The sequence below is a fragment of the Hyperolius riggenbachi genome, chromosome 3, assembly GCF_040937935.1.
Source record: "Hyperolius riggenbachi isolate aHypRig1 chromosome 3, aHypRig1.pri, whole genome shotgun sequence".
Classification (NCBI taxonomy): Eukaryota; Metazoa; Chordata; class Amphibia; order Anura; family Hyperoliidae; genus Hyperolius; species Hyperolius riggenbachi.
In genome coordinates this window covers 122,332,697-122,621,054 of record NC_090648.1, presented here as the reverse complement: position 1 = coordinate 122,621,054, position 288,358 = coordinate 122,332,697, and the positions used below count along the sequence as shown (strand labels likewise).

At 44.6% G+C, this 288,358-nt stretch overlaps 5 protein-coding genes across 7 annotated transcripts in view; 4 read left to right on the top strand and 1 right to left on the bottom strand.

Moving 5' to 3' along the window:
- The window catches only part of LOC137561123 (uncharacterized), a 24,223-nt gene extending 11,742 nt beyond the window's left edge, over positions 1–12,481 (top strand). For all 3 annotated transcript variants that reach the window (XM_068272379.1, XM_068272381.1, XM_068272380.1), the window contains exons 4-5: positions 7,796–7,920; positions 9,351–12,481. In XM_068272379.1, coding sequence (XP_068128480.1) covers positions 7,796–7,920; positions 9,351–9,635 — 410 coding nt within the window. In that variant the 3' untranslated portion in view covers positions 9,636–12,481. The remainder of the gene's footprint in view (positions 1–7,795; positions 7,921–9,350) is intronic.
- A 34,193-nt stretch (positions 12,482–46,674) lies between these two features.
- Positions 46,675–59,702, top strand: LOC137561122 (interleukin-1 beta-like). Its single transcript, XM_068272377.1, has 7 exons — positions 46,675–46,810; positions 46,942–46,996; positions 47,699–47,744; positions 49,267–49,486; positions 50,590–50,769; positions 52,613–52,755; positions 59,005–59,702. The coding sequence occupies exons 2-7, from the start codon at positions 46,950–46,952 to the stop codon at positions 59,215–59,217; spliced, it is 849 nt and encodes a 282-aa protein (XP_068128478.1). The 5' UTR covers positions 46,675–46,810; positions 46,942–46,949; the 3' UTR covers positions 59,218–59,702.
- Positions 59,703–67,063: 7,361 nt separating this feature from the next.
- LOC137562213 (interleukin-1 beta-like) lies at positions 67,064–95,295 on the top strand. Its single transcript, XM_068273546.1, has 9 exons — positions 67,064–67,069; positions 72,111–72,243; positions 79,906–79,960; positions 80,169–80,214; positions 80,277–80,348; positions 81,899–82,118; positions 84,865–85,044; positions 91,887–92,029; positions 95,083–95,295. Exons 1-9 carry the CDS (start codon positions 67,064–67,066, stop codon positions 95,293–95,295), a joined length of 1,068 nt encoding a protein of 355 aa, XP_068129647.1.
- Positions 95,296–122,000: 26,705 nt separating this feature from the next.
- CKAP2L (cytoskeleton associated protein 2 like) lies at positions 122,001–151,749 on the top strand. The gene is made up of 9 exons (XM_068274857.1): positions 122,001–122,088; positions 124,730–124,799; positions 127,049–127,106; positions 127,283–128,379; positions 134,029–134,236; positions 136,860–137,015; positions 140,532–140,595; positions 140,688–140,922; positions 146,831–151,749. The coding sequence occupies exons 1-9, from the start codon at positions 122,058–122,060 to the stop codon at positions 147,102–147,104; spliced, it is 2,193 nt and encodes a 730-aa protein (XP_068130958.1). The 5' UTR covers positions 122,001–122,057; the 3' UTR covers positions 147,105–151,749.
- A 1,423-nt stretch (positions 151,750–153,172) lies between these two features.
- Positions 153,173–280,666, bottom strand: LOC137562980 (cytosolic purine 5'-nucleotidase-like). The gene is made up of 18 exons (XM_068274859.1): positions 280,433–280,666; positions 260,149–260,222; positions 259,064–259,181; positions 238,981–239,076; positions 220,950–221,041; positions 218,125–218,182; positions 216,578–216,671; positions 204,685–204,738; positions 200,520–200,603; positions 200,389–200,430; positions 194,344–194,448; positions 181,691–181,757; positions 178,324–178,494; positions 176,438–176,489; positions 168,567–168,627; positions 163,172–163,348; positions 159,211–159,306; positions 153,173–154,908 (listed from the first exon to the last, which is right to left on the bottom strand). Exons 1-18 carry the CDS (start codon positions 280,558–280,560, stop codon positions 154,798–154,800), a joined length of 1,680 nt encoding a protein of 559 aa, XP_068130960.1. The 5' UTR covers positions 280,561–280,666; the 3' UTR covers positions 153,173–154,797.
- Between the last annotated feature and the right edge of the window lie 7,692 nt (positions 280,667–288,358).

Sequence of the window (288,358 nt, the reverse complement as noted above, 5' to 3'; positions counted from 1 at the left end):
GTACATAATCGTAATGAAGAAGGATTTCGCGAAATTTCACGTAACCGTAATTTTCGCGTAATTTTCGCATTACAGTGGGTATTACGAACTTAATGCGTATGGCCATGCTCCCAAGCGGAAAAGTTGACGCATGGATCAATGTTAGGTAGCCGCCGACTTTAAGGGTTAATAGCAAAGCCCCCTTAAATGCTAAGAGCCTCAAATTTGGAGAATATATTAAGGAGATCAGGAGGAATAAGAGGAAAATTTTTTTTTTTCAAAAAGACCTTATAGTTTTTAAGAAAATCGATGTTAAAGTTTCAAAGTAAAAATGTATACATTTAAAAACCCGCCGACTTTAACGGTTAATAGCAAAGCCTGCTTAAAGTTTAGGAACACCAAATTCCTAGGGTATATTAAGGGGATCAGTGGGAATAAGAGGAACATTTTTTTTTCAAAAAGACCTTATAGTTTTTGAGAAAATCGATTTTTAAGTTTCAAGGGCAAAAATGTCTTTTAAATGCGGAAAATGTCAGTTTTTTTTGCACAGGTAACAATAGTGTATTATTTTCATAGATTCCCCCAAGTGGGAAGAGTTTTACTTACTTCGTTCTGAGTGTGGGAAATATAAAAAAAAAACGACGTGGGGTCCCCCTCCCAGACCTCTTTAACCCCTTGTCCCCCATGCAGGCTGGGATAGCCAGAATGCGGAGCACCGGCCGCGTGGGGCTCCGCACCCTGACTATACCAGCCCGCATGGTCCATGGATTGGGGGGTCTCGGAAGGGGAGGGGCAGCCAAGCTTTCCCCTCCCCCTCCGAGCCCTTGTCCAATCCAAGGACAAGGGGCTCTTCTCCACCTCCGATGGCGGTGGAGGTGGAGGCCGCGATTTCCTGGGGGGGGGGGGGAGGAGGGGGGTTCATGGAGGAATCTGGGAGTCCCCTTTAAAAAGGGGTCCCCCAGATGCCCACCCCCCCCCCTCCCAGGAGAAATGAGTATAGAGGTACTTGTACCCCTTACCCATTTCCTTTAAGAGTTAAAAGTAAATAAACACACAAACACTTAGAAAAAGTATTTTAATTGAACAAAAAACATTACCACGAAAAAAGTCCTTTAATATTCTTAATTAACCAATAATACTTACCTGTCCCTTTAAATAAATGATCCCACGCAATATCCTCGGAAATGTTCTATCAGTTACAATGTAACAAAGTTATTACAATGTAACAACTTTGTTACATTGTAACTACGCCGCACCCGACGTCACTCGCCGCTCAACCGCCGCATACGCGTCCGTGCAGGACGCTAAGTCCCCGCAGCTCCCGCTGTCCACCCCGCCCACATCTGTCACCCACATGTGGGTGACATGTGGGTGACATGTGGGAGAGGCGGGGAGGGCAGCGGGAGCCGGCGGGGACTTAGCGCCCTGCACGGACCCGACAGAGCTCTGAGCTATATAGCTCAGAGCTCTCTAAGCATCTTTGTATTTGGGCTCCAAGGAGCCCCATTGGTCCTTAGCAGACCAATGGGGTTCCTTCAAATCAGAAGGAACCCCATTGGTCTTCTAAGGACCAATGGGGCTCCTTGGAGCCCAAATACAAAGATGCTTAGAGAGCTCTGAGCTATATAGCTCAGAGCTCTGTCGGGTCCGTGCGGCGGCTGAGCGGCGAGTGACGTCGGGTGCGGCGTAGTTACAATGTAACAAAGTTGTTACATTGTAATAACTTTGTTACATTGTAACTGATAGAACATTTCCGAGGATATTGCGTGGGATCATTTATTTAAAGGGACAGGTAAGTACTAACATTTTTCGCATTTAAAAGACATTTTTGCCCTTGAAACTTAAAAATCGATTTTCTCAAAAACTATAAGGTCTTTTTGAAAAAAAATTTGTTCCTCTTATTCCTACTGATCCCCTTAATATACCCTAGGAATTTGGTGTTCCTAAACTTTAAGCAGGCTTTGCTATTAACCGTTAAAGTCGGCGGGTTTTTAAATGTATACATTTTTACTTTGAAACTTTAACATCGATTTTATGTTGGATAGTAAGGAGAGTAACTAGTAGTCTAGTACATTTGTTATTACTATAGCTATATCTCTGCTTGTATGTTTATTTCATATTGTACATATTATGTGCATTTCCCTAAGGGGAACTTACTGTCTAATGTTGTATGCAATCACTTGTGAACCTGTTTTGATTCAATAAACACCCTTGAAATGAAAAACTATAAGGTCTTTTTGAAAAAAAAAAATTTCCTCTTATTCCTCCTGATCTCCTTAATATATTCTCCAAATTTGAGGCTCTTAGCATTTAAGGGGGCTTTGCTATTAACCCTTAAAGTCGGTGCCTTTTTTATTTTATACGGAGCGTTACGGTTTAACGCAAAATTACGGTAGCGTTTAACGCGAAATTACGGCATGAACGAAACGCGAAATTACGCGTTGAAAATTACGCTTATGGTATTTTCAATTACGATTTTAATGGCAACTACGCTACCGTAATTTCGCATCGTAATCGCAAATTTCGCATGCGTAATTATAGTAATGCGAAATTACGAAAATTTCGGCTCAACTCTACTCCTCTCCATTAATACAAAAAAACAAAACTAAAATGCAGCATATCACATAAATAGGCAGTGCCACTTAAGCCTAACTAGGTGGAGTCACTTGGCTTAACTGCTGGGTGGGCTGGCCTGCTGCCAGGTTAGGGACCCCCTCTCACCCTCGCATGGACCTCCTATTCAGGCACCACAACCAGGGCCGGATTACCGACCAGGCAACAAAAGCAGTCGCTTGGGGCCCCATTCAGAGTCAAAGGGGCCCTATTAGCACATAAACCAGCCCTCGCCATCCTGTCAGTGGTGGCTGGATGGTATAATGGTTAAAGGGACTCTGAGCAGTGCAGTAACTATAGAAAGATGCATATCATTTTAAAGCTCTCTTTCTCCTCTTTCCAATGATATATAAACGGCCACCCTATGCCTTTTAGTTTTCGCTATTTTTGCGATCAAAATCGCGGCCACAGGACGACTTTTCTCCAAAGTCGGCAGCTCGATTCAGCACAATGCAATGAAATATAAGGAACCCAGGGGGATATAATTACAAACATCATGCTGGTAGGTGTGAGTATGTAATTAATTAGTTGTGGGTATGCTTAAAGGCATACACACAGGCACTGCTCGGAGTCCCTTTAAGGGCTCTGCCTCTGACACAGGAGACCAGGGTTAGAATCTCGGCTCTGCCTGTTCAGTAAGCCAGCACCTATTCAGTAGGAGACCTTTGGCAAGTCTCTCTAACACTGCTACTGCCTATACGGCGCATCCTAGTGGCTGCAGCTCTGGCGCTTTGAGCCCGCCAGGAGAAAAGCGCAATATAAATGTTGTCTTGTCTTGTCAAATGATGCCGTGCGCTGCTGATTGTCTTCAGAGCCAGGCTCTCCTTCTAGGTCCCCCTCCTGCTACTGTGTGCTCTGCCGCTGCCCACTCCTCCCTCCCTTCCCACAGAGAACCACAGCTGCAGCAAGAATGATAGCAGCAGATGGCAAACGCTCACTCACCTATCCTTGATCCAAGCGATAGAGATCCCGTCATCTGAAACCCATCTGTCTCTTCTACAGTGCAGCCGCTCACTCTGAACTTCCTGATTCTCAGATCAGACAGGAAGTAGGAAGTAGTAATAGTAGTAGTAACAGAGCGGCAGCACTCTAGAGGAAACAGATGGGCTCCGGATGACGGAACCTCTATTGCTTGGATCGCAATAGGTGAATGTGAGTCATCTGGTGCTGTTATTCTCCTCCGCTGCGGCTGCCTTCTCTGCTGGACTATCGTATTCACTGGGATGGAGGCTGCATGGTGGCTGTCTAGTTTGGGAGGAAATCGGTTGTTCGGTGGTGGGGGTGGTTATGTAATTCTGTCTGGGGGACGGCTTCCGGTTTGGCAGTGTCCAGAGCTTTCTGCTATAGCCAGGCTGGAGATGCAGGGGGAAAGTGCTGCTGCTGTGATATCTGGCGCCCTCTTCACAAAGGTGCCCCAGCACCTGAGTGCAAATGTCCCAGCCATTCATCTCTCACTCTCCATTTTGCCGCTGCTATTCCCTGCATTGGAAAGAGGAAAGCCGGCTGTTGCCCATAGCAACTAGGAGCTCGGCTGCCCCGGTGTGTGCGGCGTGTTGCTGTGCAGCTGCATCTTCTGATTCTATTACGACATGATGGGGGGGGGGGGGGGCAAATTAGTTACTTTGCTTAGGGCCCCATTTAGCCTTAATCCGGCTCTGACCACAACTACCAGCATGCCCCCATAGAAGAACCACAGCTCCCTGCATTCCCTCATAAAGGCATCACAGCACCCAGTATGCCTACATAGAGGCACCACAGCACCCAGCATACCCCCGATTGATGCACCACCATGCCCACCCTTGAGGCACCACCGCTGACTCTGCCTGAGGGACATATCTCTTGTCTGTTGACTGCCCATAAACTGGGGGCCGATTCCTGATCAATTTCAGCATGAAATCTTTTAGGAATTGGCCTTGTGATGTGGCTGCCCCTGGCCACATCCCTCCAAATGTTATACTGTATGTGCCCCCCAGTTCTCGTGCATTAAAATACTATACCTGTCCACTGTTGCGGAGTGTCTGCTGTACTTCCTCATGTGTGCCCCACCTGGCTGCCAGCGTTATAGCGCGCAGGGTCCCACACACTCGCCCCACGCGTTGTATGGCAGTAGTTTACTCCATCAGATTAGCACCATCTAAAATCGGTTTTATTAAGCAATCTTCAATTAAAACGTTACATCAATTCAAATCCACATGTGGGTATGCCTCAGATGACGCACAGGCGTTTCGGGCCGTTCTCAGTCCTTTCTCAAATCATGGCAGGCCCACACTAACAGAGGAAAATTATATAACTTGGATCACCGTGTCCCTGTATAGATATTAAGTGTAGGCACTGATAACCAATCAAAGAACAGCCTACAACGTGGTTATCAGTGCCTACACTTAATATCTATACAGGGACACGGTGATCCAAGTTATATACTTTTCCTCTGTGTTTTTCACAGGAGGGAACATTGGGTGAGTGTCCCTTGGATCCACTATATACATGTATTGTATTGTGAGATGAAGACTACATTTTTAAGTATTTGTAACCATGCTTTTTGAAACTTGTTATGTGATTGGTGCTTTAGCTATTCATGAATATGCATATATGCTAATCAGTAGTTCTCTATGTGGTCCTCTTGTGGGCCTTATAAATTTGTGGTGAGCAGTGTTCTGTTAGTGTGGGCCTGCCATGATTTGAGAAAGGACTGACAACGGCCCGAAACGCCTGTGCGTCATCTGAGGCATACCAATATGTGGATTTTAATTGATGTAACGTTTTAATTGAAGATTGCTTAATAAAACCGATTTTAGATGGTGCTAATCTGATGGAGTAAATGGACAGTGACTTGTGACTCCAAAGGCGGTTAGAGCACATCGACCAACCATTGGTGCTGTTGCAATTACTACATATATCTGTTGTATGGCAGTGGTGACATTACTCACGTAGGACCCGAATGCATAAATACAGCAGACACTTGGCGACACTAGCTGGCGGTATGACAGTATTTTCATGCATAGGCATATAACATTTGGGAGAGACAGCGGATGGAGGTTCTGTTGCATTCGCTGCTTGCGATATCGCCCCCTGTTACCGACGCGTAACCAATCGACTACAATGGCCTGAGATTCCCCAGCATGTCTGATCAATACATTCAAACAATTTCAGTCTGAAAGTGGTTGAATCGTCAATATTGCATGCTTGTTGTGGCACTGAATCTCATCCGAAAATAAGTTGACAAGTAAGGTGATATAATTCAACTGTAAGGCTTTGTAAATCAACCCTCTGGACGGGCTCTGTGCCACACAGTGGAGACAGGACATAAGCAGTGTGCTGTGCATACCATTGTGAAAATGGGCATAGTTAAAACAGATATTGAGCAGAGACAAATAATGGGCATATTTTAAAAGTATGTGATTCAAGGGTATGTGCTGTGTCTGTGGTATTATATACAGTGGCAGACACAGCAAACAGTGAGCCACTGTGCAAAATGAAGAATGGAGGCCCCATGAAGAGCGACATGACAAAAAGTTGGTGTGGTATATAGTCCAGTCACTACCTCACAGTCTAATCCCTACCATAACTTGAGAGATAAGACACAGAGGGCCATATTTATCAAAGCATTACCTAGTTTTTCTTCTTAAACAGTTCTAACCAGCAGGGAGAACTGTTCTGCATGATAATAAGAAAATTCTTAAATCCTACTTAATAGCAGCAGTTTAGTGTGAATTTCTAGAACTGCACTACAGTTAAGAAAAGTGCAAATCCATTCCTAAACTGGAGCAGATTCAGAAGTGCTTAACCACTTGAGGATCATAGGCTTACACCACCCTAGTGACCAGGCTATTTTTTACAATTTAGGCCACTGCGGCTTTAAGGCCTCGCTGCAGGGTCGTACAACTCAGCACATAAGTGATTCCCCCGCCTCCCCCTTTTCTGCCCACCAACAGAGCTTAATGTTGGTGGGGTCTGATCCTTGCCAGCATGTTTTTTTGTGTATTTATTTGTTTTTTTTAATAAACGTCACTGTTTTTTTTTTTTTTTTTTTATGGCCAGCCCGCCCTTTCTCCCCCCTCCATCCAATCACTGCGATTGACTGTCATAGGCATCAAACTATGACAGCCGATCACTCTTTTGTCTCCCAGGGGGAGAGCCGTGTCATACAGCTGTCCCCAGTACAGCGCTGCCATAGATCGCAGTGCTGTACAGTGTAAATAGACGGCGGTTTCGCTGTCTAACAGTCTCCTAGCAGCGATCGCCACTGGGAGACTGATGACGGAGCGGAGCTCGGCACATGCTATCTCCTGCTAAACCCCGCCCCAGGACTTCACGCCAATTGGGGGGCTGCCGCCGCGTCCACGCCAATTGGCGTGCAACGGTCGTTTTCTAGTTAATAGCACTTCTACAGAATGTGCTGAGTAGACTAGAAGTGATTTGCGATTCCTCACTCAGAGCCTGCTGGCACCAGTACAGCAGATGTATAGGTTACCTCAGCAACAGGAATTTCCCTCACACGCTGCACTGTCTGCGAGACCTTTCTATCTCCTCCTATTTAGAACAGTTTAAGATGGAAACTGCACTATTTAGTGATTTCTTAATATGTCTGAGACAGTTCTGCTTAAGTTTCTAAAAACCTACCAATATTTTGTCTCAGACATTCTTGATAAATGTCCCCCACAGACAGCTGGTGCCAAAATAGGGCAGTATTTACTCTAGAAGTGGAGGAATTGTTTTGTGATGTTATGTATTCATATAAAGGCGGTTTGCTACATAAGTAACCACTGGAATAAAGTGTGAAAAAACATCCCCACTCAGATATCCTGAATAGCTCTCTTGGAACCAGGGAAAAAAGGGTCACCTGCTGACAAGGGTAGTGATGACCACCCACTCAGGCTCAAGGAAGAGGCACCCAAGTGTGATGAAATATGAATAGAAACCATAAAAATGAAATCTTGAAGGTGGCTTACCTCAATAGATGACTCCAATAATGGGTAGCAATAGGAAGCTTGTTTGCACAATAGCAACGCATTTTGTGGGAAATTATACCAACTTCTTCAGGCCAATATACAGTGCCAGCTATAGGTTTTTTGCCAAGCTTCAACACATTATTCGTGTCATCTATTGAGGAAAGCCACCCCTAACTCTTCAATATGTGATTGCATTTGTATTTATCCTTATCCCCTTCTTTTCTTTCTTTTTCTTTTTTCTTTTTTTTTTTTAGCAAATTTTGAATACATAAATTATAATGACACATCTTTTGGAGGGGGTAAACAACCAATAAGCCTAAAATTTGGAGACTCTTACCTCTGCTGCAATGAAAATGCTGAACTGACTCTTGAGGTACCGGTAAGTCCTACTTGCTTGCTCTACATGTAAATACAGAGGGTTATTAGTATCTAAGGCTGGCCAAACACAAGTAGATTTTTTTTTAAATAATATTTTTATTGTCTTTTTCACAAAAGAAAACAAATCAGAACAACGTTAACAATACAAAATTTAGCTGCAAGTCCTAGTGCGAGTCCCCTAGTCCTGGTATGGATGTTCTCACCTTAGATGCCACCTGTTACAAAGGAATGTTTATCAAACGATTACTAGTCATTCAGTTTTAGCTTGTAGAATGAGATCCAGCATCTTCATACCTTTTTGAATTTCTGATGGCCTGTTCTCTTCATATGTACTTTCTTTAATTGAGTCGGCTCACTCTTCAGTGGGGGTGCGCTCTGATTCCACTTTAGGATACACAGGTACATTTTAATCTAGTATTACACTATTAAAGTGTACCAGAGGCGAAACTCAGGTCAAAATTCATATGCTTACCTAAGAAGAGGAAAGCCTCTGGATCCCACAGAGGCTTCTCACGCTGTTCTTAAGTCCCCCTTCGCCAAGTGCAGACCCCCAAAAAATCCGACAAAAGCTTGTCAGATTATAAGTTTGGGACTGCGCTCCACTTAAAGTACAAGCGCGGCCACACTGCGCCTGTGTGAGCATGGCAGAGCCTGTACAGTAAGCCAGAGCTGCTCATGCACGAGAGGCTCCGTGCTACTTGTGCAAAAAGAGGTTAATGGTCGCATTGTGCAGGAGGGTCCCGGGCAGTGGTGGAGGGCCATAGGATGTCGTTGGAAGCTTCTATGGGATCTAGAGGCTTCCATTTCCTCAGGTAAGTATTTGCATAAAAGCCCTAGTTCACCAGCTCAAATTTTTCCTTGTTAGAAAAGATGAATACAGAGCCATACAATTACACAGTTTTCATATTTGAAGCAGCAATTTTAGAGAAATTCACTGCCTGCCTGGTCTCCCCAAAGTTTAACAAAGTTGCCTCGGTGCCCGTGTTCCCTAAAAGCTCACCTGTCCCCAGGAGCAATTCCTGGCCGTCACTGCGATAGCCTGTACCATGTGGCCTCAGATGCATGTATGACGTCACACACGCCCATGGTACTGTGGTTATGGGCAGGAATCACACCATGGACAGGTGAGATTTTACAACACTGCACACGGGCATATTTTAGACTTGGTGGACACTAGCCAGGGGACCATCAGGTACGTTGTTACTGCCACTCACCCGAACAAGATTTTCCAAAATGTCCAATCGATACGATTAATTGATTTTGACCCGAAATCAAGCGAAACATCAGTCAGACATGATGCAGTACCAATTTTCCTGATTCAGAAGGTCGATTGGACCACAAAGTTACTTGGCACCTTACATAACTCACTCATTACTATTAACTATGAAAGTATTCTTCCAATTTATCTGAACTTTTTTCTTTTCTATTTAGCAAAATGGAGGCGAAGACCTTTGCGACATAAAGGGAAGCGCGATCAAGTATGTGTTCTTACAAAGCAAAAGCTCACCCTATACAAACTTTGAATCAGCGAAATTCCGAGGTAAATACATCTGCACCACTGGAGATGATTCTCCACGTGTGGCTTTGGCGCTACTCAATGACAATGAAAAGATATTTGACTTTGAAGTACATCAACAACAACAACAACGTTTTATCACTACCGATTACACACGACCACCAAAACTTATTATTTACTATGAATTTTTCTATGACTAACAACAATGACCATAAAGTAATCCTAGTTACTATGACAAACAACAACAAGGACCACAATGTCAAATTATTAACTCTGGATAACAAATTTCTCTGCAAAAACGAGGGCCATTGACAATCTTACCTGAACATAAAGGCAGCTATGATGAAAGGACGTTTGTCTGGAACCAGGGGGGATAACTACAGGGGACTAGGGGAGTAGCCCCTGCGACTGCAGGGGGCCCAGAGGTGTGGAGGTACTCTAACTACTAACCTTCCCACCATCTGATACGCCAGATCAGGAGTCTCGTGGCTATAAATGTTATGGGTTTGAAGATCATGATGGCCACACTTGTTTATGATCCTTATAAAATGGGCCACCAGGCTATGAGGGACACCAAGAGGAGGCAAGGAACGTTACTGGGGCTCCATGAAAGTTTTTCTGGGGGCCTCTATGATTTATAGTTACGTCATGGTCTGGAACAGCTTTTATTCACTACAGGCAAAAATTTCATTTGGGTATGTTTTTAGCCACATACTGCCTGTTGGGAAAGGAAAGGGTAACAGTCAATTGTGTTGGAAAAATGCGTCTGATCACAATTGTTTTCCCATGGAGGAACCAGTGCTGAGGGTGTACCACATCCTCCCTTTTCAACTCCAGTGCAGCAACAGGAACACATAGCTTTGAATTTCTGTCGTCCAATGGGAACCCTTGAGGAAAACTGGATACTGCTGGCTCTTCATCATCCCTTTGCTGTGTGAGAATTGTATTTTTTGCATGATAAAAAAAGAAAATACCTGTTGCACCAATTCATAGATTAACCACAGCGACTTATTGCTGCCTGTAAACTTGCATGCAGTCTGAATTACTCCGCTTTAAGGTTGAACGGGCATGCAGAGGTGAGAATGTTTTGCCTTCCTGCTATCTATCATGGGTGTGAATCTCCGGTGGGGATGTGCGGCTTTATTCTGATTGGAGGAAGGGTATTGAGCCGATAACTAGAAGCATGGCTACCATGAAAATCGATACGTTTAGCTTGTTGGCCACATTCAAGGTAAGCTTCCCTGGGGTCCCCATGCAAGGTAAAATCTGGATTTTACTATCTTGAGTTCTATACTGCTGTACTACCTAAATCCCCTATATGTACTACCAATATGTAAAACCTGGCCTTTACTATCTTGAATCCTATCCTGGCATACGAAGCTATACCAGTGGTTCTCAAACTTTTTGGGATGAGGGCGCCTTGATGGTTTTGAAATGTTCTCATGGCGCCCCCGGGCAAAAACAACTACTGAAATGCTGTTATGACCTTTTTTAAGCAGCGCACCACCCACACACCTCCAAGCAGCCAGTGATGCTTATTAGGCACCTTCTCCCCCCCCCCCCCCCCCCCCAAAAAAGCAAAAATTAGCTAAGCTAGTGTTGTTCATTTGGCAGCATTTCCCTCCTTTCAAATAGCAAGTGATGCTTATTAGGCAACATTCCCCCTCCAAGTGGTCGCCGACCCGCCCACTGTATATCAATGTTCAGTTTCATTGCCTTATGGCAATTTAAAGAGGATGAGCATGAATGTCGATGCACCCAGTTTGAGAACCCCTGATCTATATCATCCTCATGGCAACGCATGCTGGAAGGCTACTGAGGAGCACATGAGGATCTATGAAACGGTACAATAGGTCTTCTCTTTTTTACTTTACAAACAGTGCAATGCATTTTACGATATACAATGTTCTCTTTAATTTATTAAAAAACTAACCAAAAAAATAAACAAACAACCAGTGCATCAAAGGATTTACTATGGAATTTATGGAGACTTGCTATGCTGGATATAAGGAGATGCTTGTAAGGATCATTCTAGCAATACTGTATTCTATGTCCATGGGGCAGTAACTAAAAGTATTTCCCCATAGGTTCTTTGCAAATTTTAAATTTTTACTTTTTAATTATTTAAAGTGTGCCGAGGCGACATGTGACATGATGAGATAAACATGTGTATGTACAGTGCCAAACATATTATTATAACCAGGCTGTGTTACTTTTTTTTTTATTTTACTGCCTTAAAGAGTTAACCTTCGGGAATGGAAGTGACAGCTTCTCTCTTGTTGGACCATTGTCAGATTATAGCGTAACCCTCACTGAACCTTTTCCTGGCAGAGTATAATTTCTGTGAGCAGGGGGATAGATAAAAAAAAAGGTCATGTATTATAGCTCTGGGACACTTAAAGAGACTCTGTAACAATAATTTCATCCTGTTTTCTACCATCCTACAAATTCCTAAACCTATTCTAATGTGCTCTGGCTTACTGCAGCACTTTCTACTATCACCGTCTCTGCAATAAATCAGCTTATCTTCCCCCTGTCGGACTTGTCGCCCTGTGTCTGGGAGGCTGCCAACTCTTCAGTTTTGGTCTGCTATGCACGCCCCCCTCCAGGCCCCCTCTATGCACACTCCCGTGTGTGTGTGTGTGTGTGTGTGTGTGTGTGTGTGTGTGTGTGTGTGTTATTTACATTAGCCAGCTTTTCTCTGGTCTGTTATCTTTTACAAGCTGGATAAATACTCTGTTGTGAAAGGACTAGGAGTCACATACTGAGGAATTACAGACTGAGCTGTCTGCAGGAAGAAACAATCAGCCTGTAACTCTTCAGTGGGTGAGAGCTGCAGGGGGAAAGAAACACACAAATGATCTCTTAAGATTCAAAAGGAAAGCTGTATACAGCCTGCTTGAGTATGGATGTATTTTCTATGTGTGGACATACTGTACATCAACCTACTTCCTGTTTTGGTGGCCATTTTGTTTGTTTATAAACAAACTTTTAAAAACTGTTTTTGACTACTTTTAATGCGGCGGGGAGCGGCAAAATTGTGACAGAGGGGAAAAAGAGATGTCCCCTAACGCACTGGTATGTTTACTTTTGTGTGATTTTAACAATACACTTCTCTTTAATAAATTGCCATTAAGCAGACACAATAGAACATTAAATCTACTTTGTGAATACAAAATAAAAGCATGGTATAGCTATAGAAGTTGTTTTTAGGAATAGGAGGATAGATACAAGGAGGATAGATACAATTGTTTATCTCATCAGTTTATTTTCACCTCTGGTTCACTTTAAATGTAACCAGAGATAATAAAATCTAAAGATTTGATACTTACCCAGGGCTTCCTCCGGCCCCATAAACATGTGTGAGTCCCACGCCATCCTCCCGCAGTCTGCCGTTCAGCCGCAGTCAGCCCTGGTAACTGGCTTAGTCGCGTCAGTCTGGGTCTACTGTGCATGCGAGGGAGGTCCGGGTATGCGCAGAAGACCCAGACTGGACCCGACCGAGCTTGTTACCGGGCTGATCGCGGCTGAACGGCAGACCACGGGAGGACAGTGAGGGACTCACACGTGTTTATGGGGCTGGAGGAAGCCCCGGGTAAGTATCAAATCTTTAGATTTTATGATCTCTGGTAGACTCTAACTAAGATTTGTGCCAAAAAGTGCAATTATCAAAGTGGTGAACCTTTGTCTAACTTTATGCTGTTGTTTTTGCTTCAGAAGTAGACAGGGACAACAGATTATGCATTTGTGAACAGAGACAGATTTGTAATGAAAAAATAGGCAAGGTAACAGCACTGACTCACCTTCCCCCCCCCCCCCCCCCTTTCACCAAAGTACTTCCACATGCTACCAGTCACATGTAGATGAATAAGGGCATACACACAGGCATTTGAACTCAGTAGTTGTTCAGGAACAGAAAACTGTGCAGTTATTGCACAGCTGTAGCCCCTCATTTGCAATATCTCACGGGCGGTCAGTTGCCTGAAGAAACTGTAATCACTTAGGTACTGTGTGAGTGTTGTATAAACCCATACGGCCAACTACACAGAAAAATGTGAGTAGTTAGCGGAGGTAAAGATGTAGTAATAAAATGTCCTGCCACACAGCATATCTGAATGAGCTCTTAAAGGGAACCTGAGGTAAGAGGGACATGGAGGCTGACATAATCATTTATTTTTAAACAATGCACATTGCCTAACTATCCTCCTGATCCCATGTCTCTAATACTTTTAGTCATAGACCCCGAACAAGCATGCAAATTAGGGGCTCTGACTCAAATCCGACTGGATTAGCTACCTGCTTGTTCAGCTCAGTTCAGACACCAATGAAATCAGAAAGATCAGCAGGACTGCTGGGCAACTGGTATTGTTTAAAAGGAAATAAATATTGCACCCTCCATATCATTCTCAACCTCAAGTTCTCTTTAATAACATATATGAGAAGCAGCGAGGGGAGGAGTGTCACAACAGGTTGTGCACAACAGACAGAGCTCTTCTTTTAACCAATCCAAATGCACAAAAATGCCAACAGAGTGGCAGTGAAAGCTAAAGTACCCATTTAATTTAGGTTTATATGAGTAGTGATCCTCATAATAGCTTGCAGAGTTTTACTTTATCAGGAAATAAGAACGTAAAATGGTCTTATCTAAACAGGTGCCTAGCAGGGTAATAACGTTTGTAGCCAATATGCATTTCCACAGGGTCTGTGGCTCCAAATAACACAGAACATGAGTGAGAAACATGGCTGGAAGGGGTTTTGTTTCATATTTCTCTCGCAATTCTCAGAATTGTCTATTTTTGGCTCGGCCTAAGCCATGCAGGAACTTTTAGTGACTAAAATCTGGGGCCTTCCTGTTTCTTTAGCATCTTAACCACTTCCCGACCGCCGTATGTACAATTGGCGGCCGGGAAGTGGACCCCGCAAGGACCGCCGCATGTACAAATGGCGGTGGTCCTTGTACGGGCATAGGCGGAGCGATCGCGTCATTCGTGATGCGATTCTCTGCCGGGGACTGGCTCCGCCCCCCTCGCGCTGTAACCTGCCGGCCGTTCGGAAGCGCTGGCGGGTTACTAGCACCCGGATCGCCGCATACAGAGTGTATAATACACTTTGTAATGTATACAAAGTGTATTATACAAGCTGCCTCCTGCCCTGGTGGTCCCAGTGTCCGAGGGACCACCAGGGCAGGCTGCAGCCACCCTAGTCTGCACCCAAGCACACTGATTTCCCCCCCCCCGCCCCCTGATCGCCCACAGCACCCCTCAGACCCCCCCTGCCCACCCCCCAGACCACTGTTTGCACCCAATCACCCCCCTAATCACCCATTAATCACTCCCTGTCACTATCTGTCAGCGCTATTTTTTTATGCCCTAAACTGCCCCCTGCTCCCTCCTGATCACTCCCACCCCTCAGATTCTCCCCAGACCCCCCCCCCAACCCCCACCCCCTGTGTACTGTATGCATCTATCCCCCTTATCACCCGTCAATCACCTGTCAATCACCCATCAATCACCCCCTGTCACTGCCACCCATCAATCAGCCCCTAACCTGCCCCTTGCGGGCAATCTGATCACCCACCCACACCAATAGATCGCCCGCAGATCCGACGTCAGATCACCTCCCAAGTGCAGTGTTTACATCTGTTCTCTACCCTAAACACCCACTAATTACCCATCAATTACCCATCAATCACCCCCTATCACCACCTGTCACTGTTACCCATCAGATCAGACCCTAATCTGCCCCTTGCGGGCACCCAATCACCCGCCTACACGCTCAGATTGCCCTCAGACCTCCTCTTATCAATTCGCCAGTGCAATATTTACATCTGTTCTTCCCTGTAATAACCCACTGATCACCTGTCAATCACCCATCAATCACCCCCTGTCACTGCCACCCATCAATCACCCCCTGTCACTGCCACCCATCAATCAGCCCCTAACCTGCACCTTGCGGGCAATCTGATCACCCACCCACACCAATAGATCGCCCGCAGATCCGACGTCAGATCACCTCCCAAGTGCAGTGTTTACATTTGTTCTCTACCCTAAACACCCACTAATTACCCATAAATCACCCATCAATCACCCCCTATCACCACCTGTCACTGTTACCCATCCGATCAGACCCTAATCTGCCCCTTGCGGGCACCCAATCACCTGCCTACACGCTCAGATTGCCCTCAGACCCCCCCCCCCCCCTTATCAATTCGCCAGTGCAATATTTACATCTGTTCTTCCCTGTAATAACCCACTGATCACCTGTCAATCACCCATCAATCAGCCCCTGTCACTGCCACCCATCAATCACCCCCTGTCACTGTCACCCATCAATCAGCCCCTAACCTGCCCCTTGCGGGCAATCTGATCACCCACCCACACCAATAGATCGCCCGCAGATCCGACGTCAGATCACCTCCCAAGTGCATTGTTTACATCTGTTCTCTACCCTAAACACCCACTAATTACCCATCAATCACCCCCTGTCACTGCTACCCATCAGATTAGACCCCTATCTGCCCCTAGGGCACTCAATCACCCGCCCACACCCTCAGAACGCCCTCAGACCCCAGCCCTGATCACCTCGTCAGTGCATTGCTTGCATCTATTCCCCCCTCTAATCACATCTTGAGACACCCATCAATCACCTCCTGTCACCCCCTAGCACACCTACCCATCAGATCAGGCCCTTTTTTGCCCCGTGTGGGCTCCAGATCACTCGGCCAAACTCTCAGATCCCCCTCAGACCCCCTTCCGATCACCTCCCCAGTGCATTGATTGCATCTATTTTCCCCTCTAACCACCCCCTGAGACACCCATCAATCACCTCCTGTCACCCCCCTAGCACTCCTATCCATCAGATCAGGCCCAATACAACCTGTCATCTAAAAGGCCACCCTGCTTATGACCGGTTCCACAAAATTCGCCCCCTCATAGACCACCTGTCATCAAAATTTGCAGATGCTTATACCCCTGAACAGTCACTTTAACCACTTCCCGACCACCTAACGCACAGAGGCGGCCGGGAAGTGGACCCCGCAAGGACCAGCTCATGCCTAAAGGCGGCGGTTCTTGTAGGGGCATGGGCGGAGCGATTGCGTCATCCGTGATGCGATCCTCCGCCGACGCCTGTCACCGCTCGCCCGCCGCAACATCCTGCCAGCTATACGGAAGCGCCGGCGGGATGTTATCCCCGCGATCGCCGCATACAAAGTGTATAATACACTTTGTAATGTTTACAAAGTGTATTATACAGGCTGCCTCCTGCCCTGGTGGTCCCAGTGTCCGAGGGACCACCAGGGCAGGCTGCAGCCACCCTAGTCTGCACCCAAGCACACTGATTTCTCCCCCCCCCCTGCCCCAGATCGCCCACAGCACCCCTCAGACCCCCCCCTGCCCACCCCCCAGACCCCTGTTTGCACCCAATCACCCCCCTAATCACCCATCAATCACTCCCTGTCACTATCTGTCAACGCTATTTTTTTTTATCTCCCCCCCTGCCCACTGCCCCCTCCTGATCACCCCCCACCCCCTGTGTACTGTATGCATCTATCCCCCATGATCACCTGTCAATCACCCGTCAATCACCTGTCAATCACCCATCAATCACCCCCTGTCACTGCCACCCATCAATCAGCCTCTAACCTGCCCCTTGCGGGCAATCTGATCACCCACCCACACCGATAGATCGCCCGCAGATCCGACATCAGATCACCACCCAAGCGCAGTGTTTACATCTATTCTCTCCTCTAAACACCCACTAATTACCCATCAATCACCCATCAATCACCCCCTATCACCACCTGTCACTGTTACCCATCAGATCAGACCCTAATCTGCCCCTTGCGGGCACCCAATCACCCGCCTACACGCTCAGATTGCCCTCAGACCCCCCCTTATCAATTCGCCAGGGCATTATTTACATCTGTCCTTCCCTGTAATAACCCACTGATCACCTGTCAATCACCTGTCAATCACCCATCAATCACCCCCTGTCACTGCCACCCATCAAGCACCCCCTGTCACTGCCACCCATCAATCAGCCCCTAACCTGCCCCTTCCGGGCAATCTGATCACCCACCCACACCAATAGATCGCCCGCAGATCCGACATCAGATCACCACCCAAGCGCAGCGTTTACATCTATTGTCTCCTCTAAACACCCACTAATTACCCATCAATCACCCCCTATCACCACCTGTCACTGCTACCCATCAGATCAGACCCTAATCTGCCCCTTGCGGGCACCCAATCACCCGCCTACACGCTCAGATTGCCCTCAGACCCCCCCCTTATCAATTCGCCCGGGCATTATTTACATCTGTCCTTCCCTGTAATAACCCACTGATCACCTGTCAATCACCCATCAATCACCCCCTGTCACTGCCACCCAGCAATCACCCCCTGTTACTGCCACCCATCAATCAGCCGCTAACCTGCCCCTTGCGGGCAATCTGATCACCCACCCACACCAATAGATCGCCCGCAGATCCGACATCAGATCACCTCCCAAGCGCAGCGTTTACATCTATTGTCTCCTCTAAACACCCACTAATTACCCATCAATCACCCCCTATCACCACCTGTCACTGTTACCCATCAGATCAGACCCTAATCTGCCCCTTGCCGGCACCCAATCACCCGCCTACACGCTCAGATTGCCCTCAGACCTCCCCTTATCAATTCGCCCGGGCATTATTTACATCTGTCCTTCCCTGTAATAAACCACTGATCACCCATCAATCACCCCCTGTCACTGCCACCCATCAATCACCCATTGTCACTGCCACTCATCAATCAGCCCCTAACCTGCCCCTTGTGGCCAATCTGATCACGCACCCACACCAATAGTTCACCCGCAGATCCGACGTCAGATTACCTCCCAAGTGCAGTGTTTATATCTGTTCTCTACCCTAAACACCCACTAATTACCCATCAATCACCCCCTGTCACTGCTACCTATCAGATTAGACCCCTATCTTCCCCTAGGGCACTCAATCACTCGCCCACACCCTCAGAATGCCCTCATGCCCCAGCCCTGATCACCTCGTCAGTGCATTGCTTGCATCTATTCCCCCCTCTAATCTCACCTTGAGACACCCATCAATCACCTCCTGTCACCCCCTAGCACACCTACCCATCAGATCAGGCCCTAATTTGCCCCGTGTGGGCTCCTGATCACTTGGCCAAACCCTCAGATCCCCCTCAGACCCCCTTCCGATCACCTCCCCAGTGCATTGATTGCATCTATTTTCCCCTCTAACCACCCCCTGAGACACCCATCAATCACCTCCTGTCACCCCCTAGCACTCCTATCCATCAGATCAGGCCCAATACAACCTGTCATCTAAAAGGCCACCCTGCTTATGTCCGGTTCCACAAAATTCGCCCCCTCATAGACCACCTGTCATCAAAATTTTCAGATGCTTATACCCCTGAACAGTCATTTTGAGAAGATTGGTTTCCAGACTACTCACGGTTTTGGGCCCGTAAAATGCCAGGGCGGTATAGGAACCCCACAAACTGACCCCATTTTAGAAAAAAAGACACCCCAATGTATTCTGTTAGGTGTATGACGAGTTCATAGAAGATTTTATTTTTTGTCAAAAGTTAGCGGAAATTGATTTTTGTTTTTTTTCACAAAGTGTCATTTTTCACTAACTTGTGACAAAAAATAAAATCTTCTATGAACTCGCCATACACCTAACGGAATACCTTGGGGTGTCTTCTTTCTAAAATGGGGTCACTTGTGGGGTTCCTATACTGCCCTGGCATTTTAGGGGCCCTAAACCGTGAGGAGTAGTCTAGAAAACAAATGCCTCAAAATGACCTGTGATTAGGACGTTGGGCCCCTTAGCGCACCTAGGCTGCAAAAAAGTGTCACACATGTGGTATCGCCGTACTCAGGAGAAGTAGTATAATGTGTTTTGGGGTGTATTTTTACACATACCCATGCTGGGTGGGAGAAATCTCTCTGTAAATGGACAATTGTGTGTAAAAAAATCAAACAATTGTCATTTACAGAGATATTTCTCCCACCCAGCATGGGTATGTGTAAAAATACACCCCAAAACACAACATACTACTTCTCCTGAGTACGGCAATACCACATGTGTGGCACTTTTTTGCAGCCTAACTGCGCTAAGGGGCCCAATGTACAATGAGCACCTTTAGGCTTTACAGGGGTGCTTACAAATTAGCACCCCCCAAAATGCGAGGACAGTAAACACACCCCACAAATTACCCCATTTTGGAAAGTAGACACTTCAAGGTATTCAGAGAGGGGCATGGTGAGTCCGTGGCAGATTTCATTTTTTTTTTTTGTCGCAAGTTAGAAGAAATGGAAACTTTTTTTTTTTTTTTAACAAAGTGTCATTTTCCGCTTACTTGTGAAAAAAATTAATAGCATCTATAAACTCACTATGCCTCTCAGTGAATACTTTGGGATGTCTTCTTTCCAAAATGGGGTCATTTGGGGGGTATTTATACTATCCTGGAATTCTAGCCCCTCATGAAACATGTCAGGTGGTCAGAAAAGTCATAGATGCTTGAAAATGGGAAAATTCACTTTTTGCACCATAGTTTGTAAACGCTATAACTTTTACCCAAACCAATAAATATACACTGAATGGGTTTTTTTTTTATCAAAAACATGTTTGTCCACATTTTTCGCGCTGCATGTATACAGAAATTTTACTTTATTTGAAAAATGTCAGCACAGAAAGTTAAAAAAAATCATTTTTTGCCAAAATTCATGTCTTTTTTGATGAATATAATAAAAAGTAAAAATCGCAGGAGCAATCAAATTTTTTGTGGGGTTCCTATACTGCCCTGGCATTTTAGGGGCCCTAAACCGTGAGGAGTAGTCTTGAAACAAAAATGACCTGTGAAATCCTAAAGGTACTCATTGGACTTTGGGCCCCTTAGCGCAGTTAGGGTGCAAAAAAGTGCCACACATGTGGTATCGCCGTACTCAGGAGAAGTAGTATAATGTGTTTTGGGGTGTATTTTTACACATACCCATGCTGAGTGGGAGAAATATCTCTGTAAATGGACAATTGTGTGTAAAAAAAATAATCAAACAATTGTCATTTACAGAGATATTTCTCCCACCCAGCATGGGTATGTGTAAAAATACACCCCAAAACACATTATACTCCTTCTCCTGAGTACGGCAATACCACATGTGTGGCACTTTTTTGCAGCCTAACTGCGCTAAGGGGCCCAAAGTCCAATGAGCACCTTTAGGCTTTACAGGGGTGCCTACAATTAGGCACCCCCCAAAATGACAGGACAGTAAACACACCCCACAAATTACCCCATTTTGGAAAGTAGACACTTCAAGGTATTCAGAGAGGAGCATGGTGAGTCCGTGGCAGATTTCATTTTTTTTTTGTCGCAAGTTAGCAGAAATGGAAACTTTTTTTTTTTGTCACAAAGTGTCATTTTCCGCTAACTTGTGACAAAAAATAAAATCCTCTATGAACTCACCATGCCTCTCAGTGAATACTTTGGGATGTCTTCTTTCCAAAATGGGGTCATTTGGGGGGTATTTATACTATCCTGGAATTCTAGCCCCTCATGAAACATGTCAGGTGGTCAGAAAAGTCATAGATGCTTGAAAATGGGAAAATTCACTTTTTGCACTATAGTTTGTAAACGCTATAACTTTTACCCAAACCAATAAATATAGGCTGAATGGGTTTTTTTTTATCAAAAACATGTTTGTCCACATTTTTCGTGCTGCATGTATACAGAAATTTTACTTTATTTGAAAAATGTCAGCACAGAAAGTTAAAAAAATCATTTTTTTTGCCAAAATTCATGTCTTTTTTGATGAATATAATAAAAAGTAAAAATCGCAGCAGCAATCAAATAGCACCAAAAGAAAGCTTTATTAGTGACAAGAAAAGGAGCCAAAATTCATTTAGGTGGTAGGTTGTATGAGCGAGCAATAAACCGTGAAAGCTGCAGTGGTCTGAATGGAAAAAAAGGGTCTGGTCCTTAAGGGGGGTAAAGCCCACGGTCCTCAAGTGGTTAAAATCAGGTTTTCAAGACCAAAAAATCTGCTCCTGAACTGTTATGTTGTACAGATAAGCTACCTAATGTGGGATTACCTCAAACAGAAGTCAATAGTCCCTAACTAGAAATAGATTTAGATCAGGGTTGTCCAACTCCAGTCCTCAAGGACCGAGGGCCTCACACATTTTTGGCACAGCTTAAAGCAATCCAGAGCCTAAGCTCGGGATCAAAAACAGATACTCACCTTAAGAGAGGGATGCATCAGGATTCTATTGAGGCTTCCCTCCGTGGTCTGAAGCTCCCTGTTGCTGAGTACGGCTCCCCTCCTCCACATTGGGGCTGCGCAGCTCGTCTTCCTGGATAGTGGGCAAGCAGTAGCCACGCGAGACCGTCCGTGCATGCGCAGTAGCATGGAGCCCGCGGTTCTGGATTACTGTGCATGTGCAGGTGGGCTCGCGCAGCTACTGCAAAACCATGATCAAGGAAGAGGAGCTGAGTGGCCCCGATGCAGCTTATCTCGTGGGGGCCGCACTCAGCAATGGGGGACTTCAGAGCAGGGAAGGAAGGCTCAATACGATCCTGAGGCTCCCCTCTCTTTAGGTAAGTATCTCAATTTGTACCTGAGTTTCGGCTTGGGTACACTTTAAGTTAATTGATGGAACTAAATCAGGAAAGGTGGTTCAACAAGTGGAACACATTTCTCCATTAATCAGACCATCCGATATGGTCCTTGAGGACTGCAGCTGGACATCGATGGTTTAGATGCAGAGCAGCAAGCATCAGACAACAATATAGAAACCAAAAGTATTCTTCTTGCAATTCTGTTTATTTCATACTGTGGTTTGTTGTTATGTGTTAGAATTGTCTTTTTAACTTATTTTTTTTCTGTAAATATTGATGCAATATTCTTTTCTTTTACCTTTAATAAAAGCTTACAAATCATTTGAGCATTTCTCCGTGGTCTGGGTGTGGGTATGAAACTGAACTCGGCCTTTGTATTGCTACTGCAGGAATACTGTGTATTTGCAACTCTGAGTCATTCTGTCAGGAGAATGGCAGTAAGTGTCAAAGACCTTGCTTAGCAAAAGTGGTAAAAGCACAACTGCGTTGGTAGACTGTGTGAGGGTTGAATTTCCATAATAGGAGTGGCAGATACTTGTAGGTGTGTGGGTGGAAGCAGGAGATTTGGGCGCATGAGACAAGTGGACAAAAAGGGCGCCCCATTCACTCCCATTATAAATATCGTTTAATGGGTGCCGAACAGGGAAAAAAGGGCGGCGGGGATTATTAACGTTTTACAAACGGTGCCCGGAGATTTTTAATGATTTATAACTGTGCTTGTGATGATTTACATTTAGAAAATGAGCCCGTGACGAATAACGTTTATAAAAATACTAAACATATTTATCCTATTTAATTAAAACATTATTTAACATTTTAACCCTTAGTGTTTGTAAAACATTATTATTCACAAAATAAAGCGATCAGTACGTAACGTAAATTGCAATATATTTTTTACAATCACTATTTGTAAAACAATTCTAAAACATTATTATCCACCCAAAAAAAATATTTAAATTTTTTTATTTACATTTTTATTTATTAATGTTTGTAAAACATTATTATCCATAGGGGGTCTTAGGTTTAGGCACCACCAGGGGGGTTTTAGGTTTAGGCACCACCAGGGGGTCTTAGGTTTAGGCACCACCAGGGGGTCTTAGGTTTAGCCACCCCCAGGGGGGTCTTAGGTTTAGGCACCACCAGCGGGGTCTTAGGTTTAGGCACCACCAGGGGGTCTAGGGGTTAGGGATAGGTACAGGGAGGGCTTTGGGGTGGTTAGTTTTAGGCACCACTAGGGGGGTCTTAGGTTTAGGCACCACCAGGGGGGTCTTAGGTTTAGGCACCACCAGGGGGGTCTTAGGTTTAGGCACCATCAGGGGGGTCTTAGGTTTAGGCACCACCAGGGGGGTCTTAGGTTTAGGCACCATCAGGGGGGTCTTAGGTTTAGGCACCAACAGGGGGGTCTTAGGTTTAGGCACCACCAGGGAGGTCTTAGGTTTAGGCACCACCAGGGGTCTAGGGGTTAGGGATAGGTACAGGGAGGGTTCTGTGTGAGAGTAGGGTTAGGTATAGTTTTAGTACGATTTTAATAATACTAATCAACAGTTATTATGAATGTACTTATAATAATATCATTGTTATAAACAATATTTTCACATTTTATTATAATAATAAACGATAAATCAAGATTATTCATAACAATATATAATTATAATGTTTAAACAAATATTACTGTTTTTTTTAACAAACGTAATTATAAGTTTCAGTTTAGAAACAGGGAAGATTAACGTTTTAAGAATTGCCGATTTCATACACATTATTAAATGATTTATAAATTCTTAAAACACTATTTGTAAACGAAATTCTACACAATATTTTTATAAACGATAATACTGCTTATCGTTTACACCACGCGCCCTTTTTTCCCGACGCCCTTTTTTGATGTACGTGTGTGGGTGATGTTTATAGAGAGCATTACTTTTGTCACCCGTCTCACAATTCGCTTGTACTTAGTTTGATGTCCTGATTGCTGGAAAATCTATATGCAGGATGGGGCTGAGAGAGAGACTTGTCACAAGGGAAGTTATTAGTATTTATTAGCAGTAACAGTATTAGTATTTATTTATATAGCACCAGCATCTTCCGTGGCGCTGTACAACAGCATACAGGGTATAACAATACAAAAAAAAACAATACAACTTAATATAAGACAATGGTGGATTACCGCTGATATAGTGAACATGACTAGGGATGGGAATACCTAGTACACCCATTACACTGCATTGTGAGACTAGAAGGGAAGATAGCTCTGGCCAAAAGGCCTTCAGTCTAAAGGTTTAATAAATAGGGCAGTAGGTAAAGGGAAGCTGTGTATGAGATATGAGTTGAAATGGTGGTCAGTGGCTGACGTGTCCTTGGTAAAGGAGTATGCTTGCCATCCCCTCGTCCCCCAGCTTCTACAACACTTTCCTGACCCCCCTTTCCTGCACCCCCTCCCCCCCCCCCCCCCCCCCCCAACAACCAGGGCACCGTGGGTGGAGATTTGGGATCTGATAATGGATCTGTTCACATTCGTCCGTCGAACAGATCCATTCTGCACACGCTACTAAACAGACCGCAAGTTTCCTGCTGCAGCAATTTTTCCGGACCCAGTGGAACGGAAACGGATTCTGAAGCACTGCACAGGGGGCAACGAGAAACAGATCCTTAACAACACACTGTTCTGAAAAACGGACTGTTCTAGCCAGCAAATCCACTTTGGTGATTGGGGTGGGGGAATGTGGGGAAATAGAGCAGAATCAACTAAACGGGAACAGAACAGAAACGGATCTGTTGGAACGGAAATCAGACCCGTTTTCACAGATCCATTTACCACTTAACCACTTGAGGACCCACCCTTTACCCCCCCTTAAGGACCAGCGCTGTTTGAAGGGATCTGTGCTGGGTGGGCTCTGCAGCCCCCAGCACAGATCAAGGTGCACGCAGAGCGATCAGATCGCCCCCCTTTTTTCCCCCCTATGGGGATGATGTGCAGGGGGGGTCTGATCGCTCCTGTGCAGGCTAGTTGCGGGGGGGGGGGGCACCTCAAAGCCCCCCTCCGCGGCGACATTCTCCCCCTCCCTCTCCTACCTGCTCATCCCCGGTGATCCGGGCTGCACAGGACGCTATCCGTCCTCTGCAGCCAGTGACAGGACGTCCCCTGTCACATGGAGGCGATCCCCGGCCGCTGATTGGCCGGGGATCGCCGATCTGCCTTACGGCGCTGCTGCGCAGCAGCGCCGTACAATGTAAACAAAGCGGATTATTTCCGCTTGTGTTTACATTTAGCCTGCGAGCCGCCATCGGCGGCCCGCAGGCTATTCACGGAGCCCCCCGCCGTGATTTGACAGGAAGCAGCCGCTCGCGCGAGCGGCTGCTTCCTAATTAATCAGCCTGCAGCTGGCGACGCAGTACTGCGTCGCTGGTCCTGCAGCTGCCACTTTGCCGACGCGTGGTATGAGTGCGCGGTCGGCAAGTGGTTAAAGAGACACTGGAGTGAAAAAAAAAATTATGATATGATTTGTATGTGTGGTACAGCTAAGAAATAAAACATTAGGTGCAGAGACATAAGTCTAATATTGTTTCCAGTACAGGAAGAGTTAAGAAACTCCATTTGTTATCTATGCAAAAGAGCCATTGAGCTCCACGACTTTCAAAGTCGCAGAGTGCTCTGTCTTCTGAAGCTTGTTATCTCAGGTGTTAGTCATTGTATTTTCTTTTTCTCTGCAGCGGACAGGTCAAAAGTTCACTGGACTGCTCTGTAAAATCATTTAGAATGTTGAGTAGTGTTTAAACTGCAAATATTAGAGAATGAGGTTATAAAAAACACTATATAGCTGAAAATAAAAATACAAGAATTGCAACTAATGTTCTAGTAATTATCCGTACTACACAACCAATTCACTACATCATAATTTTTTTTCCGCTTCAGAGTCTCTTTAAGTGCCAGTGTGAACTGGCCCTTACTTGTTAAGCTACTGATCCATGGCAAACTAGCAATGGTAGCTCATGGTGTTATCTAAATTTAAATTGGAAAGCCCTATTTGACAAACTTTAAAATAGCATTCAGTCTGGCTATTTTATAATTAGGCAACCACAGCTACAGCATAATGGTGGATTTTTCATTATTTTGGAAATCAAGCAAAATTGGCAATCCTGTACAAAAAAAGTGATCATTTAAGCTGATCTTTTAAAAATATGCCAGCAGTGGCGTAGCAATAGGGGTTGCAGAGTTTGCAACTGCATCGGGGCCCTTGGGACCCTCCCTCAACCACAGTATTGGCTCTCTATTGGTCCTATGCTTGTAATAATCACTTCTATAGATGCTTTGAATGGTAGTAATCATTAACAAACTGTTCCCCATACCCTTCTAGCACCTATAATGCTGTGACTGTCCTTGGCAGGATTTGGTGGGCTGTATCAATTGTTGTGTATAGAGTGCTGGGGGGGGGGGGGCAATGTAAAACTTGCACTGGGGCCCATGGCTCTTTAGCTACGCCACTGTATGCCAGTAATGGTTTTTTTTGGCAGAAGCAGTAATATTTTTTTGGATAATGGGCAGTTTACCATTTTATAATTATTTATAATTATTAAGCTTTGCATTTATCAGATAACGTCTGTATAAGGTTCTTTAAAATATATGTTTTCATTTACAGTTATTGAATAAATATTGTGTAGTACACATAACCCATTTGCAGCTAACAGGAGAGAGTTCCAATCAAAAGCCAAAGAATTCTGCACTGCAGACTAAAGCCTAGTACACACTAGCAATTTTGATTGGCCAATGATTGGTCAATTTTACCACATCCATGTAGTATGAGGGCCAAACAGATATTCAATTCTTTGCAGATTATATAGGTAAATGGTCATTGTCATGGAACATCCGTGAGAAACGCAGGCGAATCGTCGATTTTCTGATCGCCCCCGGTTAGATTTGCTCAGTCTTTGCAACGATCAGAAAATGACATTTTCTTTCTTTTAACTTGATCAAAGAGTCCCCTTCCTGGCCAGTGACTTGTTAATTAGCATGTGACTGGAATCTGGGCCTTAGCAGAGGTGTCAGAGCTTGTCCCAGCTGATCTCACTCAGATGTTAATTACCACACCAAAAGTCCTTCCATTCAGAGGAAGCTGCCCCATCCAGGGCTCAGACTTGCCGAAGCCAGGGAGCCAGTTTAGAAGTACATGGAGTTTATGATTTTTAGCATGTTTAACCTATTTTGGTTCCTGGACGTAGTTTCTACGTCCAGGAACCATCCCCGCAGCCGATCGTGCGCGTGCACGCGCACTCCCGGCCGCGGATTCGGTAGCCAAGGATTCAATGTATCGGGCTACGGAGCCCAATCATTGATTCCTCTCCCCCGCTGAAAAAGCGACAGCTTCTCTCGGAAGCTGAGCTTTTTCTGGCCGTCTTCTTCCTGATGCGTCACTCTAAGCGCGTGCTACGCTTAGAGTGACGTCATGTAAACAAACTCATGGCCGCCATCTTGTGGCCAAAAAGTAGTACTACACCTGAAAAAAAACAAACAAACAGAATTAACACACATTTACATTATAAATCTATTGTTTACCTCCCACCCTCCCAAAAGTACCCAAATAAAATGTTTAGTATAAAAAAAAAACCATTACAATAAAAAAAAAAAAAAAACGTAAATATTTACCTAAGGGTCTAAACTTTTTAAATATCAATGTAAAGATGAAATATTTCTATATTTTTTTTATTTTAAACTTGTAAATAGTGATAGATGCAAAATGGAAAAAATGCACCTTTATTTCCAAATAAAATATTGTCGCCATACATTGTGATAGGGACATAATTTTAACGGTGTAATAACCGGGACATATGGACAAATACAATACGCGAGTTTTAATTATGGAGGTGTAACGATCGGTGAAGCACAGAGAGGTCTGATTACCGGTGATCTGCAGTATCACAGGAAATACAGACGTATACCAGATTATATGTGATCTGCAGTATCACCGATAATCCAATATACTTGCTAACCTCTGTTCACCTGAGTAGAGTGTTGTGATTGGTGCAACAGTAATACAGAGGACAAGCCTCAGTGCAGCAAGGAGGACTGCACAGATTCCTTCCGCAGATCTGAGCTCTCCAAGACGGGAGGAGTCAGACTGACAGTGGGAAGGGAAGTCCGAAAGTGACACTCAGGAGGAAGTGTCACCAACAGGACGGGGGAACCGCCTCCAATCGTGAGGTCGGTTCTCGAGGTCGGACAAGCCAGATCGTATACAGACGGACAGATAAGTACAATATCAGTAGGCAAAGACAGAGTCGGAATACAGGCGGGGTTCAGCAACGGAGTATCAGATATATCGGGGTACAAAATCAGGAGGCAGAGGCGGAGTCAAAGTACAGGCAGGGTTCAGCAACGGAGTATCAGATATATCGGGGTACAAAATCAGGAGGCAGAGGCGGAGTCAAAGTACAGGCAGGGTTCAGCAACGGAGTATCAGATATAACGAGGTACAAGGTCAGAGTTCAGGAGGATAGTCGAGGCAGGCAAAGGTCATAACAGATAATCACAATCAAACTAGTACTTTAAGCTATCAACAGAATCTAGCTTAGTGTAGGATTACAGCTCCAGCTGGTCCCGGCACACTAACGGATCTGACTACGGATCTGGGTGCTCCCACGTATGTGATCGCAACGCCAGACACCCGAGAAATGACCAGCCAGTTGTATATATATACCCCTTTCACTCCCCAGCACCTCCCACCGTGCTGGACCAATGGGGAGTGAAGCCAGAGTCAGCTGACCAGCCTGGTCAGCTGACTACTACTGACTGCCATAAAGGCCCTGCCTGAGTGCGTGCGCGCGCGTCACTCTAAATTTTGAGGGACCACATGTCCCAGCCACAGCAGCCCCGCTCCGAGTCTCTGCCGCCGGAGCATGTGCGCGAACCGCCGCGTCCAACGCGGCGGTTTCGCCGCGTTCCGCAACATGCTGCACGGAGGCAGCCGCCTCATGATGCGAGGAGGCGGCTGCCTCTCCGTGCGATGCGGAAAGAGCCGCCCGCCGCTGGCTCATGGCGACGGCTCTTCCGCGATTCCTCACAGGAGGCATGTATTATTTTAAAACTATAATGGCTGAAAACTGAGAAATAATGAATTTTTCCATTTGTTTCTTATTCTTCCTGTTAAAATGCATTTACAGTAAAGTGGCTCTTAGCAAAATGTACCCCCCAAAGAAAGCCTAATTGGTGGCGGAAAAAACAAGATATAGATCAGTGCATTGTGATAAGTAGTGATAAAGTTATAGGCTAATGAATGGGAGGTGAACATTTCTCACGTGAAAACGACGGAACCTGAATGGGTTAAGGAATACCATTCATAGGAGAGATGTGAAAGTTATCTCATTCTACTGGTCCGGGTCTGGTGAATATTTTAATATTAAATTGAGGCCACTGGCATACCCAGAACCCGAGGTATTCCGCTACTTCGTAATCGGCCATGCAAAAGCACCCAAGTTTGATGTGATATGAACTGTCATATTCTGAGGAACATGAATCCGTGACCGTTAAGTTTGTGCGGGTAGCGTAAGCCGAGATATGGAAAATGTCATATTTGGTGCTCACCAGGCACCCCACCAGGGAGTTAACCGCACCCTGTCCAGCCACTGGGCTGGACCTGAGACTCCACCCAGAGATGGGGATCAGTCAAATGTGTTTGCGAGGGACTCCTCCCTCATTCCTCCAAATTCCACCTTCATGGGAGCATGCTGCCACTCTGAGGAACAGTGGTGGCCATCTTGTCTGAACTTTGCTCCTGAACGGAACTGAACTGAACTGAAACCAAGAACTTTATGAGTTTTCCCAGAAGGACATATTTCCATGAACCTAAGTATTTTCTCCCTTTTATTTTTTATACTGTGTTATCATTTGTCTCTACAGTGGGTTGCAAAAGTATTCGGGTCCCTTGAAGTTTTCCACATTTTGTCATTTTACTGCCACAAACATGAATCAATTTTATTGGAATTCCACATGAAAGACCAACACACACTGGTGTACACATGAGAAGTGGAACGAAAATCATACCTGATTCCAAACATTTTTTACAAATAAATAACTGCAAAGTGGTGTGTGCATAATTATTCGGCCCCCTTTGATCTGAGTGCAGTCAGTTGCCCATAGACATTGCCTGATGAGTGCTAATGACTAAATAGAGTGCACCTGTGTGTAATCTAATGTCAGTACAAATACAGCTGCTCTGTGAGGGCCTCAGAGGTTGTCTAAGAGAATATTGGGAGCAACAACACCGTGAAGTCCAAAGAACACACAAGACAGGTCAGCGATCAAGTTATTGAGAAATTTAAAGCAGGCTTAGGCTACAAAAAGATTTCCAAAGCCTTGAACATCCCACGGAGCACTGTTCAAGCAATCATTCAGAAATGGGAGGAGTATGGCACAACTGTAAACCTACCAAGACAAGGCCATCCACCTAAACTCACAGGCCAAACAAGGAGAGTGCTGATCAGAAATGCAGTCAAGAGGCCCATGGTGACTCTGGACGAGCTGCAGAGATCTACTGCTCAGGTGGGAGACTCTGTCCATAGGACAACTATTAGTCATGCACTGTACAAAGTTTGCCTTTATGGAAGAGTGGCAAGAAGAAAGGCATTGTTAACAGAAAGCATAAGACGTCCCGTTTGCAGTTTGCTACAAGCCATGTGGGGGACACAGCAACCATGTGGAAGAAGGTGCTCTGGTCAGATGAGACCAAAATGGAACTTTTTGGCCAACATGCAAAACACTATGTGAGGCGGAAAACTAACACTGCACATCACTCTGAACACACCATCCCCACTGTCAAATATTGTGGTGGTGGCAGCATCATGCTCGGGGGGTGCTTCTCTTCAACAGGGACAGGGAAGCTGGTCAGAGTTGATGGGAAGATAGATGGAGCCAAACACAGGGCAAACTTGGAAGAAAACCTCTTGGAGACTGCAAAAGACTTGAGACTGGGGGTGGAGGTTCACCTTCTAGCAGGACAATGACTGGTAGAGACATACCCTAAAAGACTGGCAGCAGTAATTGCAGCAAAAGGTGGTTCTACAAAGTATTGACTCAGGGGGCCGAATAATCACGCACACCCCACTTTGCAGTTATTTATTTGTAAAAAAATGTTTGGAATGATGTATGATTTTCGATCCACTTCTCACATGTACACCACTTTGTATTGGTCTTTCACGTGGAATTCCAATAAAATTGATGCATGTTTGTTGCAGTAATGTGACAAAATGTGGAAAACTTCAAGGGGGCCGAATACTTTTGCAACCCACTGTATAATTGTTGATTTTAACGATTTTCTGTATATATTAATTATTAATATTGCATATTTAATAAACAACGCTAACGTCATTAGTTTATTCAGCTACCCTGCTATTCAGCCGCACAAACTGAACCCTGACTTCTGAAGAGTCGCTACTATTGTTGCTAGCTAGACAGAATAGAGTGTGTTTACCGTATATACTCGCATATAAGCCGACCCGCATATAAGCCGACCCCCCAACTTTTCCCTGAAAAACCAGGGGAAAATGATTGACCCCCATATAAGCCGGGGGTAGGAAATGCTGGCCGCCTTATTCCCCGAGTGTGTCTTAGTATAGCTAGTAAAGTGTCCAGTATGGGTAGGTAGTGCCCCAGTATAGCTAGTATAGTGCCCAGTATAGCTAGAATAGTGCTCAGTATAGCTAGTATAGTGCTCAGTATAGCTAGTAAAGTGCCCCAGTTTAGCTAGTATACTGCCCAGTACAGCTAGTATAGTGCTTAGTATAGCTAGTAAAGTGCCCCAGTTTAGCTAGTATAGTGCTCAGTATAGCTAGTATAGTGCTCAGTATAGCTAGTATAGTGCCCCAGTTTAGCTAGTATAGTGCTCAGTATAGCTAGTATAGTGCTCAGTATAGTGCCCCAGTTTAGCTAGTATAGTGCTCAGTATAGCTAGTATAGTGCTCAGTATAGCTAGTAAAGTGCCCCAGTATAGCTAGTATAGTGCTCAGTATAGCTAGTATAGTGCCCCAGTATAGCTAGTATAGTGCTCAGTATAGCTAGTATAGTGCCCCAGTTTAGCTAGTATAGTGCCCCAGTTTAGCTAGTATAGTGCCCCAGTTTAGCTAGTATAGTGCTCAGTATAGCTAGTATAGTGCCCCAGTTTAGCTAGTATAGTGCCTCAGTTTAGCTAGTATAGTGCCCCAGTTTAGCTAGTATAGCGCTCAGTATAGCTAGTATAGCGCCCCAGTTTAGCTAGTATAGCGCTCAGTAAAGCTAGTTACGTGCCCCAGTTTAGCCAGTCCCCGCTCCCCATGGCCGCCGCCGCTATTACCTGGCTGCATCTTCTATTTCAATCTCCGTTCTTGTAAACATTCAGAGCAGCGCGCCCGGCGCTGCTACTGTGACGAGCGGCGAGCCAGGAAAGAGCGGTTCCCATAGTAACAGGACGCTCTTTCCTGCCTCGTCACAGTAGCAGCGCCGGGCGCGCTGCTCTGAATGTTTACAATAACGGAGATTGAAATAGAAGATGCAGCCAGGTAATAGCGGCGGCGGCGGCCATGGGGGGAGCGGGGGACCCGCGGACCAGCAGAGGGGGGGACCCGCGGACCAGCAGAGGGGGGGACCCGCGGACCACCATGACTCGCATACAAGCCGAACCCCCAACTTTTGGCCCCCTTTTTGGGGGTCAAAAATTCGGCTTGTATGCGAGTATATACGGTAACCATTTTATTTGCAGGTCTAGAATCAGCCAGTCAGTGGGCTCCCCTGTCGCATGGTAACAGAGGTGGCGGCAGTTATACCCTGAAATAGTGTGTAAATTGTATTACCGTAACTCACAGGCTCCCTTCTAGTCGGTCTGCTGCCAAAATTCCAGTGGTTTCTGCGCACCGATTGCGACCACAGCTTGCGTGGTCTGTGTGCTGAAACCGATTGGAAGGCATTTTGATTTTTTGCAGGAACTGATCTTTTGCATGTGTACAGCATCTTGCAAAGATTTTTATCTGATGAGGAGTTCAGCTCAATAGAATAGACTGTGTAGGTATGGCTCTCATACTAAATGGAAGTGGGTAAAATTGGTCTGTGATTTTCCAAAGAGTTTTATCTGATGTGTGTACCCACCTTTACTCACGTGGAAGGACTACCCACCATCCACACTCTCAATTTAAATTAAACAGGACCTAATTAATTACTCAGCTACACAGAGGACCCCTCTGGGCATGCAGATAGTGCTGGAATTGTTTATTAGAAAGTCCAGAATGTTTTGCAAGCTATCATGACCTTAAACACTAATAAATGATTAAAAAAAATAATATGACAATTCAATGTAAAAACTTTCACAAACATGAGTAAAAATGATGCAAAGGATTATACTGTCCCTAAAATTCTTCAATAATGACATGTTTATATGGGACGTGCCTGCAGTCCACTGCTGACGGACAGATTCTGGAAAGCCTTCACTTCCTCTATCCCTATCACTGTTCTGTACGTGTTTGCAGAATGCTTTCTGTCGCAATCGTATGCAAATTATTCTGGAAATTTAACTTTTCATCCCGTAAACTTTTACCTAAAAGAAACTCCATTGTTTACCATTCTTCAGCAATCTAACTTTGGCTGATTTAAAGCCCAACTTCACAGTGCCACCCAACTATGAACAGCTGAACCTCTAAGCCCTCCGTCAAAACCATAAAAAAATGGACAACAGAGGCAAAATTGGAACTCCAAGCTTGCTTTGATACCACTAACTGGTCAACCCTGGAGGCACCCTCCCTCGATGAATGGGCCGAGAATGTCACCTCCTACATCAGCTTCTGCGAAGAAGCGTGTATTCCATCCAAGACCTTCAGGGTCTTCCCCAACAATATAAAAGGTAGAAGACCGAGAGCCCAATATAGTGTAGTATGTATTAGAAGGGGGGTATGTAATGTGAAGCGTAAGTATTATACTTACAAACCAGGGTTACTTCCAAGGCAACCAGAGGCGTATCTAGGGATGACGGCGCCCATGGCAAGCAATTAAATTGCGCCCCTTTTGGGAATGGGGGGGGGGGGGCGGCAGGGGTTTGATGCAATTTTTCCTGGACAAAAGGTTAAAAAACGTAGACAATTTTTTTACAGACGGGTGGAGTCATTAACTCGGTAGGTATTTTTCATTGGGGGGAGGGGTTGTGGGAGTGGGCAGGGTGTGCATGGCCTGACTGAGGCCCTCAAGTGATAAATGCAGCTAATGTGAGGCCTCCCAAGCTATAAATGCAGCTTCCCCAAGTGACAATTGCAGGTAGTGTGAGGCTTTCCCCCCCCCCCCCCCCCAAGTGACAAATGAAAACCACACACAGCACTTCAGATCCCAAACACAGCACTTCAGATCCCAGACACACCACACACGCAGCACTACAAGTCCCAGCCACACCACACACACAGCACTACAAGTCCCAGCCACACCACACACACAGCACTACAAGTCCCAGCCCCCCACACACACAGCACTACAAGTCCCAGCCACACCACACACGGCACTACAAGTCCCAGCCACACCACACACACAGCACTACAAGACACAACCCCCCCCCCCTATCCTATCCTATTTACATACACCTAGTAACTTACGAGTACAGGATGTTTCCTTTTGTGGTGTGCAGTGGGCGGGCTCAAGGAGGAGGCTGCGGCTGTGGGCAGAGACTGAGTGCCATGCTGTGCACATCTGATCTCACTCACACAGCAGACTGGAGAAGGTGGAGAATTCTGGGCGGGGCTTCTGCAGGAAATACAAGGAGGCTATTTCTAGCGTGGCTGTATACAACTGATGTGATAGAGGAAATCAGGTGCCGATCACTTGCTAATGACGGCGCATGTGATAACTATGAATGATATAGTCAGTCTGCGCCCCTAGTTGTCTGGAGAAGCGGGCGCCCTGGGCAAATGACATATGTGCATGCTGGTAGATACGCGTCTGAAGGCAACCACTGAAAAGGCAGGTGGGGAGAAGTTAGAACAAGCCTGTCCCCACTCAGGAATAAGACGTCGCTCTCTGTGGATAGGAGGAAAACAAAGGGTGTGTCACCCTTCCACCAAGGGTGGACTTCTGCCAAGCGATTACTTGACTCTGTGCTGTGTATCACTCCTGTTATTTATTGCCTGAGGAAGCGGGACCTTGCCTGCGAAACGCGTTGCAACTGTTCTTGGGAGTATATTAATAAATTGTGTAATACTTTTATCCGACAGTACATGTGTCTATTTGGGGTTGGCTGGTCCACCACCGCAGCCCGAACATTTTTAAACTTTTTAGTGACTTTTATCCTACCGGCACTTCCCCAACAATAAGCCTTGGTTCAACGACAAGCTCCGCCGACTTCGGAAACGCAAGGAGGAAGCGCACAGGTCTGGCTCCCCTGAGAAATACAGTGAGGCCAGGTATGCCCTGAAAATAGAACTGCGATCAGCAAAGAGGGTCTACTCCGATAAACTGGGGCTCTACCTCCAAACAAACAACACACGGGAGGTATGGAAGGGCATGAGAGCAGCCACGAACTTCAAACCCGTACCTCAGCCTGCGACCCCGAGCCTTCGGCTGGCAGAGGAGCTCAATGAGTTCTACTGCAGGTTCGAGCAACAACCAAACCAGCACGTGGACCATACAGCAACGGCTAAGGTGACCCCCTGCTCGGGTGAACTCGGCTCCCTGGCTCCTGTCCCTGTCCAAGAATTAAAGGTACTCCGACACCTCCGTAAGCTGAATCCCAGGAAGTCTTCTGGCCCAGATGGAGTGTCGTCGATCTGCCTGAGAACCTGTTCTGATCAGTAGCCCCTGTGCTCACCTCCTTATTCGAGCGGTCATTTTCGGACGGTACTGTCCCCTCCTGTTTTAAGCGGTCCGCAATTGTACCAGTCCCCAAAAAACCCGGCAGCACTGAGCACAACAACTTCTGACCAGTGGCCCTAACCTCCAAAATTATGAAGCTCCTTGAGCGGCTGGTCCTTGCCCACCTGAAGAAGTATACGGACGCCCTCCTCGACCAGCTCCAATTTGCTTATAGGGCAAACAGATCCGTGGAGGACGGCATCAATGCCATTCTGGCATATATCACTGAGCACCTAGACAACCCTTCCTCCTACGCCAGGATCCTGTTCCTAGATTTCGGCTCAGCGTTCAACACGATCTGCCCGGACATCCTGGCTCCCGGCTCGGAGTAGATCCCACCCTTCAAGCATGGATCAAGGACTTCCTGACAAACAGAACGCAACAGGTGAAGCTCGGCAACTGCTATTCCAGCGTTAGAACCACCAATACAGGTGCTCCACAAGGCTGTGTATTGTCACCACTATTGTTCTCCCTCTATACCAACAATTGCATATCATCCGCGGACTCTGTGAAAGTCATCAAATTTGCAGATGATACCACTTTCATCGGCCTAATTGGCAGCAACGGAGAGCATGAGTACCGCAGCGAAGTCAAAAGAATCTGCAACTGGTGCAGAGACAATAACCTAGTACTCAACGCAGCAAAGACCGTTGAACTACAAAGAAGGAAAAAGTTCCACACAAACTCCTGTGTTCAATCGAGTCCCAATTTATTCATGCAGGTAAAAAGCCAAACAGTCAAGGAGCTGACATGTTTTGGACTCGCAGCTCCTTGACTGTTTGGCTTTTTACCTGCATGAATAAATTGAGACTCGATTGAACACAGGAGTTTGTGCGGAACTTTTTCCTTCCTTGTTGTATATTTGGGTCAAGTTGCCTGGTTCCAGCACTACCCTGGTGTCCGAGGTGCAGCGGAATTCACCTACCAAAGACTGTTGAACTAGTTGTAGACTTCAGGAGGAATCCTCTCCCCCCTGTCCTCATTGGGGGTACCGAAGTCTCTAGAGTGACATCTGTGCGGTTCCTCGGCACGGCTCTCACCAACAACCTGAAGTGGGGGCAGAACACCACCAAAATTCAGAAGAAATCTCAATAGAAGTTGTTCTTTTTGCGCCAACTGAAGAGATTCGGCATGCCCAGGGAGCTGCTGACCAGCTTCTATACTGCCACTATAGAATCCATCCTCTTCTCCTCAATCATTGTCTGGTACGCAGGCGCAACAGCCAGCAGCAATATACACAAACTGCAGAGAGTGATAACTGACGCAGAGAGAATCATCGGGTCTCCTCTTCCACCTCTTGATCTCCTCCACTTTGCTAGGATGATGAAGAGGGCCACTGTGATCTCCCGTGACCCCTCCCACCCAGGCAGTCGCTACTTCAAGCTCCTCCCATTGAGCCGCCACTACAGGACTATACCAAGCAAAACCACCAGATGGAAGAACACCTTCTTCCCCTAAGCGGTTCGCCTGCTGAACTCCAACCTCCCTCTGTCAGACCCGCCTTCGGGCATGCCCTAGCGGGGCCTTTTCAGCCAGTTCTCGCCACTGCCCGCCCTGGTTCTCACTGCCCAGGGCAGTATGGGGGCCATCATCATCATCATTATTACTACTATTATTATTATTATTGGACTGATACTGCACGGCAGGAAGAACACTAACTGATGACCGGGGTTTGTTACTAATGAGGGCCAGACATATACCATTACTGTAATTCTAAATTGTTTGTGTTGTGCGTCTTGTCTTCCTACTATGCCTATGCCATGTGTACCACAAATAATTCCGAGTATAGCTCTGCTGTATTTAGCGAAAATAAATGATTCTGATTCTGAAATCCTATATCAGGTAGGAATGGAACAACAATGTCTATGAGTCCCCCTGAAAACTGATACAACAGGGGCATGTGCACAATACTTCTGTAAAGTTACCATGTGCAGAGAGTGCACTTCAATTTTACTGTTAATAATGATGACAAGGTAGCACTCCTTGCACAATTACCTACAATAGCACCGTTTATTTTAAAATTATAATGTATGAACATTGAGAAATTAGTTTTTTTTCACCTTTTTCTGTATTTTTCTCTTAAAAAACATAAAAAAGCAATGTCTAAAAAAAAACAACCCTATCTGTCCCCCCCCCAAAAAATACATAAATTATTTAGGTATATAAGAAGTGATTAACTACCGTAATTACCGAATGAAAGAGAGAAGTGCTGCAATGTGAAAATTGCTCTGGTCGATTAGGTGAAAACAATCTTGTGGTAGAGGTTAAACAGGAGCACATTTCTGCCTCCAACTTTATTCTATGTCCAGAGAGAGGACAGCATCCTTCCTGTGGTGTATAAAAAGATTTCCTCTTCAAAGTTCACATACAGTACATTTTTATGCACTCCTATATCTTTGTATGATGTAGTCCCTCCAATAATTGTCTTCACATTCAAACTGCAATAAATACAACAGCCACATTCCATAAAGCAAGGAGGTTAGTCCCCGGGGTGCTGGTTTCCTACGGTTTCAGAAATAAAAATCATATAAAACGCAGGACATGGATTTCAGTCTCTAGTGAGCCCTACTTACTTGCTTTATGTCATTTCTCCCAACATTCTATGCCTGCTCCTGGAGGAGTTATTCCCAAGCATTTTAGTTCACATCTAAGAAGAGCAAAATGCTAGCGCTTATCGATAGCTATTTGCGTGAGCGATTTTACCTAGATTAGCGTGGCAAAATCACTGGAATTTTCCGCAATTCACGACGATTCAGCGCTTTATTAAGCACTGTACTGCGTTTGCTCCAGAATCACGGCAAAATGCAGCAGGAAACACGTTTTGCGACTGGCGCTAATCGCAAAACGCCCGTGATCGGCACCAATCACAGCAGTGAGAACACTGCCACAGGGTAATATAGCACTAGCACTTTAAAAAGCGCTAGCGCATTAGCGATTAGCAGAAATTGCCCGCGAATTGCTCAGGTGTGATTGGGCGTACATCAAAAAAGGGCGTCGGGAAAAAAGGGCGTGTGGTGTAAACGATAAGCAGTTTTATCGTTTATAAAAATATTGTTTAGAATTTCGTTTACAAATAGTGTTTTAAGAATTTATAAATCATTAAATAATGTGTATGAAATCGGCAATTCTTAAAACGTTAATCTTCCCTGTTTCTATACTGAAACCTATAATTACGTTTGTTAAAAACCCTCCCTGTACCTATCCCTAACCCCTAGACCCCCTGGTGGTGCCTAAACCTAAGACCCCCCTGGTGGTGCCTAAACCTAAGACCCCCCTGGTGGTGCCTAAACCTAAGACCCCCCTGGTGGTGCCTAAACCTAAGACCCCCTATGGATAAAAATGTTTTACAAACATTAATAAATAAAACATTTTAAATAAAAAAATGTAAATTAATAAATAAAAAATTTAAATAAAAAAATGTAAATAATTTTTTTGGGTGGATAATGTTTTATTAATGTTTTACAAATTGTGATTTAGTATCTTTATAAACGTTATTCGTCAGGGGCTCATTTTGTAAAGTTAAATCATCATTAGCACAGTTATAAAACCTTAAAAATCTCCGGGCGCCGTTTGTAAAACGTTAATAATCTCCGGCGCCTTTTTTTCCCTGTTCAGCGCCCATTAAACGATATTTATAATGGGAGTGAATGGGGCGCCCTTTTTGTCCACTTGTCTCATGCGCCCAAATCTCCTGCTTCCGTGATTGGGCCCTTATTTCTCCTCCAGGATTTCACAAGAATTCAGTTTCAGACAGCTGGCCCTGGATATATGCTGTAATGAAGAACCTCACTGGGAACCATAGTCTTTCAACTTATTCCATCAAAATACAGTAAGTACTGTATGTACTAAAGAGAACGTAAGCACCAAAATGTGTGAAAACATTTTACCTTTATTTAAAAAAAAAAAAAAAAAGGTTAATGGTAAACATTAAACATTTACAAATGTGGTTATATAATCACAAATAGCTGATTATCAGGACTTTTTTTTTTAAAGTGTTGTAGTACCGTACAGAGTGTATAAGTTTAAACTTTAAAAACACAACTTTTCCTTAACTCCATAGATTCTGCATACAATCAGTTCAACACATCATAGTACATAGCAAAACAAAAAAATATATCACAGGATCAAAATAAGTCCCACCCTTACTATCTCTACAACTTTAAAGAGAAACTTTACTGAAAAGGGGGGAAAAATAAATCAATACATTGCAAAGTGAGTAGTTTAGTTTGATACTTGCCATGTAATTTGTTCATGTTGTTTGATCCACAATGAGCCTGCAAATCATCATCTTTATTATTGGCAGAGATAGGATAAAGGGTTGGGTTTTATTATAGATATACATATGCACAGAGGGAGATCCCACGATGCAACATGGTTCACAGACAGGAAACTGTCAGGACCTAAGTCCTGACATCACACTGTAGAGGTTTCACTACAATATCAGCCATACAGATGTCCCTGATGATCTATTCGATAAAAGGTAAAGCTTTCTCATGGGAAAGGGGGTATCAGCTACTGATTGGGATGAAGTTAAATACTTGGTTACAGTTCCTCTCCAAATCATTACAGAAATATCACCTAGGCAGATCTAATTACAGCCTATCTTTACCTGTAACCTAAACTTAATATCCATATAGTATATCTTTCAAATATTTCAAACTCCTCAATGAGTCCACCAGGTTGTAAGTTATTAAAACAGGATGAAACAGGCCCGGATGTACATCACAGTAGCCCATAGGCAGAGATGTCCTGGCACCCTAGACTTTACCCTCCATGAACCTACAAATCACTGCCGAACTGCACTACAGGTGTGTTGGCTATTCCAGCTTTCACTCCTCCCTTACTTCCCTTGCCCATCACAGCTACAGATGCCCCTTAGTATCAGGTAGCCAGAGGTACCCTCAGTATTAAGTAGCTAGAGGTGCCCCTGACTGAAGGGAGATCTTGTCAGTGGAATACCGAGAGCTGAATTAGTAACCTCTCATTAACCTCTACATATGGAAGAAGGGAGGGAGGCACTAGGGAGGGCAGTGAGCCGCCTTTCCATCATCAGGCGCCTGTAGGCATGTGCCTACAGTGCCTTAAAGTAAATCTGGCCCTGGGATGAAACACTGATTTTAAAATCAATTCTACATTGATTAAAATGTATATAGATTATTTCCCGTCCAATAAAAAATAATTGCACATTCAGGAGTATGTTCCTGCTTGAACTTGCACTCCCATAGTGACCTATGCCGAGGAGGAGGAAGTAGATTTTTCTGTGATTGCGATTTTTCGGCGTTTTTCCTGTGTTTGCAATTTTGGTGTGATTTTGGAGCTCATCCAGGATAAATATATAGAAAAGAAAAGTATTTACCATGGTGCCAGGCTTCAGACAAAGGAAAAGGTGTTACAAGTACAGTACATTTATTGTGAGGGTGCCAAATCATGTACTTTTAAATTAATCATCTATAAAGTTTAATTCCGCTATAGGCGTGAAGTTTCTATGCGTGATGTCACCGTAACTATAGCGTTAATTCACAAAGCACCATTATGCTGCAATACTTAGATCTACACACATTATTTTATGTTGGTAAAAGTTTAAATGCCTTGAGTTTTACTGCTCAGACGTTAGTGGCCATTAAGTATATAAGGCATGAAATAACAGGTGAGCAGGCAGACACACATGAGCAGGCAAGAACGTTGCACCTGTCATCTTCCCTCTCCATTTCTTATGCATTATGTAGTTAATGAGCGTTAAGGGCCGGGTTCCGCTACAAACGCTTTCCCAGCATTTGCTGATTGCCAGCAATAAAAACCTCATTCTAACGCAGAGGAAAGTATTAGTTCTGGCTTTTGGGTTCCTTCCAGTACTTTTCTTTCTCACGTCCACCTTCTCCTGCTTGTAAGGCAGGGGTGTCCAAACTTTTTAGGCCAAAGGCCAAATCGCCGTTCTTAAAAAGTGCTAGGGGGCTGAACTAGCGAAATTAAGCACAATTTTTGCTGATTGCTGTTAGGTACACTATGCCTGTCACGTTTTGTCAAATAAAATATTTTCACAGGAGCTAATCCATATACCAAGTGCAGTTAGCACAGTGGCACCTGCTTATCAGTGGCTGTTACTGCTGCTGGTGCTGGCATAGTCGCAGCTGCTAATCCGTGGCTCTTTCTACTGCTGCTGGCATAGTGACAGCTGCTAATCAGTGGCTGTTACTGCTGCTGGCATAGTGACAGCTGCTAATCAGTGGCTGTTACTGCTGCTGGCATAGTGACAGCTGCTAATCAGTGGCTGTTACTGCTGCTGGCATAGTGACAGCTGCTAATCAGTGGCTGTTACTGCTGCTGGCATAGTGACAGCTGCTAATACGTGGCTCTTACTACTGCTGGCATAGTGACAGCTGCTAATTAGTGGCTGTTACTGCTGCTGGCTCGGTGGCAGCTGCTAATCAGTGGATGTTACTGCTGCTGGCTCAGTGGCAGCTGCTAATCAGTGGCTGTTAGCCTGTTTCCGACCGCTCCACGCCAGTTGGCGTGAAGTCCTGGCGGCATGTTTTTCAGGAGATCGCTCACACTGATGCGCGTGCATCTCCACTTGAATGATGGAGCACTGCTCCATCAGCAGTCTCCCAGCGGCGATTGCCACTAGACTGTTAGACGGCGAAACCGTCTATTTACATTGTACAGCACTGCAATCTATGGCAGCGCTATACTGGAGAGCCGATCGTTGTCATTGGCTGACGGGGGAGGGAGGGAAAAAATAAAGAAATAAAAGGTAATTTTTTTTTTAAAAGACAAGCAAATAAAAAAATAAATAAATAAACAACGTGGGAGCGATCAGAGCCCACCGACAGAAAGCTCTGTTGCTGGGCAGAAAAGGGGAGGAGAATCACTTGTGTGCTGAGTTGCATGGCCCTGAGCTGCAGTGGCCTGAATTGTAAAAAATAGCCTGGTCACTAGGGGGGTGTAAGCCTATGTTCCTGAAGTGGCTAATGCTGCTGGCACAGTGGCAGCTGCTAATTAGTGGCTCTTACTACTGCTAAAAGCAAAGCACCCTATCAGGGTGCTATGGGTGCTCCAGGGTGCCAATGTACGTGAGAGCGATACGTGCAGTGTGCGCGGAGGAGAACAGAAAGCCGCAGAGGAAGACGGAGGGAGACGCAGCTCTAGCTACACTTAGTATAGCAGAGCTCAAAGCATCTTTAAATTTGGCCCCAAGGCTCCCGATTGGTCTGTTAACAGACCAGTGGGGAGCCTTGGAGCCAAAATTTAAAGATGCTTTAGCTCTAGCTATACTTAGTATAGCTAGAGCTGTGCTGTGTGGCGGGGAGCAGCGGTGTGTCGCGTTGGGTGCGCTGAGATCTTCAATCAATATAACAAGAAGGTCGCAAGATAGAGGATATTGGTGTGGGACCTTTTCCGAGGATATTGGCATGGGAACATTTTCTTAAAGGTACAGGTAAGTACTGTATTTTTGGTTAAGTAAGAAAATCACTGTTGTGTTTCTATTTCACTTAACCCTTTGGGCCTGATTCACAAAGCGGTGCTAACAGTTAGCACCGTGGTGAAAAGCCCTTTATCACGCCTAAACTCTGTTTAGGCATGATAAGTTTAGGTGTGATAAGTTTAGGTGTGATAAGTTTTTAGGTGTGATAAGTTTAAGCACCAACTGGGCTAGCACCGCAGTGCACAGCTGATCAAAAGTTTTGCGCTAGCAAAGTCTGGTGCACGTTGCATAGAGTTTAATGGCGCTGCTTTGCGTGCGGGACTTTGCGCGCAATCTAAACTTATCTAAACTTATCATGCCTAAACTTATCATGCCTAAACTTATCATGCCTAAACTGAGTTTAGGCATGATAAAAATGGTTATCACGCCTAAAGTCTCTAACTGGGTTAGCACCGCTTTGTGAATCGAGCCCTTTGTGTAAATGGTATGGGGTACTATATACCCCTATACCCATTTCTTCTGGGAGGGGGATTGGCATCTGGGAGTCCCCTTCTTAAAGGGGACTGCCAGATGCCACCTTGAACCCCCCCAAGGCATCATCGCCCCCACCACCTGCTGAGGCACCAGAGGTGGGGAAGAGCCCCTTGTCCATGGATTGAACAAGGGATCTGGGGGGGAAGCTTGGCCACCCCTCCCCCACAGAGCCCCACATACCACAAAACATGCGGGCTGGTACAGCCTGCATGGGGGCCAATGGGTTAAACAGGCTCGGGAAGGGGGACCCTACGTCATTTTTTTTTAAAATTCCAACACAGAAGATTAAAAAAACATTTATATACATGTTAATACTTTATCTGTCATTTTAGTGCAGTGACTTTGCTATAGGCTGCTATTTTTTCCCTCTAACTTTAAGATCAATTTTCTTAAAAACTAAACTTTTTTTGAATTTTTTTTCGTTTGAATGACAAGTTGGATGTGTGTACGCACAGTCGAGCAACTGATAACAGCCGGTTTGCCCGATCTGCATGGTGGATCAGTTGGACCAACTGTTGTTCAAACAACTGTCAGGTCCGTACGTGTTTACAAATAACCAGCGGTCGTTTGACCAACTAATAAGTCAAAGAGAGTTGGACGAGAGTTGGACAAAGAGAGTTGGGCGACGTCCAGTCTGTCAGACGAATGTAAATTAGTTTGTTAGCCGCTTTGTTTGGACTTGTGTACGTGATGTTTAAACAACTTGTTGTTTGCCTGACAAGCCGTTCAAATGACTGACCCAAATGACAATCAGGCGTAAAGTTGGACGTGTGTACGCGCTTTAAGTAGTATAACATTAGTAGCACAGATATGAGTCTCATATTGTTTCCAGTACATGAAGAGTTAAGACTCATACACACGCTCAACAAAAGTCTTTTAAATGCACCATTATCAAACAACTTGAAGAAGTTGGACAACTTTTGTCAAGTAAAGTTGGACAACTTTTGTCAAGACATCAAGGACTGTTGGATTGACTTGAGCTGCGTCTTATCAGTCATTGGTTGCCTCTTATCAGTGATAAAGCCTTGTCGACTTGACAAAAGTTGTCCAACTTCACTTGACAAAAGTTGTCCATCTTCTTTAAGTTGTTTGATAATCGTGCATTTAAAAGACTTTTGTTGAGCGTGTGTATGTGTCCTAAAGGGAACCTTAACTCTAAAAAAAAAAATTAGTTTCACTTACCTGGGGCCTCTACCAACCCCCTGCAGCCATCCTGTACCCTCACAGTCACACACGGCTCCTCCAGTCCCCCGCCATCAGCTAGTTTCATTTTTGCTGACTCGGAGTTAGTGAGCCGCCACGTGTTCCTTTGCACGCATTAACGATGGTGCAGGAAGCTATCGCGGACATTAACACATACATTTTTACGCGTGCCAGGTGCAACGCTTACATTTTTATGTGTTGCACCTACAACGCGTAAAATGTATGTGTTAATGTCCACAATAGATTCCTGCACCAGCGGGAATGCGTACAAAGGTACGCGTGGAGGGCTGCCGTCCCGCTGACTCCGAGTTGCTGGCGGCGGGGGACCGGAGGAGCTGTGAGTGACTGCGAGGGCACGGGATGGCTGCAGGAAGCTGGTAGATGCCCCAGGTAAGTGAAACTCATTTTTTTTTAGAGTTAAGTTTCCCTTTAAGGAAACTTCAGTTGTTATCTATGTAAAAGATCGTCTCTTAGCTTTCTGACCCAACTTGGGTCGCTGTTTTCTGGAGCACTTATACATCAAGGAAACAGTCAGAGACAGACTTAGATAAGATTTTAACTGCAGGGAAGTTAAAAGGGCAATTAGCTCTGCTTGTTTTATAGTTTAAAATACAGACTGTGGCTTGTAATTGCAAACATAACAGAATTATGCAACATTATAAAAAAAAGCTATATATCTAAAAATAAAAAATATGAGACCATTTTCTTTGCTGCTAATGTTCTATTAATTATCAGTACTACACATACAGTACAATTCATTACATCATAAGTTTTTTTTACACTTCAGTGACACTTTTTACTATTTTATGTAATTTTCGCATCAGTTTTGCGTAATTTCATGCCGACTTAGCGGTTCACTAAAATTGCTACAAGGAAAGAAAAATAATAATTTTTCAAAAAGACCTTTGAGTTTTTGAAAAGATTGATTTCAAAAATGCAAAGGAAATTTTTTTTTTAATTGTCTAAAAAACATTTTTACTTTGCATTTTTTTTGATAGAGCACTTTATTGTCAGTACAGAATTAAAATGCAAGGTGCACCAAGGCTCAGTTAGGGCTGGTTCAGACGGACGTTTGGAGGCATCGAGTTCGTTGGCGTTGCGTTCGTGATGCGTTCAGGCTTTCAGCAGCGTTCGCATTGCGTTTGGATGCGGTCGCGTTTTTTATTCCCCTAGGGGGACATTACCCATCGCGGTTAACCGCCCCTGGAAGCAACATGTAGCTTCCAGGGGCTCCTTGAACGCCAGTGAAAATCGGGACCCAAACGCCGCGTTTGTGCAAACGCGCGTAAAAGCTTAGTACAAACGCTCCCATTCACTTGAATGGGAGCGTTTAACGCCAAGCTCCGAACGCTGGCAGTAAACGCTCTGCAAACGTCCGTCTGAACCAGCCCTTATACTCCAAGCCAGCCCTGTTTATTGTCCTGTCAATCAGTTATACTGAGAATGAGGAAAGTCCGCTGATTGCAGTAAAGTATTTCATGCACTAAAAGCCACACCCTGGAAAATAATTTCCAACCCAGAGCATAGCAGTTCGTGTAGTAGCAAGAGTGTACAGCTGTGAGGAAGGAAGATGTGAAATCCCTGCATTGCTCAAACATCCGGATGTCATGACTCAACTCATCTATAAAATCAGCTGAACGGAGACAGCAAGCCAGAGTCATCAGCACAAGTCCTCAGATAACGTTCCTGCAACACAGGACAACTAATCTCCCCGTTCATTAGTTTCATTGAAAGGTATGTGCTTAATGATTTTCTATTGTTGAATTATTTGCTATAAAAAAAAGAGAAAGCAAACATTTTTGTATCAGTTATAATCATGATTGCATTTAATAATTGTAAACATTTCTCCTACTTTCTCTCTACAGAAATAACAATGGCAGAGGTTCCTGAATTCAATGACATCTCAATGGACATTTACAGGTAAGGACAATGACATTTCTGGAAACAAATACAAAAATAAAGGATGCTAAGACATCTGCAGATAAGCAACAAAAATCAGTGGCTGAAACTAATAATTAGAAATTATATAGTTGCTGAATATCCATAGCAACATCAGATTATGATTCTCGTGGCTGCAGGCAGCGGAGGACGGCGGCGTAGGAGCGATCGGAGCATATGGGGCTGGAGGAAGCCCCAGGTATGTATAAAATCTTTATTTTTTTCATCTATGGTTCCCTTTAAGTTCCATACCCATGGACAGATAACGTCTCTGTCATTTTGATAGACGTCCGTCATTTTGACAGATGATCGTTCGTTTTCCGCAATATTGTGTAACTGTCATTTAATGAAAATTTGTTAAACGTTGGTTTAAGACAGCCAAAGAATCGTGATGATCATTGGTTTTGAAAACAGTCATGATCAATTACATCGCTAACGATAGTTAAAATTTTCGCTAACTTCAATGGACTTTAGCAAAAACGTTGTGATTGTTCACCTGTTACGATTTTGAAAGATAGATCGGGGACTGATCATTTGTCAGTGGAGTTCTCTGATCTGATCTTTCTGTGGGTACTTAGCTTCAACCTCACCACCACAAACAAACACAGATTAGCGAAATTTATTTTACAATATGATTGTCTTCATCTTCAAAAAAAAAATATATTTTTGTCTTTTTTTGTTTAGTGAAATGGAAGAAGAATTTTATGCAGACTACTCTTGTAAAATTAAGGTAAGCTACAACTGAAAAACAATTTATTTTTCATTTTTCTCAACAGTATTATTGCTATAATAATGAGGCAAAGCAGATGCTGTGATCAGTGTGCACTTGCCTCTTCCACATTATATGCAGTGATTGGTGTGATTTGCCTTCTTAAGACAAAAGGTACCTTCGATAATTCCGTTTTAAGAAGGTAAATTACACCAAGTATTGCTTTTTAGTAGAAGGGCTTTTCAGTCTCTTTTAGTCCCCTATATTTTCCTAGTGGCTTGGGTCAACGAGCTGCTTGATTACTACAGTATATGCAGTAGATTATGGAGCAAAATGTGCTCTGACTAGTTGAGAAAAGTTATAATTCCTCTATTAGTCAATAAACTGTTCTCCTAAGTTTTCTCACAGTGGCCCATATGCAATTAACTATTTCTTCTAGAATAACGTTTTAGCACTTTGCAACTGAATTAGTGCCAATAAACAGATAAAAAAGTTATTTTATACAGAAGATGAAAAATGATCTCCTAATAGAAAACTTGGGAGAAAAGAGTAATTGGATAAGGGCCTTTTTCTCATGTTTTTTTCCTAGCAAGTGAAAAAATACTGAAAAAAAGGAAAGAAAAGGAACATAAAACTTACATTAATTAGGGACCATATTTTTTGAAGTACCACTTGCTTAGTAAAATTTATTTATTAATAAGTTGCAGAAAAAAGAAATATCTTGGCCCATATGCAATTTACTTTTTCTCCTTAGTTTTCTCTGAAGTGATATTTTAAAAATTGCCAATAAAAGGCCCTTTCCGCCAACAGCAAGCAAGAAAACACTCAGAATAATTTTGACAGCGCTTTTCAGCTCTCAATTAAAAGATTGCCAAAAAGTAGATTAAAAAGGTCTGTCAAAATTATTCTTATTTTCTTGCTTGCTGGCGCTTAAATGGCATTTTATTGATAAGGTTTAAAAACATCACCTAGGAGAAAACTTGTCCCTTATTATCTCCTCAAGGGAAAACTTTGTTGAATAAGGGCTAAAATTTATTTTTATGAACTTGTGATAAAAAAAAAAATCCTAATTCAGTGTGTTAATACTTGTGAAACTCAAAAAATTAGAATACCGTGCAAAAGTCCAGTTATTTCAGTAATTCAACGTAAAAGGTGAAACTAATATATGAAATAGACTCATTTCATGCAAAGCGAGATGTTTCAAGCCTTTATTTGTTATAATGTTGATGATTATTGCTTACGAAAGCCCCAAAATCAAAATCTATTGTGAAAATGTTCAATATTCTAGGCTCAAAGTGTCAAAATATTCCTTCCAAATATACCTTCCAAAATATATCATTATTACTGTAGGAAGAGCTACAGTATTTTATCTTTAGTCTTTCTGGAAGGTCATTGATATGGGTGTATGATTAACTATAACTAAAGTGAATTTGTTGAAAGCATTTTATTCTGTATCGCTATTTTTAATTTAAAAAGTTTTTTTTAAAACACAACAAAATCTTATCAGATATCAAAAGTATGCTAAAAATTGCATTTTTTACAGAGTAATGTGAGCCATTTGGAGTGGAAATCTTGCAATACTGATTTTTCAGCCTGCAAATCTGACACACTACGGGGCATAAAGAAGCCAAGCAAATCTGCACAAGCCTTTAAAAAGGCAATCATGCTTGTCGTAGTTGTGGAAAAGCTGAAGGCAAGAAACTATTTTGAGAGCCAATGCATTTTTGATGATCATGATCTGCTGGACCACATCCTAGTAGAGGGTAAGATTTCATTGTCAATATTTTTTTTAAAAAAAAACCTTTTTAAACTTTTATATCCGCTGTTGACAAACAGGCATCTCAGCTTTTATCACCATTATAACTACAAATCGTATCACTTAAACTCATACCTGCATCTTTTTGCAAAACCACTTTTATTGCTACTTACACTTATTAAAGTGGGCCTTAACTCTCTGCTCTAAAAGATATGCAATGGCGTAATAACCTTTAAAGAAAAAAACATTTATTTGTATTAACTTATAGATCTCCTACAATATACCTGCAGCATTTACTTCCTGGAATTCCTGGGAGCACAGAAAGGGTTAACCTCCAGTGTTTACATATTAGCACAAAACAAGGGCACATCACGGTACAGCACAAACACAGCTCACAGCACTGATTTACACTAGCTGAATACTTGCTGATATCAGCTAATTACACAGGCTGATATCTCTAAACACACAAAGTCAATTCCTCAGCAAGTAAATGTGTTTTCCTTGCCTGCTGTGCAAGAGTTCAGATCTGCTTTAAAATGTCTTTATTTAAACATATATTTTAAAGGGAAGGTTCAGGGATGCTGTGAAAAAAATAAAAATCCAAATCCACTTACCTGGGGCTTCCTCCAGCCCGTGGCAGGCAGGAGGTGCCCTCGTAGTTCTGAGCCTGCGCAGTACAGCCCGGAGGACGTCCGATGACGTCAGCGCGCACCAGTGAGCCGCACATTGGAGCGCAGAAGAGCCCGACCTGGCAGCCGGCCTGGCCAGGTCGGGCGCGCCACCGGAGGAGACCGGGAGCCTGCGGAGCCGCGATGAGGGCACCTCCTGCCTGCCACGGGCTGGAGGAAGCCCCAGGTAAGTGGATTTGGATTTTTGTTTTTTTCACAGCGTCCCTGAACCTTCCCTTTAAATAAATTATTTTAAAAGCACTTACAGCAAATGCAATATGTCTGTGTGCAACATAAATGCAAGTACATGTTTTAGAATATAACACATTAGAATGTCAGATAATATGTAATACATTTAGAAATATACTCAGGAGATTATAGTAACTTAGTGTGTAAATCAGTAAACCTGGCTAACATGCTTATTCTTTTTTTCTTATATTAGAAGACATTTCCTTCAATAGAGTGGAAGCAGCAGATTTGGCCCCAACCAAATTCCGCTACCATAGCACCACTGTACACATTGTTCGGGACCGCAGACAGAAATGCCTGACTCTGCAAGAATACCAAGGCAATGCCCACCTGGTGGCTTTGTTCCTGCAGGGACAGAATCTTGAAAAAGAAGGTATGTTGTCATTAGTAATCCACATGCAAAGTTATCTTTGTGATTGTTTTTATTTATCTTGCACACTGTTACAATATCTGATAAGGAACATGAGATAGCTTGATAAAAGTGACTATAAAGGGGCCCATACACTCAGCCGATTTTTGGCCTGATCAATCGATCAAAATCGATCGATTGCAAATCGATTGACCAATCGATCGATTTGCGGCCAATTTTGATCGATTTCAATCGATCTGGCAGGCTAGAAAATCTAGGTCGATCCGTTGAGATTGCTTATCATTTTGCATTGGCTCTAATGGAAATCTGATGGCAAAAAAATGTCATCAGATCGATTTTTAATAGATTTCAAACTGAAATCTACTGGAAATCTGTTCCTAGTAAAAAATGATCCTAAACACATCAGATAGCTCAGAAATCTATCTGATGATCTATCTGCTGCTAATCTAACGAGTGTATGGCCACCTTAAGGCTGCCATTTCAGATGCAGCTCCTTTAGGGACATACAGCCTAAGGGTACTTTTCCACTATGAGTGTTTGCGATGCTGAATCGCAAAATCGCAAATAGCTAGTGATTTTTAAATCGCTAGGGTTTGCAAAATAACATAGGAATCGCGGTAGGTACCGTATTTTTTTTTTCAAAAGCTCGATCGTGCCTCGGATCGATTTTTACCACGATTTTGCAATGTAATGCATTGCATATGCAAAATTGCAACTGCATAAAAAATGAGTGACTTGCGCAATCATTAACGTTTAGCAACTGCGATTGCGATACCTAGTGGAAAAGGGCCCTCATAGTCACTTTCATCCGCATCTGTATAGCTTTGCTGTGCCATGCCTGGCTATAAGGATCCGGATGCATGTTGTGGAAAACTACAGCACACATAAATTATCCCTGCACATGATTCGGATGCAGCCTATTGATTTCAAAAGGCTGCAATTCCACATCCGCAATCACTTGTGGAAAATGGCCGGCATTCGCTCTTAGTGGAAATCGGCCATAAAACTTTTTTTCAAAGTGAAAACTGAGTTCTATGTACAATCATTGCAGAAGTCTACCCCTGCCCCACAGTAGTGTTTTGAATAACACGCAGGCTGCTTTCAAACAGTCATTTTTTCAGTCCATAAGATTCTTTTTTGAATTCTCCTGAGTAGAAAAAAAAAGATCTAATACAGAGTATAATTTACTTAAACAAAACTGTAACAAAAACAAAAAACAGCCCGGGGGGGGGGGGGGGGGGGTATTTACCTCGGAAGGGGGAAGTCTCTGGAAGCTGATGAAGCTTCCCCCATCCTCCTCTGTCACTTGGGTTCCAGCGCTGGCAGCCCCTGAACACCAGGGAGGTAAACATTTACCTACTGCGATCCTGCGCAGGCAGAGTAGTGGCTTTTCAATCGGGCTCAGGCGGATATCGCTCATGCCTGCACAGTAGAGTGGACCCAATTGGGCTCTGTTGTTTCCGCCTGAGCCTGATTGGAAAGCCACTACTGCACCTGTGCAGGATTTGCAGAAGGTAAATATTACAGCTGCTATTGCGCTGGATCCCTCGGAGGATGGGAGTTAAGTATCCCTCGGGGGAGTGGGGGGTTGTTACAGATTCTCTTAAGGCTAAATTAACCCTTCTAAAAGAAATCCTGTCTAGTTGTCCTGGATCACTTGTGCTTTCCAGTGTTCTTTAATTTTCCCCATCCTTACTAGATTACACTCATAGCAGTATTTATATTATTGATGTCATGGAGATAATTAAGCTAAAGTGATAGACTAAAATCTTCCTTACCTATGAGCTGTAAACCTTCTTTTAAAATAAGAATGGATGTTTAATTTGCCTCTCTTTTTACCTTTCAGCAAAGATAAATATGGGTGCCTACATTGCCTCAAATGTTGATGGACAGAGACGCCCAGTCACACTGGGTATTGCAGGCCGCAGCCTCTACTTGTCTTGTGCAGCTGAGGAAGGAAACCAAAGCATGCCAGTCTTATCTGTCATGGTAAGTGCTTGCTGCTGGCTTTGATTGTTATCAGGGACATGGATGAATCACTATTCAGAAAGCTGTGAAGGAAACAGTAATCGCTTTGAAATACAACAGATTATTATGGCAATGCATTTATCATGTAACTTTAATGAGATGTAACATATTGGAATTGTCTGTGAGAAGCCCAACATTGACTTCAAATTACACTGGAGATACAATCTTAGTTGGAAGGCTATATAATCTAGCTTCTTAGTGCGCAGCAATGTAGAATGCAGAAGAAACAGATATTAATCAGGCCGCATGGCTAATTGCTCTTGGCTCCAACACCAAGAACAACAAACAAGTTTTATTAACAGCTTTTCAGAATTAGAAGTAGACTTTGCTGCTTTAACACTGCAACCCTGTGGTTATATCTGGTAATGCAGAGATATGGACATAATAGACTGTTGTTGCTAAATACACATTCAAATATCAGCATGGATATGCAAAAGATTCTCTACTTTGGGATCTTCTGAAAACTACAACAGAGGACACTTTGCATATGTCTGCAAGATTACTCCTAGATTATCCTTGCAGAGATAATTAAAGAGAGGTAAAGAAAATGTTTTAAATAAAACTTTAAAGTCACCTTTAAAGTACACCTGAACTGAGAAGGATATGGAGGCCGTCAAATAAATTTCCTTTTAAACAATACCAATTGTTTAAAATGGTTTAGCTGCAGCAGTGTCTGAATCACACAACTCAGATAAGCATGCAACTAATCTAAGCTGGCGTCAGTCAGAAACACATGTTCTGCATGCTTATTCTGGGTCTATGGCTAAAAATATTAAAGCTAGAGGATCATCAGGACAGTCAGGCAATGTGCAATGTTTAAAAGGAAATGAATATGGCAGCCTCCATATGTCTCTCACCTCAGGTGTCCTTTAAGGAGTACCGGAACTGGCATATGTGACATGATGAGATCACCATGTGTATACAGTCCCAAGCCTACATAAAACTAGGCTGTGTCCCTTATTGTAGCTTATCTCATTGTAACGTTTAGGCTGGATTCAGTGGCCATTTGCATTACACACGCGCTAAAATGGGTGTGAACTGCAGTGGAGACTGGACATAGACTTTAATACAAAGCCTGCATGCAGGTAGAATAACATGATCAGTTACAATGCAGTACTGTGAACAGCCCCATAGAATTGCATGGGCAGTGAGCTGGCATGCAGAATTTTTCTGTTTCAGGGTTCTGTCCTATCTAACTTCCATCAGACTAAAGCGGTGTAAAAATACAAACGCAAATTGTATTTCCTGGCAGGATCAAACCAGTGCTGGTCGTAATGGAGAAAGCTACGCTTACGGATCATTACGCGTAATTTTACGCTATTACGCATTACGAAATTACGCTTACGGCATAGACAGTAAATTTCGGTACATGTCCGTAATTACGCATAGCACTTACGCAATTACGCGTAAGTATACCGTAGTGCAGGTTATTACGTTGTAGGCTTACGCGTAAAATCCTGCTAGCAATTAACCATTTACCGCCATCCTAACGTATTAAAACGTCATGCTTACCGCTATTAACAGCAACATGACGTTTTAATACGTCGCGCATTCCCGCCGCTGCTACCGCCGTGTGTCCGCCGCTACCGCCGCCATTACCGTCGGGATCCCGTGCTGGGCGATTGGGGAAGAGGACTGAACAGTCCTCTACCCAATCGCAGTGCCTGGAGTGAATGGACGTGACCGCGAACAGCGGCTACGTCCATTCACATAAACAGGAAATGTAACAGTTTAATAAAGTGTGTAAAAAAAAAAAAAAAAAAAAGTGAACACGTCCTATGAGTGTTCACCAGCGCCATCTTGTGGCCAAAAAGTATATTACACTTACAAAATACATACATTTTCAAGTATATACACATCATTAATAAAATTACACTTCCAACCCTCCCCCCCAAAAAAAACACTTGTAAAAAAAAAAAATCAGCTTAAAAAAAAAAAAAAAATAGTTGCCTTAGGGACTCAGCTTTTTTTATTCTATATTTTATGGGGGAAAATTAATTTTAATTTATTACATAGGGGCTTGTAATTATGGCCAGAACAAACAGAAAAATAACCACTTATATTTCAAAATAATATACTGTCGCCATACATTGTGGTAGGGACATAATCTAAATGGTTTAATTATCGGGACCACTGGGCAAATAAAACATGTTTGTTTTATCCACAGGAGAATGTTTAATTTTAAAACTATAAAGGCTGAACACTGAGAAATAATGATTTTTTTTCTTTTTTTTTCTGTTTTTCTCATTAAAATGCATTTAGAATAAAAAAATTCTTAGCAAAATGTACTATCCACAGAAAGCCTAATTGGTGGCGAAAAAAACGAGGTATAGATCATTTTCTTGTGATAAGTAGTAATAAAGTTATTAGGGAATAAAAGGGAGGAGCGCTGACAACTGAAAATTGCTCTGGTCCGTTAGGATAAAAACCCTTGGGGGTGAACTGGTTAATGCGTAAGGTCATGCTGCCAAGCGGAAAAGTTGACGCATGGATCAATGTTAGGTAGCCGCCGACTTTAAGGGTTAATAGCAAAGCCCCCTTAAGTGCTAAGAGCCTCAAATTTGGAGAATATATTAAGGAGATCAGAAGGAATAAGAGGAAAAATTTTTTTTTCAAAAAGACCTTATAGTTTTTGAGAAAATCGATGTTAAAGTTTCAAAGGAAAAATATATACATTTAAAAACCCGCCGACTTTAACGGTTAATAGCAAAGCCTGCTTAAAATTTAGGAACACCAAATTCACAGGGGATATTAAGGGGATCAGTGGGAATAAGAGGAAAAAATTTTTTTTCAAAAAGACCTTATAGTTTTTGAGAAAATCGATTTTTAAGTTTCAAGGGCGAAAATGTCTTTTAAATGCGGAAAATGTCAGTTTTTTTTGCACAGGTAACAATAGTGTTTTATTTTCATAGATTCCCCCAAGTGGGAAGAGTTTTACTTACTTCGTTCTGAGTGTGGGAAATATTAAAAAAAAACGACGTGGGGTCCCCCCTCCCAGACCTCTTTAACCCCTTGTCCCCCATGCAGACTGGGATAGCCAGAATGCGGAGCACCGGCCGCGTGGGGCTCCGCACCCTGACTATACCAGCCCGCATGGTCCATGGATTGGGGGGTCTCGGAAGGGGAGGGGCAGCCAAGCTTTCCCCTCCCCCTCCGAGCCCTTGTCCAATCCAAGGACAAGGGGCTCTTCTCCACCTCCGATGGGCGGTGGAGGTGGAGGCCGCGATTTCCTGGGGAGGGGTTCATGGTGGCATCTGGGAGTCCCCTTTAAAAAGGGGTCCCCCAGATGCCCACCCCCCTCCCAGGAGAAATGAGTATAGAGGTACTTGTAGTACCCCTTACCCATTTCCTTTAAGAGTTAAAAGTAAATAAACACACAAACACATAGAAAAAGTATTTTAATTGAACAAAAAACATAACCACGAAAAAAGTCCTTTAATATTCTTAATTAACCATTAATACTTACCTGTCCCTTTAAAAGCCAGTTCCCACGCAATATCCTCGGAAATATACTAATCAGTTACAATGTAACAAAGTTATTCAATGTAACAACTTTGTTACATTGTAACACCACCGCACCCGACGTCACTCACCGCCGCCGCCGCCGCCACGTCTGCGCTGCAGGACCCGACAGATTATAGCTCAGAGCTCTCTAAGCATCTTTGTATTTGGGCTCCAAGGAGCCCCATTGGTCCTTAGCAGACCAATGGGGTTCCTTCTGATTTGAAGGAACCCCATTGGTCTGCTAAGGACCAATGGGGCTCCTTGGAGCCCAAATACAAAGATGCTTTGGAGAGCTCTGAGCTAATATAGCTCAGAGCTCTTTCGGGTGAAGGGACGCTAAGTCCCCGCCGGCTCCGCTGCCCTCCCCGCCTCTCCCACATGTCACCTATATACATGCTGGCACCCATGGGTGCCAGCATGTATATGGGTGACAGGTGTGGGCGGAGTGGACGGCGGGAGCCGGCGGGGACTTAGTGTGTATGCGGCGGCCGGCGGGTGAGAGGCGAGTGACGTCGGGTGCGGTGGTGTTACAAAGTAACAAAGTTGTTACATTGAATAACTTTGTTACATTGTAACTGATTAGTATATTTCCGAGGATATTGCGTGGGAACTGGCTTTTAAAGGGACAGGTAAGTATTAATGGTTAATTAAGAATATTAAAGGACTTTTTTCGTGGTTATGTTTTTTGTTCAATTAAAATACTTTTTCTATGTGTTTGTGTGTTTATTTACTTTTAACTCTTAAAGGAAATGGGTAAGGGGTACTACAAGTACCTCTATACTCATTTCTCCTGGGAGGGGGGTGGGCATCTGGGGGACCCCTTTTTAAAGGGGACTCCCAGATGCCACCATGAACCCCTCCCCAGGAAATCGCGGCCTCCACCTCCACCGCCCATCGGAGGTGGAGAAGAGCCCCTTGTCCTTGGATTGGACAAAGGCTCGGAGGGGGAGGGGAAAGCTTGGCTGCCCCTCCCCTTCCGAGACCCCCCAATCCATGGACCATGCGGGCTGGTATAGTCAGGGTGCGGAGCCCCACGCGGCCGGTGCTCCGCATTCTGGCTATCCCAGTCTGCATGGGGGACAAGGGGTTAAAGAGGTCTGGGAGGGGGGACCCCACGTCGTTTTTTTTTAATATTTCCCACACTCAGAACGAAGTAAGTAAAACTCTTCCCACTTGGGGGAATCTATGAAAATAAAACACTATTGTTACCTGTGCAAAAAAAACTGACATTTTCCGCATTTAAAAGACATTTTCGCCCTTGAAACTTAAAAATCGATTTTCTCAAAAACTATAAGGTCTTTTTGAAAAAAAATTTTTTCCTCTTATTCCCACTGATCCCCTTAATATCCCCTGTGAATTTGGTGTTCCTAAATTTTAAGCAGGCTTTGCTATTAACCGTTAAAGTCGGCGGGTTTTTAAATGTATATATTTTTCCTTTGAAACTTTAACATCGATTTTCTCAAAAACTATAAGGTCTTTTTGAAAAAAAAATTTTTCCTCTTATTCCTTCTGATCTCCTTAATATATTCTCCAAATTTGAGGCTCTTAGCACTTAAGGGGGCTTTGCTATTAACCCTTAAAGTCGGCGGCTTTTTTATATTATACGGGAGCGTAATATTACGCGATTACGGCAGACTGTGTAATTTCAATGGGAGTTTACTGTCTTACGCGTAATTTGTTACGCGTAAAACGTAACCCTGCGATCTACGCGTAATTAATTACGCGTAATACCGTAACCTTACACGTAACGCTTACGGTGCATTTGTAGTGAATTACGATGCGTAATTACGCTAATGCGTAATTTCGGCCCAGCACTGGATCAAACACAATCTTGTTAGTAAAATGGCAGGACCCAAATGTTGTACTAACATATTGCTAGGCAATAGCCCAGTGAGACGTCCTGTATGGAGGGGGAGGGCAGTGTAGTGGGCACGATGAAGCAGTTTCCACTTTCCAAAGGCGAGGTAAGGAGGGAACAAAGGACTCGGTTGCTGATTGATGCTTAAAGGGAAGGTCCGAGTTGATTAAAAAACAAAAATCTACTTACCTGGGGCTTCCTCCAGCCTCCTGTGCCCTCGCCACAGCTCTGCACCCCGCCGGTGGCCTGGGGTCCTCTCCGGTGCAAAATGCCTACTGCGCTTCAGCGTGCGGCTCATGGAGTCACGCTGACGTCATCTGGACTGTACTGCGCAGGTGCAGTAGTTCTGTGCCACACACTGGAGCATAAGTAGATGCCGACCTAACGAGGTCGGCATCTACACCTGAGGACACCGGGAGCCACCGGAGCTGCGGCGAGGGTACAGGGCGGCTGCCAGGGGCTGGAGGAAGCCCCAGGTAAGTACATTTTTGTTTTTTAATCACCTCGGACCTTCCCTTTAGAGATCCGGCATGCCAGATCATTAAGCATCCTCAGCAGATCTCTGGGAACACCTGTACTCATGCTGAATTTGTTGGGGTCATCTTGGCCTTAACTCCCAATGGTAACTAATTACAGGCTATAAAACTCTTGCATGGTTATCAAACTCTTGCATCACAGCCCCACCACCTAGTCCCATAATAAAACTTCAGAAGATTGCACACTAGTATGTTATCCCACCCATGTCAAAAGAAGGTGTCAATATTTGACTAATTTGCTTTTAAATGTTCAATCTTTATGGCTGTCTGAGACTCTCATGCTGACTCGTCTCTTTGGTGTCTCTCTAATAGGAGGTCGCAAACATCCGAGAAAAGAAAAATGAGGACTTGTTGCCCTTCATGTTCTACAGAGTAAGAAATGCAGACAGCACCAACACCTTTGAATCAGTGGCTTTCCCCGGCTGGTATATTAGCACATCTCCGGTGGAAAATGAGCAGGTGCGGATGAAGCCACAAGAGGACCAAACGTGTATAAGAGATTTCATGGTGTATGCAAGCTCCTAATCTCCCATGACAACTCCTGCATGTATGTACTGTGTACATTGCCCAACCACGTTTATTCTGTTCCCATGTCTGACACACTTAGAGAAGTGATGATCATGTCTAAAACTCATGCAGAAGCATGTGATTTGTTTGATCAGCTGATAGATTTGCAAAGCTCTGATTTGCTGTGATCACATCCTGCTTTAGCATATGATCATGACTAGCAAATCAGAGACTTACATATCTATCACCTGACCACACTGATCACATGCTTCTCCATGAGTTCTCCTAGACATAACCATCACTATTAGCAGGTGACCTAAAGTGCTACTCTGATGTGACGGAATGACTTTTACTGTTATTACTTTCATAAAGTTCAAATTCTCAGTCAGAGAGAAAGTAAATCTGTTTGGAGTTTTTAAACTCTATTGCATTATTTTACTAACATCTGTATTATTATTTTTTTTATTGCTTTTTTTACACTTTTACTTTTTTTGATTTGTCTTCCATTGGAAATAATATTATATTAATGCTAATATTTATAAAAATGTTATATTTATTTATGTATTTATTTATTGATTGATCATTTTCATTGGCTTGAAAATAATATATTGTTGATTGGAAATTCACAATGAACTGATTATTTTCATGGATATTATGTTTTTTATTTAGTGAAGAAATGTAACAAAAGCAGACTTTTATTGAGACTTTTATTGAGAGATGTGATGTTTACCGTATATCTCAAGAAGATTTAGGCTTTCTTTGGATGGTACTTTTTGCTAAGAATTATTTTATTTTGTATGCACTTTAAAAGGAAAAAAAAAGAAAAAAGTCATTATTTCTCTGTTTTCACCAATTAGAGTTTGAAAATAAACAGTGCCATTGTAGAAAAACACTTCTTATTTATATTTTAATAATCTATTTATCCTCTTTATTTGAATACTGCCACAACTCTCACCATTTTTTAAAGTTAACATGTTGGTAATATACAGGCTTGTGACGTTTGGCTGAAATTTTTCCAACGATTTTGAAAATTAAAATTTTTTACAGTTCTATATTCAGTTTGTCGCTAATTTTGTGTTTAATTGGCAGCAGCCTTAACTTAAAAACACCCCAAAATCTATTCTATCACTTGTCACATTGAAAAATGGTACCCCACATGCTTGACTTTATAGTTCCGAGTACGTATAGCATACTGTTAAACCACTTCACATCTAGACCTTATTACCTCCTTATGGACAGAGCATTTTTGACATTTTAGCTACTGTATGCCCCCGTTTAATCAGCAATGATTTTATCCCTACATATGACACCTAAATGAGATATATATATATAGTTACATAGTTATTGGGTTGAAAAAAGACATACGTCCATCGAGTTCAACTAGAGAACAAAGTGAAACACCATCCTGCTCCCTCACATATCCCTGTTGATATATATATATACAGTGGGTTGCAAAAGTATTTGGCCCCCTTGAAGTTTTCCACATTTTGTCACATTACTGCCACAAACATGCATCAGTTTTATTGGAATTCCACGTGAAAGACCAATACAAAGTGGTGTACATGTGATAAGTGGATCATCGAAAATCATACATCATTCCAACATTTTTTACAAATAAATAACTGCAAAGTGGGATGTGGATAATTATTCGGCCCCCTGAGTCAATACTTTGTAGAACCACCTTTTGTTGCAATTACAGCTGCCAGTCTTTTAGGGTATGTCTCTACCAGCTTTGCACATCTAGAGACTGAAATCCTTGCCCATTCTTCTTTGCAAAACAGCTCCAGCTCAGTCAGATTAGATGGACAGCGTTTGCGAACAGCAGTTTTCAGATCTTGCCACGGCTTCTCGATTGGATTTAGATCTGGACTTTGACTGGGCCATTCTTACACATGGATATGTTTTGTTTTAAACCATTCCATTGTTGCCCTGGCTTTATGTTTAGGGTCATTGTTCTTCTGGAATGTGAACCTCCGCCCCAGTCTCAAGTCTTTTGCAGTCTCCAAGAGGTTTTCTTCCAAGTTTGCCCTGTATTTGGCTCCATCCATCTTCCCATCAACACTGACCATCTTCCCTGTCCCTGCTGAAGAGATGCAGCCCCCGAGCATGATGCTGCCACCACCATATTTGACAGTGGGGATGGTGTGTTCAGAGTGATGTGCAGTGTTAGTTTTTCGCCACACATAGCGTTTTGCATTTTGGCCAAAAAGTTCCATTTTGGTCTCATCTGACCAGAGCACCCTCTTCCACATGGTTGCTGTGTCCCCCACATGGCTTGTGGCAAACTGCAAACGGGACTTTTTATGCTTTCTGTTAACAATGCCTTTCTTCTTGCCACTCTTCCATAAAGGCCAACTTTGTACAGTGCATGACTAATAGTTGTCCTATGGACAGAGTCTCCCACCTGAGCTGTAGATCTCTGCAGCTCGTCCAGAGTCACCATGGGCCTCTTGACTGCATTTCTGATCAGCGCTCTCCTTGTTCGGCCTGTGAGTTTAGGTGGACAGCCTTGTCTTGGTAGGTTTACAGTTGTGCCATACTCCTTCCATTTCTGAATGATCGCTTGAACAGTGCTCCGTGGGATGTTCAAGGCTTTGGAAATCTTTTTGTAGCCTAAGCCTGCATTAAATTTCTCAATAACTTGATCCCTGACCTGTCTTGGACCTGTCTTGTGTGTTCTTTGGACTTCACGGTGTTGTTGCTCCCAATATTCTCTTAGACAACCTCTGAGGCCCTCACAGAGCAGCTGTATTTGTACTGACATTAGATTACACACAGGTGCACTCTATTTAGTCATTAGCACTAATCAGGCAATGTCTATAGGCAACTGACTGCACTCAGATCAAAGGGGGCCGAATAATTATGCACACACCACTTTGCAGTTATTGATTTGTAAAACATGTTTGGAATCATGTATGATTTTAGTTCCACTTCTCATGTGTACACCACTTTGTGTTGGTCTTTCATGTGGAATTCCAATAAAATTGATTCATGTTTGTGGCAGTAATGTGACAAAATGTGGAAAACTTCAAGGGGGCCGAATACTTTTGCAACCCACTGTATATAAATTTTCAAGACAAGGCAGTTTTTTTTCCCAAAAAATGTAAAAACATACGACTTCTCAGTTTTTACCCATTACATCTAAAAATTAGAAGTGCTACTGTAGATAAGAAAACAAAAAAAATTTTTGGGAGGGGGCTATTTCTCCTGTTTATCATGAAACTTAAATTATGTTCCTGTCGCAATTTACGGTGATGATTTTTGATTCTCAAAATAGAGGTGGATCTTTGCTACAGTGTATACTTTACATGCAGTATTATCCCTCCACCCCATATTGAAAGCCAGATGTGCTCCAGTATTACCATGCCCCAGTACAGCTAGCCAAATGGGCTACTTTATTAGCCCCCCAACCCCCCATCATTGATACCTATATGTGCCCCTTTATACCACCCTACACCCTTCAGATAGCCAGATATGCCCCTTTATAAGCCCCCATAGAGAGCCAGATGTGCCCCTTTACCAGTCACCCTTGTAAATAGTCAGGTGTGTGCCTTTATTAGCACCCCAACCCCCTATAGATATACAGATGTGTCCCTTTATCACCCTCCCTCCAGTATAGCCAGATGTATCCCTTTGCCCCCTCATATAGATAGCCAGTTGTGCCCTTTTATAAGCCCCCCCCCCCCCCCCACATAGATTGCTGCATGTGGCACTTTATTAGCCACCCCCCTCATAGATAGCCAGATGTACCCCTTTATTTGCCACCGCCCATTATACATAGATAGGTGAGCCCTTTTATCACCCCCTCAAAGGTAGCCAGGTGTGTGTTCGTGTACATTCCCCCCTCCCCAGGCAGAGATCGGGCAGCAGGAAAGCGTTAGGCAATCAGGATCTCTCAGTGGGTCCTTGTTTCCAGTGACCATTGGGTTACCCTCTGTGCACTACCGATGTCAGCCTCTATGTGCTAAATGAGCTGGGTCATGCCTTGATGATGTTATCAAGCTGGGACCTGATCAGTTCGGCATAGTGAGGCTGACAGCGGTATTGTACAGGGGGCCCTTATTGCCGCTGGAGATGAGGACAGGTAAGAGATCCTTATTAATTGATGTTACATGCTGCCTGATCCCAGCAAAGGAGTAGGTGCCCAGGAGTAGGTGGGGGCCTAGGCCCTGGGGGGTTCATGGTGGCATCTGGAGGTTCCCTTTATGATTTTTATATGAGATATCTGAATGAAAACATCTACACTTAGATCCCTTTATCTCCTCGTTTATTACTTACTGTACACCCATGGATTTCGTTTACTGGCTGTGTAAGAGTCGGCTGGAGATCTGCCGGAGATGTCAACATAAACGCTCGATATACAAACTTATAATATGGGTTGTCACCAGCTGGTAAGCCTTTGCGTTTAATTATGTGTTCTTAATTACTGTTTTGGAACTGGGGATTGGATTAGGCCAGCGCCGAGAATTTGAAATATCTGAATTTGTGGACACTTAGGACTTGTCTTTCTCTTGCCTGCAGCTGCTTAAAGTACTGTATGCTTCTTAGATACGGATGATCCTTGGACTGTGGCACTGATTTTTTAATATTCAAGTAAAAGCACCACCGGAGATTTCAGCTCAGCTGGCACCGCCATAAGTGGTGCTCAGACAGTAATTTTGTCGCCATCAAACGGCAGAGCCCAAATTACTATAAAAAACAGAGTAATTTGGCCACCAGCTATAGCTGGCAGCCAAAATACGTCTTTCCCCCGGGTCCCTGGCAGCCTGGAGGGAAAATAGTAATTAACCACTTGAGAAATGCAGGGCTAAACCCCCCTAGTGACCAGGCCATTTTTAGCAAAATTGGCCACTGCAGCTTTAAGGCCAAGCTGCAGGGCCGCACAACTCAGCACACAAGTGATTCCCCCCTCCTTTTCTCCCCACCAACAGAGCTCTCTGTTGGTGGGGTCTGATCGCTCCCCCCATGTTTATTTTTTTTTAAATAAATATTATTGTTTGTCGTTTTTGTTTAAAAACCCCTGTTTCTTTAACACCCTTCCCTCCCTCCCTCCCTCCCTCCCCACAGCCAGCCAATTATGGCGATCGGCTGTCATAGGCTTCTGCCTATGACAGCCGATCGCTCTCTTGTCCCCCAGGGGGACAGCCGTATCACACGGCTGTCCCCAGTGCAGCGCTGCTGCTCATCGCAGCGCTGCACCTAGTAAATAGACGGCGTGATCGCCGTCTAACAGTCTCCCGAGCGGCAATAGCCGCTCGGAGACTGAAGGCGGGGCGGAGCTCTGCCCTCCGAGCATGAGATGCGCGCGCACCATGCACACGATCTCATGCAAAACAGAGCCCCAGGACTTTACGACAATTGGCGTTAGGCGGTCCTGGGGCTGCCGCCGCGGCCACGCCTACTGGCGTGACGCGGCGGCAGAAGGTTAATGCAGCCGATACTTGTGCAGGAGGGGGTGAGCCGCTTTTCAGCTTCACCCTATGCCAAAATTTCCCAGCGGCTTAATTATATGTACATGATATGTTACATCTTATCAATAAAATGCCTTTTAAGCTACCAGCAGAAACATACATAGAAAGGCAATACTATTACACCAAACAGCACCCACTGTTAATTACAGCACCAGTCAGCCAATTAAAAGACACAGTATATGTCCAACTCTGCAGTAGTGATATATGCAGTGGCTGAACTGAATTCACTGTCTCCCCTATGCTAGAAGGAGACCTTCAGTTCCACATTGTAACGTGGTAGTCGGGGCAGCGCGAGAGTTGCATTATCCATAAAATGCTAAAAGCTTCAAGTGAGCAATATACATCATCGGGACATAACTACAAATCATGGGATCCCCCAGCAAAACTCTGATGGGGTCCCCCAATGATTACCCCCTTGCCTACCCCTGGTGACCCTCACAGCCTGAGGGCCCATCTTGCAAGAATAATAACACAGTGTGGACATCGTATTCTTCACACCCATAACAAGTGTTGCCACTAAAAAACACCTGATCTAAAAGACTGACTTCTGCATCAGAGGGAGTGAAGTAGTAGTTGGGGCCTCCTTACAGCTCTGGCCCCCCTGCAGTTGCAGTGCTGCTCCCCTGTAGCTGCTCCCCTGTAGTTACGCCCCGGTACTGCTGATCTGGACGCATACTGTGTCTTTTAATTGGCTGACTGGCTGTGCTCTGCAGACCAGATTCATTGAAAGTGCTGTTTGGTGCATTAGCATTGACTTTCCATGTGTGTTTTTGAATTTAAATCGGGTAGTAGTGGTTGGTGGTTTCTCTGGTGGTGAGGGCGCTGTGAAGAGCCACCCATTCTACCCCCTGAGGTGTAATGTGTGGTTGGGGGCAGTGTTGGACTGGGAGCTGGAAAAGCTGAGAAAATCCACTTGCTGGCCAAGCAGCAGTAATCAGGTGTTGCTGCTCACAGTGTAGACTTGCTGCAGGTTTCTACTGGGAATGATAACACAGGGTTTCTGCTGCTTGGCCAGCAGGTGGATTTCCTCAGTTTTTCCACCTTCCAGTCCGACATTCGTTGAGGGTCGCAAGTGTAGCGTGCGATTGTGGGTTCTTCCCCCCTCATATTGCTCACCTGTATTTAAAGGTGAGCAATATGATGAATAGAAAACACCCAGAATAACTTTGTACTTGTTCACCTACTTTTTGGTACTGTTTCAATTGTAGAGTGCTGAAAAGGTGTTTTAAACAGAAGATGAAAATTATCTCCTAGGATAAAACTTAGGAAAAAAAGTGAATTGGATTGGGCCCATAACGTCTTTTAAGCCACCAGGAAGCAAAAACATTTATTTTGTGTCAGCTTTCCCTCCCTATCTTTACTTTAGATAAATTGCTGACTAAATTTGTTGCGAGAATATGATTGCCATAATCAGTGACTCATTTGAAGCCAAAAGATACTACTGTATGAGCATTGGGCAGCACGGTGGCGTAGTGGTTAGCTCTCTCGCCTTGCAGCGCTGGGTCTCCGGTTCGAATCCCAGCCAGGGCACTATCTGCAAAGAGTTTGTATGTTCTCTCCGTGTCTGTGTGGGTTCCCTCCGGGCACTCCGGTTTCCTCCCACATTCCAAAAACATACGGATAAGTTAATTGGCTCTCCCTAAAATTGGCCCTAGACTACAGTACTTACACTACATAATATAGACATATGGCAATGGTAGGGATTAGATTGTGAGCTCCTTTGAGGGACAGTTAGTGACAATATATATATATATATACACTGTACAGCGCTGCGTAATATGTCGGCGCTATATAAATACTAAATAATAATAATAATAATACAGTGAACATGCTGGACTGGATTTACTCCACTCAGTGGCGTAGCTAAGGAGCTGTGGGCCCCGATGCAAGTTTTACATTGGGGCCCCCACAAGCACTCTATACATAACAATTGATACGGCGCACCAAAACCTGCCAATGGCAACTACAGTGTCAGAGGTGCAAGAATGGGATGGGGAATAGTTTGTTAATGATTACCACTATTCAAAGTATATATAGAAGTGATTATTATGAGCACAGGACCAATAGAGAGCTAATACTGAAGTTGAGGGAGGGCCCTTGGAGTCCTTCTGGCCCAAGGGCCCCGATGCAGTCGCAACCTCTGCACCCCCTGTTGCTACGTGCCTCACTCCACTGTTTGATGTCTGAATTTGGAGATAAAAATTATCATGTTGACAGGTTGGGATGAAAGTATAGATATGAATCTGATTATTGACATTCTCAAGGAAATCCAGACATCATTGATTTAACAGACTAGAGCTGGATGTAAGCCTAGTAGAAGAGTGGATCTCATGTCCTCCCAATATACTATGTAATCACTTCTCTATTGTCTCTCACTCTTATTTTGAAGTGCAATGAAGGTAAAAGAAGAGCCCTGGTGGTTGATAAGAGTTTAAAACCAGTTTAAATACGAAAAGAAATTGAGGTGGCTTACCTCAGTGATGAAAAATCCTTGTAGTAACAAAATATTTTATTAGTAATAGCACAGGCAATGCGTTTCATGGGTCTGAGCCCGCTTCCTCAGGCCAATAACAGTGCCTACAGCAGCAAGAAGAAACTCCTCAATATACTGATATCTCAGAATAATATGACATTCATTCATGACAGAAACATATTAACATTATTATTATTACATTACTAAGTTTGCTTATGAACTTCAAATCTTGTTTATATAATAGTGATTTAACAATATAATCTCAATCAGGTCAATTAGTATATATAGAGACACTGAATATGTATATCATATTAGAATAAATATTAGAATAAATATACGGTTCTTGTCCCAATTTTATTAAAAAAAGGATACACAGCCAATATACTCTAGGTGTATGGGTACATGAGGTATTGGTTGTTAATTATCAAATATATGCTAAAAAAAATTCCTTTCATAACAATTATATAAAAATACATTCATGACAGAAACATATTAACATTATTATTATTACATTACTAAGTTTGCTTATGAACTTCAAATCTTGTTTATATAATAGTGATTTAACAATATAATCTCAATCAGGTCAATTAGTATATATAGAGACACTGAATATGTATATCATATTAGAATAAATATTAGAATAAATATAAATATACGGTTCTTGTCCCAATTTTATTAAAAAAGGGATACACAGCCAATATACTCTAGGTGTATGGGTACATGAGGTATTGGTTGTTAATTATCAAATATATACAAAAAAAAATTCCTTTCATAACAATTATATAAAAATACTATAAAAAATTAATTAATTAAGCGATTCAACGTTAATAAGGCTGCTAAATTTTTTTTAAAAACGCCATGAGTCAATAAATAAAAGCTAGTGCTTCAAGCTCATAATTAAGAATGAATAATTTAGGAAAATTGCATCTTGCGCGTTTTCGCGCTTTATTTTGGTGCTTACCGTTTTTGCACGTTTGTCCACGTTCATGGTCGTTAATACGCATAGACATACGCTTGTACGCGTTTTTCAATTTTTTTTCAATCAGTTATGCGTACTTTCAAGTGCACTTGTGTAAAATCAACAGCTTATTTTTATACATGCGGAAATGCGTATGGGCATAATCCCTTATGCGTAAAATTCACTAGACAATCAACATGTAAGTTATAAACACAGATTGGATTTGATTTAGCTCACAAGAATACAAATTTATATATAAAAATGATTAAGCAATATATAGACTTTATGCAACCATTCTAAAGATTAAAATTCTCAGGGATTATCTAGAACAGAGTTTGACAGTCTTTTAAATAAACTATATTACCTCAGATATATGTAGAATTACTGTATATCTACTCTAAGAATGTATAAATATGTTTAAGGTACATCTCTACAAATAAGTTATAAAGTTTGTACTTAAGATTAAGGTTACTTACAACAAGTTACTATGTATAAAGTATTCATTTGTCAAGTGTAATAATATGTCTTTGACATATATGTTTAAAAATGTAATTAATAATCAATAAAAACCGATAGTGTAATATAAAAAAGCACATAAATAAATTCACATAAATAGAAAAACAGTTCTAATGAGACTATTTTCGCTATGCTCTCCGTATTATCATGCTGATAAGTGCTCCCCCTGCTGCTAAGCTTCAATATTATGCATCATGTTTCTCTTACTTGTTAGTGACTAGCTATTTTTTAACATACAGGCTAGCGCAGCTCAAATGAGTCTAGCTCTCCCTGCAGCATGTCACCTTATTTTATTTAGCTGGCCAAGTCTCATTAGAACTGTTTTTCTATTTATGTAAAACAAGAGTTTGCTTTCTTAAAACAGAAAGAATTTGTGATAATTCAGGTTGGAGTGAGCTTGAGATGTCTCCCAGGCACCACTGCTGAATATATGCAAATTAACCATTGTACCCTGAGGCCTGGAACCCACTGAAATCCGCAAACGCAAAACGCAACCGCTAGCGTTTTGTCTGAGCGGTTTGCAAGTGGATTCATGCGCGTTTTCGGTCGCGTTTTGCAACAGTGTATTTTTTTCCTCAGCGGTTGTGTAGCGTTTTGCGTTTTTATCCTGATTGGTCCTGTGAATTATTTTTACATTTGTTACAGTGTGCTGAACCGCAAAACGCTAGCAAAACCTCTCAGTTTAGGTTTTGCTGAGCGTTTCTGCTAGCGTTTTAATACTTTACATTGAAGCGCTAACGCTGCCAAAATGCTGCAGGTCCTGCGTTTGTGTTTCTGGGAAACGCAAACGCTCCCGTGGAAGTTGCCCCAACCATTAACATCAGCTGAGCGTTTTGGCAACACGCTAGCGTATCGCAGCGCTGCCAAAATGCTCAAAAAACCGCTCTTGTGGGTTCCAGCCCTCAGAGGCTAAACACACCTCCAGAACCGCTGGAATGCAATGATGTGTCAGCTTGTTAATTTGTACAGAGCCATAATAATCCAACATGCATACAGACTGTTTCGGATTGTTTGATCCTCATCAGTGCATGGCATGGATTAATTTGGCTCTATGCTGTAGGGCTTGAAACACCGAGAGGTACAGACTAACCAGCAAGCTCATGGTGAACCAGAACTCATTGGAGTGTGTGAGGGGCTACAATGGTCCTAAAAGCCCCCTTACTAAAATACTAAGGAAAACAAGAGTTTCTATTTATTTGAATTTATTTATGTGCTTTTTTATATTACACTATCGGGTTTTATTGATTCTTAATATATAATTATGCACTGGCTTTTATTTATCCACTCATGGCTTTTTAAAAAACTCATAGCAGCCTCATTAACATTGACTCGCTTAATTAATTATTTTTTTATAGAATTTTATATAATTTGTTATGAACGATTTTTTTTGTATATACCGTATTTTTCGGACTATAAGACGCACTTTTTCTCCCCCAAATATGGGGAGAAAGAGTGGGTGCGTCTTATAGTCCGAATGTGCCCCATAGGTCCTTTATCACATGTATGATCGAGCAGCTCCGGCAACCCCCAGGCCATTACAGCACAGGGCTCCACTCACCAGTCTTTGAAAACACATCAGGCCATCCGCTATTACGCTACCACATGCAGGAATCCGCATTGCGGGACATCGGGAAGCACATGGCATCAGCTTGTCCTGCCATCCCCGCACCAGTACTTGCAGAGCTGAGGCCGTCGCAGCACAGGGCTTCACTCTCCAGGACGTCTCCAAACTCTTTTTAGACCGCTGCTATTCCGTGGCTAGATGCCGCTGCCCGCATTGCTGAGAGATCGGGGACATTGGGGAAACGTGCTATCAGATTTCGCTGCCATCCCGTGCACCAATACTCACGAGGACGCTGTACTTCCTGCTTACTGATGTCCTCTAGTGGACCACGTGTGCTGTTGGGTCACGCAGGGGACATCAATTAGCAGGAAGTACATCGTCCAGGAAACTGCTTTACAATTTACCATACCTTGGCTTTCTCTTCTGCTACCAGCCAATAGAAGATGCCAAACTGTCCAATTGCAGTGTCACATTAAACGTTATAATGTGCTCTTTAAAATAAGATATACCATGTTACTTTGTTATGTTCCATGTTAAAATGGGAGAGAGAGTAAGAGGGAGAGTGCATTCCTGTAAAAAAAAAAAACTCAGAGCAGAAACGACTCCCTTTAGGAAAGAACTCAGAATGGAAAGGGTTAAAAGACTTTTGTTGAGCATGTTTATTAGGCTATAGGGACTTCACAAGAAACTGATAAGGAAGTCAGGGGAACCAGATACCATTAGGGAAACCAGATACCTTTGGTAAACCACTAACTGTCAAAGCAACATTCCCCCATGTCCTGTGCAGAGGGAGATGGAATCAAATGTCCTTTAATTATAATATTCATTTCTACTATATTTCCATCCTTGCTATAAATGCCAGTCATATCAAAATTAGCTGGATGGTCGCTGGACACAACCTGAAGGTGTCCAGATAGAGATACGATAATTGCAGATATTTCATATCTCTTTCTGCTCTAACAGGGGCGTAACTAGAAATCACTCCTTTGGATGGTGCCCCCTCTCTCTCCCCCCCCCCCCCACACACACACACTTTTCTGCACAGGTAAACTGAGAACCAATGTTATTCAATTGCCTTGATTGTGTTTTCTCCATGCAGATAAAAACAGACAGCAGTGAAGCACACATTTTCTTTATCAATTACATTAGCTACTGTGATAAAATGCGTATGTTTTCCCAAATACAGACACACATGGTGTGCAGAAAACACATACAGAAATCCAACAGATGAGTGTGCTCCCAGACTCAGCTTATTACACTCACTCTGTCCATCTCTGATGGAGCAGATCTGTATCTGCAGACTTCTCAAGCATTACTACAGTACACAGCACTTGGGGAGAAGTAGAGAGGTTGGGGGATGGGCGCTGTACACAAGTGCCTGCTGCACAATGAGGGACTGTCTACAAATCTTTGTCTACAAAACTTTGTACAATTCGTTATCAGTGGCTGAGCAGATTCAGTCATTAGAACAATTGTGCAGAGAATAGAAAGATGTTTCTCTTCGTGCCCAGCCTCCTCAAGCATCATTTCAGTACACAGCACTTGGGGAAGGGTAGAAAGGCTGAGCAGATTCAGTCATTAGAACAATTGTGCAGAGAGCAGAAAGTTTTTTTCTCTCTCCTTAGTTGTCAGTCTCTCAGGACAGGGAAAATAAACGTTTCCCCCCACGGGGCCCCCTGCAGCTTCTGTGCCCCCCTGCAGCTGCATTCCTTGCAGGGTCTATTGTTACGCCCCTGGATATTTAACTAACAATGTTACTGTGTGCCCTTATTTCCCCGCGCCTTTATTTAATGTATGCACCATCAACACTCAAATATGAGCTCTGCTAATGTCAAACACATGGCTTGGGAGGAAAAAGTCCAGCAAAACTTTCTGATTGTGATAGGTTGACCATAATATCCTGTATATCAAGTTCTTTATGTTTCTCAGGAACCCCAGGCTCCCACCAAATCACTGAACTACACCATCTCCCAGACACATGTGAAGAATATAGCTCAGTATGGAGACCATATTGAAGCCTTGTGCAAGGGTGTACCCACTTTCTTTTCCCTGGAGGTGCAAGGTAAATCATTTTTAACCACTTCCGGGTTTCGGGTGGTTTTGCTGATCTGTACTGCAGGGGCTCTTCAACCCGCAGCACAGATCAGATAGCAGCCAGGGCGATCAGACTTCCCCCCTTTTTGTCCTGCTGGGGGCGTCTGATCGTCGCTGGCTGTTTGCGCTTGCGGGGGGGGGGGCTCTTCAAAGCCCCCCTCCGCAGCGCTTTCTGGCCTCCTTCCCCTTCCCTCCCTCTCCCTCCCCCTGTGAGCGGCGCAGGGTGGAATCCGTCCTGCACCGCCTCAGATAGGCTTCAGCCTATCAGATGCCGGCGATCCCCGGCCAATCAGAGGCCGGGGATTGCCGATCTCCTCTACGCAGCAGCGCCGTATGTATGTAAACAGCGGGGAAGATCTTCCCCGCGTGTTTACATTTACCCTGCAAACCGCGATCGGAGGCTCGCAGGGTGCTCACGGAGACACCCTCCGTGCACTGACATGGAACGGCCGCTTATACGAGTGGCCGTTTCCATGGAAACCATTCAGGATCCTGAAGTGGTTCATATTTTTTGTTTTGTTTACATAGTTTCATGAGCTTAAAAAAATCTAATAGTTATCTTTGTTTGTCTTACATGTCTTTGAGTCTACCATTAAATGACTGTACAGCTTTTGATTAATTTATGTTACTATCCAAAACATTCTAGAACTGCAAGCTTTCAAAACCCATGTTTCTTCTTCAAGCTTGATACAGAGCTGGACAGAACTGTAATCAAAGTGTCATGCCTGAAGTTAAATAAAACTTTTCTTTTTTTCTCTTTCTTTCTTCTTTCTTTTTGTTTGGGGGGGGGGGGGGGGGAGGGGAAGGAGGGGTTGTACACAATTACTATCAGACCACACCATGTTAATTTGCTATATTACTGGGGAAAATAAAATTCATCATTTAGGTCTCCTTTAAATAAAAAGGGAGGCACTTAAAGTGGTCTGGAAGCCAGCTTTTTTACTTTGCTTTGAAAGATTCCTCACAGCTTGAAAGCTACTATCCCAGAATTTTTTTAGCAGAACATCGCTGAAATGGTTAAACAAAAGCACTTTGTCCTGCTATTCAGCTTCAATCCGCATCCAAACTGTAGATAACAGTATCTTTGTTTACATTCCAATGTTGTTACAATGTGTGTAAACACAGTGTAACAGGTGAAAAGGAACTCTCTATGAAGCTCTCTGTGCTTCAGACACACACACAGTTCAGAAAAGCTCATTAGAAGATGTTAATATATAATAAAAAGCAGTTTGAATAAAATGCAATGCCAGCTTTCAGGGTACGATAAACTACACTTTGGAAACTCGTAATTTGTAAACAGACAATATTACTTTTGCACAAAAGCAAATATGATAACTGTATGAGTAATAAAAAGTAGGAAAACACATTTTTATTGAATGTTATGTCGGAGTTTCAGACCATTTTAAAGCCCTTTCCATTTGCATTAAAATATCTTCTCTGACTTTGCTCCCTCCATCATACTATGTTGGCACAAGGAAAAATGAAGACCCACTTGATGTATTTGAGATTCAGAGAATACCTACTGATAAATTATGAAGTGCTCCTTTAACATTTACAATGTCAACCTCCGCTTCAGCACATTGCTCCATGGAGGTCAGAGACACAGAACCAGCAGCTAAGCGCAGTCAGAGGACTGACATGTGTACTTAATTATAGGCACATTGGGGTCCTACCGGTATTGATTTTTTTTTCAATGTTGAATGAATACAAACAAGAGAAGGAAGGTTTGGATACTGTAGTCTTTAATGTTTTTGGGTTTTGAAGTAGAAAAAAAAAGGCCTTAAAGAGAAACTCCAGTGAAAATAATGTAATAAAAAAAGTGCTTCATTTTTACAATAATTATGATTTAGTCAGTGTTTGCCCATTGTAAACTCTTTTAAATCCCTGATTTACATTCTGACATTTATTATATGGTGAAATTTTTACTGTTGGCAGCTGATGTAGCTGCTGCATGCTTTTTTGGCAGTTGGAAACAGCTGTAAACAGCTATTTCCCACAATGCAGCAAGGTTCCCGGATAGGAAACTGCCAGAAGTATGTACTCAAGAGTTTCTTGTGGGAGTGGTTTCACCACAATATCAGCCATACAGAGCCCCCTGATGGTCTGTTTGTGAAAAGGAATAGATTTCTCATGTAAAAGGGGGTAACAGCTACTGATTGGGATAAAGTTCAATTCTTGGTCGGAGTTTCTCTTTAAATCATATTAAAATACATGTACTGTATGATTTGCTGCAAAAAAAGTAAGGCTGTTAGAAGGAGGTGCCACAAAGCGTATCCATGTATCATTTTATGGTTGAACTTGATGGACGTTTACAGTCACCACTATGGAGAGTCTCTGCAGTGCTGCAAGTGACCCTTTCCTAATTGTAACACTGCTCCTGCATAGTGCCTGCTCTCCACTCTAACTGGTGCTTCAGACCCAACACTTATCATTGTTGGTCCAGCAGTTATCAAAGTATACCAGAGCAGGATCATCCACCAGGTAACCTAAAGCAGGTGCCCGAGGCCTAGTGTATGTCAAGGGGCCCACGGCCCACCAACCAACATCTCTGACCTCTCTCTACTTCAACTTACCAAATAGACCAGTGTGTACGCACCAGTGTGTATGGCCCCTAAATGGTGAGTTTAAGCCCACTTTACTGATAACTACTTCACTTTCTAAAATGCCCAAATAAAAAAAAATCAGGGCCATCAGGGGGTCACAATTAGTAATCCAGCATCTTACTCAGGGAAAGAGCACAGATAGCCCTACAGTTTTACAATGTTGTCGGCAGCAAGAAGAGGGCTCACAATATTTTGGGGGAAATTACGTGTCAGAATGTGTGCGTCTAGCAACATAAATCTCAGTTTTGCTCTTCATTTGATCCATTTTGCCACTTTTCTAAGCAGTGCCAATCTGCCCTGGTATAGCACCACCAAGGTTATGTTTTAAGTCATTATTATCCTATATGCTGTTAACAGCTTACCTTCCTTATCCTTTAGCAATGTAGTTAGTCACACTGGAGCCATTTTCCAACCAAATGCTCTAGCAGTGCACTTTGACTTTTTTTTTCTGAAGTACGGGGTCCCCAGTATATACTATAAAGAGAGAGGAAGAGTTTGTGTTGCTAACTGCAACTGGGAATAATCTACCCGTATAGTCCGGCGTATAAGATGATTGGGCATATAAGACGACCCCCCAACTTTTCCAGTTAAAATATAGAGTTTGGGATAAACTCTCCGTATAAGACTACTCTACCAACGCGCACCAAATAAAAATTAAAAAAAACATCATATACTGATGCTATGTATGAACAGATACCGGTGCTGTACTGTATGTAGTACCCAGTATATAACAGTATATAGGCGATTGACTGGTTGGATTGGTCAGCTCTCCCTCTCCCTAAGTGGATTGGTCAGCTTTCCTTATCTACCTGTTCAGAGCGGTATGGAAGAATAGATTGCGCTGTGCCCATAAAACATCCATCACCCTTTTGGCCCGCCCTTGTATCCTATTTAACTCCTTCTCTGCCTCTCAGATCTCGCACATGCGCCTGTCAGTAACAGGATAGGGCGTATCACCCGGCATCAATGGTACCCGGCGTAAAAGACGACCCCTGACTTTTCAGATGATTTTCAAGGGTTAAAAAGTAGTCTTATACGCCAGAATATACTGTACCTCTATTTTATAGGTGAAGCTAAGAAATGAGTTACTATGGGTGATAGACACTCTCTTCAGTTTTAATTGTTTGCACCTTTATTTTCTACAGTATTTGTATAACCAGTCAACTTGCTGTATGTCCGAGTTACATTTCCTCTTGGTTTTTTCTTAGGTGGTGCTGGTGGCATGTTTTTCTCTCTGCAAGGCTGCACTAACCTCGGTATTCTGCGGTTCTTGGGCATCTCTCTGTGTGGCAATGTTGGATGTTAAAGCCTCCACTCTCTCTGCTCCTAATGTAAATGATTGGCGTCCATCTGAAAATGGCGCCTGTGAATAATGGCGCACGGTGTTGCCGCTAATCCGTTTGCCGCTTATCGCTATTTAACGTTAAAGCCTTATTGTTATTTAGCGTTAAAGCCTCACTGTTATTTAGCGTTAACACACAGAACCCTCTCTGCACCTATCCCTAACCCATAACCCCCCCCCCCCCCCGGTGGTGCCTAACCCTAACCACCCCCCTAGTGGTGCCTAACCCTAACTACCCCCTTGGTGGTGCCTAACCCTAACCACCCCCCTGGTGGTGTATATTGTACTGTAACTATACCTAACCCTACTCTCACACAGAACCCTCCCTGTACCTATCCCTAACCCCTAGACCCCCCTGGTGGTGCGTAACTCTAACCACCCCCCTGGTCGTGCCTAACCCTAACCACCCCCTGGTGATGCCTAACCCTAAGACCCCCCTGGTGGTGCCTAACCCTAACCACAGCCCGGGTGGTGCCTAACCCTAACCACCCCCCTGGTGGTGCCTAACCAACCCCCTGGTGGTGCCTAACCCTAACCACCCCCCTGGTGGTGTATATTGTACTGTAACTATACCTAACCCTACTCTCACACAGAACCCTCCCTGTACCTAACCCTAACCACCACCTTGGTGGTGCCTAACCCTAAGACCCCCTGGTGGTGCCTAACCCTAAGACCCCCCCCCCCCCCCCAGTGGTGCCTAACCCTAACCTTGACAGTGTTACATTAAATCCATTCACCGTTTTGCAGTTAAATAACGTCTGCAGTTTGGCTTATGTAGGGCGCTATTGATAAATAACCTTAGTGTGTGCCACTATTGATAAATAACGTTAGTGTGTGCCGTTTTTCTTCTTTTTTCCCTGTGCGCCATTATTAAGCACTACTAACGATAAATAACGATAAGTGTATGTTTTTAATGCGGCGCCATTTTTATGCATAGGCGCTGTGCGCCATTATTCACTGATCCCAAATGATTGTGCCTGGCTGCTGTGATTGTGCCCCTCCACCCTCCATCTCATCGCTGCTCAAACCACATCTCTTTGTCCACTGGTCAGATTGTGATTTCAATTTGTTTTTGTTTTTTGTTTTTACATATAAAGGTGTATGGTGTGTTTCCTAAACAATGGCCACCATGAGCAAAAAGATGTCTCCCTGCTCTTAATCTAGTGATTTCAGAATATAATTATCACACATTTTGATATGCAAATATTATTATTATTGATTTATAGAGCTCCAACATATTCCATGGTGCTGTACAAAGCAAGAAACAAACATGGGGTACATAATACAGACAAATGGAATACAACAATATACAAAATAGATATTTAGTGACAAAATACAGAATTGGCAATGACAGTGACAAAAGTAACACGATGAATGAAATGTATAATGAATTCCAAGACACAAAAGGCAGAGAGAGCTCTGCCTTGCGAGCTTACAATCTAAAGATTTACTATGGTATCAGAATTCCACATTAGATCATTTTGCATAGACTGGTTTCACAAAAGATATTTAGAAGCAAGCATGGGTAAATGTAACAGTTTAAAGGATACATCCCAGGAATCTAAGAATAAAAAAAACACTTACCTGGGGCTTCCTCGAGCCCCTGGCAGCTGTTCTGTGCCCTCACCGCAGCTCTGCTCCGCTACCAGAGGTCTACTTGAGTTCCTGTGCGTGTCTCACGTAGTCGCACTGACATCATCCGGACTGTACTGCGCAGGTGCAGTAGCTCTGTGCCTGCGCATTACAGTTCGGATGACAACAGTGTGACTCTGTGAGCCGCATCCTGGAGCGCATGAGAAGCGAGGTCGGCTTCTCCACTGGAGGGGGCCGGAGCTGCGACGAGGGCACAGGACGGCTGCCAGGGGCTGGAGGAAGCCCCAGGTAAGTTAATTTTTTTGTTTTTGTACTCCTCGGACCTTCCCTTTAAGGAACTTATGAGAATAGTAGAGAAATAAATTTAAAGAACCCATGAACTGAGAGGGTGTTTGATTGCTCTCAATTGACATGTGTCACAGCACCATCCTCTTGTTCCAGTGCTTCCAGGGGTCTCCGCTGTAGTCAGCCAAAATCTTCGACTGACTAGAACGTCGAACATGGGCGGGAGGAAGTGGCAGTTATCCTCCCTAGGAACGCCCCTGACCACACCCCCTTGTACTGCCATAATTAAGTAACCTGTTAAAAAAAAGACACCGGATAACTCACCTAACTTACTGAACAGGAAGTGCACTGGATAATTATGCTCCACACTATGCCAACTTGGCTTTAAAGTACTCCTGAACCGTATATTTACTAACCTGTTTAAAAAAAAAAAAGGCACGCATATCTCACCTACTCCGAGGTCCCTTCGCTGTCTTGTCCGCCCTGTCAGTTCTCCCATTCCGCTGCCGTGTCCTCTTGTATCTACCGGCATTTTCACCGCTTTCAGTGTTTGGTTATTAGACATCTGTTAACAGCACAACAATGAGACATTAGACTATATTTGTATAGCCCAAGGACTCCTTACCGAATAGGTAACTTTACATAATTGGGGGACGTCTGGGCAAAAGAATATCGCATAGAGGTCAGGATTTATTGTAGCTGTGATCTCCTAAAAGCAGTTATTTTTTAGCTCCCAATGAGCGGTACTGGTGTATTTGTAAAAAAGGGCGTTACCTTTTACATTGTGCTAATAGATACGCAACAGCATATTAACCTTTAAAGAAAAACATTTTCATTGTTACAGCTAATAGAAATCCTAAGATAAATCTGGACTGTTTCTACTTCCTGGTTTCATGGAAGCAGACACATTGTTAATATCCCATGCTTTCAAATGAGCTTATCTGCCGTGGCAGTCAGGTGACACAGGGGAGAGATCAAATTACAACTTGTGATTAGACACAAATAATGGAGAATTAAAAAGGCTAGACTCTCAGTACATACAGGATGCATTTCTCTATGTTTTCCTTCTGTCCTGTGCAAGAGTTCTGGTCCACTTTAAGTTTTGCCCAGGGCCTCACTGTACCTAAAACCAACCCTGTTTATTGTCATGTCAATCAGTCCCACAGGAAATGAGGAAACCCCACTGATTGTAGTGGAATATTTCAGACATGTGAAAGCCACATCCTGGAAAACCAGTTTTAAAATACAAAAAAAAAGCAGCTCATGTAGTAGAGTGTAAGCAGTGAGGAATGAAGATGTGAAATCCCTGCATTGCTCAAACATCCGGATGTCATGTATGAACTGGTCTATAAAATCAGCTGGAGGGAAGACTCAAGCCAGAGTCACCAGCACAACTTTCCTGCAACACATAGGAAATTAATCTCTCCACTGATTACTGAAAGGTATGACTTGAATTATTTTCTGTTGTTGAATTATTTGCTACAGACTACCCAGCAATTCTAAGGGTGAACCATAACTCCTAGGAGGGTGTAAGGGGGCTACAAAGGACCAAAACGCGTTCTTACTAAAATGTTATGCAAAACAAATGTTTACCATGATCTTAAAACAGAAGGTATTTGCGATAATTCAAGTTGGAGTGTGCATATGATGTCTTCCACAATGCATCACTGCTGAGTATGCAAATCATCCTTTGTGGCCCCTGTAAGCTAACCACACCTCCAGGACCTATTTACCCTCTCTCTGAATACGTTATAATCATGCTTGTATGTTATCATTGTGTTAACTTGTCGTTTTTTTCCCTTTACAGAAATAACAATGGCAGAGGTTCCTGAATTCAGTGACATCCCAATGGACATTTACAGGTACGGATGCTGACATTTCTGGATACAATAGGAAAAGTAGAATGCTGAGGCATTTGCACATTCTGGCATGAGCACATTCTGCTTACAGCTTAACCCACTGCCACAGTCACACAAACACACATTAGTGCCATTTACATTGAATGTCTTCATATTTATTTCAGAAAAAAATAACAGACAATTTGTTTTTTTTGGTTTTTTTTATGCTTAGTGAAATGGAAGAAGAATTTTATTCAGATTACTCTTGTGAAATTAAGGTAAGCTTCCATTGAAAAACATATTTTTTTTCCCACATCAGTATTATTGTTTTAATAATTAGGCCAGTGACCTCGCCTCTTCCACATTGTACGACAACGATGACAACAAAACATTTGTAAAGCGCTTCTCTCCCGTAGGACCGCGCACAAGCGTGTCTCAGATCAGTACATAGTGATGTGTACGGGTGAAATGTAATGTGATCATAAACGCCAGACTAAACAGGTGTCTTTTCAGTTTTGATTTAAATGTGGCCGGGGTAGGAGCTGTCTTGATCAAGTTTGGCAAGGTATTCCACAGGGTAGGGGCAGCATGACAGAAAGCTCTGGCTTCAAATGGTTTTAGTTGAACTCTGGGGGTGGTCGAGTTATTGGATCCTTTTGATCTGAGATTGTGGGAGGTGTGACGCAGTTGCAACAAATCCTGGTTCTAGTCTCTAGACTAGAGAAAATGTATAATTCCTCTATGTGGCCCTGATTCAATAAACTGTTCTAATTTTTCTCACAGGATTTGTTTTCACACTTTATCAACAAAATTTCCTTTTTAGCCCTCAGCAAGCAAATAGTACTTAACTATGTAGTCTCAAATGAAAGGGAACCTGAAGTGAGAGGCATATGGAGGCTGACATATTTATTTAGAACAATACCAGTTGTCTGGCTGTCCTGCTGATCCTCTGCCTCTAATACTTTTAGTCATAGACCCAGAACAAGCATAAAAATCAGATATTTCTGATTAAAATCTGACAAGATTAGCTGCATGCTTGTTTCAGGTGTGTGATTCAGACAGTTCTGGGGCCAGAATAATCAGCAGGACTGCCAGACAAACGGTGTTGTTTAAAGAAAACTTGTAACAAAAAAAGGGTACTAAACTCGGGAGGGGGAAGCCTCTGGATCCTGTTGAGGCTTCCTTGTCCTCCGTCCTACGGTGGTCTCACTGGGCCCCTCTGAACAGCGAGCATGTAAATATTTACCTTCCCGGCTCCTGGCGCAGACGCAGTAGCTCGGCTCGGGATCAACTGTAAATTCGAGTCGGGGCAACGCAGTAGAACGGACCCAACTGGGATCGGCTATTTCTGCCTGATCCTGAGCCGAGAGTCACTATTGTGCCTGTGCTGGAGCCGGGGAAGGTAAATATTGCAGGCGCTACTGCAAATTGTCGGCTGTGGCTTCGGAAGGGCCCAGCGAGACCACCGTGGGACGGAGGAGGACGGGGGAAGCCTCGATAGGATCCAGAGACTTCCCCCTCCCGAGGTAAGTAACCCCCCAGGGGCACTTTTTTGTGACAGGGTCTCTTTAAAAGGATGTTAATATGGCAGCCTTCATATACCTCTCACTTTAATGTAGGTTTGATACTACTTTTTCTACCCATTCTTTATGTTGATGAAAAAATGTCTCCTGCAAGAGAACTTGGCGAAAGGTTTGAAGTTTCTGTTTATGAACATCTTAAATAAAAAAATCTTCATTCAATAAGACAATATTGCACTGTATAAAATATACAGATAAATGGCATACAAAATATCCCTCTCCACCTCTAAAACATAAGTATTTTTGGAGGAAAGTTTCCTCTTTTACCTTTGTGGGCGGTCATAGATCTCAACAAACTATGAATTATTAACCATAATTAAAATGCATTACATAAAAAACCAACATCTGACAATAAAAAAACATGTTGTTTTTTCATTTACAGGGCAGTGAGAGCCACTGGGGAAGGAAATCTTGCAGCTCTGACTGGTCAGCTTGCAGATCTGACACTCTGCGGGGCATTCAGAAGCCAAGTAAATCTGCGCAAGCCTTCAGAAAGGCAATCATGCTTGTCGTAGTTGTGGAAAAGCTGAAGGGGAGAAAAAGTTCTAAGAGCCAATGCATTTTTGATGACCATGATCTGTTGGATCACATCCTAGTGGAAGGTAATATTTCATTACCTATATTTAAAAATAAAAACAAAGTTTAATATACAATAATAAATAAATATACATGCACTGAAGTTACAGGCATATGGAGGCTGCCATATGCATTTCCTTTTACACAATACCGGTTGCTTGGCTGTCCTGTTGATCTCTTTGGCTGCAGTAGTGTCTGAATCACACACCTGACACAAGCAGCTAATCCAGTCAGACTTCAGTCGGGAACACCTGATCTGTATACTTGATCAGGGTCTGTAGCTAAAAGTATAAGAGGCAGAGGATCAGCAGGACAGCCAGGCAACTGGTATTGCTTAAAGTGAATAAAGCACCATTTTTAGCACCCAAGGCATCTCAATTGCACTTTTAATATGCATGCCAGAAATGCAGCTCATTAATAAAAAAAAATACATTTTACCTCTTCTTTTTACAAAGAATATACATTTAAAAGTTCAGCAGAGGGTTTTATTAGCTTGCTCCTCCTACTCCCAAGGTGTGTGTGTGTGTTTGGGGGGGGAGATGAGTGTAGATTGGTCACTGTGCTTCAAAGAGTGTAGAGACTGTGCAAACATTCTAACTTTAGTCCTTCCCGTGGATAATCAATGGGCAGCTAGATGGCAGCTCCTATAGCTATTGAAAACCAGGAAGTGAAAGTGGTGCTTGATTCCCTTTAAAAAGAAAAAAAATATGACAGACTTCGTAGTCCCCTCACTTCAGTTTAGAAATCAGTTAAAATTACTTTCATTGTTTTGAAAAGAAAAAAAGCTACCTACTTTTACTAAGCAATGTAATTTTAAAATGATAAGAAAATCAATATACCTGTGCGCAACATAAAAGCAAGCATACATTTTACAAAATAGCATATTATAATTCCAAAGTATATCTAGAAATCTAGTTAGCAAATTGTAGAAATGTAATTTTTAAGGTGGATGCGAAGATAGAGCTTTGTCAGCATTACAGAAGCAGAATTTCCCTGGCAGTGAAAGTCGCACACAAAAACCGCAGTCAGTGTGCTCTGAATATTGAATGAGGAAGTAGCAACTGATAAACATAGGAGATATCCAGCCCTGCTGTGTATACAGTGTCTATATATCAGTTATACAAGAGTCACTGCAAGCTAATGGTGAACTAGACTTGTGTAAGAGACTGGAAGGGACAGTAGTCTGGCAAGTAGCCTCTGTATGATGCAGGACTGCGATACAGATACGTTCTCTGCTCCTACTCAGTCTATTCTCAGAGTTACAGATTACCCAGCAAGCTCATGGTGAACTAGACTTGTGTAAGAGACTGGAAGGGACAGTAGTCTGGCAAGTAGCCTCTGTGTGATGCAGGACTGCGATACAGATAAGTTCTCTGCTCCTACTCAGTCTATTCTCAGAGTTACAGATTACCCAGCAAGCTCATGGTGAACTAGACTTGTGTAAGAGACTGGAAGGGACAGTAGTCTGGCAAGTAGCCTCTGTATGATGCAGGACTGCGATACAGATACGTTCTCTGCTCCTACTCAGTCTATTCTCAGAGTTACAGTTTACCCAGCAAGCTCATGGTGAACTAGACTTGTGTAAGAGACTGGAAGGGACAGTAGTCTGGCAAGTAGCCTCTGTGTGATGCAGGACTGCGATACAGATACGTTCTCTGCTCCTACTCAGTCTATTCTCAGAGTTACAGATTACCCAGCAAGCTCATGGCGAACTAGACTTGTGTAAGAGACTGGAAGGGACAGTAGTCTGGCAAGTAGCCTCTGTGTGATGCAGGACTGCGATACAGATAAGTTCTCTGCTCCTACTCAGTCTATTCTCAGAGTTACAGATTACCCAGCAAGCTCATGGCGAACTAGACTTGTGTAAGAGACTGGAAGGGACATTAGTCTGGCAAGTAGCCTCTGTGTGATGCAGGACTGCGATACAGATAAGTTCTCTGCTCCTACTCAGTCTATTCTCAGAATTACAGTTTACCCAGCAAGCTCATGGTGAACTAGACTTGTGTAAGAGACTGGAAGGGACAGTAGTCTGGCAAGTAGCCTCTGTGTGATGCAGGACTGTGATACAGATACGTTCTCTGCTCCTACTCAGTCTATTCTCAGAGTTACAGATTACCCAGCAAGCTCATGGTGAACCAGAACTACTAGGCTTGTGTATGCTCACAAAGCCCTCTTACTAAAATGTTAAGCAAAACAAAAGTTTGCCTTCTTAGAACAGAATGTATTTGCGGAAATTCAGGTTGGAGTGAGTGTATGATGTCTCTAAAGATGCTTGGGAGCGATGCTGAATATGCAAATTGTCCTTTGTTGTCCCTGTAAGCTAACCACACCTCCATAACCGATGGGATGCATTGATGTGTCAGCTTGTAACATCATTGCATTCCAGCGGTTCTGGGGGCGTGGTTGGCTTACAGGAGCAACAAAGGACGATTTGCATATTCAGCAGTGATGCATCATGGATGATGCTCACTCCAACCTAAATTATTGCAAATACCTTCTGTTTTAAGAAGGCAACATTTTGTTTCAGTTATACAAACAAAAGGCAACAAGCAGTTAACGTATCCATATTCTAATGTGGGTGAAAAGCCTGCACAGCATCCAGCACCCGCCACCTGTTCACCTACACTAGTATGATAATACATTTACTGCTTGTTGCTTTATACTAGTATAACTGCCAAATAAACAATGCCAATACAGCCATGCAGTAATTTAATGTGTGGGCAACGGAACAAACAAGACATGCCTAAATCTTTCTTTATTTCTTTTTATTAGAAGACATTCCCTTCAAAAGAGCAGAAGCAGCAGATTTGGCCCCAACCAAATTCCGCTACCATAGCACCACTGTACACATAATTCGGGACCGCAGACAGAAATGCCTGACTCTGCAAGAATACCAAGGGAATACCCACCTGGTGGCTTTGTTTCTGCAGGGACAGAATCTTGAGAAAGAAGGTATGTTGTCATTAGAAGAGTTATCATTGTGTTCTTATTCGAATCAAAATGCCTAGCATATTTCCCTTATCAGATTATTGCAGAAAAACTGAGGTCCACGCACAATTACTTTGACTAAGGTTTACCCCCGCTACACAGTTTCCAGGCTGTCACTCCAAATATGCAAGACAGACTCCGCCCTACAGAGGCTGGTCGCACTCAGGGAAAACATGAAATAAACTAGATTTCCTGATCATATCATATACGTTTAGCAGAGAATGGTTGCATGGATGTATGCTGAGATAAGGATTGCAATCCACAATCGTCTCCGCACCAATGGACTTTGCAAGATGTGCTGAAATCGTCTTTGGAGTAACAAGACACTGTTGAATAGATTCTTCAGATTCGCACCATCTAAAATTCTTTATTAAGTAATGCTTATTTAAAAGGTAACATCATAAAACATGTGGGTATCTGTAAGGATGATGACGCACAGGCGTTTCGGGCTGCCTCAGTCCTTTCTCAAATCATGACAGACCCACAATATAAATCAAAACCACACAAGCTACTTATAAAGGTCCAAGGAGGACCACATAGAGAACTGATCCTTTGCATGTATGCAAATACATAACATAACATGTTATCAATCACAATACATTTCTTGATCCCAATCTTATATAAGATAACAATCCACTCCTGCAGAAGTGACACTAATCTATAAAAGAGTAAAATATATAAGGGCACTCACTCGTAGAGCCATCCCGGTAAAGACCAGGAGAAAGACTCAAAAATCCTGGATCATTGTGTCCAGTGGCAATCCAGCCTGCAGCGTCCGCCGCAGGACTGCATACATATTACCCAATCAGGAGGCACACAACCCTTCTCCGCTATTCCCATGGCCAATTGCGTGTGATCTAATGTCAGCTATGCGGAAACAGCCAATCCCATAATCGCCGACAACGTCCGCATAAAGGCAGGCACGTGACCGGAGCTTTCCGTATCACGTGACCTCATCAACACAGCGTGAACACGGACTCCGCCGTCATACGGAAGTCCTTAAGCTCAAAATCGGCAAACTCCGTAAAGAGGCGGTGGGGCACGTAGCAGGGCTCCTCCCCCACATGTGCCTCCACTCACCAATCAAAGCCTACATCGTCCGCAGAGACTGACGTTGCTAGGAGACCAGTGATGCAGGAACTGCACTGCCCGGAACGTTCCCAGCCATGCAATCCCTCCACCACAAGTCACACCCCATATGTAAATTAGCCATGTGTCCATACGGACAAAAGGCTGCGCCTCCAGTCTAAATCCCTAGGGGCACCAGGATGGACGAACGTCCACATTAGTGAATAAATAACGACAAATTATACCATCCAAGTGTCCCCAGTAGTATCACCCCTGCAGGAATAAGACACCTAAAACACTGTCACAATTTAAATCAAGTTAGTAAGATCATAGTCTCTATTAAGACCTTTAGGAACTAAAGTATCTAGTTTATTAATCCAGTAATTCTCTCTCAATGCCAACATTTTCTCCCTACTACCCCCTCTCCGTGGATATGGAATCCCCTCAATAACCTGAACCCTTAGTTGTGTCACAGTATGACCATACGTGGCAAAATGCGCCGAGACTGATAAGTCCATATTCCTATTACGGATATTGGACTTATGTGACGCAATGCGATCTTTGATCGCCTGCGTTGTTTTACCCACATATCCCAGCCTGCAGGGACACTTAAGCAAGTAAATAACAAACTTGGAGTCACAATCAAAGCGACCTCCAATCTTAAATTTGGTCCCCCGGCTGGGATGGGTAAAGGTGTCTCCTTTCACTAAATAACTGCATAAATGACATTTCAAGCACGGGAAAGTCCCCTTGTTCTTACACTCAATTTCTCTCTCTGAACCCAAATCATTTTTAACCAATCTATCCCGTAAGGAAGGGGCTCTTTTGAAGGACAACAACGGCCAATCGTGAAACTCCTTGACTGTAGGAAGACCCTGTTTTAAAATGGGCCAATGTTTATTGATAATACGTCCCACATGTTCCGATAATACATTATATGTGGTCACACACGGAATTCTTTCCGCGTTATCTAACCTAATCCCTCTCCTCCTTGTAGCAACCTGATTCATGGGTTTAAATCTGAAATCATCTTGTAGGCATACCTGGGGATAATCTCTTGCCAAAAACTTGTACCTCATTTCTTCCAACCTTAGTTCTCTTGTGGAGGGGTCATCCACAATTCTCTGAATTCTTTTAAATTGCCCCTTAGGAATGTTGTATTTCACATGGGGGGGATGGAAACTTGAAAAGTGTAGAACAGAATTTTTATCTGTCTCCTTCACATATAAATCAGTAGTCAAGGACCCCCCTCTCTTAGTGACCCATGTATCTAAAAAATTGACCCTCTGCTGGTCAGCATGGACAGTGAGTTTAATAGTAGAACAATTACCATGCAGTTCAGATACAAACGCATCCAGGCTCGAACGTGGCCCCTCCCAAATCAAAAAAATATTGTCAATATAACGTTTCCAAATAATCGCATGTTTACCAAATAAACAATTGGAATAAACAAAAGCCTCCTCATATAAACCCATAAAGAGGTTGGCATATGAGGGGGCCACGTTCGAGCCCATAGCGGTGCCCCTGCGCTGCACGTAAAAAGTTGACTCAAACAAAAAATAGTTATTTCTCAATATGAGTTCTAACAATTTGAGTAAAAAACGTTTCTGCTTGGTACTATAATCCGTACAAAGCATCAAGAAAAAATCTACCGCCTCTAAGCCCCCATCATGGGGTATGGCTGTATATAAGCTACTCACGTCCATGGTGACCAGCAGAGAGTCGTCCCCAACGTTCGTAATCCCCGAAATGGCCTCCAAGAAGTCCTGTGTGTCCTTCAGGTATGAATCCAAGTTGACCACCATGGGCCTTAAGACCCTATCGAGAAAAATTGAAATATTAGAAAAGATGGAATCAATCCCTGATACTATAGGGCGCCCTGGAGGTTCTTCTAAACATTTGTGTATTTTGGGGAGTGTGTATAGGATTGGAATCCTAGGGAACTCCCTATACAATAATTTTTTAAGATCCCTATCAATAACATTGTTTGCCTCAGCCTCATCCAATATTGTATTAATCTGTTGTTTAATAAGGGGAGTGGGGTCATAGGGGACTTTCTCATACACCTCCACATCATCAAGTTGTTTCAAAATCTCATTCCTATATTGCGTCCTATCCATAATGACCACTGCTCCACCCTTATCTGCTGCTCTTATAATAATCGATTTATTGTGAGACAAAGATTGTATGGCTTTACGTTCCTGTAAGGGAAGATTGTTAGTTATATTCTTGATTTTTTTACTTTCAAAATTAGATCTCAGTGTTTTGATATCTGAGGACACTTTCTCTATATATGTATTAATAACCCCATGTGTGGTCGGGGTGAAATTACTCCTATTCCTTAGACCACAATCTTTCAATCGCATCTGGTCAGAGTCAGTGTCCTGTCTGTATTTCCAGTTATCAAAAACACCATGACTGAAAAATTGTTTTAATTTCAAAGATCTAAAAAATCGGGTCAGTTCCAGGTCCAGTGAGAAAAAATCGGGAAAATATGTGGGACAGAAAGACAATCCTCGATTCAAGACTCGATGTTCAGCCTCTGATAATGTATAAGCTGAAATGTTCACAACCAGGTTCACCGGGACTATCTTCCCCTTCTCAACTGCATTTTGTGCTCCTCTTTCTGTTTCCCTTTGCCTTTGCCTTTTGTATCTCTTTCCTCCCCTCCGCTTGTGCTGTCTGACAGACCGGACTGGTCGTCCGTTGTCGGTAAAAAATCAGAAGACGGTTGATCCCCACCCTCTTTTGGTATCTGGGGTTTCGGATGCTTCTTTGGATTTTTCGGTTTGCCAAACCTAGGCTGTCTTGGTGGACCCTCACCTGGTCCCCTCTGCCATCTATACACGTAACCCACAGTGTAATCTTGTGAGTCTCTTTATATGAGGAGGCTTTTGTTTATTCCAATTGTTTATTTGGTAAACATGCGATTATTTGGAAACGTTATATTGACGATATTTTTTTGATTTGGGAGGGGCCACGTTCGAGCCTGGATGCGTTTGTATCTGAACTGCATGGTAATTGTTCTACTATTAAACTCACTGTCCATGCTGACCAGCAGAGGGTCAATTTTTTAGATACATGGGTCACTAAGAGAGGGGGGTCCTTGACTACTGATTTATATGTGAAGGAGACAGATAAAAATTCTGTTCTACACTTTTCAAGTTTCCATCCCCCCCATGTGAAATACAACATTCCTAAGGGGCAATTTAAAAGAATTCAGAGAATTGTGGATGACCCCTCCACAAGAGAACTAAGGTTGGAAGAAATGAGGTACAAGTTTTTGGCAAGAGATTATCCCCAGGTATGCCTACAAGATGATTTCAGATTTAAACCCATGAATCAGGTTGCTACAAGGAGGAGAGGGATTAGGTTAGATAACGCGGAAAGAATTCCGTGTGTGACCACATATAATGTATTATCGGAACATGTGGGACGTATTATCAATAAACATTGGCCCATTTTAAAACAGGGTCTTCCTACAGTCAAGGAGTTTCACGATTGGCCGTTGTTGTCCTTCAAAAGAGCCCCTTCCTTACGGGATAGATTGGTTAAAAATGATTTGGGTTCAGAGAGAGAAATTGAGTGTAAGAACAAGGGGACTTTCCCGTGCTTGAAATGTCATTTATGCAGTTATTTAGTGAAAGGAGACACCTTTACCCATCCCAGCCGGGGGACCAAATTTAAGATTGGAGGTCGCTTTGATTGTGACTCCAAGTTTGTTATTTACTTGCTTAAGTGTCCCTGCGGGCTGGGATATGTGGGTAAAACAACGCAGGCGATCAAAGATCGCATTGCGTCACATAAGTCCAATATCCGTAATAGGAATATGGACTTATCAGTCTCGGCGCATTTTGCCACGTATGGTCATACTGTGACACAACTAAGGGTTCAGGTTATTGAGGGGATTCCATATCCACGGAGAGGGGGTAGTAGGGAGAAAATGTTGGCATTGAGAGAGAATTACTGGATTAATAAACTAGATACTTTAGTTCCTAAAGGTCTTAATAGAGACTATGATCTTACTAACTTGATTTAAATTGTGACAGTGTTTTAGGTGTCTTATTCCTGCAGGGGTGATACTACTGGGGACACTTGGATGGTATAATTTGTCGTTATTTATTCACTAATGTGGACGTTCGTCCATCCTGGTGCCCCTAGGGATTTAGACTGGAGGCGCAGCCTTTTGTCCGTATGGACACATGGCTAATTTACATATGGGGTGTGACTTGTGGTGGAGGGATTGCATGGCTGGGAACGTTCCAGGCAGTGCAGTTCCTGCATCACTGGTCTCCTAGCAACGTCAGTCTCTGCGGACGATGTAGGCTTTGATTGGTGAGTGGAGGCACATGTGGGGGAGGAGCCCTGCTACGTGCCCCACCGCCTCTTTACGGAGTTTGCCGATTTTGAGCTTAAGGACTTCCGTATGACGGCGGAGTCCGTGTTCACGCTGTGTTGATGAGGTCACGTGATACGGAAAGCTCCGGTCACGTGCCTGCCTTTATGCGGACGTTGTCGGCGATTATGGGATTGGCTGTTTCCGCATAGCTGACATTAGATCACACGCAATTGGCCATGGGAATAGCGGAGAAGGGTTGTGTGCCTCCTGATTGGGTAATATGTATGCAGTCCTGCGGCGGACGCTGCAGGCTGGATTGCCATTGGACACAATGATCCAGGATTTTTGAGTCTTTCTCCTGGTCTTTACCGGGATGGCTCTACGAGTGAGTGCCCTTATATATTTTACTCTTTTATAGATTAGTGTCACTTCTGCAGGAGTGGATTGTTATCTTATATAAGATTGGGATCAAGAAATGTATTGTGATTGATAACATGTTATGTTATGTATTTGCATACATGCAAAGGATCAGTTCTCTATGTGGTCCTCCTTGGACCTTTATAAGTAGCTTGTGTGGTTTTGAATTATATTGTGGGTCTGTCATGATTTGAGAAAGGACTGAGGCAGCCCGAAACGCCTGTGCGTCATCATCCTTACAGATACCCACATGTTTTATGATGTTACCTTTTAAATAAGCATTACTTAATAAAGAATTTTAGATGGTGAGATAAGGATTGCAAACATTTGCCACTTAATAGTATTTTTTTTTTTTTTTATCTAGTCTCACTTATGTTTTCTAATTTTCTCCAGCCTTACTAAGTCAGCCTCACAGCAGTCTTAAAGTGTACCCCAGGGGAGGTGGTGGATGGGACAAGAGAGGTGTTCCCTGGTCCATGACATAGATCTGTGTCCCCTCAACGCTGCTATCTGCACCCCCGCCCCCCGCGCACGCTGCCGAATTTGCCTACATGCAGCATTTCAGCATCTCTAGGGGAAAGGGGCATCCCTAGCAGCAGAGGCACTCCTGAACAACACCCACTGGGGGTGTTCCTAACACCCCTTCCCCACCTCTAATAGGCCAGCTCTGCCTCTGCCCCGCCTCCCTGCACTACACAGAGCAGAGCTTGCAGCTTAATGACCCCAGTGTGGTCACTAAAAGTGAAAGTGGCTGATCTCTAGCCACAAGAGCGGCAGAGAGCGGCGAGGATTGTGTTTACCCGACCCGGCCAGCCCAATAGATCAGGTAGTGTGGTTTTTTTAGTGAAAACTTGCTGCCTCGGGTTCTGTTTAATGTCATGGAGTTAATGTCAACACAAGTATAATGTCAACACAGTATAATGTAAACTTTATTATATTTTAAGAATGTATGTTTCATTTGCCTTTCTTTTTAAACTTTCAGCAAAGATAAATATGGGTGCCTACATTGCCTCAAATGTTGATGGACAGAGACGCCCAGTCACACTGGGTATTGCAGGCCACAGCCTCTACTTGTCTTGTGCAGCTGAGGAAGGAAACCAAAGCATGCCAGTCGTATCTGTCATGGTAAGTGCTTGCTGCTGGCTTTGATTGTTACCGTCTTTCCCCGAAAATAAGACACTGTCTTATATTCTTTTTTCCTTCAAAATTTGTCCTAGGTCTTATTTTCGGGAAGGTCTTAAATATATTTCCCTCTTGTGCTTCCTGATTCCCCCACCTCCACTTTACCTTCTGCCGACCCCCTCCTCCACAAAGTCGTATTGCCCACCGACATACTTCTACTGCAGATCAGCGTAGGTAAACGGCTGATTCCCGCACTGCCGCTCGTGGCCCCGTTCTGCCGGCATTACTTTCAAACCGCAGATCAGCGGTAAGGTGTGGTGAAGAAAGCTAGTTACACTGTAACAGGCACTTCCGTGTACAGGAAGTAAACAGAGATGTCACTTCCTGTACACGGAAGCGCTGTTACAGTGTAACTAGCTTTCGTCACCACACTTTACCGCTGATCTGCGGTTTGAAAGTTATCCTGGCAGAAAGGGTAGAACGGGGCCACAAGCGGCGGTGCGGGAATCAGCCATTTACCCACGCTGATCTGCAGTAGAGATAGCGGTATGTCGGCGGGCAGTGTGACTTTCTGGAGGAGTCGGGAGGGGTCGGCAGGAGGTACAGTGGGAGCGGGGTAAGGGTGGGGGGGTGCAGACGGATAGACGTCCTCAGTCACTAAGGCTTATTTTAAGGGTAGGCCTTATATTTTGAGCAAGCTCGAAATATTTACTAGGTCTTACTTTAGGAGGATGTCCTACTTTCGGGGAAACATGGTATTTGGGACATGGATGATCACTATTCAGAAAGTTACAAATTATGAAGGATACAACAGCATAAATCCCTTTGAAATCCAACAGATCGTTATGGCAGTGCAATTTTCATGCAACTTTTAGGGCCCTTTTACACTTAATGTGTTGCGTTGAGTCCCATTTGCCAAAACTGAGCAAAACGCTACACAACTAATTACAAAGCATTGTGTTAAAGGGCCCGAAGGGGATGTAAGTCTTCACAGAATATTGGAATTTTCTGTGAGAAAGACCAACAAAGACTTTAAGGTGCTCATACATCAGAAGATGTATGGGCAGATTGACCAAGAGACAGATCTCTCTCTGACCGAATCTGATCAGAGATCTGTTGCCGGCCCATACACCACAGGCTGATTCACGATCGATTTCAGTATAAAATCTCTCAGGAATCGGCCTTGTGACGCAGCATCCTTCGACATGCCGTCCCCCACGCTGTCACCGCTGCACACCCGATCGAGCAAGTCGGCCCTACTTTTTGCAGAATGTCCGACCGATACATGTGACCAATTTTGGCCTGAAATAGTTTGCATCGTTGGAGCATTCAGTCCGTTCACATGCTTTTGGCAGCACCGATTTTCATCCAATTCGATAATGATTGTTGAATCGGATGGTTGATCGGGCCGGCAAGTCACCTGATGTGTGGCCACCTTTACACTAGAGCTATAATCAGCATCAATATGCAAACTTACCCTACTTTAAGGTATTTTCTTTGCAAAACTTCCGCCAGATCAAAACACAGTCAGGAGATTTTGCTGCAGAGTTAAATACAAGGTGTAAAAATAATTCCTAGCCGCTAGATGGTTAATAGTATTTTTCTGCACTTACATTCCTGTAATAAATCTTTCTCCTGGATCCCAGATTGAGATAAGACTGCAGTTACATACTTCATCCACAGATGTAAACTGAAAGGATGAGCAGTAAGGGTGCCTTCACCCTGTGAGTGTAGCTGCTGCATGTGAACAGACTGGCCATAGAATTGTATGTGTTGTATCGGACCATGTTATGCAAACACAATTCCTACAGTGTCTGTCTGTATATAAGATTAGTCTTGCAGATCGAATCAGGGTTTCCTATTTTGGAAACCCAGATTATGCAGCGCAACACACTTCATTACCTCAGGTAGTGCAGAGGGGCAGGGGGAGGTTACATGGTTGGGGTCCATGCCACACATCACGAGATTACATTGCTTTCTCCTTCCTTAGAAGGAGGAAGCATCGGAGTCTCATGAAGTGTGGCATGGATTGTGGCTGGATAGATGAATAGTTGCTGGCTGAATAAATGGTTGCTGGCTGGATAGTTGGATAGTTGCTGGTTGGATAAATGGTTAGATGGCTAGACGGTTAGATGGCTAGACAGTTAGATGGTTAGACGGTTAGATGGTTAGATTAGATGGCTAGACGGTTAGATGGCTAGACGGTTAGATTAGATGGCTAGACGGTTAGATGGCTAGATGGACAGTGGCTGGGTAGTATAATGGTTAAGGGCTCTGCCTTTGACATAAGTGACCTGGGTTCAAATCTAAGCTCTACCTGTTTAGTAAGGCAGCACCTGTCCAGTAAGGAGTTCTTGGGCAAGACTCCCTAACACTGCTACATCCTACTGAGGGTGCTCTAGTGGCTGCCTCGCAAGCGCTGTGAGTCTGATAGGAGAAAAGTGCTATACAGATACTGGAATTATTAACCGCCCCCTGCTCCTACGTAATGAAGTGTGTTGCTGCACGGTGTAGTCTGGGTTTAAAAAAGTAATAAACTTTGATTCAAATAGCAACACTATATATGATTACAAATTCCACATAAATACAAGGTTTTTAGAATGTTCACGTGGTCCTGAAAGGTTACGATCCTAAACTGGCTACTGCACTCAGAATTACATTCGGCCTTGAATAAAAAGGACCCTACTTAGCAGAGAGAGCCTCATTATTAACCCCCTTGGCGGTACATAGTTTCTGGGCGGCTGCCCCGGCGCGGGAACGCTGGGGGTTCCGTATAGCAGAAGTTATTGCGGGCGATCGCGGGGGACAGGAGCAACTTTGTGCATACGCTTAGCTAGCGAACCGCTAGCTAAAGCGTATGCCACCATTTAAAAAAAAAAAAGTCTTGGGCCATGTGATCCTCGTGTGTAGCACGGGGTTACCGCTAAGGAGGTTAAAGAAAAAAAAAGTTAAAACTGTTAATATTTTACTACTTTGCTTTCTTATCTTTAAACATTATGGTGTTTACGTTCATCACTGAATCTCATCCTGACTTGTCTCTTTGGTGTCTCTCTTAGGAGATCAAAAATATCCAGGAAAAGAAAAATGAGGACTTGTTGCCCTTCATGTTCTACAGAGTAAGACATGCAGACAGCACCAACACCTTTGAATCAGTGGCATTCCCCGGCTGGTATATCAGCACATCTCAGGTGGAAAATGAGCAGGTGCGGTTGAAGCCACAAGAGGACCAAACATGTATAACAGATTTCATGGTGTATGCAAGCTCCTAATCTCGCATGACAACTCCTGCATGTATGTACTGTGTACATTGCCCAACCACGTTTATTCCGTTCCCATGTCTGACACACTTACAGAAGTGATGATCATGTCTAGAACTCATGCAGAAGCATGTGATTTGTTTGATCACATGATAGATTTGTTCCCTGATCAAATCCTGCTTTTGCACATGATCTTGACTAGCAAATCAGAGACTTACATATCTATCACCTGACCAAACTGATCACATGCTTTTCCATGCGTTCTCCTAGACATGACCATCACTATCAGTAGGTGCTGCTCAGATGTGACGGAATGACTTTTACTGTTATTACTTTCATAAAGTTCACATTCTCAGAGAGAAACTAACTGTGTTAGGAGTTTTTATCTATTGTATTATTTTACTAATATTTATATTAATTTTATATTTATTTATTGGCATTTCTAGTGATATACTGTTTATATGGTATGTGTGAAGTTCATAATGATATTTCTAAACTATTTTTGTAACAGCTTTCTAATAAAAAAAAATCATAAAAGGAGACCCTTTTGTCAGTTGTGGTGTCTGTATTTTCGAGAATATATTAGAAACGGAAATCACTTTTGATTTTGATTATGATTCTAAATATAGTAGAGTTTTGTTATAGTAAACTCTGATATACAGGGGTTGGACAAAATAATGGAAACACCTTGAAAATTACAGCATCAATTCTCCGAAGTATTGATTCATACAAATTGTGAATTGTTTCCAAAGGAATTTTAGCCCATTCTTCAGTTAAAACACCCTCCAGTTCTTTTAGAGACGATGGCGGTGGAAATCGACTTCTTACTTGAATCTCTAATAATGACCATAAATGCTCAATAATGTTGAGGTCTGGGGATTGTGGTGACTAGTGATGCTCAAATACCCCTTTTCAAAATTCGAGTTAGGTCGAATTCGAATAGTAAATTATTCGAGATCAGTCGAATATTCGAGTCGAATAATTTTTACTATTCGATTCGACCTCGGAATTCGAGCTCACTATTCGAGTCGGTATTCGAGCTCATTATTCGAGCTGACTATTCGAAATGGCCTTAAATAGCTTCCAACACTTGTTTTGAGGGTGAATGATGCAAGAAACCTCTTTTTTTCCAAGTAACAACAGCAAGTGATTATGTGGGGATGTTCCTTTAAAAAAAAAAAGTTGAAAAGAGAAGTTGTGTCCAGAAATTTGTTCAGTACTGTATATACTTCTTCTTCTTCTTCTTTATCTTCTATATCTTCTTCTTCTTCTTCTTCTATATCTTCTTCTTCTATATCTTCTTCTTCTATATCTTCTTCTATATCTTCTTCTTCTTCTTTTATATTGTCTTCTTCTTCTTCTTCTTCTTCTTCATCTTCTTCTTCATCATCTTCTTCTTCTTCATCTTCTTTTTCTTCATCTTCTTCATCTTCTTCTTCATCTTCTTCATCTTCTTCTTCATCTTCTTCATCTTCTTCATCTTCTTCTTCTTCATCTTCTTCATCTTCAACTTCTTCATCTTCTTCTTCTTCTTCATCTTCTTCATCTTCTTCTTCTTCTTCTTCTTCATCATCTTCTTCATCTTCAACTTCTTCATCTTCTTCTTCTTCTTCATCTTCTTCATCTTCTTCATCTTCTTCTTCTTCTTCATCATCTTCTTCTTCTTCATATTCTTCATCTTCTTCTTCTTCATCATCTTCATCTTCTTCTTCATCTTCTTCTTCTTCATCATCTTCATCTTCTTCTTCTTCATCTTCTTCATCATCTTCATCTTCTTCATCTTCTTCTTCTTCTTCTTCATCTTCTTCATCTTCTTCTTCATCTTCTTCTTCTTCATCATCTTCTTCTTCTTCATCTTCTTCTTCTTCATCATCTTCATCTTCTTCTTCATCTTCTTCTTCTTCATCATCTTCATCTTCTTCTTCTTCATCTTCTTCTTCTTCATCTTCTTCTTCTTCATCTTCTTCATCTTCATCTTCTTCATCTTCTTCTTCTTCATCTTCTTCATCTTCATCTTCTTCTCCTTCTTCTTCTTCTTCTTCATCTTCTTCTTCTTCTTCTTCATCTTCTTCTTCTTCATCTTCTTCATCTTCTTCTATATCGTCTTCTTCTTCACTTATTTCTCTTTTCAAATTTTTTTTTTTAAAGAAATGCAGCTATTTTTGAGCGTAACAAATAGCTGGTGGCGCACGCATGTTGGAAGCGCCATTGTATGTGCTCCCTGGCAGTGGAAACACACAGACAGCAGGAGGTAAATTCAGCAGCAGGAGGAGGAGGATGAGTGTGTGGCAGCAGGCAGTCAATGAGGCAGGCAGCGTGACATAATAGCCCTGGTACCTAGCGGTGATACCAGGGCTGTAAATAAACACAGCAGGCAGGAGGTCCCAGACAGCGGTCGTGCAGCCCACATTGTGTCCAATACACAACTGGGACAACACAGTTTTCAACCCGGGCACCTCAGAAAAATTAAACCTTGTTTTTTTTTTTATGGTTTTGTAGTTTTGTTTTTACAACAAATTACACAGACAGATATAGCTATTTTTTGACGTAATAGCTGGTGGCAGAGTGGCAGCAGAAGGTAAATCTGTGTACCCTGGCGTTGGGAAACACAGACAGACAGACAGCAGCAGCAGCAGCAGGAGGAATGGAGGAGTAATGTGAGCAGCTATTGTTTGACGTAATAGCTGGTGGCAGAGTGGCAGCAGAAGGTAAATCTGTGTACCCTGGCGTTGGGAAACACAGACAGACAGCAGCATCAGCAGGAGGAATGGAGGAGTAGTGTGAGTGTGGCAGCAGGCAGGCAGCGTGACATAATAGCCCTGGTACCTAGCGGTGATACCAGGCCGTAAATGAACACAACAGGAGGTCCCAGACAGCGGTCGTGCAGCCCACATCGTGTCCAATACACAACTGGGACAACACAGTTTTCAACCCGGGCACCTCAGAAAAATTAAACCTTTTTTTTTTTTTTTTTATGGTTTTGTAGTTTTGGTTTTACAACCAATTACACAGATATAGCTATTTTTTGACGTAATAGCTGGTGGCAGAGTGGCAGCAGAAGGTAAATCTGTGTATCCTGGCGTTGGGAAACACAGACAGACAGCAGCATCAGCAGGAGGAATGGAGGAGTAGTGTGAGTGTGGCAGCAGGCAGGCAGCGTGACATAATAGCCCTGGTACCTAGCGGTGATACCAGGGCTGTAAATAAACACAGCAGGCAGGAGGTCCCAGACAGCGGTCGTGTAGCCCACATCGTGTCCAATACACAACTGGGACAACACAGTTTTCAACCCGGGCACCTCAGAAAAATTAAACCTTTTTTTTTTTTTTTATGGTTTTGTAGTTTTGGTTTTACAACCAATTACACAGATATAGCTATTTTTTGACGTAATAGCTGGTGGCAGAGTGGCAGCAGAAGGTAAATCTGTGTATCCTGGCGTTGGGAAACACAGACAGACAGCAGCATCAGCAGGAGGAATGGAGGAGTAGTGTGAGTGTGGCAGCAGGCAGGCAGCGTGACATAATAGCCCTGGTACCTAGCGGTGATACCAGGGCTGTAAATAAACACAGCAGGCAGGAGGTCCCAGACAGCGGTCGTGTAGCCCACATTGTGTCCAATACACAACTGGGACAACACAGTTTTCAACCCGGGCACCTCAGAAAAATTAAACCTTTTTTTTTTTTTTATGGTTTTGTAGTTTTGGTTTTACAACCAATTACACAGATATAGCTATTTTTTGACGTAATAGCTGGTGGCAGAGTGGCAGCAGAAGGTAAATCTGTGTACCCTGGCAGTGGGAAACACAGACAGACAGCAGAAGGGCAGTACGCAGCCCACTGTAGGTGTAAAATGTGTGGCTGCAGGCGACTTAACCCTCCTGGCGGTTTGACAAAATCCGCCAGAGGGCAGCAAATACGTTTTTTTTAAAAATTTTTTTTTTTTTTCATGTAGCGAGACGAGGTCTCGCTACATGATAGCCGCTGCTCAGCGGCATCCCCCCAGCCCCTCCGATCGCCGCCGGCGATCGGAGATCAAGAGATCCCGTTCAAAGAACGGGATCTCTTGGAGGGCTTCCCCCGTCGCCATGGCGACGGGCGGGATGACGTCATCGACGTCGTGACGTCAAAGGGGACTCCGATCCACCCCACGGCGCTGCCTGGCACTGATTGGCCAGGCAGCGCACGGGGTCTGGGGGGGGGGCGGCTGCGGCGCGACGGGTAGCGGCGGATCGGCGGGTAGCGGCGGCGATCGGACACTGCACGCAGCTAGCAAAGTGCTAGCTGCGTGCAGGAAAAAAAAAATTATGCAAATCGGCCCAGCGGGGCCTGAGCGGTGCCTCCCGGCGGCTTACCCCGAGCTCAGCTCGGGCTTACCGCCAGGAGGGTTAATAGTCAAAGTGAACCAGGCTGGCTTAGTGAGCAGGAGCCAGGAGGTGGTAAAGGGTGGTAAGGCACATTAACGATGGTTCTTAGCCAGTTCATGTCCCCCTCTCGCCGACAACAGGGGCCAGGAACTCGCCTTCCACCCACGCCTGGTTCATCTTGAGAAACGTCAGTCTGTCCACAGACTTGTGAGACAGACGTGAGCGTTTCTCGGTGACCACACCACCAGCTGCACTGAAGCAGCGCTCGGACAGCACGCTGGAAGGGGGGCAGGACAGCACTTCCAGGGCGTACTGCGCCAGCTCGCTCCAGATCTCCAGGCGCTTGACCCAATACTCCATGGGATCAACAGGGGCATCGCTGTCAAGCCCGCTGTAGGACCCCATGTAGTCAGCCACCATGCGGGTCAGGCGCTGGCTGTGACCGGTGGAGGATGCTGCTGCATGCACCTCCTCTCTAGTCACTGCTGCCGGAGCCTCTACAGTCCTGTAGAGCTCGTGGCTGAGAGACAGCAGGTCTGTGGGGCGCTTGCTGCTGGATGCAGGCACCTGCTGCTGCCTCTGTGCTGGCTGCTGGACAGTGGGGGTGGAAGGCTGGGGGAAGGCTTCCTCCAAGCGCTCAACAAGGGCCTGCTGCAAGCTCCTTATTTGTTGCGCTGGGTCTCCTCCTGCAGGCGGCAGGAACTGGCTCAACTTCCCCTTGAGGCGTGGGTCCAACATCATGCTGATCCAGATGTCCTCCCTCTGCTTCATCTGGATCACCCTGGGGTCTCTGCGCAGGCACGTCAGCATGTGCGCTGCCATTGGGAAGAGGCGGGCCACGTCTGCTGGCACATCGACGGCAGTGCTGCTGTCCTCATCCTCCTCCTCTGCCTCGTCAGCCTCATCCTCTCTCCACCCCCGCACCAACTCAGCTGCACTGTGCTGCTCCCCCTCATCAGCAGCAAGGTCAGGGACCTCCACCAAGTCCTCCTCCTCCTCCCCCTCAGAGGTGGACTGTGCAGCTGCTTGCCGCTCCTGCTGGTCCAAGGCTGCCGCTCCCTGTTCCAGCAAAGCATCGAGGGCCCTGTTCAGCAGACAAACCAGGGGCACCCACTCGCAGACCATAGCATGGTCCCTGCTCACCATGTTAGTGGCCTGCAGAAAGGGAGCCAGCACTAAGCACACCTGCTGCATGTGCCTCCAGTCATCATCGGGGACGATGGACGGGATGTTGCTGGTCTTGTCCCTTCTCTGAGCGGCGGAAACAGTGGCCAGGGCAAGGTACTGTTTGACAGCGCGCTTCTGTTCAACCAGACGCTCCAACATCGCCAGGGTGGAGTTCCAGCGAGTCGGAACGTCAAGGATCAGCCGATGGCGTGGCAGATCCAGCTCCTTTTGCACGTCTTCCAGGCTCGCACAGGCTGCAGCCGAGCGCCGGAAGTGACGCACAACGTTCCTTGCCGTTTCCAGCAGTTCGCCCATCCCCTGGTAGGTGCGCAAAAACTTCTGCACTACCAGGTTCAGCACGTGGGCAAGACAAGGGATGTGGGTCAGGTTTCCCCTGTCTATTGCGGCAACCAGATTGGCCCCATTGTCGGCCACCACCTCTCCGACTCTGAGGCCTCTGGGGGTCAGCCAAATCCTCTCCTGCTCCTGGAGTTTGGCCAACACATGGGTTGCCGTCAGCTTGGTCTTCCCAAGGCTGACCAAGTGCAGCAGCGCTTGGCAGTGGCGGGCCTTCACGCTGCTGCTGAGGCAGGGGGTTTGGCCAGGTGTGCCGGAGGATGGCAGAGGATCGGAGGAACCTGCTGCAGTTCCCCTGACCCTGCGGGGTGGCACCACCCACTGTGTTGCTGCTGCTGCTGTGCCCGCTGCTGCTCTCCCATCCTCACCCCCTTCCACCAAGCTGACCCAGTGGACAGTGAAGGACAGGTAGCGGCCTGTCCCGAAGCGGCTGCTCCAGGAGTCCATGGTGACGTGGACCCTTTCACCAACCGCGTGCTCCAGCCCTCGCTCCACATTGGCCATCACAAAGCGGTGCAGTGCAGGAATGGCCTTGCGGGAGAAAAAGTGTCTGCTTGGGAGCTGCCAGTCTGGGGCTGCGCAAGCAAGCAGCGCACGAATGTCGCTCCCCTCCTGCACGAGCGTGTACGGCAGGAGTTGGGAGCACATGGCCCGTGCCAGCAAGCCGTTCAGCTGCCGCACGCGACGGCTGCTGGGAGGCAGAGCCCTAACCACCCCCTGGAAGGACTCGCTCAAAAGGCTCTGGCGTGGCCTTTTGCTGGCACGGGAATCAGCAGACACAGCGGAGGAGGCCACTGAGGACTGGCTGCCAGAACAGGCCTCAGTGTCGGCGGCAGGAGTTGCAGAGGGGGGAGGAGCAGTGCGTTTCTGCACTCCTGCTGCTGCTGTTGGAGGAGCAGGAGGGCGGGTGGCTGCTGTTGCTGCTGCTGCTGAAGGCTGTGCAGTGATGGGTGTGGTGCCACTGCCAGCACCAGATGCCTTCAGCCTCTGGAACTCCTGATGCTGGTGGAAATGTTTCGCAGCAAGGTGGTTGATGAGCGAGCTTGTGCAGAACTTTAAGGGGTCTGCACCTCTGCTCAACTTCCGCTGACAGTGGTTGCAAGTGGCGTACTTGCTGTACACTGTGGGCATGGTGAAAAAGCACCAGATTGGTGACAGAAACATCCCCCTACGGCATGGAAGCGCTGCTGCCTGTCTCCCTGTGGTGGTTGGGGGTGGGGCTTGGGGGGCTTGGGTGCGGCTGGTGGTGGTACTGGCAGATGCTGCTGCTGCTGCTGCTGAGCCTGAGACACCAGCAGGCTGTGGGACCTGCCTACTGCTGCTGCCAATGCTTGCAATGATGCGCCTCCTTGCAAGGCCCACAAGAGCATCCTCCTCCTCCTCCTCAGAGCTGCTGAGGACGACATCCCCTGGAGGTGGTGGCACCCAGTCTCTGTCTGTCACCGGGTCATCAACATCCTCCCCCTCCTGAAACATGTCCTGCTGGGATGAGGACCCCCCAAACTCCTCTCCTGATGCATGGATGGGCTGCTTGACTGTCGCCACAGTCTTGCTGTCCAATCCCTCATCCCCCAAAGTGCCCATCAGCATCTCCTCCTCAAGATCGCCAACAACAGCAGACAATTTACTCATGATGCCTGGGGTCAAAAGACTGCTGAATGACAGGTCGGCGAGTGACGGTGAACTGGCCTCCTCCCCAGACCCTGCTGGGCGGCTGCTGCGAACAGGGGTGGTGGTGGTGGTGGTGAGGGTGGAGGCCTCAGATGCAGAGCTGATGGCGGGCTGCTCATCCTCCGTCATGAGTTGCACCACAGTGTCTGCATGCTTTTCCTCAATGGGACGTTTCCGACCCGGCTGGAGGAAAATCGGAGCAGGTGCTACACGCTGCTGCTGCTGTGTCTCTGCAGCGTGAGTTGCAGATGCTCCTGCTGGGCGGCGCCCAAGGCGTCCACGGCCAGTGGCTATGGGAGGAATGTTAGCCACTGACGCTGCTGCTGCGGAACTGTGCATGGTGGCGCGCCCGCGCCCGCGGCTTGCCACAATGCTGCTCCCTCTCCTCCTGATTCCCTTGCTGCCCTTCCCCTTGCCCAAACCGCGCTGGCTGCCACTTCCAGACATCTTCGATGTTTTGGGCGTATAGACAAAAGTTTTTTAAAAGGGTGGGTGAAAAGTGGGGTACTTTAATGGAGTGGGTTGGTGGGTGAGGTGACTGAGTGAGTGTCCCTAGTACAGTAAGTAAGTAGTAACAGTCAGGAAGTACAACTAGCAGTTACAATAATCAGTAGTAATCACAAGTAAATTTAGTGTGTGTACACTACAGACAGTGAGTGCACGCACGCGCAAACACGCGCAGGAGCTAGCCTATGAACAGTGACTGAGTGAGTGTCCCTAGTACAGTAAGTAAGTAAGTAGTAACAGTCAGTAAGTACAACTAACTAATTACAATAATCAATCAGTTATCAGAAGGAAATAGAGTGTGTGTAGTGTGTACACAGACAGTGAGTGCACACACGCAGGAGCTAGTAGCCTATGAACAGTGACTGAGTGTCCTAGACTCCTAGTACAGTAAGTAGTAACAGTAAGTACAACTAACTAATTACAATAATCAATCAGTTATCAGAAGGAAATAGAGTGTGTGTAGTGTGTACACAGACAGTGAGTGCACACACGCAGGAGCTAGTAGCCTATGAACAGTGACTGAGTGTCCTAGACTCCTAGTACAGTAAGTAGTAACAGTCAGTAAGTACAACTAACTAATTACAGTAATCAATCAGTTATCAGAAGGAAATAGAGTGTGTGTAGTGTGTACACAGACAGTGAGTGCACACACGCAGGAGCTAGTAGCCTATGAACAGTGACTGAGTGTCCTAGACTCCTAGTACAGTAAGTAGTAACAGTAAGTACAACTAACTAATTACAATAATCAATCAGTTATCAGAAGGAAATAGAGTGTGTGTAGTGTGTACACAGACAGTGAGTGCACACACGCAGGAGCTAGTAGCCTATGAACAGTGACTGAGTGTCCTAGACTCCTAGTACAGTAAGTAGTAACAGTAAGTACAACTAACTAATTACAATAATCAATCAGTTATCAGAAGGAAATAGAGTGTGTGTAGTGTGTACACAGACAGTGAGTGCACACACGCAGGAGCTAGTAGCCTATGAACAGTGACTGAGTGTCCTAGACTCCTAGTACAGTAAGTAGTAACAGTCAGTAAGTACAACTAACTAATTACAGTAATCAATCAGTTATCAGAAGGAAATAGAGTGTGTGTAGTGTGTACACAGACAGTGAGTGCACACACGCAGGAGCTAGTAGCCTATGAACAGTGACTGAGTGTCCTAGACTCCTAGTACAGTAAGTAGTAACAGTAAGTACAACTAACTAATTACAATAATCAATCAGTTATCAGAAGGAAATAGAGTGTGTGTAGTGTGTACACAGACAGTGAGTGCACACACGCAGGAGCTAGTAGCCTATGAACAGTGACTGAGTGTCCTAGACTCCTAGTACAGTAAGTAGTAACAGTAAGTACAACTAACTAATTACAATAATCAATCAGTTATCAGAAGGAAATAGAGTGTGTGTAGTGTGTACACAGACAGTGAGTGCACACACGCAGGAGCTAGTAGCCTATGAACAGTGACTGAGTGTCCTAGACTCCTAGTACAGTAAGTAGTAACAGTCAGTAAGTACAACTAACTAATTACAGTAATCAATCAGTTATCAGAAGGAAATAGAGTGTGTGTAGTGTGTACACAGACAGTGAGTGCACACACGCAGGAGCTAGTAGCCTATGAACAGTGACTGAGTGTCCTAGACTCCTAGTACAGTAAGTAGTAACAGTAAGTACAACTAACTAATTACAATAATCAATCAGTTATCAGAAGGAAATAGAGTGTGTGTAGTGTGTACACAGACAGTGAGTGCACACACGCAGGAGCTAGTAGCCTATGAACAGTGACTGAGTGTCCTAGACTCCTAGTACAGTAAGTAGTAACAGTAAGTACAACTAACTAATTACAATAATCAATCAGTTATCAGAAGGAAATAGAGTGTGTGTAGTGTGTACACAGACAGTGAGTGCACACACGCAGGAGCTAGTAGCCTATGAACAGTGACTGAGTGTCCTAGACTCCTAGTACAGTAAGTAGTAACAGTGAGTACAACTAACTAATTACAATATTCAATTACAATAATTAATCAGTTATCAGAACTTGGAAATAGAGTGTGTGTAGTGTGTACACAGACAGTGAGTGCACACACGCAGGAGCAGCTAGTAGCCTGTGAACAGTGACAGTGAGTGTCCTAGTACAGTTACAGTATATAACTACAATACTAATACAATCAGTAGTAAAGGACAGCAGAAATACTGGTATAGAATAGAGAGAAATAAACAGAGGACAGGAGGACAGCTGCCCACACAGGCAGGCCCTGAGGCCTAAAGCTGTAAGCCTGCAGCAGCTGGCCTGTCTCTATGTAACACAAAAGCTACTAACTAAAATACAATGTCTAACTAACTAACAACAATATAGGTGTGTATAGGAGGTGTATGTGAGCAAAAACGCTAGGTAAATGACCACAATAAAGCTCTTGCTAAGCCAAAGCACAAAGGAGCAACTCTCTCTCTATGCAAGTCTCAGGCAAGGACGGAGAAACGTAACATGGCGGCCGCTATTTATAGGGTAGGGGCTGGCCAGGGTCCCCCTCTGTGATTGGCTGCCGTCAGAGGGCCTGGGAGCCCTCTGATTGGCTCTAAGGACATCAATCTGGGCTATGACGCTATTCGAGCTCGGTACCGAGCTCGAATAGCGCCGTTTGCTCGAATAGCTCGAATAGTGAATGGGCTATTCGAGTGTACGCGAGTAGCCCATTCGAATAGCTACAGCTATTCGGAGCTCGAATACCGAGCTCGAATAGCTGGAAAAGAGCTCGAATATTCGAGCTACTCGAATATTCGAGCTCTGCTGAGCACCACTGGTGGTGGCCAGGTGAGATGCTCAACGTCATTAGAATGTTCCTCATGCCATTCTTTAACAATTTTAGCTATATGAATTGGGGCATTATCATCTTGAAAGATGGCATTTCCCTCTGGAAACAGTTCTTGAACCATAGGATGAACTTGGTCGCTCAAAATTCCTAAATAGTCTCGGCTGTTAATTCTTCCATGAAGGAAAATCATTGGCCCGGCGGAGTTCCAAGAAATAGCACCCCAGATCGTCACAGAACCCCCGCCATGTTTTACGGTTGGGAGAAGGCAGTCTGGATGAAATGCTTCCTTCGGCTGTCTCCAAACGTACACTCGGCCGGAGGTCGGAAATAAGGTAAACGATGATTCGTCAGAGAAAATCACATTTTTCCACTGCTCGAGGGACCAATTCTGGTGGTTTCTACACCACTCTAAACACTTTGAAACATTTGTCTTTGAGAGAGAGCAGAGGTTTTCTAATTGCAGTTCTTTCGTGGATCCAGATTTGTGCAGCTCCTAACTAACAGTTTTTGTGGAAACTGGGTTCTGTAGGTGTTCATTCAGCTCTGCAGTGATTTTAGGAGCCGTGGTCTTGTAAGCTTTTTCTAACAATCTGATTTAGAGTCCGACGGTCTCTCCCAAACAACTTCGACTTTCGGCCACAACTATGCTTTGCTGAGGACGTTTTTTCTTCTCTTTCAAAGGCGGTCATTACTTTTGAGACAGTACCTCTTGAAATGCCAAGAGTTCGGGCAGTTTCTGTTACAGTAGCGTCTGCCATACGAGCACCAATAATTTGGCCTCTTTGAAAGTCTGAGAGATCTGCCATTTTTATAAATGATAACCAACTTTGGTTTAAATATCTGTAAAAAAAACAATTATTTAATTAAACATATCAAATAACAAAAATAATAAACAAAAAAAAGTTAACATATGTCACGTTTTGATTCCTTAAAACATGTTAAAAGATTATGATGCCAAAATGTTAGTTGTTTCCATTATTTTGTCCAACCCCTGTAGTAAACCAGGGCTGTGGAGTCGGTACAAAAATCTTCCGACTCCAACTCCGACTCCTCAGTTTATGAAACCACGACTCCACCTCCAACTCCGGGTACCCGGGTACTCCTCGACTCCGACTCCTTAGTCTAATACTTAACAGGGCTGTGGATTTTGTAAAAAAAATCATGCGACTCCGACTCTCGACTCCTGTTTATGAAATAAATGACTCGGACTCCAACTCCGGGTGCCTAAAATTGCCCCGACTCTGACTCCTCGACTCCGACTCCAACTCCGACTCCACAGCCCTGTAGTAAACTCAGTCTTGTTCCCAGCAAATGCATCTGTATAAATATGCAATGCATGACTAATTCTGATATACTGTAGTAAACTACTTTTCCTGGTCCCTTGCAGTTTAATATAAAGGGATTCTACTGTAGTACTGAACAACAGACAGAATACAGTTGCATGATCTCTTATTTCATATGACATAATGTTTTATAATACTACTATGGAAGTACTTCATGATGGATAGGTCAGATGACTGGCCACTATGTGTGGGAGGTGAGGTTGATCTATTGGGGGTCAATGAAAATTTTGCAGTAGCCTACAAAGTTATGGGATGTTTGAGTCACTGTTCCCAATAAATGGGTCTGGAGCACTGGCAAGCCACTAATTACCAGTAAACCAAAGGTTAAAAAGTTAATCGATATTTCAAGACAATTGCATTCTATAAGTTGTACTTTAATCCCTTATCCCCATGCATGCAGGTATAGCCATAAATTGAATGTACACACCTTAAAGTGGATCCGAGATAAACTTTTACTCATTGCATAATTGTGTTCCTTTCATATAGTTTATAGGGCATTCCTCAAGCCAAATACTTTTTTGGTTTGTTTTAATACTCAAATTCCCTATAAACTAAAAAAGCCTCGCCTGCAGCTTTTTCACAGTGCCTTGGCACTGTAGCAAGGGCTTATGGGAGCTCAGTCTGTGCAGGAGGCGGAAGAGGTTTATTAGCCAGAGATTTTAGAGGCAGAGGGGAGGAGGGAGGAGGAGAGGGCCTGAATTTACACACAGGCAAGCTGATAGCATCTCCAGCCCTCAGCCAGTGACAATGTGACAGAACATGGCTGCCCTCAGTGTATCACAGGAATACATAATCATAAAGTGTTGAAGCTGTTGGCAGCTAGATATGCTGTGTAAAGTAAACTATCTAAACTTCAGATAAGATATATGGACAAGTTATTTGTTATAGTTAGTTTTTCATCTCGGATCCGCTTAAAAGAACTCCAGTAAAAATCCTACTAATATTATAAATGGGAAAGTTCGGATGTTTGTTACTCTATCGCGCAAAAATGGCTGAATGGATTTGAATGAAATTTGGCACACACATAGTACATTACCTGGAATGACATATAGGATACTTTTTATTCCCATAACCCAAAAGAGGGTGGAGACAAATATATATTTCACTGGGAAAATTCACCTATTGATTTTTAAGGGAAATATTTCATTGCTGCCATTCTTGCACTGTTAATGGCAAAAGCCTCAGACCTGGTTCAGTTGGTCATTGGCATCGGGTGACTGGGGTTCAAATTGAGAAAAGGGGGTGGAGCCACAAACAGCCAATCAGATTTGTTTCATTTCAATGCAAATTATTCATGCCAAAGACCACAAATCTCACAAACTTGGTCATTGAGTAATTGTGTGTTAGGGTTAGAAAAAGTGGCAACAGCCAACACCAGCCAAATACATACCCGGGAAACGTCAGGACATCAGTGGGCGGAGAAAAATGCAAATTTCACTGGCAGAATGTAAACTGCAGCCATTCTTAAGGTGCATACACACATCAGACTATAGTCTTTGGAAACTGAAAGATCACAGACCAATCTTACCACCCTTCATGTAGTATGAGAGCCATCCTCTACACAGTCTTTTCTATGGAGCTGAACTCCACATCAGAAAAAAATCTTTGCAAGATGCTGCACACACAGATGCTGTACAGACACAAAAGATCAGTATCTGCAAAAGATCTGTTCCTGCCAAAAATCCATTCCTGCAAATTGCAATGATAGTCTATGAGATCTGCAGATCATCATACACACGTGATTTAACTGACATTCATCTGTAGATCAGATCCACCAGCATGGATTTTCAGATCTGCGGATGATTGCTTGATCTGCAGATGAATGTCAGTTAAATCATGTGTGTATGATGATCTGCAGATCTCATAGACTATCATTGCAATTTGCACTAATGTATTTTTGGCAGGAACAGATCTTTTGCAGATACTGATCTTTTGTGTCTGTACAGCATCTGTGTGTGCAGCATCTTGCAAAGATTTTTTTCTGATGTGGAGTTTAGCTCCATAGAAAAGACTGTGTAGAGGATGGCTCTCATACTACATGAAGGGTGGTAAGATTGGTCTGTGATCTTTCAGTTTCCAAAGACTATAGTCTGATGTGTGTATGAGCCTTTACACTGTCAATGGTAGAGTGCTCAATCTTTGCACAGTTGGTCACTGGTTGACTGGGATTAATATTCAGAAAAGTGTGTGGAGCCTACAAAAGCCAATCAAAATTCACTTATTGATTTTCAAGGGGAAATATTTCATTGGTGCCATTCTTGCACTGTTAATGGAACAAGCCTCAAACCTGGTACAGTTGGCCTTTTGGTGACTGGGGTTCAAATTCAGAAAAGGAGGTGGAGCCACAGCCAAATAGATTTGTTTCATTTCAATGCAAATCATTTATGCCAACGACCGCAAAGCTCACAAAATAGGTCATTGAGTAAATGAGTAATTGTGTGTTAGGATTAGAAAAAGTGGGCAGAGCCAACACTAGCTAAATACATACCCACGTAACACCGGGCGTCCAACCAGTAATGTAATAAAAAAGTGCTTAATTTTTACAATAATTATGTATAAATGACTTAGTCAGTGTTTGTTCATTGTTTCCTCTCCCTGATTTACATTCTGACATTTGTCACATGGTGACATTTTTACTGATGGCAGGTGATGTCACTGAAAGGAGATGCTGCCTGCTTTTTTGGCAGTTGGAAACAGCTGTTATTTACCACAGTGCAACAAGGCTCCCAGAGCGTGATGTCAGCAGTACCTCAGTGCTGTGAGGAGCTAACATAAAACTGTGGGAGGGGTTTCACCACAATATCAGCCATGCAGAGCCCCCTGATGATCTGTTTGAGAAAAGGTAAAGATTTTTCATGGGGAATGGGGTATCAGCTACGGATTGGGATGAAGTTTAATTCTTGGTTACGGTTTCTCTTTAACCTGCTGGGCGGTCTGGACGAGCACAGCTCGTCCAGTACCGCCGGAGGCTGCCGCTCAGGCCCTGCTGGGCCGATTTGGCTGAAATAAAAAGCAGCACACGCAGCCGGCACTTTGCCAGCCGCGTGTGCTGCCTGATCGCCGCCGCTCTGCGGCGATTCGCCGCGAGCAGCGGCGAAAGAGGGCCCCCCTAGCCGCCTGAGCCCTGCGCAGCCGGAACAAAAAGTTCCGGCCAGCGCTAAGGGCTGGATCGGAGGCGGCTGACGTCACGACGTCGGCTGACGTCGATGACGTCACTCCGCTCGTCGCTATGGCGACGATATAAGCAAAACAAGGAAGGCCGCTCATTGCGGCCTTCCTTGTTTATTCTGGGCGCCGGAGGCGATCGGAAGATCGCCTCCGGAGCGCCCTCTAGTGGGCTTTCATGCAGCCAACTTTCAGTTGGCTGCATGAAATAGTTTTTTTTTTATTAAAAAAAAACCCTCCCGCAGCCTGCCTGGCGATCTTAATAGAACGCCAGGCAGGTTAAAGTGGGTCTGAAGTGTAAAAAAAAAGATATACACCTAAGGAGAGGGAAGGCTCTTGGTCCTATAGAGCCTTCCCATTCCATCTACAGTCCCCATGTTCCAGCGCTGGATCACCCGTTAGCAGACTCTGACCGATGGGTTGAAGACTGCTCACTTCTGCTGCTGTGGGAGGCTTCAGCAATCTTCAGGAGCCCGAGTGTTACCGAAGACGCAACGCTCCGTACTGCGTGAGCACACAATCTCGCGTACTCAGGCATGTGCAGTGTGGAGTGGCCCATCTTCTGGAGCACTTGGGCTCCTGAAGATTGCTGAAGCCTGCCGCAGCGGCGGAAGTGAGCAGTGTCCGACCCATAGTCTAGACTAGGCATGGGCAAACTTGGCCCTCCAGCTGTTAAAGGGAACCTAAACTGAGAAGGATATGGATTTTTCCTTTAAAAATAATACCAGTTGCCTGAATCGCCTGCTGATCCTGTGTCTCTAATACTTTTAGCCACAGCCCCTGAACAAGCATGCAGATCAGGTGCTCTGACTGAAGTCAGACTGGATTAGCTGCATGCTTGTTTCAGGGTGTGATTCAGCCACTATTGCAGCCACAGAGATCAGCTGGACTGCCAGGCAACTGTTAAGGTTCCCTTTAAGGAACTACAAATCCCACAATGCATTTGCCTTTAAGTCATTAAAGTGAACCTTAAAGGGAACCTTAACCGGCGGGGAAAAATAAATTCACTTACCTGGGGGCTTTCCCAAGCCTCCTGCAGCCGTCCTGTGCCCACGCCGGTCCTTCGGTGCCCTCCGGTCTCCCTCCGCCGCTAAGTTTCGTTTTAGGCCGACCACCAGTCGTCCTCCGGCAAAGCGTCCTCTTCTTCCGTATTCCTTGTCGTAAAGAGCCGTAAAGCGCGTCCGCATGACGCGTTTGGCGTCATGCGGACACGCTTTACGGCTCTTTACGACGGGGAATGCGGAAGAAGAGGACGCTTTGCCGGAGGATGACTGGCGGTCGGCCGAAAACGAAACTTAGCGGCGGAGGGAGACCGGAGGGCACCGAAGGACCGGCGCGGGCACAGGACGGCTGCAGGAGGCTTGGGAAAGCCCCCAGGTAAGTGAATTTATTTTTCCCCGCCGGTTAAGGTTCCCTTTAAGTCTAAAAAAAAAAAAAAGAGTTTTACTCACCTGGGGCTTCCCTCAGCCCCCTGCAGCTGATTGGTATCCTCACCGTGTCTCTCCGATCCGCCTGTCCCCGCCGGCGGCTACTTCCGGTTTCGCCGTCAGGAGCCGACAGGCTAGGAACGAGAGTGATTCTTCGCATTCCCAGCCACAATATCTCCCCCTATGCTGCTATTGCGGCCTTCCTTTCCGCAATAGCAGTATAGGGGGGCGATATTGTGGCTGGGAACGCGAAGAATTATTCGCGTTCCCAGCCTGTCGGCTCCTGACGGCGAAACCGGAAGTAGCCGCCGGCGGGGACAGGAGGATCGGAGAGACACGTCGAGGGCACCGATCAGCTGCAGGGGGCTGAGGGAAGCCCCAGGTGAGTAAAACTCATTTTTTTGGGGACTTAAGTGTCTCTTTAAGGAACTACAAATCCCACAATGCATTTGCCTTTATGAGTCATGACTGTGGCTGTCAGACTCCTGCAATGCATTGTGGGACTTGTAGTTCCTCAACAGCTGGAGGGCCAAGTTTGCCCATGCCTGGTCTAGACTCTAGAGCCAATTGTTTAGGTGAAAGCCAATTAACTTACGTGTATGTTTTTGGGATGTGGCAGGAAACCAGAGTGCCAAGATGAAACCCACTCAGACATGGGAAGAACATACAAATTACAGATGGATGGCCTGACTGACTGGGCTTCAAACCAGGGACCCAGGGCTGCAAGGAAAGAGTACTAACCATTTCACCACTGAGCTGCTGATAATTATTTGATACAGGGATTGAGTCTACCACATTCTTCACTGAAGATTTCAGTAGAAATGTAAATGACAATCAAACCACTTGCACGGTACCAGATGTAGTCATCGATCTTCTGCATCTACTCTATGTGGGATTTTACAACATTCCCAATTATTCTGAGATCAGGAAACTGTCCGAAAATAATTGTATGGTGACCTTTTGGGCATCTTGGGGGAAACAGATGCCCATTAGATTCAAAGAAAACTGTCCACGAAAACCAATACATGCAAAATCAGCCCTACATACTGTATACAGGTGCTTACTTCACCCACACTCCCAAATTATGAAGTTCTCATTTATGTTTGTTCAGTTTTGCATATAATATCATTGAGGAAGAGAAATGTGTGTCCTAGAAATTTACATCATTGTCATGCAGACTTCAGGAAAAAGGTTTGATATTAACCTCAGTAGAGGGAAGCTTCTGGGTCCTCCAGAGGCGTCTAGTTAAAAATGGCGCCGGCCAAAAAATGGCGCCCCCTTCTGCCCGATATATGTTTAAAACGATATTTATCGTTTTAAAGGTTAAAATAGTGCAGAACGAAATTTATCGTTTTAAAACTGTTTTTTTTTTTTTTTTTGGTCCTGCCTGAACGATATTTATCGTTTTAACCCCTGCTTTGCTGCCGTGTGGAAAATATCTGCCCGCCGGCTTTAATGTTTAGTAGCAAAGCCCCCTTAAAAGCTAAAAACACCAAATTTGCAGGGAATGTTAAGAAGAATATTGTGAACAAGAGGAAAAAAAATCTTTCAAAAAGACCTTATAGTTTTTGAGAAAATCGATTTTGAATATTCTTCTTCTGACCGTGGGAAAATTAAACGCCCGCCGACTTTAGCGGTTAATAGCAAAGCCCCTTTAAATGTCAGAAACACCAAATGTGTAGGGAATGTTAAGAAAAATAGTGGGAACACGAAGAAAAAAAAATTGTTCAAAAAGACCTTATAGTTTTTGAGAAAATCGATCTTAAATCTTCAAAGGAAATGTAACTATTTAAATCGCGTACTGACATTCCCGTGGAAACTTTTCCCGCCGACTTTAGCAGTTAATAGCAAAGTCCCCTTAAATCCTAGCAACACCAAATTTGCAGGATATGTTAAAAAGATACTGGGAAACAATATTTTAAAAAAAAATTGAAATTTTTTTTTTTTTTTTTTTTAAATTAAAATTTTTGGGTTATGTTCAGAGTGTGGGAAAAGTTTTGAAAAAAATGACGTGGGGTCCCCCCTCCCGAGCCTCTGTAACCCCTTGTCTCCCATGCAGGCTGGGATAGCCAGAATGCGGAGCCCCGGCCGACTGGGGCTTCGCACCCTGAGCTATACCAGCCCGCATGGTCCATGGTATGGGGGGGCTTCGGGGGGGAGGGGCGGCCAAGCCTTCCCCTCCCCCCCGGAGCCCTTGTCCAATCCATGGACAAGGGGCTCTTCCCCACCTCCGGTGCCCCAGGAGGAGGTGGGGGCGACGACTCCCTGGGGGGGGGGTTGATGGTGGCATCTGGGAGTCCCCTTTAAGAAGGGGAACCCAGATGCCTGCCCCCCTCCCAGGAGAAATGAGTATAGGGGTGCAGGAGTACCCCTTACCCATTTCCATAAAGGGTTAAATGAAATAAAAACACAACAACGAGAAAAGTCCTTTAATGTTCTAAATTCACCAGAAATACTTACCTGTACCTTTAAGAAAAAAATCCCACGTCAATTAGGTCCCACGACAGTATCCTCCATCTTGCGACCTTCAGTTACATGTTGATTGAAGATCTCCGCCGCCCCGACGCCACACACGCCGCCTCCGCCGCACTCACTGCTCTTAGCTATACTTAGTATAGCTAAGAGCAAAAAGCATCTTTAAATTTTAGCTCCAATGGTCCCCATTGGTTCCTTAACAGACCAATGGGGATCAGGAGGATCCCCATTGGTCGATAAGGAACCAATGGGGAGCCTTGGAGCCAAAATTTAAAGATGCTTTTTGTTCTCAGCTATACTAAGTATAGCTGAGAGTTGCGTCTATGCGTCTATATAGACGCATTAGCGCTAGCTGCCGCTGCCCTCCCCGCCTCTCCCCACCTGTCACCCTCACCCATGCTGGCACCCATGGGTGCATTGGGTGTCAGCATGGGTGAGGGTGACAGGTGGGTGGAGGCAGGGAGGGCAGCGGCAGCTAGCGCTAATGCGTCTATATAGACGCATAGACGCAACTCTCAGCTATACTTAGTATAGCTGAGAGCAGTGCGGCGGAGGCGGCGTGTGTGGCGTCGGGGCGGCGGAGATCTTCAATCAACATGTATCAGAAGATCGCAAGATAGAGGATACTGTCGTGGGACCTGATTGGCGTGGGATTTTTTTCTTAAAGGTACAGGTAAGTATTTGTGGTTAATTTAGAACATTAAAGGACTTTTTTCGTTGTTGCGTTTTTATTTCATTTAACCCTTTGTGGAAATGGGTAAGGGGTACTCCTGCACCCCTATACTCATTTCTCCTGGGAGGGGGGTGGGCATCTGGGGGTCCCCTTCTTAAAGGGGACTCCCAGATGCCACCATGAACCCCCCCCCCAGGGAGTCGTCGCCCCCGCCTCCCTTGCCCCAGGTGGAAAAAAACGACGTGGGGTCCCCCCCTCCCGAGCCTCTGTAACCCCTTGTCTCCCATGCAGGCTGGGATAGCCAGAATGCGGAGCCCCGGCCGACTGGGGCTTCGCACCCTGAGCTATACCAGCCCGCATGGTCCATGGTATGGGGGGGCTCTGGGGGGGAGGGGCGGCCAAGCCTCCCCCTCCCCCCCGGAGCCCTTGTCCAATTCATGGACAAGGGGCTCTTCCCCGCCTCCGGTGCCCCAGGTGGAGGCGGGGGCGACGACTCCCTGGGGGGGGGGGGGTTCATGGTGGCATCTGGGAGTCACCTTTAAGAAGGGGACCCCCAGATGCCCACCCCTCTCCCAGGAGAAATGAGTATAGGGGTGCAGGAGTACCCCTTACCCATTTCCACAAAGGGTTAAATGAAATAAAAACGCAACAACGAAAAAAGTCCTTTAATGTTCTAAATTAACCACAAATACTTACCTGTACCTTTAAGAAAAAAATCCCACGCCAATCAGGTCCCACGACAGTATCCTCTATCTTGCGATCTTCTGATACATGTTGATTGAAGATCTCCGCCGCCCCGACGCCACACACGCCGCCTCCGCCGCACTGCTCTCAGCTATACTAAGTATAGCTGAGAGTTGCGTCTATGCGTCTATATAGACGCATTAGCGCTAGCTGCCGCTGCCCTCCCTGCCTCCACCCACCTGTCACCCTCACCCATGCTGACACCCAATGCACCCATGGGTGCCAGCATGGGTGAGGGTGACAGGTGGGAAGAGGCGGGGAGGGCAGCGGCAGCTAGCGCTAATGCGTCTATATAGACGCATAGACGCAACTCTCAGCTATACTTAGTATAGCTGAGAACAAAAAGCATCTTTAAATTTTGGCTCCAAGGCTCCCCATTGGTTCCTTATCGACCAATGGGGATCCTCCTGATCCCCATTGGTCTGTTAAGGAACCAATGGGGACCATTGGAGCTAAAATTTAAAGATGCTTTTTGCTCTTAGCTATACTAAGTATAGCTAAGAGCAGTGAGTGCGGCGGAGGCGGCGTGTGTGGCGTCGGGGCGGCGGAGATCTTCAATCAACATGTAACTGAAGGTCGCAAGATGGAGGATACTGTCGTGGGACCTAATTGACATGGGATTTTTTTCTTAAAGGTACAGGTAAGTATTTCTGGTGAATTTAGAACATTAAAGGACTTTTCTCATTGTTGTGTTTTTATTTCATTTAACCCTTTATGGAAATGGGTAAGGGGTACTCCTGCACCCCTATACTCATTTCTCCTGGGAGGGGGGCAGGCATCTGGGTTCCCCTTCTTAAAGGGGACTCCCAGATGCCACCATGAACCCCCCCCCCCCAGGGAGTCGTCGCCCCCACCTCCTCCTGGGGCACCGGAGGTGGGGAAGAGCCCCGTGTCCATGGATTGGACAAGGGCTCCGGGGGGGAGGGGAAGGCTTGGCCGCCCCTCCCCCCCAAAGCCCCCCCATACCATGGACCATGCGGGCTGGTATAGCTCAGGGTGCGAAGCCCCAGTCGGCCGGGGCTCCGCATTCTGGCTATCCCAGCCTGCATGGGAGACAAGGGGTTACAGAGGCTCGGGAGGGGGGACAGTACGTCATTTTTTTCAAAACTTTTCTCACACTCTGAACATAACCCAAAAATTTTAATTTAAAAAAAAAATAAATAAAATGTTTCAATTTTTTTTTTAAAATATTGTTTCCCAGTATCTTTTTAACATATCCTGCAAATTTGGTGTTGCTAGGATTTAAGGGGACTTTGCTATTAACTGCTAAAGTCGGCGGGAAAAGTTTCCACGGGAATGTCAGTACGCGATTTAAATAGTTACATTTCCTTTGAAGATTTAAGATCGATTTTCTCAAAAACTATAAGGTCTTTTTGAACAATTTTTTTTCTTCGTGTTCCCACTATTTTTCTTAACATTCCCTACACATTTGGTGTTTCTGACATTTAAAGGGGCTTTGCAATTAACCGCTAAAGTCGGCGGGCGTTTAATTTTCCCACGGTCAGAAGAAGAATATTCAAAATCGATTTTCTCAAAAACTATAAGGTCTTTTTGAAAGATTTTTTTTTCCTCTTGTTCACAATATTCTTCTTAACATTCCCTGCAAATTTGGTGTTTTTAGCTTTTAAGGGGGCTTTGCTATTAAACATTAAAGCCGGCGGGCAGATATTTTCCAAACGGCAGCAAAGCAGGGGTTAAAACGATAAATATCGTTTGGGAGCAATACAAATATAAATATAAACGATAAATATCGTTTTTAAAGCCGGCGCCATTTTTTAGCTGTCAAAAACGAAAAATAACTAGTGATAATGGTTCTCTATGGGGGCGCCGTTTTTTAACTACGATAAATGGCGCCATTTTTAACGGACCCCCTCCAGAGTCCTTCCTGATCATCCTGCAGGCCACCTCTGGTTGTTGGGACTCTCTTCTTTGTGGCAATGCTCCCATCCATGAACAAATGCCTGGTGGAGGCGCATGGTTGGACTGTGTCTGTACAGTAGCATCTCAGCGGGCAGCGGGGTCCTGGAAGAAGCAGAGCAGAGATGGATCGCTCTGTTGGAGGGGACTCAGGGGAGCCAGCCTTGCAGGGACAGAGAGGGGACATGGGTGCCACTGCCAGATATGTGTAGAGCACACATACTGGCTGAAATGTGCTGCTCATTATAGGCTGGCTGTTCCGTAGTTGTGCACAGTGATCACATTGGAAGCTTTTGGCTCAGCTCAGCATAGCTCAGTAACTTTGCAGGCACTGTGATTGCAGGGCAATATGATCCTCCTGCACTGGGCACTAAACAGCTGCACTTATCTTCTGGGAATGCTTTCTTTCACTGTGCAACGTTTCCATTCAAGGTATACAGATGAACATGTAGGTGAAATATATGTAAAGCATATGATTGCAGCATGTGGGTATTGTGTGCAAACAAACATTTCTGCTCTCTGCGCATCCCTCTTCCCTTCTCTGTCCATTCCCTGCCCTCTGTCCTTCTTCTCCCCTTCTCTGTGTGTCCACCCCCCTCTCCTTCTCCTGCCGATAGTCATTTCACCACCCGAATGCTTCCCTTGTAAAATGATCCGAGATTCGGATCAAAGATCCGGATCTTTTCAATGATCCGATTCGAATCATCCGGATCATTGAAAAGATCCGAACTTCCCATCTCTACTGCCTCGGCCTCCAGCTGTTTGCCTCTGAGTCTCACTGTCAGAGTGTCAGTTAGTGTTGTCCGGATCATGAACGATTCGGATCTTTGATCCGAATCTATTATATGAGTCGATCATCCGAATCATCAAAATGAGTGATTGGGATCGCAAAAGGGGCGGGGCCAGGAGCGACACGCCCCCTCTCAGCGGGCAGCGGGGTCCTGGAAGCAGAGCTGAGATGGATCGCTCTGTTGGAAGGGAGGCAGCCTTGCAGGGAGACAGGTAGATGAGAGAGAGGGGACATGGGTGCCACTGCCAGATATGTGTAGAGCACACATACTGGCTGCAATCAGGGCCGGATTTGTGGAAAGGCCTGGAAGGCACGTGCCTAGGGCGGAGCCAAGGAAAGGGGCGGGTTGACAAACGAGCAGTCAATCTGCCAACCAGGCTCGCCACAGCCACTGACACTATTCCCACAGTAAGTGCCATGTTTGTTAGCAGCCGCCCCCTGCTTTGCTCTGCACACAAATGCATGTTTATGTGTGCAGCAGCGGCTAATGACAGGAAAAGAGCGGGCAGCTTTACTAACTTGAGTGTGACAGGAGCAGGGGCTATATCGCTGCAGCCCTGCTCGCTGTCATTCTCCTAGACATCAGATGGTAAGGCTGCCCCGCCCCCGCTTCCTCCGGGAGTTCTGCTCTGTGTTCAGCAGACAGGAAAGTGAAAGGAAGCTCATCTCCTCCCCCTGTTTTCCACATGGCTACTGTGCGTAGGAATTGTACAGCTGCCCGGTCCTGGTGTGACATCCTGTGAGGGAAAGAGACAGCATGGGGTGATTGAGTGGAGGAAGGGACCCAGGACACTAAGTTGATTAAGGTACTGCTTAAAGTGGATGTACACATTTCTGGAGTTTTTTCCAGCCCGCAGCCCCCCCAAAGTGTTCTTGCCCCTCATTTCCTTAGAAGACCTCTTTGTCATAGCTGTCACCCCTCTTAAAAAGCTACAAATGGGCACAGTTATAGCTATGGCACATGAAAAGTCCTGTGTGCACAGCGCCTCCTCGATTATGCTTCCCAGTGGCTGTGCACAGCAGCGATGGCCAGTAAGGTTCTGTGCATGTGCGATCTGGATTATTTTCAAACTACGCATGTGCAGAATGATCTGGGCCACGGCCGCCTTGCTGCTTCAAAGCATCATGCACCATAGCTGAGGTCAGTTGCAGCTTTTTAAAGAGAACCCAAGGTGGGTTCTAAGAATCCTAACAGCACACAGAGGCTGGGTCTGCATATAATGCCCAGCCTCCGTTGCTATACAGCATCCCCCACAGCCCCCCCCCCCCCCCCTGCGCTCTGCTGTCCCCATAAATCAAACTCTGTGCTAGAGAATTCGCTAGCTGGCTGTTAACCTCTTGATGTGTCAGTCTCGCTGCTTCCCCGCCTCCTCTATGTCGCCACTCTGTGCCTGCGTCCCTTCCCTCCCCGCTGATTGGAGGGAAGGGATGCAGGCGGGGAGCGGAGATATAGAGGAGGCGGGGGAGCAGCGAGACTGACACATCCAGAGGTAAACAGCCGGCTATCGACATGCTGTGTGTCGCTAGCACGGCTTTGATTTATGGGGACAGCAGAGAGCAGGGGGGGCCTGTGGGGGACGCTGTATAGCAACAAAGGCTGGGCATTATATGAAGACCTAGCCTCTGTGTGCTATTAGGATTCTTAGAACCCACCTTAGGTTCTCGTTTAAGTGTGGCTATTGCAGATGGAGAGGAGTCTAAAGTAACTGAGGGGCCAGGAGCAGTATCCCACCCCTGCCGCGGGAAGAAGCCCAAGTATGTGTAAATCCTGTTTTGTTTTTGTTTCGTTCACATTTTCTGGAGTTGTGTGGTGATGTTTTTTTTTTATTCTTTAAAGCACACCTGAGCTTTGTTTAAAACTTTGCATTTTTACTTACCTGGGGCTTCTTCCAGCCCCCTGTAGTCCGTGAGGTTCCACAGCATTCTCTGAGCCCCTCCATTCTCCCACTGGCGGCTTTGTAAGTTTGGCACTCTGAGTGCGCATGCACAGTTCCATTCACACAACCTTCTCAAGTATGCCCCCCCCCATTCCATCCTGGTCCTTTAACTCATACTGTGGCCCCAGTTCTGGTCCTCACGTCTCCCTAATGCATGGGTGGGAGGAGGGTCATCTGATTACCTATACTGAGAGTGTAAAAGCACTACCGTACTGTGTATATGCAAGTATATGCCTAGTAGCACAAAGTGGCTTTGTGCTACTGGGCATGTACTGACCATACTCGAGCATGATCAGTACAATAGGGCTTGTACACAGAGGGAAGCGCAGCCTTGAGGAAGAAGAAGGCCCCAAGCAGTGGTGGGGTCTGAATATGATCAGAGGGTCCCAACACTGGAACAATGGGCCCCAGGAGGATCTACTATGGTAAGTATCTAATTTTTTATTTTGCTTCAAGTTCACTCTAAGGCCATAGTCTTGAGGGAAAAGTGTGTGTAAGTTGGGGGGTGGGGTTTGTTGAGATGCTGTTGATCAGGGGGCGGCTGGTGAAAGTGGGCCTTGGGTGGTAAAAAGTAGAAATCCGGCCCTGGCTGCAATGTGCTGCCCATTATAGGCTGGCTGTTCCGTAGTGCTGCACAGTGAACACATTGGAAGCTTTTTGCTCAGCACAGCTCAGTAACTTTGCAGACAGTGTGATTGAAAGGCAATATAATCCTCCTGCACTCGGCACTAAACAGCTGCACTTATCTTCTGGGAATGCTTTCTTTCACTGTGCGACCTTTTCTTTCAAAGTGTACAGATGAACATATAGGTGAAATATATGTAAAGCATATGACTTCAGCATGTGGGTATTACCTGCAAACATTTCTGCTCTCTGCTCGTCCCTCCTCCCTTCCCTGTCCACTCCCTGCCCTCTGTCCATCTTCTCCCCTTCTCTGTGTGTCCACTCCCTCCCCTTCTCCTGTCCACAGACCTGTCCTGCTGTTCATTTCACCCCCGAATGCTTCCGGTAGTAAAATGATCCGAGATTCGGATCAAAGATCCGGATCTCTTCAATAATCCGATTCGAATCATCCGGATCATTGAAAAGATCCGAACTTCCCATCTCTAGTGTCAGTCTGTCACAGCTGTGTCACGGATGGTTACCGCCCTCCTCAACCATCTCCTGCAGCAGCACTACATTCATTGGTGGTAGCTTCTCAACCTATTTGATGTTGATCCATACTAAATAAGAGCAAAACACGCCCAACACATTGATCATCCAATCAGGTTATCCTCCCTGCCCAGAGCGATAGTGCTCTTTTCAATAAAGTTTTTTTCAGGGAAAAAAAGAGATGCTGCTGCAGCGCTATTGGTTGATGGATTTGAATTGAGGCGGTTGTGTGCCCAGTGCAGAGAGAGCTACACACACTTGAATTGAGAAAATGGAAGCGCCAATTCATGTAAATGCAGAAGGTGAGATGCCTGTGTGCAATTACCGGGGAGGAGGGGGTGCATGGCGGGTGTATTCAGGAGCGGACTGCTCAGTGGGAAGGAGGTATCTGCAAGCTAGTAAATGTACACAGTGACAGCGTGAGGCAGAACAGAGAGAGGCTTGCCTGCAGGGTCTGTGGGGATAGAATCTGTCTGGTCTCTCACCGTTGTCCTAATGATGGCATGTGCACCTCTAGACATTGTATTGTCTAGGATGGTTGTAAAGTTTTTGACAGTCCCTAAACTCCAGGAGGGCTGCTGCTTACAGGTTGTATGTGAGATTGGCAGGGACAGGAGTCTTTGACAAGTAGCCTCTGTGTGACGCAGGACTGATTCAGAGAAGAGTTTTCTGCTCCATCTCAGGCTATTCTCAGAGTGAACCAGAGCTCATAGGAGTGTATAACAGGCTACAATGGACCAAAAAGCGTTCTTACTAAAATGCTATAGAAATCAAAAGTTTATATTCTTACAGTGTACCTGAGATGGGGCTTTAAAAAGAAAATATACTCCAGTTCCCTCTGGCATGACCGCTCCCTTGTCGTCCTTAGTCGCTGCCTGCTTTGTCCGCAACTGGCCCCGTTAAGTTGGCGCAGTCTGGCCACATGCGCTCCCCTGTCGCGTTCTGTGCCTGGGCTGTAGTGCTGCGCAGGTGCAGAGCGCTCCACGCAATGGAAGCACAGCTGCAGCACACATGCACAGTTGGACCCGGAGGACTAACCAGGGCCAATTGCTGAAAAAATCGGGAGGAGGACGACGACGAGGGTATGTACCGATTCCGGATTGATATCGGCATGAAATTTATTGGGAATCGGCCTGGGGGGTATGGCCAGCCAACACCTCTCTCTCTAATCAGATTTGATTAGAGAGACATGTCGCTTGGTTGAATCTGCCCATCATCGCAAGATGTATGGCCACCTTTAGCAACAAGACTATATATACTCTATAAAGCACTGCAGAAGATGTTGGCGCTATATCCATACTAAATAATCATCATATATGCTTCCATATAAACTGTATCACTATGTACACAGTATATTCTGTGCACCTATCTTCCCAGTGTATGCTTCAATACGCACTATACTTTCAGTACACTGTATAAACCTGGCTGTCCCATGTATGTGTGTAGTGCTGCTCCCCTCTTCTGTACACATAATGTTTACACCTCACATGTGTTTGTGGCTCACGTGTCATGTACGCATATCATGTACACACCTCACATGTGGCTGAGCAGACACGACATGTTAGAAGTGTATATGCACACTGCAGATGTAACATGCAAAAGGCTTGCACATATGCTCTGCAGTTGTTTCCGCGGAGCACATATGTCGGCGCTAGCGTGGTTGAGGTGAACCAGTGTGAAAGTCCATAAGGGAAATTTCGCTTATTGTGTGGACTGCACCTTAAAGGGAACCTTAACTGAACGGGGGGTAAAGAGTTTCACTTACCTGGGGCTATTACCAGCCCCCTGCAGCAGTCCTGTGCCCTCGGCGCCACTCTGGAATCCTCTGGTCCCCCGCTGTCACTTAGTTTCGTTTTTGACGACTCACCAGTCGCCGGCCGCCATGCGCATTATTGGATGCATTCACCAATGCAATTAGCGCTATTGCGGACCGCAGCGCGTACAAAAATACGCGTTGCCGCATTCTGCACGCGTAGATATGCTTCAACGCGTATTTTTGTACGCTTTGCGGTCCGCAATAGCGCTAATTGCATTGGTGAATGCGTCCAATAATACGCATGGCGGCCGGCGACTGGTGAGTCGTCAAAAACGAAACTAAGTGACAGCGGGGGACCAGAGGATTCCAGGGCGGCGCCGAGGGCACAGGACTGCTGCAGGGGGCTGGTAATAGCCCCAGGTAAGTGAAACTCTTTACCCCCCGTTCAGTTAAGGTTCCCTTTAAAGGACAACTGAGTTGAAAATAATATGGAGGCTGCCATATTTATTTCCTTTTAAACTATACTGCTTGCCTGCCAGCTCTGCTGGTCTATTTGGATGCAGTGGTGTCTGAATCGCACCAGAAACGAGCATGTGGCTAATCTTGTCAGAAACCTCTGATCTGCTGCATGCTTGTTCAGGGTCTATGGATAAAAGTATTTGAGGCAGATCATCAGCAGGATAGCCATGCAACTGGTATTGTTTAAAAGTAAATAAATATGGCAGCCTCCATATCCCTCTCCAGTGTTCTCCCCGGAATTTTTTTTCCCAGCCGGGTGGCATGAAAAAGAAGCCGGGTGGGGCGAGATGACATAATGCAGGGCCGGTGCTTCTGTGTGCAACTCTGCTTAAAGCACAGGAGATAAGCCGATGACAGCTGGGTGCTAACCAAAACTAGCCGTGTGGAGCACCCGGCTAAAAGAACCTGGGGAGAACACTGCCACTTGCTTCAGTTGTTCTTTGAACTGCTAGGTTTCAGATAGGTTGTAGTAGTAATATACTCAGACCATTTGGCCAGTTAGAATGCTTCAAGGTGTACATGTTGCTGTGATTGGATAACTGTTCCTTATCGCATTTCACCCTGGCTGAAGTTGATCTCTTTAATTTGTGTATATTGATGAGAAAATGTCTTATATCCAGTATATTTTACTTTAAATTCTGGTTGTATTTTTTTGATATTCTCCACAGAGGAGCTTCGAAGGAAGTTGTTGAAATATTTGGCAGCGAAGGGAAAGTTGAAGCCTCAAAATAACCAGAAGTAAGTGTGAGGATATTTTTCAGTGCTGAATGGTAGTGAGATTTGCTCACAAAAAATCAAGCTACACTATGGATTTACAGAAACATGAAACCTCTGATGCAGTGATTTATTACCCTGAAACTTGGGGCTTGCTAAGGGGGGAATCCTGACGTGTTGGGAAAGCTGACTTAAGCAGCCCATACACTCAGCCGATTTTCTGGCCGACCGATCGATCCTGATCAATCGATTCCGATCAATCGATTGCAAATCGGTTGGCCAATCGACCGATCGACGGCCGATTTCGATGGATTTCCATCGAACTTGCAGGGTGGAAAATTTAGGTCGATCTGATGAGATTGCTTATCAGTTTGCATTGGCCTTAATGGAAATCTGATGGCAAAAAAATGCCATCAGATCGAATTTCAATAGATTTCAAACTGAAATCTATTGGAATTCTATCCTGGTAAAAAATGTTCTAAAAACGCATCAGATAGATCATCAGATGCATTTCTTATCTATCTGTTGCCAATCTGACGAGTGTATGGGCCCACTTTAGACTCTGTCTGAAAAGTGTCAATGTTGGCCTATCACTTTCGAGGACAATGTCACTAACCAGGCAGATGTAAGGCTTTGTTCATGCTGTCAGTTTGTTCACCCAGTGCAGAAATGCCATGAACTGACAGCACATGTAAGTTAGTGGGCTTCTTCACATTTTCACGTGTTTTCCCTTCACCCAAAAGAGCTTAGAATTGTTCACTACTTTCTGCATATCATAGTTTTATTTATTTATTTATTTTAAATTAAAATTACTTAAAGAGACTCCGTAACAAAAATTGCATCCTGTTTTTTATCATCCTACAAGTTCCAAAAGCTATTCTAATGTGTTCTGGCTTACTGCAGCACGTTCTACTATCACCATCTCTGTAATAAATCAACTTATCTCTCTCTTGTCAGACTTGTCAGGCCTGCGTCTGGAAGGCTGCCAAGTTCTTCAGTGTTGTGGTTCTGCTATGAACTCCCCCATCCAGGCCCCTCTCTGCACACTGACTGTGTGATATTTAGATTAGTGCAGCTTCTCTCTGTTCTATTATCTTTTACAAGCTGGATAAATCCTCCTCTGAGCTGGCTGGGCTTTCACATACCGAGGAATTACATACAGGCACAGCTGTCTGCACTCTGCAGGAAGAAATAGCCTGACACTTCAGTGGAAGATAGCTGCAGGGGGAAAGAAACACACAAATGATTTCTTGAGATTCAAAAGGAAGGGTGTATACAGCCTGCTTGTGTATGGATGTATTTTCTATGTGTGGACATACTGTACATCAACCTACTTCCTGTTTTGGTGGCCATTTTGTTTGTTTATAAACAAGCTTTTTAAAACTGTTTTTAACCACTTTTAATGCGGCGAGGAGCGGCGAAATTGTGACAGAGGGTAATAGGAGATGTCCCCTAACGCACTGGTATGTTTACTTTTGTGCGATTTTAACAATACAGATTCTCTTTAAAAAACAGACTTTTTGCCCTTTAAAAACCAGAGCAATTTTCACATCATGCTCCTCCCATTCATTAGCCAGTAACTTTGTTAGTTATCACACCAAAATTATCTATTTTTTTTTTTTCACCACAAATTAGGCTTTCTTTGGGTAGTACTTTTTGCTAAGAATTATTTTTATTTTATATACATTCTAAAGGGAATAATGAAGAAAAAAAATTATTTCTCAGTTTTCAGCTATTATAGCTTTATTATAAAATGTGCTGGTCAAATAAGTATTGGATTAGAGTTCCATGCCAGTATATACAAAGGTTGCGATTGGTGAATGGTAGTTGAGAGATCAGCCTATTGGATTGGGGCGGACATGATTTGGGGAAGCGAAGGTGGATCTAGTGTGAAGTCTCCACTGCCCATTGAAATGGGTATACCTTGGTATTCTGGCGAAAGATGCAGTGTGCCATGTCGCGTTTATAATTGAAGACTTAGCACAGTTTTGAAATGAAATAAAATAAAATTGTATCCTAACTGGCCCCACATGGGGCTGTTATAATAGATGATCGATTTTATGTTTGCTGCCATTCAAAAAAGGATCATTTGCACAGTCTTTTAATACAGTATATTTGGACCTTTAGTCCAGCCACATCTCTGAATAAAATAATCAGTACAGATGCTGTCCTCCTGCCTCTTTGTAGCTGTAGGTTTTGGAATTGTTCATCATGTTGCTGTGGATTTAGAGATCTGTCAGAAATGTTGTATTATGATTTTGTTTCTTATACAGGCCTTACCTAAAGGATACCACCAATGTCCAAAATAGATGTCTGCCGCCACCTAAAAAGGTAAATAAACACAGAAAAACTATGAATGATTAAACCGTGACTCCATTTACACTGACATAACCGTTCATGAAAGCGGAATTACCCTTTAAAATGTTTGTACTTCTTTCTGACTCATCTACTGGTATTTAAAGTGAGTTTATCAGCCACATTGTATTTATATCTGCTTTATGTTTTAGGTGTATGAAAATAAGGATGTTTACAATAAAGGTGCCAAATGTGATGTTAAGAATACCAGGTTACCTCAGAGATCAGTGGCAGGAAAAATACCTGCCCACCCAAATGTTCCATACAACAAAGCGGACACTAAAGCGTTCTCTAAAATCCATGCGTCGTACAGTCTGCCCAGTGCAAGGCCTGAACAAACCGTACAGGACAAAGATGTGGGTTCCATGAAGCAGCTAGCTGGAAGGAAGTCTTCTTCCACCATGCCTCAGATTACAGGAAGCGAGGCTGAAAGTGGAAATGTTGGCCTAACCATCCTTTTAACCAAGAGTCAAGAAGTAAATAAAACCAGAGTTTCTGGAGTTCATGTGTTGGACAATTCCTTCCTTTCTAGCGAAGGACAGTCTGAAGCCAAGGATGTCAAAAGCCATGACGGAAAGAGCCTTGCTAATGAAGGACAGAAATTACTTCAGCCCTCTTCCAAAATGCCTGTGAGAAAAAGCCAAGCACACACCCCTATACCAAAATCTATGTGTCACAAGTCTGACTGTCCTCCACCATCTTGTATACCAGTACCCACAAAAAGTGCTGGACATATCCGCATAGTCTCAAGAGTGACTCAGCCTGGGCTTAAGGTGGGGTCTGCAACTGAGAGGAGCTTCTTGATTAAATCTGCTAGGACTAATACCTCACAGCCAAAGCCACAGCCCACTGTACAGAAGAAGATTGAAAATTCCACAACCCAAAAGCTGGACTGTACTGCTAAACTAAACTCTGATGTACGCTCTGCATCTTCATCAGCCGTGGCACAGAAGAAAGTTGACTCTTCGGGGAGATGTAGTACAACACAGAAGGACAATAAACCACTTGGTGTTCAGAACCGTCGCTCTGTTACTAAACCAGCCGTTTGGCAGACAAACACAGGGCCTGTCTTATGCAATAAGGGACCTGGCAAACGGCAAATTGGCAGCAGTAATCAGAGAAAAAGTAAAGGAGGCGGGCAAGAAGGGGTCACGGACACTAATGAAAGCCAACCTGCTACATTTTCCTCAGTCGCCAGTGAAATCGCCAGCAAACCCCAAACACCCAAGATGACTGGAGAGGACCGCAGGTAAATGGACGAATAATCGTAAGGATTACTGTAGTAGTTTAAAGTGTACCTGTGATTAATTTAGAAGTAAAAATTTATACTTACCAGGGGCTTCCTCCAGCCACCTTTGGCCTGATCGCTCCCTCGGCGTCTTCCTGGATCATTCTCAATCCTCCTGGTATTCAAAGCTATTGGGAGCCATAGCAGAGGATCCAGGAGACTGAGGACGGTGGTGAGGGAGCGATCAGGCTGAAGGGGGTTGAAGGAAGCCCCATGTATGTATGTATACATTTTTACTTTTAATCTCAATCTTACTTTAAAGTGTACCTGAGATGATATGGTACATGTACAGTGCTAAACACTTTCTTTCGTTTTCTGCCTAAAATAGTTAATCTTCAGGCATGCAAGTGAGTTTCTCTCTCTTCAGACCCTTGTTAGAATATAGTGTACCCCTCACTGATCAGGAACTACAGCAATGAGACTCTCTTCCTGGCAAAGAGCTTTTGACTGCAGGGGGGGGGGGGGGGGGGGGGGGGGGGGTGATAAAGGTCAATAGTTAATGTTTTTTTTTTTTTTTTTTTTTTTTTAGCTCTGAGACACTTAATAGATTGCCATTGAGCAGTGACAATAAAACATTAATTTTTATATTGTGAATTTTTTTTTTTTTTTTGGTAGGAAAGATGCATTTGTTTCTCATTTTCATTTTATCATACTGTATTTTTTAAATACTTAGTGTTGCAGTATGTCAATGTGCAGAGACTATGGCTGCAACAGGGGATAGAGGACCAAGTAAATGTTAAAGGAAACATGAAGCGGGAGGTATATGGAGGCTGCCATGTTTCCTAAGATCAGTTGCTGGGCTGTCCTTTAAAGAGACTCCGTAACAAAAATTGCATCCTGTTTTTAATCATCCTACATGTTCCAAAAGCTATTCTAATGTGTTCTGGCTAACTGCAGCACTTTCTACTATGACAGTCTCTGTAATAAATCAATGTATCTTTCCCCTGTCAGACTTGTCGGCCTGTGTCTGGAAGGCTGCCAAGTTCTTTAGTGTTGTGGTTCTGCTATGAACTCACCTTCCTGGCCCCTCTATGCACACTGCCTGTGTGTTATTTAGATAAGAGAGAAGAGAGAAGCTGCTCTAATCAGCTGGATAAATCGTCCTCTGAGCTGGCTGGGCTTTCACATACTGAGGAATTACAAACAAGGGCAAAGCTGTTTGCAAGAAGAAAAGAGCAGCCTGAAACTTCAGTGCATGGGGGAAAGAAAAACAAAAATGATCTCTTGAGATTCAAAAGGAATGCTGTATACAGCCTGCTTATGTATGGATGTATTTTCTATGTGTGGACATACTGTACATCAACCTACTTCCTGTTTTGGTGGCCATTTTGTTTGTTTACAAACAAACTTTTTAAAACTGTTTTTAACCACTTTTAATGTGGCGAGGAGCGGCGAAATTGTGACAGAGGGTAATAGATGTCCCCTAACGCACTGGTATGTTTACTTTTGAGCGATTTTAACAATACAGATTCTCTTTAAGTAACCCTGTATTGAGAGGGATATGGAAGCTGCATATTTATTGAACTTTATACAATGCCTAATGCCTAGCTGTGCTGCTGGCCCTGTGCCTCTAGTACTTCCAGCCACTGACCCAGATCAAGTATGCACATCAGGTGCTGTGACTGTACTTGCTACATGCTGCTTCTAGATTTTCAGGAGTGTGATTCAGATACTACAGTATGCTGTTGTGTAGGGCTGAAAGATTTATCGATTTTAAATCGAAATCACGGAAATGACGATTCCGTGATCGCCAGAGCGGCGTTTTTTCACGATTTCCTGTGGAGCTGCACCCTCCCGCTGTGCTGTAGTAAATGGCCAGCAGTGCCCTTCTCCCGCTGTGCACAGCTCTGTGTTATAATAGCAGCAGCTCTTAATGCACGCAGCGACTCTTATCTCTCCTTCCGCCTTATGCCTTCTCCTCCTCCTACGTCATCAGCCAAGCGGCAAGCATGACCCAGCGGCAGACACATTAATTTGCTCCACGGATTGTTAATTCTGCGTCTCTGCAGACCACAGGGAGAGACAACAGCTATTTAGCTAAACCAGGCTAGTGTCTGGTTTGACTTTCCTCCCCCTTATTCAGCAGTTCCCCCGTCTAGCAAGGATCAGAGAAGGAATTCCCTCCCTCCTTCCCCCTTCCAGAAGTCGTCACTGCCCAAAGTGCAGGAGGAGAGAGCACATGGATCAGCAAGAGGTGGTCAGGGGATTCAATTAACAAGACTGAAGTGTGTGCTGGATAAGTGTGTGTGTGTGTGTGTGTGTGTGTGTGTGTGTGAGTTGCAGGATGTGTATCAGTGAGAGCTGGAGAAGTGTATGTATCAGCGAGTGTATCTGTGTAACCCCTCCCCCCACGGCTTACCTTTACCCTACCAGTACCTACCCCACGCCTAACATTAACTGTCTCCACTGCCAATGTGGCATGATTTGTATCTCCTCCCCCCCCCCCCCCCCCCCCCCCCCCCTCCCTAATATGTGCCGCATGGAAAAACAAGGGGCAGGTGCCATGATATCCCCCCCCCCCTTCCTTCTCTGCCAGTCCTCATTGACCCTCAACATGGTTTAATTTTGGCCCCCTGTTTATTTGATTTTGACACCCTGGTCTAGTGCATCTTCAGCTGGGCGAGCGGCAGGCCTATAAGTAGTATACGGCAGACCTATATTAGTAGTATAGGTACTACTAATAGCATAGGTACTACTCTTCAATACCTTATGCATTACTTCTGGCTTATTATGAGAGTAGAGACTGTTTTTAGCACTATCATATACAGTGATTGTGTGAATGTATATGAGGCTTAAACTATAATTACTCATTGATCATAGCGCCAGGTTTACTCTGTTTGCTGTCACTCCTCCTCCTGACACCCCTCCCCCCCCCCCCCCCCCCGCCTTTTTTGTACAGAGGTAGTCGGGATGAGGCACATGCTGAAGCTTGATTTGAAGAAAATCGTGAATCGAATCAATCGCAATTTCTGACAGAAATCGTGCAATTCAATCCTTTTCCTAAAATCGTTCAGGCCTACTGTTGTGTATCTTTTAGAGCAAAGAGGACGTTCTGAGTTCACTTCCACTTTAAACCTTTTCGGAGAAAGCTGATGCTAGATTCAGAGAGCAAAGTTGTTTCTGTTATAGACTGTCTGATGCATTGCACATGGTCTGTCTGTTATGCATGTTATTTGAATGTGTAAAAACAGTAATGTGGGTTAATGTGTGAATGTTGACTTAATCATTTCAGCCCTCAGTCATTTTTCACCTTATGCATCAGAGCAATTTACACCTCCCATTCATTCGCCAATAACTTTATCACTAATTATCACAATGAATTGATCTATATCTTTCTTTTTTTCTTTTTTTTTTTTTTCCCCTCCACTAATTAGGCTTTTTTTGGATGGTACATTTTTGCTAAGAATTTTTTTTTTTTTTTTTTTTTTTAAATGCATTTTAACAGGAATATTTAAAAAAAAAATGGAAAAAATGCATTATTTCTCAGTTTTCGGCTATTGTAGCATTAAAATACAGGGCTGTGGAGTTGGTACAAAAATCTTCTGACTCAGTTTATGAAACCACCGACTCAAACTTCTATTCCGGGTAGCCAAAATGGCTCCAACCCCTCTGCTCCGACTCCACAGCCCTGAAATAATACATGCTACCATAAATAAAAGCTATATATTTTATTTGCCCATTTGTTCCGGTTATTACACCATTTAAATGATGTCCCTATCACAATGTATGGCGCCAATATTTTATTTGGCCACAAGAAGGCCACAGTCACAATTTTTGTCCTGGAAGCGAACGCTCTCGCTTCCAGGAAGCATGAGTGAGGGAAGCGATCACGTCCAGGCGGCTAAAATGGTTAAAGGACCACTACTGCAAAAAATTTAAAATCTTAAATATGAAAAAAACAGTACATTTCTCCCAGAGTAAAATGTTCATCTTGTATAGATCCTTTCCAGGAAGTGCTTTTGTAAAGAATAAATTGGATGGAAAATCTCAGATGAAGAGATGGACTAGTCAAAAACCTGTCAGATTACTATACTACTGTAAGTGACAGCAACATAGGAGAAAATGTATAGCTCAGTTTACGCTGGAAGGAACATGCTTCTTATTTGTATGTTTTACATACATTTTAAAAAAAATTCTTTTCTTTTTTTATTTATTTATTTTATTTTTGCGATAGTGGTCCTTTAACTCATGTCGAGCAGCACAGTGGCGTAGTGGCCTTGCAGTGCTGGGTCCCCAGGTTGAATCCCAGCCAGGGCACTATCTGCATGTAGTTTGTTCTCTCTGTGTCTGGGGTTTCCTCCAGGCATTCTGATTTCTTCCCACATCCCAAAAACATACACATAAGTTAATTGTCTTCCCATGGCTGAGGAGTCAGAGCAATTTTGGGTACCTGGAGTTGAGGGACAGTTAAGTGACAAGACAATGAACTATGTACAGTGCTGCAGATGTTATCTCTATATAAATACTAAGTAATGATGTCTTAAAGAGACTCCGTAACAAAAATTGCATCCTGTTTTTTATCATCCTACAAGTTCCAAAAGCTATTCTAATGTGTTCTGGCTTACTGCAGCACTTTCTACTTTGACAGTCTCTGTAATAAATCAATGTATCTTTCCCCTGTCAGACTTGTCGGCCTGTGTCTGGAAGGCTGCCAAGTTAAGTGTTGTGGTTCTGCTATGAACTCACCCTTCCTGGCCCCTCTATGCACACTGCCTGTGTGTTATTTAGATAAGAGAGAAGAGAGAAGCTGCTCTAATCAGCTGGATAAATCGTCCTCTGAGCTGGCTGGGCTTTCACATACTGAGGAATTACAAAGAAGGGCAAAGCTGTTTGCAGGAAGAAAAGAGCAGCCCGAAACTTCAGTGCATGGGGGAAAGAAACACACAAATGATCTCTTGAGATTCAAAAGGAAGGCTGTATACAGCCTGCTTGTGTATGGATGTATTTTCTATGTGTGGACATACTGTACATCAACCTACTTCCTGTTTTGGTGGCCATTTTGTTTGTTTACAAACAAACTTTTTAAAACTGTTTTTAACCACTTTTAATGCGGCGAGGAGCGGCGAAATTGTGACAGAGGGTAATAGGAGATGTCCCCTAACGCACTGGTATGTTTACTTTTGAGCGATTTTAACAATACAGATTCTCTTTAAGGCCCATACACACGTCGGATTTTTCTGAACGACCCGTCGTTTGAACGTTCCGTCGTTCAGTCGTTCGCACGTCAAATCCGACGTGTGTACAGACTATCGTTCGGGTGATAAGACTGGTTTCCAGCGATCCGCCGAGCGGATCACTTGAAACCAGTCTTATCACGTGAACGATAGTCCGTACACACGTCTGATTCCGTGTGCGAACGACTGAACGACGGGACGTTCAAACGACCCGTCGTTCAGAAAAATCCGACGTGTGTGTATGGGCCTTTAGTTGTTTGTGTTGTTTAGCACTATTTACATATGCATTACATACAATAATGAGATGGGTCAGGGCAGGGAATTCATTTACCAGCTTCTCCCTGCTGGTTACACTTGGCATGTTCCCCTTCCTGTCTGGAGCAGGCACATTTCACTGAAGCTACAGAACCTTAGACATGTTCTTTTCACCCTTAAGAAAGCAACTTGCGGAATGGCAGCTCTCAAAGGGAAAGACCTACAAACGTCCACCTATGGTGCTTCCACCGAAGCGGCCCCCTACAGCAAAGAAAAAGCAGAATCTAAATGCTTCAGTGTGGGAAGGAATAGAGGCAGAGGAAGAGCTACTGTTTCTGTCCATGAAGATCAACCAGACGCTTAGTGAATGCCTGGCACTGGTGGATAAGGTAAGTGCTGTATAATGGTCTTTAGATTTCTGTTTTTCCACATCTCCATAATGCCTGTTACACACCATGCAATTTCCCATCAGACAGATGGGACGATAGATAATTTTCAACAGATCTTATCGGATTTCCGATCGTTTTTCCAATCAACCAATCTATCTGATGGGAAATTGCATGGTGTATACCAGGCTTTACAAAGATTTCTCCTTGCTTTATATTCTAGAGATGCCAAAGTTCTACTGTGAGCATTGGGCCTCACTAGGGAAATCATGGACCGCAATAAAAACTTCATAGCTTTTGCATTTTTGCCTCATTCTACAGTCTTATTCCTGTCTTTGTACTGTTGAGAAAACGCTACTTGCTCTTTCTGTGATGTCTGCTATAAAGACAAGAAGCAACAAACCACAATAAAAAAAAAAAACGAAAGGTAGTTGGCTTATCCCTACATATTTAAAAAGTAAAAATTGACTGGGCTTGGTTTTTAACCACTAGTTGTTCCGATTACAGTATATCTACGCCCCTTGAGACTTCATCTTACCCTCGGCGTTGATATGCGTACTCTGCCATGATTGCCATCCGTGTGCACCCGTTCTCGTTGCTACACTGATCATGAATGGGAACAGGTGTTCCCAAAACCGATCAAAGTGCCTGTAATCAATCAATGATCACCGGCATCAGACATAATGCAGACATTTTATGCAGTGCTTTATAGAATATACAGAATAACCCTGAGAGGGGACTATCAGCAATTTACAAACCAATTTTCCTTCCAAAGTCCTAGTCTAAGGCCCCATACACACATCAGACCATAGTCTTTTGAAATTGAAAGATCACAGACCAATCTTACCACCCTTCATGTAGTATGAGAGCCATACTCTACACAGTCTTTTCTATGGAGCTGAACTCCACATCAGAAAAAAATCTTTGCAAGATGCTGCACACACAGATGCTGTACAGACACAAAAGATCAGTATCTGCAAAAGATCTGTTCCTGCCAAAAATCCATTCCTGCAAATTGCAATGATAGTCTATGAGATCTGCAGATCATCATACACACATGATTTAACTGACATTCATCTGCAGATCAAGCAATCATCTGCAGATCTGAAAATCCATCCTGGTGGATCTAATCTGCAGATGAATGTCAGTTAAATCATGTGTGTATGATGATCTGCAGATCTCATAGACTATCATTGCAATTTGCAGGAATGGATTTTTGGCAGGAACAGATCTTTTGCAGATACTGATCTTTTGTGTCTGTACAGCATCTGTGTGTGCAGCATCTTGCAAAGATTTTTTTCTGATGTGGAGTTCAGCTCCATAGAAAAGACTGTGTAGAGTATGGCTCTCATACTACATGAAGGGTGGTAAGATTGGTCTGTGATCTTTCAATTTCAAAAGACTATGGTCTGATGTGTGTATGGGGCCTTAAGCTCGGGCCACACTTAAGTCGGATTCCCAACGGCCAGCTGGATTGCACAGTGCAGTACCCACTCTGGTGGTCTGTTTTTGAGTTCCGAGCGGATGCATCTCCATCATAGGCTTCTATAGGAAACTCTTCTGTTTGTCCAGAAAAGTCTTACACGTCGGGAATTTTGCGTTGTGCTGACTGCAACAGATCCAACAATTCTGTTGCAAACTTGACATTTATAAACACATCTAATTAATAAAACAGGATATATCAAAATATACATTTTGTAATCCGTAAACTGGAAAAAGTTTTTCTTCTGCGCTCAAGTGTGAATCAAGCTTTAAAGTGTACCCAAGGCAGCTTAAAATCTAAAAAATAAAAAAAGGGACATAGGCATGTTCCCATCTGAAGGTCATGCCTCAGTGTGCCCTGCTCGCTTGCCTTCTAATAGACTCTCCCCTGCTTGCTCCCACCTGTCCCCCACCCCCTCTACTCTCAAAGGAGAGCACAGATGCTGCGTCTCCAGTATTGTGACCCTAAAGGTCACCAAAGTGAAAGTGATGGATTGGTGTAGCCAGGAGTGGCGTGGAGAGAAGGTAATGGACGCTACCTGATCCGGCAACGAGAGGAATATTTACACTCTATGCAGATAGTTGAAACTGGGATCCTAGAGCTGCAGAGGCAGAGGGCTAGCCACTGCAGTGCCTAGTGGTAACAATTTACAGTGTTGCTGGTTGGTGGCTCTGCTGGCCATTGCGTGACCATTGAAGGAATAAACTCACGGTCATATCTCGTATTGTCATGCCAAGACGGGATTTGCACACATGCTAACTTTTCATCAACCCTTTTGGGAAATACAAGCGTTGACAGATGAGAGAATATGCTGCACAATTTTCAGTCACACTTTTATGGGGGTGCGAGTTTGGAAACTGTTTGTATTTTCCATTTTATTAAGCTACTTTTTTTTAAGAAATTCCAGTTATGACATCCTCTATCTTGCTGGCCTGAGATGGCTTGTTGTTCTAATGCCTTTTCAGCATTGTTGGGTGCAATTGCTTACAGATGCACTGTTAAACAAAAAAACATAGCGGAAACCAGACTGGTTAAAACCGGGGCAGCCAGGGAATGATTTTGTTTTTCCCTTTATAAACCATGTTAGGCCTTTGCTTACCATGATGACTTGCTTTTTACCTCCTTTTTTTTTTTTTTTTGAAGTGTGTTTCGGCAGAGGATATCCATTCTGCCCTGGACAAAATTCCTGAGGGGAAGAAGTTTGCAAAATACTGGGTGTGCAAGGCCAAGCTCCTAGAGCGAGAAGGCATCTTTGATGTAGTCGAGATCTACAAGCAGGGTGTCCAGTGTGGAGCGACTGTAAGTATCAGTGAACTAACATCTCTGTATTGTACAGAGTGCGCACTGACACAGCACCCCTTACTTTCTCCAAGGTTCCATTCATTTCTCTGTTACAGAAGGTGCTCCTGAACATGTAGTACTGGACTTTATTACAAACATCCACTTTTGCTACACCCTCTATACAACATGAGTGAATGTGTGAGTGAGGGCTCCCCTCCCTTTTATACAATAGAAAGCTGCAAATGTACACAAGGTGCCAACCAATACTGCAGGTTTTTTGTTTTTTTTTTAAATCTATAATCTAAGGCTACGTTTATAATGGCTATTGCATTCCCTGTACAAGCAGGAACACAACATAATGGAAAAGTCATATGTTGTACGCTAGCATGCAATCTTAACTGGTTTGTGGTATTTACCTCTTAACGGGAACCTTAACTGAACTGGGGGTAAAGAGTTTCACTTACCTGGGGCTATTAACAGTCCCCTGCAGCAGTCCTGTGCCCTCGGAGCCGCTCTGGAATCCTCCGGTCCCCCGCTGTCACTTAGTTTCGTTTTTGACGGCTCACCAGTCGGCCGGCCGCCATGCGTATTATTGGACGCATTCCCTACTGCAATTAGCGCTGTTGCGGACCGTAACGTGTACAAAAATACGCGTTGCCACATATCTACGCGTGCGGAATGCGGCAACCCGTATTTTTGTACACGTTGCGGTCCGCAACAGCGCTAATAGCAGTAGGGAATGCGTCCAATAATACGCATGGCGGCCGGCCGACTGGTGAGTCGTCAAAAACGAAACTTAAGTGACAGTGGGGGACCCGAGGATTCCAGAGCGGCTCCGAGGGCACAGGACTGTTGCAGGGTGCTGTTAACCTCCTGAGCGGTATGGACGAGCTCAGCTCGTCCATCACCGCCGGAGGCTGCCGCTCAGGCCCTGCTGGGCCGATTTTCTTCAAATAAAAAGCAGCACACGCAGCCGGCACTTTGCCAGCCGCGTGTGCTGCCTGATCGCCGCCACTCGGCGAAAGAGGGTCCCCCCAGCCGCCCGAGCCCTGCGCAGCCGGACCAATCAGTTCCGGCCAGCGCTAAGGGCTGGATCGGAGGCGGCTGACGTCCATGACGTCACTCCGCTCGTCGCCATGGCGACGAGGAAAGCCAAACAAGGAAGGCTGCTCATTGCGGCCTTCCTTGTTTATTCTGGGCGCCGGAGGCGATCGGAAGAACGCCTCCGGAGCGCCCTCTAGTGGGCTTTCATGCAGCCAACTTTCAGTTGGCTGCATGAAATAGTTTTTTTTTTTTATTAAAAAAAAAAACCCTCCCGCAGCCTCCCTGGCGATCTCAATAGAACGCCGGGGAGGTTAATAGCCCCAGGTAAGTGGAACTCTTTACTCCCCGTTCAGTTAAAGAGAGTCTGAAGCGAGAATAGATCTCGCTTCAGACCTCATATATAGCAGGGGCACGTGTGCCCCTGCTAAAACGCCGCTATCCCGCGGCTTAACGGGGGTCCCTGTCCCCCCAAACCCCCTCCGTAATGCGGGGGAGCGCTTCCTGGTTGGGGCAGGGCTAACCGCCGCAGCCCTGCCCCATGCGCGTCTGTCAGCGCGTATCTCCGCCTCTCCCCGCCCCTCTCAGTCTTCCTTCACTGAGAGGGGCGGGGGAGAGGCGGTGATGCGCGTCTGATAGACGCGCTGGGAGGCAGGGCTGCAGCCGTTAGCCCTTGCCTCCAGGAAGAGACAACCAGCGACCATTTTCCGACCAAGGTTTGCGGGGGGTGGGTTGGGGGTGAAGGGACCCCCAATTAGCCGCGGGATAGCGGCGGTTTAGCAGGGGCACACGTGCCCCTGCTATATATGAGAGCTGAAGCAAGATTTAGTCTCGCTTCAGTGTCTCTTTAAGGTTCCTGACATTTTTGACACTTTATTTTTTTTTTAATTTTAAATAGCACTAACTTTTTAATTACCGTACTTATGCATCTTAGTGATCTATATATTGTTTCAGTACAATCTAGGCTTACTTTGGGTAATATTTTCCCTCCACTTTATTTTATTATAGTCCTTTTATGAAAAATTAGGCATAAATGCAGGAAATGCCCTAAATTTTTTTCCGTTTTTTCACCATTTCTAATTTTCAAATGACACGTCCCACAGTTATAAACACAGCAAAGTTTAATTCTTTGGCCCTTCCTGGTTTAAAACTATTTCCCATATGCCATATTTTGTTACTAGCTGAGGGTTTGGCAGACCTTTCTCACCAGTCTGTGCGTCTGGCGATCAGATGCGTTCGCTAAGGCATCACTACGCAATGGCAGAGCAATACATCTGTAGAGCATGCCCTAGCTATCGCATCCAATCACTACAGGCGGCAGTCATTAAAAGTTTTTATAAATAGATATTGCAGGTGGTAATAATGGGTTATTAGGCTAGATTGGGGATTTAAAAAATAAATAATAATTATTGGGACCATGTGTCTTTAAATGTTTAAAACCTTATTTTTGCACTTTATTAAATGATTGTGATTAGCTAGCAACAATTATTCATAAGAAACGTGCACGATGACGTGCACGCGCAGCAGGTGGCAGTTTTTAATGCCGGACATAGATTCTATGTCATAAAACCTACAGCAGCACTAGTTAGAACATAGAATCTACATCCTGGAACTACAAGCAGTTAACCTACATATGCAGTCTAAATGACACTATGCCAAGTAAGCCACTCAGGACCATTTTGGCTTAGAATCTACCATGTATACAAGTATCCCCCAAGGTTGCATAAAGATCCAGTATGCCTGATCTTAAGAGACACCAATTCTGTGCAACTGTCTTCCCCTCCCTCTTCCGTCTGCATTTCCCCCCCCCCCCCCCCCCCCCCCCCCCCCCCCAGCTGCCAGAAGGTGCGTTGCCATCTATGCACTGTTGTCCCTTCTCCACTGAAACAGATGTGTCCCTCAGCTGTAAGCACACTTGACCCACCTTAGCCTGGTGGGTCAGGTGTGTGTGCCCAGCTCCACCCTAAGTTGGCTTACTTGGACTAACATCTGTATAATGCTGGGCATACACGGCTCGTTTTATATTATCGAGCCGCTGACGGCTCGATTGATAATATCCGCCGTGTCCGATCACTGTGCCGGATCAATATTACGCTCTATTTGCGCGCCGCTGGCTCGATACCGGCGCGTCCCCGCAGGTGTGCAGATCGATTCCCACTCGTCCCCGCAGGCACTTTGGGGATCGAGCGCGATATCGATCTGGCGCGGTGATCAGACACGGCAGATATTATCAATCGAGCCATCAGCGGCTCGATAATATAAAACGAGCCGTGTATGCCCAGCATAAGGCTTCAGCTGCCAGAAGTGCAAAACTGCAGTTGGGTAAATAAAGCATACATAACTCTTTTTCTGTTATTTTTATAGTGTATTTATTCCACACATTATTTGCGCATCATTTGGAATTTCATACATTACATATGATCCCTGGAATTGTTGTTGTTGTCCCAAACCAGCAAGTCTTAATATCATTTCAAATTGCTTTTCCCTCCACAGCCTATTGATGAATTGAGAGAAGTTGTCTTTGACATTATGAAGAATACAAACAAGAAAACCAAAGGTACTGTAATTGTCTTCTGTGTTAAGGGTTTGCAGACACAGTAATGACTACTTCATGAAGTTCTCATGTTTCCTTTACTTGGTGTTTTGTAGTTGTTACCTTTGGCCCATTACCCAGTGAGGACACTGCAGTGGACCGTGAGGAAGAATTAGCAGAGAATAAGGCTGAGAACTCTGCAGTAGAGAATGAGGAGGCAGAGGATAAAGCTGTTCAGTGCCATGTCACTCCAGTCACGAAGCCTGCCGACGATGCAGAGACGGCATGTTCTGTAACGGGACATTATGACCAGGGCTCTGCTGTGAAATTCCAGGTTGCTTGTCCTTCAAGGTAACAGTTCGCTTTGTGTACTGATGTTATTGGAAGCCAACAAAGCCATGTGGATCTAGTTGTCCTATAGTGGTAATCATACAGATCATATAGAGCAGGACGAGTACCTAGCTCTTCTGAATAAAAATTTAAATGAAATTGGACTGGTTGGGGGAGGGGGGGGGGGGGGGCTGAGGCAGTGTAACTTGCCCAGTGCGTCTGCCTTAGACTATGCGCTCCATTTGCTGTCCACGTCCCTCCCATGCTTTCTTTTTCTGGGTTGAAGGAAGCATGGGAGTGACGTGGAATGCAAAAGGAGCGCATCAACTAAGGCAGATGCATTGGGTAAGGAACTGCTGGGGTTTACTATAAAGAGATTTTACTGTAAAAATTATAATCAAGGTTCCATGTGGACTAAAATGGCATCTTTACTATCTCTTGTAGAAAACGCTGTGCATGCTGGGTTATTTTCCCTCTAGTCTTGGAATCTCCATGCAGTGTATGGGCAGCCGACAGATCTCTCTGATCTGATTCGGTTAGAGAGAAATCTCTCTTGGTTGAATCTTCCCATCATTGCTATATGTATTGGTACCTTAACAGTTTTTTGAAATAACTCCCATATATAATCCAGTGTGAGTCAAATATTTTTAGATAAATAAAAGTATTAGTGGATGTTGGGAAAGTATTTAACCACTTGCCGACCGCCCCCAGCCGATGGGCGGCGGCAAAGACTGGGCCCAAACGACCGCAATACGCCCATCGGCGGAGGCGGCGGCAGGCGTGGTTATGCGGCGATCGCGTCATTAGTGACGCGATCAGCCGCCGGCGACTGGCTCCGCCCCCCTCACGCTGTAACCTGCCGGCCGTTCGGAAGCGCCGGCGGGTTACTAGCACCCGGATCTCCGCATGTAAATATTATAATAGGCTTTGTAATGTATACAAAGCCTATTATACTTGCTGCCTCCTGCCCTGGTGGTCCCAGTGTCCGAGGGACCACCAGGGCAGGCTGCAGCCACCCTAGTCTGCACCAAGCACACTGATTTCTTCCCCCCCCCCCCCCTGCCCCCTGATCTCCCATAGCACCCCTCAGACCCCCCCCCCTGCCCACCCCCCAGACCCCTGTTTGCACCCAATCACCCCCCTAATAACCCATCAATCACTCCCTGTCACTATCTAAAAAAGCTATTTTTTTAGACTAAACTGCCCCCTGCTCCCTCCTGATCACCCCCCCCCACCCCTCAGATTCTCCCCAGACCCCCCCCCCCCCGTGTACTGTATGCATCTATCCCCCCTGATCACCTGTCAATCACCCATCAATCACCCCCTGTCACTGCCACCCATCAATCAGCCCCTTGCGGGCAATCTGATCACCCACCCACACCAATAGATCGCCCGCAGATCCGACGTCAGATCACCTCCCAAGTGCAGTGTTTACATCTATTCTCTCCTCCAAACACCCACTAATTACCCATCAATCACCCCCTATCACCACCTGTCACTGTTACCCATCAGATCAGACCCTAATCTGCCCCTTGTGGGCACCCAATCACCTGCCTACACGCTCAGATTGCCCTCAGACCCCCCCTAATCAATTTGCAAGTGCAATATTTACATCTCTTCTTCCCTGTAATAACCCACTGATCACCTATCAATCACCCCCTGTCACTGCCACCCATCAATCACCCCCTGTCACTGCCACCCATCAATCAGCCCCTAACGGGCAATCTGATTACCCACCCACACCAATAGATCGCCCGCAGATCCGATGTCAGATCACCTCCCAAGTGCAGTGTTTACATCTGTTCTCTCCTCTAAACACCCACTAATTACCCATCAATCACTCCCTGTCACTGATACACTGATACAGTGCATTGCTTGCATCTATTTCCCCCCCTCTAATCACACCTTGAGACACCCATCAATCACCACCTGTCACCCCCTAGCACACCTACCCATCAGATCAGGCCCTAATTTGCCCCGTGTGGGCTCTTGATCACTCGGCCAAACCCTCAGACCCCCTTCCGATCACCTCCCCAGTGCATTGATTGTATCTATTTTCCCCTCTAACCACCCCCTGAGACACCCATCAATCGCCTCCTGTCACCCCCCTAGCACTCCTATCCATCAGATCAGGCCCAATACAACCTGTCATCTAAGAGGCCACCCTGCTTATGACCGGTTCCACAAAATTTGCCCCCTCATAGACCACCTGTCAACAAAATTTGCAGATGCTTATACCCCTGAACAGTCATTTTAAGAAATTTGGTTTCCCGACTACTCGCGGTTTTGGGCCCGTAAAATGCCAGGGCAGTATAGGAACCCCACAAGTGACCCCATTTTAGAAAAGACACCCCAAGGTATTCTGTTAGGTGTATGACGAGTTCATAGAAGATTTTATTTTTTTAACAGTTAGCGGAAATCAATTTTTATTGTTTTTTTCACAAAGTGTCATTTTTCACTAACATGTGACAAAAAATAAAATCTTCTATGAACTCACCATACACCTAACGGATTACCTTGGGGTGTCTTCTTTCTAAAATGGGGTCACTTGTGGGGTTCCTATACTGCCCTGGCATTTTAGGGGCCCTAAACCGTGAGGAGTAGTCTAGAAAACAAATGCCTCAAAATGACCTGTGAATAGGACGTTGGGCCCCTTAGCGCACCTAGGCTGCAAAAAAGTGTCACACGTGGTATCGCCGTACTCAGGAGAAGTAGTATAATGTGTTTTGTGGTGTATTTTTACACATACCCATGCTGGGTGGGAGAAATCTCTCTGTAAATGGACAATTGTGTTTAAAAAAAATCAAAAATGTGTCATTTACAGAGATATTTCTCCCACCCAGCATAGTTATATGTAAAAATACACCCCAAAACACATTATACTACTTCTCCTGAGTACGGCGATACCACATGTGACACTTTTTTGCACCCTAACTGCGCTAAGGGGCCCAAAGTCCAATGAGTACCTTTAGGATTTCAAGGGTCATTTTGCGGCATTTGGTTTCCAGACTACTCCTCACGGTTTAGGGCCCCTAAAATGCCAGGGCAGTATAGGAACCCCACAAGTGACCCCATTTTAGAAAGAAGACACCCCAAGGTATTCTGTTAGGTATATGATGAGTTCATAGAAGATTTTATTTTTTGTCACAAGTTAGCGGAAATTGATTTGTAATTTTTTTTTTCACAAAGTGTCATTTTCTGCTAACTTGTAACAAAAAAAAATCTTCTATGAACTCACCATACTCCTAACAGAATACCTTGGGGTGTCTTCTTTCTAAAATGGGGTCACTTGTAGGGTTCCTATACTGCCCTGGCCTTTTAGGGGCCCTAAACCGTGAGGAGTAGTCTAGAATCCAAATGCCTCAAAATGACCTGTGAATAGGACGTTAGGCCTAAGGTTGCAAAAAAGTGTCACACATGTGGTATCGCCGTACTCAGAAGAAGTAGTATAATGTGTTTTGGGGTGTATTTTTATACATACCCATGCTGGGTGGGAGAAATTTCTCTGTAAATGGACAATTGTGTGTTTAAAAAAAATAATAAAAAAAAAAAAATCAAACAATTGTCATTTACGGAGATAATTCTCCCACCCAGCATGGGTATGTGTAAAAATACACCACAGAACACATTATACTACTTCTCCTGAGTACGGCGGTACCACATGTGTGGCATTTTTTTGCACTCTGAGTGCGCTAAGGGGCCCAAAGTCCAATGAGTACCTTTAGGATTTTACAGGTCATTTTGCGACATTTGGTTTCAAGACTACTCCTCACGGTTTAGGGCCCCTAAAATGCCAGGGCAGTATAGGAACCCCACAAATGACCGCATTTTAGAAAGAAGACACCCCAAGGTATTCCATTAGGAGTATGGTGAGTTCATAGAAGATTTTATTTTGTGTCACAAGTTAGCGGAAAATGACACTTTGTGAAAAAACACAATTATAATCAATTTCCGCTAACTTTTGACAAAAAAAAAAATCTTCTATGAACTCACCATACTCCTAACGGAATACCTTGGGGTGTCTTCTTTCTAAAATGGGGTCATTTGTGGGGTTCCTATACTGCCCTGGCATTTTAGGGGCCCTAAACCGTGAGGAGTAGTCTTGAAACCAAATGTCGCAAAATGACCTGTGAAATCCTAAAGGTACTCATTGGACTTTGGGCCCCTTAGCGCAGTTAGGGTGCAAAAAAGTGCCACACATGTGGTATCGCCGTACTCAGGAGAAGTAGTATAATGTGTTTTGTGGTGTATTTTTACACATACCCATGCTGAGTGGGAGAAATTTCTCTGTAAATGGACAATTGTGTGTAAAAAAAAAAAAATCAAACAATTGTCATTTACGGAGATATTTCTCCCACCCAGCATGGGTATGTGTAAAAATACACCCCAAAACACATTACACTACTTCTCCTGAGTACGGCAATACCACATGTGTGGCACTTTTTTGCAGCCTAACTGCGCTAAGGGGCCCAAAGTCCAATGAGCATCTTTAGGCTTTACAGGGGTGCTTACAATTAGGCACCCCCCAAAATGCCAGGACAGTGAACACACCCTACAAATGACCCCATTTTGGAAAGAAGACACTTCAAGGTATTCAGAGAGGAGCATAGTGAGTCCGTGGCAGATTTCATTTTTTTTGTCGCAAGTTAGAAGAAATGGAAACTTTTTTTTTTTTTTTTTTTTTTTGTCAGTGTCATTTTCTGCTAACTTGTGACAAAAAATAAAATCTTCTATGAACTCACCATGCCTCTCAGTGAATACTTTGGGATGCCTTCTTTCCAAAATGGGGTCATTTAGGGGGTATTTATACTATCCTGGAATTTTAGCAACTCATGAAACATGACAGGGGGTCAGAATAGTCAGAGATGCTTGAAAATAGGAAAATTCACTTTTGGCACCGTAGTTTGTAAACGCTATAACTTTTACCCAATCCAATAAATATACACTGAATGGTTTTTTTTTAATCAAAGACGTGTAGCAGAATAACTTTCGCGCTCAAATGTATAGGAAATTTTACTTTATTTGAAAAGTGTCAGCACAGAAAGTTAGTCATTTTTTTTGACAAAATTCATGTCTTTTTTTGATGAAAATAATAAAAACTAAAACTCGCAGCAGCAATCAAATAGCACCAAAAGAAAGCTGTATTAGTGACAAGAAAAGGAGGTAAAATTCATTTAGGTGGTAGGTTGTATGACCGAGCAATAAACCGTGAAAGCTGCAGTGGTCTGAATGGAGAAAAAGGCTCTGGTCCTTAAGGGGCGAAAAGACTGTTGTCCTCAAGTGGTTAAGCTTTTATAATGGTGTAAGCTTTACCTACACCAGTGGGCAATTCTCTGGTTTATTACATTGCTATACCAGCAGCATGAGGATGGGGGGTGCTGACTCCATAAGAATATGTCACTGCAGTGTTCTCTACTCCATGCGGAGCACAATTAGGCCAGAAACCCACTAGGAGCGCTTTTCTGAGCGCTTCGCGATTTGAAAACTCTTGCTAATGTAATGCAATGGGTGTGATCACATTTGAGCGATGTGATTTTATAAAAATCCCCCATAGCATTGCATTACCAAGAGCTTTTTCAAATCACTAGCGATTAGAAATTGCTTCTAGTGGGTTTCTGGCCTTATTAATGAAAATGCATGGTAGTAGTGACCAGGCCCGATTTTTGCAAAAATGTATTTCAAAGTAAAATTATGCTTGAAGTTGAAATAAGGCTATTTTCCCAGTATGAACGGAATAAAAAAATGGTATAAGATTGCTATTAAGTATAGTTTAGTGAAGCTACAAGCAATGTAAATGTGCTTAACACCAGCTTTCTCTAATGTTGAAATTAGTGTAAAAGGTCTCTGATGTTGGCAGGTCACGCTGCATGCCTTAATTGAGTGTCCCCTTAGTCAGCATGTCATTGACTCCTATATTTTACCCATTCAGCAAGAAGAAGAGAGATGGCAGCAGCCAAGAGTGGAAGTGTCTGACCCCGGTGCGCAGGTCACTGCGGATCCATCAGTCAGCATCCCTGTATCCAGAGACTGTACAAGAACATGACACTGTAGTGGCCTCTCTGGATGAACTCCTGGACATGGCAGACACTGAGACTTATCTGTATGTGAGAAATGAAGCTTTGCCGGAGGAGGCTGACCACACTATCCTTAGCATGGTTAAGGAGGACGGTGGCTCTGAGGGTCAGAAAGAAGAGCCTGTGTGATGTAACTATTGTAACGTGTTGTCATGTTGACCAAACTCCTCGCATAGGCCTATGCCTGCACTACTGTGTGGGCTGATGCTCTGGCTGCTCCCTCTGGTGAAAAGCTTGGTATATTTAACTTGCAGATATACCTTTTCATGAATCTTGTCACCTGTAGAACCCTATGCCCTGCTTATAAGTTGTGTGATATGGAATAGGATATGACCATTCAGGGGCAATCAGGGGAAGAGTGATATGCACTAGGAAAATACCACCATTCTCAGTTTTCTCATAAAGTGCAGTAAGCATGCAGGGGCTGGGCCGTCCACGTGTTCTATGAATATTTACTGGTATGTAAGCCCCAGACTTAGAGCTACCTTTTTTTTTTTATGGGTAAAGTCACCTGTAAAAGTGTGCCTCCATTACTGTCAGAAATGTTACCTTTCTATTCATTAACTTTGGATGAAGACCTTCTCAAATGAAACAGAATATGATCGTTCAGAGATGTGCAGTGTTCATTAGAAAGCTGCAGATGTATTTGCTGTTTTTCCCATGAAACATGCCCCCAGAATGGGCTTCCAGCACACACTAACTCAATATGTATCTATGCCCGGAGTTGGATTAAGATGAAATTGGGCCCTAGGTAAGCTTTGGCTCCTACTTATGGGACCTTTAGGTAATCTAAGATGAGAGAACGGTCCATACAAAGTGGTAGTTGGGGCTCCCTGTCACCTACTGGGCCCCAGGTATGTACATATTAGTACGCCACGGGTACGCGTGGGGAGAGAAATGGCAGCTCACCCTACTGCTGCTAAACTCACCGGTGGAGTTAAATGCTATTCCCCCTTCTGAGTCGTCACAACTCTGAGGGAGGTGTAGTTTGGGGTCCGGTGATCGGCCGAGCCCCAAAATACTCTTGCGCGCCCCGCGCAGCATAGCATTGCTGCTATTAGATGCCTGGTTTAGGTGCCCGGCGATGCCTATGTTGCCTTCTGGATGATTCTGTTCTGAGACATAGGGATTACCTTATTTTGTTTCACCTGTAGGAGTCTGCCTCATACCCACTGTATGGTGTGTTTATCTTCTGTACATTGATGTGAGGCATAAGAAACAAAGAATTTGTTCACTCACAGATATGAAGTGTGCACTAGGAATGCGCTGCTCTCAGCTTATTCTTTGTATATTTACCTATGCAGAGACATGGGTATATTTTAAGAACCATATCACCTGTATATCTCTGCCAAGGCCTTATGATATGCAATAGAATATGTCTAATCAGGCATGCATAGCATGCACTGTATAAAGGATGCTGTGTTCACAGGTTTTCACGTACAGCACAGGAAGCTGTGTGCCCAGACACAAGTATACTGAAATCTGCAGCTGATTAACCTAATATATACGTTTCTATTCTACCATAGGACAAAATGGGTTTTCTTACTGCACCTTATTATTTGGCAGTTACAGAAGCATCTCTTATCAGTAATGACCTGAACATTCAGATAAGACAGCCTCTCCATCCAGGAAATAAAAAGGACAGGTAGCTCTGGTAAAGAGGAGTATTCTCCTTGAGTATGTGTGTTGCCCATCTGGATTGAGCTCAATTCTGCTAGCGCATACAGATGTGTCCTGTCCCTTGGCTAGTGCTAAGTGATATTTTCTGATGCTGTGGGGAGGAGGGGCTACGGCACAGCACTCAATAGAAGAGCAGGGTAAGAAGGGAAGAATGTGCCCAGAAGTCACTGCCATTTTTAATGATCTGATATGCTAGATTTATAAACTATCTTGGAGTCCTAAAGTGAACACAAAGTGACATGATCAGATAGTCATGTTTTTGTACAGTGCCAAGCTTAAAAATAACTAGGCTGTGTTTCTTTCTTCTTTTTCTGCCTGAAAGAGTTAAATATTCAGCTATGCAAGTGACTGGTTTTCTCCAGTTTGGACCTAGTCTAGATACAGCGTAATCCTTACTGATCTATAGCTTTACTACCATAAGACTTGCCTGGAAGAGAACAGCTTCTAAATGCAGTGGCTCCCTCACCGTCCTCCCGGGTTGCTCCCATTGTCTCTCAGTTTCAGTGAATTCCTTAAAGCGGAATATAACCCAGCATTTTATCTTTGCTCTAAAACATTATTTACAGCATATTGTATGCAACCAGCATTTTTTTTTTTTTTTTACTAGACCAGCATTCGAAGGGTTACACACAAAGCTCGAAAGTTCAGTGCAGTGAAATCTGGATGCATCCAAACTTTAGATAATGTTATCTTGTGTTTACTTAAATGTATCAAGTGAGGAATGTGACACATTCTGACTGTGGAGAAGGTGCTGGAGACAAAGACTCTGAAAGCTTGTCTGCCTGCAATACAGCAATGAATAAAACCAGTTATTAATAAAATTCAAAGTCTGCTCACAAAGCAAAAAACTGTACTTTTGGGAACCTATAATTTTTAAATGAATAATACTTATGCACAAATGCAAATATGATAACCATATGGCATATAAAAAGTAAGAAAACATGTTTTTATTGAATATTATGTCAGGGTTTTAAACCGCTTTAATTGACTAATTCCAGGACCGTCTGAGCCCAACATAAGTACCCCCTGGGGTATGCATACCACATGAAGATATAGGGTCTAGGAGTCAAGCTCTTTGTTAGTTTACAGGATATTTTAGCCTAAAACTGGTGAAGATGATTTGAGGTCAGATATGCTTTGTATTGGAAATCTGATCTAACTACAAAATGATTTAAATCTCTTCATTAGATATATGCAAGTGCTATCACTTGCCAGGAAAATTTGCCTGCCAGCATGGGCATGTTGGTATGCTGGCCAATATTTAAATTAATGCTTAGACGCGAGCACCTATATTATATTTATTGTATTTATAAAACGCCATATTACGCAGTGCTGGACAGTATATAGGGATACTTACAATGTAAACAAGGGGTGACAGAAAAAATAATTATACAGAAAAAATAATATATATATATATATATATATATATATATATATATATATATATTTGTGGGCCATTGATGTGGGTGACCAGCATTATTTAGAGCTCCCTAGCACCACCCCTAATTCATCCATCCCCCGTTCCCCTCCCTAATCTGTCCATATGGGATCCACCATCTTCTCCAGGGAGAGCCGAAGGTGATGCAAATTCAAGCTCCCAGCAGTGTCGTGCACCCTCAACTACTGCATTGCATGTCTGGGAGATGTAGTCTTTAAATGTGGGTAAATTTCCCAGCGTGCATTGCGGCAGTCGGGGGCTTGCGACACGACCGGGTGCTTTAAAATGCTGAAGCTGTGGTTCTTTCTGGGGAAGGTGGTGGATACCCATACAGGAATGTGGACTTAGGGAGCAGCTCCCTGTAGGTAGGTAACACTCGTCACCAATGGCCCATTCAAACAAACCTTGCTTATGGGGAGGTTCATTTTTATATATTCTACGGAGATGCTGAGTTGTCCTTAACCCTTTTTGGAAGTGGTTGATCAGATAATGGTGACAGAATTTGGTAGAGCCCTCGTTTCCGAACGTTGCATGCGCCATCTCAGAGCTGTTTGTATTTGCCAACGTTGAAGAGAGATGCATGCAACTGCTGGCCTGGTCATTTGAGGCTGAGGCCTTAATGACTCTTCCTGCTATTCTCCTCCAATACTTTTCAAAATGAAAAGTGGCTCTTTTGCATAGATAACTGGAGTTTAACTCACCCTGTACTGGAAACCATATTAGTCATGTTTCTACTGCTAATGTTTTATTTCTTAGCTGTACTACACATTCAAATCATATCATAAGTTTATTTTCACTTCAGATTCCCTTTAACCTGTTTAGGCCCTGCAGGCTCTAGCCCCTTAGGGACCAGGCTATTTTTTAATTTATTATTTTACTGTGTGCTGTGATCCAAGTCCTGAACCAATCAAATTGGCTTGTGATTGGCACCCAGAACGCGTCATTGGACAGCAGAGTTTAGCTGCGGCATATGTATGCGGAGGCGGGATTTTAAAATCTGCATCCTAGCAGAGATAAGTTGCAAACAGGACAGCGATTTCAACAGCCCGTGTCTGAGTTAAACTTGTCCATTCAGCAGATCATTTATTAATGCCATATCTACAGTATAAAAAAGCCATATACTTCTTCATATTGGAGAAGGCAGTTTATGTATTTGTTTAGCACTTCAAGGCTTTACCTTTATTCAGCGAGGAATTGTGGGACGTGCATTCCAGTGTTATAACTTTCTTGTTGTATGTCAGGTGCGTAGCAATAGCCATAGCAACTGCTATGGGGCCCTGAAGCAAAAAGGGCCCAAACGGGAATGTGTTTACTATTTTTTTTTTTTTTTTTTTTTTCCCCTGTTTTTATCCACGCTCTGACTTTATCTCAGTGCACATACAGTAGACTGTGTACATTGTACATTGCACAGGAATGTACATGGGCCAGTCAACTTATATCTAATAGGATAGCGGCAGGTGGCATTTCTCTTGAGTGCCTCGATCTGAGGGCCCCATCATAATTCTGCTATGGGGCCCGTAATATCCAACTACACCTCTGTTGTATGTGTTTACACTATTTGCTTTAAGTGTGTGTTTAAGTACTACAGACACAAAACCACTTTCCATATGAAGCCTTTGTTTTTAATAGATCAATAAAGCCTTATTTTAACTACCAGCTGTCTGAGATTTTCATGTGTGTTTACTTGTAAATAGAGGTAATAAATTGCACATTTTTCTGAGATGACGGAAATGTTATTACAATTTGTATACAGGCTTAAAGGGGAACTTCAGCCTAAACAAACATACTGTCATCAAGTTACATTAGTTATGTTAATTAGAATAGATAGGTAATATAATCTCTTACCCACCCTGTTTTAAAAGAAAAGGCAAATGTTTGTGATTCATGGGGGCTGCCATCTTTGTCATGGGAGCAGCCATCTTTTTGGTTGAAAGGAGGTGACAAGGAGCAGGAGACACAGTTCCAACTGTCCTGTGTCCTGATTACCCCTCCCAGCTGCACACGCTAGGCTTCAAATGTCAAATTAAAAATGTAAAAAAAAAAATTGCACCAAAACAGCAGAACGAGAACAATAACATCAGAAATCCCATCATGCTTTGCACAGCATCAGGGGAAAAAAGCCCGGGCAGTTTTCTTCTGTGCAGCTAAAAATGAGGCTTGTATAAGAGAAACAAAGTTCTGATGCTGTGAAACTGTTAAACACCAGGCCTTTTCAGTGCTGCTGAGTTGATTTTTAGTCCGGAGGTTCACTTTAAATTTGAACCTGCTATCTAAATTGGCAGTAATGACCTTTTTTGATTCATTCGGTTTCACTCTGCATACAGATTGCAGCAAAAGTTACATCCAGTCAGGCAAATTGATAATTTCAATTATGCTCTCACTCTACCTATTCTACCCCCAGGTGTGATTTACTGCGGTATCACTAAAGAGCGCAAAGAATCTGCAAAAGGAATGTGATAGGCAATCAAGGAAACATGGGGTGAAATGATTAAAGGTTGTCTAATACTGAAGTATTTTCTACCCTCAGCTCGGTCATATTAAGACTGGTACACACATTCAATTGTATTGGCCAATTTACCACTACCATGTTGTATGATAGCTTACCTATACAATCTGTATATGGTATTCAAAATCTGTTTTCCCTCATACTACATGGAGGTGGTTAAATTGAGCAGTGATTGGCCAATCATAATTGGATGTGTGTATCAGGTTTTAGACCTCACGGAGCATTGCTGAAATAAGTGAATTGGGGTGCGTACCACTATTATGTAATGAGGGGCAACAGATTTTGAATACTATGAGCAGATTGTGTAGGTAAGCTGTTGTCTGAGTTATTGCAGATTTGGTTGCAATTTGTATGCAGGGAGAAATTGGACCAGTTTGTATGAACTCCCCATATTGATCACATCCAGTTTAGTGATTGCAAGTGCATGCAGCATGCGCAGCAAGGTTTTTTTTTTTTCTTTTAAACACTTTTTTTCTTATTTTTTATTAGGAGATAGTCAAATGATACAGAATATTGTACATGATGACTGTCCAAGAATATGACATGCGGCATCAAATACTCACACCTCCAAAATGTTGTTATTTATATATTTGCACAACCTCAGTCATAACTGATTAACTTCAACCCCCTCAGTAAGTACACTGGGTATGCTCAAAACAAATTCAGTAGACCCTTAGTTAACACATAGTTATAAAGATCAACCATATATGGGGCTATATCTTCCATGAGACTCTTGAAAAACTCCAATGTAAAGCTGTCAGGACCTGGTGCTTTGCTACTGGGACAGACCTTCAGTAGGGCCATAACCTCTAAACCCGTCACTGGTGCATCTGTAAATCTTCAGGTAAGTGAGGGAGCTTTCGTTTGTCCAATAATTGCAAATGCGTTATCTTTAGATCTTCAAAAATAAATTTGCCTTGTATGCCTTCAATGAATTAAAACCCCAAAACACATTGATTTCATATACATAATATTAAAGAAAAGATTTCAGAAGCAAATGTAGATCTATTTAGTATTTCAATTCATGCCAAAAACAAAAACCTAATTGTAGAAAAACAAAGATTATTAGTAAACATTGGTCATTTAAGAGTGTAAGTATATTGGCTGTTTTGGAATAAAACTAACCCGACCCAGAACAGCCCACTATTCCCAGGGTATATTCACTAAACTGCGGTAATTAGAACAGCATGCATAAAGTCATATGCAATACTGTAGTACCACATACACATGTTAACACTGTTTAGTGCACACAACAATAATACCATGCGTAACATATATGTAAATCGTGCACAATGGGTGCAAACATATCTAAATTGGACATATGAGTTAAAAGGTACCCTAGGTGTCATAAACCTCTCAACACCATGCTTGTTCAGAGTTTATGGCTACAAGAGTTAGAGGCAGAGGATCAGCAGGACTACCAGGCAAAGTGCATTGTTTAAAGGGAAATAAATGTCAGCCCCTATATATCTCTGACCCTTGGATTCCCTTTAAGTCACCGGTCGCCCTTTGTTTATATGCGTGTAATGTTAGTGACATGCAGTAATGTTGTGCATCAAAATACTGTACATAACATGTTTACCACTAATATATTCCCTCTTCCCTTTAATAATATGACCAGTGCACTTTAATGTTACTAAAACTACACAACACAGAAAGGCCTATTTGAAATTCAGTAAAAATATAAATATATCATTTGCATTTTTTTTATATCCTACAGTGTGACAGATTTTAAGTGATCAATAAGTCATTAATGGATATAATCTGTACTTCCTACTTTCTTTATGAAAAAAAAAGATAAAAATATTTCCACCATGCCCACTAGAGAGCAGCATTTCACACAAGTTACAGCTCGTCAGTGGCTGCCTCATGATTCTTCTCTAGACTGCTTGCTGCTATGTCAGTGCAGCTACCAGCCTTCCACATCCATGTATTGTCCAATACAATTCTCTAAGGTAGAAGTAGTAGACTACAGTGTATTATGTAAACTGAGATGTGATATTGTCTTTATATTTTGTACGGTGGAATAAAGTTGGTTGACTGTGTTTAAACTGAAGCGGCTGCATTCTCTGTGCTGCCTTCTGGTTACATCTCAGTATAGTCTGAACACCTTTTTTTTGCAGCAAATAGTTCTGCTGGCTTCAACCAGCATCTATCCAATGTACACTTCTGAATGTAGAGTTCCTCCTTCAGTGGTATTAGTATAGCATGACACCTGGCGACTTCTTCTCCTGCTCCATCTTTAATGCAGGCGAATCCTCAAGGCTTAACCTGGCGGTATTCACCATCTTGAGCCAGTCCTCCTGCCCCTATGATAATGAAGGTAAATAGTTGTAGTTAATTTTTGTGTTAAATAATCAGTTTACCTGGTTTCCTGGCCCACTATTGTGTCCATAGAGGGGTTCAGATAGTTGGAGGGATGAGTAATTACATTAATGAAAAATATAACATACATGAACAATAACACCTGAGATGAAACGGTTAGATGCCTCTGTAGTGCTTTCCAGATCCTTTTTTAGCCCTCTATACCAGCTCTGGGGCCCACTATACCTCTATATATACAGTGTACAATGCGGCTATATACTACTGAGCATGTGCTGTCATTATTTGCCCATGCGCAGTCTTAATGAGCTTCTCTACAGCTGGTAACAGCCAGAAGATGAGGGGGGGTCTAAGTTGGAACAGTGGCCAGCTCTACAAGGGTATGGGAAGCCCCTGGACCATTCAGAGGCTTCCAACTACTGAGGTGTCTAACTTATTTTTGCCTTTCCACTTCAGGTTTTCTTTAAAGGGGTTCTCTGGTATGTTTAAAAAAGCTGAAGCTGACACTTACCTGGGGCTTTTATTGGCCCCCTGCAGCTGTAATGTCCCGTGCTGTCGTCCTCCGATCACCCGTTCCCTGCCGCCGGTAACCTGCTAATTATTCGTCTAACTAGACTAATAGAATTGCAGCCACAGTTCTATTCGTCTAGTTAGATGAATAATTAGCAGGTTACCGGTGGTGAGGAATGGGTGATCGGAGGAGGACGGCGCAGGACATTACAGCTACAGGTGGCCAATAAAAGCCCCAGGTAAGTGTCAGTTTCAGCTGTTTTAAACATACCAGAGAACCCCTTTAATGTCCAACTCATGCACCATGCTAAAGACAGTTGATGTTGGAAAAAAAACAACTTACTGGTAATTTTTTTTTTTTTATAAATACATAAATAGTTGCCTTAGGGACTCAGCTTTTTTTTTTACTATGTATGTATTTAAGGTATATTACTGTTATGTTAGCAAATAAGGGCTTGTAATTATTGACCAAATACAAAAAAAAAAACCACAAGAAAGAAAAAAAATACACCTTTATTTCCAAATAATTTACTGTCATACATTGTACTAGAAACATAATTTAAATGTTATGATAGCCGGGACTAACGGGCAAATAAAATGGGTGGGTTTTATTTATAATAGCATTGCTTATTTTAAAATGATAGGGGATGTGATTGGAGAAAATATTTTTTTATATTTCCCTTTAAAATGCATAGAAAATAAAGTAATTACTGAAAACAAGTATCACCCACAAACAGCCTAATTTGTGGAAAAAAAACAAGATACAGGTCATTTACCTATGCTCAACAGTAATGTCATTGGTGAATGAATGGGAGGAGCGCTGACGATAAAATAGATTCCGTCCTTAAGGTGAAAACACCTGTAGGCTGAAGTGGTTAAGCTGGGGGCCCAGTAGGAGATGGTGGGGCTATTTCAAGAAAATGTATTGTGTGCTGATGGTTTTTGGGGTGGTAAATAGGGTGTGTTATGTACATTACTGGCTCACCACAAAACAAGACATAAGGTGGCCATACACTTATTAATTTACAGCAGATTTGACCATCAGATAGATTTCTGTCAGAGGCCTGTCAAGTAGAATCTGACAGAAATCTGATGTGTGCCACACACTAGGAACAGATTTCCAATAGATTTCAGAATGAAATCTATTGAAAATTGATCTAAAAGGGCCCATACGCTTGCCGACCATCCAATTTGATTATTATAATCTAATTGGATGAAAATTGGTGCTGCCAAGTGCATGCCTGACAGAAATTGGCCACACGGTCGATTGCGCATGCTGGAAGATTTCGGGCCAAGGTTGGTTGGTCGGGTGCGCGGCGATACGGCGGCCGAGTTGCGATTGAGCGACGAGATGACGAAACCTCCTCCGCTGCTGCCGCAATGTATAAATGTATGCAGCGTGTGTGCATTTATACATTACCTGTCCGGTGTCGGCCTCCACACGGTTTCCGTCCATCTCGCCAGGTTCCGCATACATACATACATACATACATACATGCCGGCGGCGCTCTGACGTCACGAAGGTGCATAGCGGCTGACGTCAGACGCTATGCGCCGCTAGCGTGTATGCGGCTTACCCGGCGAGATGGACGGATGGACCCGAGGAACTGCTACAGGACAGGTAATGTATAAATGCACTACATAATTACATACATTTATACATTTTGGGGGCAGCGGCGGACTCGGCCAATTCCCTGATGCTTTCATGCTGAAATCGGACGGGAATCGGCCTGTAGTGTATGGGCAGATTCGATTAGAGACACATTTATCTCTAATCAGATTCGATTAGAGATAAATTTGTCTCTTGGTCGAATCTGCCCATACTTGTTCTAATGTATGGGCACCTTAAATGCAGTATTGGACCATTAGATCCAATGCAACTCTATGGGCCATCGATCTGCTGCCAGCAGCAGATCGACCTAGATCTTCCATCCTGTCAGATAGATCCAATCGATTGAAATTGGCCACAAATCGATCGAATGGTGAATTTGATAGAATCGATTTGTGATCGATTCTATAGAATCGATTGATCGATCGATGGCTAAAATCGACCAATGAATGGGCCCCTGTAGGCTCAATGCATGCATTCTATTTGCATACCACCCTGTAAAGTTTACGTGTGCAGTCAGTGTACAATAAACTTTCCTGAATTAGGCCCAGTGGCCCATATGCAATTAACTTTTTCTCCAAGTTGATATTTTCACCAGTGCTGCTCAGATACCCCTTTTCAAAAGCCGGATTAGATCCGGATACCCAGATATCCGATCCGGGTCGCATATCCGAGTTCAAAACTTTCCAATCCAAATCGGATATCTGACCCTACTATCCAGGATATCCGTCCGGATTCGGATAGCTGGATAGAAAAACGGAAGTGGCCTTTAAATTGCTTTAAAAACATTTTTTAGGGTAAATGAGGCATGTAGCATCATTATTTTGTAAAGGGGAACACTAATTGATGATGTGGGGACTTTAAATCCCCTAAAAAAAAAAGAAAAAAAATGGCTGTCAATTAACATCAGGACTAGGTTCCAGACAGCGGTCGTGCAGCCCACATTGTGTCCAAAGTCCAACCGCACAACTAGGACATGACTGTTTTCAGCCCAGAAACCTTCCAAAAATTATGGAGCAATTGTGTTTTGGGTTAAATATAGGTGATTTCAGCACAGCAGTAGTGGCCTGTGGCACCCTGATGGTGGGAGCAGCAGGAGCAGGGCAATGCAGCAGCTGCAGCAGGTGTAACGCCTGCCAGGACCATGCCGGATTGGCATTTGGCACTTTGCACGTGCCACCTGACACGTGCAAAGTGCCACATGCAAAAGTGGCACTTTGCACGTGACATGGCACTTTGCACGTGTTTGCATGTGGCACTTTGCACTCGGCAAGTGCCAAGTGACAGACAGCAGAGGAGAGGACACTAACTGTCACATTGGCACTGCTCAGCAGCACAGCAGTTCTGTAGTAAGCTAACACAGTAGTACTACTACTCTAACAACTACTAGCATTGACTGCAGTACTACAGTACTAACTAGTAGTAACTACACAATAACACAGTAATGCTATTTCCTAATTCCTAACCTAAACTGTAGCTAGCTAAGGCTAATAGCTGGCCAGCAGGCAGCAGCTGGCCTGGTCTGTGCACAGGACACACACAGACACCTAGCAGCTGCAGCAGCACTGGAGCTCACACTCTGACTATCACACAATTAAATCAAGCTAATTAACGATTTAACTATAGTGTATAGTGATAGTGAAGGGGTTAATCACTGAACAGCTTTAGGTTTATAACTGTACAGGCAGCCCTGCCATCAGCACTGGAGCATGTCTCTCAGTGAGCATTCAGCAAGCTAGGACGATCTGTCTCATCATGGCAGCCCTCCTTATTATGCACCGTGGCGTGGGCCCAACTATCTGGAATCCGAATCCGGTCGGACAGCTGAAAAAAGTTCGGATATCCGGGTTAGCCCTGATTTTCACACCAGGAAGCAAGACAATACACAGAATAATTTTGTCAGTACATTTTTACATACTTTTGGTATTTTTTCAATGACAAAGTGCTGAAAAAGTTATTTTAAACAGATGATTCAAAAAAGATCTCCTAGCAGAAAACTTAATAGAAAAAAATTAGTTGCATATGGGCCAGTGTCTTGCCATAACCTCTTCCCCAACTTATCAGGGGAGCCCCTGGGGGTAGATACGTGCTGAGAACCTGTGATGTAACTTATGGTAAACAAACATGACATTTTCACTGGCTACATATGAGGTTCATGCCTTGTACTTACATTTTCTCTTTTGATGTGCTTCAGATGTTGTCCGAGCATCTTGCAGGTATCAGACCCATCCAGACTTATATAGTCTACCGTGGATTCATGTGGCATCTGTGAAGTATAAATGTAGTATTTCATTAACCAAAAAAGGCATAGGTCTTCATCTCAGTACTTTAAGTTTTTTTGTTTTCAAAAATCATTGGCTTCTAATGCTGACTGTACAGGGTAAACATACAAAAGTGTGTGATTTATAGAGACCTGGGACTTGACCAATATCATTGTAAAGAATGCACAACATTTCAGAATATAGCCCTTACTCATGTTCAAGGCAAGGGGTCCTCCAGCAAATCAAGCAAAAAGGGCGCCGGACATTTGGGCGCCGCCATAGGCAGTAATGCCTGAGGCAGTGCTCAGAAGGCAATTTAGGTGCCGGCAAAACATGCAGCCCTAATTATGAAAAATACAGTGCAATTCAACCACCAGCAACAGCTGGCCGTCAAATTGCATCTAACACCTGAGTCCATGGTGGCCTGGAGGGGGAATAGTAATGAACGCCGCCAGAAGCTTTGCAATAGCGGGGTGAGACGTTTTTCGGCTTCACCCCACAGCCAAATTTCCTGGCACCCTTTTTGCATGTATGCTTCAGATATCTTGACATGGGGATAAATAAGCATGTTGGAAAATAAACTGCTTGCAGTTTAGCCCTGCAATAACCAGCTTGCAGGGCTAGCAAAGGGATTTTGAGCAATTCACTTTAGACAGTGTCCTCAAGAGGTGGTGCTCACAGCTAGTAGAAAAGCTATATATAGTCCACCTCAATGGATTTAGTGTCCCACAGACACAGCATCACTTCAATAGATGTGGATCTCTCAAACTCCTCTCCACAAGCATCAATATAGTGAAACAGCCTCACCACACCCTTTAGTGACACACCATTTAATAAGGGCAAACTGCGCCTTGGGACCGTTCCCGGGTCATCCCCCCACCACTCTGGCAAGTATCTTTTAAATCTTCCCCTCGATAGTAGTACCGTAACTGCTTGTCAACCTCAATAAAAAACCTTACATAGCGTAATACTGCTAAAATATTTATTGGCCAACACACTAGGGAGAGCCCGTTCAAATTACTCTACGCGATTGTTGAAGTTTGGAACTTGTGAGTGTGCAAATATTTTATAATCAAATATTTTATCAGTATTACACTTTTTTATTGAGGTTGACAAGCAATTACTACTATTGAGGGGAAGATTTAAAGATACTTGCCAGAGTGGTGGAGGACGACCCGGGAACGGTGCATTCTGACCTAATTAAAGGTCGCCACACACGCTGTTTCACTATATTGATCGTTGTGGAGAGGAGTTTGAGAGATCCACATCTATTGAAGTGATGCTGTGTCTGTGGGACACTGAATCCCTTGGAGTGGACTATATATAGCTTTTCTACTAGCCTTGAGCGCCACCTCTTGAGGACTGTATTTTAATTTATTCATCACATGAAGTACTGTATATGTGAGGGTTGTGAGCACATACCTCTTTACATATTATTTCACTTTAGACAGTGACATTTTCTACAATTTAACCATTTCAGACAGAGAAAGCTGCTTTTTTTTTTTGTCAGCAATGCTTACAGTCTACCACTACAAACCCAGCCTACATAAGTGACTTTAATATAGGCAGTGCATTCTCTCTGGATTTGCGTTCTTATTCGTTGCTTCTTTTTCACTGGCCACCCAATTATGATGATTACTACATTTCAAGAGCCTGATTTACTTGGGGTGCATACACACATCCAATTTTGCCACCTCCATTTAGTAGGAGAACCAACAGGATTTTGAATACAGCATTATTATACGGAATTCAGGCAACCTGGAAAGTCTCAACTAGCCGTCATGCCTGATGGATAACGGGGGCTTTTTGGAGGCGCTGGCAAGCTGTAATATGCTTACCAAGTCTCCAGCGACGTCTAGCAGCTTTCCTGTGCCTCCTCGCAGGCTCCTAGCAGCTTCTGGCATCTGTGTGCGGAAGCCAGCGTGTCACCTGACCTGATGCGAGTCCGGTGACACTGGCTTGCGTGCATGGGGGAAGCCGATCTGAGCCTGCAAATACGTACAGGAAGGCTGCTAGATGTTGCTGCAGGCTCGGTAAGTATTTTGGGGGGAGGTTTGTGCTACTTCGGCCGGCTGCAACTGGCAAGCACATGTATCTGGCATCAGGCGATCCCAGCTGACCCTACACAATCTGCTCATAGTATTCAATATATGTTGACCCTCGTTTTTTAGCCTGGTGCACACATCAAATTCTGTTTGGCCAAAGATTGGCCAGTTTTACCTCTTCCATGTAGTACGATGGTCAATAGATATTAAATACTATGAGCAGATTGAGTAGGTAAACTCTCATACTATGTAAAATGGAACCCTTGTGGAGAAATCATAAGTGGCTCAGCAAACCTGCACTGGATTAATTAACAGCTAGTATCTCCACCCTCATCTAGGTGATACCAGACAATGGTGGGGATTGCTTAGAGGTTAGTGAATCAGTTCTGTTAGAATTAAAGCTACATGCAACTTCCACAAGATTTCTTTTGATTAACCCAGAACATCCTTCATTTGTCATTCACACTGTCTTAAAGTGAATTTGCTATATTCCAATATGACCCAGATGAGGACTGCTATCCTTTAAAGCCTAATGGTGGCCACACATATCACAATTTCTTATTTTTTTGTCGATTCAATAATTTCAATCGTTTTTTTTCCCACTTGAATAACAAAATTAGACTATTGTAACTGATGTACCACACTTATGTTCGATTTTGACACAATCACGCCAAAAACGATCAAATAAAATATGTAAATGAGATTTAATAATCTATACATTTTAATTGATAAATGTGTATGGGGTGCTCTGTGCCATCACTGATGGGTATGGCGGGGCAAACCCAGGATTATCAAGGAAGGGGTGGATTCCTGAAAGGTCTCCCTCAGCCAAGCACAATATAATAATATGGTAGGACATCATCATGTTGGGTACACGCAATGCAATTTCCCGTCTGATTGACGGGATTGGACTATTATTTCCAACATGTCTGATCTGCTCCTGATAGACAACAGGATCGATCGGGAGCAGTTTGGATACAGATAATAATGAGGACAGCTGTGACATCTGTAATGAAGGGGGAACTGAAGCATTCTGTGAGGTCCTAACTTCCTTCTTTACTAGCACACAGCAGGGGCATGTGGCTGTGCTCATACCTGGCTCTGTGCTCTGTCAAGTTCCCCCCCAGAGGCTCCATGCTCTGTACACACGCTGCTGCTGCTAAATCCAAAGTCATCTGTAGCAGGGAAAGAAAGGGGGCAGTGCTGTGAGGTGCAGGATGCCTGTAGATATTCTGCCTCAACTTATGCCTGTCCGAGGGGGGATTCTTGGCACCAGTAATCCCCCCTAAACTTGCCTATGTATGGGGTGTTCTCTGTGCCATCATTCATGTGTATAAAGGCACACAACACAAACAACCTGTACCTTACTTTAACAAATTAACATTTATTCTAATCACCAACACTACTTTAATTACAGTGAACAAATACATGTTATCTAATGTGTCACTTTGCCAAATAAAGTTTCTTTATTCTTGAATGTAAACTTATAGTTTCTACCAAAATTGATCTAATTTTTTAAACCTTTCAATTTTAATTGAAAAAAACAATTTCGATCAAATGTATCAATCCCCCCAAAAAATCTCAATTTTCTTTTACACAAACAATTGTTTTAATCGAATTGGGGTACAATGGAACAGAAAAATTGTAACATTGCCACCATAAGGCTAGTTTTACACCGGGGCTTTGTGTAGCGTCTTCAAATAGGATTGCAACAGGGAAAAAGTTGCATTGTGCATAAGCTTTCCACTGCTGGTAATAAAACTGTTTGAGTGAACATCACAATACTGCACGAGACTCTGTTTCATTACCTTTATCGTCTACCTACCAGAACAGGGAGCGCCCGGAACAAGTAGCTGAAGGGATAGTAGAGGAGGTTGAGGAAAGTGGCTGCATAGAGATCGGCGTAACGTATCAGCTGGCTGGAGAAGAGTGTTTGGCGAGAGCCGCTTCGGAACAGGCTGCCAGTCATCCCGTAACACATGTCCATCTCGTGAGTAACTTTCTGTGCACACAAGAACAGCAGAGTCAGGCGAACATAAAATAAATATGACAAGCCCGAAACAGAGTCAAACTCCTGTTTACTGCAAATGAATTGTAAAGCTGGACATAAGTCATTAAATGAACAAATTTAACCACTTCAGCCTTCAGTCGTTTTCACTTTATGCATCCGAGCAATTATCACCTCCCATTCATTAGCCTATAACTTTATCATTACTTATCACAATGAACTGATCTATATCTTGTTTTTTACGCCACCAATTAGGCTTTCTTTGGGGGGATACATTTTGCTAAGAGCTACTTTACTGTAAATGCATTTTAACAGGAAGAATAAGAAAAAAAAGAAAAAATTCATTATTCGTTTTCGGCCATTATAGTTTTAAAATAATACATGCCTCCATAATTAAAACCCACGTATTGTATTTACCTAATAGTCCTGGGTATTACACCATTTCAATTATGTCCCTATCATAATGTATGGCGACAATATTTTATTTGGAAATAAAAGTGCATTTTTTTTCCGTTTTGCATCCATCACTATTTGCAAGCTTATAATTAAAAAAAAAAAAATACAAATATTTCATCTTTACATTGATATTTAAAAAGTTTAGACCCTTAGGTAAATATTTACGTGTTTTTTTATTGTTATGTTTTTTGTTTTTTTTTATTAAACATTTTATTTGGGTATTTTTGGGAGGGTGGGATGTAAATAGTCATTTTTTTTATGTAAATATGTGTATTTTTTTTTACATGTAGATGTAGTTTTACTTTTTGGCCACAAGATGGCAACCTTGAGTTTGTTTACATGACGTCACTCTAAGCGTAACATGTAGGCTTAGAGGGACGTAGGGGGTCGTAAGAGGCAGAAAAAGCGAGGCTTCCGAGAGAAGCCGTCGCTTTTTCTGCCAGGGAGAGGAATCAATCATTGGGCACCATGTCCCGATTCATCGATTCCTGGGCTAACGATCCGCAGCTGGGAGCACGCGTGCAATCGGCCGCGGGAGCGCACATGGCCTTCTGGACGTAGCTTTTACGTCCAGAAGGCTTAAATGGTTAAAGAACCACTGTCGCGAAAATCTTAAAATATAAAATATATGTAAACATACACAAATAAAAAGTATGTTTCTTCCAGAGTAAAATGAGCCATTAATTACTTTTCTACTATGTTGCTTTCACTTACAGTAAGTATTAGAAATCTGACAGAAGCAACAGGTTTTGGACTAGCCCACCTTCTCATGGGGATTCTCAGGGGTTTCTTTATTTTCAGAAGCACTTAGTGAATGGCAGTTGCTCCATCCAACTAGCCAGCATCTTTTTATAAGGCTGCATTTCCACTTATGCGGTGCGAATCGCCGCTATAAAAAAATCGGATGCGAATTTCGTATGCGGGTCTATGCGAATTTTCATGCGAATTCGCATGGATGATGGATGTATGCGAATTTAACCATGGCAGTGCTGGTGTGCTTTTCCATTGTTTCTATGCGAATTCGCATGAAAATTCGCATACCCAAACCTCATTCGAATTTCCTATTAAATACATTGTATGCGATTCGCATAGCGGTATGCGGTATGCGAATTTTGATGGCTCTGCCATGCGAATTTTTTCTGCACAGAAAAACGCAAAGGAATCCTGACAAGTGGAAACAGTCCCATTCACTTGTATTGCTATGCGAATTTGCATGCGAAAAACGCATGCGAATTCGCGATAGTGGAAATGGGCCCTAAATCTTTTTCAAGGAGTGTCTTTATGAAGAATAAAGGCCATGCTGAGAATCCCCTATGGAGAGAAGGACTAGCCCAAAACCTGTCAGTAATGTCAAATTTCTACTACCTACTGTAAGTGACAGCAACATAGGAGGAAAGTAATTTATGGCTCATTTTACTCTGGAAGAAACCTACTTTTTATGTGTATGTGTTTACATATATTTTAAATTTTGATATTTTCGCGACAGTTATCCTTTAACCACTTGCCGACCGCACGCTTATACCGTGCGTCGGCAAAGTGGCAGCTGCAGGACCAGCGACGCAGTACTGCGTCGCCAGCTGCAGGCTGATTAATCAGGAAGCAGCCGCTCGCGCGAGCGGCTGCTTCCTGTCAATTCACGGCGGGGGGCTCCGTGAATAGCCTGCGGGCCGCCGATGGCGGCTCGCAGGCTAAATGTAAACACAAGCGGAAATAATCCGCTTTGTTTACATTGTACGGCGCTGCTGCGCAGCAGCGCCGTAAGGCAGATCGGCGATCCCCGGCCAATCAGCGGCCGGGGATCGCCGCCATGTGACAGGGGACGTCCTGTCACTGGCTGCACAGGACGGATAGCGTCCTGTGCAGCCCGGATCACCGGGGAGGGGACAGGTAGGAGAGGGAGGGGGGAATTTCGCCGCGGAGGGGGGCTTTGAGGTGGCCCCCCGCTAAATGCCTGCAGGCAGGAGCAATCAGACCCCCCCTGCACATCATCCCCATAGGGGGGAAAAAAGGGGGGCGATCTGATCGCTCTGTGTGCCCTCTGATCTGTGCTGGGGGCTGCAGAGCCCACCCAGCACAGATCCCATTAAACAGCGCTGGTCCTTAAGGGGGGGTAAAGGGTGGGTCCTCAAGTGGTTAAGCAACAAGATACTGTACCTACTATGTGTGACAGATTGGTAAAGCCTGGTACACACATTCATTATGACTGGCCAATTTTACCATATTTATTTAGGATGAGGAGAATACCAACAGATTTTAAATACTATGAACAGCTTGTGCAGGTAAGCGCTCATACTACACGGTTGAGGTAACATTTGTCAATCATAATTGGATGTGTGTAACAGGCTTATAGTGAACCTAAGGTGAGAGTGATATGGAGGTTGCCATATTTATGTCCTCTAAAACAATACCAATTTCCTGGCAGTCCTGCAGGCTTTTCTGGTCAGTAGGGTCTAAATCACTAACCTGAAACAAGCATGTGGCTAATATTGTCAGATTTTTGTCAGAAATATCTGATCGGGGTCTATGGCTAGAAGTATTAGAGGCAGAGGCTCAGCAGGACAGCCAGGTAATGTGTATTGTTTAAAATTAAATAAATATGGCAGTCTCCATATACCTTTCACCTTTAAAGTAAACCCTAGGTGAGAAATATATGGAGGCTGCCATATTTATTGTTTTTCAACAATACCAGTTGCTTGGCAGTCCTACTGATCTATTTTGCATCAGTACAGTCTGAATCACACTGCTGAAGCATGTGGCTATTCTAGTCAGACTTCAGCCAGAAACATCTGATCTGCATGCATGCTCAGGGTCTTTGGCGAATAGTATTAGAGGCAGAAGATCAGCAGGACATTTTATCACTGTCTTTGGATAGTAGTGCTAGTCAACTGGAAAATGTTTAGTTTCACTTTAAAATCAACCAGTCACAACAGGGACAGTTTCATTACCAATATTTTATAGAAATAGCTTAAATTGTGCAAGTGTGTGTACATTTTGTCTTCAGCTTAAAGAGAATCTGTATTGTTAAAATCGCACAACAGTAAACATACCAGTGCGTTAGGGGACATCTCCTATTACCCTCTGTCACAATTTCGCCGCTCCTCGCCACATTAAAAGTGGTTAAAAACAGTTTTAAAAAGTTTGTTTATAAACAAACAAAATGGCCACCAAAACAGGAAGTAGATTGATGTACAGTATGTCCACACATAGAAAATACATCCATACACAAGCAGGCTGTATACAGCCATCCTTTTGAATCTCAAGAGATCATTTGTGTGTTTCTTTCCCCCTGCAGCTATCTTCCACTGAAATGTCAGGCTATTTCTTCCTGCAGAGTGCAGACAGCTGTGCCTGTATGTAATTCCTCAGTATGTGAAAGCCCAGCCAGCTCAGAGGAAGATTTATCCAGCTTGTAAAAGATAATAGAACAGAGAGAAGCTGCACTAATCTAAATAACACACAGGCAGTGTGCAGAGAGGGGCCTGAAAGGGGGAATTCATAGCAGAACCACAACACTGAAGAACTTGGCAGCCTTCCAGACACAGGCCTGACAAGTCTGACAAGAGAGAGATAAGTTGATTTATTACAGAGATGGTGATAGTAGAACGTGCTGCTGCTGCAGTAAGCCAGAACACATTAGAATAGCTTTTGGAACTTGTAGGATGATAAAAAACAGGATGCAATTTTTGTTACGGAGTCTCTTTAAGTCAGGGTAGGTGTAGAGTTCTTGGCTATTGATGGACAGAAGTATCGGGACAGGGTTAGCAACATAGGTTAGTGTAAGGAATGTTTTAAAGGGCCAGATCATGTGAATGGGCAAAGATTGTGATGAAGTTTTATAAGTCAAAAGAGTTATGATAAGGCACAGGTTTTGTGCAAAAGTATTCCATGGGTTACAATTTGTAATTTCTAGTTCCCACTGGGCTGGCACTTTTGTTACCGAATCGGACGCAGCACTAGTGATTCTGTGAGTCTGCAGTTGAATTGCTATAGCCATATAGGATTTCGGATGTGAGCTGCAGAAAACAGCAGCACACATCATCCCCACCCACACAGAATTCGGATGCAGCCTATTCATTTCAATAGGATGTGATTCCACATCCAAAATCACATGCAGAAAATGGCCACGGTCCGGAGCTATAGTAAAAAGGGTCTAAGGGGTTAAATGTTTTTTTTTTATAAAGTGGTTAAAGTTATTATTTATAAGATGAAAGAAAGATGGATAGAGTTAAAAAGGCAGGGGACAAGGACAAGGACTACTGAACACTGCTGAAGTCTGACATCCCAAACATGGACTGCAATGAATGAGCCTTTAAATCAAACCTGTCACAACACTAAGCAGCAGAACTGTACATAATACATCAAAATTATTTGGATTGGTGTGCCTATCATAATAATAATTGAACTGAGTTCCTACATTTTCCTTGTAGGTCAATGAAGCCATCATTACAGAAATGGTAGATGTACAGGGGTTCCTGAATAATGGCCAGGGAATTCAGAACAGCTGATGACAATATGACCTCAGAGGTGACAGTATGCACTGCTATGGCTCTGCTTAACGGGATTCAGTGAAGCCTACAGGCACCTGCTATGCTGGCGGCCTCTAATATAGAAGGTGCCAAGGCTTTCTACAAGTATAACTTCCATCTACTTGGCAATTAAAGACACCCATGCCACACTGTAATATCTATACGGTAGTCTGACTGTTATGGCTCACTGCACATTGAGAATACATCTGCCAGTGAAGTTGGATCAATACCTGAATCTGCTTCTGAATTTTGCTGATATCCGGGTGCTCACTGCTGCCGCTGTCCATGTGCCTGGAAGAGGGGAAGTTCAGGGATATAACAGAGGGCAAACATGCAGAATGAAATAACAGCAGGATGGCAGACATGACATATGTATGGATTCTATCTAGCCCTGCATTATATAAATACATAATGATAATATTTATAAACTAGCCAAGACCAGAAGGTGGGTAAGTGAGCTTTTGGATAAGGAATTACTATAAAGAATGCAAAATGACTATGATGCAACGATTGACTCACACACCCACATTACACCGGTAACCAGGTGGGGTGCGTGTGGAGACGGAGCCAGCGGCGAACACTGACCAAAGCAGTTAGGGGGGGGGGGGGTGTTCAGCACCAGGGGTTCCGTTGTGTTCTTTACTCATCCTGATATCACACGCCATTACCGCTGTGTACAGGATCAAGCACGTTGGCCCTACATTTTGCAGCATGTCCAATCGATACAGGTAACCGATTTTGGCCTCAATTTTTTTTTTATGATATTTTGTTTTTTTCTGCTTGTTATTGAACTGTACTCCTGAATTCTATCTTTACGTTTATTTCATTTGGCCCAAAATTGGTTGCATCGTCGACCGGGCATGCTCTTGGCGATTGGATGGTCGATTGGCTGCCAATTTGCCTGATGTATGGCCACCTTTAGTAGTAATTTCCCATAGCCTAATTTTGTATTGAAAGGTTAAAATCTTTATTTAAAATTGATTTTGACTATCTCAAATACTTGTGGGTAGTTCGTATACAGTGGGTTGCAAAAGTATTCGGCCCCCTTGAAGTTTTCCACATTTTGTCACATTACTGCCACAAACATGCATCAATTTTATTGGAATTCCACGTGACAGACCAATACAAAGTGGTGTACACATGAGAAGTGGAACAAAAACCGTACATGATTCCAAACATTTTTTACAAATCAATAACTGCAAAGTGGGGTGTGCGTAATTATTTGGCCCCCTGAGTCAATACTTTGTAGAAACACCTTTTGCTGCAATTACAGCTGCCAGTCTTTTAGGGTATGTCTCTACCAGCTTTGCACATCTAGAGACTGAAATCCTTGCCCATTCTTCTTTGCAAAACAGCTCCAGCTGAACAGCAGTTTTCAGATCTTGCCACAGATTCTCGATTGGATTTAGATCTGGACTTTGACTGGGCCATTCTAACACATATTATTATTATTATTATTATTATTATTTATTGTATTTATAAAGCGCCAACATATTACGCAGCGCTGAACATTAATTTAGGTTACAGACAATATTTAGGGTTGACATACAGCAATATGACAATACAGGAATACAAGAAAACCAGATCACACAGCACAGTATTAGTACAAGGTAATGCTTAGTCACTGGATGAAGCATGGAGATTAGGCAAGTTAGGTTCACTCAAATGCATGGCATGGGTTCACAGTAATGGAGGTGCCAGATCAGGTAGGACACAAAAGGAGGAGGACCCTGCCCAAAGGCTTACAATCTAGAGGGAGAGGTAAGGACACGAATGGTAGGGGACCAGAGTTCAGCTGTAGGTTTAGAGCACTTGTGAGGGGTAGTAGGCCAGAGTGAAAAGGTGAGTTTTCAGGGCTTTCTTGAAGATGTTGAAGGAGGGGGCTGCCCTAATGGGTGGAGGTAGGGAGTTCCATAGTGTTGGAGCAGCTCTTGAGAAGTCCTGGAGGCGTGCATGGGACTGGGTGATGCGGGGGGTGGTTAGGCGAAGTTCATTGGAAGAGCGGAGTGAGCGGCTAGGTGTGTACCTCTGAGTAAGATCGGAAATGTAGGTTGGACAGGTTTTGTGGACAGATTTGTAGGTCAGACACAGTATCTTGAATCTGATTCTGGACTGGATAGGAAGCCAGTGGAGGGATTCTAGGAGGGGATCTGCCGTGGTGGAGCGGTGGGAGCAGTGGATAATTCTGGCTGCCGCATTCATGATGGACTGCAGTGGGGCTGTTCGGGTCATAGGGAGACCAGACAGCAGGGCATTGCAGTAGTCAAGGCGGGAAATTATGAGGGCATGGATGAGGAGTTTGGTGGTGGCAGAGGTCAGGAAAGGGCGAATCTTACAGATGTTACGAAGGTGGAAGTTGCAGGACTTTGTGAGGTTTTGGATGTGGGAAGTGAAGGAGAGTGTGGAGTCCAGGGTGACACTTAGACAGCGGGCTTGAGAGGTAGGGCGAATGGTAGTGTGGTTAACAGTGACATGCACATCTGGGAGGTTCGTGGATGGCCGGGGTGGGAAGATCATAAATTCCGTTTTGTCTAGATTTAGTTTCAGGAACCTAGCAGACATCCAGGAGGAGATGGCGGATAGGCAGGAGGAGACCTTGTCCATGGTAGTGGTGGATATGTCAGGGGTGTGGAGGTAGATCTGGGTGTCATCTGCATACAGATGGTAGTTAAAACCCATGGAGGAGATAACCTTGCCAATGGAGGATGTGTATAGGGTGAACAGTAGGGGGCCAAGGACCGAACCTTGGGGGACTCCCACCGAGAGGTGGTTGGGGGTGGACGAGGACTCATTGAATGTGGTCGTGAAGGAGCGGTTGGAGAGGTAGGATGAAAGCCAGGACAGGGCGAGATCGTGAATGCCCAAGGACTGGAGGGACTGGAGGAGTAGGGGATGATCTACTGTGTCAAAAGCTGCTGACAGGTCAAGGAGGAGGAGAATGGAGTATTTACCTTCAGCTTTAGCTAAGGCAAGGTCGTTGACCACTTTGGTGAGAGCAGTTTCGGTTGAGTGGGCAGGCCGAAATCCAGATTGGAGTGGGTCTAGCAGTGAGTTAGCATTGAGGTACTGGGTCAGGCGTTTGTGAACCAGACGCTCAAGGAGTTTTGAGGCAAAGGGGAGGAGGGAGATAGGACGGTAGTTGGAGGGTAGCGAGGGGTCGAGTGAGGGTTTCTTGAGCAGGGGTAGTACAATGGCCTGCTTGAAGTCTGTGGGGAAGGTGCCTGTGGATAGGGAGAGGTTGAACAGGGTAGTGAGGACTGGGGCCAATTCCGTGAAGTGAGGCTGGAGTAAATCCGAAGGGATGGGGTCAAGGGGGGAGGTAGTCGTATGGGAAGTCTGCAGTAGGTGGTTGACTTCCTCGGTGGTAGTAGGAGTGAAGGATGTGAGGGGAGGATAGGGTGGAGGAGGAGCTGGTTGGGAGGGGGTGGGAGGTGAAGATTGGAGATTGGATATTTCCTGGCGGATGGAGACAATTTTGTTGGTGAAGTGGGTGGCTAAATCTGTGGCAGAGAGGGAGGAAACGGAGGGTGGGGGGGTGGGTTTAAGCAGGGAGTTGAAGGTGGCAAAAAGACGCCGGGGGTTGGAAGCTTGTGCTCCGATGAGCTTGGTAAAGTATTCCTGCTTCGCATGAGCAAGGGCAGTGTGGAACTGCAGCAGGTTGGTCTTGTACTGTAGGAAATCCTGGTTAAGTCTAGTTTTTCTCCATTTCCGTTCAGTGGCGCGTGTTTTCCTCTGGAGGATGCGAATATGGGTAGTGCGCCAGGGCTGGGGGTTAGGGGGTCGGTTGTGGCGAAATATTGGTGGAGCAGCTTTCTCTAGGGCTGATGAGAGAGTTTGGCGATACTGAGCTGCAGCAAGATTAGGACAGGTTAGGGTGGGGAGAGTGGAGGAGAGGGCATGGAGGGGGTCAGCAAGGACACTAGGGTTGAGCTTGCGTAGGTCTCGCTGCCATCGACCAGGTGGGTGGGTGGCTAATTTGGAGGTGCCTTCCGTGAGGAGGTTGAAGGTGAGAAGGTGATGGTCTGAGGGTGGAAAGGGTGAAATGTCAAGGTCTGCAATGGTGGTGGATTTAGTGAATACAAGGTCGAGAGTGTGACCTGCAGTGTGAGTGGGGGTGTTGGCGTGTTGTACAAGTCCAAGTGAGTTGGCAATGGTGAGTAGCCGGGTCACAGCAGAGCTCTGGGCTTCATCGATGGGAATATTGAAATCCCCAAGGATGATGGTGGGGAGGTCAGAGGAGAGGATATGAGGGAGCCAGGAGGCAAGGTCATCGAGAAATTGTGGGGTGGAGCCCGGAGGGCGGTATAAGACCGCAACAATGGCAGGGAGGGGGTGGTAGAGGCGAATGGTGTGGGCCTCAAAGGATGTGAATTGTAGAGAGGTAGGTGGTGTGAGGACACGGAAGGTGCAGGATGGGGAGATGAGCAGACCCACCCCTCCCCCGGTCCTGTTGTCTGGTCTGGGGGTGTGACTGAGGTGAAGACCCCCATAGGAGAGGGCAGAGTCAGAGGGGGTGAGCCATGTCTCAGTGAGTGCAAGGATGGTGAGGGATTTGGAGAGGAAGAGGTTGTGGACTGCTGTAAGTTTGTTGCGGACGGATCTGGCATTCCAGAGACCGCAGGGTAGCGGGAGTATGTGTTTGTGGGTGGGATGGATGGAAATAAGGTTGGAGCGAGGATGGGTGTTGAGGTTATTTGTGGACAGAGGGCTGTGAAGTGTATGGAGCAGGTCAGCAGGGGATGCTTGTCTGGCAGCAGGCCATAGATATGTTTTGTTTTAAACCATTCCATTGTTGCCCTGGCTTTATGTTTAGGGTCGTTGTCCTGCTGGAAGGTGAACCTCAGCCCCAGTCTCTAGTCTTTTGCAGTCTCCAAGAGGTTTTCTTCCAAGTTTGCCCTGTATTTGGCTCCATCCATCTTCCCATCAACTCTGACCAGCTATCCTATCCCTGCTGAATAGATGCACCCCCCGAGCATGATGCTGCCACCAGCATATTTGACAGTGGGGATGGTGTGTTCAGAGGGATGTGCAGTGTTAGTTTTCCGCCACACATAACGTTTTGCATTTTGGGCAAAAAGTTCAATTTTGGTCTCATCTGACCAGAGCACCTTCTTCCACATGGTTGCTGTGTCCCCCATATGGCTTGTGGCAAACTGCAAACGGGACTTCTTATGCTTTCTGTTAACAATGCCTTTCTTCTTGCCACTCTTCCATAAAGGCCAACTTTGTACAGTGCATGACTAATAGTTGTCCTATGGACAGAGTCTCCCACCTGAGCTGTAGATCTCTGCAGCTCGTCCAGAGTCACCATGGGCCTCTTGGCTGCATTTCTGATCAGCGCTCTCCTTGTTCGGCCTGTGAGTTTAGGTGGATGGCCTTGTCTTGGTAGGTTTACAGTTGTGCCATACTCCTTCCATTTCTGAATGATCGCTTGAACAGTGCTCTGTGGGATGTTCAAGGCTTTGGAAATCTTTTGGTAGCCTAAGCCTGCTTTAAATTTCTCAAATTGATCCCTGACCTGTCTTGTGTGTTCTTTGGACTTCACAGTGTTGTTGCTCCCAATATTCTCTTAGGCCCAGTGCACACCGAGCGGTTTTTGGAGCGATCCGCCGGCCGCATCCGCCTTTAAAAACGCTTGTCTAATGTATTGCAATGGGATGATGCACACCGGCGGTTTGCGGTTTTTGCCAAGCCGCAAACGCGCCTCCTACTGCGCGTTTGCAGTTTTCGGAAGCGTTTCGTCCTCAATGTAAAGTATAGGAAAAACACAAACCGCTCTGAAAAACGCTAGTTCAGAGCGGTTTGCCAGGCATTTTTGTTACAGTAGCTGTTCAGTAACAGCTTTTACTGTAACAATATGTGTAATCTGCTACACAAAAACGCACGCAAAACCGCTAGGTATGTTTAGAAAACCTCTCTAAACATACCTAGAATCGCTCTGAAATCAGCTCCCAAAACCGCTAGCGTATTGCGGATCTGCTAGCGGTTTTGGTGTGCACTGGGCCTTAGACAACCTCTGAGGCCCTCACAGAGCAGCTGTATTTGTACTGACATTAGATTACATACAGGTGCACTCTATTTAGTCATTAGCACTCATCAGGCAATGTGTATAGGCAACTGACTGCACTCAGATCAAAGGGGGCCAAATAATTATGCACACACCACTTTGCAGTTATTTATTTGTAAAAAATGTTCGGAATCATGTATGATTTTCGTTCCACTTCTCATGTGTACACCACTGTGTGTTGGTATTTCATGTGGAATTCCAATAAAATTGATTTATGTTTGTGGCAGTAATAGTACAAAATGTGGAAAACTTCAAGGGGGCTGAATACTTTTGCAACCCACTGTATGTAATAGCTCCCATACAGGTACATTTTGAACTACAGTAGAGCCCGTTATCCAGCACAGGCAGTGATTGACTGATAATGCATAGGTGGCCTCTATATAACAGTAATCCCCCTCCCCCCCCCCCCCCCCCAGGCCTCTATCTCACTAATGCAGAGCAGGACACAGCAGAACACACATACAAAGGCCTCAGGCGCCATCCACTTTTCTTCTTACAGTTGCCAGCTGCTCTGCTGCATCCTCCTTGCGGCTCCTAATGTGTGTCAGGTGACACATCAGAAGCCGTACAGAGGCTGCAGCAGAACATCTGGTAGCTACAAGAACGGAAGAGGATTGCGTCTGGAGCTCTGGTATGTGTTTTCCACTGTGCACTGCTCTGTATTAATGAGTTACAGGGAGAACTTTCATAATAGATTACTTGAGAGTGCCAGTTACCGTAGCTGAGTTCCAGATAACTGATATTCTACTCTATTGAAATTTTTATCTCTTCCCTGCACTCAGATGTGTTTTTTCCTCCACACAAAGTATTATAATCTCTACATACTTAATAGTAGAGGTTCGGCTACAGTCCCCCCTGCAGTTTGACTGCAAGAAAACTGTTATTTAGCCCTGCATTTTTAATCTTTACAGTAAAAAAAACAGCCTAGTTGAAAATGAATTGGTACTGTACATGTATTTATCTCATCACGTTACATGTCACTTCAGGTACCCTTTATATGGCTGCAGAACCTGGGCCCAGGTAAAGATGACTTCATGCCATGTATAATTCCTGTGGGTATACGTTTGCTACTCTGCAGTACAGATGGTCAGAAGCACAGGAATAATGTCACATTGCTCCTGATTCTCCACACTGGGGCAGTGGAGGCCTATAACTTACACAAACCCCGGAGAATGCCCGGTTCCCATGGCAGTTGTGCCTGAGGCAAATAATCAAATATGCTATACATAAAATGCCTGACCAAATCAACAATGCCACTAGCCGTTTTTGGCCATTTCAGGAACTATGAAAAAGATAAGAGGGTTGCAGCCCTGTCAGTGGAATTAACTTTCTTTCCCATAGTTAAACTAATGGAAGAGGTGGAATATGGAGATAATTGGGAGGGGAATCGGTTGCTTCTTCATCTGGCACCAAGGGCAAACAGAGCTCTGGATTAATGTAGAAGGGAACCAAGCAGATATTAAGGGAGAGATGAGTATCATATTTCTCCCCATTTCAAAATGTAATGCCAACGTTATGCTTTAAAACCTCCTTAAAGGTAATCCAGAGTCAGGCTCAGGACAGAAAGCCACAGAACAGGGTGGTAATCCCGTGCCTGAGTGAGTTTCATGCAGGAGCTGCTGCGGTATGTCTTGCCTCTTGTTTTAGGGTCTAAAAGCTTGTAAAAAAAATTGCATGGCTTTTAGACCTTCAATCTGGAAATAATCATAATGCCAGGGAGGTTACCTTACAGAATATGCTTTTAGACTGTCCTGCCCAGTGAAGGATTATGTTGAAATGGGGCCCTAGGCAAGGTAATTCCTTTAGGTCCCCCTTATGGTTTTTTCAGTAAGCTGAGGTAAAGAGGGGTCAAAGAAAGTAGTAGGTGGGCCCCCTGATGACCACTAGATGATCCTGCTCTGGTTCTGCCAATGGATGCAGCACTTGTATAGTTTTATCAACACATGGAATTTTACCTTTTTTTGTATTTCAGTATTTTTTTGTCATTTATGCTCAGCATTCAGGGGAAGTGTGAGTGATTTTGGTGAGACTTACTGATATAACTGAGTCAGCAGAATATCCAGGCCCTTCAGTTCACTGAAAAGTTCTGAAAAACAAGGTTTTATGAGTGTTCGTACTATAAATATGGTTTGCTGACAAAAAGAATACATACAACTTATTCAAAAAGGAAGATAGACTCAGAAAGAGGAGTTCCCCATATCACCAGAGAATTGGATCTTAAAAGGAGAGCTTGTATTGTGTCTTGCTTTTAAAACATACAACCTACCTATATTTTTTAGTATTTCCTAAATTGCCTCTCTGGTTAGTTGTCTGACAATTTAATGTCCCAGAAGTCAGTCAGTCCTCCTGAAATTCTGAGGACTAGGCTGGGTTTTTCTAACCACTTAGTGTCAAGCAATTTCGTCCAAGCAGAACCTGCCCATATTATGTATGGAGTTCCCAGCCAGTCATGGACCCATCCATTTACCTGGGTCTTCATTGTTGGATTGGTGGCTGAATTTAATGGAATTGATGGGTGTAATATATTTTCATCAGAAGCCAGAGATAGGAGTGATCAATTCAAGTAGGATTTCTCCAGCAAGGCAAATTCATAGAGGATTTTGGTCAGGTGATAGATATGCAAGTCTCTGATTTGCTAGTCATGATCATGTGCTAAAGCAGGATGTGATCGCAGCAAATCATAGCTTTGCAAATCTATCAGCTGACCAAACAAATCACATGCTTCTCCATGAGTTCTCCTAGACATGACCATCACTAATGATTAAATTACTAGGTGATCAGCTTGCTGATTGGTGGATCACTCTTGTAGTCTGATTATGGCCAGCCTATAAAACACATACAAATGTTTACGTGTTCACGTTGACCTCGGAGAAATAAAAAACTTAGAAAGAAGTTGAGTGCCACAAAGTTTAAATGAGCCATCCAGCTTAAAAGTGAACTTTGATACAGTTTAAACTATTATAATACCAAAGTAGATTGCTCATAAATTAAAAAAACGTACAGTTGTTTGGGAAAAAGTTATGTCAAGACTTCACATTGACCAAGAACAATGGACCATTGGGGAATCCCTGTGGGAGATTCAAAGAAGTGCTTGCTGTGGCTTCCTTTCAGAACAGTATAGTAGCAGTATTTGGCAGTGTGGATGGTTGTCATGTGGTCTATATCAGTTTTATAGAAGATCCCAGAGAATTACAATGATTGGGACAGTCCATAAAACTAAGATTTCATTCCACTGGGAGGGGGTAAAACAACTGGGAGGCTGTTTATTACCTTTACTAAAAGGGTCTTTCAGATTCCACCATGTGTCCCCACCTTACTATTACTATTATAACACCCTCTCTTAGGCAACGCAGTGCAGAGTTGTAGCATTGTGTATCTTTATGGAGCAGAAAAGGAATTAGCTAGTGTCTGCATATTTGGATAGAAGTGTGCCACAATGGCGGTCACTGCAACATTAGGGCTCTTTAGAAGACCTTGACAAAAGGTCTCTACAAGGCCCTCAAGGCCCATACACACGTCGGATTTGCGCGAACGACGGGTCATTTGAACGTTCCGTCGTTCGCACGTTTCCACATGAAATCCGGCGTGTGTACAGACTATCGTTCGGGAGATAAGACTGGTTACCAGCGATCCGCCCGGCGGATCGTTGGTAACCAGTCTTATCTCCCGAACGATAGTCTGTACACACGCCGGATTTCATGCGGAAACGTGCGAACGACAGAACGTTCAAACGACCCGTCGTTCGCGCAAATCCGACGTGTGTATGGGCCTTTAGAAACATCATCTGTACAGCATAACACGCCGGATTTCATGCGGAAACGTGCGAACGACGGAACGTTCAAACGACCCGTCGTTCGCGCAAATCCGACGTGTGTATGGGCCTTTAGAAACATCATCTGTACAGCATAATGGGCACTAACCGCTTTTCTCAGTCCAGATATTAAGCTCCTTAGCCAGTTCAGGCACAACAAGAAATGTCCTCCATCCCTGCCTTTTCTTTGACTTCAGAATGTCCCCAAATATGTGATCTCCCACGTAGAGAATTTCCTTCCCCTTCACTCCAAGCAGGTCACATATAATGTCTGATGAACCTACGGAAGAGACATTAATGAGGCACAGTCTGTGCAAATCCACTACTTCAGGAAAGATCTATCAAGCTTATATGAAACAGAACCCTACCCTACACATATACGTTCAGTGGCGTAGCTAAGGAGCTGTGGGCCCGATGCAAGTTTTACAATGGGGCCCCCCAAGCACTCTATACATAAAAATTGATACGGCGCACCAAAACCTTCCAATGGCAACTACAGTGTTAGAGGTGCAAGAAGGGGATGGGGAGCAGTTTGTTACTGATTACCACTATTCAAAGTATCTATAGAAGTGATTACTATGAGCACAGGACCAATAAAGAGCTAATACTGTAGTTGAGGGAGGGCCCTTCGGGGCCCCGATGCGGTTGCTACTTCTGCACCCCCTATTGCTACGCCCCTGTATATGTTCATATAGGGTGGTGGAGGTATAGCTATGGCTGCTTCAATCAGGCTAGGAACACACTTGTGTGAGCGTGTTCATGGGTTTGTGGTGCGCTACTTAAAGGGACACTTAAGCCAGAAAAAAAATGAGTTTCACTCACCTTGGGCTTCTACCAGCCCCCTGCAGCAGTCCTGTGCCCTCGCAGCCACTCACTAATCCTCTGGTCCCCCGCTGCCAGCTAGTTTCGTTTTTGCCGACAGGCCACGCGTATCTTTTTCCGCATTCCCGACTGTAATTAGCGCTATTGCGGGCCGCAACGCGTACAAAAATACGCGTTACCGCATTACGCACACATAGATATGCGGCAATCCGTATTTTTGTATGCATTGCGGTCCGCAATAGCGCTAATTACAGTCGGGAATGCGGAGAAAGATACGGGTGGCCAGTCCTGACGGGCCTGTCGGCAAAAACAAAACTAGCTGGCAGCGGGGGACCAGAGGATTACTGAGTGGCTGCGAGGGCACAGGACTGCTGCAGGGGACTGGTAGAAGCCCCAGGTGAGTAAAACTCATTTTTTTTTCTGGCTTAAAGAGACTCCGTAACAAAAATTGCATCCTGTTTTTTATCATCCTACAAGTTCCAAAAGCTATTCTAATGTGTTCTGGCTTACTGCAGCACTTTGTACTATCACAGTCTCTGTAATAAATCAACTTATCTATCTCTTGTCAGACTTGTCAGCCTGTGTCTGGAAGGCTGCCAAGTTCTTCAGTGTTGTGGTTCTGCTATGAACTCCGCCTTCCAGGCCCCTCTATGCACACTGCCTGTGTGTTATTTACATTAGAGCAGCTTCTCTCTTCTCTCTTATCTTTTACAAGCTGGATAAATCGTCCTCTGAGCTGGCTGGGCTTTCACATAGTGAGGAATTACAGACAAGGGCAAAGCTGTTTGCAGGAAGAAAAGAGCAGCCTGAAACTTCAGTGCATGAGAGATGCAGGGGGAAAGAAACACACAAATGATCTCTTGAGATTCAAAAGGAAGGCTGTATACAGCCTGCTTGTGTATGGATGTATTTTCTATGTGTGGACATACTGTACATCAACCTACTTCCTGTTTTGGTGGCCATTTTGTTTGTTTATAAACAAACTTTTTAAAACTGTTTTTAACCACTTTTAATGCGGCGGGGAGCGGCGAAATTGTGACAGAGGGGAATAGGAGATGTCCCCTAACGCACTGGTATGTTTACTTTTGTGTGATTTTAACAATACAGATTCTCTTTAAGGTTCACTTTAAGTTCTGCGTTTGCTTTTTGTGAGCTGTCCATTGACTATAATGGTGAGAGTGGAAGTAGGCCTTTTGAGGTGTGCTGCAAAACACGCACAATTGTAACGTGTGTTCCCTGCCTCAGACTTTCATATCCAGAAGTCCAAATGCAACATGACTGGGCAGGGTATTCTTCAGACTTTAAAAAACAAGAGCCTTAGAGAAGATGGTAAAGTTGCACGGTATAGCAGTAGAGTTTTCTTCATAAAAGGTACCGTAGTTACTTTAAACTAAATTTGTGAGTGTATAACTGCAGTTGAGCACTGAATGTTTTCTTTTATCTGGACATTTGCATAGCATGGACCCTTGCTGGACCAGGTGAGCCCCTGCACTGTTGTCTTGTTGGACCCCAGTTTTCGCTTGTGTACTAAATCAATGCACTAAATAAAGTACTATACACCAGGGGTGCCCACACTTTTTCGGCTCGCGAGCTACTTTAAAATTTGCCGAGGCCAGGAGATCTACCAACGGTTTAAATGCTAAGCACACCCCCCCCCCCCCCCCACGTAGGTTAGCCAGGTATATGTGCCTGCAGCATAGGTTACATGCCCTCAGTATAGGTTAGCCAGATATATGGGCCCTCAGTGTAGATTAGCCAGGTATATGGGCCCTCAGTGTACGTTAGCCAGGTATATGGGCCCCCAGTGTATGTTAGCCATGTATATGGGCCCCCAGTGTAGGTTAGCCAGGTATATGGGCCCCCAGTGTAGGTTAGCCAGGTATATGGGCCCTCAGTGTATGTTAGCCAGGTATATGGGCCCTCAGTGCAGTTAGCCAGGTATATGGGCCCCCAGTGTATGTTAGCCAGGTATATGGGCCCTCAGTGTAGTTAGCCAGGTATATGGGCCCTCAGTGTAGTTAGCCAGGTATATGGGCCCTCAGTGTAGTTAGCCAGGTATATGGGGCCCCCAGTGTAGGTTAGCCAGGTATATGGGCCCCCAGTGTAGGTTAGCCAGGTATATCAGCCCTCCAGGCATATGTACCTGCAGCGTAGGTTAGCAGGCAGGCAGAGGAGAAGAGGCGGCGAGGAGAGACTCTGGCAGGCCAATGGGATGCAGGGGAGAAGCGGCGGCGAAGAGAGAGGCGGCGCGGCCGCTACGTCATGGCTGGGGGCGGCGCCGGGCACGTTACAAGCACGCACGTTGCAGGCTGCCCGTCGCCACCCCCAGCCATGACGTAGCGGCCGCACCGCCTCTCTCCGCCCTCTCTCCTCGCCTGCATCCTTATTGGCCAGCAGCTAAACACGATGAGCTGCTGGCCGCAACAAACATTTATGAGACGGCCGCGATCTACCAAGAAGGCGGTCGCGATCTACCGGTAGATCGCGATCGACCTATTGGGCAGCCCTGCTATACACCATTATCGGTCCAAGCACAAAACAATTTTTGGAGCTCAAGAACAGAACAAGAGTTCCACCTGTTTAATACAAATGCTATGATAATAGTACCCTTGTCCAGATTTCTGAAGCTTGTAACTTAGAAACAAGAAACTTACCTCCAGAGTATACTGTACATTGCTGGAGAGGGCCTGTGTAGGTGCCAATCCTTAATTTCCCATTATCCTGCAACACAAAATAGTTTATGTAAACATAGCAAGAATCTGAGTTGCGTCCTTTCCTTCAAAGTCATCCTAGCAATGGCCAATGGGATGCAAATAATTCTGCGTTGAAGGAAAGGTTATCACATTTTTTATTACCACCAAATCAATAAATAAATGATTGTTTATTACAGTGTGAACAAATAATGTGAATAAACTAATCTCACAGTACACAATAATCAGCACGGTAGTGGATAGAACTCTTGCCTTGCCGTGCTGGGTCCCCAGTTCGCAATCCAGCTAGGGCACTAGACGTACAGAGTTTGCATGTTCTCCCTGTGTCTGCGTGGTTTCCTCCGAGCACTCTGATTACCTCCCACATCCAGGCCAGGTCCATAAAGCAACCTGAATCACATGATTTAGGGCAGCAGGCTTTAGGCAAAGCCAGAAAACAGGGCACCGCGGCTGTCTTGGGTAAAAGGGCATAGCCATAGGTGCCCATCAGGTGCGTAACTAGACGTAATAGGGCCCCTCTGCAAAAATGATAGCATGAAACCCCTTTTTCCCCAAACCCCACAGGATCGAGAGCCAGCTAAAGGCAGCAGAGAGTGTTCTCCTGTGAAGCAGCCTCTGGAAGCAGGGAAAAAATTACACACACTCCTGCACACGGTTTTTGTGAGTGAATGGGGAGGTTACTTTGCTAATTGGCTGCACTTGCGGTTGGGGAGAGGGAGGTGGAGGGGCCCCTAAAGCCTCTGGGCCCCTCTGCGATGGTAGGGGTCACAGGGGTGATTGTTACGCCCATGGTGCCCATTGTAAATGCCAAAAAGCCGTGATTTGCAGAAATTTGGGGACCTGGAGGGACCTGATAAAATAGTGGCCACCGAGGCTTCTCGCTATGCAAATTGTGGTTTTACTATGTAAAACCGCAATTTGCATAGCGGGAAGCCTTAGCTGCCTCTATTTTAGGGCACCCAAATTTCCACACATTGCCACAAATCGTGGCTTTCTGGTGGGAGGAGATTAAGGTTTAGGCGACATGAAGGGGGGTGGTTAGTGTTAGGTTTCACTAGGGGTGGGGGATTAAGGGTTAGGCACCACCAGGGGGGTTTTAAGGGTTAGGTAGAGGGAGAGTTAAGGAATAGGTATCGGTAGGATAAAGATTACCGATATTTTACTGTCGGAATTAATTAGTAGAATATCAGTAATTTTACCGTTATTCTACTAGTGGCAATCCCCGTGCCCTTTTTTCCAGGTGCCTTTATTACATGAATGCAGCTATAGGGGCAGCACCAGAAGCAAAAAGTGTCTCACTGCCCAGGCGAGTGAGGACATCGGAGAAATAGGAATAAGAGAAGTCAGACTGTGATGGTAGAGCAGTGTCAGAGTGGTAGAAAAAGGAGGCGGTGGAGCACAGAAAGCAATAGGATGTGTGGAGGAGGAGGAGTCTGAAGGACAATGGCGATGAATCAAGGCAAGACTATATTCAGAGCAGGATTTAAGCCAAGGCCACATAGGCCATGGCCTTGGGCACCATAGGATCAAGGGTGGGTGGACAGCAGGCTATTCTAAGGGGAAGGGTCACCTAGCTAAGTAAGCTGGAGGGAGGGGGGTCATCAGGATATTTATATAGAAGTGTGTGGGGGGGGTTCATCTGCCTTCCTATACTAGAGGAAGGGGTCATCAGGATACCTATACTAGGGAAAAGGGGGTAATCAGGCTACCTGTACTGGAGGGAAGGGGCAATGGGCTACCTATACTGGAGGGAAGGGGAAGGATCATCTGGCTATCTATACTAAAGGGGGGCTGCTGCTGACAGTGGCCTTGGGCAGTAAAGAGTATAAATCCGGCCCTGGCTATATATACTCTGTAAAACGCTACAGCCGATCTGGGTATTCTGTATTACATGATCGAATGAAGGTCATATAGGGCACAGCCAGCTTAGCGCTTCTATCACATCCTGCTGCCAGCCCAGATTCTTGAAAACTGCCCATGATCATCTGAGATCTCTTCTTTCCAGCTCTGGTCCTGTAACTGGATCTCCCTGTTTTTCACCGATCTTGGTATGAGATCACACACTAGAACTCTCCTCTTTATTGGGATACTTTTAGTGGTACTGAACATCTCAACGGTATTCCAGCTCTCAGAAATTCCCATCACAACACGGGGGCTAATTATATGATTGGAAATAGATCCTACAGATTAGCAGTCTATTTCAGAATACCCACTGGCATACCTTTCTCAATATCCATAGAACAAAAGCAAGCAAGGCTCTCCAATAAGCTTTTCTATAATATTTTCCATTTATATATCTACTAGCTGGTCGCCCGGTGTTGCCCGGGTATGTAATTGGCTAGTGTTAGCTCTGTCCACTTTTTCTAATCCTAACACACAATTACTCAATGATGACCTAGTTTGTGAGCTTTGCGGTCTTTGGCATCAATAATTGGCATTGAAATGAAATAAATCTAATTGGCTGTGGCTCCACTCCTTTGAAAATCAATAGGTGAATTGTAATTATCTTTTGTAGGCTCCACCCACTTTTCTGAATATTAATCCCAGTCACCCAGTGACCAACTGTGCAAAGTTTAAGACCCCTGCCATTGACAGACAGTGTAAGAATGGCTGCAGTTTACATTCTGGCAATTAAATTTGTATTTTTCTCCACCCACTGATGTCCTAATGTTTCCCAGGTATGTATTTGGCTGCTGTTGGCTGTGGCCACTTTTTCTAACCATAACACACAATTGTCAATAGTCAATGACCAAGTTTGTGAGATTTGTGGTCTTTGGCATGAATCATTTTCATTGAAATGAAACACATCTGATTCACTGTTTGTGGCCCCACCCCTTTTCTAAATATTTAATCAATGATCAACTGTACCAGGTTTGAGGCTTGTGCCATTAACAGTGCAAAAATGGCAGCAATTAAATATTTGCCTTGAAAATCAATAGGTGAATTGTGATTGTTTTTTGTAGGCTCCACCCACTTTTCTGAATAGTAATCCCAGTCACCCAGTGACCAACTGTGCAAAGTTTTAGAACCCTACAATTAATAGTGTAAGAATGGCTGCAGTTTACATTTTCCCAGTGAAATTTGTGTTTGTCTCCGCCCACTGAAGACTCGGCATTGCCCAGGTATGTATTTGGCTGGTGCTGGCTCCGCCCACTTTTTCTAACCCTAACATAAAATTACTTAATGACCAAGTTTGTGAGCTTTGCGGTCTTTGGCATCAATAATTTGCATTGAAATAAAATAAATCTGATTGGCTGTGGCTCCACCCCTTTTCTGAATTTGAACCCCAATCACCCAATGGTCAACTGTACCAGGTACAGGTGATTAACAGTGCAAGAATGGCATCAATTAAATATTCCCCTTAAAGATTAATAGGTGGATTTTGATTGGCTTTTGTAGGCTCCACCCACTTTTCTGAATATTACTCTCAGTCACCGAGTGACCAACTGTGCAAAGTTTGAGAACCCTACCATTAAAAGTGTAAGAATTGCTGCAGTTTACATTTTCTCCGTGAAATTTGTATTTGTCTCCGCCTACTGATGACCCGGCATTGCCCGATTATGTATTTGGCTGGTGTTGGCTGCGCCCACTTTCCTAACCCTAACACACAATTAATCAATTACTCAATGACCAAGTTTGTGAGCTTTGCGGTCTTTGTCATCAATAACCTGCATTAAAATGAAACAAATCAGGTTGTTTAGGGGTTCCACCCCCTTATATAAATTTAAACCCCAGTCACGCAATGATTAACTGTACCAGGTTTGAGGCTTGTGCCATTAACAGTGCAAGAATGGCAGCAATGAAATATTCCCCTGAAAAATCAATAGGTAATTTTTGATTGTTTTTTGTAGGCTCCACCCACTTTTCTGAATATTAACCCCAGTCACCCAGTAACCAACTGTGCAAAGTTTGAGAACCCTACCATTAGCAGTGTAAGAATGGCTGCTGTTTACATTTTCCCAGTAAAATTTGTATTTGTCTCCGCCCACTTATGACCCTGCGTTGCCCGCTTATGTATTTGGCTGGTGTTGGCTGTGCCCATTTTCCTAACCCTAACACACAATTAATCAATTACTCAATTACCAAGTTTGTGAGCTTTGCAGTGTTTGGCAACAATAATTTGCATTGGAATGAAACAAATCTGATTGGCTACTTGTGGCTCCACCCCCTTTCTGAAATTAAACCCCAGTCACCCAATGATTAACTATACCAGGTTTGAGGCTTGTGCCATTAACAGTGCAAGAATGGCAGAAATGTAAATATTCCCCTTGAAAATCAATAGGTGAATTTAGATTGGCTTTTATAGGCTCCAACCACTTTTCTGAATAATAATGCTAGTCACCCAACAACCAACTGTGCAAAGATTGAGAACCCTACCATTAACAGTGTAAGAAAAACAAAAGTTTGCTTTCTTAAAACAGAAAGAATTTGCAATAATTCAGATTGGAGTGAGCTTGAGATGTCTCCCAGTGCATCACTGCTGAATATATGCAAATTTACCATTGTTACCCTTAGAAGCTAAACACACCTCCAGAATCGCTGGAATGCAATGATGTGTCAGTTTGTTAATTTGTACAGAGCCATAATAATCCAACATGCATACAGACTGTTTTGGATTGTTTGATCCTCATCAGTGCATGGCATAGATTAACGTGGCTCTATGCAGTAGGGCTTGTAACACCGAGAGGTACAGACTAACCAGCAAGCTCATGGTGACCCAGAACTCATTGGAGTGTGTAAGGGACTACAATGGTCCTAAAAGCCCCCTTACTAAGTTGTTAAGAAAAACAAAAGTTTGCTTTCTTAAAACAGAAAGAATTTACGATAATTCAGGTTGGAGTGTGCTTGAGATGTCTCCCAGTGCATCACTGCTGAATATATGCAAATTAACCATTCTACCCTTAGAGGCTAAACACACCTCCAGTGTAACAGTGTAAGAATGGCTGCAGTTTACATTTTCCAGTGAAATTTGTATTTGTCTCTTTTTGGTTATGGGAATAAAAAGTATCCTATACTTTATTCCAGGTAGTGTACTATGTGTGTGCCAAATTTCATTTAAATCCGTTCAGCCGTTTTTGCGTGATCGAGTAACAAACATCCAAACATCCGAACTTTCCCATTTATTATATTAGTAGGATAGATTGATTGTTTTACTTTACTTTATATTGAGAAACTGGAAAACAAAGGACACACAAAGTTCCTCAGGGCTAAAGAACACCGGGATCCAGCAGACCTGCCCTGGATTTTTTAGGAATTATTTGGTATCAGCTGACAAGTGTTTGCATCCATTGTCTGGCTCATGTCAGACCACATTAAGGTTTTCTCAAAAATTAATGCCTTAGTGATTATGTGAAATGCAGTCATTTCCAAGTAGGCATGGGGAGAACTTTTTTTTTTAACTATTACAAAAAAAAAAAAACCTAAAACTTGAAATACAACATATAAAATGTAGATTTCACCTAGAGTAAAATGCACTAGTAATGCACAGCAACTAGTAAAACTGACAGGCTTTGGACTAGTCTATATTCCTATGGAAGTGTAATGCTTGTGTGCATAAGCAATACTGTCTGTTTACAAATCACAAGTATAATGCCTGGGGGTTATACTTTGACTACCCAGAGCAACAAGACTGGTAGCTGATTAATGGAAGAGGCTACACAGGCTGCCCAGAGCAACTGCAGCTCTAGGCTTCCGATATCGCTACAAATAAGACGTAATGGAAGCGCAGTGCGATGTTGCGCTGCCTTAGCGATAGCAAGCATTCAGACAGGTACAAGACAGGACTATAGATTGGAGTGTAACTAGACAAGTAAGACACAATGGCAGCGCAGTGCGATTTTGCGCTGCCTTAGCGATAGCAAGCATTCAGACAGGTACAAGACAGGACTATAGATTGAAGCGTAACTAGACAAGTAAGACACAATGGCAGCACAGTGCGATGTTGCGCTGCCTTAGTGATAGCAAGCATTTAGACAGGTACAAGACATGACTATAGATTGGAGCGTAACTAGTAGCAACCGCAGCTCACAGTCACGTTCGCAGAAGCAGAGCAAGCTGGCTAACAACAGTCACCAGCAAGCATCCACACAGGCAAGACTACAGGAAAGAACGTAACTAATAGCAACACAACTATGCTAGCTAAGCACGGGAGGTCACGATAAGCTCAACCTAACGAAACATGCTAAACTGACTAGCTAACACAGTAGCTGAAAAATCTCCGTAACTCGAATAAAGAAAATAACAAACGACTCAACTAATGGATAAATATATATTAGCAAGTCTGCATATATATTTATCAAGAACTAGCTAAAGCACAAGTAATAAGGTCGCATTGAACTACAATAGCAGAACTATACAGAGTAGCAGAGTGCCTAGCAGACCAGCATAGTGATCGCTATGATGGGCGAGGTCTAAAAGGGGAGACAGACTTTTATGACGGCATCAACCAATGGATGCAAGCATGCAAACCTCCACACAGCTGAATGGTAATCACGCAATCCTGAACTGGCTTGATTACCATTTGCTAGCTGGTTGTGAATGCAAAGGACTCCGATAGGAAATACAGTGGCTTGCAAAAGTATTCGGCCCCCTTGAAGTTTTCCACATTTTGTCACATTACTGCCACAAACATGAAACAATTTTATTGGAATTCCACGTGAAAGACCAATACAAAGTGTACAGGTGTACATGTGAGAAGTGGAACCAAAATCATACATCATTCCAAACATTTTTTACAAATAAATAACTGCAAAGTGGGGTGTGCGTAATTATTCGGCCCTCTGAGTCAATACTTTGTAGAACCACTTTTTGCTGAAATTGCAGCTGCCAGTCTTTTAGGGTATGTCTCTACCAGCTTTGCACATCTAGAGACTGAAATCCTTGCCCATTCTTCTTTGCAAAACAGCTCCAGCTCAGTCAGATTAGATGGACAGCGTTTGTGAACAGCAGTTTTCAGATCTTGCCACAGATTCTCGATTGGATTTAGATCTGGACTTTGACTGGGCCATTCTAACACATAGATATGTTTTGTTTTAAACCATTCCATTGCTGTCCTGGCTTTATGTTTAGGGTCATTGTCCTGCTGGAAGGTGAACCTCCGCCCCAGTCTCAAGTCTTTTGCAGTCTCCAAGAGGTTTTCTTCCAAGTTTTCCCTGTATTAGGCTCCATCCATCTTCCCATCAACTCTGACCAGCTTCCCTGTCCCTGCTGAAGAGATGCACCCACCGAGCATGATGCTGTCACCACCATATTTGACAGTGGGGATGGTGTGTTCAGAGTAATGTGCAGTGTTAGTTTTCCGCCACACATAGCGTTTTGCATTTTGACCAAACAGTTCCATTTTGGTCTCATCTGACCAGAGCACCTTCTTCCACATGGTTGCTGTGTCCCCCACATGGCTTGTGGCAAACTGCAAACGGGACTTCTTATGCTTTTTGTTAACAATGCCTTTCTTTTTGCCACTCTTCCATAAAGGCCAACTTTGTACAGTGCATGACTAATAGTTGTCCTATGGACAAGTTAGCGGAAATTGATTTTAATTGTTTTTTTTCACAAAGTGTCATTTTCCGCTAACTTGTGACAAAAAATAAAATCTTCTATGAACTCACCATACTCCTAACGGAATACCTTGGGGTGTCTTCTTTCTAAAATGGGGTCATTTGTGGGGTTCCTATACTGCCCAGGCATTTTAGGGGCCCTAAACCGCGAGGAGTAGTCTTGAAACCAAATGTCGCAAAATGACCTGTGAAATCCTAAAGGTACTCATTGGACTTTGGGCCCCTTAGCGCACTTAGGGTGCAAAAAAGTGCCACACATGTGGTACTGCCGTACTCAGGAGAAGTAGTATAATGTGTTTTGGGGTGTATTTTTACACATACCCATGCTGGGTGGGAGAAATATCTCTGTAAATGACAATTGTTTGATTTTTTTTACACACAATTGTCCATTTACAGAGAGATTTCTCCCAACCAGCATGGGTATGTGTAAAAATACACCCCAAAACACAATATTCTACTTCTTCTGAGTACGGCGATACCACATGTGTGACACTTTTTTGCAACCTAGGTGCGCTAAGGGGCCTAACGTTCTATTCACAGGTCATTTTGAGGCATTTGGATTCTAGACTACTGCTCACGGTTTAGGGCCCCTAAAATGCTAGGGCAGTATAGGAACCCCACAAGTGACCCCATTTCAAAAAGAAGACACCCCAAGGTATTCTGTTAGGAGTATGGTGAGTTCATAGAAGATTTTTTTTTTGTCACAAGTTAGCGGAAAATGACACTTTGTGAAAAAAAAAACCAATACATATCAATTTCAGCTAACTTGTGACAAAAAATAAAATCTTCTATGAACTCATCATACACCTAACAGAATACCTTGGGGTGCCTTCTTTCTAAAATGGGGTCACTTGTGGGGTTCCTATACTGCCCTGGCATTTTAGGGGCCCTAAACCGTGAGGAGTAGTCTTGAACCCAAATGTCTCAAAATGACCTGTGAAATCCTAAAGGTACTCATTGGACTTTGGGCCCCTTAGCACAGTTAGGCTGCAAAAAAGTGTCACACATGTGGTATCGCCGTACTCAGAAGAAGTAGTATAATGTGTTTTGTGGTGTATTTTTACATACAACCATGCTGGGTGGGAGAAATATCTCTGTAAATGACACATTTCTGACTTTTTTTACACAATTGTCCATTTACAGAGAGATTTCTCCCACCCAGCATGGGTATGTGTAAAAATACACCACAAAACACATTATACTACTTCTCCTGAGTATGGCGATACCACATGTGTGACACTTTTTTGCAGCCTAGGTGCGCTAAGGGGCCCAACGTCCTATTCACAGGTCATTTTGAGGCATTTGTTTTCTAGACTACTCCTCACGGTTTAGGGCCCCTTAAATGCCAGGGCAGTATAGGAGTGACCCCATTTTAGAAAGAAGACACCCCAAGGTATTCCGTTAGGGGTATGGTGAGTTTATAGAAGATTTTATTTTTTGTCACAATTTCCGCTAACTTTTGACAAAAAATAAAATCTTCTATGAACTCATCATACACCTAACAGAATACCTTGGGGTGTCTTCTTTCTAAAATGGGGTCACTTGTGGGGTTCCTATACTGCCCTGGCATTTTACGGGCCCAAAACTGTGAGTAGTCTGGAAACCAAATGTCTCAAAATGACTGTTCAGGGGTATAAGCATCTGCAAATTTTGATGACAGGTGGTCTATGAGGGGGCAAATTTTGTGGAACCGGTCATAAGCAGGGTGGCCTCTTAGATGACAGGATGTATTGGGCCTGATCTGATGGATAGGAGTGCTAGGGGGGTGACAGGAGGTGATTGATGGGTGTCTCAGGGGGCGGTTAGAGGGGAAAATAGATGCAATCAATGCACTGGGGAGGTGATCGGAAGGGGGTCTGAGGGGGATCTGAGGGTTTGGCCGAGTGATCAGGAGCCCACACGGGGCAAATTAGGGCCTGATCTGATGGGTAGGTGTGCTAGGGGGTGACAGGAGGTGATTGATGGGTGTCTCAAGGTGTGATTAGAGGGGGGAAATAGATGCAAGCAATGCACTAGCGAGGTGATCAGGGCTGGGGTCTGAGGGCGTTCTGAGGTGTGGGCGGGTGATTGGGTGCCCGCAAGGGGCAGATTAGGGTCTAATCTGATGGGTAACAGTGACAGGTGGTGATAGGGGGTGATTGATGAGTAATTAGTGGGTGTTTAGAGGAGAGAAGAGATGTAAACACTGCACTTGGGAGGTGATCTGATGTCGGATCTGCGGGCGATCTATTGGTGTGGGTGGGTGATCAGATTGCCCGCAAGGGGCAGGTTAGGGGCTGATTGATGGGTGGCAGTGACAGGGGGTGATTGATGGGTGGCAGTGACAGGGGTGGATTTATAGGTGATTGACAGGTGATCAGTGGGTTATTACAGGGAATAACAGATGTAAATATTGCACTGGCGAATTGATAAGGGGGGTCTGAGGGCAATCTGAGCGTGTGGGCGGGTGATTGGGTCCCCGCAAGGGGCAGATTAGGGTCTAATCTGATGGGTAACAGTGACAGGTGGTGATAGGGGGTGATTGATGGGTAATTAGTGGGTGTTTAGAGGAGAGAAGAGATGTAAACACTGCATCTGGGAGGTGATCTGATGACGGATCTGCGGGCGATCTATTGGTGTGGGTGGGTGATCAGATTGCCCGCAAGGGGCAGGTTAGGGGCTGATTGATGGGTGGCAGTGACAGGGGATGATTGATGGGTGGCAGTGACAGGGGGTGATTGATGGGTGATTGATAGGTGATTGACAGGTGATCAGTGGGTTATTACAGGGAATAACAGATGTAAATATTGCACTGGCGAATTGATAAGGGGGGGGGTCTGAGGGCAATCTGAGCGTGTGGGCGGGTGATTGGGTGCCCGCAAGGGGCAGATTAGGGTCTAATCTGATGGGTAACAGTGACAGGTGGTGATAGGGGGTGATTGATGGGTAATTAGTGGGTGTTTAGAGGAGAGAAGAGATGTAAACACTGCACTTGGGAGGTGATCTGATGTCGGATCTGCGGGCGATCTATTGGTGTGGGTGGGTGATCAGATTGCCCACAAGGGGCAGGTTAGGGGCTGATTGATGGGTGGCAGTGACAGGGGGTGATTGATGGGTGGCAGTGACAGGGGGTGATTGATGGGTGATTGATAGGTGATTGACAGGTGATCAGTGGGTTATTACAGGGAAGCACAGATGTAAATATTGCACTGGCGAATTGATAAGGGGGGGTCTGAGGGCGATCTGAGCGTGTGGGCGGGTGATTGGGTGCCCGCAAGGGGCAGATTAGGGGCTAATCTGATGGGTAACAGTGACAGGTGGTGATAGGGGGTGATTAATGGGTGATTGATGAGTAATTAGTGGGTGTTTAGAGGAGAGAAGAGATGTAAACACTGCACTTGGGAGGTGATCTGATGTCGGATCTGCGGGCGATCTATTGGCGTGGGTGGGTGATCAGATTGCCCGCAAGGGGCAGGTTAGGGGCTAATTGATGGGTGCAGTGACAGGGGGTGATTGACGGGTGATTGACGGGTGATCAGGGGGGATAGATGCATACAGTACACGGGGGGGGGGTCTGGGGAGAATCTGAGGGGTGGGGGGGGTGATCATGAGGGAGTAGGGGGCAGATTAGGGACTAAAAAAAAAATAGCGTTGACAGATAGTGACAGGGAGTGACTGATGTGTGATTAGGGGGGTGACTGGGTGCAAACAGTGGTCTGGGGGGTGGGCAGGGGGGGGGGGGGGTCTGAGGGGTGCTGTGGGCGATCAGGGGGCAGGGGGGGGAAATCAGTGTGCTTGGGTGCAGACTAGGGTGGCTGCAGCCTGCCCTGGTGGTCCCTCGGACACTGGGACCACCAGGGCAGGAGGCAGCCAGTATAATAGGCTTTGTATACATTACAAAGCCTATTATACCACGTTCATGCGGCGATCCGGGTGCTAGTAACCCGCCGGCGCTTCCGAACGGCCGGCGGGTTACAGCGAACGGGGGGCGGAGCCATTCCCCGGCGGTTGATCGCGTCACCAATGACGCGATCACCGCATAGCAACACCCGCAGCCGCCCCCGCCGATGGGCGTATTGCGGTCGTTTGGGCCCAGACTTTGCCGCCGCCCATCGGCTAGGGGCGGTCGGGAAGTGGTTAAAGGGAACCAAGCACCACTTTTTTTTTCCTGTATTCTTTTTTTTTTTTTTTTCCAACTCAGCTCTTGTATGGTGGCCCCAACCATCTAAGACAAGCTTTATCGGTGCCCTCTTGGGTCAGGTTTATAGTTGTGCATCATTGTTGGATTACAAATGTGTTCATTATAGCTTCATTTGTTTTCCTGGTTTCTAATAGCTGTAGGAACTGCCATGTTCCCCCCTCCCCATCTAGCTGCCCATTATTTATGCAGGGGAAGGTGTGAAGATAGCATCTGTGACTTCTCTAAACTCTTTGAAGCACAGAGTCCTATGATCCCATCCCCTACTGATCTAAGCTTTTGTTTGCTCTATGCTAATCTGCAAAATAAAATAATTACATCAGTCCTTATTTATGCTGTCGGACAGGCCATGGAAGTAGTGTAAGAAAACCCTCTGCTAAACGTTAAAATGTAAAAAGAAGAAGTAAAATTTAAGTTTTATTTAACAACTAGCGGACCTAAGTCCATTTAAAAACGGGCTCTAGGTCTTTTTTCTACCGCCGCCGGCAGTCAGTGCGCATGTGCGCGCACCCGCCTCGCCCACCCACCTCGCTCCCTGGTCCCGTCCAGCTGTCCATTACTACACACATGCGCAGTACCAAAAAAACAGGGACACAGGGACAACTGATGGACGCAGCGACAGTAGGGTTTTATTATAGAGGAAAAGCCACAATGTTGGTGTGCATTTTTAATGTGCTATTGAGATGCCCTGGGTGTTAAAAATTGTGCTTGGTTAACTTTAATAATTAAAGGGGATATGATATGACCTAGGTGAGTGCAGCAAACGTGCCATACAATTTCAGAATGTCACTTATGTTCTCAGGCAATGACAAGCTCTGTAAATTGGATGCTAAAAGTCTGCTTGTGAGATACAAATATCTTACCGTGTTGACTTGTCGTAGAACTGTCCCCTCGGCAAAAAAAAGTGGTTTCCTAGTGTCCACAACAATGAGATCAAAATAGGAACGCCATGTTTTCTTGCTTTTGTACTATATAACAATATAAGAGGAAAAAAATATATTACTAAACACAGAACCAAACATCAGACCACAAGAAGGTAATTATCTGACTTCAGGTGTTCAGGTTTTTGTGGCCCCACACGGCACATCATTTGTGGCCCTCCCCCTCACAGTCAGAGGCCCCTTCTCCCGTAATAATAGGTAGTGAAAGCCCCCCCCCCAATAGGTAGCCCTTCAATATGGGTAGTTAAAGTGGATCCGAGATGAACTTTTACTCCTTGCATAATTGTGTTCCTTACATATAGTTTATAGGGAATTCCTCAAGCCAAATACTTGTTTTGTTTTGTTTTAATACCCTAATTTCCTATAAACTAAACAAACCACACCCACAGCTTCTCCAGAGTGCCTTGGCGCTTGCAAGGGATTGTGGGATTTCAGTCTGGGCAGGTGAAAAAGGTGTTACTAGCTATAGATTTCAGAGGCAGAGTTTTCACAATCTGAGAGCTGCAGTGCAGATACAGATCAGTTGCCTGTGTAATGGAGGAGATAAGAGTGGAGTTTTCACAGAATATGCAGATTAGCATGCCTAGATACAGATAAGCTTGCATGTGTGTGTAATTGTGTAATAGTGACAAGCAGAAAACATGTCTGCTCCCATTGTATCACAGGAAAAAAAAATTAATATACTGTTGAAGCGGTTTGAAGATAAATTTGCTGTGTAAACTATCTAAACTTTAGATAAGATATATAGACAAGTCACTTGTTATATTTAGTTTTTCATCTCGGATCTGCTTTAACCAAAGGTTCCACACCCCAATATAGGTAGCCACCCCCAGTATAGGTAGCCAAAGGTTGGTAGTTTCCTGCTTCTTCCCCATTCCCAACACTCACAGACCTGAAGATCAGCAGCAACCAGAAGAAAGAAGCTCACAGTAACTATGTGGTACACTTCAAATGCAGGAAATGAGCAATGACCTCACTATTGATTCTGAAGTGTACTCTGTGGTCACTCCGTGGACACCTCTGTTCATGTTGCCATTGATCTGAGGTCTGTGTGTGTAGCACATGCAGCAATTTTGGTGCCAATAGCATGTATGGGGCCTTTGCTATTAACTGCTAAAGTTGTTAGAAAATTACGCAAACTTGCGAAAGATTACAGATGAAAGTAATTACGATTTTTCCCAAAGTTTCACATTACGATTTTGCATCATAATTGCAAATTCCAATGCGAAATTATGTCTGTGCGAAATTTGTGCTCATCACTAGTCATAAGAAGCCCAACTAGAGAAGCAAATATAGGAGTGAAGCTAAGCAGAGTTCCTAGCCAGGGTGTTATGTTTCTCTGTAGCCCACACTGGTGTTGGCATTGTGTATCAGCAGAATGTGACAGCCTCGTGCTGTTTAGTGTCTGAACCTGTCATACGGGACATTGGTTGTAAATAAGGTATCCATGGTTGCTGGAAGCTAACATTAGAATTGAAGCAGATTGATACTAAGTCATAGTAAACAGCTGAGCTCCTTCTCTAGCAAGAGAAATGAGCTCAAACTCCAGCCATCTCCACAGTGGCGCTCAGTAGCCAGATTTAAATTAGTTAATGAATTGTCTGAAACATCAGCACTTGTCACCATTGAGTTTTCAATTGAAGATTAGTAAAAGAATAGGAGTGGATTCCAAAACTAACGCTGCACTAATGACCAGGACTTTGGGATTGATACAGGATTAGGAGGGCTTTGGGCTAACTTGTCACACCTGTGCTTTAATGACATAGATTACATCACTAAGGCCTTGTGGTGTACTGGCAGTCCGCTACTACTAATCTAATGATCAGAGCAAAGTTTAAAGAGACCTGGGCTCAAAACTCACAGATAACACAACATCCCAAAATAATAGATTGTTGGAGCCACATACCCAACAGGCATGTTGGTTAAGCTCCTCTGCCGGCATTATTAGCCTGATAAGGTGTGTGCCATTTTCACGGACCGAAACAGGTACAGTATAATCTCGTTATAATAAACTCTAGTGTAGTAAACATTTGGGTATAGTAAACTCTCCAGGTCCCGGCCAATCTCCATTTTTAGTCTATGGGAGCAACGCCTGATATAGTAAATTCTGAAATAATAAAACTTCTGTTATAGTAAACATCCTTTTTGGCCCTCAGGTGACACTGACTCTGGATATAGTAAACAGTGGGTGGTGCATGCGTCATATGTCAGTGTGAAACCCATGCTCTCTTCAGGCTGGTTGCTAGTGAGTTGATGTGTGTTAATATTTGTAATGCCTAGTACACACCATACAATTTTCTGTTATATCTTTCTGATAGATTTTCTGTTAGATTTTCAGTTAGATTATTTTCTGTAAAGTACTGGTAAGGTGCGTACATACGCACTACTAAAGAGAACGACGGGCCCGCTCAGCGGATCGTTCAGAAACAGCCTTATTAGTCTGCAGACAGACTGTACACACGCACTACTGTTGGGAGAACGACCGCCCAGCGGGAGGGTCTGACGTACCCGTCGTTCTTTTTAGTAGTGCGTGTGTACACACCTTTAGAGACTGGTCATTATCTCTGGTGCATTGTCTTCTGATTATCTCTTGTTGAGTAGAACAATGCTTAATTGCTAGTCAGATAGATGGTTAGATAGATAATTTCCAACATGTTGGAAATTATCTATCTGGCAGGTAAATCTTATGCTGGGGATACACAGTACGTTTCTGTACCGTGTATCGACCAGCTGATCCGGCCAGCTGATAATATTCAGCTGGCCCGATCAAGCCGCCCTCTCGATTCCTGCCTGCGTACAATGGCAGGGAATCGAGCGCTGATAAGGAAGCGCCGGCGGGGGCGAGCGGTAATCGATCCGCGCGGACAAGCGGGGGCGCGGACGCGGCTGGGGTCGATCCGGCGGCTAATCGAGCCACCGGTTCACCCGTGTATCCCCAGCATTACAGCAAATTGTATGGTGTGTACTAAGCATAATGCTGGGTTTTTTAATCGTGAAGGTGGTACAGATTGCGGCAGGGGGGTTAGGATTAGGCATTGATAGAGGGGAGGGTTCAAGTGAGAATAGGGTTTGGTTTAGCGAGAGTAAAATATTAATAAAAATTACTCATATTCTATCATTTTACCCATTGCCCAATAGAAGAATATCAGTAATTTTACCGATATTCTACTAGCGGCTTTTCCCGGCACCCAAATTACAGCGGCACCCTTTTCACCCGTATACTCACTGACTTACTAAGCACTGAAGCTGTTGGATAAGCATAACAGCCAAGAAACTAATTGACTTCAGCCAAATACAGAAGCTATAGTAATGATTGATATTAAGATTATGAGTGACAGCTTCATTTTGAATGGTGTGTGTCTGTGCATAGGCCTGTCTGTATGTCTTACAGTGTTGCTTTCCATGTTTTGCTGTTGTTATGGGTCTCGTCATGCTTTGATGAATGTGTGACAAATCCCAGCGTTGTGATGTGTATGTCTAGAAAAGTATTTGGTTTAGGTGGGATTTTCAGCTCCCCTCTGAAGTGGGTAACCAGCCTAGGCAGCCTGTACAAATAATCAGGTGTCCTGATTACATCCACCTGTTGTTATTGCAGGAGATCACTGAAGCCTCAGAATAACTTTATATGACCCCAGGTTCTGTGCAAAGTATAAACAATAGGTCTCATTTATCAAAGTGTCTGGAATCCCTCTGGTCATGTGAATAAGCTAGACAAATAAACACAGTGCTTGAGCTGTTCTGTACTTTGGGCAAGGCTACATTCAGACAGTTTTCAGTGCCCCTCTGGAGCATTGCAGCACACTGCACATATCTCATTGTATAGTATATGTCAAATCTTGCAGCACTGTCAAGGCTAAGATAGTTACAGTACATAGATGGGTTGAAAAAAGACGCATTTACTGAGCTCAGCCAGCAGAAAATATGGTACCACACAGGGGCGTAACAATAGAGCCTGCAAGGGATGCAGCCGCAGTGGGGCTCAGAAGCCACAGGGGGCCCCATCCTGAGAGACTGACAACTAAGGGGAAAGAGAGAAAAAGCTTTCTGCTCGCTTCACAATTATTCTAATGCCTGCATCTGCTCAGCCACTGATAAGGAATCATACAAAGTTTTTCAGACAAAGATTTGTAGACAGTTCATATTCATTGTTAAGCAGGGACTTGTGTACTGCATTGCTCTAACCCCAGCCCTTCTACCCCTCCCCAAGCGCAGTGTACTGTAGTGATGCTTGAGGAGTCTGGGCACGGGGAGAAAAAGCTTTCTATTCTCTGCACAATTGTTTTAATGACTGAATCTGCTCAGCCACCGTTAATGAATCACACAACTTTTTGTACACAGTCCCTATTCAGTGTGCAGCAGGCTCTTCTGTACAGCGCCCAGCCGCCAACCTCTTTACCCCCTCCCTGTGTGCTCTGTACTGTAGTGATGCTGGAGAAGTCTGCAGAGCCAGTTCTGCTCCATCAGAGATGGACAGAGTGAGTGTAATATGAAGTTGAGGCTGGGAGCACATTTGTCTGTCAGTTTTCTTCACACCATGGGGTTTTCACACGCAATTTGGAGTTTGTGTGTGAAAATTTGCGATTGCTCACGAAAATTCGCATTTGCGCACAAAAAGCGTTATGCGCATTATAAACAAAACACTAGCGCGGCCGTGCTATGAGTTAGCACAGTTTAGTGAATCAACCCCCATGTGTGTCTGTATGTGTGAAAACATGCAGGTTTTATCACAGAAGCTAATTAAATTGAGAAAATGTGTGCAGTGCTTCAAGGCTTTCTGCTTTATCTGCATGAGGAAACATATTGACGTGTGCACTATCCAATTGAATAACATTGGATCTAAGTTTACTTGTGAAAAAAGTGGGGGGTCGGGGGTAGTTGGCGGGAGGGCACCCCAACCAAGGTTTCGCAGGGGGGGGCCAGTGATTTCTAGTTACGCCCCTGGTACCACACATCTGTTATGTAAATGGCTGGCCCTGATGTATTGCAGAGACAGAGGAAAATAGTGCAGCCATGCCCAGGTCCTACAGCCAGGGCCGGTTCAAGTAACAATTGGGCCCTAGGGCAAGATTAGCCTGGCCCCCCCCCCAACAGACACCCCCGACCAAAAAGCGCCATTAGAGGCCCTTTGTTGCAGCCAAATCTCCCTCCTGGGCCCCTGAGCTGGCTGCTGACTCTCCCCCAATCACCTCCCAACTTAACAGACTCTGCATAGTTCCTGGGGAGCAAAAGTTAAGATGGGGAGGGACACCTTGGGGGCCCCTACAGGCTCTGGGGCCCTGGGGCATATTGCCCATTTTTTCCTATGGTAACTCCAGCCCTGCCTACAGCTAACACTATCTCTTACTGCACCATACCACTGATCTGTTGCTCAATACCTGAGAAATATCAGCCTACCCCTAACCCTACATTTCTGGCTACATTATTTTCCTTGGGGTCCTTCCACACCGTAATGGTGCTGAAAAGTTACACTGCAAAATTATCCTGGGGTCACCCAGCAACTACCCCAGATTCCCCAGCTGGCTCGTGGCCCCCCATTTCTAAGTCCGATTTAAATGTGGTCCCCAGGGCCTCTGCAGGACTTTTGACAGTGAAACGCCTCACCTGTTCCAGCTGGCACGCTCCTTCATGAGTCCGTGGCTTTTTGCATGGTCTTCATCCTCACAGGGGTGCCTCTCCTCTATTTCTGCCGCTCCGCCACTGCCTCATGCATGATATAACGTAATATGCTTCCGGGTCACTGAGAAGATGCAGCCAGCAGGGATGAAGAAGGGAACGCACGGAGCCACCGACTAATGGATGAGCATGCCAGCCAGGGCAGGTGAGTCGCTACACCTGGAACTTTGATAGAAATCACTACCCCAATATACAAAGGAAAGCACTGATGTGTGTACAAAAATGCCACGGCAATAAAGTATAAGTATTTTTAAACAGAGCTAAGTGTAGAGATAAGGGAGGAATCCCACCAACCTTGTCTTCTTTGTCATCACCAAACAGATAGGACATGATAGCCTGTGGGGAAAAAACAAGTGATTTATGGATAAACAACAATGAGGCTGGAGGCATGTGGGTGAAAGGCTGGTGTACTGGAGTATACTCACATCTGTGTATTTGTAATCACTGTTAGTAGCAAGGAAAACTTTTCCTACTTCTCTAATCCGACTCAAAAGCAAAGGCGTTCTCTCCTATTAAGGGAATACATGGAAAATTAGCAAAGGTAGCTACCATAATCCAAGTCCAAGAGACCATTAGGATCCCAGTACAGTAATGGCCCATACTCACGGGCTACAATTGTCGCCGCAACACGCGACGCGCGCGTGTTGCGGCAACAGGTCGCCCGTGAGTATGCGCCGCCGCACGGGCGCGCACCCCGAACTGTCGCCCGTCGCTGATGTCGCCAGGCGATTGGCGCGGTCAATCGCCTGGCGACAGTCGCCGCCGCAACTCCGCCGTAACTGTCGCTAGTCCGCGTGAGTACGCAGACTAGCGACAGCAACCTCCATTGAGGTATACGGAGCTTCCGGCGGGGGGGAGGAGGAACCTGGCGAGGAGCTGTCGCCGGCCTGACTCCCACACGCTCACGTGTGCTGGCAACAGGCCACTTTTGCAGCCCGTGAGTACGGGCCATTAGACATCAGAGACACTATCAGAGTGAAGAAGATACCTTGGTGTGTTTATGAGCATCAGGTGCATCCTTGTGCTTTTTGCAGTTCATGGTGATAATGCACTTGAGTTACCTAATGCCTCACATACTGTATATGCTGAAGATTATAAGCTCTCCCCACTATGGCTCCTTTTTTTTTTTTGCATCCAACTTAAAGGCTCCCTCCTCACAAATTAGGAATGTTGCAGCTACTCCTTCTGAACGCCTGTCAAAACTCCCAACTTTTTTAGATAAGAAAGAGGGATCCCTTTAAAACACGCCCCTGCCAAACCTCTGATCCTACTACCACCCCACCCTCAGTCATGACTACTTCTCCTTCTAATTAACAGCTAATTAGACAAGATGGAAATACATTTTAGATTTACATAAACACACTTTTAGTAGACAAACATATTTATTCAGATCTTTAGGGTTGATTCATAACTGTTTACTGTGCTAAGTAGCGCAGGTTAAATCAGCGAGCACACGCTATTGTCAGTGTAGCGTGCGCTCATAACCACTTCAGCCTACAGTGTTGTTCACTTTATGCATCCGAGCAACTTTCACCTCCCATTCATTGGCCAATAACTTTATCACTACTTATCACAATGAAATGATCTATATCTTGTTTTTTCCGCCACCATTTAGGCTTTCTTTGGGTGGTACATTTTGCTAAGAATTATTTTATTCTAAATCCATTTTAACAAGAAGATTAAGAAAGAAATGGAAAAAAATCATTATTTCTCAGTTTCCAGCCATTATAGTTTGAAATTAACACATGCTACCGTAATTAAAACCCATGTATTTTATTTGCCCATTTGTCCTGGTTATTACACCATTTAAATTATGTCCCTATCACAATTTATGGCATGGTGATTTTTTTCAATTTGCATCCATCAGTATTTACAAGCTTATAATTTAAAAAATTATATTAATATACTCTCTTGACATGCATATTTAAAAAGTTCAGACCCTTTGGTAACTAGTTATGTTTTTTTTTAACTGTAATTTTTTTTTATTCTTTTTTTATTAAAAATTTTATTTAGGTAATTTTTGGTGTGGGGGGTAAACAGCTAATTTTAAATGTAATATAATGTATTTATATATTAAAAAATGTATGTGGGTGTAGTTTTTACTATTTGGCCACAAGATGGCCACAGTCAAAAAGTCCTGGAAGCAAACGATCTCGCTTCCAGGAACTAGAAAGGGGAAGGGAAACTTTTTTTTTGCGCAGAAAGACCGCGGCCTTTGATAAGACGTTGTCGGTTTTTCTGCCGGGGACTTTGATCGATGAATGGGAAATATATTCCCATTTATTGATCTTGGGGCTAGCGGCAGGCGGCGGGAGCACGCGCCTCAGGCCCTTGAAGCTACACGCGCTCCTTTGAAGTGCCACGCAATGGTATGTAGCGTGACCACGATACTCTGCTAGCACGGCCGCTGCTATGTTAATTAATGCGCGGTAAATGGTAATGAATCAACCCCTTTGTATCAGATCTAAAAGAGGGACAAATGTGGAAGAAGGAGGGGTAGAGGGATTTTGTTCCAAAAGAGGGACTGTTCCTATGAAAACAAAAGGACAAGTGGGAGCTATGGTTAATAGCTTAGCTACACAATACTGTATTAAATAATGTAAACCTCTTTCCATGTGGCACAGCATAAATTACCATTTTTTATGTAATGTGAGACTCCAGAGTTGCTCCACATACATTTCTTGTCAAAGCTCCCAAAACAGCCCATTCTAATATAAAAAAAATACTAGGTTTTCAAGGAAAGCTTGGCCACACCCATCCTCCTTGATCAGTGGTTTGGTGAGGTAACCCATCACAATATTGGGTCAATCACGAGAACCCGTGGACAGGTAGGGCCTGGGTTAAATGAAACTTTCCTCAGTAATCTCATACTTGTATACCACTGTATACCAGATCTTAAAAAATAATGTATCCTCCTCTTAGAAACTGCACTGTGACTCAAATGGAAATTTAAAACCTAACTAAACCAAAAACTGAACAAGAAAAATTCTACTTTCAATTGGATTGCCTCATACTGAAAACAATTTACCAATCCATACACAATAATAATAAGTATATTACGTGGCTAGCTTCCTTTCAGCAGAGTAAGGTATTTCAGCGGCTTACCACCTACTGCCACTTGGGTTATGTACACAATGGGGTTTCTAGGGGCTTCTTTGGTGTGTTCTTTATTATTGTGCTTCAAGGCCCATTCACCCATTTATTGTTTTTGTTTTTATTTTAGTTTAGGATAATGAAATAAAGTGCTAGAACCTCTTTTGGATTGTTATCGCTGCTCTGTATCCCCATGTCTAATGCCTAGTACACACTATACAGCGGCAGCAGCACCACAGATTGTGATCGGTTTCAGGCTGAAATTGATTCACAATCTGTTTGCAGTAAAGGAGCCATACGATCCCTGTCTGATCAGATTCGATCAGAGAGGGATCTATCTGTTGGTCGAATCTGATGGCAAATCGACCAGTGTATGGCTACCTTAAGATTTTCTGTTAGATTTACCTGCCAGATAGATAATTTCCAACATGTTGGAAATTATTTACCTAACCACCTATCTGCCTAGCAATTAAGCATTGTTCTACTCAGCAGGAGATAACCAGAAGACAATGCACCAGAGATAATGACCGGTCTCTACCAGTACTTTACATAAAATAATCTAACTACAGAAAATCTTACAGAAAATCTAACAGAAAAATCTAACAGAAAATTGTGTGGTTTGTACTAGGCATTACAATTTCCATCACATCACACTTTCAACTGCTGGAAAGGGACTTGCTTCCTTTTTCTTGATACTTACGGTAGGCTCGGTTACCACTTGGAGCAGATGCAAAACTCCACAGTAAGCTTGTCAGATGCGCTGTGCACCATCTTATGTTCACACCGTCTGCTTTGCATCTGCTCTGGCTGTCCCCTCCGATCACTGGATTCGATCTCTGACATTCACGTATCCCTTGATTCCACCGCTGCTGACTCCTTTGCTCTGCTCCTCTGTCTTAAAGCTCACAAACCGGAGGCAGGCAGGAGCATGATGGGGTTCCCCACCGGAATTTAATAGACCAATTCTCATGAACCAAGGAGAATCCATCCTTCAGTTGGGATCCCTATGTTTCTTCCTGGCACCGATCGGTTTACCAGCTTCGGGCCTTAATGGAGGAGTCAGCAGCAGCAGCAGAACCGGGGTGCATGTGAGTATCAGCGATCGAACACATCGATCGAAGCAGACGTGGTGACCAGCCTAGTGTGTTTGGACACTGTCCGTTCTCATACGCTTTAAGGAATCATAGGGCCTGCACACCCAACGTTTTGCATTATGTTCCGTAAAATGCGCTCTGTTTGGCACAATCCATTTTTTATTTTTATAAGTGGAAGTAGATCCTATTTTTAACCATGGGATCCACCTCTTGAATTTAGTGGAGGTGCAGAAAACGTATCGAATAGGTACATTTCTGCACAGGTTGGAACCGGGCCCTTACATGTGATAACTGTGATGTCTGACATCTTTCTTTAACAAATAGAATATTCAAAACAGCAGAAAGAAACTTACATCTTTAAGAACATATAATAGAATATTCAAAACAGCAGAAAGAAACTTACATCTTTAAGAACATATTTTTCTAGGTTCTGTAGTGTTTTCTCCTTCAAGCAGCCCTGTGGAAAATGTCAAAAGGAAATGTATTACATTAAACTGGTTACCACAAATTACAGCTGATCTTTCTGGCAAGCTTTGAGTTTCGTCATGGCAAAGCAAGTGACAGGAAATAGCAGACTCTTATTGGAAAAGCATAGAGAGTTGCATAGGACAATTGTCCACAATTTTTCCTGTTCTCTAATACTTTGAACACAGGGACCCACTGGAATTCACTTTCGTGCTCTTCATGCACGAGCATGGCCATGCTGCACCCGCCCAAGTACGGCACACCTGAGCAGTAGCACGGGGCCACTCATGGACTCTGGCTTACTGCGCAGGCGCGGCCAAGGTCATGGAGATGCAGTATGGCAGAGCCCATACATGGTTGGGACTTTAAGACTTCTTAAAATAGCCTTGAAGGAGCCATACAGATCTAACTATAGTATTCTTCTTTTGTAGCAGGAAGTTCAGAAAATTCTATTAAAATTGATACAGGAGTGTCAAACCGTAAGCATGAGTATTTCAACATTTGGTTGCATCAACATGATGTGATTAATAAATATTGACTGGCTCAAAGTCCAATTAAGCAATATCTGTGTCAAAGGCTAAATATAATTCATGCCATTAGATTTATCAGTTTCTTCTGTGCATAAGGCAGATTGCAACAGCTATAGTACAAATTAATCTTAAAGGAATACTATCGATTCACATATTTTTTTCAATTGACACAGGAATTGTTTGGGAAGTGCTGCTAAGTACTGGTGTATACATTTTAGTAGCAACTTCTTTGTTTACTGTTAGCAAAATACATTCAAACTTTACTGACGCCAAAACTGACGGCTGGCTGAGCCATGAGGAGAGGGGAACTTCCCCTCACACTTGATCAGTTAACTCTATGTGTAGCTCTGTGTGTGACAGAAAGAGACAGGACACAGGAGCTGCAGCTGTTGGGAGCTCTGTTTCTGACTGACCTGTCTGAAGAGAGCAGAGGAAATGTAACTAATTGTCACAGCTGTTTTTGCTTTCTGTAGTCTGATATGCAACTCTGGCTGTGCATTGAAGCAGACACCACTTCTGCAATTGATTTGTCCCAATATAGCTGAATCCTACCCTCAATAAATTACAGCTTTTGCCTCTGATATTTAACATGAAAAGTAGGAAAATGTTTACACAGCTACTTAGACATTATTTGCACACTGTCATTTTAGAACACTTGGGTATCGATAATATTCCTTTAATGAATCAAGGTGGGATCATTAATGAGTTGTTGTATTTGCTTTTACTGTATTTGTACTCTAGCCAATATATAATTGTATATTGAATAGTTACATAGCTAGGCCTCTTTCAGATGGATGGCTGAACTGTGCGCTTGCCGAGAAAGTTCAGCGTCCCTTCTGATGCCCATTAGCACCATTCTGGTGCAATATTATGCATAACATGGCAGAGCTTGTAACTCCATGGGCTTGATTCAACAAGCTAAATAGCATGCCTTATCATAGTTAACACGCCTTATCAGAGTTAGCATACTTTATCAGAGTTAACATGCCTTATCAGAGTAGCATGACGAGCGCTACAAACTTATGCCTGCTAATTGGCAATGACGAGAGCTCCACTCATCTTGCTCTGAGCCCCTGCAGGTCCTATTACTTTAAAGGACATTATCCCCCCACTTTGATTGGCCCAATAGGCTGCCTGTCACTTGACAGGAAACTTGACAGGCAGCCTATTGGGCCAATGAAAGTGCGGGGATAATGTCCTTTAAAGTGATTGGACCCGCAGGGGGTCAGGGCGAGTGCTCGCTATGCTACTCTGATAAGGTGTGTTAACGCTGATAAGGCCCCTTAACTTTGATAAGGCATGCTATTTGTCTTAGTGAATCAGGCCCCACATGTGTCAGCGCTTGACACGCGGTGGCATTACCCAGTGGCTGAAAACCACGACATAATCACATCTAAGCACAGCTGCAGCTGCATTTAGATGAGCCTCCATGGAGAAGGGGCCCCTGTCCAACGCTGATACCAAGCACTAACAAGTGCTATGCCAGTGCAGGAGAGCAGCTGACGGGGTGAATTCACCGCTTGTCAGCTGCCCTTTTGAAATAGGCCTTAATTGGGTTGAAAAAAGACATCAAGTTCAGCCAGAAAATATGGTACAACACTAGCCTGCACCCTCACAAAATAACATTACACAGATAACATAACATGGGGACAGGTAACAGGTGCTTTTTTGCTTTGTGGGACAGGCACAGTACAAAACAAAACTGCAGAGTTTCTAATTCACCAACATCAGTGTTTATATGTGATGTATAGAAAAAACAGTAACAAAGGATGAGGAAAAACCTCCCCACTAGATGGGCTGCACACTAAATTTACAGTTGAGAAGCCTCTTTACAGGGAACAAACCTAATGTTTGTCCCAAAATCAAAATGAACAACTGAAAAACAAGCAAGTCTTTTCCAGCACGCCATTCAGATTCCTTAATTTGTCAGTCCAGCACACCATGTACTTCCCAAAGAAGGACTAGTGGCTGGGTGTAATGGATTGCGGAGACACCGCCGCGCGGTCTGGCAGCGGGGCGGCTGTCTCCGCGTTCAGACCGGCGGTTTCCGCACAGCAGCATGCGTCTGGTTTGTCTGAGCCTAGTAGTGCACACAGATGGAGAGCTACGCGTGCGTGCGTTAGGAGGCAGGACCTTTATACCAATAGGAGAGGGACCAGCTGATCAGGACGATCAGCTGATCCCAGCGCAGTGGGTGATTGGCTGAGTGGGGCTGGGCGGCGCTGAAGAGCGCTGCACTATATATACACATCTTGCCTGTCAGTTGCTGGTTGTCTGCCATTGCGAATACTTACGTGTGAGCACTCAGACCAGTCAGATCCCACAGAGTGTTAGTACCAGGAGGACCTGGGAATTCACACTTAGCCAGATTACGCTTGTGTTATACTTATGACCGGTTCCAGGGTGTTGTGACCAAGGACCTCACACCCAAGCTTAGGGATACTGTGTCATTGCTGTGTTATACTTTAGACCAGTTCCAGGATGTTGTGACCAAGGACCTCACACCCAAGCTTAGGGATACTGTGTCATTACTGTGTTATACTCTAGACTAGTTCCCGGGTGTCGAGATCAAGGAGCTCACGCCCCAGTCTAGGACGTTGTTATATTTATATGTTATGACTATTTGCTCTGTCGACCTTTCTCTTGCTTTCTGATTCGGTACCTCTGCATATCTGCCTACATGTTGCCAGACCCTGCCTGTACCCGGTTACCGAATCAGTCTTCTGTCTCTGTACCTCATCTGCTCGTGTGTTGCCGACCTGGCTTGCCCGACCACCCAAGCTGTCACTCTCCCTGAGTGCTCAATCTATCTGTACTAGCAGTGACACCATTCCACCAGGTGTCAGCTGCAACCAGGACTCCCGCTCCTCAGAGAGTCCGGCCTGTTAGCAGTCAGTGGTTTCTTCCTCTGGCTGCAGTACAGTTTACCATCTGATATCATTATCCCTGGTTACCAGGTCCTCACTATCAAGGAGATAGTTTCTGCACTACCCAGGGCCACCTGCCCCTCAGGTGGCTCTTGGCCGAGCTGCTTATATCTCCCGCTCCTCAGGAGATAGCCTACAGTTCATCAAACACTTTTACTCGTTAGGTGTCCAGAGGTTAGTCATACTTGTATTATTGGTGATTCTGCAGATCATCCATAATCAAGTATACATCTGTATTGTTGATGATTCTGCAGATCATCAACAATCAGATTCTCTCTGGGTGCTGACACCAATCGTTACACTGGGGCTGACAAATTAATCCTGTCACAGTAGAGTTATCCGACACCGATGGGGATCAGCTGATGACATTTAACTGTGCTTTCTGGTTGCTTGAGACTCAATGTTAGAAATAAGCCTAGCTAATACAGTAGCTAGGGATATTACTAGCTAATACAGTACTATACCCCATTCTACTGTATATACATACCATGAACTATATTACATAGTTACATCTCTTTCAGATGGACTGCATGCTTGCAGTACTATACCCCATTCTATATAGATACCATAAACTCTGATATTATATGTTAAAATATACAGACCAACCAGCCAGCTCATGGTGACCCAGAACTCATTGGAGTGTGTGAGGGGCTACAATGGTCCTAAAAGCCCCCTTACTAAAATGCTAAGAAAAACAAAAGTTTGCTTTCTTAAAACAGAAAGAATTTGCGATAATTCAGGTTGGAGTGAGCTTGAGATGTCTCCCAGTGCATCACTGCTGAATATATGCAAATTAACCATTGTTACCCTTAGAAGCTAAACACACCTCCAGAACCGCTGGAATGCAATGATGATACGTCATTGCATTCCAGCGGTTCTGGAGGTGTGTTTAGCTTCTAAGGGTAACAATGGTTAATTTGCATATATTAAGCAGTGATGCACTGGGAGACATCTCAAGCTCACTCCAACCTGAATTATCGCAAATTCTTTCTGTTTTAAGAAGCAAGCTTATGTTAAAATATAGTAATTTGTAAGTATAGTATATTGGTGGAGCAGTGGAACCCAGCACAGCAAAGACCACAAACAGACTAAGATGTTGGGGGTTTATATGAAAAGGGCGCCTGTAAAAAAGGGCGCCTGGTGGAGCCCATATATACCAACTTCGGCTACAAAAAAGGCGCCTGGTGTAGCCCATATAAAAACTTCGGCTACAAAAAAACTCCGGGATGTGATAATTACTATTCCCCCTCCAGGCCGCCATGGATAGTGGAGGAATGAAATAATTCGGGTTCCAGCGCTTGTAGCCCATATAAAAAACTTCGGCTACAAAAATACTCCGGGATGTGTTAATTACTATTCCCCCTCCAGGCCGCCATGGATAGTGGGGGAATGAAATAATTCGGCTTCAATCGCTTGTAGCCCATATAAAAACTTCAGCTACAAAAAAAAAGGCAATAATATGGGCTACAGAGGGGCGCCCTACTGTAGCCGAAAACCTTGTAGCCGAAAAAATATGGGCTACAAAGGGGAGCCCGCTTGTAGCCTATATCAAAACTCGGGCGCCGTTTTCTACACCTTGTAGCCCATATTTCCAAAAATAACATTGATGTCTATGGCGGCGGACTTTTCATACAGGCAGCTCAGGCGCCCTTTTCTACCGATAACGATGTTGGCCTTCATCACTGTGAGTACTGCTGGTGATTCGTGCTGGTTGTTTGAGACTGCCGGTAAGTTGTGTTCTGGATAACTGAGACTCTACTGCATTTCTCAAGTGATCATCTATCTCAGGGAGAACACCACATTCCTGAGTGGATTTTTAAAATGGCAGTGCAGAGGACATAAATCTGGGACATATGCAAATACCATTGATCATGTTCCCAGACTCTATCTCCCTGCAGTTGCCACAGTGTCTTTATTAATTTATGTGTGTTACACTTGTATCATACAAGGCATTTTACAGGACAACATCTGCTTTCTCAGGAAGAAGGTTGTGTCACACACATGTTCTTAAAGAGACACTGAAGCGATAAAAAATATATATGATATAATGAATTAGTTGTGTACTTTGAATAATTACTAGAAGATTAGCTGCAAAGAAAATATTCTCATATATTTATTTTCAGGTATATAGTGTTTTTCTAACATTGCATCATTCTATAATATGTGCAGATTACACAACACTCAGCATTCAAAATGATTCTTTCAGAGCAGTCTGTGAACTAATGACCTCTCCTCTGGCAGAGAAAAAGACATTTGTTTACTTACAGTTGAGATAATAAAAGTCAGATAACAGCCCTCTCCACGACTTTGAAAGTCGTAGAGCTTAATGGCTTTTTTGCATAGAGATAACAACTGGAGTTGCTTAACTCTTCCTGCACTGGAAACAATTAGACTGATGTATCTGATCTTAATGTTTTATTTCTTAGCTGTACTACACATACAAATCATAATATCATCATTTTTTTTTTCGCTTCAGTGTCTATTTAAAGGGATCTTAGCAGCTCCTGGTTTCAAATACCTAAAAGGGCTGCCATGTTTGAGAAGTTTACCCCCCCTGCTCCCTTTTCACTGCCATTATTCAGGGTTGGTGTGTTATCTTATCTCTTTGAAGCACATTGTTCCCCTCCTCCCTCCTCCCTAATGCTAAATGGGTTTGTTAGATCTTAGCTCCTGGGCAAATAAGTCTATTTATATAGATATCAGTATATGCCTTCCATTTTCTGTGGCTTGCGGGTCAGAGGAAGTAGAGGAAGTAGAAAAGTACTGCCTGTAATTAACCCTTAAATGTAAAAAGATGAGATAAAATAAAAGTTTTCTTAATAATGAACCACATTGGTATTATGCATTTTTAAAGTGCTTTTGGGATGCCCTGGGTGCTAAAAATGGTGATTGGTTCACTTTAAAGTGATATCACCCACAGCACCACTAGCCTGTAGGTACGTTTAATACTCTTCCCATGTGTGGGAGGAGACTAGTACATATATTGCATGGATTTCTCTCACATGAATACAGGGCCCAGACATGTGTAACACACAGTGAATCAGTGGTTAGCGCTCTCGCCTTGAAGCGCTGGGTCCCTGATCCGAATCCCAGCTAGGTCAACATTCCTCCAGGCACTCCGGTTTCCTCCCACATCCCAAAAACATATAGATAAGTTAATTGGCTTCCTCCTAAAATTGGCCCTAGACTACAATACACACACTAGACGATACATACATAGACATATGACTATGGTAGGGACCAGATTGTGAGCCCCTTTGAGGGACAGTTAGTGGACAGTTAGTGACAAGACAATATACTCTGTACAGCGCTGTGTAATATGTTGGCGCTATATAAATACTTAAATAAATAAGTGGCAGTCACAGTCCAGCAAAGTATATGTACATTCACTGCCTATTCTGTTCCAGTCCAATACAGAGTATATTCCAAAGCAAAAGGGTCACTCCATAGCAGAGACACAGCGTATGGAGGAGGTAGCAATGTCCAGCTAGCCAAGGTTTATCAAACCTAATGATTCACTAATCATTCAACAGCCCTCACTGTGGTGCAATATGACCCAGGCAAGGGTTGAAAATCATCTTAGCAATTCCCAATATATTGGTGCTAAGCTTGCAATCAGCAAAACGTAAGCATTCCAAAAATCAGATTAAAATACTGTTGGTGTCAACACAGGAGACAGGACCTGGGTTGTCTTTCCATTATTCTGGCCATGCACAAATAAATGTGTGACATCCCCCTCTAGGAGCTGAATGCTGGATTCTTTCAGCTCTTATCCTATCTGAGCCTTCTGCTGACTCTGTAACAACATACTAGCAGAGACAAAAACAAGAAGCAGTAATTGAGAACAGCTTGTACAAATGTGGCATTCCTTATTAATACAACATACAGCCCAAGGCAATGTTTGGGGTGTGCATGGAGGAGGTCATCCTGTGAATTCATGCAGTGTGGCTACAATATGAGACACACTATCAGAGGCCCAGGCAGGGAGGGGTATGTAGCAGCAAATTCTCTGCCTGAAAGATACAGAGGGGCAGAGCTCTCACCCTTATCTTTTCCCTATTGTGTATGTGTGACTTGTTTATGACATTCATAACAATGAGATGATGACGCATGAAAGGAGCTCAGTGCTGATTGTGCTTGTTTTTAGTGCTGTGTATGTTTAGTTATCACTTGGTTAATTGGTGCTTGGGTAATCCCTTTTACTTAAGGGGCCCATACACCTAATGATTTTCCCGCCGATATACAGCAGATTCGATCACTGTGATCGAATCGGCTGTGAAATCGTTACGCAAACGCTGACATAACGATCGATTTCCGTCCGAAATCAATCGTTCCCGTCGAGCCGTCCGTGCGGAAGATTTTGCTCGATCGCCGGCGGGTCGGGAGTGCGTCGATAGCGGCGTTCGAATGCCCAATGACCGACGCAATACAGCGGCAATACATTACCTGCTCTGGCCGGCACGGGTCACCGCTGTCTTCTTCTCCGCTGGCTTCCGGGTTCCGGACCGGCTGGCTTCACTTCCTGTCCCGGCAGGAAGTTTAAACGGTAGAGTGCCCTTTACTGTTTAAACTTCCCCGGACAGAAAGAAGTGAAGCCAGCTGGTCCGGAACCCAGAGGAGAAGAAGACAGCGGTGACCGGGAGGACTCGGCCGGAGCAGGTAATGTATCCTTCGGGGTTGGGCAGCGGCAGCACCACCGATTGTGATCGGTTTCATGCTGAAATCGATTCACAATCTGTTTGCAGTAAAGGCAGACATACGATCCCTCTCTGATCAGATTCGATCAGAGAGGGATCTATCTGTTGTTCGATTTGATGGCAAATCGACCAGTGTATGGCCACCCTTACTTAGTTTTGTTTTTGCATTTTTTTTCCAGATAACAATTCTTAAATGCAATTTCCCATCTGATTGACAGGTAATCTGACAGGAAGTTGGATAGTGTGTACCTGGCCGAACTGCTCCTGATCGATTGGGAAATAGCATTGTGTGTACCTAGCATAAGGTACATACACACCTTTCGATGGATGTCGCCCGTCAGGGAATGGGAGCCGATCCCATTGAGCGACATTGCTGGGCCAGGCAGATGTGTATCAGCTGTCTAGCTGATGAGGCACTGTGTTGCTATGCGGGGAGGCGGAGGGACGTAGGTGTGGTGCCTGTTGGATGTCACACAGTGGGCGGGTGGAGCAGCGTGAACAATGCGATCGCTGGGGGTGAGTTAAAGATCAATTGAGACTATTTCATGCTGCTCACCAATCTATTGCTAAAGCATAGATGAAATCACCTGTTTTATTTAATGAAATAAAACACAGAGTTAACAAATTCATGGTTCATGAAAGAATGGTTAGTATATTAGATGATCATTTGCAGATTTTTGAAAGTCTGGAAACCTTGTATTGATTATTTAAAAGACCACTTTCGCGACAGAACCGACAAGTTTTGGGCAAGTCCATCTCCTCATGGGGGTTTCTCAGGATTTTATTTGTTTTCAACAGCATTTCCTGAACATCAGTTGCAAAGTCTAACTGACAAAATAGTGTGCAAGTGAGTTGGGAGGCTGGCTGGCATCTTACTATTTTGGCAGTTAAACTGCTGTTCAGGAAATGCTGTGAAAATAAAGAAAACCCTGAGAATCCCCCATGAGGAGATCGACTGGCCCAAAACCTGCCGTTTTTGTGAGATTTTAACTGCCTACTTTTTTCATAATAGTGGTCCTTTAATTATATGGTAAGCAATTCAAGTTCGGCTGGCACACCAAAATTCAATAATCAAGCAGTTTATTGTATGCACAACATGACAATTGTTTCGGGGCCACGGATGGTCCCCTTCATCAGATAAAGTGCAGACATCTTATGAAGGGGACCCTCCGTGGCCCCGAAACAATTGTCATATTGTGCATACAATAAACTGCTTGATTATTGATATTGGTGTGCCAGCCGAACTTGAATTGCTGATATTGGACTGATGTTGCTTCTGCATCAAGGCTGAGCACCCAACACCCACGGCAAGGTGTGCCCATCCATGACCAGATACTGCACTGTTAATTATATGGCAAGAGATTGAGCTATGAGCTTAGAGGAGAAACTGATTCTTTTAATTTACGTCTTTATTTTTTTTTTCTTTTGTCTTTATTTCATTTTAAAGATTAATGTTTGTTTAAAAGAATAGCTAAAATTACAACTATGCGTTGTAATACATCAGTTCATTACCATTTGCTCCAAAAGGATTGCCATGAGAGTAAACTGTTTGAAACTTGATGTTAAGGTTTTCGGTTATTAATTTGCCTTATTTGTAATTTTTATTGACTAGTATTTACTTATTTATATTGCTTTCACATTTATACTTTCAAAGGCAACTTCTATACAGCTATTGAGCTATTGTAATGAACTGCATTGTTTGTTATTGCTTTTTTGATTGAACATTTTAATAAAACTATTTTAAAAGAGAAAAGTGAACCTTCTACTGTATCTTAGCTTCCACATATGGTCAGTAATATCAACCCCAGTATGAAATCTTTCTGCACCCTTACAACAATTTTTTAAATGATTTTTTAACAGCACTCAGAAGGAAGTTCCTACAGGAAACTAACAAAGATGATTTTGTTGTCCATTGTGGCCAAAAATAGCCAAATCTCATGACTATTATCTCATGTCTGGGGTTATATTAACAATGTCTTAACAAAAGAGCACCTCCACAAAGTTAGGTACAGGATTTACTAAGAAATTATTGGCAAATGTTAATAGATTTAAAAAATCACAGCCTTGAAAGGTGATAAATGAATCCTAGTACATACTACGTGGAAATTGGTGAAAGATAAAGATGAACAATGGATTGGACAATTTACATTTTACATGTATTTATAATTAAATAGATTTATATTTGAATTCTCTGAAATGCGCTTTGTAGCAGTAGAAGGTAAGTGGGGTCAAATTAAATAAACAGACATACATTTATATGAAATGGGCTATTAGACAGTTTTAAATATGCAAGAGGACTTAATTATGTATGCAAATCAAAAACAGCAATAATCAAAGTCATACTCCAATTAAGAACAGCAGAAGTTTGAATCTATTGGCACCCGCCATGGCTTCAATACACAGTGTGTTACCGAGCGTATTACAATACAAATTTCAGTTCGGTAAATGAAAAGCAGAATTCATAGAAAAGTATCGTGCAAGTTAACGACCATTCAGGGATTGGTAAATAAATGTTCGGTGTTATGTGCGGTATGGAATCTGTAATTTTGACAGAAATTTAATTTGCAGAGGAAAAAAGGAGGCGTTTTATGCGGGAATTAAGAGCAATTTATGTGTCTGCCTTCTCCAAATCTACGCTCCTCCTCCTACCCACAATTCACTGCTTTCCTGTGCCTTTAGCAAAAAAATAACGAGCACAATACTAAAAATCGCAGGATTACCACATAACTACTGACCGTTTAACCATCGTTTTTTGAACACTCTCCACATCAATAACGATCAATTTACACCTCCTACCGAACACTCCTCGAGTTTGGTAAAATAATGGTGAATTGCTCTAAAAATTAAAAAATGCTGCATTTGGTAAAATACTGACTTTTTTTCTACTAGCGAACTTCCTTGTGTAAATTGAAGCCCATGTCACTTGCACGTTGCTTCTGTCATCTCTTGCTAGCTGAGCCTGCATATCACTGTACCGCGTGTTGTGTGTACATTATCATTTATCTGAGGTGTCACTGCCAATTATCAGTTGCTTGTTGCATACATTGTTCATTTTTACTGATTACCATCTCGTGTGTGTCCAAGGCTTGAAGGACCAGTGGACAACAACTTAAAATATGCTACCCTTTTGATGAAGCCACTGAGACCCTAAGTATATAATAAGCTGACCACTTCTGACTTATATCTCTGGAGAGCATCTTAAAGTGGTTCTAAACCCTCTGCTCTAAAAGATTAGGCACAGCATGATAACTTCTAGGGGAAAAAAATTATTACAATTTATGTAAAGCCTAAAGAAACCAGAAGTTTTAACTTTATTGACTTTCAGGGAGCACAGTAAAGGTTACGTGTACAGGCGGAACCGCAGCACAAATTCACAGCTACTGATGAGGCTATTTACACTCTGATGTAGCTAAACAGACACACATAGGTCAGTGCAGTGGATTTCTAGCACATTTATATGTGGAATGAAAACTTTTTATTGTGTGCTGTGCAAAAATTTGGGTCTGCTTTAAGTAATGGTTCTCAACCTTAACACAAGTGTGGAGTGGCAACAACATAACATTTGTGTTTTGTTGCAATATTTCTCCTTTTCAACATCATTCTTGTGCAACAGCAAACCTGTGTTTGAATGATAATTCGTTATTGAAATTTAATTTCATGCCCTTCCCATCTCTCACCGTCTCATGCACATAGTCCATTGCGTCTCGTATGTCCTGGAATATGCTCCGGAAAGACATGAACAGATTTCCGTATCTGTAACCAGTGTCATAGCTGCAGAGGAATTTAGGATACGAAGTCAATAAAAATTAGGTGTGCACATGCATAGGCAGATGGTGGGGGCGACCCTGATTGCTGCACTTCCATTAGAAGTAACATTTGTACAGACTGGCAGTAGAGCTGCCACCTCATCTTTTTTAAACCTGAGACATAAAAATTGCACAGGATTTGTATCTGATTAATGGCACTGGTTGAGTTTAACTAAGCACTGAAAGCTGTATAGTTACTGTGAATTGTTTCAAAGGGATGAGGCGGCAACCCCTTTTCAGCAGCAGGGCTACTTGCTGGATTCTGTCTCTGCTCAGAAACACCTGTTCCATCTAAAGCTTCCTGCCCAGTGGCGTATCTAGAGGGTTGCAGGCATGGCTCATGCCATGGGTGCTACAGTGATATGGGTGCCCCCTCATCCCTCATGCTGCAACATTATATTGGGGGATGCCTTCTTACTTATACTGAGTGGCCATTTATACTGGGGGACACCTCTCATTACGTTTACTGGTGGGGGAACACCTCTTACAACCTATACTGGGGGTGTTCTTATTATGGGGGACACTAATTTCAGTGTTTGCCATAGGTGCTATATTACCCAGATACGCCCCTATTCCTGCCATCTAGCAAGAGACTGCCATGGTCAGAGGTGCTGGCTCAACAATCACATTCGCTTATGGTGCATGAAACCTTGTCTGTCAAATCTCCTTTTAAGAAACTTTGGCTCATATTCTATTAACTTTCTCCTAAGATTTCTCCAAGGAGACATTTTCAAACCTTACCAATAAAATACCCTGAAAGCCCCCACCATGCAAGAAAATACTCAAAATAATTTTGACATTACTTTTTTGCCTACTTGTTAATACTTTTTGGAGGGTACGTGCTTAAAACTTATTTTTAGATAAGAAGAAAAAAATATCTCCTGTAGAAAACCCAGGAGAAAAAGTTAATTGGAAAAAGCCGACGAGCGCAAACGGGTGCAAACGGGCCGAAATGCAGGCAACTATGCACTGCGATTCGGTGGTGAATCACAGCGCATGTATGGAAACATCAGAGAGTGCAGTCTATTTTTAGACTGTCTGAGGTCCCTGCGATTGCGTTTCCATAAGTGCGGCTGAAAGAGCGCATATGGAAATGAGCCCTGACCAGTACTGTCACTTTTCCCACACTGCAAATAAAAAAGTGTTTTACTGTTGTCTTTGTCACACTCTTTGCTTGCTGTTCCAATGACTCCTGTCACTGGGACTGAAGGATAATGGCCCTGGTAATAAAAATAGAGGTTTTAATCCTTCGTCACTCTAACCAAAACTAAAACAAGATTTGCGTTTAGTTCCATGTAAGTGCAGAAGCACTCAGACACAGTGACTAGGTACATATGATGAACATCATAAGCCTTTAGTATGCCCCTAAAAATAATAAAAATATCCTTGCATGCAGATGAGATGGACAGAGCACTTACTTTACATATCGGGAGCAGTCTGTGAAAAAGTCCACCAGACAGGCATAGAGGTAGGTTTCTGTGGAGACAAATAGTTTATCTCTTTACACCACCATTAGGGTGGGACATATAATTGTTGGAAGGTTCTTAAAGAGGAACTCCAGTGAAAATAATGTAATACAAAAAGTGCTTCATTTTTACAATAATTATGTATAAATGATTCAGTCAGTGTTTGCCCATTGTAAAATATTTTAAATCCCTGATTTATATTCTGACATTATTACCATGGTGACATTTTTATTGCTGGCAAGTGATGTAGCTGCTGCTTGCTGTTTTGGCAGTTGGAAACAGCTGTAAACAGCTATTTCCCACAATGCAACAAGGTTCACAGACAGGAAACTGCCAACAGTACGTACTCAGAATTTCTTTGTGGGAGGGGTTTCACCACAATATCAGCCATACAGCGCCCTCTGATGGTCTGTTTGTAAAAAAGGAATAGATTTCTCATGTAAAAGGGGGTATCAGCTACTGATACGGATAAAGTTCAATTCTTGGTCGGAGTTTCTCTTTAAAGCAACTCTGAAGTGACTTAAAAAAAGACTCACCTAAGAAGAGATGTCTCCTCATCCCATAGAGCCTTCCTGCTCCTCTCTCCATTTCCACACTGCCCCCTGTCCAAAATGGCACCTTAGGGACTCCTCAGAAGCACATGCGCCTTTGAGTGCTTCTGAAGATAGGCGTGTCCATACTGTGAATGCGCAAGTGCAGACTCACGCATATGCAATTCGCATCTGCCCATCTCCATGGAGGAATTTGTGGACATGAGTACTTCAGAAGGCTGCCCAAGGAAGGCTGAAGATGTATTTCACCTGCAGGTCAAATAATTTCACAGTGGGGCAGCACTGTAACAAGAACATGGAGAGAGGACAGGAATACTCCATGGGACCCAGAGCCTTACCTCTACTTAGGTGAGTATCAAAGTCTTTTTTTTCTGGCTCCGGGGTTGCTTAAAGCTTATCTTGAATATGGCACTCTGAATTTAAGTTTCTTTGAGTCTTACAACATTCTTACCATTTCTTTTGCCCACCTCACTGCCTAAATCTGCAATTTCATACTGTTAAGGCTTGTACACATGCTAGATGGTTCTCAGCCGAGGTGGCAGTTCAGAGCCACCTCTGCAGAGAATCTCGGTGCCTGTGTACGACCCCCAACCCCCTCCATCCAGTGACCAGTCTGGTGGAGAGCATTGTTCTCCCGACTCACCCAGCCTGCTCTGTACCGCTCCATCATGTGCCACTCCATCGACCCTCCGCCCACCAGCATAGCAACAGATCAAGTAGCTAGCCTGGAGTCTAACGATGCATCTGTACCTGTGCACTATTATTCCAGCGACCGAGTCCCAATCCTCCCAGGCAACAGTCCTCGGAGGTGTGTATGTGGTTTAGCAGTACTTCATCACTATAGGATTATTATTAATCCAAAGTACTGATTCATACTGCAAGGCATACTGAGACCTTGACAAATGATTCAAGGCTCATGCTTTGTGAGCACTAAATGAAAGCACCCCTTTTAGTGTTACATCATCAGCCTCATCACGTGACCAAACATAACCACCTACTATTCAGTTAGTTTTTGGGCAGGTAAATGATTGATATGTTCTAGACATGTTTGCTTAACTAGGCAGGATATTTTGTTTTCTTAAACGGACCCTATCACCTATACCAGCTATCATGGCCGGATTTACCATAAAGCACTGTAGGCACTTGCCTACAGGTGCCTGATGATGGACTCCCCAGGTGCCTCTTTCCCTCCTCCCTTATTAAGAGTCCTGATGCGAGTGTAAATAAGAGGTTACTCACCCTGCTCTTGGCATTCCACTGATGAGATCTCCCTTCAGTAAGCTTTAGCTACTTAATACTGAGGTTCCTCTAGCTTCTTACTACTTGGGGGCACCTCTAGCTACCTAATATTAAGGGTACTTCTGGCTACCTAATACTAAGGGGCACCTATGACAGGCAAGGGAAGTAAAGGAGAAGTCACAGCTGGGACAGCCAGCACACTTGTGGTGCAGCTTGGTTGGGGGTCTGGAGAGCGAAGTCTAAGGTGACAGGACATCTGTGCCCACAGGTTTCTGGGAGGTAAATCTGTGCCTATGAGCTGTTAATGTCTGGGTTTGGCTACAACCATTGAATGTCTGTAGATAAAGCTAAATGCACTCCCAAAAGTGGTTGTTCTTGATTGTTTCAGGCTTACCCATCTGTTGAGCAGCATATCCTGCTCTATGGAGGCATACATATGAAAACGGTAGACTTGGGCTCAGGATACAGCTGTTATATGGCTGATCCTGCTTCTGCACAAGTCCGGGCCGTGTTAATTACTATTCCCCCTCCAGGCCGCCATGGATAGTGGGGGAATGATATAATTCGGCTTCCAGCAATTGCTGGAGGTCGAATTATTGTGTTTTTTAAGCAACTGCTGCTTCTGACGGCACCGACGTTACTCACTGAGCGCCGCTATAGATGTGATTCCATTTATAGTCTATGATGGCGCTGGCTGTGCCCAAATCTAGCAGCGCTGAAAAGCACTGCTCCGCTATGGAGAGTGTAAGGTGAGGATGAGTGGAATCAACCTCCTGGTGACTGTTGCGTTGTATAACAATAAAGATTGAATGTAGGTTTCCAGTGTACACTAATGCTAATGAACAGTAAGCAGGTGATGTGGAGCACCTCTAGATATTAAGCCTGAAGTTGAGAGTGTATATGTTTATATGGGCCTTAACTTACTCATTTGGCTATTATGTGCATTGCTCACTAGAATGCTGATGATAAAAGGAACACATTACAAACCTGAGAGATTGAAGAGAGTGTTGAGAACATAGTACCTCTTGGTGTCATCCCTCTGGATAAATTTATTAGGGTATTTACTCCAGACTTCCGCCCTATAAGACCAGAAAGGATTAGAGAGAGTTACAATTGCCAAGTTCATTTCAGAGTTAAGTTGGCCATAGACATCGAATGGCTGACAACTGGCGGACTTTCAAAAACTGAAGGGAACCACTGAACCCCATGAAACAATTCAACTTATGAAGGTTCTCACTTATCCAGGTCATGCTATATTCAAACAAAACATAAAGTCACTTCAGCTAGAAACTGTTTGTGTTCTAGAAGATATTTCATTACTGTTTACCAAATTATTCAATTCTAATGAAGTGGACACCATTCATAACTTGATATTTATTTACTTTACCTCTTTAGAAAAGAAGACGTGGCTCAGTAAAATTATGCACATACTTCTGCTTAAAGTATTCCTGAACTTAGAGGGATACGGAGGCTGCCATATTTCCTTCCTTTAAAAAAAATACCAGTTGCCTGGCAGTCCTGCTAATCTCTGTGGCTGCAGTAGTGTCTGAATCACACACCTGAAATAAGCATGCAGCTAATCCATTCAGACTTCAGTCAGAAACACCTGATTGGCATGCTTATTCAGGGTCCAGAGGCTCAGCAAGACAGGCAATCTGCATTGTTTAAAAGGAAATAAATATGTCAGCCTCCATATCCCTCCCAGTTCAGGTGTGCTTTCGCTTTAAAAGTGCACTATTTGCACAAGGCACGTTTCATAGTTTGTGTTACACCAAGTCAGCCTTTCTATATGCAGTCGTATAGTTTAACAATGTTTTATGAATGATCCCCAGTATTGTGTTAACATAAATAGACCTATCAGGCCAAGTAAAGATTCCCAAAATCAGCTGCCTGAGGATTTTTGTAATTTGCGTACACAATGGCCTCAATTCACAGAGCTTTATCAAACGTTTGATAATTTTCCTCATGGGTAAAATCTAATTTTGAATTCACTAAGGTGTTATAGATTTATCGAATGTTTTATCAATGAAATGATCAATAAATCTATAACACCTTAGTGAATTCAAAATTAGATTTTACCCATGAGGAAAATTATCAAACGTTTGATAAAGTGTTTGATAAAGCTCTGTGAATTGAGGCCAATGCAGCAGCATGTTGTTAAAGTGGACCTGAACTCTTGCACAGGACAGAAGGAAACAGAAAAAAATGAACCCTGTATGCATTTAGAGAATTTAGCCTGTGTAATTCCACCTCATATGTGACTAATCCCAAATTTATAATTTGATCTCTCCGACTTCCACTGCAGATAAGCTCATTTGAAAGCATCGGATGTTTACAATATGTCTGCTTCCATGAAAGCAGGAAGTAGACACACTGCAGATTTATTTTAGGAGTTGTAACAAATAAATGTTTTTTTTAAAGCTTATTATGCTGTTGCACATGTCAAGAATCGCAAGGCCAATCTTTGATTGGGTCAATCGCTCAGAGTCAGAAACTCACCCTCGCTGTCGCTTTGCACACAGATGCCCATATGTGGATTCGCAATCTATGAACCGACTAGCCGAGAGGAGTGTTCTGACTCCAAAGGATTCACCACACACATACAATTCAAATGCGTGCCACCACGTGTGAGTCAGCGCACGACTGCGCACGTGGTGGCGAGTCAGCGCATGACTATTTTAACAAACTGAGAACACTTTAGCAGTATGCAGGGGTCGGCACCAGTTCTGTCTATCTGTGCCCGATTCAAGCATACGGGTTGTAGATACAAGAGACTATAGGACACAAGGTAACGTTTTCGGAGGGGCAAGTACGATTGTGTATGTTCAGAAACTGGTCATAACCGTAAAACGATTTTTAAACATTTTAATAACAAAAATGCATTACACACATTTACATACACCAATTAACATATAAACACAAAGCTTAACCACTTGAGGACCAGCGCTGTTTTGTATGATCTGTGCTGGGTGGGCTCTTCAGCCCCCAGCACAGATCAGGTGGCAGGCAGGGCGGTCAGACTTCCCCCCTTTTTTTCCCACTAGGGGGATGTCCTGTCGGGTCTGATCGCGCGCCGCCTAGCGGGGGGCCCTCAAAGCCCCCCTCCACAGCAATATTCCCCCTCCCTCTCCTTCCCTCCCTCTCCTTCTCAATATAGGCGGTACAGGACAGCAATCCATCCTGTACCGCCTCACATAGGCTTCAGCCTATCAGATGGCGAAGATCCCCAGCCAATCAGAGGCCAGGGATCGCCGATCTCCTTTACGGTAAAATGTAAACACCGGGGATTACGTCCCCGGGTGTTTACATTTAGCCTGCGAGCCGCGATCGGAGGCTCGCAGGCAACTGACAGGAAAAGGCTGCTCGAACGAGCGGCCGTTTCCATGGAAACACAGGTGGAACCAGCCACCGCCGATAGGTCGTTAAGTGGTTAAAATAAAAGGTAAAAACTGTGAAAAGTTTACTTAACTGAATGCAGTCTGTGTGGAATAAAAACAAATAAAGTCCAGATCAAATGCAGGCATTGATATCAAAAAAGTCCTTGAAACAAAGCATGCGCTCAGTCCTCCTTGGAACACATGCCTGGAGAAAGCCCTTGGTCGGTGGAATTGTGGAAGACCAGGAGGGGTCGGTGTCACAGGGCCCCTAGTGGTCGGAACGCAAATTGCCTTCCAATCGGTTTCAGCACACAGATCATGCAAGCTGTGGTCGCGATCAGTAGGCAGAAATCAACGGAATTTGGGCAGCAGCCCGACTAGAAGGGAGCCTGTGGGCTACGGTAATTACAATTTACACACTATTTCAGGGTATGACTGCCACCACTTCTGCTTTCCTGGGCCAGAAGCACCCACTGACTAGCTATTTCTAGACCGGCAAATAAACGGTTAAACACACTTTATTGTGTCTAGCTAACAACAAAACAATAGTAGCGTCTCTCCAGAAGTCTGGATTCAGTTTGTGTGGCTGAATAGCAGGGTAGCTGAATAAACAAAGGACGTTTGAATTTCCGTTTATTAATATGCAATATGAATAATTAATATATACAGAAAGTTATTAAAATCAACAATTATGGAAACATTAATAGCCAGTATGAAATAAAAAGGGAGAAAATACTTAGGTTCATGGAAAGATGTCCTTTTGTGGGAAAACTTTTAAAGTTCAGTTTAAGGTTCAGCAAAGTCTTTGGTTGCAGCTCAGATTAAAGTCCAAACAAAATGGCTACCACTTGTTCCTCAAAGTGGCAGCAGCTTCCATGAAGGTGGAAAATGGAGGAATAAGATCCGCCTGCCGGCCATGTGCTTTTGTTGAAGCTGGTTTGGGGGTGTGGCAATGCCGGCCCCCTCTGAATTACCCACCAATGACAGTTCATTCCCTCTGAGAGATTTTAGGTTTAAACTTAGAAAATGCCGTAACTCATAAACGACACATGTCATATTTAGGTGGATAACAGATTCATACTTGTCGGAAAATACAGAGTAATATGATATCAGACATGGTTCCTGAGAAGATTCATACCGCAATAACTGGACGAGCTATTGCCATGAATTTTATATCCGCACGTTGGACAGACTTTAACAAATAAGACTATTTGAATTTCATAGCTGTGCGATATACGGTTTTTGTGTACCGACAGGAAACCATACCACACATGCATTCAGATCTGCCCTTCATCGGTGCCATGAAGTCTGTATGAAAGCAGGTTTTGAATAGCCTCCTGCTGTGAGGGAAGCCTTTCTCTGAATAGAGTCCCCATCTGGTGACTAGGGACATCTCTCTGAGGTAATTAAAAAATAAACATTCTCCTTGGGCATAAGCCTGGCCCAAGCTAATTAACAAATCAAAAGACATCCTGCACCTAAGTCCTGCAAGCTCTCTGCTGGGAAAAGAGAGAGCCCAGATTGACTGCAGATGCTCTTACACAACCAATCTAGATTCTATCGATCTTAACCGCATTGATGTAGAGAATCGATTGCGATCGCATGTTCTGCACGGGCGGTTCAAGGATGCGGCTGCGGCTACGCAACCGTCCGTCACAGTCGGTACTGCCCGAACTTCTATAGAATCTGAGTTTTGGGCTGTCCTTTAGTAAAGATGGGTGTTTTTTACCTCCTACGGAGCAGGATAGGCAGGGTTTTACACAAGCACAGAATGGCACAATTTACCAATAACCTGCGCCATTATTGTCTGGATTGGCACACAGCTGTTGCCTTCCCAGAGCAACATTTGTTCCTCGCTTAGGTGTGAAGGAGCTCTGCTCTCATTCAGTGTGGGTGATGGGTAGGAAGCAAAAGAAGAAAAGAGAGAGAGAAAAAAAAAAAACTTTTTGTACATATAAAATGAGAATGACAGTAACGGTGCTGGACCATACGAAAATCGTTGGAGATTATGCTCGACGTTCCGTATCGTTCATGACAGCGTATCTTTTAGAGCAGAGTGGAAGTTTTGAGTTCAGGTCCGCTTTAAGTATGACTTTATGCATGTTATTTTGCTTGAGTAAAAGTTTAAGCAAGTAAAGTCTCACTACTCAAAACATAATTCCTGATAACTATACAACGCATAAAATCTCAGGTACAATGTCAGTGCCTGCTCTTGTGTTATTGCATCGCTTACCCATTTTTTTATACGTTATATAGTTAATGTACATTACATTTTGCAGTATGACTTTACACACATAAACCTTTGCTCACAGATATACCAGTAAATAATGTGCCTAAATCTATGAGTTACAGCATAATGCTGCTTTTCATATCATTCCCATTGTTACTTAAAGGGAACCAGAGATGAACGATTCACACAAAATAAACATATCAGTTGATAGCTTGTAAAGAATAAATGCTCTACCTGATAATTTTGCCACTCTGGTGTGCCTTTTTGAGTGTTTTTTATCCATTATTGCTCCAGGAGATATCCAATATGACCGCCGGCTCATATCCCTTTCTGCTTCCAGGTTATGAGGTGTTCTGGATGTGCTGTCTAGGCTATATGAGACTATAGACAAGCAGGGCTGCAGCTGCAGCATTTCTTCTGTGTGCTTTCAACTTCATATTCTGGTATGCTGTGTGGCTGCCTGTAGGAAGTGTCTCTCATATACAGTAGATAATGATGACTGGCTGCACAGACAGAGCACACAGATCACACAGCCACACTTGTCTGTTAGACAGAGATTTTTCCTGCAGCAGCAGCCCCTCCCATGTCATCAGAGCTCTCAGTATGTAAAGCAGGAAATCTGATCCAGGAGGGGGAAGGCTTGGTCTTGAAAAGACTCCACAAAAGAGTGACTCAGCTATAATGATTCCAGGTCAAACCTCGACTGAATAGTCGGTGGATTCTTATGATAGTTGATAACAGATAGATTAGACTAAGAAGAATAAAACTAAAAGCAGGGTAGGTGTTTACTGTCATGTTCCCACTGATAAATGTAATAAAATACATGAGGGTACTTAATCTCTGGTTCTCTTTAAAGAAAACCTGAACTGAAAATTAAAAGTCAAAATAAGCTTACACAAGTCATACTTATCTTCCATGTAGACTATTCCTCAATGTCTTTCTCCTGTCCCACGTCCTGTTTGTTCCGTGTGATCAAGGGAATTTTCCGTCCTCCATTTTGAAAAAGGCCATTACGCATAACAGCTTTCTGGTCAGCACACAGTTAAACTGTAACATCACCCACTTGGTACATCAGTTTTCCTCTCAGCTATAACTGACAGCAACTGATATTTTACTGACAGCAACTGATATATTTCAGATCTGACAAAATATTGTCAGAACTGGAAGGGATTATTGTCAGAAGAAAATGGTGAGCTTCTGAGAGGAACTGATGGCAAGGTAACTATGTAATGTTCAAGTAACCTCATGTGTTTATTTTAAATATTTTTACTCAGTACAGGTTCTCTTTAAAGAAAGAAATGTGCAACATACACATTTTACAAAAAGCCCAGACAGGTGATATTTAAAAACACTGCTTGCCCGCAGGCATTCTTTTTGGCTGGATATATCTGCTCAGACCTTAGGTCACCCATAACCATCACCATCGACTCCTGTCAGAGCCCTGTGCTACATCATACAGAGTAACCCCAGACCCCTCCCGGGCCTATCAGCACGAGGAAGCTGATCCTCATGTTGCTAACCTTCACATTCATACCTCCTTAATAAGACACAGCTGTGTGGTAAAGGCCAACTCCACCCAAGTTACTATTATCATTTTTATCAAGCATCAGCTTCCTGTGTGTCTTGGAGACTTTGATAGTAACAGTTTGGGTCTCTGTCTCTGTCCGCTCATAAAGCCATAAAGAAGCAATTCTCAGTTCTAGCTTGCTGAGAATTCATAGGAGAAAAGTCATACTATTTATCAGGTATGATATTAGCACTGTAGCCCTGTCACATAAAATAAGGTACAGTTTGATTTGGCCCCATTCAAGTAGCTGAAAAATGTCAAATATTTACATAAAGGGCTCCACCACGTACCACATCACAATTGCACCTCCATTCTGGCTTTATGAACTATCATAAGAGAAAGCGTTGTAAAACTATCAGGCAAACAGTAAGTGCATTCAGGCTGCCACTTGCAGCACTTTTTTTCACCATAGGTAAACCACACTGCACCACAAGCAGCATCCCGCTACGGATGTTACCACTGCAATATTTACATCTTTACCTCAGAATTCCCAAGATTCAAAAATAAAACAAAGGAATGAACCCAGACTCCTAATCTAATGCCTTACAGGAATTGGGTAGGTTGGGTTTCAAATCCATGCATACTACTTATACATAAATGTAATTATATGCATTTATTTCTATGCCAGTTATTTATTGCAGAAAGAGTTAACAGTGTCTAAAAATGTATCTTTTCATCAAATGTATTATTGATGTTTGTCGAGTGCCAAAAAGTTTTACTTCTAATAAATCACATTTTCATGTAGAAAAAAAAAGGAGCTTTGCCAAAATACTTTTCTTCAAATATTCTATTCATCTTCAAGGGTTCTGTCATGGATGGTTGCGGGGCTGCAGACGCGTCCTGGAACCGCCCGTGAAGAAAAAGCGATCGCACTCGATTCTCTGCATCGATTGCGCTTCAGATCACTAGAATCGGGATTGATTGTGTAGGAGCCTCTGCTTAACTGCAGGATGGCTCTTTTGATATGCTAATGAGCAAGAACAAACCCTTGTGCTCAGGAAGCTAATCCCAGCAGGGGGCTATTCAAAACCTGCTTCTTTTCCAGACTGGCCGGAGCCACTTAGCCAGCCATAAGAAAAGCATGGGTGGTATGATTTCCTGTCGGTATACGAAAACCGTATGTCGCACAGCTATAAAATTCATATCGTCTTGTTCGGTAAAATCTGGCCATCGTGCTGATATGACATTCATTGTGATAGCCCGTCCGGTTATTGAGATATGAATCTTCTCAGGAGCCTGACCCGCTGGCTTAGCCATGTCTGATGTCATATTAATCTGTATTTTCCAACAAGTATGAATCTGTTACCCCCCTAAATATAACGTGTATGGTTCAGGAGTTACAGCATTTCATAAGTTTAGCCCTAAAATCTCTCAGAGGGCATGAACTGTCATTTTTTGGTAACTCAGAGTGGGCCGGCATTGCCACACCCCCAAACCAGCTTCCTCAAAAGTATCTGCGAGGGGCCCTCCCCTCAGTCCTCCAAATTCCACCTTCCTGAGAGCACATTGCCAGCCAGAGGAGACATGGTTGGCGGCCATCTTGTCTAAACTGAAACAAAGGACACATGGCTAGCGGCCATCTTGATTGGCCATCTTCTGTAACCTGGAACAAAGGACATGTTCCATGTTTGCATGGATTTTAAACTTTGCTGGAACTGAACGAAAGGAACTCTACAAGTTTTCCCAGAACGGACATATTTCCACAAATCCTAAGTATTTTCTCCCTTTTATTTCATACTGGCTATTGCTGTTTTAATAATTGTTGATTTTAATAATTGTCTGTATATATTAATTATTTATATTGCTTTCCATAAACTGACGCTATCGTCAGTTGTTGTTCTAGCTACCCTATTATTCAGCATACACAGAAACTGATCCCAGGTCTCTGAAGAGACGCTACTATTGTTTGTTGTTGGCTAGACAGAATACAGCGTGTTTTAACCGTTTTTATTTGTAGATCTAGGCACAGATAGTCGGCGGGCTCCTCTTTCCCATGGTAACGGAGGTGGTGGCAGTTATACCCTGGAATAGTGTGTAAAGTTGTAATTACCCTACCTCACAGGCTCCCTTCTGGTCGGGCTGCTGCCCAAATTTCTGTCGGTTTCTGCGCAAAGATCGCGACCAAAGCTTGCATGGTCTGTGTGCTGAAACCGATTGGAAGGCAATTTGCGGTCTGATCACTAGGGCTCCTGTGACAGGTTCTGTGATGAAACGCGGAAAAGCCACTGCCTCTCAAGGTGAGGCGGCTGTTTCCGCGTCCAGCAGGACTTCACAACGCGGAAAAAACGCCGCATGCCGCATAGGCAGAGCGGCAGAATCCGCATTGGTAACGGCGGAATCCGCATTGGTAACGGAGGAATCCACATTGGAGGCGGCTCCCACACTCAGTTCACTGGATACATTGCAAAACAGTACTGGTGTGGCTGGGACTGATAGTCCACCTAGATTCAGAGTGACACGCGCGCGCGCACAGAAGCAGAGCTTAAATAACAGCCAGAAGGGAGTCGGCTGACCAGGCGGGTCAGCTGACATTTTCCACTACTCTCATTGGTCCAGCAATTAGGGAGGTCCTGGAGAGGTCCTTGAGTATATATACTGCTGGCTGTTCACTTGCTCTTTGTCTGGCGTTGCAAACACATACGTGGGAGCACTCAGACCTGTAGTCAGATCCTTAAGTGTGCCGGGACCAGCTGGAGCTGTAATCCTACACTTAGCTAGATTCTGTTGATAGCTTAAAGAGGAACTGTAACGACAAAACGTCCCCTGGGGGTACTCACCTCGGGTGGGGGAAGCCTCCGGATCCTAATGAGGCTTCCCACGCCGTCCTCCATCCGTCAGGGGTCTCGCTGCAGCCCTCCGTGCAGCGGTGACGTAAAATTTACCTTCCTGGCTCCTGCGCAGGCGCTCTGATGGCTGTCGGCTCCGAAGTAGGCGGAAATACCCGATCGCCGTCGGGTCTGCTCTACTGCGCAGGCGCAAGTTTCCGGCGCCTGCGCAGTGGAGCGGACCTGACGGAGATCGGGTATTTCCGTCTATTTCCGTGCCGAAAGCTGCCACAGCGTCCCCGCTGGAGCCAGCAAAGGTAAATATTGAAGCTACAGTCGGCTCTGTCGCCGGCTGTTCGGAGGGCTGCAGCGAGACCCCCGTGGGACAGAGGACGGCGTGGGAAGCCTCATTAGGATCCGGAGGCTTCCCCCACCCGAGGTGAGTACCCCCCAGGGGAGGTTTTTGTTGTTACAGAGTCTCTTTAAAGTACTAGTTTGATTGTGATTATCTGGTATGACTCTTTGCCTGCTTGACTATCCTCCTGAACTCTGATCTTGTACCTTGCCATTCTGATACTCTGTTGCTGAACCCCGGCTCGTCCTTAGACTCTGCTTCTGCCTCCTGATCTTGTACCTCGATATTTCTGATACCCTGTTGCCGAACCCTGCCTGTACCTAGACTCCGCCTCTGCCTTCTGATTCTGTACTTTATCTGTCCGTGTGTTACTACCTGGCTTGTCCGACCTCGAGAACCGACCTTACTATTGGAGGCGGTTCCCCATCCTGTTAGTGACACTACCTCCTGAGTGTCACTTTCAGACTAACCTTCCTACTGTCAGCCTGACTCCTCCCGCCTTGGAGAGTTCAGGTCGTCGGAAGGAAGCCGTGCAGTTTTCCTCGCTGCACTGAGGCTCAGGCCTCAAAGTGTTACTGTTACACCAAACACTACACTCTACTCAGGTGGACAGAGGTTAGCTGGTATATCGGATTATCGGTGATACTGCAGATCACTTATAATCTGGTATACATCTGTATTCCCAGTGATACTGCAGATCACCGGTAATCAGATCCTCTCTGTGCTTCACCGTTCGTTACAGAACGCCAGACCAAAAGACAGATGGATGCACGCGCTGACCCCCTGAATGTGCTTGCCACTTCGGTGGATAACATCCATCAAGCACTGGACCAGCACAAAGCCTTAATTGATGCTCTAACAGGCTCTGTGCAAACCCTCCAGACGTCAGTTGATTCGGTGCGATCCCCTCCTAGTGATGACATACGTATGTCCGTACCTGATACATTTTCCGGCCACAAATCTGACTTTCGAAATTTTAAGAGTAGAGTGTTGTCATATTTCGAGTTGAGACCCCGATCCTCGGGAACTGAGACCCAACGGGTCATTTTTATTAAGACTTTGTTGACTGGCGACTCCCAGTCCTGGGCATACAACCTGCCCCCCACAGATACAGCTCTGACCTCAGTAGAGGAATTCTTTAAAGCCATGGCAGTAATTTACGACGATCCAGACCTCGCTGCGACCTCTGAGCGGAAGCTCAAGCTTTTGCAGCAAGGCAAGGGATCAGTCGAAGATTACGCGGCAGAATTTCGTAGGTGGTCAGTTACGGCCAGGTTTGATACCTATGCTTTGTTAGATTATTTCCTGTCTGGGCTGTCGGATGAGGTCTCTGACCTAATGTTAAGCCAACCCGAGCCCAAAACAGTCGATGAGGCCATCTCATCGGCCATTCGAATCGACCGTAGGCTACGTTATCAAAGACAGACTAGGGGCAGTCATCGTGTCAGGGCAACATCTTATGCAGCTCCTCCCGTAGCACCCCTGGTAACTCCATCTCCTTCGGTCTCATCATCTCCAGTCGTGCCTCCACCTGAGCCGATGCAGATCGGTCGGTCTAAGCTGACCCAAGTGGAGAGAAGACGGAGAATGTTTGAACAGTTATGTTTATACTGTGGTGAAGGGGGACATAGGGTACGAAACTGTCCCATTAAGCCGGATAAGAATAAGCCGGGAAACGCTATCGCCTAGGAGTTGTAAGGGGTGACACCCTAGGCGCCCAACTCATGCCCCTAAAAGAAAGACGGTTGCTTCTTCCCTGTACAATTTCCTGGGAAGATAAAACCGAGGTCACGGAAGCCTTTATTGATTCAGGCTCCGCGGCAAATTTCATGGATTTCGAGTTCGCTAAGAAATTGGGGGTTCCGCTCACACCGGTGGATCCACCCGTGCAAGTTACGGCAGTGGATGATTCTCCTCTGCAGAGGAATCATTCCCTGACTCTAACACCAGAGGTCGGAGTTACCATAGGGGTATTACATTGGGAGACGTTACAGTTTTTTGTGTTACATATGGCCACCTCCACAATTATACTCGGCATGCCATGGCTACACCTACATTCCCCACACATTGATTGGGCCTCTGGTCAATTAATTTCCTGGTCAGATCGTTGTTTTCAGCACTGTTTAGGGAGGGTGACTTTGGGTCAAACCAGGGTTCAGGTGGAGGGGGTTCCTGAACAATATATGGAATATGCTGATGTATTTTGCCCCAAGGCAGCGGATAAGTTACCTCCACATCGCCCTTTCGACTGTCCCATCGATCTCCGTTCAGGTTGTGTGCCCCCCCGGGGCCATTTGTACAATTTGTCGGGGCCCGAAAAATTGGCCATGCAAGATAACATTTGTGAGAATTTGGCCAAGGGTTTCATTCGCCTGTCCCGGTCGCCTGCTGGGGCAGGTTTCTTTTTCGTTAAAAAAAAGGACGGAGGCCAGCGGCCCTGCATTGATTACCGGGGACTTAATAAGATTACGGTGAAGAATCGCTATCCGCTGCCTCTGATAGACGATTTATTCACACAGATCACTGACGCTAAGATATTTTCTAAGTTGGATTTGCAGGGCGCGTATAACCTGATACGCATAAGAAAGGGCGATGAGTGGAAAACGGCCTTTAATACTCCGGACGGGCATTACGAGTACTTGGTAATGCCCTTCGGGCTGTGTAATGCCCCGGCCGTTTTCCAGGAACTCATCAACGAGGTCTTCAGGGAGGTGTTGGGGAGATTTGTTCTAGTCTACCTAGATGATATACTTATTTTCTCCAACAACCTCTCTGAGCATAGGACCCATGTAAAATTTGTTTTGAATAAACTGAGGAAAAACTCGTTGTACGCTAAACTTGAAAAATGTATTTTTGAAGTAACGTCTGTCGCCTTCCTGGGGTACATAATTTCCACCACAGGCCTGTCTATGGACCCTGCCAAGGTCTCCGCTGTTCTGGAATGGCCTCAGCCAGTTGGGCTGAAGTCTCTTCAGCGGTTTCTCGGCTTTGCTAACTATTACAGGCGGTTCATAAAGGGGTACTCCACGGTCATTTCTCCACTTACCTGTCTCACTAAGAAAGGGGCAGATACTACTCACTGGTCTCCTGAGGCTCTACATGCTTTTTCCACCCTGAAGGATCTATTCTGTTCGGCACCCATCCTCAGACATGTGGATACTTCTTTCCCATTTATTGTTGAGGTAGATGCTTCAGAGGTCGGAGTGGGGGCTGTGCTGTCTCAGCGATCAGGCTTGCAGGGTAGAATGCACCCGTGTGCTTACTTCTCTCGTAGATTCTCCCCGGCAGAGAGGAACTACGATATTGGCAACAGGGAGCTCCTGGCCATTAAATTGGCTTTCGAGGAATGGCGACATTGGTTAGAGGGAGCTGAGCATACTATCACGGTTTACACTGATCACAAGAACTTGGAATACATCGAGGGGGCTAAGAGGTTGAGCCCCCGTCAGGCTCGATGGTCATTATTTTTCTCTAGGTTCAGCTTCATTATTACATACACTCCGGGTAGCAAAAATGTTAAAGCAGATGCTTTATCCAGGTACTTCGAGCCAGGGACAGCACAGCCCTCCGTTCCAGAGACCATTGTTCCCCAGAGGTTGGTACTAGCAGCAACTGGAACTTGGGAAGATTTGAAGGAGACTTTGGTTCCCTTCCAACAAGACATCCCGGAAGGGAAGCCCGCAGGGGTTATGTTCATTCCCCTACCTTTTCGTCTCCGGGTTTTAGAGATGTTCCATGCGCACAAGAATGCTGGGCATCCTGGGGCATCTAGAACACAAGATCTGGTAGCCAGATGTGCCTGGTGGCCTTCCTTGGCAGCGGATTGCAAGGAATATGTTAGGGAGTGTGCGATATGTGCGAAAAGCAAACCCTCCCGGCTGGCACCTGTCGGTACCTTGCAGCCTTTGCCCACCCCGAGTGAGCCGTGGACCCACCTGTCCATGGATTTTGTGGGTGAGCTTCCCGGATCTGAAGGCATGTCAGTCATTTGGGTGGTGGTCGACCGCTTTAGCAAAATGGCCCACTTTGTGCCCTTAAAAGGACTCCCCTCGGCTCAGGAATTGGCCGAATTATTCATTGTTCACATTTTCCATTTACACGGCATTCCAGAAAACATAGTTTCAGACAGGGGAGTCCAATTTGTTTCCAGATTTTGGAAAGCTTTTTGCCATCTAATGGGCATGAAGCTGTCATTCTCGTCGGGCTACCACCCACAGACAAATGGCCAGACTGAGAGGATAAATCAGTCCTTAGAACAATTTTTGAGATGTTATGTTGCGGAGGCGCAAGACGACTGGGTCAGATTCTTGCCCTTCACAGAATTTGCTCAAAATAATTTGAGAAATTCCTCCTCCGGATTTTCTCCTTTTCAGGTGGTGATGGGGAGATCGCCCAAATTCTCTCCCTTGCCAGTTGCCTCTTCTCCGTTTCCAACCCTGGAAACCTGGCACAGGGCATTTAAAGATATCTGGGGGACGGTGAAGAGTAATCTGGAAAGGGCATTCCAGAGTCAAAAGGGTCAGGCTGACAAAAGACGCTCATTGGAGTGGAAGTTCCAGCCAGGAGACTTGGTCTGGATGTCCAATCGTCACTTGACCCTGAGACAGCCCTCGGATAAACTGGGCCCCAGGTTGGTGGGTCCATTTTCAGTAGCCAAGAAGATCAACAACGTTACTTACTCCGTTGATCTTCCCGCCAGCATGCGTGGGGTAAGGTCCTTCCACGTATCCCTGCTTAAGCCAGCAGTCCATGTGGGTCCCACTCCTCCTCCTCCTGTGGTGGTAGATGACCAACCTGAGTACGAGGTTGAAAAGATTTTAGATTCACGCTTTGTACAAAACTCGGTACAATATCTCGTACATTGGAAGGGGTATGGCATTGAGGTGAGACAATGGGTACCGGGGAGTCGCATGCATGCGGACGAATTAAGGAAGAAGTTTCATGCCTTAAACCCCGAGAAACCCGGTAGGAGTTGTCCGGAGTCCACTCCTCGGGGGGGGGGGGGGGGGGGGGGGGGGGGTGTTACTGTGATGAAACGCGGAAAGCCGCTGCCTCTCAAGGTGAGGCGGCTGTTTCCGCGTCCAGCAGGACTTCACAACGCGGAAAAAACGCCGCATGCCGCATAGGCAGAGTGGCGGAATCCGCATTGGGAATGGCGGAATCCGCATTGGGAACGGCGGAATCCGCATTAGAGGCGACTCCCGCACTCAGTTCACTGGATACATTGCAAAACAGTACTGGTGTGGCTGGGACTGATAGTCCACCTAGATTCAGAGTGACACGCGCGCGCGCACAGAAGCAGAGCTTAAATAACAGCCAGAAGGGAGTCGGCTGACCAGGCGGGTCAGCTGACATTTTCCACTACTCTCATTGGTCCAGCAATTAGGGAGGTCCTGGAGAGGTCCTTGAGTATATATACTGCTGGCTGTTCACTTGCTCTTTGTCTGGCGTTGCAAACACATACGTGGGAGCACTCAGACCTGTAGTCAGATCCTTAAGTGTGCCGGGACCAGCTGGAGCTGTAATCCTACACTTAGCTAGATTCTGTTGATAGCTTAAAGTACTAGTTTGATTGTGATTATCTGTTATGACTCTTTGCCTGCTTGACTATCCTCCTGAACTCTGATCTTGTACCTTGCCATTCTGATACTCTGTTGCCGAACCCCGGCTCGTCCTTAGACTCTGCTTCTGCCTCCTGATCTTGTACCTCGATATTTCTGATACCCTGTTGCCGAACCCTGCCTGTACCTAGACTCCGCCTCTGCCTTCTGATTCTGTACTTTATCTGTCCGTGTGTTACTACCTGGCTTGTCCGACCTCGAGAACCGACCTTACTATTGGAGGCGGTTCCCCGTCCTGTTAGTGACACTACCTCCTGAGTGTCACTTTCAGACTAACCTTCCTACTGTCAGCCTGACTCCTCCCGCCTTGGAGAGTTCAGGTCGTCGGAAGGAAGCCGTGCAGTTTTCCTCGCTGCACTGAGGCTCAGGCCTCAAAGTGTTACTGTTACACCAAACACTACACTCTACTCAGGTGGACAGAGGTTAGCTGGTATATCGGATTATCGGTGATACTGCAGATCACTTATAATCTGGTATACATCTGTATTCCCAGTGATACTGCAGATCACCGGTAATCAGATCCTCTCTGTGCTTCACCGTTCGTTACAGGTTCATTCACACTTTGGGCTTAATTCACTAAACCGTGATAACTCAAATATCACACCTTATCAAAGATATCACACCTTATCAAAGTTATCACATGTTATCAAAAGTTCTCACACCTTATCAAAGATATCACACCTTATCAAAGTTATCACACGTTATCAAAAGTTTTCACATGTTATCAAAGTTATCACACATTATCAAAAGTTATCACACGTTATCAAAAGTTCTCACACGTTATCAAAGTTATCACACATTATCAAAAGTTATCACACGTAATCAAAGCTATCACACATTATCAAAAGTTATCACACGTTATCAAAGTTAACATGCCTTATCAGAGTAGCATAGCGAGGGTTACAAACCCGGGGGGGGGCTCAGGGCAGGACGAGTGCCATTGCCAATTAGCAGGCATTAGTTTGTAGCGCTTGCTATGCTACTCTGATAAGGCATGTTAACTTTGATAACATGTGATAACTTTTGATAACATGTGATATCTTTGATAAGGTGTGATATTTGTCTTATAAACGGTTTAGGGAATCAAGCCCTTTATGTGGCACTATCTGCAAGGCATTTGGACGTCCTCCCCGTGTCTGCGTGGGTTTCCTCCGGGAACTCCGATAAGTTAATTGGCTTACGCATAAAATTGACCGTAGACTACGATAGACATATGAATAGGAAAGGGATTACATTGTGAGCCCCTCTGATGGACAGTTTATGGGAATATTATCTGTAAAGCAATGCAGAAGATGTAAGCACTATAACTACTAATAATAATATCTATTGCAGTGCAGACTGATTTTGCATGTCAACTATCTATACAAATTTATATTATAACAAAATGTATTATTCTTACTTGCTGCATGCAGGTTTTAAATTAACGTGTCTAAGTGCACAATGTGACTTTTCTCCTCAGTGGCGATCCTGTTTGTACAGGGTACGCAATAACCCAGTGAGAACCTAGCCTAAGATGATATAACTAACATTAACCTGGCATGTAACACTTTGAAGCTAAGTTCAAAGCCTGCATGCAGCTTGTTATTATTGTTTAGTATTTATATAGCATTATCATCTCTCGCAGCATACAGAGTATATTGCCACTTAACTGTCCCTCAGAGGGGCTCACAATCTAATCCCTACCATAGTCATATGTCTATGTACAGTATGTATCATGCCAGGAATCGGAACCCACCATAGAAGTGAACACTACTGCACCTTTTGAACTGGAACTCCTTGGCCAGATGCCAGATGTCAGCAATCGAGATCCTCAGCAGCATCAGCTAGAGCCGGGACAAGGTCCTTCAGCACCCAAGGCTGAGACACCAAAGTGCCCCCCTCCATCCCTCCCACCCCAGCCGTTACACACTGATTGCTATTATACTAAGAGGCACCCCAGGGCCCCCAACACCTTAATCTCTAGTTATCTGGCTTGCATGCACTGCCATGTATCCCCTTTTCTTATGTCTCTCTTCTTCAAAAAAAATAGGGGAATGACAGTAGAGTGAGTTGCGCGCCCCCTCCTACACTGTGCCCTGAGGCTGGAGCCTCTCTCACCTATGCCTCGGCCCGGCCCTGGCATCAGCCATCACTGCAGGTTTATTTCATGAAGAACTGGGTCATCACTGCTGAACGTTCACCTCCCTCTTTAAACCCCCCCCCCTCCTCCCCCGATGTCTCCTTAGGCATAATAGATGATGCAAAGTGCGACTGGTGGCGCCATAGTATGCCAGCCTCGGCTCTTGGCTTTTGGACATTATCCCCCCCATCCTTCCTGAACCTGTATGAGCCAAAAACCAATTCCGGGTACAACCCCCGCTTGTACTTGGCAAAATAAATGATTCTGATTCTGATGTGGTGCATGTATCATAGTCTAGGGCCGAATTTTTTTATGGGGAAGCCAATTAACGTATCTGTATGTTTTTGGGATGTGGGAGGAAACCTGATAGCTTGGAGGAAACTCACACAGACATGGACAGAACATACAAACTCCGTGCAAATAGTGCCCTGGTTGGGATTTGAACTGGGGACCCAGGGCTGCTAACCACTATGCACCCGTGCTGCACATGGATTTAGAATAATGAGATCCATTACAAAGCAGTCCTGTGAAAATCCCCATAGAATTGTATGGGCGGTGAGCTGACATGCAGAATTATTCTACAATGCAACTGTGAGCACTGTGAACTAGCCCAGAGGGATTCTGAAAATTATTTTTTATATAAGGTGAGCAGCTACATGGATGGGGTGCTCATCTGCTTTTCTACAAGTAGTTTGTGTTTTCGGTTCATCAGTACTACACAGGGTGAGAGGGCTACACACAGCATCATACAGGTCAGCAGAGGAGATGATCAGAGGACAAAGAGGGGATGGAAAGGAATTCTGGCCACTGGACAATGGATTTATATATAGAAGAATTAAACCCTCAGGGATCTGCGGGGCAGTATTTAGCATCATGACAGCACCCCACTGACATCCGACTTTGCTTACAACCCCGTCTACCAGGCTGACCTTGCAGTAGCTCCTGTCACTCTATCAGAGACGCACACCTCACAGGCACACTCACCCTTTCAAGAAGCGGAAGCCATGAATGCAGACAAGGATGTTCCCGTTAGAGTCCACTTTCAGCAAATTTCCATATTGGCTGTCAAACACCATCCCCCTGCAGAGAATAGGAATGCCAGCACACATCAATACAATAACAAAATATACATGTAAAAGTTCATCTAAGCTAGCACAATTTAATTTAACCTTAATAGAATATCAGAACAACAATTACCATAACATTTTAAAGAGTCTCAGAGGGTGCTTACACACATTCAATTATGATTGCGAAATCACTGTCCAATTTTACCACTTTCATGTAGTACACACACACTACGCGCGCCACACACTCATTCCCTCTTGGTGCCCAGCGATGCCTTGGATCTCACAGGAACCTAGAAACGCCCCTGCCTCTAACTACCTAAAATTTGGGGGCACCTCTAGCTATTTAATATTGAGGGTACTTCTGGCTACCTAATACTAAGTGGCACCTGTAGCTGCCTATGACAGGTAAGGGAGAAGTGACAGCTGGGCCAGCTAGTACACTTGCAGTGCGGTTTGGCGGGTGTTTGTAGGTTTATGGAGGGCGAGGTCTTGGGTGCCAGGACATCTGTATTGCAAAGGGAGAAACAGAGGTGTGTGCATCTAACCAGTTTCACCTGACTTATATACTGGCTGCCTCAAGTCTATTGACTCATTCAAATTTGAAATTTAACTGACTCTCGTCTAATTAAAATGGCAGAGCGTTGCAAACTGCAATCGCCTACCAGATGTGCAGGATCTAAGGCTAACTCCCTGACATTCCTGCAGGAGTTGGCCCACGCAAATACTTGCATCTCAACAGGGGCGCCACGTGTAGGCCTCCTTGTACCCCCAGGAAATGAAGGGCAGCGCAAACGCCCCCACAAAGCATCCACTGCCCGGGAGCGCCGCAACTGCCCCCCACAGGGAGGGGGGGGGCGAGAACGCATGAACGGTATACTCCCTAGACGCGGCCTACGCCCGGAAAGAACCATCCACGCTGCCCCCCAAAGGATAGATGCCCTAACCTTGCGAATATTGCTTACCTGTGGTGCATATGCGCATCCTGGGAGCAAACACACCAAAAAGGGGCGAGGGGGGGGGCACAGACACCCCCCCCCCGGTGCAACACTACTGCCGGGGGACCCATTCTCGCCCCCCCCCCCCAACACCCCCAAGAAAAAAGAACACACTGCATTGCAAAGGGAGAAACAGAGGTGTGTGCATCTAACCAGTTTCACCTGACTTATATACTGGCTGCCTCAAGTATATTGACTCATTCAAATTTGAAATTTAACTGACTCTCGTCTAATTAAAATGGCAAAGCGTTGCAAACTGCAATCGCCTACCAGATGTGCAGGATCTAAGGCTAACTCCCTGACATTCCTGCAGGAGTTGGCCCACGCAAATACTTGCATCTCAACAGGGGTGCCGCGTGTAGGCCTCCTTGTACCCCTAGGAAATGAAGGGCAGCGCGGATAGGTAGATCCTGCATATTCTGGTGGGTGAATGCAATTTGCATACGCTTTGCCATTTTAATTAGTCAGATGACTTGAGGCAGCCAGTATTTAGTCAGGAGTTGACTGGTCTGAGCACACATCCCTTTTTTTCTTCTGTGTAGCATACAATTGTGTTTCTTCCTTCACGGGGTGTTGTGGGGGGGGGGGGGGGTGCGGATGGGCTTGCCCAGCGGTGGCAGCGCTTGGGGGGCTTGTCTGCGCCCCCCCCCCTCACCTCACCATTGGTGTGTTCGCTCCCAAACCATGCAAATGGCACCACAGGGAAGTTAATTCGCAAAGGTAGGGAATCTATCCTTTGGGGGGGCAGCGTGGGTGGTCCCCCCCTGGACACAGGCCATGTCTGGGGGGTGCTGGCCATGCTCTCTCGCTCCCCCCTCCCATGGGGGGCAGTTGCAGCGCTCCCGGGCAGTGGATGCCTTGTGGGGGTGTCTGCACTGCCCTTCATTTCTTGGGGGTACAAGGAGGCCTACACGCGGCACCCCTGTTGAGATGCAGAATTTTGCGTGGGCCAGCTCCTGCAGGAAGTTATGTGGATAGGTAGATCCTGCACATATTCTGGTGGGCGAATGCAATTTGCATACGCTTTGCCATTTTAATTAGTCAGATGACTTGAGGCAGCCAGTATTTAGTCAGGAGTTGACTGGTCTGAGCACACATCCCTTTTTTTCTTCTGTGTAGCATACAATTGTGTTTCTTCCTTCACGGGGTGTTGTGGGGGGGGGGGGGGGAGTGCGGATGGGCTTGCCCAGCGGTGGCAGCGCTTGGGGGGCTTGTCTGCGCCCCGCCCCCCCCCCCCTCACCTCACCATTGGTGTGTTCGTTTCCAAACCATGCAAATGGCACCACAGGTAAGTAAATTCGCAAAGGTAGGGAATCTATCCTTTGGGGGGGGGGGGGGCAGCGTGGGTGGTCCCCCCTGGACACAGGCCATGTCTGGGGGTGCTGGCCATGCTCTCTCACTCCCCCCTCCCATGGGGGGCAGTTGCAGTGCTCCCGGGCAGTGGATGCCTTGTGGGGGTGTCTGCGCTGCCCTTCATTTCTTGGGGGTACAAGGAGGCCTACACGCGGCACCCCTGTTGAGATGCAGAATTTTGCGTGGGCCAACTCCTGCAGGAAGTATATATATATATATATATATATATATATATATATACATACATACACACACACACACACACACACACAGAGTGTCCAGTTTGCCAGAAGCATACAAAAGCCTGCAAATGTGACGTAAGGTGGTGAACAATAATATTAGCAGTTAACTTTTAACGGACAAGAAACATCAGAACAGAATAAATTCCAGTGTCTTTCTTATTCAATGGGATTACAGGGAGTTCCTCTCTAACATTATTGTGCAGGAAGAAGAGTGTGTCTATGCTGAGTCATATCTGTTTTGCTGACTAGGATAACAATATGAACTCAAGCAGTGGCGTTCCTACCATAGGGCGGCATGGGGCGCCCCGCACCGGGTGTCGGGTGCCCCAGGGGGTGTCACCAAGGCCTCCCACAGAGGCCTGGGCACTATGCAGGCAGGACAGGAGGGGGAAGCAACCCGGAAAGGAGGGGTGGCGGGGAAAGCGGCGGGGAGGGGGGCCGGACCCCCCACCTCCCTCACCTGGGTCCCCTCCTTCTGGCGCTTCCCCCTCCTAATTAGCAGCAGCTTGATGAGCGGGCAGGAGCGGGCCTTACTCACCTACTTCCTGCGTTCCAGGCGATGGCGCATAGCGTCATCGTCACCTGACGCTGGTCTCCACCTTCTCCACCGCCCACTGTGCTTCCTGATTTGCGGAAGCACAGTGAGCGACAGAGAGACCAGCGTCACGTGAGGATAACGTTATGCGCCATCGCCTGGAGCAGGTGAGTAAGTCCTCCCCGCCCGCTTCGCTAAGCTGCTGGCTGCTGCTAATTAGGAGGGGGAAGCGCCGGAAGGAGGGGACCCCGCCACCCCACCTTCCAAGCTTCCCTCATACCGGGGGCACCTTGGCTACACCGGGGGCCACTATGCTACACCGGGGGCCACTATGCTACACCGGGGGCCACTATGCTACACCGGGGGGCACCTATGCTACACCGGGGGCACCTATGCTACACCGGGGGCCACTATGCTACACCGGGGGCCACTATGTGTACACCGGGGGCCACTATGCTACACAGGGGGCCACTATGCTACACCGGGGGCCACTATGCTACACTGGGGGCCACTATGCTACACTGGGGGCCACTATGCTACACTGGGGGCCACTATGCTCCACTGGGGGCCACTATGCTCCACTGGGGGTCACTATGCTACACTGGGGGCCACTATGCTACACTGGGGGCCACTATGCTACACTGGGGGCCACTATGCTACACTGGGGGCCACTATGCTACACTGGGGGCCACTATGCTACACTGGGGGCCACTATGCTACACTGGGGGCCACTATGCTACACTGGGGGCCACTATGCTACACTGGGGGCCACTATGCTACACTGGGGGCCACTATGCTACACTGGGGGCACCTATGCTACACTGGGGGCACCTATGCTACACTGGGGGCACCTATGCTACACTGGGGGCACCTATGCTACACTGGGGGCACCTATGCTACACTGGGGGCACCTATGCTACACTGGGGGCACCTATGCTACACTGGGGCCACTATGCTACACTGGGGCCACTATGCTACACTAAACTATACTGGGGCCACTATGCTATACTGGGGCAACTATACTAGCTATACTGGGGCAGTGGCGGTGCCAGGGGGGTGGTTTGGGTGCTGAAGCACCCCCAGCGTGAACTGCTATTCGGCGTCTAATAGACGCTGTGTCAGTTCACTGACAGCAGCAGCCCGCAGCTCCAACAGCGGCAGAGCAGGGCTACAGTAAAATGGCGTCCGAAGCCCTGCTCTGGAGACGGAGTCTGCAATGCAGGGCTTCGAGCGCCATTTTCCCGTAGCCCTGCTCTCAGCGCGGGAGTTTCAGTTGCTGGCTGGCTGCAGAGGATCGTGAGAGCTGCGCGCCGGACGGAGGCCGGGACAGGAGGTCTGCTGCTGCTTCAGGTGAGTAAACTTTTATTTAATTTATATTAGCAGGTGTATCGACTGTTCTGGCCAGGTCTGCTACATGATTGAAGTGTTTTCTGGCCAGGTTGGCCACATGATTGCATATATTTTCTGGGCAAATCTGCCAACATGATTGCATGTATTTTCTGGGCAAATCTGCCGACATGATTGCATGTATTTTCTGGGCAAATCTGCCGACATGATTGCATGTATTTTCTGGGCAAATCTGCCGACATGATTGCATGTATTTTCTGGGCAAATCTGCCGACATGATTGCATGTATTTTCTGGGCAAATCTGCCGACATGATTGCATGTATTTTCAGGGCAAATCTGCCGACATGATTGCATGTATTTTCTGGGCAAATCTGCCGACATGATTGCATGTATTTTCTGGGCAAATCTGCCGACATGATTGCATGTATTTTCTGGGCAAATCTGCCGACATGATGGAACGTGTTTTTTGGGCAAATCTGCCGACATGATTGAACGTGTTTTTTGGGCAAATCTGCCGACATGATTGAACGTGTTTTTTGGGCAAATCTGCCGACATGATTGAACGTGTTTTTTGGGCAAATCTGCCGACATGATTGAACTATTTTCTGGTCAAATCTGTTCACATTACGTGTATTTTCTTGAGAAAACCTGAACAATTATGTGAATTTTCTGGGGAAAGGCCCACTGTCTTTGTGTTGCACTTTTAAGGGGAACCCGAGGTGAGAATAATATTGGGCTGCAATATTTATCTCCTTTTAAGCAATACCAGCTGCCTGGCTGCTGTGCTGGTCCTCTGCATCTAATTCTTTCAACCATAGACCCTGAATAAGCATGCAGCAGGTCAGGGGTTTCTGACAATATTGTCAGAACTGACAAGATTAGCTGCATGGCTTGTTTCTGGTGTAATTCAGTTCACTACTGCAGCCAAATAGATCAGCAGGGCTGCCTATTGTTTAAAAGGAAATGAATATGGCAGCCTCCATATCACTCTTATCCCGGGTTCACTTTAAATTAGTTAGCTCTGCCCTCATCCGGTCATGGCCACGCCCATTTTTCGCCGCGGCGCGCAATGCGCGCCGCATGTTATAGCCGCACCCATTTTTTGTTAGCTATACTGGTGCCACTATACTATACTAAGGACAACTTTAGGGGGGGGAGCGAGCCTACACCTGGCATTACCCGCCGTGTCACGTTTAGCATGCCACATTTGCTGTTTTTTGGTTTTTTTATGGGGGGGGGGGGGGGTGTCTTTTTAATACCCAGCACCGGGTGTCAAATGCCCTAGGTACGCCACTGAACTCAAGTAGTGTAAACATTACATCATGGCTGTATAGGCAGTCGGCAGATAATGTTATCAGTCATCTATGTTACACAGCGTTATAGTATAAGACGTCCGCAGTGACATCATGAGAAGCCACATGGAATCCCCCACACACATATTTGGAGGCCAGGTTTTCAGTAAAGATACTGACAGTTTCAGTAGCACTCTGCAGCACCAGCAGGAATAAGGAGGTATAGCTACACTTGTAGCAGTAAAGAGTGGCGCAGCAACAACTTCTAGGGCTTGCTCACTCCTAGGGCGTTTTGCGTTTTTTTTTAGCGCCGGCGATTTTTAAAAACGCACTGAAATCGCTAGTGCAATGAATCCTTGTAGGATAGTTCCTATCAGCGCGTTTCTTCCGCTCAGCAAAACAATGCATGTACCATTTTCGGGACGATTTTGCTACAATGGAAGGTATAGGAAAATCGCAAAACTCTCACAAATCGCTTTATCCGGCGATTGCGTTTGTGCTTTTATAAATAAATAATGTACATTGTATTTTATTCATTTCTGGGTGAAAGAAAAAAAAGATTCGCTATGCAACAGCGCAGTGGAGCGCCGGGAGAGGGGGGAAAACGCGCAACAAAAAAATCGAAAATCGTTGGCGTCAGCGATTTCGATTTTAGATGTGAACAAAGCCTTAGTGTTGAGTTGAGTATAGAGTGGCTTGTCTGTAGCAGAACCAATGGAGAGGTATCTTTGTTGCAGAAAGCTGGTAAAAAGGATGTAAGTCCAGAGGTCTACTATTAAAGGAAACTCGAGGTGAAAGGGGTATGGAGGCTGCCATATTTCTTTCTTTGTAAACAATTCCAGTTGCCTGGCTGTCCTCCTGATCTTCTGGCAGAAGTAGTGTCTGAGTCAAATAAACATATGACTAATCCATATGAGTCAAATAAGCATATGACTAATCCAGTAAAACAAGAGTCAGAGTACCTGATCTGCTGCATGCTTGTTCAGCGTCTATGGCTAAATGTATTAGAGATACAGGATCATGAGGACTGCCAGGCAACTGGTATTATTTAACCACTTAAGGACCTCAGGCTTTACACCCCCCTCCCCACACCCCCCAGTGACCAGGCTATTTTCACAAATTAGGCCACTGCAGCTTTAAGGGCTTGCTGCAGGGCCGTACAACTCTGACCACAAGTGATTTCCCCCCCCCCCTTTTTTTCTGCCCACCAACAGAGCTTTCTGCTGGTGGGGTCTGATCCCCACCAGCATGTTTATTTATTTTTTTATGTATTTATTTATGTTTATTTTTTAAATAAATTTCTCTTTTTATTTTATTTTATTTTGTACAAACCCCGCCCTCCCTCCCCCCGCCAGCCCTCCCCCCATCAGCCAATTAACATGATCGACTGTCAGTCCCCAGTACAGCGCTGCCGTAGATCGCAGTGCTGTACAGTGTAAATAGACGGCGGTTTAGCCGTCTAACAGTCTCCTAGCGGAGATGTGTGCGCAATGGCGTGCGCAATCTCCTGCAAAGCCCCGCCCCAGGACTTCATGCCAATTGACGTTTTGCGGTCCTGGGGCTGCCGCCTTGTCCACGCCAATTGGTGTAGAACGGTCGTTAAAAGTACTAGATATAAATAAATATGGCAACCTCCATATACCTCTTACCTCAGGTTTCTTTAAAGTGGACCTTAACTCTTTCACAGGACAAAAGGAGAGAAATGCACCCTGTATGTATTTAGAGCGTTTTAGCCTGTTTAATTCCCAACTCATTTGTGTGTAATCACAAATTGTAATTTGATCTCTTCCCTGTGTTACCCAACTGCCATGACAGAGATGGCAGTTAAGCTCATTTGAAAACACAGGATGTTTACAATATGTCTGCTTCCATCAATCAGGAAGTAGAAGTAGAAATAGTGCAGATTTATTTTAGGATTTGTATCCGCTGGTTTTTTCTTTAATGGTTATTATGCTGTTGTATATCTTTAAGAGCAGAGAGGACATTCTGAGTTCTGGTCCACTTTAAAGGGAATCTGAAGTGAAAAGAAACTTATGAGATAATGACTTCTTTGTTTGGTACAGCTAAGAAATAGAACATTAGGGCCTATTCACACTTCAAAGCGCAAAACAGTAGTGCTCAGGGCTACCGTTTTGCACAGGTGATTTTACGGCGATTAGCGCGGGAAAATCACTGTATACTCCTGCAATTCAGAGCGATCGCGATCAATGCTTTAATAAGTACTGTATCGTGATCGCTCCTGAATCACAGCAAAATGCTGCAGGGAACACGTTTTGCGATTGCCGCTAATCGCAAAACATCCACAATTGCCGGCTATCGCGGCAGTAGATCACTGCCATAGGTTAATATTGTGCTAGCGTTTGGCGATTAGCAGGAAACACTCACCAATCGCCCTCCTGAGAACGGCCCTTAGCAGCACAGTTATGAGTCTCATATTGTTTCCCTGCGACTGACCAATTTTAGGTAGAGAGCAACACTACTTTCTGAAGCACTTATCTCAACCTGTATCTCACTGTTTCTTATTTGTTTAAAGTTTTTCTGCCAGGCAGTTCAAAGGGTCATTAGCTCTGCTCTGTTTCATCATTTAACCACTTCAGGACCACAGGCTTTACCCCCCCTAAAGACCAGGCCAATTTTTACAAAAATGGTCACTGCATGGGCTCGCTGCAGGGCCGCACAACTCAGCACACAAGTGATCCCCCCCCCCCTTTTCTCCCCACCAACATAGCTCTTTGTTTGTTTTTTCAATAAATATTGATGTCTTTATTATTGTAGTATTTTTTACTATTTTTTTCCTCTTCCCCCCTCCCTCCCCCCACCAGCCAATCAGTGCGATCGGCTGTGATAGGCTTCAGCCTATCACAGCGGATCGCTTTGGTCCCTCTGGAGGGGACAGCCAAGTGACACGGCTGTCCCCTGTACAGCGCTGCCTTAGATCGCATCGCTGTACGTACTATATAGAGATGGCGGTTTCGCCGTCTAACAGTCTCCTAGCGACGATCAATGCTGGGAGACTGAAGGCGGAGCCTACCAAACGGAGATGTGCGCGCGATCTCCTGCAAAAGCCAGCCCCATGACTTTACTCAGATCGGTGTTAGGCGGTCCTGGGGCTGCCGCCACGGTCACGCCCGTCGGCGTGACTCGGTCCTTAACAAGTTAAAATACAGAGTGTGGTTTGTAAACTGCAAATAGTAGAAAATGATGCAATGTCATAGAAAAAAAGCTATATAACTGAAAATAAAAATATGAGACTCTTTTCTTTGCTACTAATGCTCTATAAATTATCCGTACTACACATACAATTCCTTATATCCTCCTTTTTTTTCGCTTCTGTGTTACTTTAAGGGGAACTGAAGACCCCAAGTTTCAGAGGAAGAACCAGATATTCATGGGAGTTCACATAATAGAAGCTGTGGACTGAACAAAGAGAAGGCATCCAGGAAATTACACAGTAACTTGTAACAATGCACTCTTGTCCTTGCCAGAAGATAAAAGTTGTCATTTGAAATTGTGTAAATATCTACAGTGGCTGTGAAGGAGCTGACTACATATCTTATCCTAGTCTAACTACCGTAACTAAAGCCCCATCCCCATCTACACGATACAATTTTTTTGTGCGATTCGATCGGCTCTAATTCGATTGATCAATTAAATCCGACATGTCTGATCGGGATTCGTTTCGATAGTGTGGTCTAATGCCATTGCAAAACAATGGCTATTCGACCACACTACCGTTCGAATTGAATCCCGATCGGACATGTCGGATTTAATCGCTCAATCGAATTCGATCCGATCGAATCGCGCAAAAATTGTATCGTGTAGATGGGGCTTTAAGTCTGTGCACATGCTAGAATAAAGTCAATGCACACAAACGAGTGATGTGGCCCAAACTACATTACCTAGCAAACAGAAATGACAAGTAGTTTAAATGATGTCCACACACACCGAGATTCCAAACGATTATGCTGTTTGAATACAACAAGCACAAGTGGAAGTGACATTTTACATGACATATGCATGCATGCTCTGGAACAATGCCATTTAAACGACATTGTGCACACCGGCTGACTGCACAATACCTGCTCAATAGTCGTCTGCATTGATCTACCAGAATATATTATAATATTGGTTGCTCGTTGTCATTTAACCAGGGGCGTAGCAATAGGGGATGCAGAGGTTGCGACCGCATCGGGGCCCTTGGGCCAGAAGGGCCCCAAAGGGCCCTCCCTCAGCTGCAGTATTAGCATTCTATTGGTCCTGTGCTCATAATAATCACTTATATAGATACTTTGAATAGTGGTAATCACTAACAAACTGCTCCGCATCCCCTTCTTGCACCCGACACTGTAGTTGCCATTGGCAGGTTTTGGTGCGCCGTATCGATTGTTATGTATAGAGTGCATTGGGGGCCCCAATGTAAAACTTGCATCGGGGCCCACAGCTCCTTAGCTACGCCACTGCATTTAACGTCATTTGATTACATTCTGTAAACCGATTGACGTCCGATACAGCGATATCTGTTATTGGGTGGACGTTTCAAATGACTTTTATCTAGTGTGTGCAAGGCTTAAAGGGAGCTTTAACTGAGAAGTATATGGATTTTTCCTTTAAAAATAATACCAGTTGCCTGACTCCCCTGCTGATCAGGATCAGCAGGGGAGTCAGGCAACACACCATGCTTGTCACAGACCGCTAGGCCGGTCTGCGGGTGGGTCAGTCGATCAGCGTCAGAAATCCTCTCGCACGGTCATTTGTTCATCACGAAGGGTAACCCGCATTCGCAATTTGATGAACTGACTCGCGAAGGGAGCGTTCTGATACCAACCGAATCACTCCACACACATACAATTCAAAGATCTGCCACCAAGCGAGTTACACAGCCCGCTACTGTAATTTTACTAGGACTTCGAGAACGCTATAGTAACCCTTAGCAGTATGCAAGAATCTGGGTCAGATCGTTATGTCTGGGCCGGGTTCTCGCATACGGGTTATAAATGTATACTTCTATTAAACACAGGGTAGCGAGTTCAGGAGAATAGGTACGATTGTGTATGTTCAGCAACAGGTCATAACCGCTAAACGATTTTTAAACGTTTAATAACACAAATGCATTACATACAGTTATATACACCTATTAACATATAAAACACAGAGCTTAAAAATAAAAGGAATAAAACAGAAAGTTCTTACTTAGTTAGCTGAGCAGTCCATTTGAAGCATGAAGAAAATAGTCCAGTTTAAACGTAGGCATTCAGCTTAAAAGTCCTTTGTACACAACATGCGCCCGGTTCTTCCGTGAGCACATGTCTGGACTTCCCTAGTCGATGTAAATTGAAGAACTCGGTGGAGTTCCTTGCAAACGCTTTTTACTGACCAGAGTTTTGGGGCGGTCACTACCTGGAAAGTAGGTGTGTTTGAGGCAGGGTTACCTCCTGGCAAGTCAGGTTACCACCCACAGACTTGGAGCAAGGAATGTACCAATTATTAATAATTTGTGTAATTCCGCCCCAGATGGGTGCATCGCAGATCCGAGACCATATTCATAAGCAGCATGCGACTCTGTATTAAATGAGACTATACACGCCTAGTCTAACGAATTTGCTCTACGCATGCCGGATAAAGCGGTTTCTCAATTGATTCCTGATAGCTAGAGAATGATAATTCATGTGAATTATAGAACTGATTTCTGGGTATCAGGAAATGTGTTTGTTGTCTTTCTGTGCCAAACCCATCTTGAATTATTAATAAAGTAAAGGCTCTCATTGTGTGAAGCTATGAGCTTGGAGGGAAATGTGAGTCTCAACCAGTTTGAGCTGGTTTGGTGGAACATGAGCTATGTGACCAAATGTCTGCTGTCCAGGTGGTCTGGCCACGTGTGAATTCTTTCCTGACCTGAACAGGATGTGGGGGGAAGGTTACTGTTCTCAGTAAGAGAGAGGGAAATTGACATCTATTGTGTATTTACCCAAGACTGACAGGAACTGTGCACGACCATGCGAAAGTCGATGGCGCTTACGCGCACGACTTTCGTAATATTCGTCACATCTCTCCCCTACCAGACGGACGCACAGAGTGGGTCTGCCAGACCTGCTCTACGCGCCGCTTAGCTACGGAACGGGTTCTCGACTTCTTATCTGACTGCCCGTTAGACAACTCACCAGAAGCGTAAGGCCTCATGGTCCGGTGTGTCCCAGTGTCCGCTTTGCGGACGGTGCGAGGCACACCAACAGGCTTACCTCTAAAGGCCTGGCTGGGTTTGCATAGCGCTTCCTGTAAGGGAGAGAGTCGTTGGCTGACATCCGGGTCACTTCCTGACTCTCGGGTGTCAGCCTGCGAATCTGGAAGCAGCGTAGCATACCCCTGCTCTAAATGACTACACCTTGGCACAACATTTTGGTCAGCACAACCTAGGTGAACATTAGAGCACAATTTAAAAAACGAATTTGCCTTCACCTGGGTGGCGAGGCTTGCCCCTTCTCCAGGAAGGATAGAGGGTGGACCTGTGGGCAGTTTTGCACTGGGTTGCTTCTGCAAGGGGAAGACATGCAAGGGTGAGACAGGGAAGGAACGGCCTGTCTCCACCAGCTGTTTGTTAACAGCAGACAATGGTGGAGCACTCTGGCTGTCATAGCAGGAGGGGAGGTCTAGGCCCCCAGCTGCCTGCTCTGACACCTGGCCTGCTTCCACTGCCCTGGACGGATATGACCCAGGCAAAACAAGACTGTTACCTCTTAGATTAGAGACTGTCACATTTAAACATACATCATTTTTAGCACTGTGAGATTCAGCATGAAAGCTATTAGCAACATCTGGTACAACATTAACATCACAGTTACGTTCATTTTTCACATGTACACAGGTATCTGGAACAACAGTGACAGGTTTAGAGTCAGACAAACCGTGACTAGACAGCTGTCCATTAGAAACAGGTACCGCTTCCTTCCCTCCTTCCCTAGGAGGGCTAGGTACCATTACCCTGGCTGCCTCCCTCTGTCCCACCCCAAGCTTGTACAGTACCTGAGTGGGTCCAGACTGGCAATCCGGGGTGTTGATCACAGGTTCATAAAAGGATCGTAGGGTGCCAAGATCGGTGCTCAACAGCACAGGCACTGGGATGTCATCTGTCACCCCCACAACTTTTGACTGGCGGCCCCTTCCCCAATCGAGAACAACACGAGCTTTGGCGATGCGTGCGTGTGCGCCACCAACTCCCAAAAGTGTGACACGCTCATTAGGCAGGAAATTCTCCCTGGCTACAAGATGAGAGCGAACCAAGGTAAGCTCTGCGCCTGTGTCACGGAAACCAACAGCGATCTGGTCGTTAACTTCCACGACTTGATGATTTCCGGAAAGTCGAGGATTTGCTGCTCCCATGACGAGGTAGGCGTGTGCAGTAGAGGATGCGCTAGCCACTTCTGCGCTAGGCTCTGGAGACGGCGTCCTCACCTCGGGGCAGGCAGACTTGAGGTGTCCTCGCTGTCCACAGTGGTAACACTTCGGAACATATGTGGCATCAGGCGGATGAGTAGCAGGCGCAGCATCCGGCCTCTGTGGCTGTGGGACCCGATTCCCACGGTTAGCAGGGGGAGGAGAGCTGGGTTGCATAGGTCTCCCCCCTCTCCAGCTCTGGGCTGGAGGTTTGCGGCTGTCCGGCACACGGGTGGCCACAAAAGTGTCTGCAAGTTCTGCTGCAGTTTTGGCGGAGTCCGGCTTCCGCTCCAAGACAAACTGCCGGACATCTGGAGTGCAGCAGTTCAGCAACTGCTCCTGCACGATGAGGTCCTCCAGACCTTGGTGAGAGTCTTTTTTGAGGCCCCGTGACCACTGCCTGAACACAGTCAGCAGGCGACTCTCCAGGTCGGTGTAAGAGTCGGTGTGGCCTTTCTGCAGGGAGCGAAACTTTTTGCGATAGACCTCTGGGGTCAACTGGTATTTGGCGATAATTGCAGCTTTTATCGCCTCATAGTCATTGTCTTTCTCAGCGGGTAAGTCCACAAACGCCTCAAGCGCTTTGTCCCGCAAGTTGGGTGTCAGATATCTCGCCCACTGCTCCTGGGGCAGACGATGCTGACGGCAAGTCTTTTCAAATGAGTGTAAATAAGTGTCCGGGTCGGTTCCCTTCTCCATTTCTGGGAACTTAAATTTTGGAGTCCCAAACGGGCCTGCTGTGGGCCGGGGTTCCGGAGCACTTTGCGAGGGATTTTGGCCTTGCGCTCGCAGTTTGGCCATTTCAAGGTCATGTCTGCGTGCGGCTTCTCTCTCCTCTCTTTCCGCTACTTGCTCAGCCCGCCACCGGCGTTCTGAAGATTCCCGTTCAGCCTGGCGTTCTAAACGGTCAGCGTCTCGTTCTGCTCTGTCAGCGTTTTCTCTGACAATCTGCATGTACAGCTCAGGATTTGTCTCCAACAGCCTTTGTAATCCAGGTTGCATTCCAGCATCAGGAACACAGAACAGGTTGGCATGGGCGGGCTCCTGCCGGCCACCATGCTCCTCAGCAGTTACAGCGACCGGTTCAGATGCGGTACCGTTTTCCTCTGGGTCTGGAAGTGGGTTGCTTTGCTCCAACCGCTCACTTTCCTCTGCCCCAGTTACAGCCCCGTCTGAACCAGGAGTGTGCTCTCCCAGCATCTGCTCCGGCTGGGTATTCAGTCGCAACAAGTCCTCGATCAATTGCGATTTCTTTTTTCTATACGTCATAATGCCTTTTTCCTCACACAAGTTTGCTAGGTCTGCCACTGACATTTTCTTGTATCTTGCTGCAGCCATTTTTGCAGGGCCGTCTCAGCCATCAGGCAACTCTAAATATTTGCCTATGGCGCCATGGGAGATAGAGAGCGCAAGCAGGGGGGCCAGTCGTGCTTTTTTTTTAATTCTGTTAATCATGCTGCTGCAGCAGCTGCTGCGCCTCTATGATAGGCAGCTGTGCCGCCTACTGGACTGCCCCCTCCTCAGAGCGAGCAGCCGCACGAGTAGTTTGTTTACTACGTGCGGTGCCGCCTCTAACTCCGCCCCCCGCCTGTCACACGTGCACGCAGGCAGCGTGTTTGAGTGTGACCAGGCATTTTGATTTTGGGCGCCACTGCTGCTGGCTGCACTACAGAGACAGCCTGAGCCCGGAGTCTGCCTAAGCCCACCCACCCTGTTGCACATGAGGAGGATGGCGGCAGGTCGGAGGCAGAAACTGATTTGGATGGAAGAAGAGCGCTGCCCCCCTGCCTGCCGCCCCCTCTGCTATCCCCATGGGATGGATTTGCCAGCGTGTCAAGCAGCCCTGCAGAGATGATGATCCCCAGCTGGCCAGCCGCTGCCCGCTAGGAGTCTGGACAAGGGGTAAGCAAGACAGTCCTGTTTCTCCTGTTCACCATCAATCAATGGGAGAAGGAGCAGTCAGGACAGTAGCCTGTGTTTGCTTGGGCCTGGGGGAATCAGTTAGGTTGTTGGTGTCCTTGTGGGAGCCTGGAATCATCATCATCATCTCACAGTAATCCAGGCAGCAGGGGTGACAGCAGCCAGGCCTAGTCCGAGGAAGCCTATATTGTCCCCTTAGGTGTCTGTTTTGTGCTTTTTTTTTTAAGTCAGCCTATACTGTGAGCTCTATCTGGTTGTCCAACATTTGTATAATAGAAGGGGAGGAAAATAAGTCAGCAACGATCCACAGGTGGAGGCTGGAATACTTTACTGCCCCCCCCCCCCCCAAAAAAAAAAAAACAAGCATGGGGCTCCCTGGTGGGGATTGGCTGAGGCTGTGTGAGACAGAATGACCTGAATATCTAAAGCATGCTTTGTGGTTAAGATCAGAGGAGAGAGGCATTTAGCAGCAAATGGCAATTGGTTACATTCAGATGGTGGAATAGATCAGAGATCCTCAGAGCTGAGCTTTTTTTTGCAAAGGAATTCTCTCTCACCCTCCCCCCCCCCCTCCCCCCCCTGGGATTCCCTTTGTATTCCAGGGTTTCAGATATCCACCTCTGCCTGACCCCTGCAAGTCACCTGCCCACCAGAGACATCCCACCTCTGGTTTGTGATAACTGACAGTTCAACTCCTCCAGTTCCCAACCTGCTTACAAGGAATTACCTGTAGCAACCTATCTTCAAAGCTCACTGCTCATCTTCAGGCTGACAATTAGGAATTCTTGAATATGTTATTTTTTTCAGGGACTGCAGACTGCTAGAAGACAGTTAGTTTGTAAGTGCACAGCTGGGAAAGGGGCTGAGCACTGTAGAATCAGACAGGGAGCAGTGGAATTCCTCTGAGGCATCTCTTACTAGCTGCAGTGTGTCCTGATCTCTGCTGCCTTTAGTATGTGCAGTATAAGTTGTTATGCTGGGTACACATGATGCGATTTCCCGCTCGATCGACTGGTCGATCGATTATTTCTGACATCTTCGATCAGGTCCTGATCGATGCAGCCATCAATTTACTCATGTTAAGTATGCAAAATCGACGGCTGTATCGATCGAAACCCAATCGAACATGTCAGAAATAATCGATCGATCCCGCCGATTGAGCAGGAAATCGCATTATGTGTACCCAGCATTACTCTGTGCCTGTACTGATAGTACGCTAGGTGCAGTGTGTACTGATCTCTGCTACCTCCAATATGTACAGTATAATCTGTTACTCTGTGCCTGCACTGATATTAAACTAGCTGCAGTGTGTACTGATCTCTGTTATCTCCAGTATGTACAGTATAAGCTGTTACTCTGTGCCTGTACTGATAGTAAACTAGCTGCAGTGTGTAATGATCTCTGTTATCTCCAGTATGTACAGTATAAGCTGTTACTCTGTGCCTGTACTGATAGTAAACTAGCTGCGGTGTGTGCTGATCTCTGCTACCCCCAGTATGTACAGTATAAGCTGTTACTCTGTGCCTGTACTGATAGTAAACTAGATGTGGTGTGTGCTGATGTCTGCTTCCTCCAGTATAGGCTGTTACTCTTTTCCTGCGCTGTTAGTAAACTAGCTGCAGCGTGTGCTGATCTCTGCTACCTCCAGTATGTACAGTATAAGCTGTGACTCTGTACCTGTACTGCAGTGTGTGCTGATCTCTACTAGTTGCACAGCAGAAAGGAGGAGGTGGCGCTGCTGTCCTGAATGGAGGACGGACGACTGGCTGAGGGTGTGCAGTTTGCTTATCACAGACCCACAGCCAGCAATCCAACCAGTGTGTTATTGTGTTGTGGAATAAGGGTTGACACTGCATGTGTGTGTGTGTGTGTGTGTGTGTGGGGGGGCGCCGCGCCAAAGGTTTTCTTGCCTGGAGTGACAAAATGGCTAGAAACGCCCCTGCATTTTTGCCAAATAAAAGATAGGATAGGAAAATAGATTGGGGGGGAACTCTGTGCTACACGTTTAGTCTATATAAATAGTAATGCACCGGTTATCGACCACAGATTTTTGATCTGTTCTGGCAGGTTAATCAAATAACGTTGCCGTTGATGTTCTGAACATACACAAATCCCACCGCTGCCACCAAATGTCACAGACCGCTAGGCCGGTCTGCGGGTGGGTCAGTCGATCAGCGTCAGAAATCCTCTCACACGGTCATTTGTTCATCACGAAGGGTAACCCGCATTCGCAATTTGATGAACTGACTCGCGAAGGGAGCGTTCTGATACCAACCGAATCACTCCACACACATACAATTCAAAGATCTGCCACCAAGCGAGTTACACAGCCCGCTACTGTAATTTTACTAGGACTTCGAGAACGCTATAGTAACCCTTAGCAGTATGCAAGAATCTGGGTCAGATCGTTATGTCTGGGCCGGGTTCTCGCATACGGGTTATAAATGTATACTTCTATTAAACACAGGGTAGCGAGTTCAGGAGAATAGGTACGATTGTGTATGTTCAGCAACAGGTCATAACCGCTAAACGATTTTTAAACGTTTAATAACACAAATGCATTACATACAGTTATATACACCTATTAACATATAAAACACAGAGCTTAAAAATAAAAGGAATAAAACAGAAAGTTCTTACTTAGTTAGCTGAGCAGTCCATTTGAAGCATGAAGAAAATAGTCCAGTTTAAACGTAGGCATTCAGCTTAAAAGTCCTTTGTACACAACATGCGCCCGGTTCTTCCGTGAGCACATGTCTGGACTTCCCTAGTCGATGTAAATTGAAGAACTCGGTGGAGTTCCTTGCAAACGCTTTTTACTGACCAGAGTTTTGGGGCGGTCACTACCTGGAAAGTAGGTGTGTTTGAGGCAGGGTTACCTCCTGGCAAGTCAGGTTACCACCCACAGACTTGGAGCAAGGAATGTACCAATTATTAATAATTTGTGTAATTCCGCCCCAGATGGGTGCATCGCAGATCCGAGACCATATTCATAAGCAGCATGCGACTCTGTATTAAATGAGACTATACACGCCTAGTCTAACGAATTTGCTCTACGCATGCCGGATAAAGCGGTTTCTCAATTGATTCCTGATAGCTAGAGAATGATAATTCATGTGAATTATAGAACTGATTTCTGGGTATCAGGAAATGTGTTTGTTGTCTTTCTGTGCCAAACCCATCTTGAATTATTAATAAAGTAAAGGTTCTCATTGTGTGAAGCTATGAGCTTGGAGGGAAATGTGAGTCTCAACCAGTTTGAGCTGGTTTGGTGGAACATGAGCTATGTGACCAAATGTCTGCTGTCCAGGTGGTCTGGCCACGTGTGAATTCTTTCCTGACCTGAACAGGATGTGGGGGGAAGGTTACTGTTCTCAGTAAGAGAGAGGGAAATTGACATCTATTGTGTATTTACCCAAGACTGACAGGAACTGTGCACGACCATGCGAAAGTCGATGGCGCTTACGCGCACGACTTTCGTAATATTCGTCACAATGCTGGGTACACACCATGCGTTTTCACGCACGATTTGCATGTTAAGTATGCAAAATCGACGTCAGGAACGATCGAAGCCCGAATCGAGCACGTCGGAAATAGTCGAATCGATCCCAGGCCAACCTGCGGATCGAGCGGGAAACCGCATGGTGTGTACCCAGCATTAGCCACAGCCCCTGAACAGGCCTGCAGATCAGGTGCTCTGACTGAAGTCAGACTGGATTAGCTGCATGCTTATTTGAGGTGTGTGATTCAGCCACTACTGCAGCAAAAGAGATCATCAGGAGAGCAAAGCAACTGGTATTGTTTAAAAGCAAACATTCATATCCCTCTCAGTTAAGGCTCCCTTTAACCTCTTGAGGACTGCAGGGCTAAACCCCCCTAGTGACCAGGCCATTTTTAGTAAAATTGGCTACTGCAGCTTTAAGGCCAAGCTGCAGGGCCGCACAACACAGCACACAAGTGATTCCCCCCCCCCCTTTTCTCCCCACCAACAGAGCTCTCTGTTGGTGGGGTCTGATCGCTCCCCCATGTTTATTTTTTTTAAATAAATATTATTGTTCGTGTTTTTTTTTTACCCTGTCTCTTTAAAACCCTTCCCTCCCTCCCTCCCCACAGCCGGCCAATTACGGAGCTCCGCCCTCCGAGCATGAGATGCGCGTGCAGCGTGCGCGCAATCTCATGCAAATTACAGGACTTTACGCCAATCGGCGTTAGGCGGTCCTGGGGCTGCCGCCGCGGCCACGCCCATCGGCATGGCGCGGTCGGAAACAGGTTAAAGAGACTCAGTGCCGAAATATTAAACAAGATTTATACATACAGTACCTTTGGCTTCCTCCAGCCCCATCCGCACGGATCACTCCCACATTGCCGTCCTCCGCCTTCTTGGTCTTCTACACAGGGTCCCGTAGCTTCCACCAGACACAGCTAGTTTTAAGCCTGCGCAGTGACTCCCTCTGTCTCGCCGGCGCCTGCTTTACGCATGCGCCTGCGCAGTACGGACGGAGCGCACTGTGCTTGCCTTGACTGGCGGAAGTTACGGGACCTCGTGTAGAAGGCCGAGAAGGTTGAGGATGGTGGCATGGGATCGATCAATGCGGATGGGGCTGGTGGATGCCACAGGTATGTACAGTATAAATCTTGTTTAATATTTCGGCTCTAAGTTTCTTTAAGGCTACATTTCCACTTCAGTTTCTGAAACAGATGTGGCACCCGTGCTGATGCGAAATCGCTTCCAAATCTTCATAGCTATGCCAATGCACAGTTATGGGGATTTGGAGGTGTCTGTACAGCCTTAGCCACAGATTGTCGCCTGAGGGATCAAGTCCCAATCCCTACTAATTCTGTGTACAAAAGTTTATCTCATTTCCTCCATAGACTAGAACCACTGACCTGGTAGGGAAGGAGGGATCATATTTATAGTTGATAATTTCATGGGGGTATCCAATACAGATCAGTCTGTCCAGCAACAGCTCAAAGCCAAGTTCCTCATAGTCAGGAGAGCGGTACACTGCAAAAAGATGCCCAGTGAACATTGGAGACTGATATGTACGTTAATGTTACTTTATTTATAGTATACACAACAGCGGTGTAGCAATAGGGGATGCAGAGGTTTCACCTGCACTGGGGACCCAGACCAGAGGAGGCTACCTGGGGCCCTACTGTATTAGCTCGTCATTAGTGTTATGCTAGTATTAATCACCTCTGTATGTGCTTTACATACTGGTAATCATTAACAAACTGTTACCCTCATAGCTATGTTTGACATGCCCAGGGGCGTATCTGGTTAATATAGAACCTATGGCAATCAGTGAAACTGTGCCCCTTCCCCCACAGTCAGACCCCCTTCCCCTCTAAAAACAGCAACCTTTCTCGTGTACATGTGTTATTATGGTTTCCTGTGTGTTTGGGCTCGGGATATTGCTGAAGTTACTTATTGGGAAATATCTCTTCTTATACCCTCTCTGTCCTCTTTTCACTAAGCCAAGTGCACCCTTCATACATAAATTAAATAGTCGTATTCCCCAGATAATAGAATTAATCTGATCTGAGGTCCGAGTGACGGGAATGGCGGTTCAGCACAAGGGCAGGCATGATGGCGCTGCACATGGCTAGGCATGGAGGCAGAGCACAAGGGCAGGCATGATAGCACTGCACATGACTAGGCATGGAGGCAGAGCACAGGGGCAGGCATGATGGCACTGCACAGGGCTAGGCATGGAGGCAGAGCACAGGGGCAGGCATGCCTCCTATGGTGCTGTGGCACCCATGTACAAGCCATGCCTGCTACCCTCTAGATACGCCTCTGGACATGCCCAACTTTCGTCTGGTGTTTGGAACTATCGTGTACTCCTTAACTGTGTGTTTTACTCACTGCAACAAAGACTATACATACATATACAGACTATAAATATAATGGTCTTCACTTTATTTGTTCTACTTTCTGGCAAAAATGAGAATATATACTGTAAACTTACTTGCCAATGTGTAATCCATATCGAAGCCATAACATTTTATCTTCTCCAAACTAAGGCTGCGATTGACAAAAATTCTGTAAGATAAATATTGCAACAATGTAAGAAATATAACAGGAGAGGGATGAAGGTCACCTTCCAAACATCTCGCAGGACAAGTCTCTTGTAGTATTTCACTGCTCTGTGATTGTGTGCCAGTAGCACGCCTTTCAACCCTAAGCATTTCCAGATTGCACCTTTCTGAAAGATATGCTGCATCTGTTGATTATTTTATTGAACATACATCTACCATAAGTGGAAATATGGGGATGTTTTTAACCAAAGGCATTCCAGCTTATTGCCTAGAGTGTCATTGGTCTTGGGGGGGGGGGGGGGCACACCATGCCCCTGGATTAAGCTCCACCCTCAAATGAAGTTAGGTCTCTGGACAGCAGACAGATATGGTCCGGATAGTGTAAGTTGCAAGCAGCCTCCATAGTGTCCCTCTGTGCCACCTCTCCTCCTCTATGCATTCATCTGCCCCCTGTGCCTCCTTCTATCTCCTTGTGCCCCCTTTCTCCTTGTGCCTCCTTCAGTCCCCCTGTGCATCCCTCTGTACCTCGTGTAATCACGCTACATGTGGTAGGAGATGCCGGGCACTAGGCCAAGTGGTGAGCGCACAGGTGGATACACTCCAGTGACAGGTGAGAACACAGTTTCTGCTGCACTATACTCTGCATTTACAAACTGGACTGGGGAGTGTGCAACAAAATGTGACAGGATTGGTGGGATGTTTGTATCTAAGGTACTCCCTGTATTATGTATCTACCCTATAGGGCACATGGTTTATTGGTTTATATTCTCTAGTGTGTGCATGTGTGTTTTTTAGGAGGGGGGGGGGGGGGGGGGACACAGAACTTCTTGCCTGTGGTGACAAAATAACTAGAAATGGCTCTGTGGCCTTTTTACATGCAGTTGAATGAAAGCATTTGTTAACACCACGCACATGATGTTTAACATGCGCCAGCGTTACCCGGCGGTACAAAAAGTTGTTGTGTCTGAACAAAAGAGCCAAAATAAATGTACTGTCACTTTAATAATTGCCGCCATGGATAAAAACTAGATACAAACCAAACCATACAGAGAAAGAAATCCATGTTAAAAATAATAATGACATGTTCACAACAACTCTTGCAAATTACAAATAAATCTTTATTAGAGGCTAATAAATTAAAAACAATTAAAAACCAGCAACGTGAGGTAAATGAATGACAGGAGACCAACGTAGGCAATAATATTATACTGTACAATTACACTAATAGCATACAGGTTCCACACCAAAAATCATACACAATTTCAATGTCCCATTAAAGGGAACCTGAGATGAATGTTTAGGGGCAATTTATACTTACCTGTGGCTTCCTCCAGCCCCATGAAGATCGTGGGCTCCCTCGCTGTCCCCCCCCCCCCCCAACCACTCCGTTTTCCAGGACCGCCTCCAGTATCTTCTTCAGAGGCGGTGTTCTGCGTGTGGGTGTGCCCCCTGTCGCCCTCCCACTGCTGGGATTGTTCTGCGCCTGTGCAGTAGTACTAGGCAGGCACAGAACACACCCGGGGCTGTGGGAGTGTGACAGGGGCGCACCCGGCCAGGCCATGCAGGCACAGAAGACCACAACTGGCCTAGACTTTGAAAGACACCGGAGGTGATCCTGGGACAACAGAGCGACTGGGGAGGAGGGCAAGGGAGCCCACAGTCCTTATAGGGCTAGAGGAGGCCCCAGGTAAGTACTCCATACAGTGCTATGGAAGATGTCGGCGCTATATTAATAAAAGATAATACTAAATGGAGAGAGGAAGAAATAAAAACATTACCAAAGAGTTGTAAACAAACACTGCTCCATCACCCTCTTTTCAAGCTGCCTATAAAAAAGAGGCCCAAAAGGCATACCAGATGTGTGGTTAGTTATATTTACATGCATTTTATTCATAATAATAGTGTTAATAACATGAAAACATAGTCAAAGAAAATGACCGTGTAGATCTGTATGAAGGCGGGAGAACTGATCTCACTGAACTGTGATAACATGTTTATGACCCTGATTTCCCTTCAAGTGCAGCCAGGTCAGGCTTCTAGACACCACAGCCAGGTCCAGTATTAGATGTGAGAATCCTGGAGAAGCCAGGGCGGTGGCCTCTCTCCCCTCAGCACAGGTTGGCACGCCTCCACACAGAGGCGGGACAAGGTCCTTCAGCACCCAAGGCTGAGACACCAAAGTGCACCCCCCCCCCATCCCTCCCACCCCAGCCGTCACACACTGATTGCTATTAGACTAATAGGTGCTCCAAGGCCCCCAACCTCCCCAACACCTTAATCTCTAGTTATCTGGCTTGCAGTCACTGTCATGTATCCCCTTTTCCTATTTATTTCTGCTTCAAACACAATTGGGAATGACAGCTGAATGAATTGTGCACTGCGCCCTGAGGCTGGAGCCTCTCCAGCCTCTGCCTCGGCCCGGCCCTGCCTCCACACTATTCATCCCATCTGCTTAACAACAAGTGCTGAACATAGTTTGTGCCAACAGCAAGTTGCTCTGCCCTGCCCCTACAATCAATCCTTGCTAATCTCCTGCTTTGCATGGTTAGCACTGAGTTTACCTTGAGGAACACTACTGGTTTATATTCACTTAAAGAGGAACGCCAGTAAAAAATAATGTAAAAAAAAGTGCTTCGTTTTTACAATAATTATGTATAAATGATTTAGTCAATGTTTGCCCATTGTAAAATCTTTCCTCTCCCTGATTTACATTCTGACATTTATCACATGATGATATTTTTACTGCTGGCAGGTGATGTCAGTGGAAGGAGATGCTGCTTGCTTTTTTGGCAGTTAGAAACAGCTGTAAACAGCTATTTCCCACAATGCAGTGAAGTTCACAAACAGGAAACTGTCAGGACCATGGTCCTAACATCACTCTGTGGGAGGGGTTTCACCACAATATTAGCCACACAGACCCCCCCCCCTTCCCCCGATGATCCGTTTGAGAAAAGAAAAAGATTTCTCATGGGAAAGGGGGTATCAGCTACTGATATGAAGTTCAATTCTTGGTTAAGGTTTTACATAGTTACACAGTTATTTTGGCTGAAAAAAGACATACGTCCATCGAGTTCAACTAGTACAAAGTACAACTCCAGCCCGTCCCCCACATACTCCTGTTGATCCAGAGGAAGGCGAAAAAAACCCCACCAGGCATGGTCCAATTAGCCCCAAATGGGAAAAATTCCTTCCTGACTCCAGATGGCAATCAGATAAAATCCCTGGATCAACATCATTAGGCATAACCTAGTAATTGTAGCCATGGATGTCTTTCAACGCAAGGAAAGCATCTAAGCCCCCTTTAAATGCAGGTATAGAGTTTGCCATAACGACTTCCTGTGGCAATGCATTCCACATCTTAACCACTCTTACTGTAAAGAACCCTTTCCTAAATAAATGGCTAAAACGTTTTTCCTCCATGCGCAGCTCATGTCCTCTAGTCCTTTGAGAAGGCCTAGGGACAAAAAGCTCATCCGCCAAGCTATTATATTGCCCTCTAATGTATTTATACATGTTAATTAGATCTCCTCTAAGGCGTCTTTTCTCTAGACTAAATAAACCCAGTTTATCTAACCTTTCTTGGTAAGCGAGACCTTCCATCCCACGTATCAATTTTGTAGCTCGTCTCTGCACCTGCTCTAAAACTGCAATATCTTTTTTGTAATGTGGTGCCCAGAACTGAATTCCATATTCCAGATGTGGCCTTACTAGAGAGTTAAACAGGGGCAATATTATGCTAGCATCTCGAGTTTTTATTTCCCTTTTAATGCATCCCAAAATTTTGTTCGCTTTAGCTGCAGCGGCTTGGCATTGAGTACGATTATTTAACTTGTTGTCGATGAGTACTCCTAAGTCCTTCTCCAAGTTTGATGTTCCCAACTGTATCCCATTTATTTTGTATGGTGCTAGACCATTGGTACGACCAAAATGCATGACTTTACATTTGTCAACATTGAATTTCATCTGCCATGTATGTGCCCATATAGCCATCCTATCCAGATCCTGTTGCAATATGACACTATCTTCCTGAGAGTTGATGATTCTGCACAATTTTGTATCATCTGCAAAAATAGCAACATTGCTCACTACTGCATCTACTAGGTCATTAATAAATAAATTGAAGAGCACTGGACCCAGTACAGACCCCTGTGGGACCCCACTGCTAACAGTCTCCCATTTTGAGTACGATCCATTGACCACAACTCTTTGTTTTCTGTCCATTAGCCAGTTCCCTATCCATGCACACAAACTCTTCCCCAGTCCTTGCATCCTCAACTTTTGCACCAGACTTCTGTGGGGAACAGTGTCGAAGGCCTTTGCAAAGTCCAAGTATATCACATCTACAGCATTCCCAATATCCATATTAGCATTCACTACCTCATAAAAGCTGAGCATGTTAGTCAAACAGGACCTGTCTTTAGTAAACCCATGTTGATGCTGAGAAATAAGATTATTTTCTACTATGAAGTCATGTATAGTATCTCTTAGTAACCCCTCAAATAGTTTGCATACAACTGATGTTAAGCTTACAGGTCTATAATTTCCTGGATCAGATTTTTTGCCCTTCTTAAATAATGGGAAAACGTGGGCTGTACGCCAATCCACTGGGACTCTGCTAGTTGCAAGAGAGTCACAAAAGATAAGATAAAGGGGCTTAGCTATAACTGAACTTAATTCTCTTAGGACCCGAGGATGCATGCCATCCGGGCCAGGTGCCTTGTCTATTTTTAATTTATTTAGTCTTGCCTTTACTTCTTCCTGCGTTAAGTAATTAATATTACAGTTAGAAGATTGAGACTCTTCTGCCTCTGTAATTTGCAACAGTGCTGTTTCCTTTGTGAAGACAGAAGCAAAGAAAGCATTTAATAACTCTGCCTTACCTTGGTCGTCCACCATTGAGTTCCCACCCTCATCCTTTAGGATTCCTATACAGTCAACCTTTCTTTTTTTAGAGTTGATGTACTTGTAAAACTTTTTTGGGTTAGATTTGATATCCCTAGCGATTTGATTTTCAGCTTCGATCTTTGCCAGCCTAATTTCTTTTTTACAATTTTTATTGCACTCCTTATAATTGCTTAGTGCAGCCTCAGTCCCCTCCTGTTTTAGGACCTTATAGGCATTTTTTTTCCTCTTCATTTTATCCCTAACCTTTCTATTCATCCATAGAGGCCTTTTTTTATTCCTAGACATTTTGTTTCCATATGGGATATACATACTACAATATTGATTGAGAATACGTTTAAAAGCTTGCCATTTCCCTTCAGTGTCGTCCCCTTGTAGTACATTATCCCAGTTCACCAAACTTAGTGCCTGCCTAATTTGATTGAACTTTGATTTTCTAAAATTCATAGTTTTAGTGGTCCCGCTGCCCCGTGGCCTATCAGTCACCAGATCAAACGTTATCATGTTGTGATCACTATTTCCCAAATGTTCTTGAACCTGCACATTTGATACATTATCTGGTCTATTAGAAATGATCAGATCCAGTAACGCATTCCCCCTAGTTGGTTCCGTTACCATTTGAGTCAAGTAATTGTCCTGTAGTGCTGCCAGAAATCTGCTGCTTTTACCAGAATGGGTAGCCTCAATACCCCAGTCAATGTCTGGAAAGTTGAAGTCGCCCATAATTATGACCTCGTTTTTACTTGCAGCTTTTTCAATCTGCTGTAGTAATCGCAGTTCTGCAGCTTCATTAATAAGAGGTGGTCTGTAGCATACCCCAATAAGCAATTGGCAACTTTTATTTCCACCATGAATATTTACCCAAACGGACTCCACATCTTCGCAATCTTCCTCCATCTCATCGTTGAGGACAGCTGTAAAAGAATTCTTAACAAAGAGACAAACCCCTCCACCTTTTTTCCCTGTTCTATCCCTCCTAAACACATTGTATCCTTTTAAATTAGCTATCCAGTCATGGCTTTCATCCATCCATGTCTCGGTTATTCCCACAATGTCATAGCCTTTGTCATTCAGAATGAACTCTAGTTCGTCTATTTTATTTGCAAGGCTCCGAGCATTGATTACCATGCACTTTATATTTTTACCAACACATTTACCAATTTTGTTTACACGAAATGGGCTACTTGAAGTTTTACCAACCTCCTTAATCTTTACACTGTCTCCACCCCCCTCTCCACCCCCCATAATGTTAGGCTCCCACTGTCTTTTTACCTTATCTTGTCTACATATTGAGACTTTATCCTCCCGCCTCCCCCCAGATCCTAGTTTAAAATCTCCTCCAACCGTTTAGCCATCTTCTCCCCCAATGCAGCTGCACCCTCCCCATTAAGGTGCAGCCCATCCCTGCTGTAGAACCTGTAGCCGACTGCAAAGTCTGCCCAGTTCTCCAGGAACCCAAACCCTTCCTTCCTACACCAATTTCTCAGCCACTTATTTAACTCCCTAAGCTCCCTCTGTCTCTCAGATGTAGCGCGTGGCACTGGCAGTATTTCAGAGAACACCACCTTGGAGGTCCTTGCTTTAAGTTTATCTCCAAGTACCTGAAAATCATTTTTGAGGACCTTCCATCTCCCACTAACTTTTTCATTGGTGCCAATGTGTACCATGACAGCTGGGTCTTCCCCAGCCCCACCCAATAATCTGTCAATTCTTTCCGCTACATGCCGAACCCGAGCACCCGGGAGGCAACAGACTGTACGGCATTCACGGTTTCTTCGACAGATTACCCTATCTGTGCGCCTAATAATTGAATCCCCTACCACCAGTACCTGTCTAGCCTTAGCTGCACTCCTATTCCCTTTCTCATTACAGCAGTCTGCCCCTTGGTTGCTAAGGAGCACATCCTGCTGCAGCATTGCTACTCCAGAATCATCCTCCCCAATATTACGCAAACAAGCATACTTATTAGTGAGGGACAACTCGGGACTAGCCTCCCTGTCACTTTTTCCCCTACCCCTTCTAACTGTGACCCAACTAGCGGCTACCTCTGCTTCTTGCTCCGGCTTTACTCCACCCACCTCATCTTCACCGATTCCATCCAGTGTCTGGATCGTGAGATCCAAGCTCATCTCCATGTTGTGTATGCGTCTCAGTGTTGCGAGATGCTTATTTAGCTCTGCGACTTCCGCCTCTAACTGAGCAACACGCACACACCCAGGGCAACAGTAAACACCCTCAATCCGCTGATCAAGGCATGCATACATGTCACAGGATGTACACTGTACAGCATAGTCCAACATGATGACTATTGTGTGGGGAAATTTTATTTAAAGTAAACTGTGGCGGTAAAAGTTGAAACGGGAGAGGGAGTGAAGTTCGGGAGTGAGTGCAGCTGGGGTGGAAGAGGGGGAGGGGTGGAGGGGGAGTGAGTGAAGTTGGAGTGGAGAAGGGGGAGTGAGTAAGGTTGGGGTGGAGGAGGGGGAGTGGAGGAGGGGGAGTGAGTGAAGCTGGGGCGGAGTCCTCAAAACTTAAAGACTACACCACAACGTGTTAGCACATCCTAACCAATGCAAAGAACCGCAATATTGTTTAATTTTTTTTTTTTTTATTTTTTTTTTTACCTGCTTCCTCTCACCTCTGCCTGTGTTGTAACGCCTGTTTTTAACGCCTATGCCACTTGTGTCGAAGCCACTTAGTGAGCAAGCCACAGACTGAGCAAGCTCAGTACTGAGTCCTGAAGCTGACCAAATACCTCCTGTTACAGCTAATCCCTCCCCCTAGCTAATTACCTGCCTGTTGCAAGCACACTAGAGGAAAAAAAATGTACTTTTAAAAACTTTTAAAACTAACACTTGCGGCTAGATATCTGATGAACTGCAATGCACAAGCCCACCAGATATCAAAGCAGCAAAACACAAATTTACAAACAACAGCAATATAATATAATCAGAGCTCACAATTCCCAGCAGTGAAGTGAAACAGCCCACCACCAAGATTAAGGCTTTGGCCTACACTTCCTGTTTAATATATCACCTGTGTTACAGCTAATCCCTCCCCCTAGCTAATTACCTGCCTGTTGCAAGCACACTAGAGGAAAAAAAATGTACTTTTAAAAACTTTTAAAACTAACACTTGCGGCTAGATATCTGATGAACTGCAATGCACAAGCCCACCAGATATCAAAGCAGCAAAACACAAATTTACAAACAACAGCAATATAATATAATCAGAGCTCACAATTCCCAGCAGTGAAGTGAAACAGCCCACCATCTTTCAGTTCTTTTCATTTGACTAATCAAGTAATACTGATGGTTTTGTATTACTTGACAACAGTATTTGTAGCATGGGCGTAGCAATCACCCCTGCGACCCCCATTGCAGGGGGGCCCATAGGGTTTGGGGGCCCCTCCTCCTTCCTCTCCCCAACCTCAAATGTAGACAATTAACAAGAACCTCCCTGTTCGCTCACAAAAAACGTCCCTGCCCCACATGGGGGACAGAGGAGAACACATTGGGTGCGGAGGAGGACACATGGGGACAGAGGATGACACATGAGGGACAGAGGAAGACACATGGGGACACAGGAGGACACATGAGGAGCAGAGGAGGACACATAGGGACAGAGGAAGACACATGGGGGTAGAGGGGGACACAAGGGGGACACAGTAGGTTATGAGTTTGTATTACTATGTTTCTCAACTGGATCACAGAATTCATATGTACAGGGTTTGTTAGATTCAAGATTTTGAAAGGCTCGAGATAATCGAGAACCTTTTTGGATTTGGATTCAAAGAAATTTTGGATTCGTTACATCCCTAGTCACTGCATACACTCCTTTCGCCTGGCTGCTATGTATTAGTTTTATATAGATGGATGAATTGCTATTTGCACATAGATGCTTCAATAGCCACTCCATTGTACTATCATTTGTGTATTTTTAAATTAATCTGAGAGTTGTGGTTTTGTGAGTGGGTGGGAGTTACACTAAGGAAATTGGCAATGAAGATAACTGCACTCTGCAGAACTGCTGGCTAATCACCATACTGTCTTGGTGATTGTACAGTTTTAGGAGATAATGGCTTTGAGGTCAGAGCGACTGAAACATTATGTGTGACAAAGCTCAAGTTATATAGAGTGTACACTGCAACATTCCAAAAGTCAAGACAGCACAAAATATATGTCTGCTCTCTATTTTATTAAAGTTAAAAATAGATAATAAAATAACATTAGACTAGCTATCTTATTGTACTATATATTTTTGATTTTAATAAAAATTCTAGTTTGGTACCTAGAGAACAATTTTTTTGTGCAGTCTTGGAAGTGTAGACAAGCCATTTCTTCAAGGACGTCTGAGATTGGGGGAAACATTAGATGTACTTACCAGATACTTCTTTCAGTCCCGAGAAGTCTATCAGGTCCCTCACTGTAGTTCAGCTGCTCTCCAAGGTACCGCTGTACACTCTGAAAGCTCCCTGAGCATAGCTGTGGTCACGGGCTACTGTCCATGCGCGGGCTTGGAGCGCTTGCACTTGCTCAGTATAAGTCTTTGTGAACTGTGCTAGGGGCTGACAGAAGCCCCAGGGAGGTAGATCTAATACCCCCCCCCCCCCCCCCCCGTATGTACTTTCAGAACTAAAAATGCATGTCACAAAGTTCTGAACTAGCAATTAAATGGGCCACAAGGTGACACCATCTCCGCGGAGTTTGTAGGTTTTTCCTGCTTTGCGTTAGTTTTCCTTGGGCAGCCTGGTTTACTCCCTCAACTTAAAAAAAATATCGATAAGTTTATTAGTTCTTCTACAATTGACCTTAGACTATGACAGAAACTAACATAAAATACTGGCTACAGTAGGAAATCTTCAATTGTGAGCTCCTCTGATGGACAGTTTAATAACCTCTTAGCCTTAGTCCCGTGACTATACCATGTAAAACAATGCTTGAGATGTCCAAACTATTTTAAATAATCATAATAAACTTCACTTTACTATCAAGGAAAAATCCAGGATAGTCAGCTAAGCCTCTCATTAACTAGTGTTTTGTTGAACATTGTCCTTCAAATGATCAGTTGACTTCTAGCCTGTGTAATGTCTGGTTGTGCTGCCCGGAAGCTCCCCTCCACACTGAGTAGCATGCATGCTCAGTGTGAAGTTAATTATATTGCTGGTGGTTAAATACTAAATATCTCCGCTTCCACACATCCTACACTCCCCAAATTTTCAGGGTAGGGAGGGGACCCCCCGAACGACCTCTATGCCAAATTGCAGCCCCCGAGCCCCGCTGTTTCAGGAGATAGATTAGAGAAACCTATCTTGGGAACCAGCGGGGCTCGGGGGCTGCAATTTGGTATAGAGGTTGTTCGGGGGATCCCCTCCCTACCCTAAAAATGGAGAGTCTAGGAGATGTGGAAGCGGAGATATTTATTATTTTACCACCAGCAGCATTATTAAATAGTAAATGTGGCCGCACAGTCTCCTTCTGCGCATGCGGGGCAGCGCAAATCAACAGGCAGCGCAATCAGACACAACACCTGCTTATATCATGTTTTCTTGAGGAGCCTATTTAAACAGGAGAGGAGGAATTCAGTTTATCTCCACTTTTCACAATATGTTTACTATTTTTTTCCGCACCAAATTTATCAATGAGAAAACAAACATGTTTCCTTGGCAAAGGATGCTGAAAAAGTGGAGAAAACCGTTAAATGCCCTAAAACCTTGTGCGCACATACATGGACTATAGCCCATTGGTATCGGGACTCGATCCCTCAGGTGACAGTTAACAGTGTTGCCAACTCCTCAGTAAGGAAAGTAGCTGTTGGCTGTCCTAGAAGTCGCTAGAAGTCGCTGGATGACGTCATCACGTAATTTGCATAACAGCTCCGCCCCCAACCCCGCCCTAGATGACATCATCGCGTATTTTGCATAGCGGCTCCACCTCCGTCTCTCTCTTACTCTAGCAGCAGCGCCGATCAGCACCTCTTACGGCTCCACCCCACACATAATGATCCCACACCTGACGTCACTCACCGCCCCGCTCACACCAGCAGCTTGCAAGAGCGCCTGCAATAGAAGCAGGAAGGGGCTACTGTGAGTGACGTCCCTGGCAACTTAGTCTCCACCAGCAGGAGACAAAAAGTCGCCAGATTTGTAGCTAGTAGCTTTTTTTAAAAACTGTCGCTAGGGGGGTGTCAAAAGTCGCTAAATATAGCGACAAAGTAGCTAAGTTGGCAACACTGACAGTTAAGGCTGGAGTTCTGTAAAAACCTGTCACTAGCCCAGTGGCTAGCAACTTATCTGTTTCTAAGGAGCCCGGAGGTGGGATGATGCGTGGAACATGGAATGGCAGCTTCAAGTGGGCAGAGTGAGGAGGAGGAGAATGAGCTTAATCGGTTGAACATCTCAATCCCTGGCCAACTTTAATCCAGCGTGTGTACAGAACTTGAGAGGTTTTACAGATGGATCATTTTCTGCAGTTCATCTTAAAGCTAAAAAACCTGTAGGGCAAAAAAGTGCCCCAAATAGATACTTACCTCACTGGAGGAAAGCCCTTGGATAATCCAGAGTCTTCCCTGTCCCCCTCCACCTTGCTGTTCCAACATTGGGACCCCCGAATCTGCTCGACAAGGGATTGTCGGTGTAGCACGGTCGCACTGTGCAAGTACAAGAAAGCTGTCATGCTTTTGTGCAGTGCGGCTGCACTCGTTCACAGACGGGGTGGTTATAAACTTTCAGCAGGTCCTGGGCAGCAGCAATGGTCTGAAGGAGGACCTGGGAAGCCTCTGAATTACCCAGAGGCTTCCCTCTACTGTTGTAACTATCTGACTTCCCTTTTTTAAAGTCAGTTTTTTTTTTATTAAATAAATTGGAGAAGAGAAGCTTGAAATAATAATAATAAAAAAAGAGAGGTGAAGAATAGAGTTGTTCAACTAGCTACTAATAACGCCAGCTTACAAAAGTGGAGAAAATTCAAAATAATGGAATGAGTTGGAATCAGAGCCCTGCATCAACCCTCATAGTACTTTTTCGATGTAACAGCAGACAGTTCCTTTAAAAAAATATATATATCTAGCCAAAGTTTCTGGATCATGTCAGATATTCTCCACTGTGTTTGGCCACTTTAAGAAACGAATCCAAATCTCTGAAAGATTTCTGGCACTGACACAGTGTATTATCTTTCCGCAATGCTTGCCAGTTTAATTACTACACTCTGTTTACTTGAAGCTGTGGTCCAATCTGTGTGTCACACTTGGCTCACCAAATCACATGATGATTGGTTATAATCATCATGTGACGTTTTAAACTAAACATTGTAATAGATCCAAAGTCAGAGCAAAACCAAGGCCGTCATTATACAATGTGTCAGTGATTGGGGGGCAGCCAGGAGCACAGGACAGAGCTATCACTTTCATCTACCCATATTATTACTATTAACTCGTAAGGCACTATAATGTTCTGTGGCAATACAATACAAATGACAGTGGGGCCATAAATACAAACAGTTCATGCACAGTACACATTTCTCTGGAAGTGGTAGTCAGGTAGTGGGACATACGTGTCCAGATCCTATATCATAAAGTCATCGCACAATATAAACATGCTAAACACAGATTGTGCTTAAAAAATCAATAGCAAAAGTTTTAATAATCCAGAAAAACGCTAACTGCTGCATTAAAAACGCATGGGATGGCCACCCCGTCACAACCACCCTATGCACACACACACCAAATCATGCACGCAACGGCCGTATGGATGTGGAATGACAAAAACAGTCCTCTATGCATAGAGAGCAATATACTCTTGCATAGATTGCAGCCTTGAAATACTCAGATAAAAGGTACAATGTATAATTCATGCACAGGACAATCAGAAAATCCAGTAACATAAATATAAAATATGTAATTCTGATAACAGTACAGATACGTGATCACATGATAAAATAAATACTGCAAAAATGAAAAACACTAGAAGTAAATCTTTTCACTTGCGAGTTTAAATACAGCCATATCAACCCATGCATTGCACTAATGAGACACAGCAGCCTGAAACAGTTGTATGTAACTTGGATTATATGGCTTTATAAAATGAATACGCAATAGATATGCTATAAACTAGCAGTTTAGGATGTATGCCTGGATTTTCATGCACACAAGGAATTCTTTCCATATACACTTACTGAAGTAAAGCATTATGGGAGTAGCCTCTAGCTCATGTGAAGTTTTATACTCACAAATACCTTTGTTCTCAGGTAGGAAAAAAATATGCTTGGCTTTATCAATAGGTGGCAGGGGGGCTTTTGCGTTCCTTTAGGCAGGGCCAGTTCTAGACTTTTTGCTGCCTGAAGCAAACTTGTGAGGATGCGCCCCCCCACCACACACACATTTGGAGTGATTGCACAGCACACAACAATTTGCACCATGAGTTATAGCTGTAGTGCGATGGGAAAAAAAAACACCCTTAGTATAGGTAGGTAGCTAGGTATAGGTGCCCCCAGTATAGGAAGCCAGGTAAAGGTGCACCCTGTATAGGAAGCCATGTATAGGTGGTCCCAATATAGCTAGCCAGTATAGGTGCCCCAGTATAGGTAGCCGGATAAAGAAGCCCTCAGTGTAGGTAGCCTGATAAAGGTGCCCTCGGTATAGGTTGCCTGAGAAAGGTGCCCTCGGTATAGGTTGCCTGAGAAAGGTGCCCTCGGTATAGGTAGCCAGGTATAAGTGCCACTGGGTTTGAGGAGGTGGGTGGCACTGCAGGGATGAGGGGACTTCATCACTCCCTCCTTTTCCATGGCCCCCCCTCCTGTGTGCCCTTGCAGAGGGGGTTTGCTCCCAGTCGTTTCCTCTCTAGCCGTCTGATCTCTGTATGATGCATGTAATCATGTGTCATGCAGGGGAACAGGGAGTAGAGAGGAGCTGGCTGCCATAGCAGACACATCGTATGGAGCGAGCAAGCAGGTGAGTGAATTAGGGGCACAGGAGGATGACCCATGGAGAGAGAGGGAGGAATGATGTTGGCCCCCTCCCCACTTCTGCTAGGTAACCCGGTCCCCGCCTTCCCCTGGCTGACGCTGCATGAATCAGGTGCTTCAGGCTGCCTTATGGGAGTTCCAGCTCTGCCTGTAGGACTTCTTTCCTTCTCAAAAGCTTAAAGCAGTAGGATTAGCCCTACTATGCCAGGGAAAAAAACACATATATAAGTAGATAAATACTTGATCTACTTACATAACACATGTATTGTACTGTCCACATTTTGATTTCAGTGAATTTTATATAGTAAATGAAGAGAATTCTGTTCCTGGTGGGGGTCATGTCTTTTGCCCACAGCTCAGGCTAATTCCTGATGTCATTTCTTCCCTTTAATTTTTTTTTTCTCCTCCAATCGCTAGTCACCTCAGCCTTGCTTGTAAACACAATTGAGCAGGGGATCAGGTTTCAGATAAGCAGCTAGGAAGGGAAATACATGGAAGAGGAGGAATATATTTTAGATAAAAAGAACCCCCAGCATGCAACTGTTTGGCACTGATTACTAAAGGGCCAGTGCTCCTTAAGTATGTGATAATTCCAAATCATAACAGCAGAAAAAGTTTTGAAATTTTGAATGCAGGATGAGCATCTTTATCACTTAATACACTCAAACCAGTTGCTGTTGAAATTTGATTTTTATGGTGACACTCCCGCTTCAACTGAGTTCTCTGTCTGTATATACTGTAACAGTTTAAATCAAACCTGGGACTTTGAGGAAGTCAGATTCTTACCTCAGTAGAGGGAAGCCTCTGGATCCTCCAGACATTTCGCACCTCCTCCTCCTGGCCACCACTGATGCCCCGGGACTCTCTGAAAGTTAACGGTCATGTTCCTGTCAGTGAACGAGCCCAGCCACACCTGCGTAGTTGCTGGTGCATGTCGGATAAAAAAATGCCTGACTGGCATGCCAGCCATCTTGCACCTGAGCAGTAAGGCCATGCACAGTCACGCAAATCTCTTCCACAAGCCCTTGTTAAATAGGTTCAGAGGATGCCAGAGCTGGAATGGCAAACCTGAGGTGAATGTGGAAAGCCTCTGGATAATCTCTCTACTATGGCAAATATTTGACTTGGGCACTTTCTTTCCCTATAATAGGTATACTTTTAATACAGGTTATTGCCAGAGCATTTTGTCCTCTTCAACAAAAGGCAATATTTTTAGTTTACAAACTTGAATAGTAACAGGTGTTATAATTTAAGTAGGCCTTAGTTACTTGGCCTGAGTTTTATGTAAAAGGCTTGTCCGCGCGTACGTACAAAAAGGGCGCCTGGACAAAAAGGGCGCGGGGTGTAAACTCTAAATAATAATTAATCATTAATAGGGTTTATAAATATAGTGTGCTATATTTCGTTTACAAATAATGTTTAACAAAATTATAAATCATTAACCACCCTGGCGTTCTGATAAGATCGCCAGGGAGGCTGCGGGAGGGTTTTTTTTAAATTAAAAAAAAACTATTTCATGCAGCCAACTGAAAGTTGGCTGCATGAAAGCCCACTAGAGGGCGCTCCGGAGGCGTTCTTCCGATCGCCTCCGGCGCCCAGAATAAACAAGGAAGGCCGCAATGAGCGGCCTTCCTTGTTTTGCTTACACCGTCGCCATAGCGACGAGCGGAGTGACGTCATGGACGTCAGCCGACGTCCTGACGTCAGACGCCTCCGATCCAGCCCTTAGCGCTGGCCGGAACTTTTTGTTCCGGCTGCGCAGGGCTCAGGCGGCTGGGGGGACCCTCTTTCGCCGCTGCTCGCGGCGAATCGCCGCAGAGCGGCGGGGATCGGGCAGCACACGCGGCTGGCAAAGTGCCGGCTGCGTGTGCTGCTCTTTATTTGGCGCAAATCGGCCCAGCAGGGCCTGAGCGGCAGCCTCCGGCGGTGATGGACGAGCTGAGCTCGTCCATACCGCCCAGGTGGTTAAATAATGTTTATGAAATCGGAAATTGTGAAAACGTTAATCTTCCCTGTTTCAAAAGTTAAACTTATAATTACGTTTATAAAAAAAACAATAATATATGTTTAATTGTTATAATTGTATATTATTGTGAATAACAGTCATTTATGGTTTGTTCTTATAATAAAATCTGAAAATATTGTTTATAAAGATGATATAAATATAACTACGTTCGTAATAAGTGTTGTAATACATTAGTAATTATTACTAAAATTTTACTAAAACTATACCTAAGCCTACTCTTACACAGAACCCTACCTGTACCTATCCCTAACCCCTAGACTCCCCTGTTGGTGCCTAAACCTAAGACCCCCCTGTTGGTGCCTAAACCTAAGACCCCCCTGTTGGTGCCTAAACCTAAGACCCCCCTGTTGGTGCCTAAGTAACCCTCCCTGTACCTACCCCTAGCCCCTAGACCCCCCTCTTGGTGCCTAAACCTAAGACCCCCCTGTTAATGCCTAAACCTAAGACCCCCCTGTTAATGCCTAAACCTAAGACCCCCCTGTTGGTGCCTAAACCTAAGACCCCCCTGTTGGTGCCTAAACCTAAGACCCCCCTTTATTATGTGGATAATTATGTTTTACTAATTGTGGATTAAAAAAATATTTTGCAATTTACGTTACGTACTGATCGCTTTATTTTGTGAATAATAATGTTTTACAAACAGTAAGGGATAAAACTTTAAATAATGTTTTAATTATTTAAATAAGATAAATATGTTTAGTATTTTCATAAACGTTATTCGGCACGGGTGCATTTTATAAACGTAAATCACCACAAGTTCAGTTATAAATCATTAAACAGCTCCGGGCGCCGTTTGTAAACTTTATTTAGCTCCTGGCGCCGTTTATAAACTTTATTTAGCTCCGGCGCCCTTTTTTCCTACCCGGCGCCCATTAAACGCTATTTATTATGGGAGTGAATGGCGGCGCCCTTTTTGTCCACTAGCGGCATGCGCCCTTTTTTCCCAGCTCCTTGTCGGCAGTGTATGCCTTTAAAATAAATAGAGGTTTTGTGATGCAGGCAGAGGCATCTCAGGGTCTGCGTGTAGCAGAGGATACACGCAGATACTGAGAACATGTTCCTAAAAGAAGGCCATCGGACTACTCTGACCTCAACCACAGGAACAGAAAACATTGGCCATGTTTACTAAACATCCACGGTCCTGCATATAGGCCAAATGCCTCATTGATTATTAATCAAGTAGGTGTGTATGATGACACCACGAGTGGGTCTACCAATAAAATGGTCTAGGGGGTGGCGAAGATGATGTCATATTTAACTCTTTCCTAGTCAGTATTAAAGGCTGAGGGAGCTACGAGAGGTCACTTCTGCTTCTGCTTCTTCCTTCTGCACTAGCTAGCAAGGCTGACTGGGACGACTTCTAAGCATGTTCTTCCTTTCTGTAATCTGATATAATGTATGCTGTACATAGGTAGTTTAGTGTAACGTAGTTAGGAAGAAGGTACCTGATAGACTCCAGCAGGGAGTCTAATCACGAGCTTGTAATGCAACATGAAGATTGGCATGGCTAGGATATGATGTATGTATCTATCTGTATTCCTGTTTCCTGAATAAATAACGTAAACATTGAAGAAGCCTGAGAAAGTCTATATCCTGTTTGCGGTGTGGAGAGTCAAGTGATCTCACAGTCTGTGAGACGATGGTGTCGAAGCAAGGTGATTAGAACAGTTTACAACAACAGGTTTTATTTACAGGTGGCCACAGTCTCTGGAACACTGAATCATGCGCTGAAAGTACCTATTGCAACATTTCTAGTTGACTTTACTAAATGCCTATGTGTAGCAAAGATAGGTAATGTTACCTATATTACACTTCAGTCAGTAGCTAATTCCAATACTACTAATATATATCAAGCTGACATCATTGCATGGGTGGTTTGTATATTTCAGCAGTGATGCATTGTGGGAGACATCTCGGAGCTCACCCCAACCTGAATTATTGCAAATACCTTCTGTTTTAAGAAAGCAAACTTTTGTTTTCCATAGCATTTTAGTAAGAGGGCTTTTTGGTCCATTGTAGCCCCTTACACAGGAGTTCTGGTTTACCATGAGCTTGCTGGGTAGTTTGTACCTATATATTACTAACACTTAACCTAAGCCTTTTCTCACACAAGCTCTCCCTTTACCAATTCTAAACCCTGACCTACCCTCCCGAGTCCCGACCACAATCTCCGCCGAGATTTATTACCTAACCCTAACCTTTTCTCACACTAAAGCCAGGTACACACTTTCAATTATGATTGGCCAATCACTGGCCAGTTTTACCACCTCCATGTAGTATGAGAGTTTGCCTACATAATCTGTCCTAATATTCAAAATTTTTGACCCTCATACTACATACAGGTGGTAAAATTGGCCAGTCATTGGCCAAACAAAATTGAAGGTGTGAACCATGCTTTACCATCCCTCTATTGATGCCTAACACTAACTGACCCCCCTACTGCAGTTCCCGCTGATATCTGAGCCACCTTAGCCACTAAATTCACCCTTTTTTTCAGCTATTTATTGGGAGCCAGCCCCCTAATTTTGATATTTATTGGGTGCCTCCTGCGCCCAAATTACTCTCTGGGTTCCACTATAGCCGCAATTAGTATTGCAGTCCATGCATGCCCATTTTACTGCCGCACCACTTATGCCCAACTTACTTATTTTGCATTGGTAAGGTAGCACCCGCATTGCTCGATTATAACAACTGGCATTAGATGCAGCCTCAACTTTGCAAACTGCAAACGCGTAGCTAAGTGGTTAGCTGCATCCTTGTCTGACAGCTCGACTAGGGTCTTGATTCCTGTCCAGAACACTATCACAGGGCTGGTTCAAGCCACAATGGGGCCCTAGGGCAAAATTTACCTGGGGGCCCCCTCTGACCCTGCCACCACTCCTGCAGCATATTTCCCCCTGCTGGCCCCTGAGTCAACTTTAGCCTCCTCCCCACATCTCTCCCCTCAGCTTTACTGTACTCCCCGGGTCCTCTGCACCGTTTTTGTCAGAATATCGCTGCTCCAGTCCATACACTCTCATCTTCATCCTTACAGGGTCGCCTCCTCTCAGTGACTCAGAACATATTATTGCATATTGATCTGCACCGGTTCATGGAGAATAGGCAGCGAACAGGGATGAAGATGATGAGAATGGATGGAGCAGCACGTCGGGACAGTTGACCTCCTATGTTGACAAAAGTTTGCAGGTGCACTGGGGAGTACAACTCAAGGAGGAGGGGGGGGGGGTGACACCTAGGGGGCCCAGAAGAACTTGGGGGCCCTGGGATGATTGCCCCCTTTGCATCTATGGAAGCACTGACCCTGCACTGTCCAGTTGCATAGAGTTTGCTTGCTTTCCTGATATTTGCACGGAATTCATCCAGGTATTCTGTCTTTCTACCATTTCACAAAAACATCAATGTAGGTTACTTGGCTTCCTCCCCAGACAGCTCTAGAGTGTGTCAGGAACACTGATTGTGAGTTCCTTTGAAGGACAGCAAGTTATTGGTTTAACCATCTTAGCGGTATGGACGAGCTCAGCTCGTCCATTACCGCCAGAGGGTGCCGCTCAGGCCCTGCTGGGCCGATTTTGATCAAATAAAGTGCAGCACACGCAGCCGGCACTTTGCCAGCCGCGTGTGCTGCCTGATCGCCGCCGCTCTGCGGCGTTCCGCCGCGAGCAGCGGCGTTCCGCCGCGAGCAGCGGCGTTCCGCCGCGAGCAGCGGCGAAAGAGGGTCCCCCCAGCCGCCTGAGCCCTGCGCAGCCGGAACAAATAGTTCCGGCCAGCGCTAAGGGCTGGATCGGAGGCGGCTGACGTCAGGACGTCGGCTGACGTCCATGACGTCACTCCACTCGTCGCCATGGCGACGAAGTAAGCAAAACACGGAAGGCCGCTCATTGCGATCAGAAGAACGCCTCCGGAGCGCCATCTAGTGGGCTTTCATGCAGCCAACTTTCAGTTGGCTGCATGAAATAGTTTTTTTTTTATTTAAAAAAAACCCTCCCGCAGCCGCCCTGGCGATCTTAATAGAACGCCAGGGTGGTTAATGCTCTTTGTTATGCTAGGTACACACCGTTCAATTTTGTGTTAATGTTAATTAGATAATTTCCGTCATGTCCGATATTATTTTCAATCATTTTTTGGGGTTGATTTCTACTAGAAGTGAATGGAAATTGATAAGAAAAGATAAGAGAATCGAGCGGAAAATCAAATCGAAAATCGATCGAACGGAAAATCGACCGAAAAAATGCATCTTGTGTACCAAGCATACCGTAAGTCTCTGTAGAAATTATGCCAGTGTGTCTGAGGGTAGCCAGTTGTATAAATTGCTTCAGAGCTTGCACTCACCTGTGGTGGTAGTCCCTCTTCAGTGTCCGGTAGTCCACACTGCTGGGATCTATGGAGCTGAGCTGTTGATCAAGCAGCTGTTGTTGGCTATCAGTGCCTATGCTGTGCTCTTTGCTGATGCTGCCCATGACTGCAGTGTATGCTGTGCCAGCTGTACGCTCAGTGTGACTCTCAGTGCATTCTGACTGACATGTCCCAAAAGCTAAACTACTAGGTCCAAGGGTTGATCTTATTCTGCAGATTATGTTATCAGAAGGGGACAGCCGCTGCCTCTTCCCTCCCTCCTGCTTGCCTGTAAGCACCCCCTCCTCTCTCCATCTCTCCTGTTCCTAAATTCTCATTCATAGAAGAGCCTGTCACACCACTACAACTTCTATCACTATTTACACACATCGCATGTTTCCATTATACACATCTCCTCACACACTGACTCCTATTTTTCCATTCTCTTCAGTCTCTCAGCAATGTAAAAGTATTCTTTAAAGTATATCACTATTGTCACACTGACACGTTATGCTGCAACGGATATAATAATATTGATGCGATTATATTGCAATGGTACGTTAACAGCTGTGAGTTAGCGGTATGGTGTAGCTGATTCTGCTAGAATAACGCAAGACGTGCTATGAGTTACCAGGGGTCTTCTGCATTTTCACTTGCATCATAGCATACAGTATTTACATGCATTGTACCTTTGAGGCTGGGAGCACACTTGACATAGTGCAGAAAACCATACAATTTTTTGCTGCGTTTTTGTTGCATTTGTGATTGCATTTCACGTCTGTCTTCTTAGAGCTCTTCTACACTACATATGATTCCAATTTCCAATTTTGATGTGATTTTACATGCAATTCCAATTTGGAATGTGATAATCTTTTGCCTTTGTCTTCTTATGTTATTAGCATCCAGTGAAAATCACAAATCAGAATCACAAATCAGAATCTGAAATCGGAATTGTGATTTGTAGTATAAAAAAGTCTGAATTATTTTTCATGAGTTTTTTGTGCGTTTTTTGTGTTTGTGTCTTTATTTATTTTCATAATCAATGTAATAAAACACAGTAACAAATGTATTTTTACTTTTTTTTTTACAGGCAACCCATATAGACTTTAGCAGATAACAATTTAGCAACTAGCAACAAAAACTCTAGCGTTTGAGTGTATGCATAATGCACTGCACAGTGCAACCTTTTCATCTCATTGTTCACAAACTAGAATCAGGCATGGGCAAACCTGGCCCTCCAGCTGTTAAGGAACTACAAGTCCCACAATGCATTGCAGGAGTCTGACAGCCACAATCATGACTCATAAAGGCAAATGCATTGTGGGACTTGTAGTTCCTTAACAGCTGGAGGGCCAAGTTTGCCCATGCCTGCACTAGATGCTCTTTAGAACTTCAGATGCACATGATTATCTCAAATCAGGTCTATGATCATATATATATATATATATATATATATATATATATATATATATATATATATATATATATATTGATTGCACGGCGTTGCCCGGGTATGTATTTGGCTGATGTTGGCTCCGCCCACTTTTTCTAACCTTAACGCACAATTACTCAATGACCAAGATTGTGAGCTCTGCAGTCTTTGGCATCAACAATTAGCATTGAAATGAGAAAAAAAATGTATTGCCTGTTTGTGGCTCCACCCCCATTTCTGAATTTGAACCCCAGCCACCCAATGATCAACTGTACCCAGTTCGAGCCCTGTGCCATTAACAGTGTAAGAATGGCAACAATTACATATTCCCCTTGAAAAGCAATAGGTGAAGTTTGATTCACTTTTGTAGGCTCCACCCACTTTTCTGAATTTTAATCCCAGTCACCCAGTGACCAACTGTGCAAAGTTTAAGAACCCTGCCATTAACAGTGTAACAATGCTGCATTTTATATTTTCTCAGTGAAATTTGTATTTGTCTCCAGCCATTGATTACTCAGCATTGCCCAGGTATGTATTTGACTGGTTTTGGCTCCGCCAACTTTTTCTAACCCTAACACACAAACACTCAATGACCAAGTTTGTGAGCTTCCGGGTTCCTGGCATCAAAATTGTGCTAATGGAAGCAGTTTATCCAGCAAAGAAATCTGTCTGTTTGTGACTCTGCCCCTTTAGCGAATTTGAACCCCAGTCACTTAACGACCAACTGTAGCAGGTTTGAGGCCTCTGTCATGAACAGTGCATGAATGGCAGCAGTTTCAATATTCCCCTTGAAAATCAATAGGTGAATTTTGATTGGCTATTGTAGGCTCCATCTTCTTTTCTGAATATTAATCCCAGTCACCCAGTGACCAACAGTGTCAAGTTTGAGAACCCTGTCATTAACAGTGTGAGAATAGCTGTAGTTTATATTTTCCACTGTAAAAAGTCAGTTGTTTTCAGCTCAAACCTTGACATACAGTCACTCAATAACCAAGTTTATGAGCTGTGGGGTCTTTGTCATCAATAAGTTGCATTTTCCCATTGAAATTAACCACTTCACCACTGAGGGGTTTTACCCCCTGAGCACCAGAGCAATTTTCACCTTTCAGCGCTCCTTCCATTCATTCGTCTATAACTTTATTATTACTTATCGCAATGAAATGAACTATATCTTGTTTTTTTCGCCACCAATTAGGCTTTCTTTAGGTGGGACATTATGCCAAGAATTATTTTTTTCTAAATGTGTTTTAATGGGAAAATAGGAAAAATGTGGGGAAAAAAATAATTATTTTTCAGTTTTCGGCCATTATAGTTTTTAAATAATGCATGCTACTGTAATTAAAACCCATGAAACGTATTTGCCCTTTTGTCCCGGTTATAAAACCATTTAAATTATGTCCCTATCACAATGTTTGGCGCCAATATTTTATTTGGAAATAAAGGTGCATTTTTTTCAGTTTTGCGTCCATCCCTAATTACAAGCCCATAGTTTATAAAGTAACAGTGTTATACCCTCTTGACATAAATATTTAAAAAGTTCAGTCCCTAAGGTAACTATTTATGTATTTTTTTTAATTGTAAATTTTTTAATTTTTTTTTAATTACAAAAAAAAAAAAAATGGGGAGTGTGGGAGGTAATGAGTTAATTTTATGTGTAAAAGTCATTTATTTGTATGTGAAAAATGTGTAGGGTGTAGTTTACTATTTGGCCACAAGATGGCCACAGTAACTTTTTGTTTTAATGCGACCTCCAAGCTTCCTTCCGGAAGCTTGGAGGAAGAATAAGGAGGCTGGACACGTGAGTTTTTTCTCACAATGATCGCGCTGCCCATAGGAGAGCAGCTGATCATTGCGGGGCTTAGATCAACGAACGGGAATGGATTTTCCCGTTCATTGATCTCTGGGCGAGCGGGCGGCGGCGGTTTTACTAGCGGCGGGCAGCGTGTTTACGAGCGGGAGCGCGGGCAGCGTCGGGAACGCGGAAAGTACGTGTTTCTCCGTCCCTGGTTTTTAAAGGATGGAAAAAGGGGCGGAGAAATACGTACGCGCGGGGGTAAAGTGGTTAAACATATCTGATTGGCTGTTTTTGGTCTGCTCCCTTTTCAGAATTTAAACCCCAGTCTCCCAGTGACTGACTGTACTAGATTTGAGGCCTCTGCCATTAAGAGTGTATGAATAGCAGCAATGTAACTATTCCCCTTAAAAATCAAAAGGTGAATTTTGATTGGCTGCTGTAGGCTCCACCCAATTTCCTGAATATTAATCCCAGTCACCCAGTGGCCAGCTGTGTCAATAGGATAAAACACGATAAAAGGTTTAAAAAATTCAGGTGGTGGTGGTGGACCAACCAACCCAAAACAGACTCGATGCTGTTGCTTAAATCAAACACAATTTATTCACATACTCCCAAAACAAGTTGTTTTTGGAGTATGTGAATAAATTGTGTTTGATTTAAGCAACAGCATCGAGTCTGTTTTGGGTTGGTTGGTCCACCACCACCACCTGAATTTTTTAAACCTTGTATCGTGTTTTATCCTATTGGCGCCTCTGTACATCGCTATATCAAGTTCTTCAGATGTTGCACCCTTTTCTTCCCTCACAGAGAGCGACATCTTAATCCTGAGTGGGGACAGGTCTAATCTCCCCACCTGCTTATATAGTGGTTGTGTGATGATCCGCTCAGCTGGCTGCACAGGCAGACAGCTGTTTGTCCATTCCTCTAGTCTGTGGGCTGCAGGTCTCTGGAACAGAGACCTGTCTTTCCATTGCAAGTTTCTGGTCTGTTCTCTTGCTGGGGAATTTGCATACATTCGTTATGCAAATCCCCTACCTGCCTTCTTTGATGACTGGCACTATAAAGGTGCGTACACACATGCGACTATAGTCGTTTGTAACGATCGTTCCCCGATCTTTACCAACGACGATCGTTACAAAAAACGAACCAACGACTATTAAGGCAAACGACGAACGAGGCAAATCGCTACAAAACAAAGTTCTGTCTTGGCGGATTTTTACCACCGACGATCGTTAGCAAAAGTGGTACATCGTTGGAAACGATCGTTCGTACCAGGCTGGACATGCGCATTTCTCTTTTTCTCCAAGGAACTTTACAATTTTATGCGCAGGCGCATTAAGTACTTTTAAGTGGTGTAACGTTCGTTCTAACGATGTGATCGTTACACACTTTTTACAACTAACTTTACTTCGATCGTTCTTTCGACAATTAAAAGATCGTTCGTCGTTGACAACGAACGATCGTTGTCGCATGTGTGTACGTAGCATAAGAGCTTTATGTTTCCCAGAATGCTTTGCTGGACATTTCTCTTCCATGGTCTGTTCCTGATGGACACTGCTGGAGTGTCAGCCATTGCTATCTAGTATAGTTAATTCCTGGGGGTTGCTTTAGGCTCCCCTTCTTGTATTATCTGTATTGCCTGTTCTGTCTTGTCTTGCCTGTTTGCCATTGTCCTGTCCCTATGGTGGTTGACAGGAAATGGTTCTGATCTCTGTTCTTGGAGTATAGCTGGTGCAGCGGTTGCTACCAGCTATCTCTTCTGTTCTGTCTTCTGGGATCGCGCTAGCTACTTTTTGCGAGCGCTGGGGATCCTTCTGTTCTGTCTTGTCTGTCGCGATTGCGCTGTCACCAGCGGCGGTTGATAGCGAATCGCTCTGTCTTGTTTAGATCGCACTAGCCGCTAGCGTTAGCGGCTGTGGATCTTTCTGATCTGTGTTCCTGCTTGGATCACACTTGCTCTGGCGGAAGAGCGGTGGATCCTTTCTGCCTAGTTCCTGTTTTTCGTGTGTCTGTCTTGTCCGCTACGCCTGCTGCAGGCTCGGTGAGGTAACCGTTAAGCAAGCGCTCGCGTCCTCTCATGTTTGTCTGTTTATGGTTAGTTAGGCGTGCTTGTCTCTATTGTGCTTATCACGTGGAGATCGCGCATAACCGCGTGCACTGTTGCGAATGAGTGCGGTGTTCGCGGTTAGCTAGCGTTGTTGTTTTCCGTATCTCCTTATTGTATTTGCTGTGCCTTTGCTACCCTCGTATTCCATTCTGATCTGCCTTGTGTCACGTCTGGCGATCGCACCTCTCGCGATCGCGTTCCTATTTCGTATCTGCTGTTGTGTGTGCGCGGTCGCGGGGTGGCGACTGGATTGGCGCACACACATACAACCTATCCCTTTGCTTAATCTCATTCGCAATCGCCTCTCTTGCGATTGCGTTCTGCGCTTCGTACAATTCCTGTCTGGCACTTGTGGAGGTACAGAGGATTGGTTCCTCTGCACTCCCCAGCGCCATCTGCCGACAGGAATTTCCCTCTACGGGTGCGTAGCACCTTTTGCTGGGTGCCTGCAAATATACGCTTGTGGAGGATTTCCGCCGTGTCAGCGCACGTGTTGTGCGCTGATCACGGAGAAAGTTCCACAATCGTGACAGAATGTCCAGCCCAACCCAAAACCCCAGTGTAGACGGAATTTCCGATTTGTACGATTTTGTCGAATATGGCTCTTGTACCTTTAAGAGATTTAAAAAACTTGAACCTGAATCAGCAGACGAATTTTTGTCTGAGTGTACGAAACTGTTAGCGAACCCTGAATTCCAATGCACCCCAGTGTCTACCTGGGCCCCCCAAATGGTCTACATTCTGTTGGGGGGCGAAATGTCAATGTGGGGTTATGATGTGTTAAATCATACCACCCTGAGTCAAAGACCCCTGGAATTCTTGGCCTTTTTAATTCACAATTGGCTGAGATTACCTCAATTACCATACCCCCTTAATGAGTTGTTGTCAGCAGCTCAATCAGCTGTTCCATCTACTCTTTCATCCACAAAGCAGCCATCCAAAGCCTCTAAGTCTAATGCTACGTACACACATGCGACAACGATCGTTCGTTAAGAACGACGAACGAACTTTTAATTGATGAAAGAACGACCTAAGTAAAGGTAGTTTTAAAATGTGTGTAACGATCTGATCGTTAGAACGAACGTTACATCACAGAAAGCAACTATTGCGCCTGCGCATAAAAATGAGAAGTTCCATGGAGAAATAGTGAAATGCGCATGTCAAGCCTAGTACGAACGATCGTTTCCAACGATGTACTACTTTTGCAAACGATCGTCGTTGGTTAAAATCCGCCGAGACAGAACTTTCTTTTGTAGCGATTTGGCTCGTTCGTCGTTTGCCTTAATAGTCGGTGGTTCGTTTTTTGTAACGATCGTCGTTGGTAAAGATCGGGGAACGATCGTTACAAACGACTATAGTCGCATGTGTGTACGCACCTTAAACGTAAAAGATCTAGGAAGGCTTCCCAGCGGAAAGATCCATTGCCCCTAGCAACCACAAATAAAGAGGTTATTTCTGTCAAGTCTGAAATGGACAAGACCATGCAGTATGATAATGATGTTTATAATGCATCTGCTGATCAGTTTCCAGGGTTTTTGCCCCAATCCAAAGCTTATGTGGATCCTGCTATAGGTAGGATCGCACACTACATTAAAGCAGTTAAAAAATCTGTTCTTGTTCCTGAACTCCACCCCTATGGAGATTATTTGGATACTGGCCTGTTTGAACCCCCATTTGCTTCCTGGGATATTGGGGCCTTGCTGGAAGAATTCGATTTTGATTGGAAAGCCTTTTGCGATTTTTACATCGCAAAAAGCGAAGATGTCTTGAATGCTTGTCTCGATTCTATGTACCTTCTGATTGATTCCGATGAATGTGACAAGGATGATGTGGATCTGGTGATCTATGTATGGCAAACGATTTTGGATGAGTTGCACACACACCAACCAATTGATTCCAATAAAGAGACATCTTTGTCGGATGATTGTTCCTGCCTTTCTGGGGTAAAGCATGAGAGTCTTGACTTTGTGCAATCTGAAATGAATGAGTGTGCCGCTGTGGTTGGTTCCTGTGCGAATCCCGAAGGATTCTCTCCTGACAGTGTGCAGTTTGAATCTGTGCGATCTGATGCCTGTTTCTCGGATGTTCCTGCAGATTGTGATCGGCGTGAGTCTGCCGGTTTCCTCAAGGATGTGCGGGATCCTTTGTCAGTTAGAAACAGATCTTTGAGATCTTCTGTCTGTGACCCTGCTATGGGGAAAATTTCTCGACTATGCAGCGTCAAAAGTAAAATTTTTATGCCTAATAAAGTTTATCCTGTTGATGTCGCCATTTCTTTTGCAAATGAATCTATGTCTTATTCTGTTCGCACCTGTGCAGGCCTGTTGCCTGATGACAGTTGCTCCAGTGTTTCTGTCCTAGATGCCTTGCAGTCTGCTCCGCAGATCGCGGAGGTTTGCGATATGGAAGCGTCAGTTTCGCAACCTAAAGCGATCTTGGATCCGCAAATTTTGCGTTCTGACTCCTCGGATTCGACATTGTTAGCCGAATCTAAGAGTGAGACAGCGCTTCGGTTTTGTGAATCTGATGCTGAAGCTTCTTTGCCTTGTCCAGAGAAGCTTTCTCTGAACCTGCCCTGTACCATGAATG

Bases quoted from the DNA above. Each gene is read 5' to 3' on its own strand.
- LOC137562980 (XM_068274859.1), bottom strand. From the start codon at position 280,560: ATGGGCAGCATCAGCAAAGAGCACAGCATAGGCACTGATAGCCAACAA. The intron at 176,490-178,323 runs GTTAGTGCCCAT...CTTGTTTTTCAG, and splicing joins TATCTGGACTGAGAAAAGCG to AACTTTTCAGTGAACTGAAG. The intron at 163,349-168,566 runs GTATTGATCCAA...TTGTGTGCACAG, and splicing joins AAATTCAGAAGCAGATTCAG to AAAGTTACTCACGAGATGGA.
- LOC137562213 (XM_068273546.1), top strand. The intron at 72,244-79,905 runs GTAAATCATTTT...TTCCCTTTACAG, and splicing joins CTTTTCCCTGGAGGTGCAAG to AAATAACAATGGCAGAGGTT. The intron at 80,349-81,898 runs GTAGGACCGCGC...TTTCATTTACAG, and splicing joins TTGTAAAGCGCTTCTCTCCC to GGCAGTGAGAGCCACTGGGG.
- LOC137561122 (XM_068272377.1), top strand. From the start codon at position 46,950: ATGGCAGAGGTTCCTGAATTCAATGACATCTCAATGGACATTTACAG. The intron at 49,487-50,589 runs GTAAGATTTCAT...TTCTTATATTAG, and splicing joins GGACCACATCCTAGTAGAGG to AAGACATTTCCTTCAATAGA. The intron at 52,756-59,004 runs GTAAGTGCTTGC...TCTCTCTAATAG, and splicing joins TGCCAGTCTTATCTGTCATG to GAGGTCGCAAACATCCGAGA.
- CKAP2L (XM_068274857.1), top strand. From the start codon at position 122,058: ATGGAAGCGCCAATTCATGTAAATGCAGAAG. The intron at 124,800-127,048 runs GTAAGTGTGAGG...TTTCTTATACAG, and splicing joins AAGCCTCAAAATAACCAGAA to GCCTTACCTAAAGGATACCA. The intron at 140,923-146,830 runs GTAACAGTTCGC...TTACCCATTCAG, and splicing joins CAGGTTGCTTGTCCTTCAAG to CAAGAAGAAGAGAGATGGCA.